At 37.7% G+C, this 288358-nt stretch overlaps 2 protein-coding genes across 15 annotated transcripts; one reads left to right on the top strand and one right to left on the bottom strand.

Annotated features, from left to right (window-relative positions):
* Nucleotides 1-88695: 88695 nt before the first annotated feature.
* Nucleotides 88696-178682, top strand: FANCL (FA complementation group L). Of its 9 annotated transcripts, none has more exons than XM_061432449.1 (16): nt 88868-88956; nt 101571-101623; nt 103080-103138; nt 105346-105406; nt 111111-111167; nt 116831-116931; nt 139544-139637; nt 144431-144499; nt 162460-162492; nt 172010-172160; nt 174700-174783; nt 175250-175295; nt 175376-175457; nt 176318-176434; nt 177712-177783; nt 178132-178682. In XM_061432449.1, exons 5-16 carry the CDS (start codon nt 111114-111116, stop codon nt 178165-178167), a joined length of 939 nt encoding a protein of 312 aa, XP_061288433.1. In that variant the 5' UTR covers nt 88868-88956; nt 101571-101623; nt 103080-103138; nt 105346-105406; nt 111111-111113; the 3' UTR covers nt 178168-178682. The 9 variants fall into 9 exon arrangements, with proteins under 9 accessions (XP_061288436.1, XP_061288431.1, XP_061288437.1 ...); XM_061432450.1 differs by lacking the exon at nt 88868-88956 and adding an exon at nt 88963-89333; XM_061432453.1 differs by lacking the exons at nt 101571-101623; nt 162460-162492 and adding an exon at nt 148466-148510 and having other exon boundaries at nt 88780-88956.
* Nucleotides 178204-286916, bottom strand: VRK2 (VRK serine/threonine kinase 2). Of its 6 annotated transcripts, XM_061432442.1 has the most exons (15): nt 286832-286916; nt 284538-284678; nt 254792-254841; nt 253266-253335; nt 250387-250474; nt 249076-249181; nt 247828-247920; nt 211128-211260; nt 202285-202405; nt 199679-199737; nt 195590-195756; nt 191985-192083; nt 184629-184790; nt 179877-179914; nt 178490-178580 (listed from the first exon to the last, which is right to left on the bottom strand). In XM_061432442.1, exons 2-14 carry the CDS (start codon nt 284671-284673, stop codon nt 179903-179905), a joined length of 1296 nt encoding a protein of 431 aa, XP_061288426.1. In that variant the 5' UTR covers nt 284674-284678; nt 286832-286916; the 3' UTR covers nt 178490-178580; nt 179877-179902. The 6 variants fall into 6 exon arrangements, with proteins under 6 accessions (XP_061288422.1, XP_061288424.1, XP_061288423.1 ...); XM_061432438.1 differs by lacking the exon at nt 179877-179914 and having other exon boundaries at nt 178204-178580; XM_061432440.1 differs by lacking the exon at nt 179877-179914 and having other exon boundaries at nt 178204-178580; nt 284538-284699; nt 286832-286911.
* Nucleotides 286917-288358: the final 1442 nt, after the last annotated feature.

Raw genomic sequence — 288358 nt, 5'->3', positions numbered from 1 at the left:
ATAAAAGCTGGATTTGTCTTTAAGACTTGAAAAAAACACCAAATTTACACAGAGAAAGTGATATACAGGAACGACACAAGCGATGCTCCTGTTATCAGAAAATAACACAATTGAATTGCACTGGGCCAGCTCCAGTTGTCATATCATGTTGCTGTTGTTTCTTATAAAATAAATAGGTTTGTTTATCATGGACCAATGTGACATGGCAGTACAAAATTCATATTCCATGCTCCGGCAGCAGGGAAGAGAGCAGGTGTCACCACTCAACTAAACCTGCAAAATCGTTTGGAATTTTTATTTATTAAAGCCCACCTTCTTTGCACCATGCTCACTGGCCAGTCTACATCTCCTGCAGTCAAATTCACAAATATTTTCACTGATAAGACAATAGATGTGACCATCCAGAAAAACAAAGGTCTTTCTTAAGAAATGCTGGAATACAAGTTGATTTCACCAGGGGGAATCCAACTATACTATGTCCTGTACACTTATTATAACCAATTAAACTGCTCTTTCACCAGTTTAAATACACCTTTTTAAATTGCTCTGTTCCTTTATATAAAAAAATACAGTGCAGAACTCTTGCAAGGCACCATTCATAATAATAATTTCATTTCCCCGTCCCCTTACCTCCTCTTGATTTTTCTCATTTTATCCCCAGCATCTCGTAGCTTTTCTTTTGTAAGCTGCATTATAGAACCTTATGGTGAGGGCATGATAATGTAGAAAAACAAAACTACGTGAAAAAATTATAATTAAGCAGTCAATGGCACATTTCTGCATGAAGCAATGGAGGCAATTTACAACATAGGTCCCACCTGTAGGAAAAGCTGCTGTTGTGCTGAAGCACATTTTTATGCTGATAAACTATTGAACCTAGAGTACATTAATAATAGCATTCCCATAATATAACTATATTCTATGTCCTGAGATGAAGATACAAGTGAAAAATAAAATCAAAGTAAATTGATACTACTTTTTTCCCCAATGAAAAGTAGAATATTCATATCCTCCTTTTTGGACACTAAAAAATGTTATTTTTCTTCTTTATTATGTATATATATGGGTATATATATAATGTGTACATGTATTCATGTATATCTGTGTATATATTCTATATGTGTGTATATCAGTTCAGTTCAGTCACTCAGTCGTGTCTGACTCTTTGCGACCCCATGAACCACAGCACGCCAGGTCTCCCTGTCCATCACCAACTCCCGGAGTTTACCCAAAGTCATTTCCATTGAGTCGGTGATGCCATCCAACCATCTCATCCTCTGTTTTCCCCTTCTCCTCCTGCCCTCAATCTTTCCCAGCATCAGGGTCTTTTCAAATGAGTCAGCTCTTCGCATCAGGTGGCCAAAGTATTGGAGTTTCAGCTTCAACATCAGTCCTTCCAATGAACACCCAGGACTGATCTCCTTTAGGATGGACAGGTTGGATCTCCTGCAGTCCAAGGGACTCTCAAGAGTCTTCTCCAACACCACAGTTCAAAAGCATCAATTCTTCTGTATTCAGCTTTCTTTATAGTCCAGCTCTCACATCCATACATGATCACTGGGAAAACCATAGCCTTGCCTAGATGGACTTTTGTTGACAAAGTAATGTCTCTGCTTTTTAATATACTGTCTAGGTTGGTCATAACTTTCCTTCCAAGGAGTAAGTGTCTTTTAATTTCATGGCTGCAATCACCATCTGCAGTGATTTTGGAGCCCAAAGAAATAAAGTCAGTATTATACACACATATATAATGTGTGTATATGCATATACGTAATTTATATAATATATACTTTATACTATACATATGATACATATGTACATTATTCACATACACTATATTTGTGTGTATGTGTGTATATGTTAGTTGCTCAGTCATCTTCGACTTTTTGCAACCCCACGGACTATAACCCACCAGGCTCCTCTGCCCATAGAATTTTACAGGCAAGAATACTGGAGTGGGTTGCCATTTCCTTCTCTAGGGGATCTTCCCACCCAGGGACTGATCCACTCCAGTATTGTTGCCTGAGAAGTTCCATGGACAGAGGAGCCTGGTGGACTACAGTCCACGGGGTTGCAAAGAGTTGGATCCAACTTAGCTACTAAACAACAACAATAATAATGTGTATATATAATACAGATGCGTATACATATGTGTTGCCATTTCCTTCTCCAGGGGAATTTGCCAACCCAAGGATTGAAACTGCATTTCCTGCATAAGCAGAAGTTTTATTCACCACTGAACTACCAGGGAAGCCTATATATACATATATACACACACATATATATATACTTGGTACCTTGTGGGAGTCTATAAGATAAGATGCCAAGAGCATAAGGTTCATATTCATGTAATAATGGAATTCTTTCCATATGTGAATCTCAAGGAATCGTTTGAAAGGTTAATTTTCAAAATATATGCACTGATCACTTTTTACTTTGCCTATTTTAGAGATTTGTGACCTGTGATAGAGGAAGGAATCATGGTTTGCTCATATTAGCATAATAAAAGAGCTCAACTATCACAAAGTCCATTTCTTCATCTTAAAGACAGCATCAGTGTTCTTTGCCATCCTCCACTGAACTTAGTATTCATGCAACTTAGAAGTCAGTGAGTGGGACAATGAATCAAGCTAGGTCAATCAAATCAGACTCTTCTTGGAATTAAAATCTTGAGCAGAATGTCACCAGAATAGACAAGAGCTGGATCTGACTTCTCTTGATCACAAATCCCTGGAAAGATTCTTTAACCTGTTTTCAATGTCTGCCCTGAGATCTTACTTCCCAAAGCTTGACAGTCATGCTTTTTCTCCAGTTTCATGAGCTTCTGTAATCACTTCCAATAAATATCACCCTCCCCTACTTTTTTTATTTTTGTTTGGATTACCCAGGAAAGCTTTGACCCATGGATCCAAAGAAACATAGGCAAAATAGCAATATTTTTGACCCTGCTTACAAGCCAGTGGGCTGCTCCATATCCAATATGAAGAAAGGCTCTCAGAATTATAATTGTGATTAGTATACTTGTAATAAATAAAGCCTCAATCAAAAGAACTTACGTTCAGATTCTGCCTTACTGATTCTGGAACTTTTCTAGCTCATTTAATACCTATGAACATCAGTTTTGTCATTCATAAAACGGGTACATATTTCCTGCTTAGTTATACTAAGCATAAATGGAAATACAAATTATTTGAAAATCCCTTATAAGTTATTAAGTATAATCCAACTGCTGGCTGTGGTTATTAACTCCTTCATTCCAGCTTTGCCACTTTTGGGCTGTGGGACATTTTACATTTCTATGCCTTACCGGCCTCATCTATGAAATAAAATATAACAATGTCATAGGGATTTTGTGGTTATTAAATAAGTTAATAAGTATAAACTGGTGCAAAGTAAATATTATGAAACTGTAACCTATTTTTGGCTGTAATATTATACCACCAATGTGAGTTCACAGAAACCTAAATATGCATGTTTCAGTGTGGTATCTGTCCTTTTCTTACCTCACTTTTTTCTCTCTATTGAAGTTTTCTTTTTTGTTTTTTAATAAGCCACAATAGAGGCATCCAGACTGCAAAGAAGGAAACAAAACTATTTCTATTTGCAGATGACATGATCCTGTATACAGAAAATCTTAGGAAACTTACTGAGAAATTATCAGAACTAATAAATGAGTTTAGCAAGGTTGCAGGGTATAAAGCCAAAAAACAAAAATCAATTGCCTTGCTAAGTGCTTGCAATAAACTATCTGAAACTGAAATTTAAGGAAACAATTCCAGATAAGAAAGTATCAAAAAGAATAAAATGCTTGCCAAGAAATTTAACAAAAAATGTGCAAGGCTTATACTCTGAAAATTACAAAGCATTGTTGAAAGAAATTAAAGAGATATAAATAAATGGGAAACTATCCCATATTCATGATGTACACTGCATATAAGTTAAATAAGCAGGGTGACAATATACAACCTTGATGTACTCCTTTCCCAATTTGGAACCAGTCTGTTGTTTCATGGCCAGTTCTAACTATTGCTTCGTGACCTGCATACAGATTTCTCAGGAGGCAGGTAAGGTGGTCTGGTATTCCCATCTCTTGAAGAATTTTCCACAGTTTGTTGTGGTCCACACAGTCAAAGGCTTTGACATAGTCAATAAAGCAGATATTTTCCTGGAACTCTCTTGGTTTTTCGATGATTCAACAGATGTTGGCAATTTGATCTCTGGTTTTCCTGCCTTTTCTAAATCCAGCTTGAACATCTGGAAGTTCATAGTTCAAGTATTATTGAAGCCTGGCTTAGAGAATTTTGAGCATTACTTTGCTAGATTGAGATGAATGCAACTGTGCGGTAGTTTGAACATTCTTTGGCATTGCCTTTCTTTGGGATTGGAGAAGGAAATGGCAACCCACTCCAGTATTCTTGCCTGGAGAATCCCATGGATGGAGGAGCTTGGTGGGCTACAGTCCATGGTTTGCAAAGAGTTGGACATGACTGAGCAACTTCACTTTCACTTTCACTTTCACTTTTCTTTGGGATTGGAATGAAAACTGACCTTTTCCATTCCTGTGGCCACTGCTGAGTTTTCCAGATATGTTGGCATATTGAGTGCAGAACTTTCACAGCATCATCTTTTAGGATTTGAAATAGCTCAACTGGAATTCTATACTTCCACTAGCTTTGTTCGTAGTAGTGCTTCCTAAGACCCACTTGACTTCACATTCCAGGATGTCTGGCTCTAGGTGACTAATCACACCATAGTGATTATCTGGGTCTGAAGATCTTTTTTGTATAGTCCTGTGTATTCTTGCCACCTCTTCTTAATATCTTCTGCTTTTGTTAGGTCCATACCATTTCTGTCCTTTATTGAGCCCATCTTTGATGAAATATTCCCTTGGTATCTCTAATTTTCTTGGAGAGATCTCTAGTCTTTCCCATTCTGTTGTTTTCCTCTATTTCTTTGCATTGATCGCTGAGGAAGGCTTTCTGATCTCTCCTTGCTATTCGTTGGAACTCTGCATTCAAATGGATATATCTTTCCTTTTCTCCTTTGCTTTTTGCTTCTTTTCTTTCATAGCTATTTATAAGGCCTCCTCAGGCAACCATTTTGCCTTTTTGAATTTCTTTTTCAAGGGGATGGTCTTGATCACTGCCTCCTGTACTATGTCATGAACCTCTGTCCAAAGTTCTTCAGGGACTCTGTTTATCACATCTAATCCCTTGAATCTATTTCTCACTTCTACTGTATAGTTGTAAGGGATTTGATTTAGGTCATACCTGAATGGTCCAGTGGTTTTCCCTACTTTCTTCAATCTAAGTCTGAATTTGGCAATGAGGAATTTGTGATCTGAACCACAGTCAGCTTCTGGTCTTGTTTTTGATGACTGTATAGGGCTTCTCCATCTTTGGCTGCAAAGAATATGATCAGTCTGATTTTGGTGCTGACTGTTTGGTGACGTTCATGTGTAGAGTCTTCTCTTGTGTTGTTGGAAGTGGGTATTTGCTATGACTAGTTCGTTCTCTTGACAAAATTCTATTAGCCTTTGCCCTGCTTCATTCTGTATTCCAAGGCCAAATTCTCCTATTACTCCAGGTATGTCTTGACTTCCTACTTTTGCATTCTTATATGCAGAGTACATCATGAAAAACGCTGGACTGGTTGAAGCACAATCTGGAATCAAGATTGCTGCGAGTAATATCAATAACCTCAGATATGCAGATAATACCACACTTATTGGAGAAGGAAATGGCAACCCACTCCAGTACTCTTGCCTGGAAAATCCCGTGGACAGAAGAGCCTGGTACAGTCTATGGGGTTGCAAAGACTCGGACACAATTGAGTGACTAAACTTTTACCTTCACCATACTTATGACAGAAAATGATGAAGAACTAAAGAGCCTCTTGATGAAAGTGAAAGAGGAGATTGAAAAACAGTGAAAAACTCAACATTCAGAAAACTAAGATCATGGTATCTGGTCCCATCACTTCATAGCAAATAGATGGGGAAACAGTGACAGACTTTATTTTGGGGGGCTCCAAATCACTGCAGATGGTAATTGCAGCAATGAAATTAAAAGACACTTGCTCCTTGGAAGGAAAGTTATGACCAACCTAAATAGCTTAATAAAAAGCAGAGACATTACTTTGCCAACAAAGTTCCGCCTAGTGAAAGCTATGGTTTTTCCAGTAGTCATGTATGAATGTGAGAGTTGGACCATAAAGAAAGCTGAGCACAAAAAAATTGATGCTCTTGAAATGTGGTACTGGAGACAACTCTTGAGAGTCCCTTAGACAGCAAGGAATCCAACCAGTCCATCCTAAAGGAAATCAGTCCTGAATATTCATTGGGAGGACTGATGCTGAAGCTGAAACTCCAACACTTTGGCCACCTGGTGCGAAGAATTGACTCATAAAAAGACCCTGATGCTGAGAAAGATTGAAGGCAGGAGGAGAAGGGGACGACAGAAGATGAGATGGTTGGATGGCATCACTGACTCAATGGACATGAGTTTGAGCAAACTCTGGGAGTTGTTGATGGACCGGGAGGCCTGGTATGCTGCAGTCCATGGGGTCACAAAGAGTCAGATATGACTGAGCAACTGAACTGAACTGACTGATCCCATATTCATGGATCAGAAGACTTTATTGTGCTTAGATGGCAGTACTGCCAATATTGATCTACAGATTCAGTGCAATCCCTCTGAGGATCCCAGTGGTTTTTTTTGTTTTTTTAAATAGGAATTAGCAAGCTGCTTCTCACATTCATAGGGAATTGCACGGGACCCAGCATAACCAAAGAATTTTTAAAAGAAAAAGAATAAAATTGGAAAACATGTATTTCTAGATTTCCAAACTTACTACAAACCCAGCAGAGATAAGAGAGTGTGATATTGGCAGAATGATAAGATCAACGAATTAGAATGAAGAGTTTAGAAATAAACCAATTTATCTACAGTCAACTGATTTCTAACAAGGGTTCCAAGTCTGTTTAATGGGGAAAGAATAGCCTTTTCAACAATTGTTCTGGGACAACTGAATGGCCACATGCACAATGTACATAATATACATGTCACATGATGTACAAATATTAATGCAAAGTGGATCAAAGGCCTAAATGTATGAGCTAAAACTACACAATCCTTAGAAGAAAACATAGGGGTAAATCATCACTTCAGATTTGGCGCTAGATTCTTAGATATGACAAAAAGCACAAGCAATGTAAGAAAAAATAGATTGAACTGGATCAAAATTAAAAATTTCATGCTTTGAAAGACAATTTTGAGAAACTGAAGACAATCCATAGAATAGGAGAAAATATTTACAAATCATATATCTGCTAAACAACTTTTTATACAATTGGCCAATAATCACATGAAAAGATGCTTGGCATAATTTGTCATTAGGGACTACCACAATGAGATACCACATCACACTCACTAGGATAGCTGGAATCAAAAAGTCTGATAATAACAAAAGTATGGAGAAATTGGAACCTTCATACACCACCAGTGGGAATGTAAAATGGCACAGCCACTTTGGAAAACAGTCCAGAAGTTTCTCCAACCATTAAACATTGAACTAACATATGACCCAGCAATTCCACTCCTAGTTACAGATAAATGCAAAATGTACACAAATATCTGTAGCTGCATTATTTATAATAAATATATAAATAATATGTTTATAATAGCCAAAAGTTAGAAACAACCCAAATGTCCATCAACTGATGGAATGGATAAACGAAATGTGGTATACCCATACAATGGATTTTTATTCAGACAGAAAAAGAATGAATATCAATATACTCTACAACATAAGTGAACCATGAAAAGTTAATGCTAAGTGAAAAAAGCCAATCATGGAATACAACATATTACATAAAATGTCCAGAATAGGCAAATATATTCAGAAAGTAGATAAATGGTTGCTTAGGGCTAAAGGAGATAGAAGAAAAGGGAGTCATAGCTAAAGTGAATGGGGTTTGAGGTGATGAGAGTGTTCTAAAACTATGGTAATAGTTGCATGGATCAGTGAATATTCTAAAAACAATTGATTATGCACTTTAAGTGGGTAAATTACATAGTATTTGCATTAAATTTCAATAAAGCTATTGAGTTTTCTTTCTTAAAACCACTATAGAGGAAGGAAATTGCTTATCTGCAAGTGGAGGTATTTAATAAAAATAAATAAAATACTTTGGGTGCAAAAGTTATATAATATGTTAGGATTAACACAATTTTGTTTATATATCCATAAAGCTTATTATGCCTAACACAAATATACACATTCTATAGCTTACATATGGACTCTACAACTAGGCTCTACATCTCTATTCTCTGTATTGAATATAGGACTCAATATTGGACAGATACAGAAATATACTTTACTAAAGTGAAAAAGTGAAAGTGAAGTAGCTCAGTTGTGTCCGACTCTTTGCAACCCCGTGGACTGTAGCCCACCAGGCTCTTCCATCCATGGGATTCTCCAGGCAAGAATACTGGAGTAGGTTGCCATTTCCTTCCCCAGGGGATCTTCCCAACTCAGGGATTGAACCCAGGTCTCCCACATTGCAGGTAGATGCTTTAATTTCTGACCCACCAGGGAATACTTGACTAAACTTGCGTGCAAATATCACACAGTAAACTGAAGCACCTTGGCAGAAGGTAACAAAATGTGCACTTTGCTTTGGATCACTGACTCTTTTTATGTTTCATCCATACCTTCAAACCCTGGAGGAGGGCATGGCAACCTACTCCAGTATTTTTGCCCTGAGAGTCCCATGGACAGAGGAGCCCCAGGGGCTACAGTCTGTAAGGTCACAAAGAGTCAGACAAAATTGAAGTGACTGAGCACGCATGCACATATACCTTAAAAAGAAAACAAAAGCAGGAAGAATTATATCTTGCCTCATCTGTTAGGCTTTTCTGCTTTTCCCTTGTTACCACCTCCATCAGGATTGAATGCTATCATATTTTCTCAGAGAAGTTTGCATATAACTGTGTCACAGCACTGAATTCATCCTGAGTCACTTCTTTGTTTTCAAATGCTTGTTCTGTCTACTAGGCTGCAGCAGCTGGAAATCAGAGACTGTATGTGATTTATTCTTCTCCCACAGTGATAGACTTACTAGATTTCTGCAGGAAAAAAGATGAACATTTTACATTTTAGAAGACAAATTTTTCCATCAAACATAATACAAAATCATAGAAAATCAGAGGTGGAAGACCTTAGAAAATATTTGATCTAGTGCCTCAGTTAATGTTAAAAAATCTTTGCTTAGCATTCTCGAAAAATGTTTTTAATTCAAGCCACTACTTGAGCATTTCTGATGCCATAGAATCCATACCTCACAAAGGGGCGCATTACATTTTCAACTTGCTTTTATTGTTGAAAGGTTCATCATTAATGTTAAACCTAATCTTGTAACTTCCACCCTTTGGTTGGTCTAAGATCGGTCATGTATGGCTATACAACATTATCTAATTCATCTTCCATGACAGCATATTAATTATTTAAAGACACTATCATAATCTCCCTTGTTTTCTCTTTGCCAAGCTTCCCACTTTATTCAAATGTTTCTCATAGATGTGGTTTCTGGACCTTTCACTGTACAGAGTCAGCTCCTTGGGACACTACCAGATTTTCAATAACCCTTTTAAGTTGTACTTCCCAGAAAAGGCACCTAAAACATGTGACCAGTGTCAAATACACAGAGGCCTTTTTCCTTCCTTAATCTATACCCTGGACTCCTGTCAATCATTCCAAAACTGCTTGAGTTATTTGGAAAGTCACATCACATGGTCTCTCCTCCTAAGCTTGCCATAAGCACAACTCTTCTTATGCATTTTTTTCTGCATGAATTCCATTAAGTCAGATCTGCTTAGTTCTTCCACTTGCAATTCTTTTTAACCTTCATACAAGTTTCCATGTTGATTTATGAATAAACAAAATGCTCTGCCCAAACCAGGTGCTTAACAAATGTCTGTACCTCTTCACATCTCTTATCACAGAAGGAATGTTATATTTACTATGCAGTTATTTGAGAGCAGGATCCATGTATATTTTTGGTCATTGCTGTATTCTTGTTACTTAGCAAAGTGACTGATAGTAGTTGTCACTGATGAACACTATTTCTTTCCATAATTATTTGACCATATTGCCACATTGCTTAAAACAAGTCACTTTAGAGAAACTGTTTGGTTGCATTATCAGTCAGTTCAGTCAAAAGAATTAACAAGTAACCTCATGGTGACAATGTTTGAAATGATCTTCCCAAAAAAGATCAATAGCATTAAAAACCCAAAGTCAGTGCCAGATTTTCAAAATATACCTCATCTTACCTAAGAATCTAACCTCTGTGTCAAACAACTAATAATCTCATAGCCTGAAAAGCGTTAATTTGCTGAGTAAAGTGGGTGTCCACACACTTAGTCTCTGCAATGCTGCCTTGTAATTAGTAGGTTCATAATGCTGATGGCCATGGCTACCCCATTTTTAAGATTCAAGGAGAGTTTGTTTTCCTAGTTTTACTCATTTATGAAACTTTCGATATGTGCATGTTCAATTTGTAAGGTATGCAATCCATTCTCATTTCCTTGACAAAGTAAAGAAAAATTCAAAGACATCTCAAGAAAAAGAACTATTTAGGACTATAAGTAAATGTAACATATAAATAAATTGTAGGCACTGGAAGAGATAAACAACCTAACATTTCTAGTTAAAATTGGGCTGTCACATTTTTCAGTATATAGAGGCTAAAAATGGTCTTTTCTATCATACACTAACTCAGACACATTATTTTATAAATTACATTTGCTATTCCAAAAGATTTTAGGATTTGTGAAGCTTTTTATCACTTTTTTGTTACCTTCATATTTATGGACGAATAGGCAGACAAGCCTCCTGTTCTTTAATAACATAACATCCGGTACTCCTTGGAAACAGGACACAATAGAGAGAAGGACTGTTTATGAGTCAGAGAAACATGTGCTCCTGTCAACTTGAATAAGAGCCATCAGATATTTCTGGTGATGAAAACCTTTCAGTGAGGTGAAACAGGCCACATTCCATTCCTTTTATTTTCAGAGATGAGATGGATTTGAAAACCATAACCTGGCTTCTTGATGCAAGGACTCGCCACATGAGATAATCTCCAGCACATTACTATTGGCAAGCAGATCTTTCACCCTTTTGTCTCCAAGCATTACAGAAAATGTTAAATCAGTTTGGTGTCCATATAAACTTTTGATCCTAGGAACAGCCTAGGGTACCATCATTATCTTCCCAAGGACCATGTATAAGACCTTCAGTAGGTAGTACTAATTTAATTTCTTTGCTAGAGGAAAAAGTAGCTGATTTTCTAGATCAATATTTGATTGAATATGTTTGAAATGTTGGCAGATAAAGGCCCCTTTTCTGGTCCAAAGACTTTTTGAACCACAGAGGTATAGCGTTCTAGCTCCCCTGGGATTTGAGTGGAAGGAGGTCTCAAAGATCTGTAAGAAGCCTTCCTGCCTTTCCTTGTGTTCTTCCAGCAAGACTCTCTAAAGCTTGAGATGAGAAAAAGATAAGATCAAGAACTGGAATGTCTTTATACCCATTTTTTTAATCTTTCCTGGGGCTTCTCTTAACTAAAAATAATCGTTTATAACACTAGTTTACAAAAACCTCCTGTAATAGGATGGTTGAAAGAAAACCTATCTGATCAGCTTTAAGGAGATAACCCAGTGACTTTGGCTAATAATTTGAGACCTCAGATTCTACCACTCATATTCCTAATTAAACAAGAATGCCCACGTAGCCTCAAAAATGAAATGAATAGAAACTTAAAGGCGGAGATGTGTGACATAGATTAGAACTTGAGTTTTCTAGTTTATATTGATAATTAAAAGATCTTTTCACAAATTGTGCTGGTATTGTAAAGACATTTATGAAGGAAAAATGAAGATTGGGAAAAAATTCCATCCATATGGTATCCGACCATACAAACAAAATAATCTGATTCAGAAGTATATGTGTCACTGTATTCATTTTTTTCTTTCAAAAGTTGTATCTAAGGTAGCAGCCCCCTCCCCGCTAAAACAGCTTGCATATGACTGAAAAGTATTACTCAAGTAAACAATGCCAGCAACACTGTTTTCTAAGTCTACGTAGAAAATTCAAAGATTCTTGAGAAGAACGCTTTCCTTTGCTACAGAAATGTACCTACATTCTCTAAAAGCACAAAAAAGGAAAGGATGCTCACAAATTTCTTCAACTTTCTTTCCTAACGTTGAACTTTTATTTGACTGAAGGAGAAATTTGCTTTCCCCTAGCTACTGATGTATACACAAGTTCATTTAAAAAAGGAGAATAACCACTGCATGAAAAGCCAACTGCAACTCCTTGGAAATGCAGACTCCAAAGAACTTATTTCCCACTGGTTAAGTCAAGTCACTGCTCTGATTTTGAGGTGGGAGGATTACAATCCATTTAGGTTTCTTAGTTGTTGCTATTTGTTTTTTCATAGAAATTCCCCCACAGCTTCCTTTTATATTAGGTCAGTATAATACTATTTGCCATATAAATTGAACAACTATTCAAGGCATCATATCATATTTCTTACTTGAAATGAGAGATAATTAGCTTCTGTGAAGGGATTTCATTTTCTATATATTTTATTTTAAAACACTGCTCATTGCTAGGTATAGAATAGTATATATAATACTTAGGTTGATCAGTTATGTAGATAAAGTTAATTTTCAAGTTCTGCTTTTAAGGAACAGTCATCATTTGAATAAAGCAAACCAAGTTTCTATCTACAATTATATTATGAAATACATAGAGTGTTGTAGTGTCATCAGAGATTGTAATAGAGATTTCTTCACAGTGCTTATGCATCAGTTGAATATTACACACGGCAACTGCTACACACAGATGGATCTTAAATGCAAACTCAAATTGCCCCTGTATCTTTGATTTAGAATCCTTGCTTCAGGGTTTCCTTGAAACCCAAGGCTCCCTTGTCAACCAGGCAGCTCTGATTGTTAGTTTTTAAAAGAGTTTTCATTTTTTTCCATGGCCTAAAAAGAACAAAAGACAAAAGCAGTGAGGGTTATTGGATGTGAAAATTTAAAGTGATGCCGGCAAAAAAATATAAACTATTCCATATACCTTTCCTCAATATTATTGATAGTAAAAAAATGTGATTCTCCATTTCCCCCAAACCTCACGTTTTGTAAGGTTCAATTTCTATATCTCTTGTAATAGAAATCCTTCCATATGCTAAGATTTTAAGTTTAAAATTTCCTGATATTTTTCCTAAATAAAATCATGGGCATTATGCTAATATATCTCTCTGATACATGTCAAATCTAATTGGAAAATTCTGCCTAATTTTATAACGTAAAAATACTAGTTATCTACCCACATTCCCCTTCCTTTCGGAAACTAGAATTTGGAGGGGAGGGTAGAAGAGTTATGTATTTATTCCTTCTCTACATACTCCATATTTTTAGGGAAAGCTGACCCTACTCTCAGTCTCCCAGCCCCAGGAGAATCTTATTGACTGGCTTAAAAATTTTTCTCCCATGAACTGGAAAGGAAGCAAAGTCCACTGAGGCTAGGCACCATCAGCTCACCTCAGGGAGAGGCAGACTTGGGATGGGGCCCTTGCCCTAATCCACAGAGACCTAGAGAGGCAAACCCTGAGTAATCAACAGCCTCCGCGTCAAGTAGCCCTGAAGTTTGCCCTGCCTCTTGTTTTTTCTTGCTTGAGCAATCAATCTCCTTTATCATGTAGGCTATTTTGAGTGGGGTTTTCTGTTACTTTCAGCATTGCAGGTGCTAACTGATACTCTAACTTTTTGTTACAAAACCCCCAAAACTATATTTTTCTTCTCATTTCATCAACGAACATAAATCATTTGTGGCAAGTGATCTGGTTCCCCTGTGATAACATAGACATGCTCCAAATTCTATTATTTGGATATTTAAATTTGTAATTCACCCTCTCAGTGGAGTTTTCATTATTTCTTTTAATTAATTTATTTTTTTATTAAAGGATAATTGCTTTACAGAATTTTGTTGTTTTCTGTCAAACATTAACATGAATCAGCCCTAGGTATATATATGTCCCCTCCCTTTTGAACCTCTCTCCCATCTCCTTCCCCATCCCACCCTAGGTTGTTACAGAGCCCTGGTTTGAGTTCCCTGCAACAAATTCCCATTGCCTATCTATTTACATATGTTAGTGTATATACCAGAGAAGGCAATGGCACCCCACTTCAGAACTCTTGCCTGGAAAATCCCATGGATGGAGAAGCCTGGTAGGCTGCAGTCCATGGGGTCGCTAACAGCTGAGCGGCTTCACTTTCACTTTTCACTTTCATGCATTGGAGAAGGAAATGGCAACCCACTACAGTGTTCTTGCCTGGAGAATCCCAGGGACGGGGGACCCTGGTGGGCTGCCGTCTATGGGGTCACACAGAGTTGGACATGACTGAAGTGACTTAGCAGCAGCAGCAGCAGTGTATATATATATCCATGTTACTCTCTCCATTTATTTATTTCATTATTTCTAACATCACATTCTATCTAGAAATTAAATTCTAAAAGTATCTGTTTTAGGCCTGACTACTATACCTCTCAAGCAACTCTGAACCTGGGGTAAAGATTCCTGGTGTAAAGATTTCATGAAAGATATAGCCCTGAGAGAGAAACCCACTAATGGAGCAAAGGGTTTCATCATACCATGCACATACTATTGAAACCCACCATATCTTTTTTACTTAAGCAAAAATTGTAAGCAAAATACACTGTTTGAACATCATCCTGAAACAGTGCTTTTAATATAATCCCATTAAGGTGAATTTTTAGATCTACATATATGACATTAAACAAAGGAGCCTAATGACAAATATCTATGATTAAGTACTTCCATTTAACTTTACACATAAATAATATGTGCATTGATATGAATCAAGGAAATATTTTTTCTAAGACTCTTAGTGTCTACTTTGTATATTTTTAAGTTTCTCAGTTTACTAACCATTTTTGCTTATTTTTTGCTGATAAATTGGCAAGAAACTTTGAGACAGCTGACTTTTACAAATGAAATTAATGTATGGCTGGAGGCACTGTGATGCACTTAGTATACATACCATTTATTTTGATTATGTGATTAGTGTGTTCTCCTTACTCATAGTATAAGAAATAGGATATGATTAATTCCATGACTTTTAATTACAAGAAAATAATGTAACTAAAATCTGACATCTATTTTTCTTTTATCTGCTACTGTTACCTATATAATGCTCTCCTTGGTGATGAGGATTTGATGCTCTTAAAATAGAACAAAGATGAACCACAGTGGGTAGTGTGTAAAATCTATGGCAAAGAAATGAGTATACTACATACTGGAAAATTTGAGCTAACTCTATTACATATAAAGTATTCTGTATTTATACATATAAAATATTCTGAAGATTTTTAATAGTTTGAAATTAGTCATTCTTTTTCTTGATAGTCATATTCTGGGATGATAACATTAGTCTTAAACTAGCTGTATGAATATTCCTGAGGGGGAAAAAAAGGCTATGGTTCAGTTTCACGGTGTATGTCGAAGTCAATGACTAAAGGATGGAGATTCTGTATTTACTGAAGTAAAAAATTCCTAGGAGCAGAGGGAATAAAGATGTGGCTCAATGAGAGCAGAAGAGAAAAATGTGGAACCCATGGAGCCAGAGTTCCTCTGAGATTGTGCCAGGTGAATAAGCCTGTGCATTAGGTCTCCTTCATTAATCCAGAAAACACTGCAACCAGAGTCCCAGCATGGTTGCCAGGAATGCAGGAAGCCCCCATTTTTCTGGAGTTAGACAAAAGAGGTAGGTCATCTGAAAGATGCCCACTCTCATCTTGGGAATGAGACTTCTGGATATGATCAAGACAGAGTGGCACCATTGGCATCACTGGATTTGCCATCAAGGATAGGCTTTCAAGCCAACAATACCATGGGAACTGAAGCTGGTGATAGGAGGAAAAACAGAGATGATGACTCTTGTCTCAGGAAATCTATAGGATATGTGTGACACCATATGTTTTACACCTGGAAATTAGCACTTCTACTCACACATAATCCTGAATGACTTCTTCAAAAGCTACAAACTGGAGACTATTTTAGATCATTTCTTGATATAACTTTATGAATAGACTGTATGATGTAGGCTCATGGAAGCAGGCGATATGAATTATATAGTTCTTAGTAGTTACTGCACCTACATAGTAGGCATTGAACATGGCATGTTGAACAGGGCACAAGTTAAAGGTCCTGCTTTTTAGTCTTAGTTGTTGTCAGTAACTGCACTGTGATGGGAGAGCCAGAACCAGTGTAAAGTAAGCTTCCATTTCCTCATTTATGAAATTTAAATAAGGAATTCTGTTGAGATGATCACTAACATTGCTCAAAAACATTTCATGGTTTACACATTTCTGGTAGACTTCCTGAGACAGTAGGCATCATCTATTTTTTTTCTTTGTCCATCTAACTTTAGTAAGCATTTGCTATTCATTATTATATATAAGCTGATGTTCCTAAATGACTTGTCTTTTATTTTCTTAATTTTATTGAAGTATAATTGATTTACAGTGTTGTGTTAATTTCTGCTGTACAGCAAAGCGACTCAATGAGACACATAGATTCTTTTTCATTTTCTTTGCCATTATGGCTTATCACAGAATATTGAATATAGTTCTCTGTGCTATAGAGTAGGACCTTATTGTTTCTCCATTCTCTCATAATAGTTTGCATCTGCTAATCCCCAATTCCCAAATTTGTCTTTCAAAGATTAGCAGCTCTTCTACTATTTCCACCACTTCCTTAAGGAAGTTCATTATATCAAACCGTGACTCTAAAAGAGTAGAAACTGAGCACCCAGCAGAGATGTTGGATATGCAATAGTTTCCAAAAGGATAAAAGTAAGCCTGGCAAAGATCTGTTTTGTTACCTGCCTCCAATGCATTTGCGAAAGAGTGTTAATGAAAAATGAGAGCGATGTTCCCCTCACACATTTTTGGATTACCGTGCAGCAACATCAATTGGAAACCTAATGAAACAGAGACCACCTACAGAGGAGGGATATTGTGTTCCTCTGTCTGACTGCATGCAATTTACCAACCAGCTGTATAGAACCAGCTGCCTGTTTGTTTGAGTCCCTAGTACTGACTGACCACACATTTAACAATGATAATAGGTGGTGCCAAAAGCCATCATCTTTCACTGGTAGAAGTATGTCATAGCACTTTATAATCAAGTAGTGATGGTAAAAGGGAAAAGGCAAATTTCCACTTAGGGTGCTCTCAAAATTCCAGTGCTGTATCCTTTCACCATGGTGACCTTTTGGAATTACACCAGGTCCCAGAAAAATTAACAGCCATCCCTCTATTTAATCCTTTCCATTGACTAAGGGAACATGCTATATATTCATCAAATAGAATTTCTCCCAAGCAGGGGAATAACAATAAGAAACCTAGTAGGTGAGTTCCCACAAAGCATATCAGGGACTCCATAAAGAGGAAAACTGATGATGTTCCAAATGGAAGTGTTCTATTCTTTGTTTCTGCACCTGTTCAAACTGGCATCTGGTATTAGGCTTGTAACTAGTCAAACATTACTACTTTCCATTGAGCTGGCTGGGAGAAACAAAAGAAAGAGAATATAGTGGAAAATAATAGTTCATCTGTGTGTGTTATTTTAAAACATAGTCACTGCATTTTCTTCCTCAGGCTCCCTACCTGTGCTTATCATTGACTGCAATTTCTTCTTCTTTTTTTTTTTTAAATCTGACTTCTAGAAGCCATCTGGCATTCAGTCTAATTCCCACATTACAGTTCTTCATAAGTCAGTGTACCTGTCAGGTCATAGTATTAAGTTTAAGGCTTTCTTAATTCATCGTGAGGTTCTCCATGGATACAATCTATTATATCTTCCTGAGCTTGTCCAGTTGTAGATTTCTGTATGTGATTTATGTTTAACAGGTGTTAGTTTGCTAGAGCTTTCTAAATATCGGTTTCACAATGCAACGGAGGCTTTTAGAAGACACAAGGACTCCAAATTGTATGGCTCCACAACTGGAGAAGGGCCTCCCTGCTGAAATCCAATGTTGCAGAGCTATTTATTAAGTTAAAAGGATGGATATTCCAATGTATGGAAATTAAAGAGACTCAGATTCCAACATCAACTCACCAGTTGTGCCTACATATTACGTGGCTCTCAAGATATAGTATATTATTTAACAGGTAGGACAACTAGGTAAGTTTAAAAATAGAGATTTCCTCTTTGCTACAAATTGCCATGAATTTGAGTGTGATGTTTGTAATGTCCTACTTTTAAGTTGAATTCTTTTGTATAATTTTTGTTTTTCTAGTGCAAGTTTAAGTAGCTAGTGAAAACCTAGGCATTGCGAGGAAGAGAGGGGAAAAGGTTTCCTTCAAAGACTATACCTAATAAAGCATTTTAAAATGCATTATTATACATTTGGAAAATTTAGATAGCATTCTGGGAAATAGGGAACAAAGAATAAAGCTGAGTTAGTAATGAATGTTCATGTGAGTGTCTGAAAGCTATTATGAAATTTTAATTTCTATGTTCAGTTCAGTTCAGTTGCTCAGTCGTGTCCAACTCTTTGCAACCCCATGAATCGTAGCACGCCAGGCCTCCCTGTCCATCACCAACTCCCGGAGTTAACCCAAACTTATGTCCATCGAGTTGGTGATGCCATCCAGCCATCTCATCCTCTGTCGTCCCCTTTTCCTCCTGCCCCCAATCCCTCCCAGCATCACAGTCTTTTCCAATGAGTCAACTCTTCGCATGAGGTGGCCAAAGCACTGGAGTTTCAGCTTTAGCATCATTCCTTCCAAAGAACACCCAGAACTGATCTCCTTTGGAATGGACTGGTTGGATCTCCTTGCAGTCCAAGGGACTCTCAAGAGTCTTCTCCAACACCACAGTTCAAAAGCATCAATTCTTCGGCACTCAGCCTTCTTAACAGTCCAATTCTCACATCCATACATGACTACTGGAGGAGTTGGACTGTATGGATGTGAAAAATTTGTATGTAACATGTACTTTAATAAAGTTTCTATATTGAGATATGGGATTCTTCTCATGACAATGGGCCATTTGTTTTAGCTAGGTGTGCACGACACAACACAATGCCTCAGTTCAGTTCAGTAGCTCAGTCATGTCTGACTCTTTGCGACCCCATGGACTGCAGCACACCAGGCCTCCCTGTCCATCACCAACTCCCGGAGCTTACTCAAACTCATGTCCATCAAGTCATTGATGCCATCCAACCATCTCATCCTCTGTCATCCCCTTCTCCTGCCTTCAATTTTTCCCATCATCAGGGTCTTTTCCAATGAGCAGTCAGTTCTTCTCATTAGGTGGCCAAAGGATTGGAGTTTCAGCTTCAGTATGAGTCCTTCCAATGAACATTCAGGACTGATTTTCTTTAGCATTGACTGGTTGGATCTCCTTGCAGTCCAAGGGACTCTCAAGAGTTGTCTCCAACACCACAGTTCAAAAGCATCAATTCTTTGGCACTCAGCTTTCTTTATAGTTCAATTCTCACATCCATACATGACTACTGGAAAAACCATAGCTTTGACTAGACAGACTTTTGTTGGCAAAGTAATGTCTCTGCTTTTTAATAAGTTGTCTAGGTTGGTCATAGCTTTCCTTCCAAGGAGCAAGCGTCTTTTAATTTCATGGCTGCAGTCACCATCTGCAGTGATTTTGGAGACCAAAAAGATAAAGTCTCTTACTGTTTCTGTTGTTTCCCCATCTCTTTGCCATGAAGTGATGGGATCAGATACCATGATCTTAGTTGTGAATGTTGAGTTTTAAGCCAACTTTTTCATTCTCTTCTTTCACTTTCATTAAGAGGCTCTTTATTTCTTCTTTGCTTTCTTACATAAGTGTGGTGTTATGTGCATATCTGAGGTTATTGATATTTCTCCCAGCAATCTTGATTCCAGCTTGTGCTTCATCCAGCCCGGCATTTCACATGATGTACTCTGCATATAAGTTAAATAAGCAGGGTGACAATATATAGCCTTGATGTACTCCTTTCCCTATTTGGAACCAGTCTGTTGTCCCATGTTTGGTTCTAACTGTTGCTTCTTGACCTGCATACAGATTTTTCAGAACACAGTTAAGGTGGTCTGGTAGTCTGGTATTCCCATCTCTTTAAACCCATAAAATCTTTAGCCTCATATTGGTCTTTTATTTGTAAATATATATATCTATCTGTCTTTTATTTTAAACCATTGAGTTTTATAGTTATTCCTCACCTCAACTACAGGAAGGAAATTGTTACACACATATTATAGATTATTTATCCAAGATACAGTGAGATTAAGGTACTATGCCTGTGGTCACACTGAAAGTTAATCAAAATTAAAATGCACAGCTCTGAGTTCTCAGGCTATTGCTCAGCCCCTTGAGCTATGCCACTTTGCACTATAAATTGTCTGTATAATTTAAATATTTATAATGTCTCATCAATTTGCATATCTGAGTGTGAATTACAAACATTAAAATTGGCTACAACTCATCATCACCCAATTATTAACAAGAAGCACCTAAAAGGTCAAAATCATGAAAGACCAAAGTAAATGATAACTGTGCACCTTTTGCCAAACACTGTGCACACAATGCAACATGTATTCTTTGTTTTTCTGACACTGGGAGGTAATTCAAAACTTGGTTTATTCATAGTCATTGACTATGAATTATTAGAAGAAATCAAAATGGTATTCTAAAAATTATTTTAGTATGATTCAGACTTGATATCATCTTTAGATACCAAGTATTAGGGGTAAATACTTATGAACACACAAGTCACTAATAAGATATGCTCTGTCAAATTAAAATCAGCATAATTTTTAAAAAGCCAGTAATATATAAAAGAATTCTATATCAATATAACTTGTATTAGGCACTAATGAAATACATTGTGATTTAGAATTTCTTGATTTCTGTGGACATTTCCTATATAATGAGGAATTTTCCATTTTTCTACCATCAGCTGATGTTCCATTCTTTGTCCTGTGATGGTTCCATTGTTTGACATCTCACAGAACCAATTAACCATATAACATGGATAAGAATACCAACTCAAAAAGGGTGTCAAAAGAGCATGGAAAATTTAGGATCTTTTTTGAAGAGGTTGGTAGTCGCACTGAAAACTGTAATTAAAGAGTGTGTAATTCTGTTTGTGTGTTTGTTATACAATTCTACTAGTCTAGAGTTAAAGAAACATGGGACTGTACAGTGGATTACAATGAAAAAGAACTTTTATTCTCCAGTTGGTGATAATAAAGCATAACTCCTTAGAGAGGGACTTTTTTCCCTATAGTATTTGTACCACCTGCTTTTAAAATGCTGCTAAGTGTGAAATTAGTGTTGTCCCTCAAAGTGCATAAGATTAATTGTTAGTAATTGAACACAGTTTGGGGATTAATTATATAAAAATTGATATTAAAGAATATGACCAAACTGATTGAGTTTTACAGTTTGCATTTTGTTTTCAAATTACATGAGTTGAAAGGCAATGGTAAGAATAAAAATCCATTCAAAGCTGTGAAAGCAAATTAAGGTTTACTAGTCCTTTGAAAGACAAATGAGTCAAATGCTGTAATGTAGAGAGAGCAGTAAAAATGATTCTGAAATTAACTGTAGAATTAAAATATCAACTGTTCTAAGACTGCATGGGTTGACCACATTCAAGGAGGTGACCTGCCTTTCCTTGTGTGTCTGGTTAATTCGGGATCTCAACGATCTTCTTTGAAAATATAAATTACGATGATTTGGTTAGAGAATGGGGAAAAGTGCATACAATTCATTGCCTCCCATTATTCCTTATTTATCTTTAAATTTTCAGCAAAAGACTCCTGCTTCCTGAAATATGGACTGAATGCCCTTTTCCCTATTTCTCCCACTATGTACAGTTAAAAATGCTGGACATTTATATAAAACAAATGTAAGACGACTCTGAAAGGCAGAGACAAACAGTCTAGGTAGGGAGCTGGGGATCAGAGGAACAACATGGTGATGAGTTCTTTGGGTTTTCTTTATGCCTCGTATATTCCAGACTGGGCGGAGAAATCCCTGAAAATGCCAATGAATGCAGAGCTACACCCACACCTAAAGCCTGATCTGTCTTGCCAAAGGAATAGAAAGAGACAGCCCAGCCAGGACAGAAATGTTTAGACAATGACTGCTCTACCACAGCAAATGTCACAGAAGAAAAATCCTTATCCCTTCCAGCAAAGGCCAAGTGGGGAGCCTAAATTTTAACACTTCCCTAGTTGTCCAGGGCACCCCAAGCTACCTTCCTGAGATTATCTGCCATTTCCTACTCCAGGGATCAAACCCATGTCTATAGCATCTCCTGCATTAGCAGGCAGTTCTTTACCACTGCACCATTTGGGAAGCACAGAATAAGATGAAAATCACATTAAATAAAATGGAATTAGCTTTACTAAAAACAGAAAAAAAAAAAAAAATAAGGTTTAAGACTGTGCTGTGCTGTGCTTAGTCGCTCAGTCGTGTCTGACTCCTTGTGATCCCATGGACTGCAGCCCTGCAGGCTCCTTTGTTCATGGGGATTCTCCATGCAAGAATATTGCAGTGGGTTGCCATGACCTCCTCAAGGTTTAAGACTACAAAGAACCAAATCAATGACACGAAGGCTAAACTTGAGAAATATTCCCAGATACCTAAATGACTACATAAACAAAGAAAATGTGAATTAGAATCTAAAGAGTTATAAAGAACTGACTAAATGAATCAAAAACAGTAAGAAAAGATACAACAACAACAACAAAGATCTGACAAGATCTTTAAGCTTTTTAACAAAGCTAAATATGTAGCAGGGAAAAATTAGGAACAGAGATTAATACCTAGACATAGGCTGGTAAAACCTTAAACTTCTTGACTGACAAAAGAACTTGGTAAGTGATCAATGTACACATGCACACAGACACATTTGTGCCAGAAATAATGAAAATTAGACTGGCATCTGCAAAAAAAAATCAGGAGAAAATTCAGAAGTTCCTATAGAACTTTTAGAGAAAAGTCAATGTTCCAATAACTTTAAAATCAATTAAATTGCTTTTCATATGCAATGGTAACCAGAAGACATTCTCAGATACCAAAAGCCATAGAAAATTTATCAGCAAGGTATAATTTCTGAAAAGCTACTAAGAGATGTCCATGCGTGTGTGTTAAGTCACGTCAGTCATGTCCGACTCTTTGTGACCCCACTCACTGTACTCCTCGTTCGTGGGATTTTCCAGGCAAGAATACTGGAGTGGTTGCTATGCCCTCCTCCAGGGAATCTTTTCCTGACCCAGGGATCGAATCTGCATCTCTTACATCTCCCACATTTGCAGACGGGTTCTTTACCACTAGCACCACCTGGAAAGCCCCAAGAGATGTTCTCACTTAAAAAAACGAGTCAACAGTAAATTGCGTCAGATAGGGATGAGAAACAAGAAGCAAAATCAATGAAAATTATAGCAGTAAGTGGAGAAAAGAAAAGTAATCAGGAAAGGGTTTATATTGTCACCACGGTTAAAAATAGAATTTAAAAATGAGATAAATGTGACATTTTTTAATGATGGTAAGTGTGGATTCAGATTAAATTAGCCAGGACTAGTAAAAAGAAAAAGCTTTAGAGTAGATTGCAAAAACACAAAATTCCTTGTCTCCCTAAAACAAAAAGTCATCAGTCATTATTTTAATTTTGCTAATAAGATAAATATGGGTTTAGCCTTAAGGCAATTAGTATATTTTAAAAGAAGGTGTTTATTTCACAAATCATTGACATATACAACAGAATATAGAATGACACTGCACATACCACAAAGGAGCTTTTAACTGAATAATAAACAGTAAAAACCATAAAAATAGGAAAAAGTAAACAATCGTGTAAGTTTGGATAACATTTGCCACTGGAATAATTTCTAACATTTCAGTGTTTTTACATACTAGACGTCTGGTTTTTGCTCACAAAGCAATCCAGTGTGTATATTAGCAATAAACGGCTTCTCTGGTGGCTCAGCTGGTAAAGAATCTGCCTGCAATGTGGGAGACCTGGGTTTGATCCCTGGGTTGGGAAGATCCCCTGGAGAAAGGAAAGGCTACCCACTCCAGTATTCTGGCCTGGAGAATTCCATGGACTGCATAGTCCATTGGGTCAAAAAGAGTCGGACACAGCTAAGCGACTTTCATTTTCTTTCATTAGCAATAAAGGATGTAAGGGTTGCTGCATCTAGTCTTACAGGGGATTAGCTGGCAGGGTTCTGCCATCTTCTGTTTCAAATGTCACTCTCAGTATTGACCTCCAGCTACAATATGGGAAAAGAGTGAGGATAGAGAAAACACAGCCCCTCTGCTCACATTTATGACACACAAAGATTCAGCCTTGGGCTGAGCAGACTTTCAGGCAACAAGTCTACATTATAGGAGAGGGGCACCTATCTTCAGTGAACAGCTAGTGGTCTCCACCAAAACCGTAGATATATGGTTTCATTTAACTAAAAAGGGAAGATTCCCAAGTCGAATATTTTTTTTTGTCTAGTAGTTGTCTGGTTCCAAAGGACATGGCTTAAACAAAATAATACAGAGAGGCCAAGCATAAAGTAAAAGGAACTGAGATAAAACAAATTCAAGCAACTTGAAAGTGACAGTGTTAATTTCAAACAAAGTTGAATTTACAAGGTAAACTGAACTATAAGAATATTCCTTTTTTCCCATTTTTCCTTATGGGACAAATTGGGAGAGCAGGATTGATATATATACACTATTGTGCATAAAACAGATTTAGCCAGTGGGAAGCTGCTGATTAGCACAGGGAGCTCAGCTTGGTGCTCTGTGACTACCTAGAGGGGTGATTTGTGGGGGGTGGGGAAGGGGGAGGGGTGGTGGGAGGGAGGCTCAAGAGGGAGGAGATATATGTATACATATAGCTGATTCACTTTGTTGTACAACAGAAACTAATACAACATTGTAAAAGAAATTTTACTTCAATTTTTTTGAAAAAAAAGTCTTCTCCATCGATTCCAAAAAATAAATGTTTTTTTTTTTTTTTTAAGAAAGAAAATGAAACAAATTCAAACGAAAGTACAGTCAGGCCTTTCTTTTCCAACAGGTTTCTCAGCAGAGCAAGCTCAGTGTTTCTCCTCCCCGGTCTCTTGCTAATATCTTCTTGGTTCTACTGCATTCTTCTGAAGCTGCTCAAACTTCCTAACTTCATATTTTCTCTTATAAAACATACCAGCTCTCATCCCAGGCTACGTATTCTTTTGTATGCACCCCTTGCCCTCCCTGACCACCCACTCCATCCCTAGCTGCCTTTCTGTTCTAACAGCCTCAGCATCTCCCAGGGCTGTTGGCAGTATCATTCTTTCCTCATCAAAATATCTTCCCAGTCTTCTGCTGATTTCACATTTTCTGAGCATCCTATGGACCGGCCCCACAGATGAATTTGGACCTACCTGAGCCAGTCATCACATGGGGACTCAGACTGAGTGCCAAATAACAGAGCCAGGATGATACGATACCTAAAGAAAAACACTGTCACCAAACCAAAAAGAGATGACCAGAAATACAATCATGTGAAGATATTTTAACATAGTGCTATCAGCCTAGGACAGGACAACTTGACTAAAATAAACAAGATCTTATAGAATCAAAGCAAAAATTAATAACTTAGAATTTCAGTGTGTGGAAAATCATATCACCCAAAGGCAATATAACTTTTCTCAGGATCTTCTAAAATAATACATTGGCAAGAGCATTTTTTTAATTCTGGGGGAAAAAATGTAATGAATGTATATCAGCCTTATTACAAATGAAAATATTTCTATACTAGTTAAAACAATAAAGTTCTGGTGTAAAAATAGATAGGTTAATGGAACAGAAAGAGAGCTTCCAAACAGAGTACAATATGTATAATAAGTTAATATACCATAAAAGTTTTATAAGTCAGTGGAGAAAAGTAATTTTACCAATGACAGTTTTTAGATAGTTGTCATCTTAAGAAGGATCAGCTTTTAATTTCTCTTTATACTACATACCAGTGCTTTTTAATTTACTTCTCAAAAATTAAGGACACTCTCAAATATAGGACCAAGATGAAAGCAAGAGAAATGGATCTGAGTATTGACCTAAATCATTCCATTTTCTCATTTTATCAATTAGATTTCCATGTAAGATTTTGCTTGAAGAAAGAATTTTCCACCAAAAAAGGATATAAAAAGTTTGAAAAGTTGTCATATACCAAACTACATTTAGAGGAGTAAAATGTTATTGAAAGCAAAACACGAAAAATACCAGGGAACACAATTAATTATAATAAATATTTTAAATGAGTAGAATTTTCCAAAGAGAGATGCAATAGAAAACAGGAGAGACTGGGAGATGACTAGATACAAGCATAACTTTCTTTACATCAAAATAAACCGAAGTAAAAAGATGATAAGGAAATATTTGTATCATATGAGAATTTTAATGTGTTGGTGGTGGTTTAGTCACTAAGTCATGTCTGACTTTTGTGACCCCATGTATCCCTCCAGACTCCTCTATCCATGGGATTTCCTGGGCAAGAATACTGGAGTATGTTGCCATTTCCTCTCCAGAGGATCTTCCAGACCTAGGGATAGAACCCAGGTCTCCTGCATTGTGGGTGGATTCTTTACCGACTGAGCTATCAGAGAAGCCCCTTAATGTGTTAACTCCTTAAATTTATAAAGTTTTTATATAAATGAATTAAAAATAGAAAGATCTCAAGTTCAGAATAAAAGCAAATTATTTTGACAGCAATATCCAAAAGTGAAAACCCTGATAAATATCACAACAATAAAGAGATTGTGGGTGAGAAATTTCAGCCCATTTTTGCAAAATGAAAGGTGGGTAGAGGAATGTTGACTGGTGATAGAATGAAGAGAAAACAGGGCCTGACTGATGCAAAGCCCCACGGTTAGACTCAAACAAAAGGGAATGAGATTTGGAGCTGCAAAGAAAGGGTTGGTCGGCAGCACGAACACAAAATTCAGTCACTGCTCTCTCTCTGCACCCAGTCTCATTCCCTCCTGCATATACCTGAACACATGAACACAGGTGTAGCATCCCCAGAAGTCAAGCATTTATTGCCCGTTTTAAAAGCAAAACAAAAACAGAGTTGCCTTTTCCAAAAAAAAAATGAACCACTTCTCTGGGGGAGAATCAAGGGTGTGATGAAGCTGTGTGTGTGTGTGTGTGTTTATGTGTGTGTGTTAGTTGCCCAGTCATGTCCTACTCTTTGAGACCCCATGGACTGTAGCCCTCCAGGCTCCTCTGTCCATGGAATTCTCCTGGCAAGAATACTAGAATGGGTTGCCATTCCCTTCTCCAGGGGATCTTCTTGACTCAAGGATCAAACCAAGGTCTCCTGCATTGCAGGAAGATTCTTTACCATCTGAGCTATCAAGGAAGTAATAGTGATGAGCTACCCAATAGCAACACTTTCTTTCCTTGCTTTAGGGCCTCCCAGCTCAATGGCTGGCTCTCAACCTACTCACCCTAAAGCAAAGTGTGATGATCGGTGGATAAACTTTTCTCCCATACACAAAGCACATAATCATTACATTTTTTGTCACATTCTTAAATACAAATAGGTAAAAAAGGATCACTTGGTACTGAGGGAAGCCAGTGATGTGAAAGAGAATGATCACGAAGTATGAACAGAAATGACCATCAAATAAAGGACCAAATTCAGACTAAAGAAAATAAATTAAGAAAAGTAATCTTTGATAATACCCCCTGAATATTTCGTGTAACACTGTATCCATAAAGCATGATTGGGATGCTATTAAAATAGGGTCAAGGGACTTCCCTGGAGCAGTGGTTAAGAATCTGCCTTGCAAAGCAAGGGACATGAGTTTGATCCCTGTCAGGTAACTAAGATCCCACATTGCTGCAGAACAACTAAGCCCACATGCCCCAACTAAGAAATAAATATTAAAATAGATAAATAAATAAATAAAAGAACAAGAAAAACTCATGGAAATAAAAATAGGATAGCTGAATAAAGAACTATTGTACGACTAGTAAATATATGGGAAAATGACCAGTACCACAAGTATGCAAATTATCCAGACTAACACAAAAATGACCAGCTTTGTTTCATTATTAAATTAACAAATGTCAAAGAAAGTTTTAACATAAAAGTACTCAATGCTTGGAGGGAATGTAGTAAATCTCTGCTTGTGGTGTTAAATAACTGTAAAACTCTTTGAAAATAATTTGGTAATATGTTTATAGAAAGAGACAGGAAAACTAACTTTTGACCTAGTTATTTTGTTTTGTTTCCATCTGAATGCAAGATATAAGGACACTTAAACAAAATACAGGAACAACGAAGGGACCAAATAGATTATCACAATGGTATTTAGCCGCATAAAATACTTCCTAGGAAAACCTCGCTCACTGAGGATGTTTAAAATCTCACCCCAAACTACCTTTGTAGTCTATCCTGGGAAGTGAATCACTTTGGATTTTCTTCTTCTCACAATTACTGGTTAATAAAAGTTGTTGCTGGAAGGAACAATGTCTGGAATAGATGTTGAAAGATGAATAAGAGCTAAACAGAGTTTGTAAAAAAGAAAGTAATTAGCCTCAAATTAAAATAAATAAATTTAAATTTAAAAAAAAAAAGAAAGAAAGAATAGCACTTTGGGCCACAGAAAAAGCATGAGCATGTATGCAGAACATAAAATAATATAAAGTGCATGAAAAACTATAATCAGCTTAGAGTTCCTAGTGCTTAAACCATTAAGCTGGGAGTGGTTAGAGATGAGATCAGGGAAGTACATAGGGGAGTGCCAGGTCAAGGAGAGCCTTATAATATAAGACTAAAAAGTTTGGACATAAGGTAATGAAGAGCCATGAAACGGTTTACGTAGAGGAGTGACAACTGCAGATTGTGGGGATTTGGGGGTTTTTTGTTTGTTTTTGTTATTGGGGTTTAGTTGCTTTACAATATCGTGTTAGTTTCTGCTGTACAATGAAATGAATTAATTGTATATATACATATATCCCTTCCCTCATGAGCCTCCCTCCCCTCCCTCCATCACACCCTTCTAGGTCATCACAGAGTGGTGTGAGCCCATCACATACCAGACTGGGCTCCCTCTGTTATACAGCACTTCTCACCAGCTATCTATTTTACACATAATAGTGTATATATCCCGATGCTGCTTTCTCCATTCATCCCACTCTCTTCCCCCATACTGTGACCTCAAGTTCATTTTCTACATCTGTATCCATTCCTTCCTTGTAAATAAGTTCATCAACAGACATTTCTCCAAAGAAGACATGCAGATGGCCAATAAACACATGAAAAGATGCTCAACATCACTAATTATTAGAGAAATCACATCAAACTGCAATTGGGTATCATCTCACATCAGTCAGAATGGCCACCATCAAAAAATCTACAAACAATAAATGCTGAAGAGGATATGGAGAAAAGGAAACACTCCTACACCATTGATGGAAATGTAAACTGATATAGTCTTTACTGAGAACAGTATGGAGATTCCTTTAAAAACTAGGAATAAATCTACACTTGATATTTTGATATACATTTCCAAGTAAAGTCAATACCCTCCAAACCGCCTGAGAAAAACTATTAGAATATTCAAAGTAATTCTCTGGTTAATGGTAGAATGCTGTGTGAGAAATGGTAGAAATCAAAACATCTGTCATAGACAGATATGGATTAATTAAAGCATTATTAACTCAAATATCAAAGTCTCTCATTACTAGAAATTACATTAACTAAAACTAAAGATGTTTGGATTACACAAAGTTTTTTTTACCCTGAAAGAATGTTTTAGGGGAAAAAATGCTTATGTATCATTTTGTGCACTGGCATTAGCATTTGCTAGTTCAAATCTAATAAATTCTTCTCCATGAATGCTTCATTAATAAAAATCTTCAAAATGGCTTCTCTCAACATTTTCTTTTTGATTTTTCATGATTTAATTAGAAACATCTTTAAAAAGGCTGGTTTTACTATGGTAGTATCGTATCTGCATTTTCAGCAATATGCTGTTTAATCACAATGGGTTATAAAGCGAAACTCCCAGTACTTATTGTATTATCTAGTAGAACCCACACATTTCGTACTTTTAGTGCCCCTGAGTCATCATCTTATATTTGTTCATCAACATTTTAACTGCCCCTCTTTAAAAAATGTAATTTGGTAGTTAATTTTCTAAACTTGTTGTTCTTTTATTTCTTTTCAAAGTAATGACATTTCCTATGCCTTTGTTGCTGCATCCTATACCTGAACCTCGTTGCCTAATAAATCAAAAGTTATTTCTTTTTACCTTATATGAGTTTTGCAATTTTTGTTTAGAGACTTAATCAACTTAAATCCTTCTAAGCTTTCATGATCATCAATAAAAATGAATTAGCTATTTTACCACATTGTTGGATAGTTTTAGGATATACATAAACGTGATGATGGTGGTATTGGTGAGATTAAAGGTTTACTAAGAAAACAGGAGATCAGCCCTGGGATTTCTGAAACTGAAACTCCAGTACTTTGGCCACCTCATGTGAAGAGTTGACTCATTGGAAAAGACTCTGATGCTGGGAGGGATTGGGGGCAGGAGGAGGGGACGACAGAGGATGAGATGGCTGGATGGCATCACTGACTCAATGGATGTGAGTCTGGGTGAACTCCGGGAGTTGGTGATGGACAGGGAGGCCTGGCGTGCTGCGATTCATGGGGTCGAAAAGAGTCAGACATGACTGAGCGAATGAACTGAACTGAACTGAACTGAAGTATATATAGAGAGAGAGATACATATATGCAAAGAATATGTTGGTTACTTTGACAGAAAAAAAATTTAAGTTACTTTCAAAAAAAAGATTTCTTTTTCTAATAAAGAATAACTCATATGTTTAATACTCAAATGATTTAAAAATTATGGATTAAATGATGATTTGAGACTTTTTCACTCATGTTGTTTGTCTGGAACAGAATCAAACACGAATAGAATGAATGGGTCACAAACCTGCTGATGAAGAACTAGGTGTTTCCCACCTCTCACCCTACCCTTGTCCCTTCCTTTCCTCTCTCTCCTCTTAAATTTCAGAGAAAAAGAGGGAGCAAGTTACTCAGAGGAGCTCCCTTCAAACCCTGTTCTTAGCACCTCCCTTGCCTCCTCCTAACACTGTCCTGTTGTCATTGCCTGTACTACTCAGAGTAATAATTTATAGCGTAGGTTCTGGTTCTCATCTTAGCAAGTGTCAGTAGATTCACAAATTGGATTTATTTGGTCCCAAAGAAGAACAGACCTTAAGGAATCTGTATAGTTAGAAAGCATTCTAGTTGATTTTCATGCAAGAGTCTGAAGACGCCCTGCAACAAGTCTCAGGCAAAATGGGCAAGACAAGAAATACTGGAACAAAATCCCAGTGTGGCTGCAGTGAATCTCAACTGTAACAAATTGGTACATCTTTCCAGCAGTGCATTAAAGAAGGTCTTTCAGGTGTGACGCATTTCAAAGAGGTTTATCGTAGACAGAACAATTACTCAATGTCATCAACTTCTGTTCAGTGGTACTCATAAGCTATGCCTGAAAGACCCAAGTAGCCTATTTTAAAAGGGCTTCCCCAGTGGTTCAAGTGGTAAAGAATCCACCTGCAATGCAGGAGACACAGGAGATGCAAGCTTGATCCCTGGATGGAGAAGATCCCCTGGAGAAGGGCATGGCAACCCACTCCAGTATTCTTGCCTGGAAAATCCCATGAACAGAGGAGCCTGGCAGGTTACAATCCATAGATTGTCAAAGAGTTGCACACGACTGGTGTGACTGAGCAAGCACAGCCTATTTTAAAAGACTTGCAGGTAAGAGAATTCTGTAGCATGCCTTGATAACATTTGCTAATGATTATGATGAGTGTTTATTTGGGCTGTTTAATTACTAAGATAATTACTTTTCTAGTCCCCATCACTGTGTATGTGTTATCCTAGTTTGAGTGTATAACACGTGCTGAGCACTCTGCTCTGAGGTATGGGAGAGCAAAATGAAATTATCCACAATGGTTTTAAAAGCCAATTGTTACTCTTTATCCATGGCAGAATAATAATAATAATTGTCACCACTTAAATAGCTCCTTTCATTCTCAGACCTCAAGGCGCTCCAACGTTGTTCCTTCACATTATTTAAGTGAATTTCTTTTGGAAGACAGGGCAAACTGAGAGACACATAATACGTGGTTAGCTATGCTAATTTTGTTTTCTTTAACAAATGCAAAATAAATAGCCTACTAAAGAGCCAGATAATATCGTGACGATAAACCCTTTCTAAAGTAGGTTATTCTAAACAGATGTGCTTTGTTTTATATCAATGTTATTTTTGAAAATTTTATTCACATAGACATAATCCTAGATGTGATTAACTAATACTGATTTTTTTTTTGGCTCGTATTTTGTCAGAAAAATGGAAACAAGCAACTTGCTTGCACATACACAAAAAAATGGTTTTAATGAACAGTGAAACTACAGATTTTTAAAGCCTTGCTGCTTTCTAAATTTTATGAGTAAATTTTGTGGAAAACTGTGTAAATAGAGCATAATTGTTTTAAAAATAGAAGCCTTTGTTATTAGTCATCTAACTGTCACAGGTATACAAAGCAGCCTGCTGTATAGACAAAGAACCAGAAAAAAGTTACCTGCAGAGAGTTTTTGCTATTGAAATAATAAAAACTAAAGCAATGAACTTTTGGTTCACATTTGCAAATACTGAATGCTAAACCTAGCTGAGGGAAAATCACTTTAGCCTGATAACCGGATTACTTAGAACAAAAATAGAGAAAATTAAGAACTGAAAAGCAGAAAATTAAGGTGGAATGCAATTTAAAGAGTAAGTAGATGATGTAGGCTTTCATTTTCTTCCCCCCCAGTGTCCAGCTAATTAAAATCACAATCAAAATGAAAGAGTCTAAATGTGTAAAAATCTTTAGCTAATGATTTTGGTTTTTTTTAATCATCTTCACATTCAAAGTCTTCTTTTATTCATTTAGGTCTTTACAATAAAATAAAATTGTTTTTCCCCTGTAAAAGTCCTCCTTTTAATTTTCCTTATCTGCTTCTCTTTATATTATATAATTCTTCAGTTCTTTTTTCTCTGCCTCTCCTTATGCCATATTCTTTCAGCTTTTTCTTTAACTTTGAACCTACTTTACAGAAGGCAAAGTTGTATAGGTGTAGAGGTTATATTATTTTATGTTAGAATTTAACTGCTGATCCAAATACAGCTCTTTGAGGCTGCCTCACACACAAAGGAATAATTACTTGTGGCATAATGTATACCTTATAAAATTATACTTTCAAAACTTAAGTGGATTCCAGTTTTCTTAGCAGAAAGATTTCTTCATTGCCTTTGCCACCAGGAATATCTTTTATATTGCCAAGTAAAATCACAGCTAAAGACATTACCAATCTATGGAAATTTTCCTTTGTATCTGTGTTTACAAATATATTGTGCTTCAAACTCTCCTAGGATCAGTGTTTGGGGACCCAGGAAATGAAAAAGTACCTAAGAAGCATGAAGTCAGCAACTATGGAACACTTTATTTATCAGTTTTAATGCACATTAATCAGGCACCCATGAACAGAGGAGCCTGGTGGGCTACAGTCCATGGGTTTGCAAAAGAGTCGGACACGACTTAGTGATTAAACAACAATAATCAGGCACCACCAGCCATTCACCTTGTTGGAGGACTTGTTCCTAAACCTAGAGGTCAGATCGGGGCTTTGCATAGCATCACATCCATCTCTTGATCAAGCTCTGCTCTACTGTTTAGAGAAGTTTATTTTTATTATTATTATGGCTATTTTATTTTCTGCCTTGCTAGCCTGCCTATATAAGCTAAACTACTAATAAAGTGTGGGCAGCAGCATTCCCATATCCTGGGAACTTGTTGAAAATACAGAATCTTAGACAGTAGAGCAGATGTACCGAATCATCGTCTTAACAGGAACCCCAGGTTAATTTACAGACACACTAAAGTTGAGAAGTCCTCCTTGAGGCAGTCTCCTCTAAGCACTCTAGATCTCTGACTGATCCTTCTTTGCCCTTCTGTACTCCTTCAACACCCACCCATGAGTGGTGAACATATCATGTCTAAGATAGGAAAGGAAGGGATTGACTTTCATGCCTTGTCAACACAGGACCTAACTTAGAATGTCATTTCCCATGACCAGGGTCCCTTCATGATAAGCAGGCTAGAATGCCAGCAGGGTGGGGATTATGGGATGTCAATGAATAGTCAATTTGTCACTATCAGTGCCAGCCTCCTAGATAAAGAGACCAGCAGGAGCCATTCACATCCAAGGCTAAGCGTGAGGGCAATGAGGGTATGTATTTGGGGGCTGGAATAGTGTATTTCGGGCTTCCCAGGTGGCTCAGAGGTTAAAGCATCTGCCTGCAATGCGGGAGACCTGGGTTCAATCCCTGGGTTGGGAAGATCCCTGGAGAAGGAAATGGCAACCCACTCTAGTATTCTTGCCTGGAGAATAACCATGGGTGGAGGAGCCTGGTGGGCTACTATCCACGGTGTTGCAAAGAGTCAGACATGACTGAGCAACTTCACTTCACTATAGTGTATTTCTGCTTTCTACAGCCCAGGATGAATATACCCAGCAGATGCACTGCCAGGGGTCACTGGGTTCTGCTGATAAGGGAGGAATTCAGCACTATTTCCTCAGAACTCTCCTGCATTCATCTTCTCCATAAACATGTAGGCTGATGCTACTTGGTTTTCATCCCACCTCTCTGATAACTTATTTTCACTGCCTTTTGATGGCCCTTTCCTTTTAATTCAACCTTGAAATGTTTGAGCTCCTCAAGGCAGCCTCTTCGTTTCTTACTCAATATATTGACACTTGTCTGGACTCCCATTCTCTGTCCATTCCAATAGCTTCAATTACCATCAATGCACAAATACTCCCATCTATATCTCTAGCCCAGATTTCCTCCAAGCTTTGAGTCCATTTTATTTATCACTTGGATGTCTCACAGGTATACTGAACCTGCAATTCTTCGTCACTAATCAGTTCTTTCTCATCCATGAGCCTAGTAAAAACTCAACTGTGCTTCCAATTAAGCCCATCTCACCTCATAGCCAATTAATCAGCAAGCCTTATTGATTCTCTTTTAGAATCCTCCCTTTCTTCATATCTTCATCATTATGACTCCAGTCCAAGCATCCTCAAGCTTACCCAGATTATTTTAATAGCTCAACTGATCACTCCCTAACTACACTAATATATGCAAAAACGTGATTTAAAAGATAGCCCTAGGAAATCTCACTTCAGATTATTACTAGAGACAGTCAATGGCCTGGTGAGCAGTTAGCAAAGCAGTTGTCTAACTAGACTCTTAAATGATCTCTGCCTTCACTCTTCTATCATCAACAGCACTACAGCCACTAAGATTTTATATGCCAAGAAATATTATTAATTATACCCAGGATAATTTTTTCCCCTAAAAAACAGGTTCTAATTATATCTAATCATGTCAGACTCCTGCTTAAAATCCCACAAAATTCTGTTTGTGATAAAATAGAAAATTCCTTGCTTTGACTGTAAGGCATTCTAAGAACCATCTCCTACCTCACACATGAGAATCATTTTACTCCTCTCTACATTCCTATTCTTTATACTGTAGTTTCCTTTTTTATTTTAATTTGGCTGCACTGGGTCTTAGTTGCGGCATGTGCTGTGTTTGTGTGTTATGTGGGAACTTGGTTGCAGTGCACAGACTCTCTAGTTGTGGTGTGCCATTTGCAGCACATAGACTTCTTTGCTCCATAGTATGTGGGATCATGGTTCCTAGATCAGGGATCAAACCCATGTCTCATGTATTGCAAGGTGAATATTTAACCATTGGGTCACCAGGGCCCAATGGTTAAGGGAAGTCCCTATACTCCAGTTTCTTGAAAGTAGCATGTATCTTCCTACCTCAGACTGCCACATTTGTACATAAGATCCTCCTTTCTTTTGCCTGCTGCTGCTGCCGCGTCATTTCAGTCATGTCCGACTCTTCGAGACCCCATGGACTGCAGCCCACCAGGCTCCTCTGTCCATGGGACTTTCCAGGCAAGTAATGAATTCCTATCCATCTTTCACATCTCTGATCACTTCCTGTGAGACTCTATAGCTTATACCTCAAACTAGGTCAAATCCAGGTAACATACTTTCTTATCAACTTCTACTTCTCCTGGGTAATAGACATCATTATTGTATTATGCTATATCTACAACTCCAACTAGAACTATGCTCCATCCAAACAAGGCCTGTGTTGGCTCTTGTTCACTACTTTAGCTCCAACCATGCCTTCTACAATTGGGTTCTCAAATATTTCAGAAAAAAGAAACAAAGTATGGAAGGAAGGAATGAGCATGCCAGGTGCTAGTAAAGCAAAAGAATCTGACAGGATGAGATTGTTTTGACCTCTGTCAACCCACTAATTAGAACCGGACATGGAACAACAGACTGGTTCCAAATAGGGAGAGGAGTACGTCAAGGCTGTATATTGTCACCCTGCTTATTTAACTTATATGCAGAGTACATCATGTGAAATGCTAGGCAAGATGAAGCACAAACTGGAATCAAGATTGCTGGGGAAAATATCAATAACCTCAGATATGCAGATGATACCACCCTTATGGCAGAAAGTGAAGAAGAACTAAAGAGCCTCTTGATAAAAGTGAAAGAGGAGACTGAAAAAGTTGGCTTAAAACTCATCATTTAAGAAACGAAGATCAGGGCATCCAGCCCCATCACTTCATGGGAAATAGATGGGGAAACAGTGGAAACAGTGAGAGACTTTATTTTGGGGGGCTCCAAAATCACTGCAGATGGTGACTGCAGCCATGAAATTAAAAGACACTTATTCCTTGGAGGAAAAGTTATGACAAACCTAGATAGCATATTAAAAAGCAGAGACATTACTTTGCCAACAAAGGTCTGTCTAGTCAAAGGTATGGTTTTTCCAGTAGTCATGTATGGATGTGAGAGTTGGACTATAAAGAAAGCTGAGTGCCTAAGAATTGATGCTTTTGAACTGTAGTGTTGGAGAAGACTGTTGAGAGTCCCTTGGACTGCAAGGAGATCCAACCAGTCCACCCTACAGGAAATCAGTCCTGAATATTCACTGGAAGGACTGATGTTGAAGCTGAAACTCCAATACTTTGGCCACCTGATGCAAAGAACTGACTCATTTGAAAAGACCCTGATGCTGGGAAAGATTGAAGGTGGGAGGAGAAGGGGATGACAGAGGATGAGATGGTTGGATGGCATCACCGACTCAATGGACATGAGTTGAAGTAAACTCCAGGAGTTGGTGATGGACAAGGAGATCTGGCATGCTGCAGTCTATGGGGTCACAAAAAGTCGGACACAACTGAGCGAGTGAACTGAACTGAACTGAACTGAAACCCACTAATCACTAAGGTCGATTTGACTGATGTGGCCTGATGTTATTCTCCTCCCCCACTGCTCCCTGTGAACTCTACCTAAACTATGGATTCTGGTATAAATAGAAGTGCATGTGGCCAGGACCTGTTTGTAAGTCCATGCAATAGCAGACTCTGATGTATTAAATAACTTTATCAGGTAATATGGTTAGTTAGTACTTTATCAAGTTAGTACAGTAGGCCCTCTTGCCAGTATCCACTAAGAATACTTTGTGATTAATTATATCTGACTAATAAATGCCTCTTGCTCCAAATCACCACCCATGACTCAATAAAGGTAAGACTAGGAAATGTCCTTAACCTTCAAGAGATGAAGTGATGAAGTCCTCAGTCATGGTCACCCTCATCCAGCATTATTCCCCAGGGGTAATGACCTGGATTCAGTTAATAACCATTAGACCTATATGATCCACTAAACTTACTTAGATCTCTTAAATTCATTTTTGTCTGGATCTGGAGATTTATCTTAAATTTTTTTTTTAATTTATTTGGCTGTGTCACGTCTTAGTTTTGCCATGTGAGATCTTTCCTTGTGGCATATGGATTCTCCAGTTATGGTGCTCAGGCTCAGTAGTTGCAGAACATGGACTCTAGTGGTGCACAAGCTCCAGAGTGCTCAGGCTCAGTAGTTGCAGAACATGGACTCTAGTGGTGCACAAGCTCCAGAGTGCTCAGGCTCAGTACTTGTAGAACATGGACTCTAGTGGTGCACAAGCTCCAGAGTGCTCAGGCTCAGTAGTTGCAGAACATGGACTCTAGTGGTGCACAAGCTCCAGAGTGCTCAGGCTCAGTACTTGCAGAACATGGACTCTCTAGTGGTGCACAAGCTCCAGAGTGCTCAGGCTCAGTACTTGCAGAACATGGACTCTCTAGTGGTGCACAAGCTCCAGAGTGCTCAGGCTCAGTACTTGCAGAACATGGACTCTCTAGTGGTGCACAAGCTCCAGAGTGCTCAGGCTCAGTACTTGCAGAACATGGACTCTCTAGTGGTGCACAAGCTCCAGAGTGCTCAGGCTCAGTAGTTGTACTGCAACTGATAAAATTAAGGTAAAATTTGTGTATGTAACAGCTCATTCGACAGAGAGTTATTTGACTTTCTATTATGTTCAGGGGACTAGTCTGAGTGCTGAGGATATGACAGAAAATAAAACAGAAAAAATATCCTATTTCTTGATGTTTATATACACTCTTGATGGGAAGAGACACACAATAAGCAAAATAAACAAGTGAAATTTATAGTTATTAGAAGATAATAAGTCTAGGGAAAATTTAAGTCAGGCTAAGCGATACAGGATATAGTGGAGGTAGGCTACAATTTTAAACAGAGTTGGCCAAGAGGTTTTACTGAAAAGATATTTGGGAAAAGACTTGAAGTTGGGGAGAGGGGAAGAAACCATGTGGGAAATAAACATTGCAGGCAACAGAAATAACAGTACAAGAAGGATGCCTTCTGAGATAGGAGGATGCCAGTTGTTCAAGAAAAAGCAAGATCAATGTGACTCGAGCAGTGAGCCAGAAGAATAGTAGAAGTAGGGATGAGAGAGAAAAAGGAGGTGTTAGGAGAAATCTGATGGGGCCTTGTAAACCAATGATGAGGACTTTGGCTTTTGCTTGATCCAAATGGGGAGCTATTGGAGGGATTTGATTCTTACAGTGACTTGATGTGATTTCCATTTAAAAAGGATCTTAAAGGCTTCTGTGTTGCTAATAAGAGGGCCAAGGGTGGAAGCAGGGCTCAGTTGGGAGACTAGTTAGATAACTAGTTTCACTAAAACTAGGCTATTATATGTCTCCAGGAATAATTCTTCAGCATTAGTGGCTGGGGCATAGACTTGGATTACTGTGATATTGAATGGTATTGCCTTGGAAATGAACTGAGATCATTCTGGTGTTTTGAGATTGCACCCAAGTACTGTATTTTGGACTCTTTCATTGACTATGATGGCTACTCCATTTTTTCTAAGGGATTCTTGCCCACAGTAGTAGATATAATGGTCATCTCAATTAAATTCGCCCATTCCCTTCCACTTTAGTTCACTGATTCCTAAAAATGTTGATATTCACTCTTCCCAGCTCCTGTTTGACCACTTCCAATTTACCTCAATTCATGGACCTAACAGTCAAGGTTCCTATGTAATACTATTCTTTACCACATCGGACTTTATTTTCACCACCAGAAACATCCATAACTGGGTGTTGTTTTCACTTTGGCTCAGCCTCTTCATTTCTTGTGGAGCTTTTTCTCCATTCTTCCCCATTAGCATATTGGACACCTACTGATCCGGGGAGTTTATCTTTCGGTGTCGTATCTTTTTGCCTTTTCATACTGTTCATGGGGTTCTTAAGGCAAGAATCCTGAAAAGGTTTGCCATTCCCTTCTCCAGTAGACCATGTTTTGTCAGAACTCTCCAACATGACCCATCTGTCTTGAGTGGAAAAATGTCAGTTTTCATTTCAATTTCAAAGAAGGGCTATGCTAAAGAATGTTCAAACCACTGCACAATTGCACTCATTTCACATGCTAGTGAAGTAATGCTCAAAATCCTTCAAGCTAGGCTTCAACAGTATGTGAACTGAGAACTTCCATATGTACAAGCTGGATTTTAAAAAGTCAGAGGAACCAAAGATCAAATCGCCAACAGCTGTTGGATCATAGAAAAAGCAAGAGAATTCCAGACAAACATCTATTTCTGCTCAATTGACTATGTTAAAACCTTTGACTGTGTAGATCACAATAAACTGTGGAAAATTCTTAAAGAGATGGAAATACCAGACCACCTTACCTGCTTCCTGAGAAACCTGTATGCAGGTCAAGAAGCAACAGTTAGAACTGGACATGGAACAATGGACTGTTTTCAAATTGGGAAAGGAGTACACCAAGGCTGTATACTGTCACCCTGCTTATTTAACTTCTATGCAGAGTACATCATGCAAAATGCCTGGCCTGGATGAAGTACAAACTGGAATCAAGATTGCCGGGAGAAATAGCAATAACCTCAGATATACAGATGATACCACTTTAATGGCAGAAAGAGAAGAGGAACTAAAGAGCCTCTTGATGAAAGTGAAAGAGGAGAGTGGAAAAGCTGGCTTAAAACTCATCATTTAAGAAACGAAGATCAGGGCATCCAGCCCCATCACTTCATGGCAAATAGATGGAAAAACATGGAAACAGTGATAGACTTTATTTTGGGGGCTCAAAAATCACTGCAGACAGTCATTGCAGCCAGCTTTTCCACTCTCCTGGAAGAAAAGCTATGATAGACCTAGACAGAGTACTGAAAAGCAGAGCCATTACTTTGCTGACAAGGTCCATATAGTCAAAGATATGGTTTTTCTAGTAGTCATGTATGGATGTGAGAGTCAGACCATAAAGAAGGCTGAACGCCAAAGAACTGATGGTTTCGAACTCTGGTGTTGGATAAGACTCGAGAGTCCCTTGGATTACAGGGATTGCAAACCAGTCAGTCCCTTGGATTACAGGGATTGCAAACCAGTCAATCCTAAAGGAAATCAAGCCTGAATGTTCGTTGGAACAACTGCTGCTGAAGCTGAAACTCCAATACTGTGGCCACCTGATGCGAAGAACTGACTCATTGGAAAAGACCCTAATGCTGTAAAAGATTGAAGGCAGGAGGAGAAGTGTGAGACAGAGGAGTAAATGATTAGATGGTATCACTAACACAATGGACATGAGTTTGAGCAAATTCTGGGAGATAGTGATGGACAGGGAAGCCTGGCGTGCTGTAGTTCACGGGGTGTCTAAGGGTCAGACATAACTCAGCGACTGAAAAACAACATAGAATGAAATATACATGTTCCTAGCCTTTAGGAATATATTAATAATGTAATTTCATGATACATAATTAGAATAAGTATAATTTTTATATAGATAATTAAACTTACTAACTTATGATAACATTTATGATGTGATACAGTCTTGTTCCCTGAAAGTTGCTACAATCAGATTGTTCAAGAGATAATTGTACTAGATTTCATGCCTAATTGATCTTTATATGTGGCAACAGAATTGACCTTCAGTGTAGATATAGATTGTTCTTGCAAAATAAAAGACACAGCAGTTAAAGAGTGTCTATTGTTAGCAGGTGAGATTAGAAATGCTCTTCGGGATATTTTCCTAAAAGTTAAATGAAAAACAAATAGGGCCTATACTAACAACCTAAAGTAGCAAGCTGCAACACTTTATCTTGAATTTCCAGACTTAAAATATAAGTCCTAAAATAACTTTAAATAGCTAAAATTTGATATAAAAGTCAATTTTAATAGAAGGCAAATAGTGAGAATTTCTAAACTTTAATTGGCGGTTGGGGCTTCCCAGGTAGTGCCCCAGGAAGTGGTACAGAACCTGCTGCCAACACGAGACACAAGAGACACAGGTTCAATTCCTGGATCAGGAAGATCCCCTGGAGAAGGGCACGGCAAGCCACTCCTGTTTTCTGGCCTGGAGAATCCCATGGACAGAAGAGCCTGGCAGGCTATAGCCCATGGGATCGCAGAGTTAGACATGACTGAAGTGGCTTAGCACCCATGCACTATGGTTATAGTGACTTCAGTTCAGTTCAGTTGCTCAGTCGGGTCCGACTCTTTGTGACCCCATGAATCGCAGCACGCCAGGCCTCCCTGTCCATCACCAACTCCCGGAGTTCACCCAGACTCACGTCCATCGAGTCAGTGATGCCATCCAGCCATCTCATCCTCTGTATAGTGACTTACTAATCTCATTTTTAGAATCTGTTGTAAGAATTTCAGAATACGTACCAAATTATGTCATAAAATCAGTACATTGCCACATATAAATATGTATATTATACATGCAATACACACATATATGCATATCTGGAAGACCATAGCTTAACCTGGTATCATGATCCCTCTCCTGGTGTTTTGTCTCCCTCATTTATAGATTCCAGTAACAAAGAGATCAGCAGAAGTGTCTGTCTTGTCTAGTTTTCCCTTTAATGGAGAGTTCCCTCTATATAACCCATCACAATGAATAATCCAGCTACAATCTACAAGTGAACATTTAAATTGTATTAAGTTTAAAAAGCTTAAACTATTATTCTAAATCAGACTTAAATGATCTACTTAGAACAGGTTCAAACGGACAGTTTCTTGAATGCTAGATTATTTTCAGATACATGTGTTGTTGGTGAACAAGTCTTTTTAAATGTAAGGCTCAGAATCTTTGATGTATCCCATAAGATACATTTTGGCTTATAAGCCAAAAGCAAATAGCAAGTTATTTTGAGGGTTGTTTAAAATAATAGAGTTTATCAAACCCTGCCAAAATCTTTTATGAATGGAGTAAACAAAGTGATTTTTCTAGGAGAAATATTTTCTGTGACATTATAAACCAGCATTTGTCAAAATGAAATCTGTTCGAACTCAAGAGTTCAGTTTGTAAGAGGACCTTATAAAAAAAAATTAGTAGTAAATTAACTAACATTGTTGACACTAAGAGAATAAAATAATTTATGGTACAAGTCTATTTTATTAGCACCTTAGATTAATTTACATTCTCCTCTTTAGTGACAGTTGCAGCATTTTTATCTATAATTTTTTAATTATGGATAAAATTTTCTTTAAAAAATGATTACCGTTATTCCTTCTGTGGCATAATCTTAATTGTATATTTTCATGCTCCTCTGCTGAATCTCAAGTTAGAGTAAAGCATTCTAAATGTGTATTCTATTGGTTCCAGTACTTCTGAGTTTTAAAGTTCACTGTTTTTGCCTCCTGGAAAAAATACCTTTGCAGAATGATTTAGTTTGTTTCATAAAACAGAAATACAAAATTAAAATTCAAACTTTTATTTTTCACTTCTTATAAAAATATAAAGTTTAAACTTATTAGTGAAATCTTGGATTTAACAATTCAGAACCTACCTATGTGAGTGAAATCAAATTAAATATATTTAATTATTTTAAAATCTCTTTAAATCAATTTTCACTGGTAAATCCATTATGCCAGAGTACAAAAGAAAACAGAGAGTACTTGCAATTTTTTAGTTTGGATAGGGACACAAAACAAATGCACATGAAATAAGTGAAAAGTCTTTCAGAGAAACATCAACAAGTACTCGTTACTGTAATGCAGTCTTCAGATCACATGCTAGTAAAGTAATGCTCAAAATTCTCCAAGCCAGGCTTCAACAGTAAGTGAACCGTAAACTTCCAGATGTTCAAGCTGGATTTAGAAAAGGCAGAGAAATTAGAGATCAAATTGCCAACATCCATTGGATCACAGAAAAAGCAAGAGAGTTCCATAAAAACATCTATTTCTGCTTTATTGACTATGCCAAAGCCTTTTACTGTGTGGATCACAACAAACTGTGGAAAATTCTGAAAGAGATGGGAATACCAGATCACCTGACCTGCCTCCTGAGAAATCTGCATACTAGTCAAGAAGGAACAGTTAGAACTGGACATGGAACAACAGACTGGTTCCAAATAGGGAAAGGAGTATGTCAAGGCTTTTTATTGTCACCCTGCTTATTTAACTTATATGCAGAGTACATCATGTGAAACGCCAGGCTGGATGAAGCATAAACTGGAATCAAGATTGTCGGGAGAAATATTAGTCACCTCAGATATGCAGATGATACCACCCTTATAGCAGAAAGCGAAGATCTAAAGAGCCTCTTGATGAAAGTGAAGGAGGAGAGTGAAAAAGTTGCCTTAAAACTCAACATTCACAAAACTAAGATCATGGCATTTGGTCCCATCACCTCATGGCAAATAGATGGGAAAACAATGGAAACAGTGACAGACTTTATTTTTTGAGGCTCCAAAATCACTGCAGATGGTGACTGCAGCCATGAAATTAAAAGATGCTTACTCCTTGGAAGAAAAGCTATGACCAAACTAGACAGCACATTAAAAAGGAGAGACATTACTTTGCCAACAAAGGTGAATCTAATCAGAGTTATGGCTTTTCCAGTAGTCATTTATGGATGTGAGAGTTGGACCATAAAGAAAGCTAAGTGCTGAAGAACTAATGCTTTTGAACTGCAGTGTTGGAGAAGACTCTTGAGAGTCTCTTGGACTGCAAGGAGGTCCAACGAGTCCATCCTAAAGGAAATCAGTCCTGAATATTCATTGGAAGGACTGATGCTGAAGCTGAAACTCCAATATTTTGGCCACCTGATATGAAGAACTGACTCATTGGAAAAGACCCTGATGCTGGGAAAGATGGAAGGCAGGAGGAGAAGGGGATGACAGAGGATGAGATGGTTCGATGGCATCACTGACTCGATGGACATGAGTTTGAGTAAGCTCCAAAAGTTGGTGATGGACAGGGAAGCCTGATGTGCTGCAGTCTATGGGGTCTCAAAGACTCAGATATGACTGAGTGACTGAACTGAACTGAGTCTTCAAAAAGCACAAAATTGAGATGTAGATTAATGGTGGGCTAAAATTAAGATGTAATTAGGGTGCTTCAAAAGATACTTTTCACAGCTAAGTTTTGAAGAAGGTTTTGAAAAAGTTGTAATATATGAATTTGCAGGTGGGGACCAGGATTTCAGTAAGAATAGGGCAAAGATATGGAAAGGAGCAATTATGAGTCAAGAAAATACTAAGGGCTGGAGGCAAGGTGAGTTGCAAAAACCATTTAGACCCCTGTACTCCCTTAATTTTAATCCCCTTTCTTTCAATCCATCATTTAACCACTTTTTTGCCCATTGGCTCAGAGGTTAAGGCATCTGCCTGGAATGTGGGAGACCCCGGTTTGGTAGCTGGGTCGGGAAGATCCCCTGGAGAAGGAAATGGCAACCCACTCCAGTACTGTTGCCTGGAGAATCCCATGGAGGGAGGAGCCTGGTGGGCTACAGTCCATGGGGTCACAAAGACAGGACTGAGCTACTTCACTTTCACTTTCACTCCCTTAATCTTTTAATCCCCTTTCTTTCAATCCATCATTTAACCACTTCTTTGCCTATTCAGGGACTTCCCTGGTGGCTCAGATGGTAAAGCATCTGTCTACAATGCGGGAGACCCGGGTTCGATCCCTGGCTTGGGAAGACCCCCTGAAGAAGGAAATGGCAATCCAATCCAGGACTATTGCCTGGAAAATCCCATGGACAGAGGAGCCTGGTAGGCTACAGTCTATGGGGTCACAAAGAGTCAGACACGACTGAGTGACTTCACTTTGCCTATTCAGGTTAGACTTCCTGGTGTATTACTGCAACCAACTGTGTCCAGAACTCTCAATGCCTTAGATCCTGTTCTGTTCTATTGCCAGCCCCCCTCCCTGCCAGGGAATGGTTAATTTCAGAAATCAGGGGAACAAGCTTTGTAGTCAGACCTGTGCAGTGACTGCTAGTGAACTGAACAAGGGTGACAGGTCACTGTCTTGTCCTCACATTGCTTCCTCTTCATCTTTTCATCATAATTGCAACAAAAAATTTGGAGGGAGATAAATTGTGTTGGAAAGCATAAAATTTTCTCAGGAAGAATAGCAATTCTCCAACTCCCTTTCTAACACCCTCTACAAGCCATACTTCCAATTATAACTACTGATAAACCCCAAATTTGGATCAATTTAGCTTTTCTGTTCTTAAATCCATGTTTAAGGATGTTGAACAAAAATTCATACCTGCTCATGTTGCAACTACATATCCATCATCTCTGGTTTCATCTGGGCTTTCAAAATCATTCAGCAAAAATTCTGTTTCCTGTCTTTTGCAGTGCCTTTTTCCATTTTCCAGCTCTCCCTTCTAACTGCCCTCCTCACTTATCCTGCCCCAACATCACTCTGTTGATGAGATCACTGGCCAGCTCTGAGTCAGAAGGTTATCTGGTCCACATGATTATTCAGGAGCTTCTTCTTCATTGTGGACCTTCTGTTTGAGTATTAGCTTGTGTGTATGTGTGCTCACTCACTCAGTTGTGTCCAACTCTTTGCGACTCTATGGACTATAGTGTGCCAGGATCCTCTGTCCATGGAATTCTCCAGGCAAGAGTACTGGAGTGGTCTGCCATGCCCTCCTCCAGCTGATCTTCCTGACCCATGGACCAAACCCATATCTCTTTTGTCTCCTGCATTGGCAGGCAGGTTCTACACCATTAGTGCCATCTGGGAAAAAACCAAGTATTTGCCTGAGGCACAAGTGTTTCCAGGCTCTGGGACTTTATTAAGAGATCCATCCCAATCATACACCCATTCTGTCAACTTGGTTTTTATCAATCCTATGAGAGTGAAAAAGTTGCCTTAAAGCCCAACATTCAGAAAACTAAGATCATGGCATCTGGTCCCATCACTTCATGGGAAATAGATGGGGAAACAGTGTAAACAGTGTCAGACTTTATTTTTGGGGGCTCCAAAATCACTGCAGATGGTGACTGCAGCCATGAAATTAAAAGACACTTACTCCTTGGAAGGAAAGTTATGACCAACCTAGATAGCATATTCAAAAGCAGAGACATTAAATTACTTTGTCAACAAAGGTCCATCTAGTCAAGGCTATGATTTTTCCAGTGGTCATGTATGGATGCAAGAGTTGGACTATAAAGAAAGCTGAGAACCGAAGAATTTGATGCTTTTGAACTGTGGTGTTGGAGAAGACTCTTGAGAGTCCCTTGGACTGCAAGGAGATCCAATCAGTCCATCCTAAAGGAAATCAGTCCTGGGTGTTTATTGGAAGGACTGATGTTGAAGCTGAAACTCCAATATTTTGGCCACCTAATACGAAGAGCTGACTCATTAGAAAAGACTCATGCTGGGAGGGATTGGGGGCAGGAGGAGAAGGGGACAACAGAGGATGAGATGGTTAGATGGCATAACCTACTCAATGGACATGAGTTTGAGTAAACTCTGGGAGTTGGTGATGGACAGGGAGGCCTGGTGTGCTGCGGTCCATGGGGTTGCAAAGAGTCCGACACATCTGAGCGACTGAACTGAACTGAACTGATGATCTTGTCCTTCCAAATTCAAGAAAATTTATACCATTAGCCCCTGCCCAGGATCAAGATATATCTCAATCAGGCCAGATCTTCGATGAAGAGAGTCTAACGTGGAAATACAATTCTGCCTCCTAAAGAGATATCTATTCTTCATTGTGCTAGGAGCCAACAATCTTCTTCCATGTGATACGGGAATATTGTATGGAGTCATTCTTAAAACAAGATGCCCCAATACCTCCACTATTTAAATCAGAATACAAAATCAATTTTTACATCATCAATCAATTGCTTATGGGAAACTCCCTTTAGACTATAGAGTTGAAACAAGTGTAGCAGTTTGCAAAAGGCATAAGAATGTAGAACCTGTCCAGTTATTAAATTACTGGGCACCACAAACTTTATGGCTAGGTTGGTTCATCAACTGAAACTTGAGCCAAACAGAATGCCACAGTCAGTTTCCTCAAGAGCTAACAGTGTCAGGAAATTTTCCACAAAATGTAGATACAGAAGAGAGCATGGTCTTTGTCCAAATTTTAGGCTCCTCCTCTGTTAGCAAGAATCCTAACTTGGCTTCCTAAAAGGTGTAGATTTGGTGATTAATAAATGGCACCCCACTCCAATTCTTTTGCCTGGAAAATCCCATGGACGGAGGAGCCTGGTAGGCTGCAGTCCATGGGGTTGCTAAGAATCAGACACGACTGAGCAACTTCACTTTCACTTTTCACTTTCATGCATTGGAGAAGGCAATGGCAACCCACTCAGTGTTCTTTCCTGGAGAATCCCAGGGATAGGGGAGCCTGGTGGGCTGCCGTCTATGGGGTCACACAGAGTCGGAGATGACTGAAGGACTTAGCAGCAGGCTAGTTTGGCTTCTGTAACCTCATAGTTCTTGGAAAATGACAGTGGACTATTGGAAACAAAATCAGTGGAGGCTCCAGTTGTGGCTGTCATGGCAGTTTATTTATTTTTTTTCTCCTTGCTAAAATAAATGAATGTATCTGTTACCGTTTATTGTGCAGTTACTGATCTTGTCAAAATATTTTTTTATGTATCTTGGTGGGTAGGCACCATCAGCAGTTTGTCCTCATTGACATAAATACCAATAAATCTAGGATACTTCTAGAGTTAGCAAGCCCATTCAGTATCTCAATCTGCTAGAGAAAGTTCAAGCACCATGAGAACTTCCAGGTCACAAGGACCAGTTGACAGTTACTTGCTGTAAAACCCTGAACCTAAGTTTTCCTTCACTATGGACCCCAATCATGGAAGGATAAAATTTAGATCATCTTGTCCATGGTCAGAGTAAGACATAAAAAGATGCTGCATCCAAAATTTAGGATATTCATTTTGAAAGGAGTAGCCTGGAATGCCACAGATCCTCAAACACTCAGGCCCTTTACTTTCATATCAGAACTCTTTAGTCTTATACACTTTCACAGTTGCATATATGACTTACAACAGCATCCAGGAGCATTTCTACTTTCTGATCTTCATGGCCTATCAGCATGAAGTTTTGTGTATATTGGATCAAAATGGTACCTTGATCAAAGACTCAGCAAATTAGACTGTAACACACAGCCAGAAAGCTTGTGTTTCCCTAAGGCAGGACAATAAAGATTTATTGGTGTTTATGTCTCTCAATGAAGACAAACTGCTCATGGTGCCTATGCACCAAGATACATAAAAAATACTTTGACAAGATCAGTAACTACACAGTAATTGTTAACAGATACATTCATTTATTCTACCAAGGAGGAATAAAAAAAAAAAAAAAACTGCCATGGCAGCCACAACTGGAGCCTCTACTGATTTTGTTTCCAATAATCCACTGTCATTCTCCAAGAACTGTGAGGTTACAAAAGCCAAACCAGTCTATTAATCACCAAATCTACACCTTTCAGGAAGCAGCCTGCATGGTTGTAGGGTTCCTGTTCACTCCTTATTTTGGCTAGGGAAGAGAGTACCTAATGGCCTGTCATAAAATAACAGCTATGTCTTTAGAGGGGGAAGAAAGAAGCTGTGGGGTCTGCCAGTCTCCTAAAATACCCATTCCCACAACTCACTCAGGATCTGAGAAAATGAGCCCAGGATAGTTAGGGGAGTCCCACTCGGCCAACCATGAAATAAACTCAGGTCAGAACATCGTTTATCACCTGGACTCCACAATGATCCCCGACTCTATCCAGCTGACTACAGCGGAATTATAAGTCCCCAGGAATCAATGATAACTTTGAGCCGATATCCAATATTTCCCAAGTTCAAGTATTTCCCCTTTCCACAGTGTACAAGTATGCAGGTTAAATGACTGCCAGCCCCATTAGCAAAGACAAGGCAGAAGGTTAAACGTGTAGGCTTGTGTAGTGTTACAGCAGTATCTTTCCTCCTGGGTACCAGCCTTCCCTTTCATTGGGTGATGCTGAGTCTGTGAACCCAAAATTCTCTAGCACGTTGGTTCCAGTGAGGCCTCTGTTCACCAGACTTAGAATAGCTTTGGTTAAATAAATCAAGACACACCTTAATTGGCTGTCTGTCTATTTCATTCCGGGGGACCCCATGATTAATTAACCACAGTCAGAGATTTCTGCTACTGAAGCCATTCCCTGATCCCTGAGTGTAGCATCTGGCTATTAAAACAATACCCACTTTGCTTCAGACTGTTAACAGTCATCACCTGGGCTAGGCCTCAGCTGGCTTCTCACATCCCCTGTGAGATCAGGAATACCATTTTCATTATAGCTCCTTCCACAAACATTCCCAACCCAGGAAAAAACAAAAAGTCAGTAAAGCATTTTAAAATACTTCGGGTATTTCCTTTTTTGCTGTATTTTTATTGGCAAGACAGAGGAGTCTTCAGGATCCTGTCAGGATATAGGGGTGAGAGACATGATCCATTTAATCTACTTTCTTGTCTCCCCAAATCTTTAAATGATTTCCTCTATGTTGTGCCAAGGACTTTCCAGCCTTTTATTTTACCAATAGAGACCAATTTGCTTTAGCAAACCCAGAAAAAAACTAGCTAACTGCTTGAGCTACCACACTGAATGCAGTATGTCTTATGAATAAACGTGTTCAGAAAAAAAGAAAAAACAACTTAGATTTTCTATAGTGGCTACACATTAAGAGAAAATGATATGAAGAGTTTTTAAAGATATGAGGCTTATCACCCTCCCCCCACCACCTGAGATTTAACTCAGAGTCTCCGGGCTTAGACCAAGCATCTCTGTCATCTCAAAATTGCCCCAGTGGTTTTGGTCCACAGTGCGATTCAAGGACCACTGCTCTAGAAGTTCTCATTCACTCCCAAGCTTCCCAATATCACTTATATGCTAATGATGTATATTTATAAAAGCTAAGACCAGCTAAGCTTCAGCCCACTTGACACAGTATTTCTCTGTCTCTTTCCCCCAGTTGTTGAAGAATCTGGAGATTTACACAATATAAAGGGATTATCAAATACTAGGGTCTTCCCAGGTGGCGCTAGTGGTAAAGAACCTACCTGCCAATGCAGGAGACATAAGAGATGCGGGTTCAGTCCCTCGGTGGGGAAGACCCCCTGGAGGAGGGCATGGCAACCCATTCCAATATTCTTGCCTGGAGAATACTTATGGACAGAGGAGCCTGATGGGCTACTGTCCAAAGTGTCATAAAGAGTTAGACATGACTGAAGCGATTTAGCACACATCAAATATTAGAGCTTACCGTATGCCAGGCCAAATTAAACAAAGCAACCCTGGTCTCCACATTCCTTGTGTAGACATTTGATTGCCTCTCATGGGGTTTCTTAACCTCAGCAATATTGCCATTTTGAGCTGAATCATTCTTTATTGTGGGTGACTGTCTTATGCATGATCGTTCATTAGCCTCTACCTACTAGATTTCAGTAATGCTGTACACCTTCCCAGGAGACAACCAAAAATGTTTCCAGGTATTGCCAAATGTCACCTGTGGGTCAAAAATTGCTCTTGGTTGAAAACAATTGGTCTATGGGCACCTATATATAAAAGTTCCACAAGAACTTACATCTTAACATGTTATATACTAAAGTGAAAGTGAAGTTGCTCAGTTGTGTCCAACTCTTAGCCGACCCCATGGACTACAGCCCACCAGGCCCTCTGTCCATGGGATTTTCCAGGCAAGAGTACTGGAGTGGAGTGCCATTGCCTTCTCTGATAACAGCAGCAAGGCATATTATATTTACTTGGAGCTGGTATACTTGGTGACAGCTTTAGTGCCCTCGGACACGGCGTGCTTGGCCAGCTCCCCAGGTAGCAGCAAGCACACAGCTGTCTGGATCTCCCTGGATGTGATAGTCGAGCGCTTGTTGTAATGCACCAGGTGCGATGCCTCACCAGTGATGCGCTAGAAAATATATAAAAGTTCCACAGGAACTTACATCTTAACATGTTATACACTAAATATACCAATTTTCTCTCTATTATGCTAGTCTTAGTTATTTGTACCATTACCAAGACCTTAGGCCTCCCAGGTGGCACTAGTGGTAAAGAACCTGCCTGCCAGTGCAGGAGACAAGAGACGTGGTTTGATCCCTGGGTTGGGAAGATCCCTTGGAGGAGGGCATGGCAATCCACTCCAGTATTCTTGCCTAAAGAATCCCATGGACAGAGCAGCCTGCAGACTACAGTCCATGGGGCTGCAAAGAGTCAGACACGACTGAAGTGACTTAACATGCACATACTTCAAGACTTTACCAATTCAGAAATCTCTTTTTTCCAGGACCATTGTATATGCATGCACAATTGGTTTATTCAAATTACCATTCACACAAAGTTTCAAATTGCTCTTAAGTGTTGTTTCTAAGTCTCTTTTTAAAATTGAACCATTTCTCCTCTTGCTTTTTTTCCCCCCATACCTTTGGGTGAAGAAATTGGATTAGGTGGCTTCGAGGACTTCCCTGGTGGCTCAGAAAGTAAAGAATCTGCCTGCAATGCAGGAGACGTGATTTTGATACCCGAGTCAGGAAGATCCCCTGGAGAAGGGAATGGCTACCCACTTCAGTATTCTTGCCTGGACAATTCCATGGACAGAGGAGCCTGTCAGGCCACAGTCCACGAGGTTGCAAAGAGTTGGACATGACTAAGCGACTAACACTTTCACTCATACTTGGCCTTGTGAACTTGCCTGATCTTTTCCTTCTGATCTCATTCAACATGTTTCTCTTTTTCTTTTTTTTTTTAACCAGTAAACTGGAAGTTACATCCAAAAGCTTGGTTAGATTTGTATCCAACACTTGGTGCTATACTTCATATTGCAGTACATCAACTCAGTTCAGTTCAGTCACTCAGTCGTGTCCGACTCTTTGCAACCCCATGAATCACAGCACGCCAGGCCTCCCTGTCCATCACCAACTCCCGGAGTTCACCCAGACTCACGTCCATCAAGTCAGTGATGGCATCCAGCCATCTCATCCTCTGTCGCCCCCTTCTCCTCCTGCCCCCAATCCCTCCCAGCATGAGTCTTTTCCAATGAGTCAACTCTTCACATGAGGTGGCCAAAGTACTGGAGTTTCAGCTTTAGCATCATTCCTTCCAAAGAAATCCCAAGGTTGATCTCCTTCAGGATGAACTGGTTGGATCTCCTTGCAGTCCAAGGGACTCTCAAGAGTCTTCTCCAATACAAAGCATCAATTCTTCAGCGCTCAGCTTTCTTCACAGTCCAACTCTCACATCCATACATGACCACAGGAAAAACCATAGCCTTGACTAGATGAACCTTTGTTGGCAAAGTAATGTCTCTGCTTTTGAATATGCTATCTAGGTTGGTCATAACTTTCCTTCCAAGGAGTAAGTATCTTTTAATTTCATGGCTGCAATCACCATCTGCAGTGATTTTGGAGCCCAGAAAAATAAAGTCTGACACTGTTTCCCCATCTATTTCCCATGAAGTGATGGGACCAGATGCCATGATCTTCGTTTTCTGAATGTTGAGCTTTAGGCCAACTTTCTCACGCTCCACTTCCACTTTCATCAAGAGGCTTTTTACTTCTTCTTCACTTTCTGCCATAAGGGTAGTGTCATCTGCATATCTGAGGTTATTGATATTTCTCCCGGCAATCTTGATTCCAGCTTGTGTTTCTTCCAGTCCAGCATTTCTCATGATGTACTCTGCATATAAGTTAAATAAGCAGGGTGACAATATACAGCCTTGATGTACTCCTTTTCCTATTTGGAACCAGCCTGTTGTTCCATGTCCAGTTCTAACTGTTGCTTCCTGACCTGCATACAGATTTCTCAAGAGGCAGATCAGGTGGTCTGATATTCCCGTGTCTTTCAGAATTTTCCACAGTTTATTGTGATCCACACAGTCAAAGGCTTTGGCATAGTCAATAAAGCAGAAATAGATGTTTTTCTGGAACTCTCTTGATTTTTCCATGATCCAGCAGATGTTGGCAATTTGATCTCTGGTTCCCCTGCCTTTTCTAAAACCAGCTTGAACATCAGGAAGTTCATGGTTCACATATTGCTAAAGCCTGGCTTGGAGAATTTTGAGCATTACTTTACTAGCATGTGAGATGAGTGCAATTGTGTGAAAGTTTGAGCATTCTTTAGCATTGCCTTTCTTTGGGATTGGAATAAAAACGGACCTATTCCAGTCGTGTGGCCACTGCTGAGTTTTCCAAATTTGCTGGCATACTGAGTGCAGCACTTTCACAGCATCATCTTTCAGGATTTGAAACAGCTCCACTGGAATTCCATCACCTCCACTAGCTTTGTTCGTAGTGATGCTTTCTGAGGCCCACGTGACTTCACATTCCAGGATGTCTGGCTCTAGGTGAGTGATCACACCATCGTGATTATCTTGGTCGTGAAGATCTTTTTTGTACAGTTCTTCTGTGTATTCTTGCCACCTCTTCTTAATATCTTCTACTTCTGTTAGGTCCATACCATTTCTGTCCTTTATCGAGCCCATCTTTGCATGAAATATTCCCTTGGTATCTCTAATTTTCTTGAAGAGATCTCTAGTCTTTCCCATTCTGTTGTTTCCCTTATTTCGTTGCATTGATCGCTGAGGAAGGCTTTCTTATCTCTTCTTGCTATTCTTTGGAACTCTGCATTCAGATGCTTATATCTTTCCTTTTCTCCTTTGCTTTTCGCTTCTCTTCTTTTCACAGCTATTTGTAAGGCCTCCCCAGACAGCCTGTATGGACTATGGCTTTTAGCTAAAGAGGTATCAGGCGGTGATGACTTGATTCCACCATTATAGATTTGAGACCTTAACCACTGGACCACCAGGGAAGCTGCTGGAGGTCCATATTTGACACATCAATTTGAGATGACAATTAGACGTCTAAAGTGGATAGATCATGCTGTCGTTAGGGAGGCAAGTCTGAAGTCTGTGGTGAGAAAGATAAGTTTAGAAGTCGTCAGTATATGGAAAGACATTAACCTTCATAGACTAGATGGGAATCACTAAAGGGAGAGAGTATATGGCGAAGAGGGTCCAGATCAGATCAGATGAGTCGCTTAGTCGTGTCCGACTCTTTACGACCCCATGAATCGCAGCACGCCAGGCCTCCCTGTCCATCACCAACTCCCGGAGTTCACTCAGACTCACGTCCATCGAGTCAGTGATGCCATCCAGCCATCTCATCCTCTGTCGTCCCCTTCTCCTCCTGCCCCCAATCCCTCCCAGCATCAGAGTCTTTTCCAATGAGTCAACTCTTCGCATGAGGTGGCCAAAGTACTGGAGTTTCAGCTTTAGCATCATTCCTTCCAAAGAAATCCCAGGGCTGATCTCCTTCAGAATGGACTGGTTGGATCTCCTTGCAGTCCAAGGGACTCTCAAGAGTCTTCTCCAACACCACAGTTCAAAAGCTTCAATTCTTCAGCGCTCAGCCTTCTTCACAGTCCAACTCTCACATCCATACATGACCACAGGAAAAACCATAGCCTTGACTAGACGAACCTTTGTTGGCAAAGTAATGTCTCTGTTTTTGAATATGCTATCTAGGTTGGTCATAACTTTCCTTCCAAGGAGTAAGCATCTTTTAATTTCATGGCTGCAGTCACCATCTGTAGTGATTTTGGAGCCCAGAAAAATAAAGTCTGACACTGTTTCCACTGTTTCCCCATCTATTTCCCATGAAGTGGTGAGACCGGATGCCATGATCTTCGTTTTCTGAATGTTGAGTTTTAAGCCAACTTTTTCACTCTCCACTTTCACTTTCATCAAGAGGCTTTTTAGTTCCTCTTCACTTTCTGCCATAAGGGTGGTGTCATCTGCATATCTGAGGTTATCGATATTTCTCCCGGCAATCTTGATTCCAGCTTGTGTTCCTTCCAGTCCAGCATTTCTCATGATGTACTCTGCATATAAGTTAAATAAACAGGATGACAATATGCAGCCTTGACGAACTCCTTTTCCTATTTGGAACCAGTCTGTTGTTTCATGTCCAGTTCTATCTGTTGCTTCCTGACCTGCATACAGATTTCTCAAGAGGCAGATCAGGTGGTCTGGTATTCCCATATCTTTCAGAATTTTCCACGGTTTATTGTGATCCACACAGTCAAAGGCTTTGGCATAGTCAATAAAGCAGAAATAGATGTTTTTCTGGAACTCTTGCTTTTTCTATGATCCAGAGGATGTTGGCAATTTGATCTCTGGTTCCTCTGCCTTTTCTAAAACCAGCCTGAATATCAGGAAGTTCATGGTTCACATATTGCTGAAGCCTGGCTTGGAGAATTTTGAGCATTACTTTACTAGCGTGTGAGATGAGTGCAATTTTGTGGTAATTTGAGCATTCTTTAGCATTGCCTTTCTTTGGGATTGCAATGAAAAGTGACCTTTTCCAGGCCTGTGGCCACTGCTGAGTTTTCCAAATTTGCTGGCATATTGAGTGCAGCACTTTCACAGCATCATTTTTCAGGATTGGAATTGCTCCACTGGAATTCCATCACCTCCACTAGCTTTGTTCATAGTGATGCTTTCTGAGGCCCATGTGACTTCACATTCCAGGATGTCTGGCTCTAGGTCAGTGATCACACCATCGTGATTATCTGGGTCGTGAGCAAAGAACTGCCCCAGCTATTATAACTGGATGAAGAGAAGGAGCTAAAAGATTTCCAAGAGGCAGGATCTACCTCATTAAACATGCGTTCTCATAACTTTTTCCTCAGCACCTTCCCTGTACTGTGATAATCATCTCCTACATGATATTACTGCGTCTAGTTCTGCGTCTTCTAATTCATGTTCCATAGCACTCTCTGATAAATGTTTCTTTTTTTTGTTTGTTTTTGATAAGTGTTTCTAAAAGTGAAGTTTATTAGTTTCCAGACTAAAAGCTTTTAATAGCTCTGCTTTGTTTTTAGGATCAATCCCAAATTCCTACTCATGTGTTTCTTTCCTACCTGCTCAGCCTTACATCATGCCAATCCCCATCCCTTACCTGTAAGCATCTCATGGCAGTTTCTCAGATATTCTAAGCTGTTTGTTTCTGTAACTTTTATTCAGCTTCTTTGCAGGATAATTTATTTCACTTGGTGGACACATAACTCCAGGATTATGTGCATGAGTACATGCTCAGTTGCTCGATTGTGTCAAACTCTTGCTATCCCATGGGCTGTAGCCCACCAGACTCTTCATCCATGAATTTCCCAGGTAAGAATACTGGAGCAGGTTGCCATTTCCTCCTCCAGGGGATCTTCCCAACCCAGGTATTGAACCCTCATCTCTTGCATCTCCTGATTGGCAGGTGGATTCTGGAAGACCTGACATTCATAGTTTAGGACTGATCTAAAAGTAACTCTCTTATTAAGCCTTTACTGACACCAGTGAGGAGGAATTGATCACTATTATTCTGCCCCCACTGAAGTGTGTGTGTGTTTCAAAATGTGATCTTAATGCACTGCTCCACAAGCTGAGCACAAATATAATCACTTATTTCCAATGAATTACCAAAAGTAGGTAATTCTCTGGTAGATCAGACAGTAAAGAATCTGCCTGCTGTGTGGGAGCCCTGGGTTCGATCCCTGGGTTGGGAAGATCCCCTGGAGGAGGGCATGGCAACCCACTCCAGTATTCTTGCCTGGAGAATCCCCATGGACAGAAGAGCCTGGTGAACTATAGTCCATGGGGTCACAAAGAGTCAGACACGACTGAGAGACTAAGCACCAAGTAGACCTTAAATGCCATATTAGGGGGAAAAAAGCATTTTGCACTCTATCCCTCCCTCAAATTTTCCAAGGTTCTACAGGTTAACATAATCTAAAAAGAATAATCAGAAGGATATTCACTGTGTGATAATCAATAGAACTGTTGAAAAAATCCTGGTTCTGCTTCCACACACGTAGTGAGCATACACTTTTCTGCTCCCTTGAAGAAAGAGGTGTCCATGTTATTTGCTTTGGCCAATGAAATGTGAAATGACGTGATTCACTCCTTGCAGGAGACTTTAAGTTCTGGTATCTGTCTTTACCTTCCCTCTGCTGCAGTGACTATGCAAGCACATGCTGAAATAGTTTTCATCAGCCTGGGTCCCTGCTGTGATAAGCATTTCAACCTGTGTTGGAATGTAGCATGAGCAGGGAATAAGCTTTTTTTTGTATTTAGCCACAGAGATTTCGGAAGTGTTTGTTCCAGGGAATAATATAGCAAATTCAGTGATATGTACACTAAGCAGGGAGAGTCTGAAAATTCTAGTAAATAAGGCATTAAAAAAAGCATTTAATGCCTCTGGAAATTGTCCTAAGGGAATACATTACAGGAAGAAATAGTTATTCAAAAATATCAACTTGAGCCATGATTTGCTTTCTCTCTCTGTCCCAGCTTCCTTAGCTCAATATGATGGTATCTCCAGTTTGGATGGTATTATTGTTGCAGAAACCAGTACTCAAGAAACCAAGAACCACACTCAGAGAGTTGGAGAACTCAGGTTTATTTCGCCCGTGGGCCCAGAGGAGTTAACACTCCAAGTTCTGAGCCCCGAACAAAAGGGTTAGAGTTTTTATACACGGACAGGCATGATTAAGTGGTTTGTGGGTTTGCAGGAGCTGGGCGATTGCAAAGAGCAGGACAAGAGTGAGTGAGATAAACTCCAATTCCTAGTATTTTGAGTCCCCACTTTCTGAGACCTATGTGATCCAGACTCTGCAAGGAGCAAGCTGAGTTACAAAGGCAGAAGGAGCAGGAGGTTATGTAAAATTTTAACTTTTCCTCTTCATTACCAGGAAGACAGGGCTCCTTTCCCCCTCAGCTCACCGTCAAGGGATACAATATCTCACAGAGAGGTCAGTTCAGTTCAGTTCAGTTGCTCAGTCGTGTCCGACTCTTCGCAACCCCATGAATCGCAGCACGCCAGGCCTCCCTGTCCATCACCAACTCCCGGAGTTCACTCAGAGTCACGTCCATCAAGTCAGTGATGCCATCCAGCCATCTCATCCTCTGTCGTCCCCTTCTCCTCCTGCCCCCAATCCCTCCCAGCATCAGAGTCTTTTCCAATGAGTCAACTCTTCGCATGAGGTGGCCAAAGTACTGGAGTTTCAGCTTCAGCACCATTCCATCCAAAGAAATCCCAGGGCTGATCTCCTTCAGAATGAACTGGTTGGATCTCCTTGCAGTCCAAGGGACTCTCAAGAGTCTTCTCCAACACCACAGTTGGAGAATCAGCATCAATTCTTCGGCGCTCAGCCTTCTTCACAGTCCAACTCTTACATCCATACATGACCACTGGAAAAACCATAGCCTTGACTAGACGGACCTTTGTTGGCAAAGTAATGTCTCTGCCTTTGGATATGCTATCTAGGTTGATCATAACTTTCCTTCCAAGGAGCAAGTGTCTTTTAATTTCATGGCTGCAGTCACCATCTGCAGTGATTTTGGAGCCCAAAAAATAAAGTCTGACACTACTCATCTATAGCCCACCACTTACTTCCTCTGACTCTGAGTTGCAGAGGCTAAATTCTGGCAAGTGTAGCCAGGAAGTCACAAGCTCCCTACTTCCACACACCCCGACTCATAGGGTGGAGGTTACACCCTAGGCTCAGCATGGCCCAAAATACAGGGGCTTCCGATCACCTTCACCCCAGCTTGTTTGTGGTGTGGCAGTCCCATGCTGGGAACCAGAAAATGGGGAAAAAATGATATACAAATGGTGAATTAAGCACATGAAAAGATGCTCAATATCATTAGTCATAGGGAAAATGCAAATAAACCACAATGAGATACCACTTCACACCCACTAGGAGGACTATGGTGAAATAGGAATATAATAACACGTGTTGGAGAGAATGTGGAGAAATTGGAACTCTTATACACTGCTGGTGAGAATGTAAAATGGTGTATTTTAGATAAGAGGCTGGTGATTTTTTTCAAATTCTAAGAATCTCTAGAATTACCATGCTACTAAGTCGCTTCAGTCATGTCTGACTCTGTGCGACCCCATAGACAGCAGCCCACCAGGCTCCGCCGTCCCTGGGATTCTCCAGGCAAGAACACCGGAGTGGGTTGCCATTTCCTCCTCCAACGCATGAAAGTGAAAAGTGAAAGTGAAGTTGCTCAGTCGTGTCTGACTCTTAGCGACCCCATGGATGGCAGCCTACCAGATTCCTCCATCCATGGGATTTTCCAGGCAAGAGTACTGGAGTGGGGTGCCATTGTCTTCTCCCATATGACTCAGCAATTCCACTTGTCTACACACCTGAAAGAAATGAGAACATATATGTATATATAATGTGATACATGAATGTTCATAGTAGTACTATGTTTAATAGTCAAAAAATGGAGACAACCCAGGTGCCCATCAACTGATTACTGGGTAAATAAACAAAATGAGGCCATTCCATACAATGGAGTAATACTCAGCCATAATTGAAGTACTGATAGACGCTACATTGTGGATAAATCTTGAAAATTAGGTTAAATGAAAGGAGCTAGGTACAAAGGACCACATATTGTACAATTCCATCCATATGAAATATCCAGAACAGGTAAATAGATAGTGGCAGAAAGTGAATTTGTGGTTTCCTAGGAGTGGGGTTGGGAGTGGCTTTCTTGGTGGCTCAGACAGTAAAGAACCCACCTGAAATGTGGGAGACCTGGATTCAATTATTGGGTGGGGAAGATCCCCTGGAGGAGGGCATGGCAACCGACTCCAGTATTATTACCTGGAGAATCCCCACGGACAGAGGAGCCTGGTGGGCTACAGTCCATAGGGTCATTAAGAGCCAGATATGACTGAGCAACAAACACACACAGCTGGTGGATATGGAATTGCACAATTTAAATTGGTGAGTTATGCATGAATTATATCTCAGTAAAGCTGTTTATGGAATTTAAAAATATTCAGCAAAACCTAAAAGTTGAAAGTAATGTTTTATTCAGTGGGAAGTTTTAGGACTTCAAGTAATCCTGAGAGAACTGCTCTGAGGAGGCAAGAGGAGGAGCCAAGTTACTTAGAAGTTTTGCAACAAAGGGCAGGTAGTCTGAACATCAAAAGATTGTTGTTAAGTAAAGAAAACCAGGTATCTCAAGTTAAGGAATTTAGCACTTTACTATGTATGGGCTCTTAGTTTTCTGAATGTTGAGCTTTAAGCCAACTTTTTCATTCTCTTCTTTCACTTTTATCAAGAGGCTTTTTAGTTCCTCTTCACTTTCTGCCATAAGGGTGGTGTCATCTGCATATCTGAGGTTATTGATATTTCTCCCAGCGATCTTGATTCCAGCTTGTGCTTCTTCCAGCCCAGTGTTTCTCATGATGTACTCTGCATGTAAGTTAAATAAGCAGGGTGACAATATACAGACTTGACGAACTCCTTTTCCTATTTGGAACCAGTATGTTGTTCCATGTCCAGTTCTAACTGTTGTTTCCTGACCTGCATATAGGTTTCTCAAGAGGCAGGTCAGGTGGTCTGGTATTCACATCTCTTTCAGAATTTTCCACAGTTTATTATGATCCAAACAAAGGCTTTGGCGTAGTCAATAAAGCAGAAATAGATGTTTTTCTGGAACTCTCTTGATTTTTTCGATGATCCAGCGGATGTTGGCAATTTGATCTCTGGTTCCTCTGCCTTTTCTAAAACCAGCTTGAACATCTGGAAGTTCATGGTTCACATATTGCTGAAGCCTGGCTTGGAGAATTTTGAGCATTACTTTACCAGCGTGTGAGATGAGTGCATTTGTGCGGTAGTTTGAGCATTCTTTGGCATTGCCTTTCTTTGGGATTGGAATGAAAACGGACCTTTTCCAGGCCTGTAGCCACTGCTGAGTTTTCCAAATTTGCTGGCATATTGAGTGCAGCACTTTCACAGCATCATCTTTCAGGATTTGAAAGAACTCAACTGGAATTCCATCACCTCCACTAGCTTTGTTCATAGTGATGCTTTCTGAGGCCCACTTGACTTCACATTCCAGGATGTCTGGCTCTAAGTCAGTGATCACACCATCGTGATTATCTTGGTCATGAATATCTTTTTTGTACAGTTCTGTGTATTCTTGCCACCTCTTCTTAATATCTTCTGCTTCTGTTAGGTCCATACCATTTCTGTCCTTTATCAAGCCCATCTTTGCATGAAATGTTCCCTTGGTATCTCTAATTTTCTTGAAGAGATCTCTAGTCTTTCCCATTCTGTCATTTTCCTCTATTTCTTTGCATTGATTGCTGAGGAAGGCTTTCTTTTCTCTCCTTGTTATTCTTTGGAACTCTGCATTCAGATGCTTATATCTTTCTTTTTCTCCTTTGCTTTTCACTTCTCTTCTTTTCACAGCTATTTGTAAGGCCTCCCCAGACAGCCATTTTGCTTTTTTGCATTTCTTTTCCATGGGGATGGTCTTGATTCCTGTCTCCTGTACAATGTCACGAATGTCCATCCATAGTTCATCAGGCATGCTATCTATCAGATCTAGTCCTTTAATCTATTTCTCACTTCTATTTCTCACTTCCACTGTATTATCATAAGGAATTTGATTTAGGTCATACCTGAATGGTCTAGTGGTTTTTCCTACTTTCTTCAATTTAAGTCTGAATTTGGCAATAAGGAGTTCATGATCTGAGCCACAGTCAGCTCCCGGTCTTGTTTTTGCTGATTGTATAGAGCTTCTCTGTCTTTGGCTGCAAAGAATATAATCAATCTGATTTCGGTGTTGACCAGCTGGTGATGTCCATGTGTAGCGTCTTCTCTTGTGTTGTTGGAAGAGGGTGTTTCCTATGACCAGTGCGTTCTCTTGGCAAAACTCTATTAGACTTTGCCCTGCCTTATGGGAAATCACTTCATGGAAAATAGATGGGGAAACAGTGTCAGACTATTTTTTTGGGCTCCAAAATCACTGTAGATAGTGATTGCAGCCATGAAATTAAAAAACACTTACTCCTTGGAAGGAAAGTTATGACCAACCTAGATAGCATATTCAAAAGCAGAGACATTACTTTGCCAACAAAGGTCTGTCTAGTCAAGGCTATGGTTTTTCCAGTGGTCATTTATGGATGTGAAAGTTGGACTGTGAAGAAAGCTGAGTGCCGAAGAATTGATGCTTTTGAGCTGTGGTGTTGGAGAAGAGTCTTGAGAGTCCCTTGACTGCAAGGAGATCCCACCATTCATTCTAAAGGAGATCAGTCCTGGGTGTTCCTTGGAGGGACTGATGCTAAAGCTGAAACTCCAATACTTTGGCCATCTCATGCGAAGAGTTGACTCGTTAGAAAAGACTCTGATGCTGGGACAGATTGGGGGCAGGAGGAGAAGGGGACAACAAAGAATGAGATGGCTGGATAGCATCACTAACTCGATGGACGTGAGTTTGGGTGAACTCCGGGAGTTGGTGATGGACAGGGAGGCCTGGTGTACTGCGATTCATGGGGTCGCAAAGAGTCAGACACAACTGAGCAACTGAACTAAACTGAACTGATGTATGGGCTCACTGAAATCATTCTTTTGATATGCACCTCAGCTATCTGGGGCTGATTTCCTGTTTTCACATCCCGAATTTCCTCAGGGCTCACCAGCTCACCATCTGTGGTGGCTGCAATTGCTGAAATTGCAATTGGTAACTATGACATCATTTGTTTACTGATATGTCAGGAGCGACTTGGGTTTGATTCCTGGGTTTGGAAGATCCCCTGGAGGAGGGTATGGCAACCCACCCTAGTATTCTTGCCTGGAGAATTCCCATGGACAGAGGAGCCTTTTTGGCTACAGTCCATAGGCTTCCAGAGTCAGACATGTCTGAGCAACTAATCACAGCACACAGCATTCCATTTCTCATGTTATAAATTATAATCAGTATTATAGCATCTTCCCATACTAGATAGTAAATCCTTAAGAGGAGGAGCCATGTCTCATTCATTTATCTTCTTCATTTATCAGAAAGACCTATTTTGAGTGTGAAGAGTATACTTTTGGTATTAGGACAACCTCAGTTTTGTAGGCTTGAGAAAATTATTTCAGCTCCCAAAGCATCAGTTTCCTCAGCTGCATAATGGAAATGATAGAACGAACATTGTAAAGTTTTCACAGGGGTCCACTGAGATAACACATAAAAAGCATTTACTTCAGTCCCTGACACATAGTGGGTTCTTAATAAATGTTATGTTTCATTTATAGCAGATGCTTGAGACACATATTTTGAAAGGACAAAAGAAGGTAAAATAATGTATGCATGGCCTTGGGATTTGGGGGATAAGAGCTTGGGAAAATCTGAATATGTTGATGGTGTTGAATTTCACACTGCCAGGAAGACAAGTTGGGAAATATAACAAATTCTGAGAAGCAGTTTTATAGCAATTATGAATAAGAATCTTTTAGAGAAGTGGTAATATATGCAATGAAGCAAACTAGAAGAAAACATGAATTATAACTGCTGTCTGGAATCAAGAAGTCATTTTTCCCCAAGTATCTGTTTATAAAGCTATAATACGTGGATAGTAATCCTTGTCCCAGATACCTCACAGAATTACCGGGAAGCCCCATTGAGAGAACAGATATGAATGGGGTTTGAAAATGATGCAAATGAAAGTACTCTCCTTTATTAAATGATTAGTTCTTTACAACAGTTGCAGCAATCCTGCATACATAATTATTCAGGTATTAATTGATGATGGCCACAGGTTGGGTTCCCCACGAAGCAGATGATGAGGGGAAAATTTCTTAGGAGGAAGTTTTTTAGAGAGTTGTCGGGGGATCAGCACTTACGGGGAATGGAAGGAAGGAGGACTGGGTGGAGGGAAACAGGCTTGCGTGCTCAGTCATGTCCAACTCTTTGTGACCCCAGGGACAATACTCTGCCAGGCTCCTCTGCCCATGGGTTTCACCAGGCAATAATATTGGAGTGGGTTGCCATTTTCTCCTGAAGAGGATCTTCCAGAACCAGAGACTGAACCCACATCTCCTGTGTCTCCTGCATTGCAGGTGGATTCTTTATCACTTGAGTCACCTGGGAAATCAGCTGGAGGGAGAAGTGGGAATGTAATTCAGGCACAAAGAGTCCTCAGCTGATGACAGGGGGAGCTCTGAAGCTGAGCTTGCCCTTCAGAGTGTCCCTCACTGTGGAAAGAGAGAGGAGCCTTCTGTACCCCTGCATTATCAACCTGGGAACAAGTACGACCTTGGGCCAGTCAGCTCACTTTTCAGCAGAGGGCAATTTGCAGAAAGGGCTGACAGTTAAGAGCTGTCCAACCTTCTCAATTGGCTGAGGAACATCAGCTGGTCCTACAGGAAATTTTGACTAGCACGACACATCATCCACAATGACAAAGTAGGGAGTTGATAGTCAGTGAGTGCCGTGCTGCACTGTTCTTTGTCGTTCAGTGGTATCTGACTCTTTGTGACTCCATGGACTCTAGTCTGCCAGGCTCCTCTGTCCATAGGGATTCTCCAGGCAAGAATACTGGAGTGGGTTGCCAGGCCCTCTTCCAGGGGACCTTCCCAACTCAGGGATCGAACCCAGGTTTCCCACATTGCAGGTGGATTCTTTACCATCTGAGTCACCAGAGAAGCCCAAGAATACCGGAGTGGATAGCCTATCCCTTCTCCAGCAGGTCTTCCTGACCCAGGAACTGAACTGCAGTCTCCTGCATTGCAGGCAGACTTTTTACCAGCTGAGCTACCAGGGAAGCCTTGTCAATGAATACAATCTACCAAATGATTTCCAGTTTGGATAAATTAGGCCAGTTGTGTTATGTGTGCCTTGGCTATTTAAATTAAAAACACACACACACTTTTCTTTTTGCCTCAATGACAAAGAAAAATCAGCTCTGTCCATAATTGACAGTTTCTAATAGAAATAGTTTTGGTAATCAGGATTATTAAGAAAATAAGAATTCAAAATGTCTAAATATTACATCATTTTAGTTGGTTAAAAAAAAAAAGAATTTCTTTTTATGGAGTAAGTTCATTAGGAAGGTCTGGGGACAGAGAAATTATTGATTACATCAAAGATACATTTTACTGCCATTAAGTTAATGTTGATGTTAAAACATTGCATACAAAATAATCTTTATAACCATTAGAACAGCAAAACAATGCTGATTTCAAAATGTTTTGATAAAGAACCAAATATATCAAGACACATGCAAAATTGTCTGACTATATCATGAGAAAAATTGTTATTTTTGACACAAGTCTTTTACCAGATTTCTTGAAGAGTAAAAATATGCTAACATTTTTTGTCCATTGGAATCATACATTACAACTGCTATTTGAAAGATTTTAAAAGCTGGTTTAAAATTTATTTTTTCCTCAAAGCTTAAGACCTTATTCTTGAAAAACTTTTCACCTTTTAATGACTTTTTTCCTCATGATATTTTTAAATGTCCAGAATTATTGCCATTAGAGGTAAAAAAAAAAATGTAAGAACACATTTATGTACAATAAATTGTTACTGAAATTTAGGATGAATTTGTTACTAATCTGTAGTGCTAGCTATTCTTAAAGATATTCAATTTTATTATTCCCCAGTAAGAAGAAGCTGATAAAATGTTTCAAATAGAAGTTTAGCAGAAAAAATATTTGATAAATAGATAAAATGGTTTATGGTTGTTTATTCCAGGATAGGTATTTCAGATTTGTTGAATGTGTTTAAGTGTAGATTCTTACTCTACATAATATCACCTGGGCTTTATCACAGAAGTTAAGTGAAGAAAAATAGTGGAGTTTCAGAGAAGTGGTCTTCATATTTTCAACTCAAATATTACCCAGATTAAAATTTTTAATTGCACATATTTCTGACATCTAAAAATTTTCATTATGTTTAAATAGATCCTGAGATATAATTTTAGCATGTTATAAATGTTGGACTTTTTACAATATAGCTCTTGCTGTACTCCTTTAAATGATGAAATGAAATCTAAATACCATAGCGATTTGCTCTCCACTGTATTAGAATAACGTGTGCTACATGCTAGTGTAACAAATGAACCCCACAATTTCAGTGCCTTAACTATAACATGGTTTATTTCTCTTCCATATGAAGTCAATTGGAAGACATTTCAGACACAGCTTCTTTCTACCTCATGCCTCCATCATTCCTGAGGGCTTCAGAATCCTTTGATTCAAGCCAGTGGACAGGAAAATAGAATGTTGAATCATGCATAGAAGGTTCCATTGACTACAACTCAGTCACTTGGCCACGTCAAATAGCAAAAGGGACTGGAAATGTTTAGTTACAGGCCCAGGAGAAAGAGGAAATGGGTTTGGTGAGTCCTCAGTGGTCTCCGATATAGTTTGCTCTTCTGATCACCAAATATCCTTCCTCTTCTCAAGCAAAAGGCATATTCATCACCTCCCCCAAGGGAACACCCAAAGTTTCATCTGTCATTGCAGTCATCTCAAATTCCAGGATCTCTCAGTGGTATATAACTTCTCTATTAGAATCTGGAGTTAGATTTCTCAGTCACTGCCACCACCCCTTGCCACTTCAACACACACACACACACACACACACACACACAAAACACAGTGGTGAAGCAGGGACAGGTAAATATATTAAATTTACTCATTTGGCAAAGGGAATAGAAGATAATAGAAGATAACTGTGTTCATAGAGTTTAGGAAATCTTGCAAGTTAGGTACTGTAAGGAGCCCCTACTCTGGCAGAAGGAAAATTTTCTGGGTTTTGATTGGGTTTTGATTCTGCTTATCAAGTCCAATGATTTCTGTGGCTTCTGCCTCTACACAGATTCATTTTTATCCATTTTTCATGGATAAAAATGGATAGTCACATTTGACATGGGCATAGCTTCATTTAGATGGCTGAAGGACTATGGGCTTTAGCTCAATATATTCTATACAGCATATAAAGTTGTATTTGACTGAAATGAGGTTAGTTGAAATTTAACTAACTAAAGCTATTTAAGACTATTCTGGCAGAGGGGTTATCTGTAGGGCTTTATGGTTGTTGGATGAATTTCTTTGCTGTCAATTTTTATATTCTTCTGAGTTTGCATCTATTTTTCAGAGTATCAGGACAGCCGAGGAAGAGAGAATAATTTCAGTGGTGACTTCCACCAAATCATGCACAGTAAAGTAACAGAAGATACTTTTCAAAATACTGAACAAATTTTAAATACAGAAAATACTTCTACACTATTACAATTTATAAGAAATGTACAAAGTACATTTACAGTACAGAGCTGTAAGTATACTTATATTAATCTATAAGTCTTGTGAATAATAATCTAAAGAGTTCTACAAATTTGTATGATTTCATCTCTTGTCAGTCAGGTTTTCATGTGAAGTCCCAGCTTTAAAACTTTGACTTCACCAACCTCAACATGTGACACCTTTTCCTTTGTGCCTTTTCGCTTTCACAATGTCCTTTCTTTTGTACCTTTTTTAGGCTATAAAGAAAAATCACATTAAAATGAATCTTCTTCAGATGGACTATTTGAAGGTTTTAACTATTTTACAAGAAACAATTTTATATATATACTTGAGAGGATTTTGAAGTTACTTAAAATGTTTTTGTCATTTTGAAATAATATATATATATATATATATATATATATATATAGTTACTATATATATATATAATTGGAGAAGGAAATGGCAACCCACTCCAGTGTTCTTGTCTGGAGAATCCCAGGGATGGCGGAGCCTGGTGGGCAGCTGTCTATGGGGTCGCACAGAGTTGGACACGACTGAAGCGACTTAGCATCATATATAATTACCCCGTATTTTGGAACGATGCTATATAATCATTTCTGAATGATAAGCACCTACAAATGGGGAAATAATCTACGTCTGCCCTGATAAGGTTTATGTGTGTAATTTGAACATGATCATCTTAAGGATTTGGCGAATTCTTAATTCATCAAATAAAATAATTACTATGTAAAGATGTTTTGCTATAACTCTTTGTTGCAGCTCAGTCTAGACTGAACATGAACTTCACCCCCTGTTGCAATAATTGGTTCATAACTTTTCATCATTTCCTGAAAGCATTTATTGTCCACCTGAAAATATGCAAAATTATCTTCTTAATTGTTGACAAAATAGTAAAAACATCCAATTTCAGTATTCTACTTTAGATTTCAGAAACATATTCTTAATTAGGCAGATAATTCACAATATGAATAAGATTTTTAAAGTTTTTTTCAGGTTTATTATTCAGATAACCCATATTTGACTGTGTGTGTAGGTTTTATTTTTTAACCCATTCATTTCTTACAAATCCACTTTCAGAATTGCAAAGGACCTTAGAGTTCATTATGTGATTTATACAAAAGCAAGCCTTTGAAGTTTCTTGACTCTCTTTTCATTATACTATGTTTCCTCCAACTTGATAGATGACTTTATACCTGATAATATTTACATTTATAAAAATATTTGCTAATACCTTCTTTTAAAAAATTTTATGGTACTGTTAAGTAACTGACTTCACAAAGAAAAATGAAGAATCTTTTATTTTTAAAATATCAACTAATTATGCAAGTTCCTTCTTTTTCTCTTGACACTGATTTGCTCTTTGATATACTGGGATTTCATAACACTTTTTATATACTAATATTCTCTACATGGGTTTACCTGGTGGCTAGGTGGTAAAGAATCCGCTTGTCAATGCAGGAGACATGGGTTTGATCCCTGGGTCAGGAAGATCCCCTGCAAAAGGAAATGGCAACCCACTCCAGTATTCTTGTCAGGGAAATTCCACAGAACAGAGGAGCCTGGGAGCTACAGACTATGTGGTCACAAAAGAGACCCACATGATTTAGTAACTAAACAACAACAATTGTATACCCAAACACACATATATATGCAATTTTAATGACCTTTAGACATTCTATTGTTTTATATAACAACCATTTCCAACTTACTGGACATTAGGTCATCTCCTAGTTCTATAAACTTTTAAAAGTTATTTTCTTAGGATATACTCCCATAAATGGTACTTGCTCAAAAGAAAATAATTTTATGGTTCTTGCTACATATAAGTAAGTTTCTTTTTAGAAACAGTTTGCAAATTATACCTACTGTCAGAAATATATCATTCTAGGCTTCCCCATAGATCTGCTAACATTGATGATTTTGAATATTAAGATTTTGAAGAATAAAGTATTACTATTTTTTTTATTAAGACAGTTGAAATTATTTTAGTTTGAAATGACTTATGTGTAAAATCACTTATGAATTTTAGGGTGATTCTAATTTAGTTTTGTTATTTCTCAGAATTTTGTAAAATTAGCTATTTTCACATTACAGATAATTCAGGTTACTTTATTTACTCTATTTGTCTGCTAATAAAGCAAGCAACATTAACTAGAAACCAAATTACTAATTTAGTAAATCCTATTCTATCAACAAAGGAGTCTTTAAAGGAATAGCATGAACCACACCATAAAATATACTTTCATAGTTCTTTTATTCTATGTGTAGCATATTTCATTACTGTATAGTTCACACATAAATTTACAAAAATGAAGTTCTGTATTGCTTCTTAACTGATATTCAGTTAGTAAATAAGATATAAATTAATTTTAGTATTCTTTTGAAAAATCAACTTATAAAATTTTAAAAAATACAGGAAAACATACTGTTAGATCTTTGGAAATACACTTATTTATAATGGACCTTCAGGCTGAAAGTTTGTTGTATGAAGTATGCATTTCATTAAAAATTAGAAGCCGGTAAAGTTCAAATCAGGCTACCCAGGCAGCGCTAGTGGTAAAGAACCTGCCTGCCAATGCAGGAGAACTAAGAGACTCAGGTTTTATCCCTGGGTTGGGAAGATCCCCAGGAGAAGGGCATGGCAACCCACTCCAGTGTTCTTGCTTAGAGAAGCCCCATGGACAGAGGAGCCTGGCGGGCTACAGTCCATAGGGTCGGAAAAAGTCGGACATGACTGAAACCTATTTAGCACACACAAACACACACAAAATTCAAATCGTTTTTGTTGTTGGAGGATTCACAGTGTTGCAAAAATGAGAAATGGTTCATCTCAACCATTCTCTCTTTTATTCTAACAGAATTCTAAGCAATGTGTTAGCTGAAAAACTGTACTTTCCAGACCTTTTGCATATAAGATGGCCAATCTGATGTAAGATTGTTCAAACAGGCCTCTGGGAAAGCTCTCATGGCCCTTCCATCTAATGATGTCAAGAGTTCTGGCAGTGATTTTGGGACCATGAGAAAAAAGCCAAGAAAGTTTCAGCTCCCTAATATTGATATCAGACCCAAGTTGGGACTAATCTTTCACCTTTAAAATATGTACGTTTCTATATATTTCTGTTACAGTTATTAAAATTATCTCTGTATGAAGAGGGTCATTTAAATATTGGTTTGACACTAACAAACTATGTTTTCTTCTTTAGCTAATATCCTCTAAGCCTTAACTATGTAGCCAGCTAACTGTGAGTGTGGAACTGTAAAACGTCTGTCTGAACAATTATTTGTTTGATTAGTGCAGTGACTTCAACTGGCTGCACAATAGTTCAGTTGCTCAGTCAGTCCGACTCTTTGCGACCCCACGAACCGCAGCATGCCAGGCCTCCCTGTCCATCACCAACTCCCAGAGTCCACCCAAAGCCATGTCCGTTGAGTCGGTGATGCCATCCAAACATCTCATCCTCTGTCATCCCCTTCTCCTCCTGCCCTCAATCTTTCCCAGCATCAGGGTCTTTTCAAATGAGTCAGCACATTGCATCAGGTGGCCAGGGTACTGGAGTTTCAGCTTCAACATCAGTCCTTCCAGTGAATACCCAGGACTGATTTCCTTTAGGATGGACTGGTTGGATCTCCTTGCAGTCCAAGGGACTCTCAAGAGTCTTCTCCAAGACCACAGTTCAAAAGCATCAATTTTTCTGCACTCGGCTTTCTTTAGAGTCCAACTCTCACATCCATACATGACCACTGAAAAAACCATAGCCTTGACTAGACGGACCTTTTTGACGAAGTAATGTCTCTGCTTTTTAATATGCTGTCTAGGTGGTCATAGCTTTCCTTCCAAGGAGTAAGCGTCTTTCAATTTCATGGTGCAATCAACATCTGCAGTGATTTTGGAGCCCCAAAATAAAGTCAGCCACTGTTTCCCCATCTATTTCCCATGAAGTGATGGGACCAAATGCCTTGATGTTAGTTTTCTGAAGGTTGAGCTTTAAGCCAACTTTTTAACTCCCCTCTTTCAGTTTCATCAAGAGGCTTTTTAGTTCCTCTTCACTTTCTGCCATAAGGGTGGTGTCATCTGCATATCTGAGGTTATTGATATTTCTCCCAGCAATCTAGATTCCAATTGTGCTTCTTCCAGTCCAGCACTTCTCATGATGTACTCTGCATATAAGTTAAATTAACAGGGTGACAATATACAGCCTTGACGAACTCCTTTTCCTATTTGGAACCAGTCTGTTGCTCCATGTCCAGTTCTAACTGTTGCTTCCTGACCTGCATATAGGTTTCTCAAGAGACAGGTCAGGTGGTCTGGTATTCCCATCTCTTTCAGAATTTTCCACAGTTTATTGTGATCCACACAGTCAAAGGCTTTGGCATAGATAATAAAGCAGAAATAGATATTTTTCTGGAACTCTCTTGTTTTTTCGATCATCCAACGGATGTTGGCAATTTGATCTCTGGTCCTCTGCCTTTTCTAAATCCACCTTGAAATCTGGAAGTTCACGGTTCATGTATTGCTGAAGCGTGGCTTGGAGAATTTTGAGCATTACTATACTAGCGTGTGAGATGAGTGCAATTGTGCGGTAGTTTGAGCATTCTTTGGCATTGCCTTTCTTTGGGACTGGAATGAAAACTGACCTTTTCCAGGCCTGTGGCCACTGCTGAGTTTTCCAAATTTGCTGCCATGTTGAATGCAACACTTTCACAGCATCATCTTTTAGGACTTGAAAGAGCTCAACTGGAATTCCATCATCTCCACTAGCTTTGTTCGTAGTGATGCTTTCTAAGGCCCACTTGACTTCATATTCCAGGATGTCTGGCTCTAGGTGAGTGAGTGATTATACCTTTGTGATTAACTGGGTCATGAAGATCTTTTTTGTACAGTTCTTCTGTGTATTCTTGCCACTTCTTTTTAATAGCTTCTGCTTCTGTTAGGTTCATACCATTTCTGTCCTTTATCAAGCCCATCTTTGCATGAAATGTTCCCTTGGTATCTCTAATTTTCTTGAAGAGATCTCTAGTCTTTCCCATTCTATTGTTTTCATCTATTTTTTTGCACTGATCGCTGAGGAAGGCTTTCTTATCTCTCCTTGCTATTCTTTGGAACTCTGCATTCAAATGGGTATATCTTTGCTTTTCTTCTTTGCTTTTCACTTCCCTTCTTTTCACAGCTATTTGTAAGGCCTCTTGAGACAGTCATTTTGCTCTTTTGCATTTCTTTTTCTCGGGGATGGTCTTGATTCCTGTCTCCTGTTCAATGTCATGAACCTCTGTCCATAGTTCATCAAGCACTCTGTCTTTCAGATCTAGTTCCTTAAATCTATTTCTCACTTCCACTGTATAGTCATAAGGGATTTGATTTAGGTCATACGTGAATGGTCTAGTGGTTTTCCACACTTTCTTCAATTTAAGTCTGAATTTGGCAATAAGGAGTTCATGATCTGAGCCACAGTCAGCTCCCGGTCTTGTTTTTGCTGCCTATATAGACCTTCTTCATCTTTGGCTGCAAAGAGTATAATCAATCTGATTTCAGTGTTGACCATCTGGTGATGTCCATGCGTACAGTCTTCTCTTGTGTTGTTGGAAGATAGTGTTTGCTATGACCAGTGTGTTCTCTTAGCCTTTATCCTGCTTCCTTCTGTACTCCAAGGCCAAATTTGCCTGTTACCCAAGGTGTTTCTTGACTTCCTACCCTGGCATTCCAGTGCCCTGTATTAAAAGGACATCTTTTTTGGGAGTTAACTGTAGAAGGTCTTGTAGGTCTTCATAGAAGTGTTCATCTTCAGCTTCTTCAGCGTTATTGGTCGGGGCATTGACTTGGATTACTGTGATATTGAGTGGTTTGCCTTGGAAACGAACAGAGATCATTCTGTCGTTTTGGAGATTGCATCCAAATCCTGCATTTCGGACTCTTTGTTGACTATGATGGCCACTCCATTTCTTTTAAGAGTTTCTTGCCCACAGTAGTAGATATAATGGTCGTCTGAGTTAAATTCACCCATTCCAGTCCATCTTAGTTCACTGATTCCTAGAATGTTGATGTTCACTCTTGCCATCTCCTGTTTGACCACTTCCAATTTGCCTTGATTCATGGACCTAACATTCCACATTCCTATGCAATATTGCTCCTTAGAGCATCAAACCTTGCTTCTATCACCAGTCCCATCCACAACTGGGTATTGTTTTTGTTTTGGCTCCTTGCCTTTATTCTTTCTGGAGTTATTTCTCCACTGATCTCCAGTAGCATATTGGGCACCTACCAACCTGAGGAGTTTCTCTTTCAGTATCCTATCTTTTTGCCTTTTCATACTGTTCATGGGGTTCTCAAGGCAAGAACACTGAAGTGGTTTGCCATTCCCTTCTCCAGTGGACCACATTCTGTCAGACCTCTCCACCATGACCTGCCCATCTTGGGTGGCCCCACATGGCATGGTTTAGTTTCATTGAGTGAGACAAGGCTGTGGTCCATGTGATCAGATTGGCTGGTTTTCTGTGATTGTGGTTTCAGTCTGTCTGCCCTCTGATACCCTCTCTCAGTGCCTACCGTCTTACTTGGTTTCTCTTACCTTGGATGTGGGGTATCTCTTCATGGCTGCTCCAGGAAAGCACAGCCACTGCTCCTTACCTTGGACATGGGGTAGCTCCTCTCAGCTGCTGCCGCTGACCTCGGGTGTGAAGTAGCTCCTCTCAGCCACTGTCCCTGACCTCGGACGTGTCAGCTGCACAGTAGATTCATATGTAAAATGTAGATTCACTAAGTCCAGGGCAATGGAATCAGAATCGAATGTGAAAAAATAAATTTGTTAATCACTGTTGAGCTTGTCTCCCAGATTTAAGAGATTCAACAGGTCTGGAATGACATGTTCCCAGGGGATGCAGGTCCAAGGACGAAACATTGAGAAACACTAGTTGAGGATAAACCTGCACACCTGTGTATTAAAATAATTTAATATGATTCAGTTCAGTTCAGTTACTCAGTCATGTCCGAGTCCTTGTGACCTCATGAACTGCAGCACACCAGACCTCCCTGTCCATCACCAACTCCTGGAGCTTGCTCAAACTCATGTCCATTGAGTCGGTGATGCCATCCAACCATCTCATCCTCTGTCATCTTCTTCTCCTCCTGCCTTCAATCTTTCCCAGCATCAGGGTCTTTTCCAATGAGTCAGTTCTTCGCATCAGATGGCCAAAGTATTGGAGTTTCAGCTTCAGCATCAGTCCTTCCAGTGAATATTCACGACTGATTTTTGTTTAGGATTGGCTGGTTAGATCTCCTTATAGTCCAAGGGACTCTCAAGAGTCTTCTCCAACACCACAGTTCGAAAGCATCAATTCTTCACTGCTCAGCTTTATTTATGGTCCAACTCACATCCATACATGATTACTGGAAAAACCATAGCTTTTACTAGACAGACCTTTGTCAGCAAAGTAATGTCTGCTGTCTAGTTTGGTCATTGCTTTTCTTCCAAGGAGCAAGCGTTTTTTTTTAATTTCAAGAATGCACTCACCATCTGCAGTGATTTTGGAGCACAAGAAAATAAAGCTTGTCACTGTTTCCATTGTTTCCCCATCTATTTGCCATGAAGCCATGGGACAGTATGCCATGATCTTCGTTTTTTTAATGTTGAGTTTTAAGCCAACTTTTTCACTCTCTTTCACTTTCATGAAGAGGCTCTTTAGTTCCTCTTCGCTTTCTACCTTAAGGGTGGTGTCATCTGCATATCTGAGGTTATTGATATTTCTCCAGGTAATCTTGATTCTAACTTGTGCTTCATCCAGTCCAGCATTTCTCATGATGTACACTGCATATAAATTAAATAAGCAGGGTGACAACATACAGCCTAGACATATTCCTTTCCTAATTTGGAACCAGTCTGTTCTTCCATCACCAGTTCTAACTGTTGTTTCTTGACCTGCATACAGGCTTCTTAGGAGGCCGATAACGTGGTGTGGTATTCCAATCTCTTGAAGAATTTTCCAGTTTGTTGTGATCCACACAGATAAAAGCTTTGGTGTAGTCAAAGAAGCAGTAGATGTTTTTCTGGGATTCTCTTGCTTTTTCTATGATCCAATGGATGTTGGCAATTTAATCTCTGGTTCCTCTGCCTTATCTAAATCCAGCTGGAACATCTGGAAGTTCTCCATTCATGTAGGCTTGAAGCTTAGCTTGGTGAATTTTAAGTATTACTTTGCTAGCATGTAAGATGAGTGCAATTGTGTGGTAGTTTGAACATTCTTTGGCATTGCCTTTCTGTGGGATTGGAATGAAAACTGACCTTTTCCAAACCTGTGGCCTTTGCTGTGTTTTCCAAATTTGCTGGCATATTGAATGCAGCACTTTCACAGAATCATCTTTTGGGATTTGAAATAGCTCAACTGGAATTTCATGACTTCCACTATCTTTGTTCGTAGTGATGCTTCCTAAGGCTCACTTGACTTCGCATTCTAGTATGTCTGGCTCTAGGTGAGTGATCACACCATGATGGTTTTCTGGGTCATGAAGATATTTTTTGTATAGTTTTTTTTGTGTATTCTTGCCACCTCTTCTTAATTATTTTCTGCTTCTGTTAGTTTCATACCGTTTCTGTCCTTTATTGTGTCCATCTTTGCATGAAATACTCCATTGGTATCTCTAATTTTCTCGAAAATATCTCTAGTCTTTCCCATTCTATTTTTTCCTTCTATTTCTTTGCACTGATCCCTTAGGAAGGCTTTCTTCTCTCTCCTTGCTGTTCTTTGGAACTCTGCATTCAGATGGATATATGTTTCCTTTTCTCCTTTGCCTTTCTCTTCTTTTCTCAAAAACCATAATTGAGAACCCAGATCACAAAGAGTCAGACACAACTGAGCGACTGAACAACAATAAAAAGATCACAACTGTTCCCTCAAGTTGTGCCTGCTAAGTCACTTCAGTTGTGTCTGACTCTGTGTGACCCTATGGAGTATACCTTTCCAGGCTCCTCTATCCAAGGGGATTCTCAAGGCAAGAATACTGGAGTGGTAATACTGGAGTTGGGATCTTCCCAACCCAGGGATCGAATTCCAGTCTACGTTTCCTGCATTGGCAGAAGGATTCTTTACCACCAGCACCACCTGGGAAGCCCATCCCCTCTCACCCCCTTTTATTTCTCAGCTTCAGTTTTCCAGAATAAAAGTGAGGACTTTGTGAATCTTCTCTTTGTGTGCACTTTTTTCGCCCTCCTTTGGTTTTTCATTGAGTATTTTTTCATGATCTATTGGACATTTGTTTATTTTCTTTAGGAAAATGTCAGTTCAGGACTCTGTCCATTTTCTAATTGGGTTGTTTGTTTTTGTTGTTTTGATGTTGAGTTGTATATGTTCTTTTTGTATTTTGGATGTTAAACCCTTATTGGATGTATTGTTTGCAAATATCTCCTCCCATTCACTAGGTGGCCTAATAAGGTTGCTGATAGTTTCCCCTCACAGTGTAAAAGCTTTTGTTTGATGTAGTCCCATTTGTTTATTTTTGGTTTTGTTTGCCTTGCCTGAAGAGACATATAAAACAAATGTTTCTAAGACCAATATCAAAGAATTTACTGTCTACATTTCCTTCTAGGTGTTATATAGCCTTAGCTCTCACAAGTAAGACTTTAATCCATTTTGAATTTATTTCTGTGCATGGTGTGAAAGAGTAGCACAGTTTGATACTTTCTCATGAAGCTGTCTAGTTTTTCCAACACCATTTTTGAAGAGGGCTGTCTTTTCTCCATCGCATTTTCTTGCCTCCTTTGTCATAGATTAATTGACCATATATGTATGAGTTTATTTCAGGCTCTGCCAACAAAGGTTCATCTAGTCAAGGCTATGGTTTTTCCTGTGGCCATGTATAGATGTGAGAGTTGGACTGTGAAGAAGGCTGAGCGCCGAAGAATTGATGCTTTTGAACTGTGGTGTTGGAGAAGACTCTTGAGAGTCCCTTGGACTGCAAGGAGATCCAACCAGTCCATTCTGAAGGAGATCAGCCCTGGAATTTCTTTGGAAGGAATGATGCTAAAGGTGAAACTCCAGTACTTTGGCCACCTCATGAGAAGAGTTGACTCATTGGAAAAGACTCTGATGCTGGGAGAGAAGGGGACGACAGAGGATGGGATGGCTGGATGGCATCACTGACTCGATGGACGTGAGTCTGAGTGAACTCCGGGAGTTGGTGATGGACAGGGAGGCCTGGCGTGCTGCGATTCATGGGGTCACAAAGAGTCGGACACGACTGAGTGACTGATCTGATCTGATTCTGTTCCATTGATCCATGTGTCTGTTTTCATGCTGGCACTATACTGTTTTGATTACTGTAGCCTTGTAGTATATTTAAAAATCAGGGTGCATTATACTTCCAGATTTGTTATTCTTCCTCAACATTGTTTTGGCTACTCAGGGTCTTTTATGTTCCACACATATTTTAGAATTATTTGTTTTAGTTCTATGAGAAATGCCATTGGTATATTTGATAGAGATTGCATTGAATCTGTAGATTGACACAATCCCAGAGGTCTCTTAAACTATCCTCCTTTTAAAAAATTCTTTTTCCTTTTTTCTGTTCAGCTGGGACAATTTCCACTACCCTATTTTCTAGTTCAGTGATTGTCAAATCCATTCCTTTGTATCATCTAATCTACTGTTGAGTCTTTCTAATGTATTATTTATTTGTTATTGTGTTCCTCTGCTCTGTTTAGTTCTTCTTTATATTTTTGAACTTTTTGCTTATCTTTTCACTGAGTTCATCCATCCTTGATTTATGATTATAAAGATCAATGTTCATCCATTAAGCATATTTATAATCATTCCCTTGGACTTCTTATTGGATGTATTGCTTATCTTCATTTAGTTCTTCTGAAGTATTGTTTTTTTGTTTTAAACACATTCCTGTCTCTCCTCATTTTACCTGATTTTCTGTGTTTATTTCTCCTGATCTTAGAGAAATGGACTCATGTTGGAGAGGTTTTATGCGGCCCAAAAGCTCACTCCATTTTTACTAGAGGTGTCCCCTGTGCTTCAGAGGTGCCCCATTTGTGTGGGCTGTGTGGCCCCCTTCTCTTGTGGTGGGGCCAAAAACTGTGAGCACAATGGTAAGCAGTGCCAACCTTAAGCCTATCTGGCTGCCAGTGTGCTGCCTTATGTGGTAGCTGCTTGCTTGCTGGTGGGCAGGGATGGGTCTCTGCACAGCTGACATCTTGAACCAGGGGGTCTGAGGACTGACAGTGACTCACTGGTGGATGCATAAGCTTTTGGCACTAACAGGCTAGAGGAAGGACTCCAAAATGGTGCTTGCCAGCATCAGCATCCTTGTGGTAGAACATACTCCCTCAAATGCTCTCACCAGCATCAGTGTCCCCAGGGCAAATCCCAGTTGACTCTTGCCTCTCTGAAAGCCTCTCCAAGATCAGCAAATGTGTCTGATAGGATCCTTTCAAATTACTGCCTTTGTGCAGGAACTTGGAGCCTGTGAGAATCTGTGTCCACCTTTTAAGAGCAGAGTCTCTATTTCCCTACAGTCCTCTGGCACTTCCCTATGCATGCCCTGTTGGCTTTCAATGGCAGATGTTTTGGGGTTCCATGTTCTCAGGTCAGGACTCCTGGGCTGAGGAGCTCAATGTGGGACTTGGACCACTTGTTCGTTATAGAGAACTCTGCAGTTGTGATTATCTTCCTATTTACGAGTGATATCTATCGACCCAGGGTATGTGTGTATTAATACATGAGTATATCCCTCTACCTGTCTCACGGTGGTTCCTTATATGTTTAGCTATGGAAATGCTTTTCTGCTAGTTTTCAGGTTGTTCTAGTAGGAAATCGCTCTGTAAATACATGTCATTTTTTGTGTGCCCATGGGAGGATATAAACTCAGGGTCTTTCTACTCCATCATCTTTGCCAACAACCTAGAGGGCTCTTCCACATGGCTGCTCTACCCCATTCTTCCTTAATGTTGGCATTTACCAACATTCTTACTATCTTTCTTCAATAATCTCAAATAAACTCTCCCATATTATTCTCACTAATGTCAATGGTTGGCAGCCTACTTCTATATTGATAGGAACTGGGAGAAGAAACATGTGGGACAAAGCTGAAAATTTGGGCAATAAAATAGTGTTAGACCCGAATTAGAATGGTACAAGTACTTAAAGTTCAGTTCAGTTCAGTTCAGTTGCTCAGTCCTGTCCAACTCTTTGCAACCCCATGAACTGCAGTACGCCAGGCTTCCGTGTCCATCATCAACTCCCTGAGTCCACCCAAACCCATGTCCATTGTGTCAGTGATGCCATCCAGCCATCTCATTCTCTGTCATCCCCTTCTCCTCCGGCCCTCAAACTTTCGCAGCATTGGGGTCTTTTCAAATGAGTCAACTCTCCACATCAGGTGGCCAAAGTACTGCAGTTTCAGCTTCAACATCAGTCCCTGAAATGAACACCCAGGACTGGTCTTCTTTAGGATGCACTGGTTGGATCTCCTTGCAGTCCAAGGGTCTCTCAAGAGTCTTCTCCAACACCACAGTTCAAAAGCATCAATTCTTCGGCGCTCAGCTTTCTTCATAGTCCAACTCTCACATCCATACATGACCACTGGGAAAACCATAGCCTTGACTAGACGAACCTTTGTTGGCAAAGTAATGTCTCTGCTTTTGAATATGCTGTCTAGGTTGGTCATAACTTTCCTTCCAAGGAGTAAGCGTCTTTTAATTTCATGGCTGCAGTCACCATCTGCAGTGATTTTGGAGCCCCCAAAAATAGTCTGCCACTGTTTCCCCATCTATTTGCCATGAAGTGATAGGACAGGATGTCATGATGTTAGTTTTCTGAATGTTGAGCTTTAAGCCAACTTTTTCACTCTCTTCTTTCACTTTCATCAAGAGGCTTTTTAGTTCTTCACTTTCTGCCATAAGGGTGGTGTCATCTGCATATCTGAGGTTATTGATATTTCTCCCGGCAATCTAGATTCCAGCTTGTGCTTCTTCCAGCCCAGTATTTCTCATGATGTACTCTACAAATAAGTTAAATAAGCAGGGTGACAATATACAGCCTTGACGTACTCCTTTTCCTATTTGGAACCAGTCTGTTGTTCCATGTCCAGTTCTAACTGTTGCTTCCTGACCTGCATACATGTTTCTCAAGAGGCAGGTCAGGTGGTCTGGTATTCACATCTCTTTCAGAATTTTCCACAGTTTATTGTGATCCACACAGTCAAAGGCTTTGGCATAGTCAATAAAGCAGAAATAGATGTTTTTATGGAACTTTCTTGCTCTTTAGATGATTCAGCAGATGTTGGCAATTTGATCTCTGGTTACTCTGCCTTTTCTAAAACCAGCTTGAACATCTGGAAGTTCATGGTTCACATATTGCTGAAGCCTGGCTTGGAGAATTTTGAGCATTACTTTACTAGCACGTGAGATGAGTGCAATTGTGCTGTAGTTTGAGCATTCTTTGGGATTGGAATGAAAACTGAACTTTTGCAGGCCTGTGGCCACTGCTGAGTGTTCCAAATTTGCTGACATATTGAGTGCAGCACTTTCACAGCATAATCTTTTAGGATTTGAAATAGCTCAACTGGAATTCCATCACCTCCACTAGCTTTGTTCGTAGTGATGCTTCCTAAGGCCCACGTGACTTCACATGCCAGGATGTCCAGCTCTAGGTGAGTGGGAGTGATCACACCTTCGTGATTATCTAGGTCGTGAAGATCTTTTTTGTATAGTTCTTCTGTGTATTCTTAATATCTTCTGCTTAAAACTTAAGACAAAATTTTAACTTAAAATTTTAAAGGTTTTTTAAATATTACAGATAAGGTGAAAGTCTCCCCAGGCACCCCCATTCCTTGTCTCCTATCTCTTGCCCCAAAAGTAACCATTGCTAAAAACACACTGTGAGTTTATTTAAACATAAATGGTATAGTAGTAAACATGTTATTCTGGAACTTGTACTTTTCAGTCATGAGAATGTTTTCAGATTTTTTCTATGTTAGGACATATAGTTCTTCCCTAAGAAATAGCATTTAACTACTAACTCTTGCAGCAGAATATACAAGAAGTCACAACCCACTCCATTATTCTTGTCTGGGAAATTCCATGGACAAAGTAACCTGGAGGGCTATAGTCCTTGGGGTTGCAAAGAGTTGGGCACGACTTACCTACTAAGCATGATGTAAAAGAAGTCATGCCTAGACATCTTGAAGAGCCTGAACTTTGGTGAGGGTCTGTGTGAAGTTTGTTAGAGTGATAATTCACTGTCTTTCTGATTTTTAAACATACTGAGTATACCCTGTGAATTTGAGGGTGGCTGTTTTAGACTGTGCTATATGATACCCCACATTCAAGGTAAGAGAAACAAAAGATAGGTGTTGCTAGAGGCATCAGAGGGCAGACACACAAACCATAATCACAGAAAACTAGTCAATCTAATCACACGGACCACAGCCTTGTCTAACTCAATGAAACTAAGCCATGCCGTGTGGGTCTACCCAAGATGGGTGGGTCATGGTGGAGAGGTCTGACAGAATGTGGTCCACTGGAGAAGGGAATGGCAAACCACTTGAGTTTCTTGTCTTGAGAACCCCATGAACAGTATGAAAAGGCAAAAAGATAGGATACTGAAAGAGAAACTCCCCAGGTCAATAGGTGCCCAATATGCTACGGGAGATCAGTGGAAAAATAAATCCAGAAAGAATAAAGGGATGCACCCAAAGCAAAAACAATATCCAGTTGTGGATGGGACTGGTGATAGAAGCAAGGTCCGATGCTGTAAAGACCAATATTGCATAGGAACCTGGAATGTTAGGTCCATAAATCAAGGCAAATTGAAAGTAGTGAAATAGGAGATGGCAAGAGTGAACGTTGGCATTCTAGGAATCAGCGAACTAAAATGGACTGGAATGGGTGAATTTAACTCAGATGACCATTATATCTACTACTGTGTGCAGGAATCCCTTAGAAGAAATGGAATAGCCATCATGGTCAACAAAAGAGTCCAAAATGCAGTACTTGGATACAGTCTCCAAAACGATAGAATGATCTCTGTTTGTTTCCAAGGCAAATCATTCAATATCGCAGTAATCCAAGTCTATGCCAAACCAGTAAGCTGAAAAAGCTGAAGTTGAACGGTTTTATGAAGACCTACAAGACCTTTTAGAACTAACACCCAAAAAAGATGTCCTTTTCATTATAGGGAACTGGAATGCAAAACTAGGAAATCAAGAAACACCTGGGGTAACAGGCAAATTTGGCCTTGGGTACGGAATGAAGCAGGGCAAAGACTAATAGTGTATTGCCAAAGGAACGCACTGGTCATAGCAAACACCCTCTTCCAACAACACAAGAGAAGACTCTACACATGGACATCACCAGATGGTCAACATCAAAATCAGATTGATTATATTCTTTGCAGCCAAAGATGGAGAAGCCCTATACAGTCAGCAAAAACAAGACCAGGAGCTGACTGTGGTTCAGATCATGAACTCCTTATTGCCAAATTCAGACTTAAATTGAAGAAAGTAGGGAAAACCAGTAGACCATTCAGGTATGACCTAAATGAAATTCCTTATGATTATACAGTGGAAGTGAGAAATAGATTTAAGGGACTAGATCTGATAGACAGAATGCCTGATGAACTATGGATGGAGGTTCTTGACATTGTACAGGAGACAGGAATCAAGACCATCCCTGTGGAAAAGAAATGCAAAATAGCAAAATGGCTCTCTGGGGAGGCCTTACAAATAGCTGTGAAAAGAAGAGAAGAGAAAAGCAAAGGAGAAAAGGAAAGATACATGCATCTGAATGAAGAGCTCCAAAGAATAGCAAGGAGACATAAGAAAGCCTTCCTCAGTGATCAATGCAAACAAATAGAGGAAAGCAACAGAATGGGAAAGACTAGAGATCTCTTCAAGAAAATTAGAGATACCAAGGGAACATTTCATGCAAAGGTGGGCTCGATAAAGGACAGAAATGGTATGGACCTAACAGAAGCAGAAGATATTAAGAAGAGGTGGCAAGAATACACAGAAGAACTGTACAAAAAAGATCTTCATGACCAAGATAATCACGATGGTGTGATCACTGACCTAGAGCCAGACATCCTGGAATGTGAAGTCAAATGGGCCCTAGAAAACATCACTACGAACAAAGCTAGTGGAGGTGATGGAATTCCAGTTGAGCTATTTCAAATTCTGGAAGATGATCCTGTAAAAGTGCTGCACTCAATATGCCAGCAAATTTGGAAAACTCAGCAGTGGCCACAGGCCTGGAAAAGGTTAGTTTTCATTCCAGTCCCAAAGAAAGGCAATGCCAAAGAATGCTCAAACTACCGCACAAATGCACTCATCTCACACGCTAGTAAAGTAATGCTCAAAATTCTCCAAGCCAGGCTTCAGCAATACGTGAACTTCCAGACGTTCAAGCTGGTTTTAGAGAAGGCAGAGGAACCAGAGACCAAATTGCCAACATCTGCTGGATCATGGAAAAAGGAATCGAGTTCCAGAAAAACATCTACTTCTGCTTTATTGACTATGCCAAAGCCTTTGACTGTGTGGATCACAATAAACTGTGGAAAATTCTGAAAGAGATGGGAATACCAGACCACCTGACCTGCCTCTTGAGAAACCTATATGCAGGTCAGGAAGCAACAGTTAGAACTGGACATGGAACAACAGACTGGTTCCAAATAGGAAAAGGAGCACATCAAGGCTGTATATTGTCACCCTGCTTATTTAACTTATATGCAGAGTACATCATGAGAAACGCTGGGCTGGAGGAAGCACAAGCTGGAATCAAGATTGCTGGGAGAAATATCAATAACCTCAGACAGGCAGATGATACCACCCTTATGGCAGAAAGTGAAGAAGAACTAAAAAGCCTCTTGAAAGTGAAAGAGGAGAGCGAAAAGTTGGCTTAAAGCTCAACATTCAGAAAACGAAGATCATGGCATCTGGTCACATCACTTCATGGGAAATAGATGGGGAAACAGTGGAAACAGTGTCAGACTTTATTTTTTTGGGCTCCAAAATCACTGCAGATGGTGATTGCAGCCATGAAATTAAAAGACGCTTACTCCTTGAAGGAAAGTTATGACCAACCTAGATAGCATATTCAAAAGCAGAGACATTACTTTGCCAACAAATGTCTGTCTAGGCAAGGCTATGGTTTTTACAGTGGTCATGTATGGATGTGAAAGTTGGACTGTGAAGAAAGCTGAGCGCTGGAGAATTGATGCTTTTGAACTGTGGTGTTGGAGAAGACTCTTAGAGTCCTTTGGACTGCAGGGAGATCCTATTCAGTGCATTGTAAAGGAGATCAATCCTGGGTGTTCTTTGGAAGGACTGATGCAAAAGCTGAAACTCCAATACTTTGGCCACCTTATGCTAAGAGTTGACTCATTGGAAAATACCCTGATGCTGGGAGGGATTGGGGGCAGGAGGAGAAGGGGACAACAGAGGATGAGATGGCTGGATGGCATCACTGACTCGATGGACATGAATTTGGCTGAACTCTGGGAATTGGTGATGGACAGGGAGGGCTGGCGTGCTGCAATTCATGGTGTTGCAATGACTCAGACAAGACTGAGCTACTGAACTGACCTGACCTGAACTTAATAAATAAAATATAATAACTTAGGACAGTACATTTTCTGGACTTCATTTCTCTAATCTGTGAAATGAGGGTGCTGTAGTATAAACTCTCCAAGGCTGCTTTAATGGAAAAACTTTAGTTTCTAATGAACCTGTTGGACAAAATGTTCTTAGGATATTTTCTCACATATGAGGATTGTAGGTAGAAAATGTTATGATTATATTCAGAAGAAATATAGTATTTTTGTAAATCCATTATCAACTATCAAAATTAAATTCCTGAAACCCCACAGCTAGCATGAGTCATTAACAACTTTAGATTAACTTCCTCTGAGTTACATGATGGGCAGTGCATCTGTGCTGATTTAATAGAAATTTTATTGAATCTAAAATTTAGAACACTGGAATTTAATCATTATACAAGTCACTAAGTTACTATATTAAACAACTTATTTAATATCATTAAATCTCAGTTTACTCTTATACAAAACAGACACTATGATGCTGAAGCTGAAACTCCAGTACTTTGGCCACCTCATGCCAAGAGTTGACTCATTGGAAAAGACTCTGATGCTGGGAGGGATTGGGGGCAGGAGGAGAAGGGGACGACAGAGGATGAGATGGCTGGATGGCATCACTGACTCGATGGACGTGGGTCTGGGTGAACTCCGGGAGTTGGTGATGGACAGGAAGGCCTGGCGTGCTGCGATTCATGGGGTCGCAAAGAGTCGGACACAACTGAGCGACTGAACTGAACTGAAAGAACACTATCACAAAATATGAATATATATGAAAGTCCTTTACACATGCTAGTTTTAGTATAATTTAAATAAATCAGATAAAGTCTATAATATTGCTATGCAGCACTATTATGATTATTATGATATAATAAATGGAAACCAACTTAAATATCTTGTGAAAAGTTCCTTAATTCTTCTGAATTGTCACAAGACTTATTTGTAATCTGCCTATAGGACTGCTGCTGTTGCTGCTGCTGCTGCTAAGTCACTTCAGTCGTGTCTGACTGTGGGACCGCATAGATGGCAGCCCACAGGGCTCCCCCGTCCCTGGGATTCTCCAGGTAAGAACACTGGAGTGGGTTGCCATTTCCTTCTCCAATTCGTGAAAGTGAAAAGTGAAAGTCAAGTCGCTCAATCGTGTCTGACTCCTAGTAACCCCATGGACTGCAGCCTACCAGGCGCCTCTGTCCATGGGATTTTCCAGGCAAGATTACTGGAGTGGGTTGCCATTGCCTTCTCCGGCATATAGAACTGCTGGATATTAATTAACATTCTAGTAAATAGTTAATGAACACCAACAATGTACCAAGAAATATAGCAAGTGATTAGTGAAAGCAATAATTTTCATCAATTAAGAAAAGGTTTCTAAAAAGAAGTAGCAGTTCAGAAAGCCTTGAAGGAAGGGGCGAAGTTCCATGGGGAACTGATAGTGGGGGTGGTGGACAAGTTTGAAATACTGGAAACAGCCAATTAAAAAAAAATTATTTATTTACTTATTTGGCTGCTTTGGGCCTTAGTTGAAGCATGTGGGATCTAGCTCCTTGATCAGAAATCCGGATTGAACCTAACCCTAACCCTGCAATGGGAGGGAGTAGTCTCAGCCACTGGACCATCAGGGAAATCCTTGGTAACAGCAAGTGTTTTAACTCATAAGTCCTTGAAGGCAGTGTCTATACGTGTTTATAATCTTTGTGTTGGTCCTACTGTTTTAACGACCTTCACTTTATGCCCCTCACAAAACTTGTAGCCTGTCATCTTTAATAAACGAATTGCATAACTTGAGTGGAGGCATGCCATGCCTCTGGGGAGATTGTCTAACTTTAGCCTTTGCAACATAGTACCTCGAGGGCTTGTTGTAACACAGATGATTGGGCGTCACTCTCAGAGTTTGGGACTCCCTAGGTCTGAGACAGGAGAAGGCAATGGCATCCCACTCCAGTACTCTAGCCTGGAAAATCCCATTGGATGGAGGAGCCTGGTAGGCTGCAGTCCATGGGGTCGAGAAGAGTCGGACACGACTGAGCGACTTCACTTTCACTTTTCATTTTCATGCATTGGAGAAGGAAATGGCAACCCACTCCAGTGTTCTTGCCTGGAGAATCCCAAGGATGGTGGAGCCTGGTGGGCTGCCGTCTATGGGGTCGCACAGAGTTGGACATGACTGAAGCGACTTAGCAGCAGCAGCAGCTGGTCTGAGACAGAGGGGTGAGAATTTGCCTTTCTGTAAAAGTGATGTAAAATTTCCCAGGTTATGCGAATGGATCCAGGATCTTTGGAAAGCCACTGCTTTAGAGTAATTTATATTTACATTGCTAACGTTTTCTCTAAGCATCCAGAAAACTTACAATTCTTGTCAAACTAAGAGTCTTGAAAAAGTGTCATCCGATTTTGAGGGCAATCAAAACGTTTGGGTGTGAATCTTAATCATTTTTGCACAACCTGTAGCCTACTGCAATGACGTTTAGCAAATACAAGGGTTCAAAAATACAATATTGAATACTGAATTGACTGAATATTGATTGTATTGATTGCAATATTGAATATTGCATTGAATATTGATTGAAATAAAATGTGCAGTAAATATTAAGTTCCTTAATTAATCACCCCTTAGTAAAAAAAAAAAAAAAGGAATGGATAAGTACCATTCCTGAGTTAGAAATATGTATACCAGAATCCTTGCCTGGAGAATCCCAGGGACAGAGAAGCCTGGCTGGCCACAGTCCATAGGGTCACATAATCTTTGTGTTGGTCCTACTTAAGTGGCACGACTTAAGTGGCTTAGCATGGCACATAGAAAGGGTTGTTAAAGAAAAATTAAATTCGGTTCCTCAAGTCCATTAGCAATTTCCCCTCCTGTTTTGCCTTAGATATTCGCAAGTGTAACGCACCAGGAGCCTGGTGTTGAGCCTTGAGTCTGTATTAACATAAACATCCAACACGGTTCTTGGGACAATCAAAGCTAGTATGATCAGGTTCGGTCAGGTTCAGAAAACAATCTTTCCTCCTGCCTCGCATTGGGTTCAATGCTGCCTCCTGCTGAGCCGAATTTACTCTGGCTGGAGCTGAGCCCAGGCATCCCGACTACCACCGGACCTTGATTTTTGCCCAGGGAAAGCTCGAGACTTCCCGCCAAACGCGCGGATGTACGTCTCTCGGAGCCCAAGGCGCAGGCAAGACTGCGCATGTGCGGGAGCGGCCGCCAGTACCCCAACGTTGCCACGGACCGCGAGCAATGGCGGAGACGGAAGCAACCCTGCTGCGCCAGTTTCCGCTCTTTCTGCCCCAGAACCGGTCGAAAACCGTGTATGAAGGCTTCATTTCGGCTCAGGTATTCGCCCGGCTGATGCTCTTTCGTTCGGAGAGCTTTCTTTCGGCGGCGCAGCCCGGGCGGTGGAAGTCTGTGACCTGAAGGGTTAGGGGAATCGGACTTGCGGTTTTTGAGAAGGGTGGCCCGCGAGGGCTCCTCGGAGAGTAGAAGTTTGAGAATTGTGGGCTGTTGCTGGAAATCCGTTCCTCGCCGCCGTTTGCACTCCTGGGCCGGGGTAACCGCCTACAGGAGACGCCAAGAGGTCCGCGCGCGCGAGGAGAGTGGAGCGTTGGGGGCGGGGGGGAAACCGGCTGCGGGCCACGCCCCCTCGTCCCCGCCCCTCTCTGCCCGGCTCCTAAGTTAGCGTTGGTCGCACGTTTCACGTTTTGAAAAAATTGGTCAGTTTTTGCTTGCCGCGATAGTTAACATTCGCCCAGCCCCGCGAAGGTTGGAGGCCATTCAGAGGGGTGTCTGCGCTCTCTCATTATATTGGTATTTCCTGCAGAAAGAACATTTTTGGGGAGAACCTCATTTTAGCTCTCTGCCAAATCCAGTGTACCAGAGCACATCCAGTTGTGGTATTTTGTAGGAACTCAAGACAACCGCGGAGAAGGCAATGCACCCCACTCCAGTACTCTTGCCTGGAAAATCCCATGGACGGAGGAGCCTGGTAGGCTGCAGTCCATGGGGTCTAGAAGTCAGACCCGACTGAGCTACTTCACTTGCACTTTTCACTTTCATGCATTGGAGAAGGAAATGGCAACCCACTCCAGTGTTCTTGCCTGGAGAATCCCAGGGATGGGGAAGCCTGCTGGGCTGCCGTCTATGGGGTCGCACAGAGTCGGACACGACTAAAGCGACTTAGCAGCAGCAGCAGCAGCATGACAACCGAATTACCTTTGCCGATTCCAGGTGGCCTCTCTTGTAGAGTTTATTACACATAGTAAACACGTGTAGGGCTTTGAAGTTTACAAAGCGCTTTCCAGCTACAATATCTCGCCTAATCCTCAGTCTTTTGAAGCAGTTTTCTCGTTTTATTGTTGAGTAAATCAGGGCATGGGGAATTGGGGGGGATTAAGTTACTTGTCCTTGATCGCAACAGACTCCTTTAAACTCAGTATATCTAATGCCACTCGTAGGTTTTCCTCCTCTACTAAGCTACCTTAGGTTAGAATTCTGAGTATCGACTTTGCTTTCTGGACAAATTGGCCCTCTCCCCAACTAGCGCACGTATTTTTTTGAGGATAGGGGCCATGTTCTAGCAATTACCACATGTTTCGAAGTTTCCTCAAAACACAATGAAGAATATTGAGTGAATTATTTAAATTCACATGCTAAATGAAGATTTTACCTATTCCTAAGAATATTAGCTGTAGTTCAGTTCAGTCGCTCAGTCGTGTCCGACTCTTTGCGACCCCAAGATTAAGAAAAGATTATAGACCACACACTTGAACTTCATTTGTTTTCAAATTCATTGTGACCATCACAGAAAGTAGTTTTCATCACGAAAGGTTAAATTTCGTTGTTACTTCTGGAATAAAGTTAATCCACCTTTTCCTTCCCCAGTTGGAAGTATTGGTCTTGAATTACCGAGTTGAAAACTTTCACAACATTTAGAAAAGTTGAAGAGATATTGCTTGTATCTGCTGAAGCTTCTTAGAAAACATGTAGCCATCAGTAGTCAGATTAGATGAAATTTTATTAGGATCCTTGCTTATAGCTACAATTTTCATTTTACTTGGCTTAAGCAGCTTGTTGAACTCCTAACCTGAAGATCTTATTTAACATTGTTTTGGTGAAGCACGGTTTTTCTAAAAATGTTTGTCTTGTGTATAATTTCAAATTTACAGAAAAATAGCAAGGATGTAGGAAAAATTTGTGTATACATGTGAGGAGATTCACTATTTTCTATTTGTGTCATTTGATTTATTCTGAGTCTGTGTATGTGGGTGGGTGTGTACACACATTATTTCCCTGAACAGTTTGAGATTAAGTTGCAGACACAGTGCTCCTGTATTCCTAAATACTTAAGTGTGTATTTCATGACAAGGACACACCCATAACATAGCCTCAGTACCATTATCAAAATCAGGAAATTTTATCATCATATAATACCATTATCTAATCTGGAGTCCAAATTCAGATTTTTTTTACTGTTGCCAGTTATGTTTTTTATACCCCTTCCCAGCCCCTAACCATCTGATGTAAAATGTCACATTATATTTAGTTGTCCTGTCTCTTTAATCTGGAGTAGTTCCTTAGTCTTCCTTTGTTTTCCATGAACTTGACATTTTTGGGGTACAGGCTGGTCATTAGGTAGAATGTCCCTCAATTTAGATTTGACTCTTTTCCTCATCGTTAAATTCAGGTTATGCAGTTCTGACACACATGCCACAGAAAGAATATCTATCCTTTTTAGGGCGTGGGATGTCAGCAGGTCTCATTATTGATGATGTTATCTCTGATCACAGGTTTAAGGTGGCATCTGCCAGATTTTCCTCTTGTAATTATAAAGGACTTAGAGGAAGCTACTTTGAGACATCAAACTCTTTTCCCTCCCCACCACCTCCATTGTAGCAGCCATTGACTCTTGTTCCAGTCAGTTAATTGATGTTTCCCAATGATGATTTTCTTCTATATTTATTAATTGGCGTTCTGTGATAGTGACTTTCCCTTTACCATTTATTTATATCAGGCTTATGGATTTAAAAAGTAATTTATCTAATGGATTATAATCCTTTCTTTCCTATTTGATGTTTAAATTATTCCAGATTTGGCCAGTGAGAGAATATTTTTCTTGATGTGTTTTTAACAATCTGCATTTTCCCCTCATTACCGTTTTAAAGGTATCCTGTAGTTGCTAACATGTATGTTTTATTTTTTAGAACTTAATTTTAATTTGTAGTTCCCCTGCACCTGGGAGTTACTTAATAGAAGATCTAAAATTTTTCTCATGGAATTTTTTTTTTTTCATTTTAATTTGCTATTTCTGGTTTTATTGCATTGTGAATAAACAGTGATGATTGTAAAAATAAAATTTTATTTATTTGTGGGTGATCTGTGTGTGATTAAAAGGTGTTTTCTCTGTTATCAGATTCTTTATCTCCCCTTGAGTAAGCTTTGGTAGTTTGTTTCCTTTGAAGATTTTCATCTAGATTTTTGAATTTATTGGTTTAAAAGTTTATGATATTTTCTTATTATCCTTTTAATGGCTTTGGGATCTGTAATGATGCTCCCTATTTTGGTTGCCTTTTGCTGTATATGACTGTTCCACACCTTAGTGCTTTAAAACAACAGACATTAAATTATCTCACCTTTTCTGTGGATAAGGAATTTTTGTGGATCAATGACTCAGCTGGATGACAGAGAAGGCTATGGCACCCTACTCCAGTACTCTTGCCTGGAAAATCCCATGGACGGAGGAGCCTGGTAGGCTGCGGTCCATGGGGTCTCGAAGAGTCAGACACGACTGAGCTACCTCACTTTCACTTTTCACTTTCATTCATTGGAGAAGGAAATGGCACCCCACTCCAGTGTTCTTGCCTGGAGAATCCTAGGGGTGGGGGAGCCTAGTGGGCTGCCGTCTACGGGGTTGCACAGAGTTGGACATGGCTGAAGTGACTTAGCAGCAGCAGCAGCTGGATGATCTTGGATCAGTGTTTCTTCTGAGATTGCAGTGAAGATGTTGGCCAGGATGTCTGTTATCTAAAAACTTGACTAGAGCTAGAAAATTTTGCTGCCAAGTTTGTTTATTCACACAGCTATAGATTCAGTTCAGTTCAGTGCAGTCGCTCAGTCGTGTCCGACTCTTTGCGACTCCATGAATCGTAGCATGCCAGGCCTCCCTGTCCATCACCAACTCCCGGAGTTCACCCACACTCATGTCCATCCAGTCAGTGATGCCATGCAGCCATCTCATCCTCTGTCATCCCCTTTTCCTCCTGCCCCCAATCCCTCCCAGCATCAGAGTTTTTTCCAATGAGCCAATTCTTTGCATGAAGTGGCCAAAATATTGGAGTTTCAGCTTTAGCATCATTCCTTCCAAAGAACACGAGGACTGATCTCCTTCAGAATGGACTGGTTGGATCTCCTTGCAGTCCAAGGGACTCTCAAGAGTCTTCTTTAGCACCATAATTCAAAAGCATCAATTCTTCGGCGCTCAGCTTTCTTCACAGTCCAACTTTCACATCCATACATGTGGATGTATGAAAAAACCATAGCCTTGACTAGTTATAGATTAGAGGCCTCAGTTTTTTACTGCTATTGATAGAGGCCTCAGTTCCTCACATGTGGACCTCTCATAGTGTTGTTTGACTGTCATCACAACAGGGCAGCTGTCTTCCCCCTGAGTGACTGATAGAGAAGTTAAGCAGAAAGCTGCACCTTGCTTTTTCTCTCCCAGCCTCTAAAGTTACACATTTATTTCTGTTTTATTCTGTTTGTTAGAAGCAAGGTCTCAAATCTGATTCATATTAAAAGGAGATGAGGCACCAATACTTTAAGGTAGAAGTGGCAAAGAAATTATGAATATACTATATAGATAGCTCTCATGTCCATTCCTGATATTGGTATTTTGTGTGTGTCTCTCTTCTTTTTCCTGATGGATTTGGATATCTGTAAGTCTTACTGATTTCTTCAGAGAACCTTCTTTGATTTTTTATTTTTCTCTGATATTTTCTGTTTCTGTTTCGTTGATTCCTGATCTTAAATTTCCTAATTTGTTTAGGTGGAAGATTAGGTCTTTGATAATGAGACCTTTTTCTTTTGTAGTGTAGATACAATATTATTTATATAATATGAATTCTGTTAAATTTAATAATAATTGGATCGCACTTTATGGTGTAGAATATGGTTTATTTTGGTAAATGTTCTGTGTATACTTGGAAAGATGTATATTATGCTGCTGTTGGGTAGAGTGTTCTATAAATGTCAGGTCAGATTGGTTCATAATGCTATTCAAGTTTTGTATATCCCTACTGAGTTTCTGTAGTTGCTCAGTTAATAAAAGAGGGCATTGAAATTTCCAACTGCATTCAGTTTGTTTAGTTGCTCAGTCTTGTCCAACTCTTTGCAACCCATGAAGCGCAGCACGCCAGGTCTCCCTGTCCATCAGCAGCTCCCGGAATTTACCCAAACTCATGTCCATCGAGTTGGTGATGCCATCCAGCCATCTCATCCTCTGTCATCCCCTTCTCCTCCTGCCCTCAATCTTTCCCAGCATCAGAGTCTTTTTAAATTACTCAGCTCTTCACATTAGGTGGCCAAAGGAGTTTAAGCTTCAACATCAGTCCTTCCAGTGAACACCCAGGACTGATCTCCTTTAGGATGGACTGGTTGGATCTCCTTGCAGTGCAGGGGACTCTCAAGAGTCGTCTCCAACACCATAGTTCAAAAGCATCAATTCTTCAGCCACCAGCTTTCTTTATAGTCCAATTCTCACATTCACACATGACTACTGGAAAAACCATAGCCTTGACTAGATGGACCTTTGTTGACAAAGTGATGTCTCTGCTTTTTAATATGCTGTCTAGGTTGGTTCCTTCCAAGGAGTAGGCGTCTTTTAATTTCATGGCTGCAATCACCATCTGCAGTGATCTTGGAGCTCCCCAAAATAAAGTCTGCCACTGTTTCCATTGTTTCCCCATCTATTTGCCATGAAGTGATGGCACTGAATGCTATGATCTTACTTTTCTGAATGTTGAGCTTTAAGCCAACTTTTTCATTCTCCTCTTTCACTTTCATCAAGAGGCCCTTTAGTTCTTCTTCACTTTCTGCCATAAGAGTGGTGTCATCTGCATATCTGAGGTTATTGATATTTCTCCTGACAATCTTGATTCCAGTTTGTGCTTCCTTCAGCTCAGCATTTCACATGATGTACTCTGTATATAAGTTAAATAAGCAGAATGACAATATATAGCCTTGACTTACTCCTTTTCCTGTTTGAAACAGTCTTTTGTTCCATGTCCACTTTTAGCTATTGCTTCTTGACCTGCATTCACATTTCTCAGGAGGCAGGTCAGATGATCTGGTATTCCCATCTCTTTCAGAATTTTCCACAGGTTCTTGTGATCCACACAGTCAAAGGCTTTGGCATAGTCAATAAAGCAAAAATAGATTTTTTCTGGAACTCTCTTGCTTCTTTGATGATCCAGCAGATGTTGGCAATTTGATCTCTGGTTCCTCTGCCTTTTCTAAAACCAACTTGAACATCTGGAAGTTCACATTTCGCGTACTGTTGAAGCCTGGCTTGGAGAATTTTGAGCATCACTTTACTAGCGTGTGAGATGAGTGCAATTGTGTGCTAGTTTGAGCATTCTTTGGCATTGCTCTTTGGGATTGAAATGAAAACTGACCTTTTCCAGTCCTGTGGCCACTGCTGAGTTTTCCAAATGTGGTAACATATTGAGTGAAGCCCTTTCACACAGTCATCTTTTAGGACTTGAAATAGCTCAACTGGAATTCCATCACCTCCACTAGCTTTGTTCATAGTGATGCTTTCTGAGGCCCACTTGACTTCACATTCTGGGATGTCTTGCTCTAGGTGAGTAATCACACAATGGTGATTATCTGGGTCATGAAAATCTTTTTTGTATAGTTCTTCTGTGTATTCTTGCCACCTCTTCTTAATATCTTCTGCTTCTGTTAGGTCCATACCATTTCTGTCTTTTATTGAGCCCATTTTTGCATGAAATGTTCCCTTGGTATCTCTAATTTTCTTAAAGAGATCTCTAGTCTTTCCCATTCTATTGTTTTCCTCTATTTCTTTGCATTGCTTGATGAGAAAAGCTTTCTTATCTCTCCTTGCTATTCTTTGGAACTCTGCATTCAAATGGGTATATCTTTCCTTTTCTCTTTTGCTTTTTGCTTCTCCTCTTTTCACAGCTATTTGTAAGTACTTCTCAGACAGCCATTTTGTTTTTTTGCATTTTTTGGGGGGGATGGTCTTGAGCCCTGTTTCCTGTACAATGTCACGAACCTATGTCCATAGTTCATTAGGTACTCTGTCTATTGGATCTAGTCCCTTAAATCTATTTCTCACTTCCTGTTAGGGATTTGATTTAGTGCATACCTGAGTGGTCTAGTTGTTTTCCCTACTTTCTTCAATTTAAGTCTGAATTTGGCAATAAGCAGTTCATGATCTGAGCCACAGTCAGCTCCCGGTCTTGTTTTTGGTGACTGTATAAAGCTTCTGCATCTTTGGCTGCAAAGAATCTAATCAGTCTGATTTTGGTTTTAGCTATCTGGTGATGTCCACGTGTAGAGTCGTCTTTTGTGTTGTCCTTCCAATGAATATTTAGAACTGATTTCCTTTAGGATGGACTGGTTGGATATCCTTGCAGTCCAAGAGACTCTCAAGAGTCTTCTCCAACACCATAGTTCAAAAGCATCAATTCTTCAGCCACCAGCTTTCTTTATAGTCCAATTCTCACATTCACACATGACTACTGGAAAAACCATAGCTTTGACTAGGTGGACCTTTGTCGGCAACGTAATGTCTCTGCTTTTTAATATGTTGTCTATATTTGTCATAGGTTTTCTTCCAAGGAGCAGGTGTCTTTTAATTTCATGGCTGCAGTCACCAAGTGCAGTGATTTTGAAGCCCCCCAAAATAAAGTCTCTCACTGTTTCCAATGTTTCCCCATTTATTTGCCATGAAGGCTTCTCTGAGCTGATAATTTCTTAGACCTTCCTTGTCTTTGATGACTCTGACTCCTTTATGATTATGAAATGACCCTTTGAGGAATTCTAGTCAAGTTTATTGTAGGACACTGCTCTACTAGGATTTGCCTTTTTTTCTCGTGATTAGGCTTTATGGGTTTTTGAGAGAAACATCGCGAAGTTTAGATACCATTTCATCACATCATATTAGGGGTACATATTGTCAACATGATTTATGACTGTTGATGTTGACTTTGATCACTTGGCTGAAGTTGTGTTTGTAGGTTTCTCTACTGGGAAGTCACTTTTTTTCCCACCCCTTTCCATACTGTATTCTTTGGAAGAAGTCACTAAGAGCAGCCCTTACACCTGTGGTGGATTCATGTTGATGTATGGCAAAACCAATATAATATTGTAAAATAATTAGCCTCCAATTAAAACAAATAAATTAAAAAGAAAAAAGAAAAAAAAAAGTGGGGAATTATACTGCCTCCCTTTTCAAGTGGAGTATCTATATACAGTTGACCCTTGAATAATGCAAAGCTTAAGTGTGCTAAACCTTGTGGGCTTGAAAATCCATCTGTGAAATCAGCCAAGTGCAGATTGTATAGTACTACAGTATGTAGTTACTGTAAAAAAAAAAAAAAAAAAATCTATGTATAAGTGGGCCTGAACAATTCAAACTCATGTTGTTCAAGAGTCAGTTGTAATTTATCTGGAATTCTTCTGTATGGGAGATTAATTTCTCCATTTCTTAATTCAATCATTTATATCAGTATGGACATACAGATATTTTATATTTTGAATTATATTCTAGCACTACATTATTTGTTGCTTAAGTTATTCCAGCTTTGGCACAATTAATTATGCTTTAAAGAGATTTTAAAAAATAAGAAAAAAGTCTTTTATATTTATCTATATATTTACTGTTTCTGATACTCTTTGTTCTATATCCAGATTTCCATCTTGTTTTATTTTGTCGTTATTGTTGTTCAGTCACTCAGTCATGTCCAAGTCCTTGCTACCAGTGGACTCATTTACTTTCTTCCTAAACTTGTTCCTTTAACATTTCTTATAGTGCCTGTCTGCTAGTGATGAATTCTTTAGCTGTTTTATGTCTCAAAAATTGTTTATTTGGCCTTTTGAAAGATACTTTCACTGGGTATAAAGTTCTAGGTTGACTTTTTGTTTTAGTGCTTTGGCAGTTTTGTTTCATCGTCTTGTTTTATTGTGTATGAGAAATCTGTACTTTTTATCTTTGATCCTCTGTAAGTATATTGTTTTTCTTTGGCTGTTAACATTTTTCTCACTGGTTTCTGTCAATTTATGATGTTCCTTGGTGTAGTTTTCTTCATGTTTTTCCTTCATGGGGTTTATTGTGCTTTTTGGATCTGTATTTATATTTAATTTGGAAAAACTTCAGCCATTATTTCTTCAAAAAGTTTTTTGTTCCTTCATGCTTCCTATGTTGGGGATTCCAAATACATGCACATTAAGCCACTCTAAGTTTTTCCATAATTTGTTGATTTTTTTTTTCTTTTTTTCAGTCAGTTTCTCTGCTTTCTTTGGATGTTCTACTTCTGTGTTTTCAGGTACACAAATATATTTTTTTCAATGTTTAATCTGCTGTTAATAACTGCAGTGTAACATATTTTTCATCTCAGACATTGTATTTTTCATCTCTTCAACTTGAGTCTTTTTGGGGTTTTTTTGTGTTTGTTTAGCATACTGATGCTTTCCTCTACCTTCTTGAACATACATAATACAGTTATAACTGCTTAAGTATGAGAGGGGAAGCTCTATTATCTGCCATTTTTATATTTGTTTCTCTTGATTTTTCTCTTTTTAATCTTATTTTCTTGCTTCTTTGCATACCTGGTATGTTTTGATTGGTTGACATACATTGTGCATTCCACTGGTTGTATGAAGTTTTTTGTTCTCTTAAATATTCTTGATTTCAAAGAACCAACTCATTGTAAAAGACCTTGATGCTGGGAAAGATTGAGAGCAGGAAGAGACAGGGGCAACAAGTAGAGATGGTTGGATGGCATCACCGACTCGGTGGACGTGAGTTTGAGCAAATTTTGGAAGATAGTGAAAGACAGGTAAGCCTGGCATGTTGTAGTTCATGGGGTTGCAAGGAGTTGGGCACAACTTAGTGACTCAATGACAACCATTAAATTACTTGGAAACAGCAAATCTTTCCAAGGTTTACTTTTAAGCTTTGTTAAGCTGAAACAGAACAGACTTGAGCCTAGAGATTTGGTTGTACCACTGAGACAACACTCTTAAGAGTACTGTTTAGTAGCTCTTATAGTACAAGATTTTCCACTCTGGTTGGTTAGAACATGATTTCTTTTAGCTTTGTGTGAGTGCCTCGAGGTATTCTCTTATCTCTCCGTCTTTAGGTAGTCTCGCATCCTGTGGCAATCAGTACTCAGCGGAACACTTTTTAGGAATTCTCTGAAGTTCTGTAGAATTATTCTCTGTGTAATTTTTCTCCATGTATTTCTCTCCTCTTTTGTACTGTATCTTGTAAATTCTACATGCCTTGGCCTCCCCTTACTCAGGCCTGTCTTCTCAAATAATAGAAAATGTTAGGCTCTATTTGGTTCTTCGTCCTTGCTGTGCAGCCTGAAAATTCTCCAGGCTGGCCAATTACAGAGACTTTTCTCCTTTGTTTCCCTTCTTTCAGGGGTCATTGTCCTGTGCTGCCTGTTGTTTGATGTCTAAAAATCATTGTTTCAGATATTTTGTCCAATCTTTTGGTTAACATGGGAAGGTAAATCCTTCCCTGTTGTTCCATTGTATAAACTAAAGGGCATTCCCTTTCAGTTTCTTAAAGGAATACTGAATTATATATTATTAAGTGAGCATTTTCACTCACATTATTAAAAGTTTGTTCCACTGTGGCTTTTTAAAGTCTTGTTTTAAGATGTCTGGTGCCAGTATTATTCTATTTCCCATATGTTATTTGATCTTTTTCTTATTGGTTTTTTTTTTTTTTTTTTGCTTGTGTTCCGCTTCAGTTGCTGCTCTCAGGTGGTCTTTAATTTTTTCTCATTTGGTCATTTTCTTACCTTTTTGTCTTGAAAGGTAAGAAATTTTAATTTTACTCTATTCTTCTTTGAACAGCTCTTAATTTATCCTTCCATTTTAATATTATTTTGTCTTTTTTTTCTCTTCAGTTTCTGTTATGAGGTTTTAAAATTTCTGAATCTGGGTGCAAATAGTCACCAAATAACATTTAATTCAGTTTTGTAATTTGTTTATGCCTTGTGGTTTTTGTTTACGTTGAGGGATTGTCGTCACCTGAAATGTCTCAGTTCTTATTTTTTAAAAATTTATATAGTTATTTTATTTGGAGGACAACTACTTTACAGTATTGTGATGGTTTTTGCCGTACATCAGTGTGAATCAGCCATAGGTATACATAATGTCCCCTCCATCCTGAATCCCCCTCCCACCTCTCTCTCCACATTTTGTTTTTGTCTCATAGTAGCTTAGCAGGTCATAGTAGTATGCAGGTCAAGAAGCAACAGTTAGAACTGGACATGGAATAACAGACTGGTTCCAAATAGGAAAAGGAGCACATCAAGGCTGTATATTGTCACCCTGCTTATTTAACTTATATGCAGAGTACATCATATGAAATGCTGGACTGGATGAGGCACAACCTGGAATCAAAGATTGCTGGGAGAAGTAGCAGTAACTTCAGATATGCAGATGACACCACCCTTATGGCAGAAAGCGAAGAACTAAAGAGCCTCTTGATGAAAGTGAAAGAGAAGAATGAAAAAGTTGGCTTCAAACTCAGCATTCAGAAAACTAAGATCATGGCATCTGGTCCCATCACTTTGTGGCAAATAGATGGGGAAACAGTGGAAACAGTGGCAGACTTTATTTTTTTGGGCTCCAAAATCACTGCAGATGGTGACTGCAGCCATGAAATCAAAAGACGCTTGCTCCTTGGAAGAAAAGCTATGACAAACCTAGACAGCATCTTAAAAAGTAGAGTCATTACTTGCCAACACAGGTCCATCTAGTCAAAGCTATGGTTTTTCTAGTAGTCATGTATGGATGTGAGAGTTGGATTATAAACTTTGGCTGAGTGCCGAAGAATCGATGCTTTTGAACTGTGGTGTTGGAGAAGACTCTTGATAGTCTCTTGGACTGCAAGGAGATCCAACCAGTCCATCCCAGAGGAAATCATTCCTGAATTTTCATTGGAAGGACTGATGCTGAAGCTGAAACTACAATATTTTGGCCACCTGATGCAAAGAACTGACTCACTGGAAAAGATCCTGATGCTGGGAAGGATTGAAGGCAGTAGGAGAAGGGGATGACAGAGGATGAGATGGTTGGATGGCATCACCAAGTCAATGAACATGAGTTTGAGCAAGCTCTGGGGATTGGTGATGGGGTAGCAAAGAGTCAAACATGACTGAGCTACTGAACTGAACTGAGCTTATCATTGATGGAGACATTATCTTTGTGTTTGTCAACCGTTGGCTGCAGTAATTTGTTAAATTCCTCAAGAATACCCTCTTTTGACCTACATAGCAAGGAAATCAAAAAAGAAGGAATATATGTATATGTATGGCTGATTCATTTTGCTGTACAGCAGAAACTGATACAGCAGTGTAAAGCAACTATACTCTAATTAAAAAAAGTATTCTCTTCTGTCTGCAAAATGTAGTTTACTTGATGGATGGTTTTTTTTTGGTAGTGTTGTAGGAAGAATCCAGCATTTTTAATGTTATGTAAGACCCTCAGTTTCCCATAGTTGGTACTTTTTCCTCCTAACACTGTTTCCAAAGGATAGCCCTTTTACCATCTTCTGCTTTTACAGTTCTTATCCAAGATGAGATCCTTGACTTTTATGTTGCTAATTCTTTATTTTTCACACATAATCTAATCCCTTCTTCTGTTTTCTGTTTTGTTTTTTTTTTTTTTTAATTTCCTGAATCCCCTAGCTCTCTCAAAGGACTTGATGTAGGAGCCCCAGGATGGAAGGCACTGGAAAGTGGTTTGTATTTTTCTTCTTACAGGCAGTTTTGAAGTTTATACTGTTCTCTTTCTTCTGCCTCTGCCTAAGACAGGGGATTTTTGTGGTTCTATTTGCTCTTAATTTTGATGTACATATTTTTTGGGAATGGTATGTAGAGAGATTCAGATTTAGACAACTGTCGATACTTTTGTTTGCTGTAAAATTGGAAATTCTTCATGAGAGCAGTTGACGTATTTTTTTTTTCTATGATTTAACTAAAAAAAGATAATTTTAAAGTAGTATGGCATGTGACATGGCATTTGACTTTTAAAATGGTTGGATTTTGCAAATTAGGGACTTTGGAATTTTATTATTTTACGTAACTATTTTTCATGTAAATTTTGAGTTCCAGATTGTTCTTACACCTATGTGTGGGATGTCTATAAAGTTAGGTTAAGGTTACTACATAATACTTTTTAGTGGTTTAATGAAATAGTGAATTATTGTTACTTGACCTTTTGAAAAGGTCAGTAGTACATTTTGTTTCATTTTTTTAAAGGACATTTAAATGTAATGAAAGTCAGAACTGCAATATTACCATGAAAGTAAAGGTTATGGGGTACATTTAATTGTGTTCCTCTATTTTTGAAACTGCTTTGAGGGAGATTCTGATAAAATTCTCGTGGTAATTGTTTTTCAAGAATTTTATTACTCTTTTTCATTTTATACTGTTGGAGTAAAAGATTATATTTCTGTTTGTCTTTTTCTGCTTACCTTTGCTTAGATTTCATGTGTATTATGCTATTTAAGGTACAAAGTTTAAGCTGCTTTCCCATTCACTTTCTCAAGAAAGTAGAACAGTATATTTCTCAGAGAACTGTCCTTCGTTCCTTAGAAAGACTTTTAAGTAAAATTTAGTTTTTTCAGATTATAGTTAATGAATATTTAAATTAAAATAAGTAACAGTGTTTCAAGGATTTTATTTATTAAAGGTCTGCAAGTGTGGGAGAACTAAATATACTCTGATTTATGAAAATATTTCTCTGATGTCTGTATATTAAGATTATTTAAATATATTTTCACTTTATTAAAATTTGGAACACTACAAATATGGGGTATGTCATGTTTTTTCCTTCTATATTCAGATCAGTTTGAAGGAATTTCTTTTTTCTTGAATTTTTTCCCTAAGAAATAACATTTAACTTTCTCCTTTATGTCTGCATAACAATTTGTTAGTATTTCTTATTTATGTGAATGACTTTTTCTTTAAAAACAAAATCCTGTCTCAGTGTTTTGATTACCCAGTAATCACAAAAGTTTCTGACATATTTTTGAGTTATTTTCCCTTAAATGCACTGTTTTGTTGCTTATATTTTAACAAGTATTTGAATAAAGTTGATACCTTTTAGAAAATACAGGAAAATGTTGCCTTTTTTATGTGACTCTGATTGACTTCTCTTAATTTGAGTTCACACCTTTTTAATATTTTCCACAGGGAAGAGATTTCCACCTGAGACTATTGCTGCCCAAAGATTTGCAGCTGAGGAATGCCAGGTAATGTGGTGTTTTGTTATATACTCTACAGGCATCTTGGCGGGATGGGCAGTCACATCTGTATAAGCTGATTCTGTTTGTTAGAGTTCTGTTTATTAATTAGTTAACCAGAAGCATTTCTGATTTTTGCCAATCAGTGTGCTTTTTAAATGATTTTCTGTGGTGTTGAAGTGCTCTTCAACAGCAAAACAGTCTAATTTACTTTTTATTTAAAGCAGTAAACAGCAAGTGAAAATATTTGGAGAATAGAAAATAATTAGAAAACTTTGTTTCCAACTTTTGACTGATGTTAATTATGTGTATGTTCAGGCATGGGAAGCCCGACAGCATCAGTTCTGCCCTGATAGAAATTAGGTGTCAACATGGGCTTTGGTATTGACAGCCCTTCAAGGAATGTCAAGAGATGAGAATAGAAATTTAGGTAGCACCCAAAATCTAATTTCTGCTCCAAAATTTTTCTGAGGGTAGGAAGGGAAGAAGAATCCAGAGACAGTTACGAGTAGAACTGACAGGATTTTGTGACTGATCAGAAGTGGGAGATAAGAGGGGGAGAGGAGTGGAGGATTCTTTGCAAATTCCTAACTCAGATCACTAAACTAGAGAAGAAGTCACAGATGGCAGAAGTTGAAGGGGAATTGTTTTAAGGCATATCAGATGTGAAGTATGAAGAGGAGATTTTAGTAGGTAGCAGTGTTTTGGTTGGAGAAGGAAATGGCAACCCACTCCAGTGTTCTTGCCTGGAGAATCCCAGGGACGGAGGAGCCTGGTGGGCTGCTGTCTATGGGGTCGCACAGAGTTGGACACGACTGAAGCGACTTAGCAGCAGCAGCAGCAGCAGCAGCAGTAGCAGTGTTTTGGTGGGGAACTTAAGCATGAAGCTTGGAGTGGAGATGTGTGTAGAAGTCACAGTAGGCATGGGATTTAGGGCCATGAATGTGGATAGGTTTTCCTGCATGGATAGAGTGAGAAGAGAAAGCTAGTAACATAATCTTGAGGGCATAACAATATTTAAAGGTGTGGTAAATAAAGAAGACCTTGAAAGAAGACGAAGTATTGACCAGATTTAACAGGAAAACCTGGACAGTTATTTCTGAAATCAAAGAAAGAGCAGCTTAAAAGTCAGTGGTTAACAGTGCTTAGTGTTGCAAAGGGGTCAGGTTAGATTGCACGTTTCATGTAGTGGTTGAAGTCGGCTTGTACTGGGGTTTTTGGAGTGGGTAGAAAGGAAATGTAAACAGTAAAAACTACTTGAAGAACAGGAGTGGCTAGAGAAAGGTGTGCAGTCAAGGAAGAGTTATAATTATGTGTTTTCTTAAAAAGAAGATTTGCTCAAACAAGTTACAGAAGAAAAAATGCTAGCAGAGAGTAAGGATACCACAGTAAAGGAGTAATTAGTGAATTGATGTGACTGAGTTGGTGGCAGGAGGTGGAAAGTATATTTGAAGATGGGGTTTCCCATGGGCAGTCGAGGCAGTCGAGAATGAGCTATTCTGCCCCTGTGATAGGAGATAGCAGAGAGGATGCGGGTTAGCAGACCAGAAAAGGACAGTCATGATGGTTTGAAAAGACCATGGTTGAGAAAACTCAGACTTTCTACTTCTAGGTAAGTAAAAGCATTTCTAGAAGAGTTACCTAGTAGTGTTAAGAATGCAGCTGAGGGTGAGCCGGTAGATAGATGAACATTATTTATCACTACTTACACAGTTAAAAGTATGTATGTCCTTAATCTGGAATTTAAGATTAGATTGTTATAATGGACACAGGAGCCTATGGGGCTACAGTTCACGAAGTCTCGAAGAGTCAGACACGACTAAGCCAGAGCAAACACAGATTGTTATAATGCATTTGGTTTCTCAAATACAAGTTCTGTAAATTATGATCAAAACTATTGGTTTTATTTAACCTACCTTGGAAAAGAATCCAGTTCAAGAAAACATTGCTTTGGATATGTTAAAATTTAAAAAAACGTACTGTTTGTTTGCATGTCATTTGCTGATTGCAGTCATTTATATTTTGAAATAAAGTTAGTACCAACAGTTTGAAGACATGAGTTTCAACAGTACTAGCGGTAAAAATTTTATTAACTTGTCAGAATTATGTTTATGTCATTCTTTTGTATGTATGTACATATTAGAGTTGGCATACAAATGTTTTTTCCTTTTAATTCTAAACAGTGAACAAACCATTTTGTTCCATTAAAATTTTAGATTACTATGTAGTTGGCAGCTGAAAACAGCACTTAATGGATATCATCACATAGTACAACAGGTAAGTCCTTTTTGTTAAAAGCTTTGTTTTAAGTGAGGGCAGTTACTTAATCTGATCACATGGACCACAGCCTTGTCTAACTCATGAGCCATGCTGTGTAGGGCCACCCAAGATGGATGGGTCATGGTGGAGAGTTCTGAAAAAATGTGGTCCACTGGAGAAGGGAATGGCAAACCACTTCAGTATTTTTGCCTTGAGACCCCAAGATCAGTATGAAAAAGCAAAAAGATAGGACACTGAAAGATGAACTCCCCAGGTCGGTAGGTGCCCAATATGCTTTTGAAGGTCAGTGGAGAAGTAACTCCAGAAAGAATGAAGAGACAGAGTCAAAGCAAAAACACCACTCAGTTGTGGATGTGACTGGTGATGGAAGTAAAGTCTTATGCTGTAAAGAGCAATATTGATAGGAACCTGGAATGTTAGGTCCACGAATCAAGGCAAATTGGAAGTGGTCAAACAGGAGATGGCAAGAGTGAACCTCGGGAATCAGTGAACTAAAATAGACTGGAATGGGTGAATTTAACTCAGATCATTATATCTACTACTGTGGGCAAGAATCCCTTAGAAGAAATGGAGTAGCCATCATAGTCAACAAGAGTCTGAAATGCAGTATTTGGATGCATTCTCAAAAATGACAGAATGAAATCTGTTCGTTTCCAAGGCAAACCATTCAGTATCACAGTAATCCAAGTCTATGCCCCGACCAGTAATGCTAAAGAAGCTGAAGTTGAATGGTTCTATGAAGACCAACAAGACCTTCTAGAAATAACACCCAAAAAGGATGTCCTTTTCATTATAGGGGACTGGAATACAAAAGTAGGAAGTTAAGAGAGTAACAGGCAAATTTGGCCTTGGAGTACAGAATGAAGCAGGGTAAAGGCTAATAGAGTTTTGCCAAGAGAACACACTGGTCATAGCAAACACCCTCTTCCAAAAACACAAGACAAAACTCTACACATGGATGTCACCAGATGGTCAATACCAAAAACAGATTGATTATATACTTTGCAGCCAAAGATGGAGAAGCCCTTATACAGTCAGCAAAAAAGACCGGAAGCTGTGGCTCAGATCATGAACTCCTTATTGCCAAATTCAGACTTAAATTGAAGAAAGAAGGGAAAACCTTTAAACCATTCAGGTATGACCTAAATCAAATCCCCAACAGTTATACAGTGGAAGTGAGAAATAGATTCAAGGGATTAGATCTGAAGGACAGAGAGACCGAAAAACTATGGTGAAGATTCGTGACATTGTACAGAAGGCAGAAATCAAGACGATCCCCAAGAAAAAGAATTGCAAAAAGGCCAAATGGTTGTCTGAGGAGGCCTTACAAATAGCTGTGAAAAGAAGAGAAGCAAAAGGCAAAGGAGAAAAGGAAAGATATACCCATTTGAATGCAGAGTTCCAAAGAATAGCAAGGAGAGATCAGAAAGCCTTCCTCAGTGATCAGTGCAAAGAAATAGAGGGAAACAATAGAATGGAGAAGACTTGAGATCTCTTCAAGAAAATTAGAGATACCAAGGGAACATTCCATGCAAAGATGGGCACAGTAAAGGACAGAAATGGTATGGACCTAACAGAAGCAGAAGCTATTAAAAAGAGGTGGTAAGAATACACGGAAGAACTGTATGAAAAAGATCTTCATGACCCAGATAACCACGTTGATGGGATCACTCACCTAGAGCCACACATCCTGGCATGTGAACTGAAGTGGATCTTAGGAAGATCACTACAAACAAAGCTAGTGGAGGTGATGGAATTCCAGGTGAGCTATTTCAAATCCTACAAGATGATGCTGTGAAAGGGCTGCACTCAATACACCAGCAGATTTGGAAAACTCAGCAGTGGCCACAGTACTGGAAAAGGTCAGTTTTCATTCCAGTCCCAAAGAAAGGCAATGCCAAAGAATGTTCAAACTACCTCACAATTGACCCTCATCTCAAGCGCTAGCAAAGTAATGCTCAAAATTCTCCAAGCCAGGCTTCAGCAATACGTGAACTGTGAACTTTCAGATGTTCAAGCTGGTTTTAGAAAAGGCAGAGGAACCGGAGATCAAATTGCCAACATCCACTTGATCATAGAAAAGGCAAGAGAGTTCCTGAAAGACGTCTACTCCTGCCTTATTGACTATGCCAAGGCCTTTGACTGTGTGGATCACTTTCATCAAGAGGGTCTTTAGTTCTTTACTTTCTGCAATAAGGGTGCTGTCATTGGCATATCTGAGGTTATTGAAATTTCTCCCGGAAATCTTGATTCCAGTTTGTGCTTCATCCAGTCCAATGTCTCTCATGATGTACTTTGCATATAAGTTAAATAAGCAGGGTGACAGTATACAGCCTTGACATACTCCTTTCCTGATTTGGAACCAGTCTGTTGTTCCATGTCCAGTTCTAACTGTTGCTTCTTAACCTGCATACAGATTTCTCAAGAGGCAGGTAAGGTGGTCTGGTATTCCCATCTCTTTCAGAATTTTCCACAGTTTGTTGTGATCCACACAGTCAAAAGGTTTGGCATAGTCAATAAAGCAGAAGTAGATGTTTTTCTGGAACTCTTTTTCTTTTTCTATGATCCAACGCATGTTGGCAATATGATCTCTTGTTGCTCTGCCTTTTCTAAAACCAGCTGAACATCTGGATGTTCGTGGTTCATGTACTGTTAAAGCCTGGCTTGGCAAATTTTGAGCATTACTTTGCTGGCGTGTGAGATGAGGGCAATTGTGAGGTAGTTTGAACATTCTTTGGCATTGCCTTTTTTGGGGATTGGAATGAAAACTGACTTTTTCCAGTACTGTGGCCACTGCTGGGGTTTTCAAATTTGCTGGTATATTGAGTGCAGCACTTTGACAGCATCATCTTTTAGAATTTGAAATAGCTCACCTGGAATTCCATCACCTCCACTAGCTTTGTTCGTAGTGATGCTTCCTAAGGCCTGCTTGACTTCACATTCCAGGAAGTGTGGCTCTGGGTGAGTGAGCCCACCATCATGGTTATCTTGGTCATGAAGATCTTTTTTGTATAGTTCTTCTGTGTATTCCTGCCATCTCTTCTTAATAGCTTCTGCTTCTGTTAGGTCCATACCATTTCTGTCCTTTATTGTGCCCATCTTTGCATGAAATGTTCCCTTGGTATCTAATTTTCTTGAAGAGATCTCAAGTCTTCCCCATTCTATTGTTTTCCTCTATTTCTTTGCACTGATCCCTTAGGAAGGCTTTCTGATCTCTCCTTGCTGTTCTTTGAAACTCTGCATTCAAATGGGTATATCTTTCCTTTTCTCCTTTGCCTTTCGCTTCTCATCTTTTGTCAGCCATTTTTAAGGCCTTTCCAGACAACCATTTTGCCAAGTGAGGTTAGGAAGTTACTAAATATGCTCTTTTTAAAACCTGTTTTGCAAAGTGTTATATAACACACTGGTTTAGTTGTTGCTGAATTCTGTAGGCTTTTTCTCTATCAAGCATTTTAAGGAGCCATATTTTATGTAAAATATTTTCTGTCTAAAATCCTCAGCACATTTCCCGGTAGCATTTGTGTTGAAACTTTATTTCCATGCTTGGAACTTCAGGGCCTTCAAATGCATTCACTCTCTCTTCCTGAATAGCAGTGATACCAAAATTATCCCAGGACTCATTTAGGAGTTGTAGGTTATCTGTGGCAAAAATGTGATTGTAGTTCAAGATTAGCTACAAAAAAGTGGGGTGGAAATCACTTAGGATCATGTATGCGTATGTAATAAGAGTAGATGTAAAGGCAGCATAGATGAAATATAGGCAGGATTTATTTAGTTACTTTTTATTTATTTTTTTAATTTATAAGTTTATGCTTTTGACACCCTTCACCCACTTTATCCACATCCCCACCCAAATTCAGTTGTTCGTAATGTTTAGGTTCCTCTACCTGAAAATTCTTTTAAAGATTAGAGAAACAAGCAAATCAGTTACTGAAGCAATTGAAAATAATGAAAAACCTCTCGTAGAAAAGTAGATGTAAATAGAACTGCCTTTCTTTTAATGGTTTATTAATTTGTGTGTTTTTCCTGATCTGTTTTCTCTATCTTAAAGCAGGTTATTATCTATGGTAAATGACAATGACAATTACTCTCACTTAAAGCAGTACTGAACCACAAAGAAATACAGGAAATTGTTTGATTTGTAGAAAGTAGACTGTCATTGCTGGCAATATAATTTACAGCATATGTTTAAGGGAATGTTTAAATGATTTCTCTTTGTGTTCTCTCCACCGTCCCCTCCCGTTTCACTGAGACTATGTTGTATGCTAAAGTTTAAGAAATGAATCTAATGAGGTAGCTAAATAGCTGGAAGAAAAACTCTTAATGAAGACTTAAGATTCCTAAGTTTTTCTCCACCAATTCACCAAGGGAGTTCCTAGAAAAAGTCCCAATTATGTATCTCCCCCCCTGCCCTCCAATACTGTAGAACCCAGTATTAGTTTTAGTCTTTGTTTTATTCCAAAGTCCAGGTGAACGTTACTATTCTTTCCTGGTATCATTTTTAACTTCATTAAATGTGAGTCAAAGTGGGAGGTGTGGTCAGCAGTCTTTTCTATGAAGGGCCAGGTAGTAAATTTTACAGGTGTGTGGACCCTAAGATCTCAGTTATGACTACATAGCTCTGCCCTTGTAGCACAGAGCAGCTTTGACAAGAGGTAAATGAACAGGCGTGGCTGCATTTCATTACAACTCTATAAAAACAGCTATTGGGCTGGATTTAGCCTCTGAGCTGTAGTTTGCACACTTTTGGTATAATTTATTACTCATCACTAGTCAACTACAGGGGAAATATATAGAAGAAGGGAAAGTCAAAGATTTGTTCTGCAAACATGTGCCCTACCAAGCTACATTAAGGTATGAATCATATGCCTCGTGTATTGTTGAATACTTTAGGTTATTATTTTTCTCCTCTAAAAACTGAGATTTACATATACGCTTTAGAACTGTGTGGTGGTAGTGCAGTGCATTAGAAAAAGTAGCAAAAATAACATTATTTTGATTTCAAGCAGAGAAATGATGTAGATTGATTTAATAGAGCAATTTTAATGAGAATTTTTTTGCTTTTATTTTAAATAATTTTCTTTTAAGAATCAAAGATTTCTAGGAAATGGAGCCCTGACACTTTAACATTGTACTTCAGAAGTTATTTCCTTTTTGTCATATTACTGTAACTGTTTTACCTTATTGAAAGATTGACTCCTTTTGAATTAATACAGGTTAGTTGTGAAAGGACAAAATTAACAACTATAGGCAGTCTTTAAGGTCAAAGAAAAAATTAAAATAGACAGTATTATTGATTAGTTAATTCATTGTTCTAACTAGATTTAATTGTATAGATTTGCCTGATTTTTATATTTTATACTCCTCTTGACATTGTCATACTATTTTTTTTAATAGTGCTGTGGTTTGCTAGATTTGCTAAACTTGACAGTAGTCAGTGCTGAAGAAATAGAGTCATGTGTGAGATTATAAGTGCCATGCTTACGTAATTCAGCATATCTCACCAAATTAGATTTGAGGGCTTTAATTACTCTTTCAGAATGAAATTGGTAGAAATAATACTGTTGATGACCAATAATTCAATTCTTATATTTTTAAGATAGTTAATTTTTTTTATATCTATATGGACTTAAGTTTCCATTTCCAGTTCATGGAGTATTCATTGTACACTGAAATTAATTAAAAATATGTTTTGGTCTAGAGAATGCAGCAGTCTCCTGATCTAGTGAGTTTTATGATGGAGTTGAAGATGGTTTTGGTAAGAATTTGTTTTCTAACACTGTCATTATACTCTGTAAATCTGGTGTGTTTTTGTAATTCCTTTAAAAACTAACATTAGAATTTAAAACTTCTCAACTCTCAGTCATTTAATGTTTTATTTTACTAGTGCATAAATGTGGATGGTACTTTTCTGGAACTGCAAGAGGAATAGAACTGTGTGTAAGAACCAATTTGATGGGTACACTTGACGCTAGACTTGGACAGGTGGTGAAGAAATAAAGTGTACTTCTGGTCTGTTAGAGAATGTAACATCAACAGAAATTAAAAAATCACTCTTAAAGATACAGTACAATGTAGAAATAATTTCATATACAGTTACAGATTTCTGAAAAACTTGTTAAGCTTCATTACATATATACAGTTATGTACAATTGATTATTCAGTTAACTGTGCATAAATTGGTTTCCTAGGTGGCGCTAGTGAGAAAGAACCTGTCTGCCAATGCAGGAGACATAAGAGACATGGGTTGGGAAAATCCCCTGAAGGAAGGCATGGCAACCCACTCCAGGATTCTTGCCTGGAGAATTCCCATGGACAGAGGAACCTGGCAGGCTACAGTCCATGGGATCACAAAGAGTTGGACATGATTGAAACGAATTAGCATGCATGGATACATAAGATACTTAATTAGCAAAGGAAGGATGACTACAGTAAATACCCATGGACCCATGAGCAAAATTCAAAGTTTTGCCTAACATATTTCTTTACCTACCTACTCTTTTAGGAGAAGGGGACTGGAGCATTTTAAAAGGTTTCCTACATTCTGAATTTGGTTCATTAGATATTCATGCTATCTCTTATCATATTCTACTTTTTTTTTTTTTTTTGTAATCTGGCAGTTAAATCTAGAGGTCTGAATGAAGTTGCATGCATTTCTCCTGATAATAATAATTTATGCTCTGTACTTCTTACTCTGCATAGGAGGTACATGGTGTCTGGTAGTTCCTCATTTAATAGAGTTAAGATTAGTCAGTAGGTTTAGATCCATCCAATATAAAGTTTCTGATCAGCCTGTCACCTACTGATTTTAGCTTCCAGTGATGGTCATTAACTACATCCACTGTTTTGTTAGGGGTTGCAAATGGTGATTTTTAAAAATCCATCGTCTACATTAATTAGCTGAAAATTTTACAGAAAAGAAGTTCCCCTCATCATTTATTTGGTAAATTTGAGATCTTGCCCATACTGGAATGAGGATAAGTGCTTGATTTTTTTTCCTTTTTTTAAAATCAATTTTAAGAATAATGAGTTGGTACCTAGGAATTCAAAGGGAACTAATGATTTTTTTAATATTATGAACCCATGTATTTTAAAGTATTTGACTAACTTTAGTCCATTGCAATTATTATTCTTTTTAATGCTTAAATTTTACCAGTTTTGGTCAATATAAGTCCTTTCATGTTGGCTGCTGAGTTCTTTTAACACAATATAAGCTTCGCTTTGTGGCACCAGTTGCCCCAGTTTCATTCGCTTATCCTGTTTTACCAAAGAGATATGGTTTCTTTGTAGAAAATGGTATTTGGATGCCACAATCTTGAAACTGGCATGTTCATTGCTATTTGTTGTTCAGGCACTAAGTCATGTCTGACTCTTCAGACATGGACTCTTCAGTCCATGGTGACCCCATGGACTGTAGCAGCCCAGGCTTCCCTGTCCTTCACTATTTGCCAGAGTTTGCTCAAACTCAGGTCCATTGAGTTGGTGATGCCATCCAACCATCTTATCCTCTGTCACCTTCTTCTCCCCCTGCCCTTAATCTTTCCCATCATCAGGATCTTTTCCAATGAGTCTGCTCTTCACATCACCTGCCCAAAATATCTTCAGCATCAGTCCTTCCAGTGAATAGTCAGGGTTGATTTCCTTTAGGATTGACTGGTTTGATTTCCTTACTGTTTAAGGGATTCTCAGAAGTCTTCTCCAGCACCACAATTTGAAAGCATCAGTTCTTCAGCACTCAGCACTCCCTTCTTTATGGTCCATCTCTCACATCTGTACATGATTACTGGAGAAACCATAGCTTTGACTGTTCAGACCTTTGCTATTACCTGTGTTCATTTCAGTATTTTCAATTCACATCTGGCATAGGGGTTTTACTTCTTTGACTTTTATGCTTGTATCTCTTTTCTCTTAAATCTGAGTTTTCATTTCTAGTATTTCTTTTGAAGTACTGCTGATTTACAGTGTTGTGCCAGTTCTTGATGTACAACAGAGTGACTCAGTTATGCACATATATACATTCTTTTTAATATTCTTTTCCATTATGGTTAATCACAGGATATTGTATATAGTTCCCTGTGCTGTATAGTAGGACCTCGTTTGTCCATTCTAAATGTAATCGTTTGTATCTACCAAACCCAAACTCCCAGGCCATCTCCCCCTCCTCCCCTCTTCCTTGGCGAGCTATGTCTATGAGTCTGTTTCCGTTTTGTAGATGGGTTCATTTTGGCCAGATTATAGATTGCACATACAAATGATATCATACAGTATTTGTCTTTCTCTTTCTTAGACTTCACTTAATGTGACAATCTCTATTTGCAGCCATGTTGCTGCGAATGGCATTATTATTATTTTTTAATAGTTGAGTAGTACTCCATTTTATACATGTACCACATCTTCTGTATCCATTCGTCTGTTGATGGACATTTAGGTTGTTTCTATGTTTTGGCTGTTGTGAACCGTGCTGCTATGAACATAGGATGCTTGTGTCTTTTTGAGTTAATTTTGTCTGGTTAAATTCCCAGGAGTAGGATTGTTGGATCATGTGGTAATTCTATTTTTAGTTTTTCTTTTCCATTTTGAGTATTAACATAGTTATAATTTTATGTTTTACTTATGCATTTGTCACATCTATAAAATATTTCTTGTATTTGTTTTATAAAATTACAATGCCACTATATTTCTACTAACAACTGAAAGCATTTTGTTATTTCTTTGTGGTTCTGTTTTCTCTTTATTGTTAGCAGCAGCTGCCACATATTGAGAACTTAATTTGCTTGCTAGATTTGTTTTGAATTCTTTTTTTTAATATTCATGACAGAGGCTTTGGTGAAAAGTTTGGGATCAAATGAAAGTATTTAAAAAGTCACTTTCTAAAGTTTAAATTTTGACTTATAAATTTGTAAACTGTAGTTATGAGGTTTATCAAAGTTCATTGTAAATTTTGTCAAAGGCTACAACATGATAACCTTGAAAAGGTTGAAGTAGTGAAACATTTTGGTTTGCGTCTCCTTGACATTGGACAAAAGTTGAAAAAGTTTCTTTTGGCTTTTTATCATAATTTTGATAAGCTACACAAATAGGACTAAGAGAACCAGAGTAAAACTATGTGGCCCATTAGGCTTTACTGTGAAGCTAATTTAAGCTCTCATGGTCATTTAATTTTGAAGAAATACTCATTAGTTTAAAATAGTGTGATTGATCTCTAATTCACAGTAGTCTGTTTAGTACATTTGTTTTTGCTTTCCTAAATGAGATCCTGTACTTTAACTCTCTAAAATTGTGGACAGGGTTGGTAATACTGTTGTACATTTGTAGCAGTCTACCTAAAGATGTAAGAATTATTAGTTTATTTATTGGGTTGTATTATTAGTAATAGGGTTAACCTAATATAATCCCTGGTGAAATTATTGAGAATGTTGCCCAAATGAAATCAGTAGCTGTTGAACTTATTTCAGGACATTTTGTTAAATTTCTCTTGGAGTTTCCTAGTGCTAACTAGGCGTATAGTAGGAGTTTGATACATATTTATTAAATGAACAATTGTATTTTAAAAGAACTCAACAGGTAGGTTATTTTATTCCTGTTTTAGAGCTGAGTCACTGAGTGCCTAAGGCCTCAAAACTTAATTGTTTAAAGTTAGGATCTAAACTCCTGGTTTGTAAAGCCTGTGTTCGTTCTTCTAAGTACCTTTGCTTCATTCTCCACAAGAACACTTTGCTTCTCTGTCTTTGCACTTTTCTCTGTTACGGTTCTAGAATAGGAATAACTTGTCTGACCCAAAGTAGAAGGCAGAGTTAGCAAATGCCATAAATCTAGGATTAAAGTACTCTTTTATCCAAGTAAATTATTATCCAAGTTTGTTTTTATCTTCAGCATATATTAATAATAGTAATTAATATTTTTGAATTGAAAAAAATTTCCAAAGAAATACTGTGTAACTCTTAGATGTTTGTAAGTACAGGAACTATACTGACCTCTGTTAGTCATGTTTGTAACAGGAGAATCTTAATACTAATTTTGTGGACCACAGGTTGTTTATATACAGCACTAAGTAGTTTATGAAAAGGCAGTATACTTTTTGTCTTCGAGGAGCTTCCTTTCTAATTCAAATTGACATTCTAGCCCTTACTAACCAGCTTTCAGGGTTTTGTTTGTTTGTTTTTATCCTAAAGCAGTATTTAAGTAGTTTCAGTTAGCAGTCCTGATTTTTGAAATGCTGTTTTGTAAAAGTCTAGTCTTTTGTAGTGTTAATTTAGTAGCCTTCTATCCATGTTAATAAACATATTTAAGTGAATAAAAATGTATACTTTTTATTAAGGTTACCAGAAATCTTTATAATTTTATACTTGTTCTTATGTTGTTTTGTTATATCTGTTTTTTTAAATTTTTATTTCTTTAATTTTTATAATGTGCTTAGTCATGTCTGTTTGTAACCCCATGGACTGTAGCCAGCCAGGCTCATGTGTACATGGGTTTCCCAGGCAAGAATACTGGAGTGGGTTGTCATTTCCTTCTCCAGGGGATCTTCCAGACCCAGGGATTGAACTCTGGGTCTCTTGTGTCTCCTGCATTGGCAGGTGGATTCTTTATTACTGAGCCATCTGGGAAGCCTGTTTTTTATAATACCTTTTAATAATCCAAACAATATGAACCTCTGTGTAATTCATATGTACATTTATTTTTTACTTCCAAGTAAGATACTGTCCAGGTTAACACCTTTGAAGTAATTGGTAATTTTCAGCCTCAGCAACTCTAGTGATGCTTGTATTGCCTGTAAAAAATGTAAATTTTAGTTTTGTTCAGGGGAACATAAATCATCTTAAAGATGTCATAGGTAGGTTTAGTGGGGAAAGAAGCTGTGATCTAACCAGATAGATGGCAAAATGCTTTGCTGGTCTGGGAGTAATACAGCGTGGAAGTCAGTAAAGGAAATTAACAGGTTAACTATTTATTATGATAAAGAAGGATTTTTGTTTGTAAGAATGTGATTCATAATGGTGTACAAATATGTCGGTCTAGGCCATGTACATAGAATTCAGGCTTTTTTTTAAAGGTACATGTTTCTTTCTATCAAACATTATATCCACAGGGGTAGAAAAATAGTAAAGCCTTGAGGATGAAGATTTTGCTTTGTTTTTTGGTGATCCTTTTTCATCTGTGATAGACATGATAGTTTAGGAGAATATTAGACTTAAGTTTGTATGGTATAATAATTGACATTTTTACGTTACCTTTGGTGCAGTCCTTTACCCCTTTTTTGTCTTTTTTTTTTTTTTTTTTTTATGAGGAGGGAAATCAGCTGGATTTGCTATAAAAATAATGGACATGTTAATGAGGTGCAAGAGTTGTGTTTTGTAGTCAGGTACTAATAATTCATTGTGTAGCATTCCACAGCTGATTCACATTTTTTCTTTTAAACAGGAAGCTGCTTTAAAGAATAAAAAAGAACCATATGTACTACCTTCTCCTCCCAAGTTCTACTCAAGCCTTATTGGAGAAATAAGAACTCTTGGTTGGGATAAGTATGTCTATTTTAAAATATGTTTTAGAAATGCCTATTTCTTAACACATTTCAATTTGATATATTTGCAGCTTTAGCAGTTTATGTTTTTAGTCAAAGCATTTCATTGTAGTTAGAGTATCTGATCCTTTTTGTGAATATGAATTAAAGGTGTGTCAGCATAAAAAATTGACTTACAAGGTAAAATACTAAATATAATTTGGAAAAAATAACCTTTTTATGTACACAGTAAGCTAAGAAGTTATCAATGTTACTTTGTTTTCTTTTAGTTGTAGTGAGATATGATTGACAAATAAAATGTTAACATAGTTAAAGTGCACTGTGTGGTGGTTTGATATACCTGTACATTGTGAGAGGATTACCACAGTTGCATCAATTAGCATATCCCTCACCTCATATGGGCTTCCTTTGTGACTCAGTAAAGAATCTGCCTGCAATGCTGGAGACCTGGGTTTGATCCCTGGGTTGGAAAGATCCCCTGGAGAAGGGAAAGGCTACCTCTTCCAGTATTCTGGCCTGGAGAATTCCATGGACAGAGGAGGCTGGTGGGCTACAGTCCATGGGGTCACGAAGAGTCGGACATGACTGAGCGACTTTCACTCACTCATCTTGTATACTTATTTTTTGCTGAAATTTTTGGGTCAATTTCTTGTTGCTATTGTATGGGAGGAGAATTTTAGGAGCTTCCGACTGTCATTGACTGACATCACTCGATTTACTTAGTTTTATATCTACTATCTTGCTGCATGTTTTCTGTTTGTCTCATATATTTTGTGTTTTTCTCTTGATCTGCCTATATTTGAATTAATCACAATTTTTATTATATTTTTCTATTAACTTGTTAGGTATATACATTTTTTATTCTTTTAGAGGTTATCTTAGAGATTACAATAGACACATAGCAAAATGTATATTGTTATCTTTACCAGTTTTCTTATGTTGTGAGGATCTAAAACTCTACTGCAGTTTCTCCCTCTGTTGTTATTGTTATAATGCATTTTAATTCTATATTTAAATTTGACAAACATTATTATTGTTTTAAAGGTCAGTGTTTATACATACACACACAATTATTTCTCCCAGTGTTCTTTATTCCTTCCATACTGCATTTTTATCATGTCTGGAATAATTTTCCTTCTGACTAAAGAATTTCTTTTAATATTTTTTTATTGAGGTATACTTGACCATATACTAGTTTCAGGTGTACAACGTAATGAACTTCTCAGGTGGTTCAGTGGTAAAGAATCTGCCTACCAGTGCAGCGAGAGATGAGTTCAATCTCTGGGTCAGGAAGATCCCTTGTAGTAGGAGGTGGCAACCTCCTTCAGTATTTTTGCCTGGAAAATTGAATGGACAGAGGAAACTGGTGGGCTACAGTTCACGGGGTTGTAAAAGACAGACACAACAGAGTGACTGAACTCATACACATGTACAGCATTCAGTGTGTCTATGTATTATGAAATGATTGCCACAAGAAGTCTAGATAACATCTGTAAGCATACATACATATTTTTTTTTCTTACGATGAGAACTTGGAAGATTTACTTTTAGCAGCTTTGAAATCTACGATACAGTTGACCCTTGAACATCACAGGTTCTTATATGCAGATTTTTTTTCAGTGAATGTTACTGCAGTACTGTCTGATCTACCGTTGGTTTAATGCATGGATGTGGAACTGCAGCAATGGAGGGCCTACTGTAAAGTTATAGGTGGATTTTCAACTGTGTTGAAGGTTGGTGCATCTAACCCCCATGTTGTTCAAGGGTCATATTATAAGCTACAGTCACTATATAAGCTGTAATGTATATAAGCAATTACACTCTGATTAATTATTTTCTAACTGGAAGTTTGTACCTGATGATTTCTTTTCACTCATTGCACTCACCTTCCACAGCCATCTCTGGCAACCCCCAGTCTTTTCTCTGTATCTATGAATTTAGTATTTTAGGATACTTTTTAGATGCCACATATAAGTGACATCATGCCTTTTTCTGTTTGTCTTATTTCATTTAGCATAATGCGCATTAGAGGTCATCCACATTGTTGCAAATGGTAGAATGTCCTTCTTTATGGTTGAAAAATATTCCATGGTGTATGTATATATGTATACACACACAGACCACATTTTATTTATCCATTCATCTGTCAGTAGGCACTTGGGTTGTTTCCGTGTTGGCTGTTGTAAATAATGCTGCATTGATGGGTGTGCAGGTATCTCTTTGACATTGTGATTTGTTTCAGACATATACTCAGAAATGGAATTGCTGAATCATATTGAAGTTCTGTTTTTAATTTTAGAGTGCGTATAGATTTATAATTGCTGCATCTTCCTTGTGATTTTCCCTCATCATTAAATGTTTCTTTATGTATCTAGTAATATTTCTTGCCTTAATGTCTACTTTGTTGGGTATTAGTATAACTCTACTAGATTTTAATGCTCTTGAAATCCTCTTATTTTTTCTGTATATTTTCATAGTTTAAAATTTTTCCTACCTACTCCCGTAATCTAGATCCACTTGAGTCTATTTTTAATTAATTTATTTTTGTGTGATTTTCTGTCAGTATAGCCCTGGATCTTGGCATTCCTGGTACTTTTATTAATTTTTGTTAATAGACTTGTTTTTTTAAGAGTAGTTTTGGGGTCATCACAAAATTAGGAGGGTACGGAGATTTTCCATATGCTTTCTTCCCCCAAATAAACCCTTAGATTCCCCCATTATCAGCATCCCCTGTCAGAGTGGTACATTGGTTACAGTGGATGAACCCACACTGACATATTGTTATCACCCCCAAACCACAGTTTATGTTAGCATATACTCTTAGTCATATGCTTTCTCTCGTTTTGGACAAATGTATAAAAACATGTATCTGCTACTATAATACAGTACACAGTAATTTCACTGCCTCCGAAATACCTTATGTTCTACCTATTCATCCCTTCTTCTGCTCTGACCCCTGGCAACTACTGCTCTGTTCACTCTCTCCAAAAGTTTTGCCTTTTCCAAAATATCATGTGGTTGGAATCATACATTATGAAGTCTTTTCATGTTGACTTATTTCACTGGTACTATGTATTTCAATTTCTTCTCAATCTTTTCATAGCTCATTTGTTTTTAGCACTGAATAATATTTCATTGTCTGGGTGAACCACAGTTTATCCATTCACAAGCTGAAGGACATCTTGCTTGCTTCCAAGTTTTGGCAGTTATGAAAGCTGCTGTAAACAGCTGTGTGCAGGTTTTTCATGTGGATGTTATTTTTTTAACTCTGTTAGGTAAATACCAAGACCTAGACTTTTTTTTTAAGAGCAAAAAGTAAAGGTTTTCCTTTATTGTCACAATTGATTGAGTACAAAGTTGAATATTATATAACAACAACAAAAAATGTAAAATGTTGTCTCCCTGTTTCTGCTTAGTAACACGATTGAAAAGTGAAAGTGTTAGTTGCTCTGTCATGTCCGACTCTTTCTCCTCTGTTCACGGGATTCTCCAGGCAAGAACACTGCAGTGGGTTGCTGTTTCCTTCTCCAGGGGATCTTCCCAACCCAAGAATCGAACCCAGACCTCCGGCATTGCAGGCACATTTTTTACCATCTGAGCCAAAAAAAAAAAAAAAGGCAAAAAGAGGAGAAATGAGGAAGCTGTCTTAATTTCTATGCATTCTAGCTAATGCCCCTTTTTTCCTTTTTTACTATCCTGCTGGCTGTTCTTCAGTGTTTTGCCCTTGGCCATTCAGGCTTCATTGCTATGCCTGATAATCTTTTGTTGAGTGTTGTAAATTGTGTATTAAAAAACGTAGAGGCTCCGGATGATATTTTCTTCTACAAAGGGTTTACTTTTTTTTTGCTAGGAAAATAAAGTGGGGGCAAGCTGCCATAGAGACTGCAGTGATTCAGGATGGGTTGTAGTTTTTGCAGGGTTCTCATTGTCCCCTCTCCACCCCCAGGCTATAACCCTCCAGAGCTTTCAAGCAGGAGCCAAGTGTGTTCATTTGGATTTCTCCCTTGGTAGACCCTAAACTCTAATCTTTGTCTTTGTAAGGCTTGTTTACCTCTCCATTAGAGTCTGGGCTCCATTTGGGGCAGTGCTTCATATGCATCTTGTTTGCTTTGCTTTTATAGTTAGCCCTCCAGGGATTCCCACTGAGGGCATGGGTATGTTCACTGGGACTTTTCCCCACTGGTGGGTTCTAAATTCTAATTAATTTCTCTTCAATATTATGAGATTTCTAAATACTACACTTTGTTTTTCATTGGCTTTCTGCTTGGCTTTTTATCCTCTTATACCTTGCAATTTATGAAAAGTTTTGATGAAGAATTGCCAGAATATTAGGCTCCAGTCTCTGACCCTAACTTTTCACCAGATTCTGGATAAGTCTCTTATTTTTATTCCTCTATTCTCATGAGATTGCCAGAAATGCTGCTGCGTTGGTTTTTGTTCTTTTGTTTCTGTTTGTTTGTTTGGCTACTTGTAACTCTCTGCTTGCCCCATTTCCTCAGATCCTCCTTTTCTTCCCCTGAGGGAATTGCTAGATACTGTGAGGGAAAAATGGCTGAAGCGTTGTCTTACTTCTCCTCTGTTCCCCCTTCTTCAGGACCTTGGTCTGTCAAGTCCTGGTTGCCTTAGCAATTTTTTGACACCTTGAAACTTTCTTTTTCTTTTCCTTGTCATCAGGCTGCTTTAGTTGTTCTCATTGGAAGTTTTGGTCTAAGGTACTCCATTTTTTATCCAGAAATGGATGTTATGTATAATTTTAAAGGTACCATTATGGTGAAATTGAGAACTGGTTAGTGCATATTCATGAAATTAACCTTATCTGATAAGGTGTCATTCCTGAATAGGATTTGGGATAGAGACAGAGAAGACAAGTAATGCATTGAGGTGCACTTTTAACAATCCTGCTGAAGTTAAAAAGATTTTTCTTCAAGCATTGATGTCCTGAAAGTGAAAGTCGCTCAGGGATGTCCTACTGTTTGCAGCCCCATGGAACTGTAGACCCGGCTTCTCTGTCCATGGAGTTCTCTTGGCAAGAATATTGGAGTGGGTAGCCATTCCCTTCTCCAGGGTATCTTTCTGACCCACGGATCGAACCCAGGTCTCCTGCATTGTAGGCAGATTCTTTAACATCTGAGCCATTGATGTCATGGACGTGATTATTCTTTGGATTTGAAGTGATAGAAGAGAAAAATTACTTTGACTTATTTTCTGATGCTTAAATATTAAGATTTTAGTGTTTAGAAGATAGGGATGTAGGAAGGCCTTGGAAAGGGAAGAAGCAATGTTCTTGTTTTATTTCTGTTAATTTGATAGTTTGAGGCAATTTCTAAGTAGATGTCACATTACTGGGAGAACTCCAATAATGAGTATTAGTTGAAGCATTGAGTATGCGAATATCAGATTTTTGAATAATTTAGTTTTTTCCACCTATTGTTTATCAGATGCCTATAATATAAGGCAGTGGAGATACACAGTCAAGACTTAAGATGCCTCATGGAACTTACATCTAGTAGAAGACTCAGAATTTAAGTAGATGATTCCAGTAGTACTTAATTCTAACCCAGGTAGATACTATGGAATATACTTAAAGGATTTTTTGAGATCTGTTAGCAACAAAGTTAGAAGTAGTGCAAGTATATAAAATATTTTATGGAATAAGTGTTTTTATAGATACATAGAAAGTACTGACTTTTGCTTTGCTTTATATACATTCTTCTGATATGGGAGAAAAAAAGAAACAGGTTTCTAACTCAGATAATAGATGAAAGCCAAGGTAAGGATATGAATACTCTACTGTAGCATTCATCACAGTATTAGTGTTTGTCTTCTCTTTAGACTAAGGTTATTATATATAGGAAATTCCAATTATAAGTTCCTGCTAGCTACTTTATGCTGCTTCTAAGTCACTTCAGTCATGTCCGACTCTGTGCGACCCCATAGATGGCAGCCCACCAGGCTTCCCCGTCGCTGGGATTCTCCAGGCAAGAACACTGGAGTGGGTTGCCATTTCCTTCTCCAATGCATGAAAGTGAAAAGTGAAAGTGAAGTCGCTCAGTCGTGTCCGACTCTGTGCGACCTCATGGACTGCCGCCTACCAGGTTCCTCTGTCCATGGGATTTTCCAGGCAAGAGTACTGGAGTGGGGTGCTGTTCCTATTTAATTCTCCGAAAAAGTTTCAGGATGTATATTTTTATCCCCAACTTCGCTTATAAGATGCGTGTACATGGCCAAGGCTGGCTGCATAACAGTGCTCTGGTATTTGGCTTGATGATGCTTCTTGGAGTTGTGCTCTGGAGATGGCTCTGATATGGAGCCTTTAGTAAAGCTCCCTCAAGTAATTGGACATAGATTTTATTAGTTTCAGCCTCAAAGTGTGACTCTCCTTATGGAAAAAATTTGCCATGTGAAAAAAATGATAGTTTTCAAATCTGTTGCTTAGATTTATGAAAAATCATAGTTTAATTATAGTAATTAGGATGCATGATTGAATTAGAATATACCTGCTGTTACCTAATCATTTGTTTCATAGTCTTTACAAATAATGTGTAGCAGAAGAGAAGTTATCTGCATGGATTGTGAGAAGCCATATAGTAAGGTTTTGTCAGTATTTATCCACCACTGTCTGGCAAAGCAAAAACATCTTTCAATTTTATTTTTGTGAGTTAATTCTTAAATCAGGCCTAGTACACTTGAGACACTGACACTACTGGATTTCAGGACCCATGGAGTTAAAAATGAGACCTGAACCACTGTCTTCATGCTTTTTTGAGGCCCTGCCTGAGCCGCTGGCCAACTTCTTAATTTGAAATATTTTTAAAAATAACATACATAATTATTTGCATGACAAATGGATATAAATGGATTTTCAAACTCTCATGATTCCTCAACCATGTCAATACAGTCTATATTTTACTTCCACTCTAAATAATAATCTTGTAGATTTGTTAGTGGAATAGTAAAATCCAATCATAAAAGAAGGATTTTTTTTTAAGGTAAGGAAAACTTAGTTGTGTTTTTAAATTACATACTTGACATATGTAATCAACTCTATAGGATCAGGTTTTGTGGGAAAAAAAAAAAAAACTAAAGTTAGAAAAAAGGAAATATTTAAAATATGATTGAAATCTTTCCTTTACTCTCTATATTTGTGTACCTTTCTAATAGAAACACAGTGAGAAATAGTGCTGATCTTAAGTTTGATTGCTATTGTTATAATTTCTATACTTGCTTCAACTTTCATAAGAACACACTAAAAACACAAGTTGTCCTAGGGTAAAATGAAGTTGTGGATAATTTTGGGTTTTATAACTGGCTCAAAAAACTGAGTGATGCAAAAAAGTGTCATGATAGCTTTCTGTTAACTTTTGCTTGTGTTGTGTTATAGAATGGCTCCTTAAAACAGTAAGAATTAAGCAGAATCCTTAGGGTTTAACAGGATTTTCTGCTTGGTATTAAGGATGTCCTGAAGTTGAAAGCATTGTTTGCTTTTCATTATGTTGGTGCAAAAATAATTGCGGTTTTGCACTGTAGAAGTTTGACATTTGATATTAAAATACATTTAATGTGGTTAAGTTATACATCATTTTAATTTACATTTCTCACTTTACATTTTTTTTTGCTAATGACATTCAGTTCAGTTCAGTTCAGTTAGTCACTCAGTCATGTCTGACTCTTTGCAAACCCATGAATTGCAGCACACCAGGCCTCCCTGTCCTTCACCAACTCCCAGAGTTCACCCAACTCACGTCCATCGAGTCAGTGATGCCATCCAGCCATCTCATCCTCTGTCGTCCCCTTCTCCTCCTGCCCCCAATCCCTCCCGGCATCACAGTCTTTTCCAATGAGTCAACTCTTCGCATGAGGTGGCCAAAGTATTGGAGTTTCAGCTTTAGCATCATTCCTTCCAAAGAAATCCCAGGGCTGATCTCCTTCAGAATGGACTGGTTGGATCTCCTTGCAGTCCAAGGGACTCTCAAGAGTCTTCTCCAACACCACAGTTCAAAAGCATCAATTCTTTGGCACTCAGCCTTCTTCACAGTCCAATTCTCACATCTATACATGACCACAGGAAAAACCATAGCCTTGACTAGACGAACCTTTGTTGGCAAAGTAATGTCTCTGCTTTTGAATATGCTATCTAGGTTGGTCATAACTTTCCTTCCAAGGAGTAAGCATCTTTTAATTTCATGGCTGCACTCACCATCTGCAGTGATTTTGGAGCCCCCCAAAATAAAGTCTGACACTGTTTCCACTGTTTCCCCATCTATTTCCCATGAAGTGATGGGATCAGATGCCATGATCTTCATTTTCTGAATGTTGAGCTTTAAGCCAACTTTTTCACTCTCCACTTTCACTTTCATCAAGAGGCTTTTTAGTTCCTCTTCACTTTCTGCCATAAAGGTGGTGTCATCTGCATATCTGAGGTTATTGATATTTCTCCCGACAATCTTGATTCCAGCTTGTGCTTCTTCCAGCCCAGCGTTTCTCATGATGTACTCTGCATATAAGTTAAATAAGCAGGGTGACAATATACAGCCTTGAAGTACTCCTTTTCCTATTTGGAACCAGTCTGTTGTTCCATGTCCAGTTCTAACTGTTGCTTCCTGACCTGCATACAAATTTCTCAAGAGGCAGGTCAGGTGGTCTGGTATTCCCATCTCTTTCAGAATTTTCCACAGTTTATTGTGATCCACACAGTCAAAGGCTTTGGCATAGTCAATAAAGCAGAAATAGATGTTTTTCTGGAACTCTCTTGCTTTTTCCATGATCCAGCGGATGTTGGCAATTTGATCTCTGGTTCCTCTGCCTTTTTTAAAACCAGCTTGAACATCAGGAAGTTCATGGTTCACATATTGCTGAAGCCTGGCTTGGAGAATTTTGAGCATTACTTTACTAGCGTGTGAGATGAGTGCAATTGTGTGAAAGTTTGAGTATTCTTTGGCATTGCCTTTCTTTGGGATTGGAATGAAAAGTGACCTTTTCCAGGCCTGTGGCCACTGCTGAGTTTTCCAAATTTGCTGGCATATTGAGTGTAGCACTTTCACAGCATCATCTTTCAGGATTTGAAACAGCTCAACTGGAATTCCATCACCTCCACTAGCTTTGTTCATAGTGATGCTTCCTAAGGCACACTTGACTTCACATTCCAGGATGTCTGGCTCTAGGTGAGTGATCACACCATGGTGATTATCTGGGTCATGAAGATCTTGTTTGTACAGTTCTTCTGTGTATTCTTGCCACCTCTTCTTAATATCTTCTACTTCTGTTAGGTCCATACCATTTCTGTCCTTTATTTTGCCCATCTTTGCATGAAATGTTCCCTTGATATCTCTAATTTTCTTGAAGAGATCTCTAGTCTTTCCCATTCTGTTGTTTTCCTCTATTTCTTTGCATTGATCGCTGAAGAAGGCTTATCTCTTCTTGCTATTCTTTGGAACTCTGCATTCAGATGCTTATATCTTTGCTTTTCGCTTCTCTTCTTTTCATAGCTATTTGTAAGGCCTCCCCAGATAGCCATTTTGCTTTTTTGCATTTCTTTTCCATGGGGATAGTCTTGATCCCTGTCTCCTGTGCAGTGTCACGAACCTCAGTCCATAGTTCATCAGGCAGTCTATCTATTAGATCTAGGCCCTTAAATCTATTTCTCACTTCCACTGTATAATCATAAGGGATTTGATTTCGGTCATACCTGAATGGTCTAGTGGTTTTCCCTACTTTCTTCAGTTTAAGTCTGAATTTGGCAATAAGGAGTTCATGATCTGAGCCACAGTCAGCTCCTGGTTTTGTTTTTGCTGACTGTATAGGGCTTCTCCATCTTTGGCTGCAAAGAATATAATCAGTCTGATTTCGGTGTTGACCATCTGGTGATATCCATATGTAGAGTCTTCTCCTATGTTGTTGGAAGAGAGTGTTTGCTATGACCAGTGTATTCTCTTGGCAAAACTCTACTAGCCTTTGCCCTGCTAGTATTCCAAGGCCAAATTTGCCTGTTACTCCAGGTGTTTCTTGACTTCCTGCTTTTGCATTCCAGTGCCCTATAATGAAAGGGACTTCTTTTTGGGGGTGTTATTTCTAGAAGGTCTTGTAGGTCTTCATAGAACTGTTCAACTTCAGCTTTTTCAGCATTACTGGTTGGGGCATAGACTTAGATTACTGTGATATTGAATGGTTTTGCCTTGGAAATGAACAGAGATCATTCTGTCATTTTTGACATTGCATCCAAGTACTGCATTTCAGACTCTTTTGTTGACCATGATGGCTACTCCATTTCTTCTGAGGTATTCCTGCCCACAGTAGTAGATATAATGGTCATCTGAGTTAAATTCACCCATTCCAGTCCATTTTAGTTCGTTGATTCCTAGAATGTCGACATTCACTCTTGCCATCTCTTGTTTGACCACTTCCAATTTGCCTTGATTCATGGACCTGACATTCCAGGTTCCTATGCAATATTGCTCTCTACAGCATTGGACCTTGCTTCTATCACCAGTCACATCCACAGCTGGGTGTTATTTTTGCTTTGGCTCCATCCCTTCATTCTTTCTGGAGTTATTTCTCCACTGATCTCCAGTAGCATATTGGGCACCTACTGACCTGGGGAGTTCCTCTTTCAGTATCCTGTCATTTTGCCTTTTCATACTTTTCATGGGGTTCTCAAGGCAAGAATACTGAAGTGGTTTGCCATTCCCTTCTCCAGTGGACCACATTCTGTCAGGTCTCTCCACCATGACCCGCCCATCTTGGGTTGCCCCACGGGCATGGCTTAGTTTCATTGAGTTAGACAAGGCTGTGGTCCTAGTGTGATTAGATTGACTAGTTTCCTGTGAGTATGGTTTCAGTGTGTCTGCCCTCTGATGCCCTCTTGCAACACCTACCGTCTTACTTGGGTTTCTCTTACCTTGGGTGTGGGGTATCTCTTCACGGCTGCTGTTTATTTTAGACCATGGAAATGATGTTAGACAAAAAGAAATTCGAGTGATTTTCTTATTTGAGTTCAAAATGGGCCATAAAGCAGGGGAAACAACTCACAACATCAAAAATGCATTTGGCCAAGAAAATGCTAACTGAACATGTAGTGCAGTGGAAGTTCAAAAAGGTTTGCAAAGGAGATAATAGCCTTGAAGATGAGTGTAGTGGCAGGCCATTGGAAGTTGACAGCAGCCAGTTGAGAGCATCATTGAAGCTGATCCTCTTACAACTACATGAGAAGTTGCTGAAGAACTCAACATCAACCATTCTACAGTCATGAGGCATTTGAAGAAAATTGGAAAGGTGAGAAAACTCAATAAGTGGGTGCATCATGAGCTGACCACAGATTAAAAAAAATCATCATTTTGAAGTGTGGTCTTCTCTTATTCTGTGCATCAACAATGAACCATTTCTCCATCAGATTGTGACATGTGACAAAAAGTGGATTTTATATGACAACTGGTGATGACCAGCTCCACGGTTGGACTGAGAAGAAGCTCCAAAGCACTTCCCAAGGCCACACTTCCACCCAAAAAAGGTCTCGGTCAGTGTTTGATGGTTGTTTGGTGGTCTGCTGACAGTCTGATTCAGTACAAGTTTCTGAATCGTAGTGAAACCACTGTATCTGAGAAGTATGCTCAGCAAATCAATAACTGTCGAAAACTTCAATGCTTTCAGCTGGCATTGATTAACAGGACCCAGTTTTTGAGCAAGTTGCACAACCAATGCTTCAAAAGTTGAATTAATTGGGTTACGAGGTTTTGCCTCATCCTCCATATTCACCTGACCTCTTGCCAACCAACCATTTCTTCAAGCAACTTTTTGTAGGGAAAACGCTTCTACAACCAGCAAGAGGCAGAACATGCTTTCCAAGAGTTGATCGAATCCCGAGGCATGGCCTTTTGCACTACAGGAATAAACAAAGTTATTTTTCCTTGACAAAAATGTGTTGATTGTAATGATTCCCTATTTTGATGAATAAAAATGTGTTTGAGCCTAGTTAAAATTATTTAAAATTCACTGTCCAAAACTGTAATTAAATTTGCACCAACATAATAGAATGGTTGATTTGTATCTCACTTTACCTAGGATTGGAGAAGGTGATGGCACCCCACTCCAGTACTCTTGCCTGGAAAATCCCATGGATGGAGGAGCCTGGTAGGCTACAGTCCATGGGGTCGCTAAGAGTTGGACACGACTGAGCAACTTCCCTTTCACTTTTCACTTTCATGCATTGGAGAAGGAAATGGCAACCCACTCCAGTGTTCTTGCCTGGAGAATCCCAGGGGCAAGAGAGCCTGGTGGGCTGACGTCTATGGGGTCACACAGAGTCGGACACGACTGAAGTGACTTAGCAGTAGCAGTTACCTAGGATAGTCCTAACTAATTCCTTTTATCTTGGCCGATTTTAGTCTCAAATGTGTCCCAGTACAGTTCAGTTCAGTTGCTCAGTCATGTCCGACTCTACAACCCCATGGACTGCAGCATGCCAGGTCTCCCTGTCCATCAACAACTCCCAGAGTTTACTCAGACTCATGTCCGTTGAGTTGGTGATGCCATCCAACCGTCTCATCCTCTGTCATCCCTTTCTCCTGCCGCCTTCAATCATTCCCAGTATCAGGGTCTTTTCCAGTGAGTCAGTTCTTTGCATCAGGTGGCCAAAGTATTTCAGTTTCAGCTTCAGCATCAGTCCTCCAATGAATATTCAGGACTGATTTCCTTTAGGATGGACTGGTTGGATCTCCTTGAAGTCCAAGGGACTCTCAAAAGTCTTCTCCAACACCACAGTTCAAAAGCATCAATTCTTCAGCACTCAGCTTTCCTTATAGTGCAACTGTCACATCCATGCATGACTACTGGAAAAACCATAGCCTTGACTAGATGGACCTTTGTTGCAAGGTAATGTCTCTGCATTTTAATATGCTGTCTAGGTTGGACATAACTTTTCTTCCAAGGAGCAAGTGTCTTTTAATTTCATGGCTGCAGTCACCATCTGCAGTGATTCTGGAGCCCAAAAAAATAAAGTCTGTCACTGTTTCCATTTTTCCCATCTGTTTGCCATGAGGTGATGGGATCAGATGCCATGATCTTAGTTTTCTAAATGTTGAGTTTTAAGCCAACTTTTTCAGTCTCCTCTTTCACTTTCATCAAGAGGCTCTTTAGTTCTTCTTCACTTTCTGCCATGCAGGTGTCATCTGCATATCTGAGGTTATTGATATTTCTCCTGTAAATCTTTGATTCCGGGTTATGCTTCATCCAGTCCAGCATTTCTCATAATGTACTCTGCGTATAAGTTAAATAAGCAGGGTGACAGTATACAGCTTTGACGTACTCCTTTCCCTATTTGGAACCAGGCTGTAGTTTCGTGTCCAGTTCTAACTGTTGCTTCTTGATCTGCATATGGTTTTCTCAAGACGCAGGTAAGGTGGTCTGGTATTCCTATCTCTTGAATAATTTTCCACAGTCTATTGTGATCCACACAGTGAAAGGCTTTGGCATAGTCAATAAAGCAGAAATAGATGTTTTTCTGGAACTCGGTTGCTTTTTCAGTGATCCAGTGGATGTTGGCAATTTGATCTCTGGTTCCTCTGCCTTTTCTAAAACCAACTTGAACATCTGGAAGTTCACATTTCACGTACTGTTGAAGCCTGGCTTGGAGAATTTTGAGCATTACTTTGGTAGCGTGTTAGATGAGTGCAATTGTGCGGTAGTTTGAGCATTCTTTGGCATTGCTTTTCTTTAGGATTGGAATGAAAACTGACCTTTTCCAGTCCTGTGGCCACTGCTGAGTTTTTCAAATTTGCTGGCATATTGAGTGCAGCCCTTTCACAGTATCATCTTTCAGGATTTGAAACAGCTCAACTGGAATTCCATCACCTTCACTAGCTTTGTTCATAGTAATGCTTCCTACAGCTCACTTGACTTCACATTCCAGGATGCCTGGCTCTAGGTGAGTGATTTCATCATCGTGATTATCTTGGTCATGAAGATCTTTTTTGTACAGTTCTTCTGTGTATTCTTTCCAACTCTTTATAATATCTTCTGCTTCTGTTAGGTCCATACCATTTCTGTCCTTATTGAGCCCATCTTTGCATGAAATGTTCCCTTGATATCTCTTATTTTCTTGAAGAGATCTCTAGTCTTTCCCATTCCATTGTTTCCCTCTATTTCTTTGCATTTTTCATTGAGGAAGGCTTTCTTACCTCTCCTTGCTATTCTTTGAAACTTTGCATTCAAATGGGTATATCTTTACTTTTCTCCTTTGCCTTTCACTTCTCTTCTTTTCACAGCTATTTTTAAGGCCTCCTCAGACAACCATTTTGACTTTTTTCATTTTCTTTTTCTTAGGGATGGTCTTGATCTCTGCCTCCTGTACAATGTCACAAACCTCCATCCATAGTTTTTCAGGTACTCTGTCTATCAGATCTAATCTCTTGAATCTATTTCTTACTTCCACTGTATAATCATAAGGGATTTGATTTAGGTCCTACCTGAATGGTCTAGTGGTTTTCCCTACTTTCTTCAGTTTAAGACTGATTTGGCAATAAGAAGTTCATGATCTGAGCCACGGTCAGCTTCTGGTCTTGTTTTTGCTGACTGTATAGGGCTTCTTCATCTTTGGCTGCAAAGAATATAATCAGTCTGATTTCAGTGTTGACCATCTGGTGATGTCCATGTGTTGAGTCTTCTCCTATGTTGTTGGAAGAGAGTGTTTGCTATGACCAGTGTATTCTCTTGGCAAAACTCTACTAGCCTTTGCCCTGCTTCATTCTGTACTCCAAGGCCAAATTTGCCTGTTACTCCAGGTGTTTCTTGACTTCCTGCTTTTGCATTCCAGTGCCCTATAATGAAAGGGACTTCTTTTTGGGGGTGTTATTTCTAGAAGGTCTTGTAGGTCTTCATAGAACTGTTCAACTTCAGCTTTTTAGCATTACTGGTTGGGGCATAGACTTAGATTACTGTGATATTGAATGGTTTTGCCTTGGAAATGAACAGAGATCATTCTGTCATTTTTGAGATTGCATCCAAGTACTGCATTTCAGAGTCTTGACTATGATGGCTACTCCATTTCTTCTAAGGGATTCTTGCCCACAGTAGTAGATATAATGATCATGTGAGTTAAATTCACCCATTCCAGTCCATTTTAGTTCTCTTCATGAACATCCTAAGATGTTGATGTTCACTCTTGTCATCTCCTGTTTGACCACGTCCAGTTTGCCTTGATTCATGGGCCTAACATTCCAGATTCCTATGCAGTATTGCTCTTCACGGTATCAGACTTTACCTCATGGGACTGGGGAAACAGACGCTTGGAGGGCACAAACAGAACCTTGAGTCCACCAGGAGAAAGTAGCAGTGACCCCATAAGACTGACCCAGACTTGCTCATGTGTGTCCAGGAGTCTCTGGTGGAGGTATGGGTTGGCGGTGGCCTGCTGTAGGGTTAGGGTCAGTGAGTGTAGCAGTGTGTGCATGGGACTTTCTGAAAGAGGTCACCATTATCTTCATTACTTCCACCATAGTTTGGCCTCAGGTCAAATAACAGGGAGGGAACACATCCCTGCCCATGGACAGGGAATTGGATTAAAGATTTACTGAGCATGGCCCTGCCCATCAGAAGAAGAACCAGTTTCCCCCTCAGTCAGTCTCTCCCATCAGCTGCTTATCCTTCTCCATCAAAGGGCAGACAGACTGAAAACCATAATCATGGAAAACTAAGCATTCTGATCACAGGGACCACAGTCTTGTCTAACTCAATGAAACTAAGCACCATGACTCATCAAGATGGATTAGTCATGGTGGAGAGTTCTAACAAAACATGGTCCACTGGAGCAGGGTATGGCAATCTACTTCAGTATTCTTGCCTTGAGAATCCTATGATCAGTATGAAAAGGCAAATGTGTCCCAGTTTGAAAGAAATGCAGTCATTTTGTATAGACTACCTTATGTTTAGCTATGGTTTTTCTGATAGCTTCCCTGATGGCTCAGTTGGTAAAGAAGCTGCCTGCAATTCAGGAAACCCCAGTTCGATTCCTGGGTGGGGAAGATCCTCTGGAAAAAGGATAGGCTACCCACTCCAGAATTCTTGGGCTTTCCTTGTGGCTCAGCTGGTAAAGAATCCACCTGCAATGCCAGAGACTTGGGTTCAATCCCTGGGTTGGGAAGATCCCCTGGAGAAGGAAGAGGCTACCCACTCTAGTATTCTGGTCTTGACAATCCCATGGAACATTTAGTCCATGGGGTCACAAAGAGTTGGACATGACTGAGCGACTTTCACTTTCACTTTCATGGTTTTTCTAGTAGTCATGTATAGGTGTGAGAGTTCGGCCATAAAGAAGGCTGAGTGCTGAAGAATTGATGCTTTTGAATTGTGGTGCTGGAGAAGACTCTTGAGAGTCCCTTGGACAGCAGGGTGATCAAACCAGTCAGTTCGAAAGGAATTCAATCCTAAATATTCATTGGAATGACTTGATGCTAAAGCTGAAGCTCTGGTACTTTGGCCAACTGATGTGAGAAGCCTACTCATTGGAAAAGACCCTGATGCTGGGAATGATGGAAGGCAGGAGAAGTGGGTGACAGAGGATGAGATGGTTGGATGGCATCATCAACACCACGGATATGAGTTTGACCAAACCACAGGAGATAGTGAAGGACAGGGAAGCCTGACATGCTACATTCCACGTGGTCGTAAAGAGGTGGACATGAGTTAGCAACTGAACAACAACAATGTTTGTTTTAGTAATCACATGACCCTAGAAAATTCAGAGATTAAATGATTCAGACAGGAGGTATGATCTGATGTTTTTGTCCCTTCTGGACAATATTATTTATCATTTAGAGTGAGTAAAATTAAACTATTTGGCCTTTCAAATTTGTTTTGGTAAAGAGTTAAATTTTAGTAAATTTGTTGTAATGCTGAAATATTGTCAACATATATTGAATTATATTTTTAGTTAAGTCCAGTGTTTTTGCAATAGACTTAATTCATTGGTGGTGATATTTTCTGTAATTATCAGTGCATTTAAAAGAATTTTATAACATATTGGAAGAAATGGAGATACTTGTTAAGACTAAATTAATTACAGTAATTAGACAAGGCTTTAATTCTGGCTTATCAGCTGTGTGATCTTGGGCAAGTAACAACCTCTCAGAACCACAAAGTTTTCATTTTTTAAATGAAACCAATGATATTTAGTAATAAGGGTTGAAAAGAAATATAAGTTATGTGACTCAAATAATTCCTCCTGTAAAGTAAGTTTAAATTTCTTGAGAATATAGTTCACCAAAAAGGTCCAACTACATGTGAGTTTTACAGCATATAGTTAGTGTCATGATTTAATTATCACAATAATTTTGTTGCATAACGCATAAGAACATAGATGTTAAAAGTATGACTTTGTTTCTGAATTACCTTTATAGAGTGCTTTTACCTCAAACGTATATCCAAATCACTGAACGCGAATTATTTGATACTGAAAAATTGTCTTTCTAAATTGGTAATATGTTTAGTGTATCTAAACAGAATTTGCTTTTATTGTATAAGACTTACATATGAATCAGTAAATATGAACCAGTCTGACAGCAACTTGTTTATGTTATTTGATACATAAAACATTGATACATCCATAGGTAAATATTAATAAAACTTAAATATTCCTTATTTTAAAAAAGTTACTTGATTGGAAGGCAAAACTTCCATGAAAAGGAGCTGTATGATAGTTTTGAGAGAGGTGAAGTGTTTTTTCACTACAGATAATTTAGGAAGGTTCTTAGAGGAGGTGAACATTGGGAAAGTTTGGAAGGAATATAGAAAGCCTTAAAAGGGTGGGAATGGAGGAAAGAAGGCAGAGGTGATGGAAATGGGCAATTCATTTTTGGACTTCAGAGTGGATTGGTTGGTTGTGTAAGAGGATTAATATCAGGGTCAGACTGAAAGGTCTTAACTGTTAAACTAAGGATTCTTTATATGCCAGGCGATGGGGACTCACTGGATTTTTTTGAGTAAATGGTTGATATGTCAATAAGATACTTGGAAAGATTATTTAGCAGAAGGCAGGATAGAGGTGTGGGGCTTCCAAGGTGGTGCAGTGGTAAAGCATCTGCCTGCCAATGCAGGAGACACAAGAGATGTTGGTTTGATCCCTGGGTTGGGAAGATTCCCTGGAGAAGGAAATGACAGCCCACTCCATTATCCTTGTCTGAAAAATCCCATAGACAGAGAAGCCTGGCATGCTACAGTCTCTGAGGGTCTCAAACAGTCGTACACAACTGAGTGAGCACACACACACAGAAAATATAGGAAGTTAAAATGTCAATTAGGGAAGTGATTTTTTGAAAAAGTTAATACTTAAGAATGGAAACAAATTGTGATGCTTTATTAAAACATGCAAGTCTTCAGTCTCCCTTTTGGTGTTATTACTTCATAAATGCATCTAGATATTTAAAGAAACTATAAAACAAGCTTTTGGTCAAAATAAATACCAAGTATTTCAAGAGATATAAAGCACATTCTTTTTGTTTTTCTGTATTGATAACATTCACCTATTAATCAGAACAACAAAAACCTCTCTAAAGTTTAAGTATCCCTTTCAAATGTTTAAAAAACTTAACTCTTTAAGTTTTAGTACCATTTACTTATTGTAAGCAGTAACTTATAAAGAAATGCAGCAAATGATAAATGGAAATTCAAGTGCAAAAAGTATAGTGTTTTCTTTGGATTTTATATTTTTGTTTTTATATTTTCTTAGTCAATTTTAGAATATGTCTAGCTAAGTAGTAGATACCTAGACTCCTTCTAAATATAAATTTTAAATATGATTTTATAGCTTCTCAAAAAAGTGAGTTTTCCAATAAAGTTCCCCAAATGTATTATTTAAATGAGTAGAAATTATTTCATATTGTTTAAATTGAGCTATCCAATTTAACAGTAAAATAGAACATTTAAAATAACTTTTTTAAAGAAAAACTGATTTTAATTTTATTTGTAAGAGCTTATTACTGCTTTTTCCTGTTTAACATCTATTCTGTAGGCCAAACATTAAGATATTCTTTTCTGTTGTGAATAGATAGAGATATATATTATGCTAGTTAAGGCACAGGCTGAGTTGCTGTTCACAAAAAACTCCAAATCCTTAGAGTTTCACACAAAACAAGTCATGTCCGACTCTTTGCAATCCCAGGGACTGCAGCCAGGCCTCTCTCTTCCTCACCATCTCCCACAGTTTGCCCAAGTTCATGTCCAGCCATCTCATCCTCTGTCACCCTCTTCTCCTTCTGCCTTCAATCTTTCCCAACATCAGGGTCTTTTCCAATGAGTTGGCTAATATTGATATTTATATTAGCTACGTTTTAAGTCTTCCATAGCTACAAGTGTTTAATGGCCAGTCTTTGGACAGTGCAGATACCATCATCACAGAAAGTTCTGTTGGTCAGAGCTGTGTTAAGAGGTTGTTCTTAAAAATTCCATTTTTTGTTATGTTAGTAGAGAGAAGATATAAATACATACACTCTTCTCAGCATCTTGAATCTGGAATGTTGATGTCTTCAGAAAGTCAAAGTCTGTATGGAGTTTGATGGGTCATATTAGCCTAAGTTCTACACTATCGGAAGAGAGAATGGGAGGGGTGGTGGGAGGTAAAGCCACTATTTGGTTACAAATGATCTGAAAGGTGTACATATCACTTCTGCTTGTAGTACATTGGCCAGAATTTAATGATATGCTGATACCCAAGGGCAGCTGGAAAGGTTACTAGCTGGATGGAGTGTACTCAGCCAAAACTTGGTTTAGCTGGGAGTGGAGGCAGGGATCCTATTACCAAATGAAAGAAGCTAAGAATAAATACTAGAGGACACTTGACAATCTAGGTCACATGTATTTAATATGATGATCACATTTAGTTTTCTCCATTTTCCTCAAAGTAGAATCATTGTGGGTAAACTGTTTCATTTTAAGTGACCTTGATGAAATTAACCTGAAATTATTATTTTTTAAAGTTTGAATTATGTTTTACAGTTCAATGGAATTAACCTTATAATCCTTTTGATTCAGGGCAATACTTTGAGCATGAACCTGTTTTTCTCTAATGTATTATTTCTACATCTTAAACTTTGTGGCAAGATAATCTTTTGTTCCTGTGATTGCAAACAAAAGACTAGAACTTTAGTTTATTTCTGTCTTTTTTAATAGACGTTCTATAATTTTGAACATGTTGATGCCGAGCAGCAATGAGGAGTATGAAAAGTACTAGTTGGTGATTTAGTTTTTCCTTCTGTCTCCATGTTCCTTCTTGCTTTCTATATGTGTATATATTCATCATGCTTCTAAACAATTTAGGGTTTATAATGGAAAGCAACAGGCTTTTTCCACACCACTTCCCATCCCTGGTCTTATTCTTTGAGACACTCTGAAATGTTCATGTTTATAAGTAACTTCTATATTTTTAAAAAATATCCCTATATTCAGCATTACTTGATTTATCAGAATTACATACTGATTAATTACTGTAATAAAAATAAACTTAGTTCATATACTACCTTCTCTCTCCCTTCATCACTATTCTTTTATTCTTCTATTAGCTTTACTATTTCTTAAACTTCTTACGTGTCTGCTTAAAGATGGTATCTCTTAACTCTCAAATTAGCAATTACAAAATTCAATGTTTCTAATCTTCCCTCCTCATATCTTTCCCCTTTCTACTTCTCAGTTTTTGTCGTCTCTCTTTTAAATTGCAATGATCAAATATATTTACATTCATTTCTGTAACTATAATTAAGTCTGCTAGCTTTGTCTATTGCTGAATTCTAAAAATTGTAATTAGTAAGCAGTTTAATTTTTTATGACTACATAAATATTTTTCACTGAAAAGCTAATGGTAGAGCAATTACCATTTTTAACATAGCTTTTATTGTTTATAATTGAGTTCAAAATTTCCTCTTCCCATTTTGGTTTCTTATATTTTTAAAAAATTTTCTTAATTTTTTCCCATATAAAAGCAATACCCTCTATTCTGTAGACTTTCTATTTTGGCCAGCCAGCTCCCTTCTAGAGTCTTATTTTTCTGTCTTCTGATCTGTTTTGTCAGTCAGTGCACTTCTGACCACTTTACATTTTTATAAAGTTTGTTGAAAATTTGCTTTGGTTGGTGCTTTTTGTAACTGTGGGTTTATGTATGTCTCTTTGAAATTCCACTTTTTGTATATGAGTAGAGAAGATATAAATACATACATTCTTCTCAACATCTTGAATCTGGAGTGTTGATGTCTTCAAAGAGTCAGATGCCCGTGTATCTAACCCTGACAGTCATATTGATAAAACATGCGATAAAGTCCTATGTTCTAAATTTTGGAGGGGAGGGGAATTTGTGATGTTTACAGATAAAGCTGAAAGAAAATAATGATTATCTATATAAATTCATTGATACTTTTATGTAAGTAGTCATTTCTAGAATAATTTTAGCTTCATTTGTTTTCTAAGACCTAGAGTTTTCATAGATTATGATAAATTTTTTTTCTGTTGATAAGGATTTTCTGTTTTACTTTTTATTCTATTATTCAAGATTTGTATTTTCAGTTTGAGATCTTTTCATTACAGATAGTATTCCACAGTTCTACTGCCCAGAATTTCTTGAAATTGACCTATTTTACTATTATATCTGGCCAGTGACTTAACAGCACAGAGTGTTTAAAAAAAAATGATTCTTGGGTTAGGAGGCTAATGTTAGTGTTGAACTCTAATAGGTTTTGCCATCAGTCTGGGTGATAAGTTGTACAATACTCTTAGGCTACTTTTTATCTTTACAAGAGAATGGTATTGTAAAAATGTCAAAAAAAATATCCACATGCCCAGTTCACCAGTAAATATACTGCTAAATTTGATCCTTTTTGGCAGTAGCTTATGCTACTCAAGGGACTGTATTTTTACAGAATGACATATTTCAAAGGGTATCGGTTTCCATTTGAGAAAATTCATGCATTTAGAGCAACTTAAAGCCAAAACAATTGTGCTTGTGCTATATGTTTAAAATATTAGTCATCTTGAATACATGCCCAGGTTAAATGTCAGAAGCTATATATTGCACAACAAGAAAATTTATTGTTGGGAGACCAGGTGGTACCTGTGCTTATACAGCACTTTCCTGAGAGGATCAGTTTGAGTATATGAACTAATATTAGCCAGGTGTTTGTACAGTAACATTATTGATAATAAAGGAGAAGTTCATTGAGGAGAAAAACAAATAAAGGAAGCATAAAAGTCTCATACTGTATAAAACTACAGAAATGGATCAAAGAGTTTGACAGGAAGTTTAATGTGTACATAAGTAGAGTCTGACAGGAACATGCTGTGTGTGCCAAAGGTTCCAGTGATGGAAAACCGAAACATAGTGCTCACTGACCACAGCATGAGCCTTGACACACGTTGTAAATAATCCGGAGATCTATGACTGCATTAGGCACTGGGCTGGTGTATTAACGGCAGTAAATCTATAGCAGCATAATGGGATGGCATGCAGAAATTCCTCTGATTAATTTTTGTAATGGATTAATAGGAATATAGCAAATATTTTCAATTCCTACCATCCCCCATCCTCTTCCTTCCCCCAGCCTCACCCTCCCCATTGTGATCTTTTTTTATTTCCTTCTACTCACCAGGCTTGTGTTTGTGGATCCTTGCTTTAGTACCATCAAGTTAAAAGCAGATGTTTCTGGTAGAGAGCATCTAATCACTGTCAAGTTGAAGGCGAAGGTATGTGCTTCGTTAGACTGTTACTCTGACCAGGAAATACCTTGTGAAGTGAATTCTGAAAATGTTTTTAATGTAAACAAGGTCTAGTTGCTTCTAAAAAATGTATATATGACCCCTAAAGAAATTATTTTGGAATGCCTCTGATTTATTCATTAAGTTTCCCAAAGCCTAGATATAATTTCATGTCACTGTTTTAGTTCAGATTTGATCAAATAAGGCTTGGCAGCTTCACAGTACCATAATGTTATGTTTGTAACACCCTATGTAGAAAAGAGTTGGAAGTTTCTGCTATTCCAAGTTCTACTGAAGAAGTCTTTTGTCTTCAACTTTTATTTTTTGATGAATTATCTTTGTTCTTATTTCTGACTTCCCACCACACCCCAAACACAGACCCATACATATGGATACTTTTTATTTTCTTGGCTGAAATTTTTTTACTTCTGGTTTTAAAAATTTTGCAGAGGTTATATACCTCTATTTATAGAGCCCTTACAGGCTTGTGATCTATAACTACTAATTTTATTGGCATAATGCATAGCTATTTTGTCATTTTTTAATTATACATTGTGAATTTTGAGAAATAAGTAGAACAAGCAAGTTCAGGATATTAATCATATACTTAGTAATCACTGGAGAAACATTAGAATTTGAGAAAACCAGGTCATCTAACTTTTTTTTTGTTCTTACAAGTCATCGATCAACTCTATTTCAGAAGATTATAGTGATGAAAAGATCAATTGTGTTTGTCCTTTTTAAAAATGTGTCTGGCATTTAAGCTTTTCATGAGAGAATTAATATATAAAGCTGTGCTGGGGTGACACAGAAAAGTTGATATCTTATAGTGCCTCTATATCAGACAAATTGAGAAACGACTCATTCTTTTCTTACACACTGAATGTTTATAGTTTTAAGATTCATATGTGATAAGTTTTGAGAAAATATTAGTGGGATATAAATATTAATTGTAAAATAAGTTCCATGAATATTTTTATTAAATGAAAGTGGAAACATTTCCTTTTTAATTAAAAAAAATTTTTTTTTTAAATCAAGGAGAAACCTGCCTTTATCCTTCCAAAGGTCACATACTGCCAGTGGCAAGGTTCTGTCAGTTTCTTCAGAGTTTTATTTGTTTTTTTTTTTTTTTTTAATATTCTAGTATTTTGTACATTGAAAAAAGTTGCTGCTATGAAGACCAAAATGAAGAATTTAAAATACATCCTATCCTGATTCTGTTTTTTCTGATAGCCTCATTTCTTGCCATCTTTTCTACTGAGAATGATGTAAATCTTACATCTATAAGATTTTATTATTAATTCTAATTAATGATATTTTTGATAGTATTCAGAGGGAGGATGTGTAGCCACTAGAATGGTCCATCCTCTCTGCTTTTTCTTAAAATTTTTCAAAGTAGATAAAGGTGACCCTTTTAATATTCCTCTGGAGAATATTTTCAGGTGTGAATTTCTGCAGCACCAATAGCTATAAAGCACTATTATGGATGCTCTGGCAAGAAAGAAGAGAAAGCTTTGAGTTTTTAAGAAATTAGGAAGAAAAATAATCTGCATTTTTTTAAAAAGTCAGAAACTAAATGAATCTTATATTGGTATGACTTATTAGTCTTCATTTGTCCATTTAGTTCAACTTTCATAGAGACCAAAGTTGTCTTTCAGGTGTGGTCATTTTATTTCTTAAGAATATTTGGGATTGTCAGTTAAAAACAGTGAAAGCTAAAACTTACATGTTAAAGGGTCCTTAATACAATGCAAAATCTTAATCCAAACTGAATTTTATAGGGTCAGGCTTATTTTTTTGACAAACCTTGCAACATGGTTATTTTTGTAAATACACAAACCTGTTTCTTTTATCTGGTACTTTTTGATATCTAGTAATATGTTTGTTTTTATTCTTGAATACAACTCTACCAGTTCTGGCCCTCTGCCTCACTGTCTCCAAAAACCCACAAAGAAAATAATATAAATTCTGTCCAGACTTCCTCTATGAAAAGTGAACATATAATCAAAAATAAATACCATAAGGAAATCAGTTGAATTTGGCATTTTTATGTGTATTTTTAATGCAGTATTTACAGTTCATCCTAAACCATAGTCTTTTCTTTATAAAAGAGGTAGCCCAGAGCTTCCTTAGCTTTGGTCAAGATCAGAACTGCTTGAAAAACAAATCATAGATGTTTCTGAGACTGGGCACTCTGATGACTATTTTTATAAATAGTCTGCTGCAATTTTATGTATTATTCTGCCAGGGAGTCCAGTCATGAATTGAGTTGGGTTAAATTTTTCCTTAGGAACGTATGCTATAGAGTCTAATAAATATTGTTTGTTATGAAAGTATATACTCAATATTATATAATTATATTCTCTTATAATTATTAATTTGATTGAATTGTTTCACGTGAGACTTGAAAAACTATATTAATTACTGTACCTATTTTTCAGTTTCTTTGTGTGGAGCTTTAGTTATTATTGTTAACTAGATTTCTAAAGTAAAACTTTGACAATCTCTAGTGGCTTGAAAAATACTGAATTTGATAGTCATTTTTCAGTATCATACTTGGCTATATATATTATGGTTAGTGTTACTCAGTGGACATGAGTTTGAGTAAGCTCTGGGAGACGGTGAAGGAGAGGGAATCCTGGTATGTTGTAGTCCATGGGGTTGCAAAGAGTCAGACATGACTGAGCGACTGATAACAATATAGACAACTCCAAAAATGAGTATCTAGGGATGCTACTGCATGAGTCATGTTAAATCATCCAGAATTATATAAATTTGTGCCTTTTAGGTTTGATACAGTTATGTAGTATTTATTATATAAACAGAATTGATCTTGAATTTGAATATAATACAATATTTATACATTGACTTGGTAAAGCCAACTATTTATAGATCAGTCTAATTTATTGTATACATATTTGTATGTTTGCATAAATGTACCTAAATATATATCTGAATGTTATCTCATATATGTGGAATCATATTTATTTTAACCTGCTTTTTATTTAACTCCTTGTGGATCTCTTTTTTGTTTAATTCCTTGTGGCTCTCTTTATTAGTACATATGTGCCATTTAGTACCCTGAGCCCTATTTGAATGTAGGATCATAATTCTCTTTTAATATAATGTGCCATATATGCTTAATGATTTCCAAAGTTACAGGTACTTTTTACTGGGTTTATCTATTCTGTATACAGTAAACATTAAGTTCTTAACCTTGATTGATGATTGTTTAAATTAAAGAGTTGATATTGTTCATTGTCAGCCAAATAGACAAATAGCAGCAACTCAAGGTAAATTAAATGTTCCATTTTTGACCCAAGGAGGTTTTAAGTTTGTATTTTTTTTTTTTTTGGCAGAAAATTAACATTTTAGAGGGAAAAGAGATTTTACAATGCTTTTGGTTGTGTTCTATTATTTTTACATATAAAACAGCCAGAGAAGTTAAATGACTTGTCCAAGGTCAGGAGTTAATTAGCAGAACCATAAACCAAAGAAAGCTAAGATCTCTGCCTGCATTTACTTTGAGATAATCGCATGACTTGTAAAAATTGCATGCAAATTGTTTTTCTAGTGATTGCAGCAGTTATAATCGGAAGAACATCATCTAATAGTTTGAATTGTCTGAAGTAGGGCTTCTTCTGTAATCTCAGCCAGATCTTCCTTTCTTCCCCCACAAGTTAGAGCATAGTTATATGTTTATATGGTTTCCTTGTATTTACCTTTGTGATATCAGTTCTGCATAGCCAGATTCCATTAGTCAGAGCATACAATGACAGGTTTATTTTTAGCCAGCCTGTCAAAATTAAATGTTAATTCTTTTTGAAGCATTGATTTCAAATGGGTTGATGTTTGTAACAAATACTGTTGTGATCATTTTTTGTGCCCTTTTGCTATGCAGAGAAGTAGTTAAAAATAAAAGGTTGAAAAAAGTGAAAGTCTAAAACTTAGGTTATTTTGTCAAATGAGAGAAAAGAGTTTTCCTAAAATGAGTTTTCTTTGTAGTAAATTTAGCTTTTTAAAGAAAAGAAGTGAGCATTTTAAAAATTAAATATGACTTTTAAGAATCCAAACTGAATCTTAGAGAAATCATATACTAGAATTCTCTAATAACAAAATTGAGTTTAAGGAAGCTATCTTTTGTCTTTGTTAATTTAGAATTGTGGTTAGTCCTTTGGCTGTCACTTCTTGTATAAAACTATTGGGGGATTAGTTTTCTGTTTATCAACCATGAAAAGATTTTTCTTAAAACTAATATTTTTTTTCCTTCTTTTTATTTGTCTTCTTGCTAAAATTAAATGCAACATTTGTTGTGGAAAATACTTTAATTGATAACTATATGTGTTCATTTTGTGCATTTCTTGATTCTTTTAACAAGTATTGCCTCTTTAAATAGTGACTGAGGCTGTTTGAGGTTAAATTTTAGACTGAAAAGAAATGAAATATCAACCATTTTGATTTTTCATTTTAAAGATAAAGAAACTGAGATTCAGTGTGGTTTGCCCCTCAAATCACATTAGCAGCTGCCCAGAAACTGACTTAATTCATTACTCTGTGTTCAAAACTGATTGGTTTGGCATCCCCACATCACTACACTTTGTACCTCTTGAGCTTGTTGACTGTTTATCGGCTCTTAACACCTTTATAATAGTAGATCCAAAATATATATGATACATTTGCATTTATAGAAATACTTTTCCTAGTATATACAGTTTTCCTAAAATATTTATGTGAAATTGTCACAGTGAAACAAAAAGGACCCTAATTTTATGCTTTTTTAGTACCCTGCTGAATCACCAGATTGTGTTGTGGATTTTCCTGTTCCATTTTCTGTTTCCTGGACACCACAGGTAAATTCTTAAATTTATTTTAAGTAGCTAAAAAGCATTTTAAGTGGCCATTATAAAGTGGTTTTTTCAGTTTTCTTTAAACATTTATGAATAAACAGGATTTTGAGAGTGCTGCTTTCATATTTCCTAGCAGTTGATGTCCATTCTCCCTGCCCTCTGACTCTCCCCGCCTCCTTCCTCATCCTCCAAACACACCCACACAGATACCCCATTCAGCCTTTAGATCTTTATGCTTCATTTTAAATAAACATGAAAAAGCTCTGTTGACAGAAATTGTCCTTTAATTTTAAATCCAAAGGAGCTCTTTTATAAAGCAGTGAGCAGTAGGTTAAAAATTGGGTGAAATTTTTCAGACATAATATCAGAGAATCTTTTTCAGAGGAGAATGAGTTAAGACTGAAAATATAAATCCTGCCATTTCTATTCAGTTTTTATTGTTTTAAAGTATTTGTCCTTTGTTTGTCCTTGAACTTATACTATATTCTTTTTGCATATGCTTTGGAATATTCTTACTTTGATTCTTTCTCCTGCTCCTGTCAGTTTAATTTCTCAATACATTGGTGATATCTAACAAGTTAATGTATTTAAGAGTGCACTGTAAATTGTACCATTATGTAGATAAAACGTGGTATGATTATCAATAGTTCTGTCATCAACATTGACATGTGTGACTTTTAAACATCTGGCAGGATGGTGGTTAGGTTCAAAGAGAAATCTAATGACAGGTAATCTAATGTCTCACCAAGTAAATCGATACCAAAATGAAGAGAATCTTTCTATTCTTATGCAAAGTGAAAAAAATTCCTAGTGACATTTAACAAATACTCTCTGAGTAGAGGCTACCCTTATTTTTGTTATGAAATTTTGGTAGGTTCAAGTGAAAATTTATGCTCACATTTAAATTCTAATATATAGAGTAAAGTAATTGTCTTGTTAGTTTAAAAAAAAAAAAAAAAAAGCCTAACAGCATTTACATTGTTTTATGAGGTTTCAAATATTAAATTATACCATCTACATTTAAAATATATTTTTGTCATTTTCTTCTTTAAAAACAAAACAGTCTCCCTCCTTCCAATAGAAATCAAGAAAACACAGCAAAATATAGGTGATGAAAAACACTATGATTTGCTTTTGGTATTGTGATATATGTTATAAATACATAAGAAATACTGTGTTTTTTTTTTTTAAGAATTGGAATTGTACATAAATTGAATAGTTTTTGAAAAATATGACTATACATTTTCAGTTTTCCTCTATAAATTTTATATATTATGTGAGATCATGAGATAACATTGTACCTAGATTGTATTACTCTTTCCATATGTTATCTCTAGATTATAATTTAATATTTATCAAAATCCCAAGGTTGAAGAATGTTTTTGATTAATTTCCTAGTTTTCTTTTTTAACATGTTTAATCATGCAAGTTTTCCCCAGACTTTAATCTGCAAAGAAGTTCACATCTCCACAAAAGGACTGTTAGCAGTTACCTTATCCTGCCATTTAACAAAATTAGTTTGTGACTCTAACACTACAAAATCTTAAGAGCAATTTCTTCTAAATTTTGTGTCCCTCCTTAACACCAGCTAAGTACCTTGCACATACAAGCATGGAATAAGTGTTTATAATATTAATTCAAATCCAGATTTAGATTTAATTGTGTCATACGTCAGGTTTTCTATTTTGTATTAGTTCTAAGAATACAGAATTAATTAGTAGTAACTGGAATTGCATCTTTTTTTTCTAATTAAAAGAACATATTAAAATTCTTAGTATAGTACAGATAAAAATTTAGATATCATTTTAACCACAACTCCCATTTGACATGTTTAATATTTATCACATTTGTTTCAGATATATTTTTGTCTCTCTTTTAGGAATAAAATGTTCTGGGACTTAAAATTTTGTTCCTCTTCTACTCTCCTTTCCTTTCTTTCCTTCTGTCCCTTTCTAGAGGAAAATCTTTTGCCTGGAATTGATGTGTATGATATCCATGCATACTCTTTTGCTACATTTGTTTATGCCATATTCTATAGTATTTTCAGTCTTTTTTAAACAATGTTGTTTCTGAGATTCACCCATGATCTGTGCCTGTATAGTACATTTTAAGTGCTTTATATCATTTCATTATATGAATCCACCAGTTAGTTTATTCAGTGTCCTAATGATGTGGTTGATCATAATTTCTTGCACAATTTCTTACTAAACAGTGCTGCTGTAAACATCTTTCTATGTTTCCTTTTATACATGTGACACTTTTAGAATGGTTTATGCTTTGAAGTGGAAATGCTGGATTGTAAGGAGTGTACCTCTTTGAGATTACTAAACATTGCCAAGTTATTTTCCCAAGTTTGTTGTATAGCTTTATACTCCTACCCAGCAATGCATAGTAATTTCTACTTTCCCACACCCTTTCTAAGTCATTCTGATTTTACTCTGATCCTAATTGCTATCAAGAACTGATACTCTTTATTGTTGTGTTTATAATCTTTGCCTACTTAAATTTTTGTCTTTTATTATAAGCAATCCTTACGTACTTTGGATACTAATTATGTATTGGTTATATGGGATATAAGTGTCTTATCCCTGTGGCATGCTTTTTAACTTTGATATATTTTGTCAATCAGAAGTTTAATATTCAGTGTGGTCACATTTATCAGTCTCTTCGTTGTGATTTCTGCTTTATGTGTCTTGAATGAGAAAATTTTTTGTATCTTGTTTTAAAAAGATATTCATTGAAAGTTTATTGTAAAAGTTATACTTTCTTCACATTTAAATATGAGATAGGAATTATATTTACACTTGCCTTTTTTACATATGCTTATAAAATTTGGATGTATCTTCATTTGTGGAGGTCTGATTTTATTTTTCTTTTCCATGTACTACTAAAATTGTCCATTGTTAGAGTTTAGCTGTACATTGTTAAGCATTTTGCTGCTATTTCCAGATGAACTCTTGAGTGTTTTAGACATGATGAAAGTGTTGGCAGTGTTAGTTTATGTTTGAAAGTGTGAAGCAACATCAAACTTCTTCGCTGTGTGTGATCTTTTTTCATTGACCTATTGGAAACAATTCTGCTTGTGAGAATTACTATCTTTTCCCTTTTTTAAAACAATTTTTAAACAGTTGTGGTTCTTAAAGAATTGTAGTATTGTAGTCTAACGGCAAACTTACATTTAAAAGATTGTAAACAGGTGCCAGATAATTGATTTTAAAAAATCCCCTGTCTCCTTTTTGTACATTTCCTATTTGGATTCAGTGTTTCTGGACTTTAAACTTGGAAGCTCTTTATTTTCCTTTCTTCTGTAAAATAATAGGCATGACTTTGTGGCATCCATATTAAAAATGGGTAATTTTCCTTATGGTCCCTGTCTTCCTGCTGGGTTGATAATGTTTTGATGTATTTTTCTTTTGCTCTGATGAGAGGTCTGCTGCTGCTGCTCTGACATATCCATTTGGATGAATAATTATAACTTGCACAATGTCAAGCTGAAGATGGTGGGGTTTTGTGCGTCATGACAAGCCTAGTAGCCAGTGCAGGTGTCTCACAGCATGATCAGCAACAGCCAGTGTATTCTGGCTCCGAGGAGGCATTTAGAGTGGGAAGAAATGAGCACCAAGGGCAAGGCTGCTGCTTCTACTGCTGCCGCGCTGTGTGCCAAAGAGACACAGTGCTTCTCAAAGACAAGTGACTGCACACCTCTTCTCACATATTTACTTTGTTTACCCAGTTTTCTTTTACAGATTTCAGCGTAGGAATGTAAGAGCATGTCACGATTTTTATCTTATTCTACTTCCCAACATCACAAACTCTCTAAAATGTATCTAATCTGCTGCCCTTTGGACTTGTATATCTAGATCATATATATGAATAATGTTGACTGATAAGACCATAGGATGCTCTAATGTAAGATTTTACATGCATTGACATTAGTGATTCTGTAAAAACATAATTACTTTTCTCCAGGTCGCTGATCAACCCAAAATAGATGCTAAAGTTGTACCTTTATCTGTAAATATGCCATTAAGTGTAGGCTTCAGTGCACTAGCCTTGTCATGCTGACTGGAATTTTCAGAGGTTGGATATGATATAGTAAACAGTGGTCACTATATTTTTTTATCATGTAAATATCATATTCTTGGGAGTAATGCCATAAATATAAGAAGAGCAAAACTAATGATAAAGCCTGTGGCTGATAATCTAATGGTGAATGAAGAAATTGTAATTAAAGGAAAACAGTCCTATTACATAGCAGTGAGCATGATCCATTAGTTAGAGCAACAAACTAGCAGTTGGGTATCCTTGGTTCTGTTTACAGTTCAGCCATTGACTTAATTGTATAATCTCAAACAAATCACAAGGCTGTTCTTTGCCTCAGTTCATATGTATATGGAAATAGTGAACTTTTTGTAAGAGATGTTAAGAAAATAAATTTCAGATCAGATCAGTCGCTCAGTTGTGTCCGACTCTTTGCGACCCCATGAATCACAGCACAGGTGATGGCCTCCCTGTCCATCACCAACTCCCGGAGTTCACCCAAACTCATGTCCATCCAGTCAGTGATGCCATGCAGCCATGTCATCCTCTGTCGTCCCCTTCTCCTCCTGCCCCCAATCCCTCCCAGCATCAGAGTCTTTTCCAATGAGTCAACTCTTTGCATGAGGTGGCCAAAGTGTTGTAGTTTCAGCTTTAGCATCATTCCTTCCAAAGAAATCCCAGGGCTGATCTCATTCAGAATGGACTGGTTGGATCTCCTTGCAGTCCAAGGGACTCTCAAGAGTCTTCTCCATCACCACAGTTCAAAAGCATCAATTCTTCAGCGCTCAGCTGGTTTAAAACAAATGGAATGATAGATGGAGAAAACACTCAGTATCATACTGTATGGATCCTAAAGATACTCTGCTTTTTTGATCTACTGGATTATCTTTCTTTCCATTTTTTCTCTGCTGTCCTTGTTGGAGAACTCATAGAACTGGATTTTTGTTCAGTCTTTAATTGGTTAATTAAATATACTTTTGGTTTCTTGGCCATCTTATTGTTGCTACAGTGGTATGGATAAAAAGACATCAACGGAATCATAACAAAGAAACTTAGTTCATTATTGAGACTATGTGATGTGATTGACCTGTGTGATATGGTATCCTATTGCACTCAGTAACTTGCTAACTGCTTCTCTTTCTTTTTCAAAAATAACATGTATTTTAAAAGTACCCCTACATTGATTCTAAAAAAAAGAGAAAATAAAAGCAAGCAAAATTTTAAAAATGTGAAATCACCTTTAATGCCTTCATTTATAGAGTTGGGATGTCACTGGTTAATCTGAACCTGTGCTTATCACTTAACAAAATATTTCATTTTTTGGAAATATTATTGATAATGCTGTGCATTTATTATTCCAGATAATCTTTAGGATAATTTAGTTTTTAGTTATAATCGGGTTTACATTTATCCATACAATTAAGAACTAATATATTCACAGTCTAGGAACTGATTATCTCTACATTTATTTAGGTCCCCCAGTTAAGTAGCTATAGTTTCTTAATCCACATCTTGTACATTTTTGTTGAGTTTATTCCTACTTATAGTATAGTTTTTGTTGCTATTGCCTATTTGGTCTTTTTTTAAAATCATGTTTTCTAGTTTATAATAGGGAAAGCTATTGATTTTTTTAAAAGTGTATACTCTAATAAAAGTAGTATATGAACACAGTTTAAAGAGTTAGATTTACAAGGTTTTTTTTTTGTTGCTGTTGTTTGTTTTCTTTTCAGACAAAACAGCATGACCTAGCATCCTTCCCACCTTTTTCTCCCTCTCCAGGGCCAACCATTTTTAATTGCTAGCTGATCCTTTTGGTGTTACAATGTAATTTGTATTATTACATGCTCTTGTAATTATACTACCTTTTGTTTTTTGGTTTGGTTTGGCCATTATCTGTTAACTTCCCACTGTAGATAATGAGGAATTTGCTATTTCATTTTGTTATTTCTTCTGCCTTTCCCCCACTCCAAACACATATAAATACTTCCTGTGTTCTTTTTCTTCTCAGATGGTTATCTTGTAATTTTGATTATCAATATTCTGTTTACATTATTATGGTGAGCATATACGTATACTATGCAGAGATAAGCTTTCTTGGTGGCTCAGAGGTTAAAGCGTCTGCCTGCAATGTGGGAGACCTGGGTTCGATCCCTGGGTCGGGAAGATCCCCTGGAGAAGGAAATGGCAACCCACTCCAGTATTCTTGCCTGGAGAATCCCATGGGTGGAGGAGCCTGGTGGGCTACAGTCCACAGGGTTGCAAAGAGTCCAGCACGACTGAGCGACTTCACTTTCACGCAGAGATAAACCATGTAGTTAATTAGTATTCAATATTAGTTTTCCTTTGTTGCCCCAGTTTTTGTTACCACCTAGAGTTAACAATCGGAGAAGGCGATAGCACCCCACTCCAGTACTCTTGCTTGGAAAATCCCATGGCCGGAAGAGCCTGGTAGGCTGCAGTCCATGGGGTCGCTAAGAGTTGGACACGACTGAGCAACTTCACTTTCACTTTTCACTTTCATGCATTGGAGAAGGAAATGGCACCCCACTCCAGTACTCTTGCCTGGAGAATCCCAGGGATGAGGGAGCCTAGTGGGCTGCCGTCTATGGGGTCGCACAGAGTCGGACATGACTGAAGCAACTTAGCAGCAGCAGCAGAGTTAATTAACAATGGTCTATTTCATTTTCTTAGTTTTCTGTGTATTTAAAACTCATTCAATCCACAATTTTCCATCAGTTGTCTAAATCTACTCTTAATCATCTACATGGGGTTTCCTATTAGCTTTACTTTCTGGTAGATTTCATCAATGTTTTCTGGTAACCTTCCTTTTGAGTTTTTTTTTTTTTTTTTTTTTTAATACAGTCATGTTAATTTCTAAGAGTTTACTTCATTGATATATCTTCTTTTGTCCCCAGAGATACTAATAATATATATCTTTTTTCCCATCTGAATAGTTTGTTTCCTTGAGTTGCTTTTTCTTACCGTCTGTGGTTATTTGCTCATGATTAAAAGTCAGCTATTATAAACTACTTGAAGGCTCTAAGTACATGACTGGGGGCTTGTCAATTGTGAACCTCATTGTAGAATCACCTGAGTAGATCTCAGAATAGATTACCCCAGATGTCAATATTTTAGGTCTTTTTGATTGATTGGTCAGATTTGTTGAAGAAGACTCTTTTATTTAGCCTTCTGCCTACAAAAGTTACTGAGCAAACAGAAGATGCTCCCTTATGGCAAGAGTGGACCAACACTGCTGGGCAAGCAGCAGCAGTCTAGGTTAGTAACAGTTAAGCCGCTTTCAATATACATTTACATTATGTTGTATAATTGTGTAAACACACCCACATCCATGTGTGACAAGTAATTGGTATCTCTCTCTTTGTATGTTGAGCTACATATACTCTATAAAGACAGTATTTCTATTTATATGCAATAGTCAGGAAGTATTCTGGTGTTGAAAAATGAAATAGAGATGATTAATGCAAAACAACCACCATCCTCACCAGGCTCTCTGGTTGTGGTAGATGACTATATATACATTGTAACATAAGTAACAAACTAACATAACATATACCAAGTAATATATATATACATTGTAACAATATTTCTCAACAGAAATATTGAGAAATACTGTTTGGTCTTACAGTGTGCTGGTTAATGTATTACTAATACTTGGACTATAGTTTGGAGGAAACCAATAAAATATTCTTATATAGCAAGTGTCCTAGGTAAAAGAAAATACATAAGTATCAGTCTCCAAATGGCTTCTTAACATTGTGATTTATATATTTTTTTTTCTATAATAATATTTTATTTCTATATACCCTGGGCTTTCCTGATGTCTCAGTGGCAAACAATCCACCTTCTAATGCAGGAGGATGCCAGTTCTATCCCTGGGTCGGGAAGATCCCCTGGAGAAGGAAACGGCAACCCACTCCAGCGCTCCTGTCTGGGACATCCCATGGACTGAGGAGCCTGGCGGGCTACAGTCCATGGGGTCGCAAGAGTCTGATGCTTTTGGATAAAAAGGATTGTCTTAGCTTATCAGGAAAGCAATTTTATTTCAACACAAACACAATTTTTTAACATTCTCTACCTCATATTTTGTCACTGTCAGGGACTCTAGCAAATTAATATACTATGTCTTTGTACTTTTTTTTTTAAATCCAAGGGCTATTTTAAAATATGTGAATATTGGTATATATGTGCGTGTGTGTTTTAAGCCATCTGTTTGGAAGAACAGATACCCGTATTGAAAATAGAGTTCCAGTAGACAGAAGACAGAAATGATAATTCAAATATGAAAGATGCTAATTCAAGTATGATCTGCTAGAATCACTGATTAATACTCTCAGCTATATATACCTACTCTTATCCTCTTTTTGTGCTTAAAAAAAAATGTTGAATATGAGAAGCCAAACTAACTTAGCAGATGGATATAATGAAGCAAACCAGAATTTTGGAGTTGGTAGATAGCAGAGGCAATGGAACAGTATTTTTTTTCTTTTTTTTTAAGTGATGTTCCTGTTAGCATGTAGTTCCCTGGCTCTGGCTGTGAAGGTAACATTGATAGCCAGCAACACACACATTTTATTAGTCTTGACCTTCTTGAAAGCAAAGATTTTTGTGAACATTTATTTCCTTATTTTGTTGTTTTGGGTGTGAATAACAACAATTAGATATAGTCAACTTTTTGATGAGGGTAGAGTAGAACCTTTTTGTGGTATGTCCTACCTAGAACAAAAAGCTAGACTAGTTTGCTTTTTTCTGATTGGCTTAATTTTTTTTTTTTATTATGTAGAACTTTATTTTAATACAAAGTAAAGGAAGTTAAAAACAGTTAACATGGAATATTAAAAATGTATTTGAACCAAATAGTAAGGGGTCTTAAATAGCATTGTACAAGACATGGTTTTTCTCAGAGTTAACAATCTGAGAGATATAAATGGATAAACAGCTACAGGGGTTTGTTCATCAGTCAGACTCAGGCTGCCATGGTATTGTAGGCCTATCCTGGCATTCTTAGCATCTTTATTATTTTTTAAAGTTGTGATAAGATACACAAAATTTACTATCTTAACCATTTTTAAAGGTGCAGTTCAATGGTATAAAATACATTCATCAAGTTGTTGGTGACCTTTACTACCATTCATCTCCAGAACTCTTTTCAAATCTTGTAAAACTGAAACACTATACCCATTAAACAGTAACTCCCCTTCTCCTCTTCACCAGTGTCTAGCAGCCACCATTCTAGTTTCTAACTCTATAGTTTGACTATGCTAAGTACCTTACGTAAGTGGAATCATGCCGCATTTGTCTTCTTTGACTGGCTTATTTCACTGAGCATAATATGCTCAAGGTTCATACAAGTTGTAGCATATGTCAGAATTTCCTTCCTTTTTAAGATTGAAAATATGCCATTACATGTATATAACCACATTTTGTTTATCCCTTCCTCCACTGATGGACTTAAATTGCTTTCACATTTTAGCTCATGGGAATAATGCTGCAAGTGAACATGGATGTGCATATATAGCTCTATGAGTTCCCACTTTTAATTGGTAACTAAATTACCAATAATTAATTGGTAATTTTATCTTTAATTTTTTGAGAAACTGCTATACTGCTTTCCAGAGCTCCTGTACCATTTTACATTCCTACAACAGTGTACAAGAGTTTCAGTTTCTCCACATCCTCCTAAACACTTACTTTCTGTTAATGAGTGTGAGTGAAATGATCTTATAACAGTTTTGACTTGCATTTCCCTAAGAGATATTGAGTGTCTTTTCATGTACTTATTGGCCATTTCTGTATCTTCTTTGGATAAATGTCTTAGTCAGCTCTTTGCCCAGTTTTTTTTTTTTTTTAATTTAATTTTATTTTTTAACTTTACAATATTGTATTGGTTTTGCCATATATCAAAATTAATCTGCCACAGGTGTACATGTGTTCCCCATCCTGAACCCTCCTCCCTCCTCCCTCCCCATACCATCCCTCTGGGTTGTCCCCATGCACCAGCCCCAAGCATCCAGTATTGTGCATCAAACCTGGACTGGCAACTCGTTTCATATATGATATTATACATATTTCAATGCCATTCTCCCAAATCATCCCACCCTCTCCCTCTCCCACAGAGTCCAAAAGACTGTTCTATACATCAGTGTCTCTTTTGCTGTCTCGTATACAGGGTTTTTGTTACCATCTTTCTAAATTCCATATATATGTGTTAGTATACTGTATTGGTGTTTTTCTTTCTGGCTTACTTCACTCTGTATAATAGGTTCCAGTTTCATCCACCTCATTAGAACTGATTCAAATGTATTCTTTTTAAAATAGGTTGGTTTTGTTGAGTTTTAAGAGTTCTCTATATTCAAAAGCAGAGACATTACTTTGCCAACAAAGGTTCGTCTAGTCAAGGCTATGGTTTTTCCTGTGGTCATGTATGGATGTGAGAGTTGGACTGTGAAGAAAGCTGAGCGCCGCAGAATTGATGCTTTTGAACTGTGGTGTTGGAGAAGACTCTTGAGAGTCCCTTGGACTGCAAGGAGATCCAACCAGTCCATTCTGAAGGAGATCAGCCCTGGGATTTCTTTGGAAGGAATGATGCTGAAGCTGAAAGTCCAGTACTTTGGCCACCTCATGTGAAGAGTTGACTCATTGGAAAAGACTGATGCTGGGAGGGATTGGGGGCAGGAGGAGAAGGGGACGACAGAGGATGAGATGGCTGGATGGCATCACTGACTCAATGGACGTGAATCTCAGTGAACTCCGAGAGTTGATGATGGACAGGGAGGCCTGGTGTGCTGCAATTCATGGGGTCGCAGAGTTGGACACAACTGAGTGACTGATCTGATCTGATCTGTTCTAGATATTTATCCTTTATCACATACATGATTTGCAAGTGTTTCTCCCATTCTGTGTGTTGCCTTTTACTCTGTTGCTGTTGTCTTTTGATGCACAAAAATTTTAAATTTTCATCAAGTCTAACTTTTCCTGTTGTTGCCAGTGCCCTTGGTTCTGTACTGAAGAAATCATTGTCCCATCCATTGTCATAGAGCTTCTGCCCTCCTGTGTTTTTTCTGAGAGTTTTATACTTAAACAGCTCTTAAATCTATGTCTTTGATCCATTTTAAGTTACTTTTTGTATATGGTACTAGATAAGGGGCCAACTTAATTATTTTGCATATTGATATCCAGTTTTCCTAGCTCCATTAGTTGAAAAGATTGTTCTTTTCTCATTGAATGACCTTGACACTTTGTCAGAATGATTTGATCATGTATATGAGTGTATATTTCTAGGCTTTCTCCTGCTCCCTTTGTATTTTATCTGTATGCTAGGACCACATTGTTTTGATTCCTGTAGCTTTATAGGAAGTTTTGAAATCAGAAAATGTGATTTCCACTTTGTCCTTTCCACTTTTTTCCTCCGTGTTTGTTATTCTTTTTCAAGATTGTATGGCTATCCAGGGTTTCCTAAGATTCTATGAGTTTTAAGATGGGGTTTTCTATTTGTGCCCCCAAAAAATGTCATTGGGATTTTGATAAGGATTGCATTGTCTTCCAGTTCATGAATGTGAGTTGAGGTTCCTTTTACTGATGTCTTCTGTTAATTTTTATCAGGAGTGATATAACCATTTGTGTTTTCATTTTATGTCCTTAACCTTCTTGGTTAATTACTAAGGCTTTTTTTGTTTTGTTTTTTGATGATATTGTAAGTGGAATTGTTTTCTTAATTTCTTTTTTGGGTTGTTTATTGTTGGTGTTTGGAAATGTAACTAGTGGTCAAAGAGGTATCCTGGCCCTTTGCTGAATTAACTTCTTAGTTCTACAATTTGGCAGGGGGCGGTATTTAGGATTTTTTGCCTGTAAGTTTATATCATCTGCAAGCAAGGATAATTTTACTTCTTCCTTTATTTGGATGCTTTAATTTCTTTTTCTTGCCTAATTGATCTAGCTAGAACTTCCAGTACTGTGTTGAATAGAAGTGATGAAAGTAGGTATCCTTGCTTTGTTCTTGATCTTAGAGGAAAAGCTTTCAGTCTTTGAGCATTGAGTATGATGTCTGCTGTTCTTTTTATAATATGTCTTTTATTTTGTTGCAGTAATTTTCTTTGATCTTTGTTGAGTTTTTATCATGAGAAGGTGTTAAATATTGTCAAATTTTTTTTCTGGGTCAGTTCAGATGATTAAATGGATTTTTTTTCATTCCATTAGTATAGTGTTCTACATTTTATTGATTTTCATATTTTGAGCCATTTTTGTATTCCTGATCTCTGTGTGTATATTTTTGATATGCTGCTAAATTTGGTATTTTGTTGAGGATTTTTCTTCTATCAGTATTCAAAAGGTATCATGGTTTTTAGTTTTCTTAGGGCTTTAGTATCAGAGTAAAGATAGCCTCACTCAATATGCCAGCAAATTTGGAAAACTCAGCAGTGGCCACAGGATTGGAAAAGGTCAGTTTTCATTCCAATCCCAAAGAAAGGCAATGCCAAAGAATGCTCAAACTACCGCACAATTGCACTCATCTCACATGCTAGTAAAGTAATGCTCAAAATTCTCCAAGCCAGGCTTCAGCAATACGTGAACTGTGAACTTCCAGATGTTCAAGCTGATTTTAGAAAAGGCAGAGGAAACAGAGATCAAATTGCCAACATCTGCTGGATCATTGAAAAAGCAAGAGAGTTCCAGAAAAATATCTATTTCTGCTTTATTGACTATGCCAAAGCCTTTGACTGTGTGGATCACAATAAACTGTGGAAAATTCTGAAAGAGATGGGAATACCAGACCACCTGACCTGCCTCTTGAGAAACCTATATGCAGGTCAGGAAGCAAGACTTAGAACTGGACATGTAACAACAGACTGGTTCCAAATAGGAAAAGCAGTACGTCAAGGCTGTATATTGTCACCCTGCTTATTTAACTTTTATGCAGAGTACATCATGAGAAACACTGGGCTGGAAGAAGCACAAGCTGGAATCAAGATTTCTGGGAGAAATATCAATAACCTCAGATATGCAGATGACACCACCCTTATGGCAGAAAGTGAAGAGGAACTAAAGAGCCTCTTGATGAAAGTGAAAGAGGAGAGTGAAAAAGTTGGCTTAAGCTCAACATTCAGAAACCAAAGATCATGGCATCTGGTCCCATCACTTCATGGGAAATAGATGGGGAAACAGTGGAAACAGTGTCAGACTTTATTTTGGGGGGCTCTAAAGTCACTGCAGATGGTGACTGCAGCCATGAAATTAAAAGACGCTTACTCCTTGGAAGGAAAGTTATGACCAACCTAGATGGCATATTAAAAAGCAGAGACATTACTTTGCCAACAAAAGTCCATCTAGTCAAGGCTGTGGTTTTTCCAGTGGTCATGTATGGATGTGAGAGTTGGACTGTGAAGAAAGCTGAGTGCCGAAGAATTGATGCTTTTGAACTGTGGTGTTGGAGAGGACTCTTGAGAGTCCCTTGGACTGCAAGGAGATCCAACTAGTCCATTCTAAAGGAGGTCAGCCCTGGGATTTCTTTGGAAGGACTGATGCTAAAGCTGAAACTACAACACTTTGGCCACCTCATGTGAAGAGTTGACTCATTGGAAAAGACTCTGATGCTGGGAGGGATTGGGGGCAGGAGAAGGGGACAACAGAGGATGAGATGGCTGGATGGCATCACCGACTCAATGGACATGAGTTTGAGTGAACTCCAGGAGTTGGTGATGGACAGGGAGGCCTGGCCTGCTGTGATTCATGGGTTGCAAAGAGTCGGACGTGACTGAGTGACTGAACTGACTGACTGAAAGTCAGCCTCTTTATACTTACCTAAAAATTAGTTAGAAAGTATTTTACCCTTATCAGTTTTTTTGGAGAAGTCTGAGAAGTATTGGTGGTTGTGGTTGTTGTTCCGTCAATAAGTCAAGTCCAACTCTTTGTGACCCCAGGACTGCAGCACTCAAGGCTTCCCTGTCTTTCACTATCTTCCAGAGTTTGCTCAAATTATGTCCATTGAGTCGGTGATGCCACCTAACCATCTCATCTTGTGTCACCGTCTTCTTCCCCCCACTCTCAATCTTTCCCAGGACCAGGGTCTTTTCCAGTGAGTCAGTTCTTTGCATCAGGTCGTCGAAAGTATTGGAGCTTCAGCATCAGTCCTTCCGATGAATATTCAGGGTTGATTTCCTTTGGGATTGACTGGTTAGATCTCCTTACTGTCCAAGGGAGTCTCAGGAGTCTCTCTAGCACCATATTTTGAAAGCATCAGTCTCTGGCGCTCAGCCTTATGGTCCAAGTCTCACATATGTACATGACTACTAGAAAAACCATAGCTTTGACTATATGGACCTTTGTCAGAAGACTGATGTCTTTGCTTTTTAATATGCTAACTTTGTCATACGTTTCCTTCCAAAGAGCAAATATCTTCTGCAATCACTGTCCACAGTGATTTTGGAGCCTAAGAAAATGAAATCTGTCATTGTGTCCACTTTTCCCCCTTCTATCTACCATGAAGTGATAAGACTGGATGCCATGATCTTAGTTTTTTGAATGTTGAGTTTTAAGCCAGCTTTTTCACTCTCGTCTTTTCACCCTCATCAAGAGGCTCTTTAGTTCCTCTTTGCTTTCTGCCATTAGAGTGGTATCATCTGCATATCTGAGGTTGATGATATTTTGTTAAGTTCTTTAAAATGTTTGGTATAATTCATCGATGACACTATCAAGTCCAGGACTTCTCTGTTGAGATCTTTTGAATACTGATTCAGTCTCCTTACTCCTCATTATTCTATTCAGATTCTCTATTTATTTGTGGTTTAATCTTGGAAAGTTTTGTGTTTCTAGGAATTTATTTATCAAGGCTATGCAATTTTTTCATAAAATTTCATGAAATTTTTTCATAAAACTTCATGAAGTTTTTCTGTCTTATAATTCCTGTTTTTGTAGAATGGTAGTAATATCCCTACTGATATTTGATTCTAATAATTTGAATTCTCTTTTTTTCTTAGTCAATTAATCTAAAAATTTGTCTACTTTTTGAACTTTTAAAAGAATCAGCCTTTGGTTTCATTGATTTTTCTGTTGTCTTTCATGCTCTATTTTACGTATCTCTTCTCTAATCCTTTCTTTCTGCTAGCTTTGAGTTTAGTTTGGTTCTTTAGTTGTAAAGTTAGGTTGTTGATGATGAACTTTTTCTTGTTTTTTAATGTATGTATTTATAACTATAAATATCCTCTTTACTACTACTTTTGCTACATTCTGTAAGTTTTAAATGCTGTGTTTTCATTTTTTGTCTCTTTTTTTCTAATCGGGCTTCCCTTGGCTCAGTGGTAAAGAATCTGCCAGCCAATTCAGGAGACGTGGGTTCGATCCCTGGGTCAGGAAAATCTCCTCCAGAAGGAAATAGCAACCCACTCCAGTATTCTTGCCTGGGAAATTCCACAGACAGAGAAGCCTGGTGGGCTACAGTCCTTGGTGTAAACAACAACAGTCAATTTTCTGATTACACTGTGATTTCTTATTTGATCCATTGATCAAGAGTATGTTGTTCAATTTCCATAAATTTGTGGGTTTTCCAGTTTTCTATTACTGATTTATAACTACATTCAGTTGTGGTTGGAAGAGATACTTTATATGGTGTCTGTTTTTTCAGATGTGTTCATATCTGTTTTATAGCTTGGAACATGATATGTTCTGGAAAATATTCCATGTGCATTTGGGAAATATGTACTTTTGTTACTGTGTGGAATATTCAATATATGTCTGTTAGATCTTGTTGGTTTGTTGTGTTGCTCAAGTACTCTGTTTCCTTATTTATCTTTCTGGTTGTTCTGTTATTGAGAGCAGGGTATGGATGTCTCCCAAATATTATTGTACAACTATTTCTCTTCAGTTCTATTTTGTTTCATGTTTTGATGGCTGTTATGAGCTGCATGAAAGTTTGTAATTCTTATAAATTTGTGCTGAATAGAACCTTTTATTAATACATAATATTCTTCGTTTCTTATAATCTATTTTGATTTAAAGTCTATTTTGTCTCATATTAGTATAGCCACTCCTGTTTCTTTTGGTGATTGTTTACATGGAATATCTTTTTTCATTTTTTCAGTTTCAGCTCATTTGTGTCTGTGGATCTAAAGTGAGAATGTTATCGATAGCATGTAGTTGTATACCCACCCTGCCAATATGTCTTTTGATTAGAGAGTTCAATCCATTTACATTTATAGTTTAATACTGATAAGGAGGCACTTAACCTGTCATTTTGCTTTAGAGTTCAATTGATTTTTTTGGAGGTTAAACATTTAAATTCCTTTTGTCATATATTGTCCTGGATATTCTATATTTCCTCTATGGTTACTGTTAGGATTACATTTAACATCCTGAAGTTATAATCCTCTGATTTATACCAGCTTAACTTCAATAATACACAAACTTCGGTCCTTTACAGCTCTATACTGACCCTTATCAATTGTCAAAAATTACATATTTACATAGCATGTGTTCAAAACCATAAACTAATAATTCTTTTAAATGCATTTGTCTCGTAAATTATGTAGGAAATGAAGTGTGAAGTTACAAACCAAAGTTCCTGTTACATTAGCTTTGAGTAGAATAATTCTTAGTTTTAAAACATACGTTAAACTCTTAAATCATGTACCAAAGAAGGAGTGGGGTTAACAATCATTTTTATAATAATACTGCTTTTATTATTTGCCTCATGTACTTACCTTTACCGAGATCTTTAAATCCTCATAGGTCTCATGTTTCTGTCTAGTGTCCTTTCATTTCCACTCACAAGACTTTTTTTTTTAACATTCCTTAAAGGACAGGTCTAATGGTAGCAGACTCCTTTTGTGTATCTGGGAATGGCTTCATTTCTCACTACATTGATGGGTAATTTTGCCAGCTTTAGGATTTTTTGTGAATTTAAAAAAAATTTTAGCACTTTGAATATATCACCCACTGTTTTCTGGTCATCAAATTTCTGATGAGAAATCTGCTGATAGTTTCTGAGAATCCCTTGTATGTGATGAGTCACACCTCAGTCTCTTTGAAGGCTGTCTTTTGAAAGCTTGATTTTAATGTGTCTTTTGTGGATCTCTTGGAGTTCATTGAGCTTCTTTGATGTGTATATTTATGTACGTCACCAAATTTGGGGATTTTTTAGTCATTATTTCTTCAAATATTCTTTCTGCCATTTTCTCTTCTTCTTCTGGGATCCCACAGTCCACATATTGGTTAACTTGATGGTGTTGTACAGTCTCCTTAAACTCTGTGCACTTTTCTTCCATCTTTTTTCTTCCTACTTCTCAGACATAGTAACTTCTGTTGTCCTGTCTTTATTTTCACAGATTTTTTTTTGTCTGTTCAAACTCATCTTTGGATTCTCTTAGTGAATTTTTCATTTTAGTTATTGTTATTTTCTTTTTATGTTTTTTTCAAGGTTTTCTTTTTCTGTATTTTTTATACATTGGTTCTCTACATGTTACTTTAAAGCATATGTATCAGTTGTTTCAACTTTTTTGTCTAGTGGAGATACTCTCAGGTCTATTTTTGGGAGCTGTTTGTTTTTTCTGTTAATTTATGTTTTTCCTTTGAGTCAGGGCTACACTTTGTTTTGTTTTTGATGCCCTGTGATTTTGTTGTTGTTGAAAACTGGAAATTTTAATCATATAATGTGGTAACTATAGAAATTGGATTGTCCCCTCTCCCCAGGGAGGAAAGATCAAATTCTCTCCTGTTTTTTGTCAATTTGTGTGTGTGTGTGTGTGTGTGTGTGTGCGTGCGTGTGTGTTCCTGATTGTTGTAGGCCATCTTCTTGTCTAGGATCAGCCTGAGGTATAAACTTAGGGTCTTTTTTGAACCTGTACCTTTCCCTGGGCATGCAGAGTGACTTCCTAAATTTTCCTGTAATGGGAGTTGCCTTTTTTTTCTTTCAGTTGTGTTGCAGTACAGTTGACATATTGCACTGGGTAAGTGTGAGCTGTATAGCATATTGATTTGATGTATATGCATCATGAAATGAATAGCAGAATAAGTTTAGTGACTGTCCATCTCATATAGATAAAAAAAAGGCAAAAATTATTTTTTCTTGTGATGAGAACTTTTAGAATTTACTTTTAGCAAGTTTCATATACAAGTGTTAATTATATCAATCATGTATATTACATCTCTAGTATTTACTATAATTGAAATTGGAAGTTTGTACCTTTTGACCACCTTCATCTGATTCTTCTACCCTCCACCCTGCCCCCTCCTCTAGTAACCACAAATATGATCTCTTTTTCTGAGTTTGTTGTTTGAAGTATAATTGACCTACAACACTTTGTTAATTTCTAGTGCACAATATACAGTGATTCAGTATTTCTGTACATTTCAAAAACATCACCATTGTAAATCTAGTTTGCCATCTGTCCACATACAAATATACTACAATAATATTGACTATATTCCCCACATTGTACATTTCACCCCCATGACTCATTTATTTTGTAACTGGAAGTTTATAGGTCTTAATTTTCCTCACCTATTTTCACTGATCCCAGTTGAGTTGCTTTGAATGTTAGTCTTTAATACCTGACACTCAGAAGAGGAAAAAGAAAAATGTAAAGGGGGGAAGGGGCAGTGACTCACAGTACTCTGCAAGTCACTTTTGCAGGAGATTGAAGGAAGTGAAGGAAGAACAGTTGAAGGAAGTGCAACAGCGATATCCAGCTGCTTCTTTGTCTTTTCCTCTGAGATGAGAAGTGGCAACCAGTCATCAGATCACAGACACGTGATATTTGGAGGACACATCCTGTTCTTACCCTGACTCATGTAGACTGTGTGCAAGGTGTTCATGTAGTGTGTGCAGAGCTGCCTGTCAGGGAGCAGGGTGACGGGTAGCCCCTGTGAAGCTGAGCTGAAATTGACCAGAGTTGCAAGCCTTCAGTGGACTTGAGAGTTCCAGAATAGTTTCTGACAGTGCATTTGTTGTCTAGGTGGGGAGACGGATTCCTACTTTGCTTTCTACTTTGTAGTCTACCCAGAATCCTCATCTAATTAGCTTTACTTTTTTTTTTTTCTTTTTTGATGGTCTACAATATAGGATAGCTTTGGACTACATTGGAAGTGCCTATACATTTTCAACATACACTTGACAGAATTTATTTGCTTCTCTTTCCCTGTCTCCCTTATCTTTTTTATAAGCAGAGTTGCTACATTCTGTAATGGCTACACATGGAGTGAGTATGTTTCATTTGATTTTGGGCATATATACTCTCCACATGTCTTAAGAATAGTAGCAAGCGGTCAGTTATAGTAAAAGTAAACTATAAGAAGAGTTGATGTGTGCCGTATGGATTATATGCCAGAGAACAGTATTTGATTAAATAGATTTAGTTATACCTACAGAAAGAGTTGAGAACATCAATGAAGCTTGCAAATAAGAGCAAATGAACTGATATTTAAGAGATTTATCATCTCTTTAAAGATATCTTATTGGGAATATTGCAATTAATATTAAAATTAAATTTCTCTAAAAGTTTAATCTCTTGATATTTCCTTATTCTGTTGAAGCTTTTTGAATCCCTCAGAGATAAAGACAAAAATGATTATTAGAGGATTTATCTGCATGTATTATAGGAAAGTATAAAAAAATCAGAATGGAAAGCAACTGTTGCAAGTACCAGAAAATTATGCTATTAATTTAAGTGTCATCAGAGCACAAAAGATCACATTCCGGGACTGTGAGAAAATTATTAAAATACTGGAAATAATAGTACTTAAGATGAAGATATTATACTCTAAGATCTGGTTAAGTGACTGACATTATTATATCACTTCAGGTATTATAAAAGTAACAAAATGCTTTTAAAGATAATAAGCGTTACATTTTGAGATTGGCAGTGTTCACACTTTTCTGCTTAAGTGCTTTCCTAGTTTAACATAATTTAATAACAGTTATGAGGGAATAGCTAACATCTTGGTTCCCATATATATCCTTTCTCCTTCCTTGTTCAATATATACATATACAAGTGATAAAACTTTATTCTCTAAATGGTGGGTTAATGAACAGTTACTCTTCTGCCTTTGTCCTTGGTGTTAGAAATTTGGCTATTTTGTAAATTGCTATTTTGTAAATTGTTTAGCTCCTAAATGTTGAGAAATATACTACAAATCTGTTGCAAAGAAGGTACTGCTACATAGAGCCATTACTATCCAGAAATCAGATGAGTGTTTTTTAAAACAGCCTGGTGTGTGCATGCTGAGTCATATAGTCATGTCCAACTCTTTGAGACACTATGTCCTGGGTCCATCAGGCTCCTCCATCCATGAGATTTTCCAGGCAAGAATACTGGCGTGGATTGCCATTTCCTTCTCCATTTAAATAGGTTTTTTTGAGGTATAATTGATATACATTAAGCTGAATGTATTTAACGTGTATGATCTGGTGATCATTGAGAAATGTTTACATGGGTGAAGTCAACCCCACAATCAAGATAATAAACATTTCCACAGCAACCAAGTTTCCCTTCCCCTTTTGTCCCTCTTGTCCCTCCTCCTGATCCCCAGGCAACTACTGCTCTCCTCTCTAGAGTTTTATGTAATTCTATGTACTTTTCTATGTTAGGTTTCTTTCCTCAGCATAATTAGAGATTTATCAGTGTCACAGCATGTACTAATAATTCCTTCTTTTTATGCTGAGTAGTACTCCTTTGTATGAATGTAATCACATATTGTTTGTTTACCTATGATGGACCTGTGGGTTGTTTCCAAGATGTTACTGTTATAAATAAGGTACTATGAACATTATATGAATATCATTATATGAATATATGCTTTCATTTCCTTTCAGAAAATACCTAGAGTTAGAATGGCTAGATCACATAGGAGATGTACAGTTTTTTTTTTTTTTTTCCTTCTTGAAAAATACTGTTAAGAGAGCAAAAAGACAAGCTATAGACTAGGAGAAAATATTTGCAAGACATATAGATAATGCACATGTGCTTAGAATATACAAAGAGCTCTGAAAGCTCAGTAATAAGACAACAGCCCCAAATAGGCAGAATTTATATACACACACAGACATATGTATACATCCTATTTGAAATAATCCCTTTTATTACTATTAAAGCTTTATATAAATCAATTTTAAGAGGAAAGTTTATTCAAAATAGGCATATTTAACTCTTGGAGAATTGACCATATGTCAATATGTCACTTCCCTTTTTGGGACATGGCTAAGACTTAGATAATCCTTGCTCCCTACTTCACTTCCTTTGCATCCACTTTTTACTCAGCCTCATTGGTTCAGTTCATTTCATGATTGTGTATCTTGACAAAGCACCTCACCACAGCTCTACCAACACTCTTACCCCAGAGCTCTTCTAATGCTGGGACCAGTGATGCTTGTGTGAGCCACCAGGCGTACGTATGTATGCAGATCTGGAATGTGAGAGAATGTGTAACCCCACTTAGAGCAACACGACCAGTCAGGAATGGAAGCCAGTGAATAAATGCTCCTGAATAGTTTCTTGGGTGGCAATTCTGAGGAACTTTCTCCAGAACTTCTCACAGAGCCACCGTTGACCACAGTGACCATCTTGAAAGTACCTCCTTACTTTAGCTTTCTCTCTTCTCTTGTACTCTTTCCAGTCCCTACTCCCTCAGTCCCTAAGATTACTTTGAATAACCTATCTGTACTGCCAGCCCTTGCCTCAGACTTTGCTTTTTGGGGGAGATTTCCAAGTTAAAATTACCATTGCATATATCACTTAATGTTATAGCTACAAATAAAGATGATGTAGGACAGTGGTCCAAATACACCAGTTAAACTTATGGCGCACAAATTTACCTTCCTGAAAAAATCCTGGTGTTTGCCTTTTGTGTGTTTCATTTGTTCTTCAAGATTGAACAAAACCTTTGCAGCTCTATGTGACCTTCTAAGCAATATAACTTGACAATTCTTTTAAAAACTCAATTTATTTTAATTCAAAGAGTATACTAATCTCTCAAATGATGTCCTTACCCCTACAGAACTTTTTCTCTACAGTTGTTATCAGCTTCCTTTGACTTGTCACCACTATTTGAAAAATTTTATACACCTTCTATATAATGATGGGTCACAGCCACTAACTTCTTAGCTTATACTTGTTAACCAGTTTCTTTGTCAAACATAAAAAAGAGATCATTAACCTTTCAGTAATCAGGACTAGCATGTTTTGAAGAGTTTAGACTTTAGCATATAAACCACTCAGTGAGTGGTGCCAGTGGAAACCAGAGCACCAATTCCTTTCCCTAAATATAGCATTTTCATCTCCTTCCTTATTTGTTGGCTGTATGTCATGAGAAAAGGTGATATCCTTTGGGATTTCCGATATAATCTAGTTTTCTGATGGTTTATTTATTTATTAAACATAAAACAAGAATAACCAACTTTACCTTCCTCTGCTTAATTGTTGGGGCACTTGATTAATCACACTTCCCTGCGATAAAAATTGGCAAGCATTTCCAAAATGACTGTTTCAGTAATATAACTAACTAGTCAGGAGACAGAATATGCCTTTTAATTTTTTTGGTAAGGCCATAATTTGGTGACATTTGCCCAGAATGGTTCATGATCTAAAGGTTTAAATGCCAAATCTGTCATACCCAACAAACTGTTCAGAATTGTGTTTATTCAGAAATTTTTAGTGCATCAACACAGGGATCTCGCATACAGTTCACCTGTATACACAATGGTCCAGGTATCCTAATTTCAGTGCAGAGGATTTCATTAAATGCCTTAGGTGAACCCAATGTGAAATTGATCTCTTAATATCTTTATGCCTGCTCTTTTCAAATCACGTCAAGATGTCTTTTTTCTTTGAGATTAATACATTTTTTTTAATATTCTGACCATTGCTTTTCACACAAGATTGGTCTCCATCTCAGAGACTCTCTTCCCTGTTAAACCTAGCTCTTGAGCTCCCAATGCATGGAATGTTACAGATATAGTTTTCCAATGTCTGGTGGTTAGTCTGTGTCTTTTTTTTTTTTTTGCCTGTCACTGCCCAACCCCACATAAAAATAGAATGAAAAATACATAGATAAAATAATATGGTTGGTATGCCATTGAAATGGTGTGCTACAAATCTTTGGAGTAGGTAGAGAATATAGAATGTGCTCTTCTCATCTTGTTTGATATTTTTTAACTTTCTCAGGACTTCTATTTTAATTTGAAAAATGCTTTAAGAACAAGAGGTTGTTTAGCATCACATCCTCTCCCCACCATAGCACGGCTTACGTGAGAAGCTTCTACATCATAATCTTGGTTACTGGGGTACTTTTCTTCTCTGTAACAATTTATTGCTTTTGGGACACTAAGCCTTTTCTGTTTAATTGTTTTATTTTGCTAACTTCTTTCGTCTTCCGCCTACAGCTTTTTCCCTCTATTTCTTTTAATCAGGTGTATGTGCAAAAACGATTGACATTTTCCTTTAATTAATGAAATAATCAGTTGCAGTGTTCCATATGTAATTTTTGGATGTTCATATTTATTTCTTTTATATTTCTACTAGAAATTTATGATTTTATAAATTATTTCAAAACTCAAAAGTTTTAGAAGACTGAAATCTTGTCCCTATATTTTAGAAAATAATAGCAATTGTATAATGCATTTTTGACTTCTCTCCTTAAATATGTGAGGATAGAAAATGTGATCCAAATATTTTTATCCTGGTATAACAGTTATTTTAATTAAAGAGGAAATGTTTGTTCTATAGTGAATCATAAATTATTTATAATGTGAAAGAAAATGTTTATAAACATAAATTGGAAATAAATGGGAGTATTTATAATAACTGGCATTTTGAAAGAAAATATATGTACTTTTGAGTGGACAGAATCTTCTATTTTATGAATTTTCAAAGTTATATTTGAATTCTTGACTTTAGATCTGAAAGTCACCTTAAAAGTTATCTATGCTTTTGATTCTATGGCACACTCACATTTATGGACATAATATTAAGGCTTCAAGAGGCTGAGTATGTCTTGATCAGATACTTTGTTACCCTACAAGATTAGAATGGTGATATCTTTGTGAACTGGGTTCTTTTATCTTTGTATTGGAGATCCTAACATAGTCCTGATGCATGGTTGAAATATTAGTTTCATTAAATTTAGTACATTTTTCACTATACACATCATGAAATGATAGTGGACAGACCTTTTATTTCTGTTTCTATCTGTGCTCTTTTGTGATTATACAAATAATATATAATATTGTGGGGAGCCTGGACAAGTACAAAGAAAATAAAAATTGTCATTAAAAGAGTCGTTTTAAAAACCATACTACTTAGCGACAAATGAAGCCCTGAATCAGAATCATTGGTGTTGAATCATAACAAAGCCATTATTACATAATGGATTAAGGGCCTATACCATGGTCCCATAGAATTTTCAAAATGCTCACATCTTCAGTGGCGTTCTGTAATAAAGCAGTGACTAGTAATGGGAGGGCTGTAAGAAAGAAGCCATACCATGGAATTGAGCTATCTAGTTATTGAAAGAAAAGCTACTTTGGGAAAGCAGACTCACCCCCACCCCCCAATCCAGTATACCTTGTTTTTTGTACCATCCTCTTAAATCGGAGGCTTTGCTCATCTCTGAAACTTTGCACTTTACTTCATCATACCTGAAACTCTGCACTTAGAAATAATGTCTAAACTTATGAGGTGAAGTATTTTTTAAATGATTATGTGAAGTTTTTCTCTGGGAAACTTTATCCCCTATTTAATATGTATGTATGTATTTTGAAAGTTGATTTTCAGTAAGTAACCTTTTATATTAAGGGTGTTAATCCTTTGTCTAATGTGGTGCAGATCTTTTCTGATTTGATAGGTTGTGAATTTCTCTAGGTCAGGGACCATGTGTACAAGATAGTTTACAATGCAAGTAGTATGCATTTTACAATTTGTTGAGGGTAGATCTCATGTTCTTTGTTAAGAAAACCCCAAAAGGACATAAGGAAACTTTGGAAAGTGTTGGCTGTATCTATTACCTTGATTGTGGTGATGGTATTATGGATATATGCATATGCCCAAAGTCATCAACCTGAATACACAGAATATGTGCAGTTCTTTGTATGACAAGTATACCTCAGTAAAACTATTAAAAATCCCAACATACTGTCTAGCAAATGGTTTATTGTATTTGCATCTAATGGTTAATGACTTTTATTGTAAGCAAAGAAATTACAGTATTAGATTTACAGAGTACAAAAGTCCATTACAGTAGGAGGGCTATGTCTAAAGGAAGAAAATTCAGTTAGAAGGTTGTTTTAGTAATCTACTTAAAACTATGCTTAGATTCCTGGCTTAGGCAGTAGGAAAGGTAGTAGTCCCTTCACTAAGAAAAAACAAAACAGGAAGGGAATTCTTCTTTGGGAAGATGATGACCATCTCAGTAGGGTGTGCAAGTTAGACAGCCATATAGATATCATCAATATAGAAATGACTAGTTTTGGATTCTCTGGGCTAAATAAATTGTGAATTATCATAGAGAATGTGGTTATTGAAGCTTGGAGTAGTAAATATACCCACAGAAAGTATTTCATTTTATTTTATATAAACATATCTTTGTATGCATATTGAACAATATTAACTGTAAGTCATGACAAAGAACTGTGGTTTTAATCACTGATAACATAAAACATAATTTGCAAGCTACTTGTAAATAATGGTAATCCTAATAAATAGAATGATGAAGGTCATCAGTGGTTATAGGTTAATGTCAAATAGTTTAGTTCAATTTAAACAAATATTTATTGAACAGTTTTTAGAATCTGTGTTGCTTTTATTCCATGGTAGTATCACAAGGACAAAAACATCACTTTGAGAAGAACTGCACTTAATGTGTAATGTAAACCAGGAAATCATAGTATCAGGTTTGTAGAATACAAAAATCAATTGCAATGTAAATGGTGGGTTTAGGGAAATATAACTAGAGGGGAAAAAAATCCAGTTGGAATGTTGACTTACATGGTTTTAAGAGAGGGACTGAGACGTTCAAGGCTTTATTTTAAATAGGGTACCCTGCAGGAAGGTAGATGAAGTCAAGGATGGCAAATCTAGATATGGAAATAAGAATAATGGATTATTTTGATAGTATAGAATACTAAGATAATTACCAAGAAATGTTAAATATGGACTTACGTCTCATATTAGCTTTTGAACTTATTAGGTGATAAGACCAGAAATCTACAAGGGTCAAAACTGGTTTCTTAGTTGGGTATATAAAGAATGATGGTGTGTTCAGTGAAAGAGGAAATAAAGGACATCTCATAGTTTTAAAAAAAAAAAATACTTGGGAGTCTGTAGTTTTTTGATTTCTGGATTCTGGCATTTAAACTTGTAGATAAGTATGATATACTAGAAGAGAACAGACATCCTACCCTCAAATTCCTAAAAGGTTATTTTTGGACATTACGTTCTAGTTCCTACTCTTTTTTTTTTTCTGTGTATAGAAGGTTAGAAGAATTGAAACTACCTTTGTGAATCTGAGCTATGAAATCCATCTATGTGTAAAACCCTGCTGAAGTGAGATGAAATAGATTTTTCTTAAGTACATAAGTATCAAATACATTTTTAAAGGAGTTATTTCTTTTCATCTTACTCAGGGTGTATCATATTCTTAAATTATTGGCTTGTATCAGTTATTTTGGATGAGTACATTTGCAGTATTTTTGGTGACTTTTTTTTTATTTGAAACAATAAAATCCCTAATTCTTTTTTAATGGTTTTAGTTTTCATTGCTTTTTATATAAAATATTTAGTAAATAGTTGTATCTTTTTAATCATACATTATTTTTTGAGAAACTCTTGACTTTGAATCAGGTAATTATAAATTGATTTTTAAAGTCAGTGACAGCTTTAATTCTTGTTATGTAGTGAAATGTATTTAATTCCCATAAAGGATTAATGCCTGAAATACTGAATTTAGAGACTGGCTAAAAATTTAACATCAAAAGAAATCTTGTAATTTCTGTTTGAATTCTTTAAAAATGAAGAAAGCCTTTTCATAATCTATGTCTAATTAAGTCTGCAAAGTTACTTATTAATAGTGTATAAAAGAGCACTGTAAACACAGTGCTTGATAACTGGGTAAACTTTTTCATATTAAAAATTGTGTAGACTGCTGAATATATATTATATACATTAGTAGTTTAAATATACTTTGTATTAATTACTTTTCCATACATATAGTACAAAATTAATCATAATAAAAATAAATATGGTTTTTAAGAAGTTTACTTGGTAAGTGCACAGTTCAGTGACAGTCAAAGAAGAATTCTGTTAATACTAATAGTGGTGAAGAGATACGAAGCAGGGAGAGTTAACTTGTTTACTAGAGCCTAGTTTTAGCTGAAATGAAACAGAGCTTAAAACTTGTAAACTGAGTTGTAAATGGAAGATTATCTGCTATTGATAGTCATGCAACTTACTCAGCTTTCACTTGTCTTTTCACAGAGCTCCTTAATAAGCATTTATACTCAGTTTTTGGCAGCATTGGAATCACTGAAGACATTCTGGGATGTTATGGATGAAATTGATGAGAAGACTTGGGTACTTGAGCCAGAAAAACCCACACGGAGTGCTACAGCACGCAGAATTGTATTAGGTAGGGTAAAAGAGGATTAAGGAAGTTTTTTGTTTTTGTTTTTTTTAAAGATGTTTGAGTGTATTTTGTATTACTCTGGAAAAGGAATCTAAGATGACATTGGATTTTAGATGAGACTTTTTTGTATGAGGGATGAACTATGATTTATTAGTACATATTTAAATGTAAATATTTTAAGTAGAAAGGACAAGTACTGAGGTGTTTCATTGTAAAAGGTGATGATCTAATCCATGGATGTAGCATTCAGATAGTGTTTAATTAGCTTTTAGTTAGCATGGAAATTGTGGAGTAGATTTTTTTTTTAAACTTCCATTACTTGGGAAAAAGCTGTTAGAAATAATGAAGTCTTCATTTGTGAAACTAGACAAGATTAGTACGAACAAGTCTGGGAATATTTTCTAAGAGGAATGTAGAGGAGGATAAAAGAACCTGAAGTGGGCCATGCATGCCATTGAAGAGTAAAAAGAAAGCTTTACAAAATAATAATTGAATATATTTTAAGTATTGTACTACTTAGTATTAAGTATTATATATTAATTATATTAGTATTAATAATAAAGTATTATAATAGACTTTCTTTACTATAAATATATGAAATTAATAAGATAAGGAATAACCATAAATATCATCCTGGCAATATTACCATATTCTATTTACTATGAAATTACTGTTTTATATATTATTATTATGAGCAAGCAATACATGAAATCAGTTTTAAAGTTCAACCTTTCAAGATTTTAGATGTTTTAAAACTATATTTGAGATCACAGTAAATAAACTATAATTTTAAGAAGGATATTTTGATGTGAATCATATCCAAATTACTGAGCAGTTTGCATAGTTTCTACCTAGGCATAATAGATTATCTAGGTGGGGAAAGGGATACGTTACTACGAGAAGTAAGAGAAGTGCAGCAGTTCTACAAATAGTACTGTTACTTACTGAGTTTGAAAAAGTCTTAACAGTATTTAATTTAGAATAATTAACCAAGTTACAGTATATTTGTGAACAAGTATATATTAAAATGAAAATATTGTCTCCAAAGAAGTATAGTATTAATGGCCCCATTATATAATTATTTCTCCAGGTTATGGTTAAATACACTTTTTACTTTATTTTTCAAGGTTCAGCATAAACAACCTTGGTTTTATTCACTTTTTTTTTTTTTAATTTTATTTTATTTTTAAACTTTACATAATTGTATTAGTTTTGCCAAATATCAAAATGAATCCGCCACAGGTATACATTCACTTTCTTTATATATTTACGTTTTAGCTACTTTTTTTTTTGCTTCAGGCATTGGTTTGGCTTTCTAGGACCAAGTTTTCAGCAAATTAATCAAAAGGTTTGATAGTATGACCATTGTTGTTAAGTGAAAAGTAGTTTCTGCAGCCATTAGCAGATGATATTGCTAAAGGCTAACGTGAAATTTGTGTTCGTGGTAAAAAATGCATTAAACAGTGAGATTATAAGTTAACTTTGTAATTTTGTTTTTCTTATTGAATTACTGTACTCATTTTTTATTTTACTTGATTATCTCTTTTTGCCAGATCTGTAATAATTGTATTTATATTGTTGCCAACCTTAGCCAAAGGATTATGCTATAGTGTATAGAATTTATCAAGACATTTTTACCATAAAAATGAAATCCAAATTAACCTTAAACAATTACACTATATGTACCTTCAATAAAAGCAATAACATTTCTGAAATTTGTACTATAGTATAGTTAAAATTTATTGAAGAATGTAGTATCAAGTAGAAATTGCTTACTTCTTAGATTTCATGAACTGTTAGTTGTTTTTGATATTAAATGAACAGTTTCCAAACATTTAATATGAATTGAACCCTTTGTTAGCCTACATAGGAAATCTTCACATGGAGAAACAATGTTTGTATAAAATTCAAATCTTAAACACTTATTTTTACCATTTATTGTATTTTTAGTCCTTTATGTTCTTTTCAAGAAAGTTATAGAAGTCATTTAGAGTATTTTTCAGTTTGTAACTTGTAATTTTTTATATTAAAGATCTTTATTACTTCATAGAAAATTGTAATTCAAACTTTAATAGAATTCCAACCAGAATTCAGGTGGCTCAGTGGTAAAGAATCCACCTGCCGATGTAGGAGAGATGTGGGTTCAATCCCTGGGTTGGAAATATCCCCTGGAGGAGGAAATGGCAACCACCCCACTGTTCTTGCCTGGAAAATCCCATGGACAGAGGGACCCAGCAGGGTCTTCCAGGGAGGGTTGCAAAAAGTCAGACACAACTGAGCAACTGGGCGCACACACACAGCTTATGAATTGGCACTGTTTTTTGAAACTCAGGATCCCAAATCTTTAGTCATGATCAAAGTTTTAAAATTACTTCACTTCTTTTAAATTATGAATTAGTAATGTATTTACTTTTGTAAAAAACCATATAAAACAATCTTTCCTTGGATATACAATGAACTAAGTACCCAGACAAATTACTCCTTTATATTTTTTTTTATGAACCGTTCTAATTCTAAAAGCTTTAATATTCTTTTATTCTAGGGAATAACGTTTCAATAAATATAGAGGTAGACCCCAGGCATCCCACCATGCTTCCTGAGTGCTGTTTTCTTGGAGCTGACCATGGTATGAGATCTCAGGTTTAAATGTTTTTAACAGAATCATAAAATCCTTGTCCACTACTGTAATAATTAAATATTCTAATGTATTAATATACTAATGGTAAATATCTTAAATGAAAATGTCTCATCGTGAACTCTACTTCTGTGTTTCTTTATATATATATATATATATATGTATATATGATTTAGATTTTCTAGTAAAATAGGAAACGAAATCCTGTAATTAACAAATACTACGTATATTTCAAATTTTGTAACTGCATGATGGTAGACGTTAACTAAACTTGTGATAATCATTTTGCAAAATACAGATTCCAAATCATTATGCTGTATACCTAAATGTATAATATAGTGTTATCAGTTATATAGCTCAATAAAGAGACAAATTCTATGCCAAATGTGACTTTAAAAATGAAAGCAGCAAACCCTAAATTGACATTTTTTTTTTCTTTTTAAAAAAATATCTAAAGTGGTAAAACCCCTGGGAATTAGGCTGAGCAGAAACATACATTTGTGGTAGGTATCTTTGCAATACAATTTTTACTTTTTTCTATGATTAAACAAATTTAATAACAATTTTTTTTTCATACTTTCAGGGATCCAGAAAACAGTCTGTTACAAAATTTGAAAGATGTTTTAGAAATTGACTTTCCAGCTCGTGCTATCCTGGAAAAATCTGTAAGTTTTGTCAGTGCTTTGATATTCCAAATGGTATTGCATAATGAAACTTAAATGTTCTTTTAGGCACCAGAGAAAAATGAGGCTGAGAGGGAAGGAACTGGAAAAATATTACAACAGATTTCTGACCTGCAAGCAACAGTTGCATCAGAGAACTTATTAACCTTTGATTGGTGTTATAAGTGTACTTTTTTCATGGTCTTCAAGCAGTAAAGTGATTAATGACATCTTTATTATTAAAAATAGGGGGAAAGTTCCAGTATAGCTAATGAGATGTTTGGATTGTCTATACTGTCTACTTATGGCTTACTGAAATAAAGTTCTAATTAGTTTGAAAGAAGTCTTTGTGAAAGATGGCAGTATAGTTTTTTAAAACTGAATAGATACTACTACATTGCAAAAATAATAGAAGTGATTTATGATGAACGTGGACTACTAAATTGGTGGTATGTTTTTGTCTTTTTCCTTTGTTATGTACTTTTGAAGTTTAGTATAATCACAAACTGATGTCAATTCTTGTTTTTGCATTCTATCGTGGCATTATATTGATGTACAAACTAGAAAAATTACTTAAGCCCAAACATCTAGTGAGCCAGAAGTAGAACCTGTTTTTTAGTATATCTGTGTTTATTATTTACTGGATGAAAAAGGAAGCCTTCTCTTGCAAATAGCTTTTATAAGGTGTTAAACAGTGATGTGACTGTATTTTCTATAACATAACATAGCAATATAGTTACCTTTATAAAAATGTTATAAAAATTTAACTTGATCTAACACCATATTCATTCTTTACTTCACCTTGTGTATTCTTATTTCTTTTTTCCTCCCACCCATCCCCAAATATTTCTTCTCTTTTGAAGGATTTTTCTATGGATTGTGGGATTTGTTATGCCTATCAACTTGATGGTGCCATTCCTGATCAAGTGTGTGATAATTCACAATGTGGCCAGTCTTTCCATTATATATGCTTATATGAGGTAAAAATAAAAATATCAGCAAGACTTGACAGTGTAGGAAATACACATGTGAAATCTAAAATAAAACCTGTTTAGTCAATAGTGATCACCTTTTTTGCCATTAGCTCCTTTACCATTCATTCCAAATGCCGTGTTTCACTTCTTCATGGTTACTGATGAACTTAGAAATGTTCTAAAGTATCCAAGAAGGGGGGACATGTATCTAGACTATATTCATGGATTTTTCACTGATGTATAACAAATTAAAGATTCTGATGGAACATTGGAATCTTGGTGTAAATATCTCATGTAACCACAGTGTAGACTCAAACAAGTAGGACTAATGGTGGCAATAAAGTGAAAGGGAGCTAGTACTACAGAGTACCTGTTACTTAAGAATAGAATAAATGTTAATCCTACTTTTGATATTAAGAATGCATTTTGTGATGTGAATATCTCACAACACTTAGTCAGTGACGCTTACTGTTTATTGTATGTTAAGTCTGCTTTCACTCCTGTCTGCAGCCGCTTGCTCTCCAGCATTTATCTTAGGGCACAGTGGACATACAGTTACCTATGTGTGCCTCTGTCGACAGAAACAGCCTGGCATTGCATAGTGCTTTCACTGTTCAAAGACTTCCTTAAAATCACCTCATGATTTTTGTGATTAGTTTAGTGGCTGGTGCTATCTGCAGTTTAACAGTGGAGAATTAGGTAGGGATGTCAATTTACCTTATATAAAATCATAAAATATGAGGTCTAATTATAGAGATACTCTTAAGGGAACATATGCTTTCTTTTGTAATAATGAAAATTCATTTAATTTTTAAAAATGGGTTGCCTCCTGCTTGTAATTAATGGGTTGAGAATTAACCCCACTATTGGTGATTAAGATCAGAATTAATACCTAAATTTTAAGAGCCTATAAAAGTACCTTATATAGCAGGAGTTCTTAATTTGTGATTCATGGATTTAGGTTAGGTCTGTGAACTCCATGGATTTGAACACACTATTTTTGTGTACAGCTGTGCTAGGGTAGAGAAGGTGCATGCATTTTATCAGGTTCTTAAAGGGGCCTGTAATTTGATTATCAATCAGTGGTACAGACCTTAAAATCCATACTGGTTTCCCCTTGTTTTTTAGCATTTTAGTAGTTTGGTATTGGCTCAGAAAATGCTTCTCTTACTCTTGCAAATCTTCTGACATAAAAATATAATGTACTCAAAAAGAATGAAATGATATTTAGAGTACCTGTAATCATGTTAACATTCCTCCTCTTCTCTGTTCAAAATTTTCAGTGGTTGAGAGGACTACTGACTAGTAGACAGAGTTTTAACATCATATTTGGTGAATGTCCATATTGTAGTAAGGTAAGCAAATTATTTGTCACATTTCATAAAACTGTACCTAGCTTTCAGTAATGTGTTTTAGAAGATTTATTTATATAGTATAGAAGATTTATATATATATACATGTATATAATTTTATATCAGTATATATAAAACTTTTAGAAACATTTAGGTCAATTTATTTAAAAAAAAACTTCTAAGATAAATTTGCCTCTATTAATATTTTAATTTAAAGAACTCTGTTTTGATCAAAAATAGGTTAACCCCTTTTCTAGTTTTCCTAGATCTGAATCTTAAGTATTTTATCTTATTTATTCTTACCTATCATTACAACATTTCTAATATAAAGCATTCCTCTCTTTCTATAAGCCAATTACCTTGAAAATGTCTGGGAGAAAAGCCTGAAATAAGAATGCAGCATTCCTGTGAACAGCTAGAAACTTAAATTATCAAAAGGATTTTATTTGATAACTTCAGAGAAAATATAAAGCAAGACATACTAATATCAAAAGAAAAATAATGGTAAAGCTATAATAATATATATCTAGTTTCATCTCTTCGCTAAATGTAAACTGGGACACTGTAAGCCAAAATCCTGTAGAACTGTCTAATTCTGTGACCTCCATACCAGTTGTAGAAGTGTTTGTGTACCAAGATGGAGAGCTTGACTTGTTGAACATATCTGGATTGGTAAAATCTTGATGGGGTTCATAAAATGAATTTGGGAATTGTATACAGCTGGATTCGTGTGGAGAACTTTTTACATCATTTTGAAATTCTTGAGACTCACAATATTTTTGTCTTCTTCTTGTGCTTTCCTATGAGAAAATACATATTTATTATGTGTTAGGTTTGAGTTATCCAAGTATTTTAGTGTACTCTTTTAAGAATGCTAAATAAAATGTGTTACATAAGATCAAGTTTTTGTGTGCTTTTTCATTTTTCCTGAGAAGTTATTTTTAGGTTCTGGATTTTAAGTATTTATAAAGCATCAATCAATCAATCTGGTTAATTTGATTGGATCTTTTAAACCAAGAAGTAGGCTATTTCTTAAATAATTTATAATCTAAAAATAGGATAGCATATGAAAATAATGATTTTTTTGGCAAGAAAAAAACCAGGCTTAATCTTATGGGGATAAGAGAAGTCATCATTAGAAGGCTTTTTGGTCAGTAATAATTAAAGATGCTGGAAGCACTGGAGCACGATGGTCCTTGTGTACTGGGCACCCACATAGAGTGGTATCAGCCAGTGGCCTGTCCACTGTAGCTTCCTGCCCAAGCACCCTTATCTTCCCATAACAGACCTCAAGAAGACAGCTGGTAAAAATCTATTTGTTCAGAAATTGACCTGAGAAAAGATGCTCACTCTAACCTCCTCTGCAAAAAGGAATCAGTCTATACAAGTTAGTTTTACCATGCCCAAAGAGATGTCTTGAAGGCTCTTCAGCTTTTCCATTAAGAAATTACTGAGATAACTATAAACTGCTGCCTGAGAGCTAAGAAAGTCACACAAATGAAAGTTTCCTAAAGTTTTGTCAGTTTAATTCACTAAAAAGGCAAAATGAGTTAATAGTTATTCCAGTAGGCCAATAAAGCATAGTTCTTTCACAAAGAAATATACCATCAAATCGTATTTCTAAAGGATAAGAGCCACAGGTAAGCTAACTTAAACTGTATTTACATACAACTTAACTTACATGTAGAAACGAATGATCTAGTTAGTCCCCATCTAGGTAAAAATAGAAGTCGACTATTGAAATTTCAAGACAGTCCTCTCCTGTGTGACCTATATACCTTGTCTCTCCTTAAGCAACAACAGATGATGTCAAATGGGAAAGCACTCATGGAAGGATTTAACCCTCAGCTGTCTTCCTGAGAGCTCTGATTGGGAAAGACAGTCTATAGTAGGACTGGATAAGTGGCTCACTGACTGCCTGTTTATGAGTAAAGTTTTATTGGTACACAGCCCTACCGACCACCACTACTTTGCATTAAGCAAGGGATAGCAAACAGGCAGTATCTCACATCCTCCTTACTAGAAAACATTGCTTTTAGTAATTAACTGAGAACTACTAGACATGGCAAAAGGCAAAAAAACTGGAAGAAACTCACATGTTCTTCAACACTACATCCATACCTCAGAATACCACCTAGCAATAAGAAAAGAATGAACTATCAATAAATGCAAAATTTGGATGGATCTCACACACATTATGGGGAAAGAAATAAAGCCAATCTGAAGTTACATAGTGTATAATTTGGTTTATACTGACATACTCAAAATGACAACATTACAGTGATGCAGAACAGACCAATGCTTTCCAGGGTTTGGGAACTGGGGAGACCATGTCACTGTAAAGCAACATGAATTCAGTTATCATTACCAGGATACTGAAGATGTTAAAAGTATAAAAGAACATTAGGAACTACACAGTGCTGACAGATTTGACAAGTTACATGAAATGGACAAATTCCTTGAAAGATCAATTATAAAAATTGACATAAGAATAAGAAGAAAATCTAATAATCATGTGACAGAGAGTAAATTCATAATTTAAAATTTTACAACAAAACTATAGACTTAAGATAGTTTTCTTGCTAAACTCTCATTCATGAAAGACAAATCTTATTGAAACATTTTCTGAAAATAGATACTTCCCTCTAATGTAACTTGCACAGTGACTGAAAAACAAAATCACACAAGGATACGGAAACAAAAAATTACAGACCACTCACTATCTCTCATCAATAGAAATATAAAAATCTATAATGGAAAAACAGCAAATTGAATTCAGTATGACAACACATCATAACTAAGTGGAGGTTATTATACTAGTAAAGATCAAAAATTATATGATCTGAACACATCCCAAAAAACAATACCCATTCCTGTCTAAAATTTATTCTTCAGTAAACTATAAATACAATGAAATTTCCTCAGCCTGATAATAAAAGGCATTTAGGAAAAATCTACAGCTAACATCATACTTATGGTGAAAGAATGAATGCTTTCCCCCTAAAATGAGGAATATAAAGTTGGATGCCCACTCATTACTACATTGAATTGTCAACATAGTATTAGAGGTCCCAGCAGGTGTAATAAGACATGAAAGAAATGAAAGACATGAACATTAGGAAGAAAACTTTCAGAAAACATGATTGATTATGTAAAAAATCCTAAGCATACAAAAGAACTACTAGAACTAATGAAGTGAATTGCAGGAAGATCTCAAGACACAAGGCCATTAAAATTTCATTTCTACATACCAGCAACAAATAACTGGAATATGAAGTTTCTGAAAAATGACATTTACAATAGGATTAAAAACCAAAATACTGAGACATCATTTTAATGGAAGCAGTGTAGGCTATCTACACTAAAAAATGTTTAAAGAAACAAATGGAGACAAGTGTCAAGTTCTTGCATTGGAGAATTCAATGTTGTTGGGATTTCAGTTCCCTTTAGACTGATCTTTAGATTCAGTGTAGTCCCAATTAAAATCCCACTCTGCTGTTTAGTGGAAATTGACAAGATGATTCTTAAATTTTTAATGGAGGGGACCAGGATCTAAAATGGCCATGGCATCTTTGGAGAAAAGAAAGGGGCTGAAGGACTACCTGATTTCAGAACTAAGGATAAACAAATAAATTGATCGAAAAGAGAGTCTAGAAATAGACCCATGTTTATATAGTCAGCTGACTTCTGAAAAGGGCTCCAAAGAAATTAGAAAAATCTTTTTAAGTATGGTACTCTGGGACTTCCCTGGTGGCCCACTGGCTAAGATCCTGTGCTTCCAAAGCAGGAGGCCTCGGTTTGCTCCCTGGTCAGGAAACTAGATCCCATATGCCACAGCTAAGAGCCAGTGCAGCCAAATAAATAAATATTAAAGAAACGGTGCTGGGATAACTGGCTTACAACATTGAAAAAATGAACGTCAACCTCTGTGTCACTCACACCATACCCAATTGATCTGAGATGGCTCATAGACCCAAATATGAAAGATAAAACTATAGACCTAAAAGATATCAAAATAACTTTGTGATCTTCAAGTAGTAGGCAAATTGATTCACTGAATTTCAAATAAAAACAGTTTCTGTGCATAAAAGACTAAATAAATAGGCAGGATGCACACAAGGAGAACATTTCTGCAATATAGATATTGAACAGGGGACAGGGAAAATACAGAGAATTCCTACAACTTAAAAACAATTATCCAAATAAAAGATAAAAACACTTGAAAGGGCACTTCACAAAGGAAGATATATGAGTGGATAGCACAGGAAAAGGTGCTCACCATGATTAGTTATCAGGTAAATGATAACTAGAATGACTATGAGATACTAATACACACAACGCTATAATGGCTAGAAAGACTTACAAACACCAAGTAGTGCAGAGGGAGGATGTGGAATGGCTGGAATTTGCATACATTATTGGTGGGAGTATAAAATGGCAAGTATCTGTTAGCTTTTTATAATGTTGAACATACATCTCTCCTGTTATCCAGCAATTCCAGTTCTCAGGACAAACAGAACATATCCATAGAAGGACTTGTGTCATAACTGCAGACAGTGACTGGCCATGAAATTAAGATGCTTGCTGCTTGGAAGGAAAACTATGATAAACTCAGCATATTAAAAAGCAGAGACATCACTTTGCTAACAAAAGTCCATATAGTTAAGCTGTGGTTTTCTCAGTAGTCATGTATGGATGTGAGAGTTGTACCATAAAGAAGGCTGAGTGCCAAAGAATTGATGCTTTTGAACTGTGGTGCTGGATAATACTCTTGAGAATCCCTTAGACAGCAAGGAGATCAAAGCAGTCAGTCCTAAAAGAAATCAATCCTGAATGTTCATTGGAAGGACTGATGCTGAAGCTGAAACTCCAGTACTTTGGCCACCTTATGCGAAGAGCTGACTCATTGGAAAAGTCCCTGATGCTGGGAAAGATCAGGAAGAGGGCGGGAGGAGAAGGGGGCCACAGAGGATGAGATGGTGAGATAGCATCACCGACTCAATTTCATGAATTTGAGCAAACTCCGGGAGATAGTGAAGGACAGAGGAGCCTTGGGTGCTGCAGTCCATGGGGTCAGAGTCTGATACTACTTAGCAACTGAACGACAACAAGAAGGGTCAGGGGAAGCCCAGGTGCCCACTGATAGGAGAACGTATATATGAATTATAGTGTAACTATACAGTGGAGTATTACTCAACACGAAAAAGAACAAATTACTGGTGGGTGCAATAATATGGAGAAATTTCAAGAAACCATGCTGAGTAAAAGAAGCTAGAAAAGAGGGCATACGACTACATGTTTGTGAGGGGCTTCCCTGGTTGCTCAGATGGTAAAGAATCTGCCTGCAATGCAGGAGACCCAGATTTAAACAAAACTAAATTTAGCAACAAAAATCAGAATATAAATTGCCCCTGAGGGAAGGGGACTGACTGACAAAAGGAACAAAGAACTTTCAGGAGTGATAAAATCTATACACACCTATCGCATTACCATCCCAATTAAAATAAATCCATTTCTTTTCTTGGAATGTGGGCATCAGTATTTTTATATCCCTCTCTACTACATACTCAGGTGATACCAGTGCCCATTAAGGGTTGAAAAACAGCATTCAAGAATCTCTAAACTTTGTCACTGAGTAATATTTGTCTGTAATTTTATAAATGGGAACTATAAAGCTATTAAATTTTATAAATGGGAACTTCTGTTCATTTGAAGTAGATTATCAATTTAAAAAGAAAACAGAAAACAAATGATGCTACCATTGTTTATAACAATAAATGTAAAAGACTCCTATTAGTACTAAAAAGCATCTCTCTCTCGATACACTTGTATGCTTGCTGGTTACATGAGAAATGCCTACCTAGTATGCTTCTGATTTGCTCACTTTAGCAATTAACATCCCAGTTGGCTGATTAACCAATTTGTTTTTCTTTCTTTGGGTGGGGAAGAAATAGAAGGAGGGGGCATTAAATTATTTTGTTTCATATTGTAAACTACCTCAAGTCATTTGGGGGAAATGATGTTATTTAAATAATAAAATGTTGGCTGTTCTGGGAAAAAATGTTTTGACTGCAGATATAAATACCTTGTATGCCTCTTGTCAAAAAGGGTTAAATTAGGAAAGATTTGCTGTTGCTTGAATGAGTCATCTGCTAGAGGTGAGTCACTAGCCAAAGAAATGATTGGATGATATAAAAAATATGTCATTTAAAAATACAACTGGACTTCTCTGGTGGTCCAGTGGTTAAGAATCTGCCTGCCAATGCAGGGGTTCAGTCTCTGGTCCAGTAAGATTCCACATGCCGTGAGGAAACTGAGCCGGTGTGCCCTAGAGCCTGTGAACCACAATGAGAAGCCACCACGATGAGAAGCCCACAGCTCATCAGGACTAGAGAGCAATCCCTACTCACTGCACTAGAAAAAGCTTGCACACAGCAAGGACGACCCAGTGCAGCCAAAAATAAGTAAAGAAAGAAGAGTAAATACAACCACGGTGACAGGGACACTCACACCTGCTGATGAGCTGGACATTGGAGGAGTCTATGTAAAAGTGTGGAATACGGTGAGTCCCTCAGGGATCACAGACAGCATAACAAACTCCAGTGCATTTCATTACATTCTCAGGCTGAAGAAAGAATCAGATCTGCAGGCAAAGGTGCTCACTGTCATTCTGTTCTGTGATAACTGGTGTTGGCTGCTTTGGTTTTATCTGCCGGATAGGATATTTTGTCCTTTCTTTTTTAGCGCAACTGTACAACCTTGGTCCTCAGGAGAAAATAAAAGGCTTTATTCCCAAAGGGCATATTCTAATGTAACCTTAAGGAAGACAACGAGAGAACACCTCTTACCTGCACTGTTTCACTGTTAGGCACTCCAGTCAGCTTCTCCTCCTCTTGCACTTTTCTCCGTGGTGTACGGGACTCAGCACTTCTGTCACTGTGGCCTTTTTTTCCTACTAACGTATTCTGCACCTGATAGGCTTGTTTTGCCGCAGCCTTTCGTGAATCAACCTGTTGACACACAAGAAGTAATGACATACACAGTGAAAACTTCTGACATTTGTAAAAGAAAACTGCATTCATGTCCAGATTCTTGAAAACTCTATACTTGCCAATCTTTGAAAAAAGGAAGAAATAAAGAGTAAACCAACAAATGGAAGTTACAGAAAAATACAGTAGTTGGCAAGATCCAGGCCTATTCTCAATAGGACAAGACCAATTAAAATTAGTGTCACTGTTGTGCACTCTTTAGAAATTATCTCTACAGATAACTTGCTTATTGAAAACGGCATTTTTTACAGAAAACTGTCACATTTTAAAACTGCACATGAATTCATTATTAACCTTTGCTGGGAGTGGATCCAGCACATCTTTTCAGTTTAAATTCTTATTAATTAGAATCTTAGTTTCCTATCATTGAAGTGAGCCTAATTAATGTGAACATATAAAACGAGCTTATGATATTGCTTACTTTTTTATACAGGTAATTTAACCTTTGAACAGATGAATAACAGTCCATGTCATCTAATTCTGTGTACCTGTATCAGAGGTTAAATTCTATAACAAGCTTGCTGTCTCTAAGGTTTCTTTTTCACACCATGCTGTTATCTGGGGGGATGACTGACTCTCAATAACCTTGAAGGAGACACGGAAATAGAAGGGCAGCTCCCACAATACAGTTGGAAGATTGAAAGCCACAGTGAAGATCCTTATGTGAAGTATTTGTTCAGCAGCTTCATGTTTACAGCAGCTGAAAGTGCCATCACCTTTGTTTCATGGGTTAAATAGGGGGCAGAAGATAGGAACAGTACAAGGGGAAATAATGGAGTAGCCAGTGCCAAACTAGAGAATGAATTACATTGGCTGGGCAAGCAGAGCCTTAATTTGTAGTCTCCCAATTTTTGGCTTCTGTTGCCAAATGTGTTCACTCTTTCCCTTTAAAATATGCTGGTGTTTTGTGGCTAGGTTTCAGCTGTCACAACACCATTCTTTATTCACCCCTCCTCCTGGATCCCAGGTTCTCAAAGGGTAGCAAAGCCACTGCTTCTCAGTAACCTGAAAATTGGAATTGCTGTCTGATCTCTCAGGGGTTCTTTATTTCTATCACTCAACTCTCTCCAACTCCTAGGAAAATTCATGTGTAACCACCTTCTGAGCCAGTTGTCCATTGAAGTCGTCTTGGTAATAAATGCCCATCATACCACGAGTGTGAAACAAAGGGTTTCCCAAGGCCGCTCTACACAGTTCTATCCTAATAAAATGCTGACATGCCAATCATCATGAAATGTGTTCTGTGACATAAAGGATTAGTTGAGATATTAATTGATGATTTTGGTGTCTCTTGTATGCTAGGCACTTTAGATATGACAGTTTGGGGCCCAGAAGCCTCTGATGCACAAACAAAATTTGTTCTAATATATTCAGTCCTCTGTGAGGCCTCCTGGAAGAGAGTGCCTTCCTGGATCTGCTGTCTGTTGGCTGGATGGGTAAGTTGTGCTGCCGTGAGCACTTCTAGCTGATAAAATGATATCCAGTTTATGGAAAACTTCTATTTCTAGGGAAACTTTCAGAGAAGAGAATGGCACCCCACTCCAGTACTCTTGCCTGGAAAATCCCATGGATGGAGGAGCCTGGTAGGCTGTAGTCCATGGGGTTGCTAAGAGTCGGACACGACTGGGCAACTTCCCTTTCACTTTTCACTTCCATGCATTGGAGAAGGAAATGGCAACCCACTCGTGTTCTTGCCTGGAGAATCCCAAGGACGGGCAAGCCTGGTAGGCTTCCGTCTATGGGGTCGCACAGAGTTGGACATGACTGAAGCGACTTAGCAGCAGCAGGGAAACTTTTAAAATCGAAAGAGCGAAGTGGGATCATGAAGTTTAATCCTTAACTGTGAACAGAGTAAAACTTATTCTCAAAGATATAAAACTAAGTATAGAAAACACTCTGGATATCTCACATAATCAAATAGAAGGACACTATCCAAATGTGTGTCACTTTCCAGAAAGTGGCTATTCAAATGAGGTAATTTTTATTTAATTTTCCATTGACCCTTCACATTATTTTACAAAATAAGGAATACTTTTATACTCCTAAAATTAAATAAGCAAAAATATGCTTATAATTAAGAATGTATATGCTACTTTTTCTCACACAGAAAATGAATATGAAGACAAGTTTAACAGGATTATTTTGGGATGTAAAGCTCAAGAAAGATCTGTAGACTTTTAAGGTCAATACAAAGACTACTACTACCCATAATAATTTATTCGCCCCTGCATTTGCTATGCAAACCTCAGATTTAGGGTGAAAGAAGGAACAAACTTTTTTTGCCTGAAATTTCGGATAGCTTGAATATTTTAAACTATGACCTATAGCTACTCCCTACCTCCATAAGCATTCTTACTGAATATGGTTTCCTTCAGTGAATTCTGGACATGACATCCCAATGGATGTCATAAATAGACTGAGGTGGCCCTGATCATAGATTCTTCTAATTCAACTCTAGTCTCTTCACAACTATCAGAGAGTATTTCAGATAGCCTACTGCCACCTTGATTGAGGCATATACCCCCAAAGATTTGCTTTTCAGGACAAAATATCAATATCTCCACCACCTTCACAAAAGTTTCAGTTCAGTTCAGTTCAGCCGCTCAGTCATGTCCGACTCTTTGCGATCCCATGAATCACAGCATGGGAATCAAAGCCAAGCATGCCAGGCCTCCCTGTCTATCACCAACTCCTGGACTTTACCCAAATTCATGTCCATCGAGTCAGTGATGCCATCCAGCCATCTCATCCTCTGTCGTCCCCTTCTCCTCCTGCCCCCAATCCCTCCCAGCATCAGGGTCTTTTCCAAGGAGTCAACTCTTCGCATGAGGTGGCCAAAGTACTGGAGTTTCAGCTTTAGCATCAGTCCTTCCAATGAACACCCAGGACTGATCTCCATTAGAATGGACTGGTTGGATCTCCTTGCAGTCCAAGGGACTTTCAAGAGTCTTCTCCAACACCACAGTTCAAAAGCATCAATTCTTCGGCGCTCACCTTTCTTCACAGTCCAACTCTCACATCCATACATGACCACTGGGAAAACCATAGCCTTTACTAGATGGACCTTTGTTGGCAAAGTAATGTCTCTGCTTTTGAATATGCCATCTAGGTTGGTCAAAACTTTCCTTCCAAGGAATAAGCATCTTTTAATTTCATGACTGAAATCACCATCTGCAATGATTTTGGAGCCCAAAAAAATAAAGTCTGACACTGTTTCCACTGATTCCCCATCTATTTGACATGAAGTTATGGGACCAGATGCCATGATCTTAGTTTTCTGAATGTTGACCTTTAGGCCAACTTTTTCACTCTCTTCTTTCACTTTCATCAAGAGGGTCTTTAGTTCCTCTTCACTTTCTGCCATAAGGGTGGTGTCATCTGCATATCTGAGGTTATTGATATTTCTCCCGGCAATCTTGATTCCAGCTTGTGCTTCTTCCAGCCCAGCATTTCTCATGATGTACTCAGCACATAAGTTAAATAAGCAGGGTGACAATATACAGCCTTGACATACTCCTTTTCCTATTTGGAACCAGTCTATTGTTCCATGTCCAGTTCTAACTGTTGATTCCTGACCTGCATATAGGTTTCTCAAGAGGCAGGTCAGGTGGTCTGGTATTCCCATCTCTTTCACAATTTTCCACAGTTTATTGTGATCCACAGAGTCAAAGGCTTTGGCGTAGTCAATAAAGCAGAAATAGATGTTTTTCTGGAACTCTCTTGCTTTTTCCATGATCCAGCAGATGTTAACAATTTGATCTCTGGTTACTCTGCCATTTCTAAAACCAGCTTGAACATCTGGAAGTTCACGGTTCATGTATTGCTGAAGCCTGGCTTGGAGAATTTTGAGCATTACTTTACTAGCGTGTGAGATGAGTGCAATTGTGTGGTAGTTTGAGCATTCTTTGGCATTGTCTTTCTTTGGGATCGGAATGAAAACTGACCTTTTCCAGTCCTGTGGCCGCTGCTGAGTTTTCCAAATTTGCTGGCATATTGAGTGCAGCACTTTCACAGCATCATTTTTCAGGATTTGAAATAGCTCAACTGGAATTCCATCACCTCCACTAGCTTTGTTCGTAGTGATGCTTTCTAAGGCCCACTTGACTTCACATCCCAGGATGTCTGGCTTTAGGTGAGTGATCACACCATTGTGATTATCTGGGTCGTGAAGATATTTTTTGTACAGTTCTTCTGTGTATTCTTGCCACCTCTTCTTAATATCTTCTACTTCTGTTAGGTCCATACCATTTCTGTCCTTTATCGAGCCCATCTTTGCATGAAATGTCCCCTTGGTGTCTCTAATTTTCTTGCAGAGATCTCTAGTCTTTCCCATTCTGTTGTTTTCCTCTATTTCTTTGCATTGATCACTGAGGAAGGTTTTCTCCTTGCTATTCTTTGGAACTCTGCATTCAGGTGCTTATATCTTTCCTTTTCTCCTTTGCTTTTTGCTTCTCTTCTTTTCACAGCTATTTGTAAGGCCTCCTCAGACAGCCATTTTGCTTTTTTTCATCTCCTTTTCTTGGGGAAGGTCTTGATCCCTGTCTCCTGTATAATGTCAAGAACCTCTGTCCATAGTTCATCATGCACTCTGTCTATCATATCTAGTCCCTTATATCTATTTCTCACTTCCACTGTATAATCATAAGGGATTTGATTTAGGTCATACCTGAATGGTCTAGTGGTTTTCCATACTTTCTTCAACTTAAGTCTAAATTTGGCAATAAGGAGTTCATGATCTGAACCACAGTCAGCTCCCGGTCTTGTTTTTGCTGACTGTATAGAGCTTCTCCATCTTTGGCTGCAAAGAATATAATCAAGCTGATTTCGGTGTTGACCATCTGGTGATGGCCATGTGTAGAGTCTTCTCCTGTGTTGTTGGAAGAGGGTGTTTGCTATGACCAGTGCATTCTCTTGGCAAAACTCTATTAGCCTTTTAGCCTTTGCCTTGCTTCATTCTGTACTTCAAGGCCAAATTTGCCTGTTAGTCAAGGTGTTTCTTGACTTCCTACTTTTGCATTCCAGTCCCCTATAATGAAAAGGACATCTTTTTTGGGTGTCAGTTCTAAAAAGTCTTGTAGGTCTTCATAGAACCGTTCAACTTCAGCTTCTTCAGCGTTACTGGTTGGGGCATAGGCTTGATTACCGTGATATTGAATGGTTTACTTTGGAAACGAACAGAGATCATTCTGTCATTTTTGAGATTGCATCCAAATACTGCATTTTGGACTCTTTTGTTGATCATGATGTGCTGGGAGCCAGTGTGAGGAACTCCGCCTGTGGCAAAGGTCATGAGGAAGGAGGCTCAGCATACGCAAAGGTGGGATCGAGCCTCAGGAGTCCCCCTGGAAATTCTCAAGCACCTACCCCCAAAATCAGAGTCTGCCTACTTTACTGCTTTGTGCTCTCACCTACACCTCTGACTTTATGGGGGGCTGTCCCCCACCACCTCTATCCGAAAAAGAGTTAACTTACAGCTCCAGTTAATAAAGTTCCTGGGCGTGACAAGAGTGTTTCAACCTACAAACTCTTTGGAAGTCCTCTAGCCTGCCTGAATAGGTTCTTCCGGCCACATGTAATTGTTCAGAGCCTCCCAACTGTGAGAGGCATGAGATGTTCTAAACTGTCTAAATACAGATTCCTTTGAGCAGTTAAAAGATTGATTAGAAATTGTATTGGTGAAGGGTTTTTCACTTGTTGGGCCAATGTTTGCTGCTAAGTTTCCATATCCCTTACTTACTGTGTCCCTGGCAGTGTATTGATTAATATAATTGGTGTATAGGAATGTAAGTAGTAGCTTTAATGTTTGTAACCTTGGACCCCTGAGTTAATTCTTTTCTTGTTATAGCCCACCACACCTTTGCCCTATAGGAATGCAACTTTATCTAATGCTTTCAGAGGGTGGCGCCTGATTTTAGAATAATCACCTTTAGAGAAAAATAAGTTTTCTGAAAAAAGGATCTTAAAATGTTGACAGGCCTCCGGGCCAGAAGATGATGTAAATCACCTAAACTTTTGCATATGATAAGTTTGCAGGAAGAAAGCCTGGCTTACTGCATGACTCTACCCCTTCCCCCATTATCCTCTATGCATAACTTAAGGTATAAAAACTACTTTGGAAAATAAAGTAAAGGCCTTGTTCACCAAAACTTAGTCTCCCATGTCGTTCTTTCTCTCACCTTCCGGCTGAATTCCCATCTTGAGCGTGGAGGCTCGTCAAGCCTACTAATTATGCCTGGGCTTCTAAGATCTGACCGGGGAGGCCTTAGTGTCTCCTCTCCTTCGGGAGAATGGGAGGACGCCTGTGGCCTAGGTAGGTGATGCAAATTCCTTATTTTGGAATTTTATTAGCTTTCCACGTAAACCAAGTTATTCAGCCTTTTTTCTCCACTGAATTTTCTCACTGAGCTATCCTTATTTAACCACTCTTTATATCTTTAATTCTATTGTATCCTGATCGCTGAAGCCGTCTCCCCTTCGAATTCCCTGGATCAAAACCGGGGCTGGACCCCGGCAATGATGGCTACTCCATTTCTTCTACGGGATTCCTGCCCATAGTAGTAGATATAATGGTCATCTGAGTTAAATTCACCCATTCCAGTCCATTTTAGTTCTCTGATTCCTAAAATGTCAATGTTCACTCTTGCCATCTCTTGTTTCACTTCCAATTTGCCTTGATTCATGGACCTAACATTCCAGGTTCCTATGCAATATTGCTCTTTACAGCATCGGACCTTGCTTCTATCACCAGTCACATCCACAGCTGGGTATTCTTTTTGCTTTGGCTCCATCCCTTCATTCTTTCTGGAGTTATTTCTCCACTGATCTCCAGTAGCATATTGGGCACCTACTGACCTGGGGAGTTCCTCTTTCAGTATCCTGTCATTTTGCCTTTTCATACTGTTCATGGGGTTCTCAAGGCAAGAATAATGAAGTGGTTTGCCATTCCCTTCTCCAGTGGACCACATTTTGTCAGACCTCTCCACCATGACCCGTCTGTCTTGGGTGGCCCCACACGGCATGGCTTAGTTTCATTGAGTTAGACAAGGCTGTGGTCTGTGTGATCAGATTGGCTAGTTTTCTGTGAGTATGGTTTCAGTGTGTCTGCCCTCTGATGCCCTCTTGCAATACCTACCATCTTACTTGGGTTTCTCTTACCTTGGATGTGGGGTATCTCTTCAAGGCTGCTCCAGCAAAGCGCAGCCGCTGCTCCTTACCTTGGACCAGGGGTATCTCTTCAGGGTCGCCCCTCCTGACCTAAGTAAACAAACGTTTACTTCCAGTTATTTCCATTAATAGTATTTGAGGATTTCAAGAAGGCAGCTCAGTTTACCGCAAACAGTTTATGATGCCTAATATTGGTAAAATCCTTCCCTTCTTTTTTTTTTTTTTCAAAAAGATGCTATAAGTTTCTAAGATTCTTATGGTGATATGCTATCTTCCAATGCCTAAACAAAACATTTTTGTTATAGCTACTAAATTTAAAGGTACAACTGTGACCTCCCTGATCATCCAGTGGTTAAGAGTTCCCCCTTCCAATGCAGGGAATGTGGGTCTGAACCTTGGTCAGAGAACTAAGATCCCACATGCCTTCAGGGGAACTAAGCCTGCACGCTGCAACTACTGAGCCTGTGCACCTCGCTAGAGAGCCTGCGTGCCGTGGAGCCCACAGACCCTGGAGCCCACACAACACAACTTGAGAGAAACCCTGCAGCCCTACTGAAGAGCCCGCAAAGATTCCTCATGCCACAAATAAGAACTGATATTGCCAAAAATAAATATTTAAAAAATAAAAAAAAGGCGCAAAGCAAGCTGAGGGAAATAACATTTAAAAATTAAATATTCATAACTTTCGTTTGAAGACTGAATTAGAAACATTTTATTTATCTAATTATATATGTTTCCTTGTCTACTGACTTCTTTTTTTCAAGAATCTTTGTCCAAAAAGCACAAATCTGGAGTTCATTATTTATTCTGTTAAACAATTAGGTCCACGAATAGAGAAACAAGAAATGTTATTAGCTGCTAACAAGGGAATTCTGTCTAAAAAGAGAGAAATTTTGGGCCATGTGATTGATATTCATTCTGGACTTAAAAATGATTTTTGTTACGGAAGCAATGAACTCTGGAAACTATCCTGTTCTTGATCATTCAGGAGAACTGAGTTCAGGACAGTTTATATTATCATACTATGTTTTTGATCATCTTCAAGTCTGGGTTTTGCAGCATTTCAAAATCTGTAAACTTAATTTAAAAATAAAAAGATACTTAAGGTGTGGTCACATATGGTGAATCTATATACTATAATTATTAAATATATTCAGTTCAGTTCAGTCACTCAGTCGTGTCCGACTCTTTGTGACCCCATGAACCACAGCACGCCAGGCCTCCCTGTCCATCGCCAACTCCTGGAGTCCACCCAAACCCCTATCGATGGAGTCAATGATGCCATCCAACTATCTCATCCTCTGTCGTCCCCTTCTCCTCCTGCCCTCAATCTTTCCCAGCATCAGGGTCTTTTCAAATGAGTCAGCTCTTCACATCAGGTGCCCAAAGTATTGGACTTTCAGCTCTAACATCAGTCCCTCCAATCAACACCCAGGCCTGACCTGCTTTAGGATGGACTGGCTGGATCTTCTTACAGTCCAAGGAACTCTCAAGAGTCTTCTCCAAAACCACAGTTCAAAAGCATCAATTCTTTGGCACTCAGCTTTCTTTATAGTTCAACTCTCACAACCATACATGACCACTGGAAAAACCATAGCCTTGACTAGATGGACCTTTGTGGACAAAGTAATGTCTTTGCTTTTTAATATGCTGTCTAGGTTGGTCATATCTTTCCTTCCAAGGAGTAAGTGTCTTTTAATTTCATGGCTGCAATCACTATCTGCAGTGATTTTGGAGCTCAGAAAAATAAAGTCAGCCACTGTTTCCACTATTCTCAAAATACTAGAGAAATAAAGTCAATGTTCAATAAATATTGATCTGCTATGAAGTATATCCTGATTCATCTCAATTTCTATATACTGAGGCTGCTCCAACAGAAATTAACTAAAGTCTTAAGAATGCATATTATTCTTAATGTTTTCTTTTTACTCATAATCAAAATGCTCTAATAAAAAGGGAAATACAATATTTTTGGTTGAGGCTCATTGGAAAAAAATGTTTTATGTTCTGTCTCTGCATATACAAAATGGTTTCACAGCAAACCACTGAATTTGATGAAACTGAAAATTCTGGTGGATAATAATTAGAATTTTATATCAGAGGATATAGCTATCAGTTTTTTAAATGGCTTCTTTTATATTTCCATTAAGTTTATGAAACTGAAAAACTACAAAAAAGGAAAAAATCTACTTAAATTAGTGTAGATTAAGTGGTGACCATTATTGCAAGGGAAATACTATGTCAAGGAAATGGCTCTTTGTTTTGTTGCAAAAGTGATAAAAACACAAAAGTCAATAAAACTGTTAAAATAGTCTCAGTAATTACCAAGATCAAAATCCAGTGGCTTTTTATTAAACATGAACTTTTGTTCTGCCTTCTGCAATACGTAAATAGTGCTGACAATTGGTTTGTGAGGCACTTGCTACAATAAAATGTAATTGTATCATGAGAGAAAGGTGACAATCAGGAGATCATGAAAAAATTACATATTCTCACTGGTAGTTAATTAGCCATGCAAAACCTCCTCAAACAGATATTCTCTTCTATTAGGAATGATTACTATGCAGGCCTACAGATGTCAATACCACAGTCATTCAAATACTTCTTTCCCTACTAATTGAAGGTTGTAAAGCTCTGGTGCCAAGGTTTTGCTTCCAAAGAGCTAATTTATGACTAGAAGGATATTTTATGTCTTCAGTTGCAGCAGCTACAAAATTCAGCAAATCAGAACCATCTGTGCACTGATACTTGACTCACCATTCATCGAGCAGCCTATCAGTCACATTAGTTTGCATCTTGCATTCTTGGCTTGTGAACACTTATGATGATCCAAAGTTCAGAAGAAATATTAAAAATGAATGGCATCCTGACCCTACCCCAATGTACATGCATCAGGAAACAAAGCCCTCCCCATTTTTTTTGCACATGAGCAGTGTCACGGCAGGGCTGAACATCTAGCTGCCTGTCCAGTAATGTTGATAGCAGCCTCAGGTTTCCCTCATCCTCTTAAAAATGTTTCAAGTTTTAATTCTTTTCTGTTCTTTCCAGTTCTAATTCTTTTTTTAATTTTTAGTGCTGCTGTGAGGGAGTCAGTTGGAAGATAAAGTGGAAGGCAAAACTTTAAAAAATAACTTATTTCAAAAATTGTTTTTACACATTGAAATATCAACACATACAAATAACCTGGTAAAATCTAAGAATATTATTATTACCACCAAATTATGGCCGAACAAGTAAGCAAAAGCAGAGGGATGACTAAAGAAAATCTGAAGGAAAACAGAAAAAAAAAATATTTTTCATGAATAAAGTTGGATTAGCCTTTAATATCTTACTCTAGTCCTATCTCTATGATATTAGTGACTGCTTTATTTATTTAATAATATACAACGGGGCACACAGGTTCTACTATTTTTCTCTAAAAGACAAGTCAAAGGGACCTTCAACAAAATTTCTTGGAGCTCAGTTAGGGGATACAGGAATTAGAAATTATAAGTAAGAAACAGGACTGTCAGACTCATTCTGACACCTAAAATAACTTCATTTGGTAGATAAGCTTCAGAGAAGGTCATCATTGGATTGCAGGAACTGTTACTTACCTTTTGATTGTCTGGAGCATGCGTATTTAAGCTGTCTCCTTTAGTGTAAAACTCCAGTGGTCCTAAAGGTATTCCACTTGGGTTCAGAATTTTCTTGAGCATTTGATAGTCTGGCTTTTCATCATATGCTAAATTATGAGCACATACCAAATACTGGGCTATTTCACCTGTGAAGTGTTAAGTTTTTTAAATATGTCATTCATAATAGGCAAAAGTTGTCAAGACTTCAGTATTCTCAAAATCTCGGTTGTTTCTCTCTTACACCAGAACGTGCATGTGCACACATACATCCTCTGTGAAGAATCTAAGAGTGAACAACTCAATGTAAAGTACTTTTAAATGATACCCAAACTTGACTGACATAAACTGACCTACAAATTTGACAGGATGGAGAAACAGGTGGGCTTTTATTTACATGTCTTTGTTGATAAAGTTTGTAATTCACTCATCAAAGGAAGCCATTGAAAAACTATAGTTAGTGATTTGAATTTATGGGGTGCAACTACTAAGAATTACATGAATAATAGACTAGTCATGCTTCACACTTTTTTCCTAACATTTTCAAAATTCAGTTAAAAATAAGTTTTTTTTTGAAGTTTTAAAAATTCAGTTAGGAATACTTACTATCGACCTCCTTAAAGGAAAAAAAAAAAAAAATCACTGAAAATTTTAATTAAGGCTTTGATTTTGAGAATACAAAAGTACATTTAGAAATGACCTTGAATTCTATGGTTTTAGCCATGACTGACTTTAGGATTTGCCGATATCAGGTCTCCCATACCAATCTAGACCAGTGCAATCACAGCATAATCTTTCTGATATAGAGCACAAGGATGAGAAGTTGCCATCTTTTATTTCTTCTCTTCCCCAGAACAGTGTAGTAATCTCCCCACGAGAAAAAAAGCTGCCAACTACAAACTTTTAAATACATTCAGCACGAACAGAATCCGTAACCAAAATGACGAATACAACCACTGTAAAACAAACGTAGTTTGCATTTTTGCTTCAGGTGGAGGTTCAGTCTGAGATACAAGTAAGTGATAATACCATACACTATCTAAAAACTGGCATGTTTTCATTTGTTCAAAGATGTTTACACTCCATAAACTAGTTTTTACAAGGCTTTCCTCTTCAAAAACTTATTACTAACCCAGACACAAGGAGCTCTTACTTTCTCACTAAGTTGTTTATATCCTATGGTGGGGAAGTTGGGGAAGCTTTGTGAGTTGGAAGAAGTAACTGCCTAAAATTTTGCTCCCCTCCAGGTCTACCTCCTTTCAAGCAGGGAACTGCAGAGGCACTGGGTATCACTCCCGACAGGGAAAAATTCGAAAAGAACAGTCATCATCTCTCCCCGCAAGGAATGTCAGAGAGTGACCATTTTACACCGTATTGTCCACAACTATTTTCTAGGAGCAGAAGGCTACTATGGATAAACTGAAAACTCTTGTCTCCAGAGTTTGTTTTTTTGGCATTTTGGAAACTGTGGCAATTCTGCAACCTCCTTTTTTCCTCTTGAATGTATAAGATGTCAAAATTCTGTTACCTACCATTTGCTCAACCAGGATCTATAACTAGCAAGTGCTACAGCTTCATCAAAGTTATATCTCATGTTTCCAGAAGCCCTTTAGGGGGCATCTGATTCTTGAAGAGATGAACAAAACAAAAAAAGATTAAATTATATTCACTACCATTTTAATATAAATATTAATGTAAATATTCTGCTGTTCTTTAAGATTGGTAAGCCTGGTTTGGTATGCTGTGCTTAGTCGCTCAGTTGTGTCTGACTCTTTAAGTCCCCATGGACTATAGCCTGCCAGGCTCCTCTGTCCATGGGGATTCTTCAGGAAAGAATACTGGAGTGGGTTGCCATGCCCTCCTCCAGGGAATCTTCCTGACACAGGAATTGAACCAGGGTTTCCCGCATTGCAGGCGGATTCTTTACCAGCTGAGCTACCAGGGAAGCCCTACAATGCTATCAACCAGAATATCCCAAATGGAGAAGAGAGCTGAATATGTGAATATGCTGGGCATAGTTTTCACAAATCATTGTTAGAAGACATGGAAGACTCCTGGTGCTCTACCAGTTGACTGCAGCTGTGCTGGAAAGCCTTCGTGGATCTGGGCTTTAAAAAAATGAGGTACCATGAGGTAGGAGAGGAAGAAAAAGAGAAGAGCCACCTCTGTTACGAATTTATTATGATAAACCTGATGCTCAGACAATTGTGATATAGTACTGGTTTTAAATGTTAGCGTTTCAAGATCTAGATTTATTATATTAGGTACACCTTTTAATTTACTAGCATATTTCCAGAGCTATAAAACAAAATGCTTTGAGTAGTATGAAATTATGATATTCTTGAATCATCTGCTTTTTAAGCTAGTGAAATATTAAGTATCATTAGTATCATTTCAAGAGACAGAAACTTTTGAAACTATTATTATTACACTGAGTGGGACATGCATGCTGCAAACTTCTCAGCTGTTTTATATCATAAAATGTCTTAGTAGCAAACCTTTTGTAAATCAGATTAATTCTCATGCTAGTAATACCCACTTCTCCTAAGCACAAACAACTTGAGACTTTCAGTTAATCATAAAGTTTCAACATTTTGTGCTTTAAAAATAGAAATCTGCATTTTATAAAATAACTATATAGACTCAAACAAATGGTTTGTACTGAAAAAGAGGAGCCTGGCACTCCTCCTACTGTTTCTCATCGTTCAAATCTCATCTCTAGCAACAGCAGTGTCCCAGAACACACACTGGTCCATAGGCATTTATTGTGTATGATTCAGGGCACCTGGGCTTTCTTTTCTAATCCTAAACTCAACAGTTTACTTTTTAGGCAGGAGGGACAATAAAAGACAGATACACAATTAAATTTTTTTTTTTTTAACATTTCATCTCTCATTTTGCTGTCTTATTGAGTAAAATGAAAGCTGTACGATTTGGTAAAAATGCCAATAAGAATATTAGCCAAAAATGAATATTGGCATATTGACTGAGTTACTCAGTGGAGTTACGTTACATAAACAAAAAGCTTTCATCTTGCAGCCCATCCCCACCAATGAGAATACTACTGTCCCATTTGAGTGAAGAAGCAGCAAGACTCACACGGGGCAGACTTATGGGACTTGGGAAATAGAAGTGGGAAAGCACGGCTGGTTTGTTTGTTTCCTATGGAAATGAAAATTCTGGTTTCTGGTCAAAGAAGGGCTGTAAGTATAAGTTTAAAATGATTTAACTCTACTTTCAAACTCTCATGTGGAAACTGATACTATTTGACCTTCTCTAGACAGTCAGTGTACATATTTGCTTTCATAAGTCAGCTAAAAGCTAACTGAAATTGCCTGATACAAATAGAGATCAAGATTCACTCTGCTTATCTTCTCGGAAAGAAAGCAAACCGGACGGCAGAAGCAGGCTCTGTTCTGTGAGGCAATCTAACTCGGCTGTTAAATTGGGGCTGAACAATGTGCCATGCAGCACTTGGGTAATTCTGAATCGCCTTGCTATTTTTACTGACAGTGCTACCAATTAAAGAATTCCAAAACGGTCTATACTAACATGAAAGAGAAACCCATTTAATGAAATATACTTTGAATCCCCAGGTCACATGCCTTGCCAAACCAACAAAAAAATTTTTTTCAGGTTGCTGGGTCGGACTATAATCCAGGTCTAAACAGCATTCAAATGTTTAATAGTTTGCTTTTTTAAATTATTAATTGAAAGCAGTCTTTCCTTAGATCAGCTTTATCTTCAGAGAAACAAAACCAGAAAGTCCACTCTAGAAATACCAGATATAGTAGGCCATTGAACTTGTGCACAATTCCCCAAGCATACATCTGAAAGAAAGCAGTGCCATCAGCAAAGCTGAGAACACTCCCTGAGCAAGTTCTTGCAGCATTCTTGTGTCCTAATGAAAAGAGGATCTAAAAGTTCTCTTCTCTAGCCACCTATTTGGAACCCTGGGGGGTTTCTTCCCACCACTGTGGGAAGGGGATTGGGTGCAGAAAAAGTGACGAGTGACACATGCAGTGACCTGGAAATCCTACAGGGGGAGATAGAAGTTATCATTTGACTTACGGCAGCTGCTTCCGGAAGGAGCCCATTGAAGTACCGACTCAGGGAGCTCATCCAACAGACTGAAACAGAGGAGAGTAAGGCACAGTGAATTTTGTTTGCAATCCTGTGACATGCTGTTTTGATCAGAAAACAAAACTTGTCGATGGGTCACTAATAGTGTGACTTTCCATACTTTTTTTTCCTACCCACCTGTACGGGATAAGGGAAATCCCTCAAATCTCACTGATCAATTTTATATCAATCACCTAGAAACTAAACATAGAAATACAGTATAAATGCTTTAATACAAGGTCTGTATATGCAAATGTAGAAGTAGGGATACATGGTTTTTTTGTAAAAATCTCAAGAAAAAGATATGTGGAAAAATTTTACCTGGATTTACAAAATATTTTTCCTCATGTATTTACCACTGGGAAGGGGTAAATTATTTCCTTTTTATGTATATTGTTCTTCACTGGGCAGTTTTTATGCTATGCTATCCCTGGTGGCTCAGACAGTAAAGAATCCATCTGCAATGCGGGAGACCTGGGTTCAGTCTCTGGGTTGGGAAGATACCCTGGAGCAGGGCATGGCAACCCACTCCAGTATTCTTGCCTGGAGAATCCCCATGGACAGAGGAGCCTGGCGGGCTATAATCTTTGCGGGGTCACAAAGAATTGAACATAGAACTGAGCAATGAAGCACAAGATTAAACTGATTAATAAGAAATAGCCCCCCCAAAACCCATTATTCTAAGACTTTCCAGTGTTTTAGACTGAACAAGTACAAATCTCTTAAGTTGCTTCAGCCACAAATATATAAACACTCAACTAAAATTACTTATATGAACAATTCACTAACTCAGGCATAGGCACAACTACAACAGTAAATGTACTGATCTAATATTACCTGATGTCAGGAACATAAAGGACGGAAGGAAGATACAATATGGTTGAATATGCAAGCCTGCCCTTATTGGGAAATTATGCCTTCTCAGCAAGTTGAATAAATTATGATTATGTACTATATAAGAAGTTTGAATATATTTATATCATAATTGAATATATATCTTATTAATATACATATATATGCCTTAATTATAAACTTCATAATACTAGCTTTACTGGTCAATAGCTTTATGCTATTAATCAGGCCAAAATAAATATATTAACACAGGCAAGGGATCTAAAAATATAAATGGAGATTATATTTATTAGTATTATGTTTTATTATTTATATGATACCCTATTACCTTCAAATATATACATGCAGGCATATTCATTAAAGAGATCTACAATGAACACATCTATACATGCATACTGATAAAAGACCAAAAAAAAATCTGTAAGTCTGTGAATATCTGTAAGTCTTGTGAAAAGAAAAACATATATATTATCATTAGAATTAATATGCTAGTTTTTTTAATAAAGCATTTTATTTAAATTAGATAAACTGAGGTGAGAAATTGGAAACCAAGACTGCTTACATGTGCCCATTACTGTGCTTTGACCCTGACTCACATATTGAAGAGCATTAGTTACCTGAGGGTGAGATGGACACATGAGTCACTGCAGTAAATAACTGACGAGATCGTTCTAATGCTGACATACAAACGTGTTAGTTGGGGTAAGGGACTAGAATGATCAAGACTGAAGTGGAGAGATATATCTTACAATATATGTCAGTATTTACAAATGCAATCTGTACTACTCTCTATCTGAGGGTTAGCTTTCCTCTCTGTTAAGAACTGATGTCACACTGAATTTGAAAGACTGATTTCTAAGGATTAGTTACCCCTTCGGTAAACTTCTGTTGTGACTTGTCTTATTTAAAATACAGCAGCTTTTTCCAATCATGATATTATATCTGTACATAACTACTGTTGAGAATATCTTGGTACGTAATGAAAAATTGACTATGCTGTGTTATAAGCAATTGACTTTTTCTTAGGCCTGATCAAAAGGCCTAAGAAAAAAGTGAGAAGAACAGTAAAAGAGTAACCCACTCTGCTCTTAGTCTAACCTATTTCTCATGCTAATAGAGTTTAGGTGATAAAAATTGAATGTGGAATATTATAAATGTTTATGTGGCTGCAAAATGATCTCTTGGATAAACATCTCATATACAAATTTTGTTTGTTTCTTCCTTAAGAAACCGAACATTCTCCCTCCCAAAACACAGGATTAAAAAGAAGTATGTTCTTCTCACTTGAAAAAATAAGTCCTGTTTATCCCACTCCACCCTGTTGCTTTGCACAGTTAATATCAATCACACCAAGCTACCAAGCTCACACTAACTCCATGTACTTGTACAATGATAATTTGAAAATTCTCTTCCTTGAAAATACCACCACCTAGAATCTAAGCTTTGGAAAACACCCTGTGAAGTAACAAATATTTCACTTTATATTTTGCATTACAACTCAATAGATGTGATTTCATAGGTGTTAGCTTAATGGAGTGTATGTCTGTAAGCTGTTTGGTTTTTTAAAAATATTTTTCAAATTTAAGAAATTTGCTTTGGCTATCATGTTAGTTGAATGGCAGTCTTTTCTGGGATATTAACTTGCTTTAGTGTATCCTTTCAGCCCTGGTGCTGTAAATGATGGAATACTTGAAAATATGTACTTTGTTTTCGCAGCCTGGACAGCTACAGGGTCCTGCAGGTTCCTTTCCCAGGGCAGTCTCCCACATAACCACCGCAGCAGGCAGTAGCCGAGGATCTCAAGGTCACTTCGTCTGGACAGGGCTATAGGAATAAGCATTAAGACAGAGAGATGAGGGATAAGCAAGTTTTGAGAAATAGAGAAATCACTGAATGAACTACCACTGATGAAATATGAAAAAGCCAAATGGGCGATGTGTTTTGTTTGTTCAGCTGGAGAAAAGCTTAAACGCCCAGGCATTTGGCCCCAGTCCACAGACAGGCAGTGACTTGTTGCTGTTGAAAGTAAGGGTCAGTTTCCTCACCTCCTCCAACTTCATCCTTCCTTAGTCTGGCCTGTCACATGAACTTGATCTCCATGGCCTCTGACATGATCCAGACAACCCATAACCTGGCACCAACACTTTCTCAAAGAGCCAAGCAGTAAAACAAAGAAATAAATGTCTGCAGCTAAATTGCTAACATATGTTCCAGGAAGTCCATGGGGTCTGCATTGGTCATGCAGAGACCCTTCGAGTGCAGACTAAACATTGATGGCCTTTCCTGTTCCACTCGAACTAGTAGCCTTTGAAATTGGAAGAATATGACAAAACTGCCATCTAGTGTGCAGTATTAAAATACAGGTCTTTCTTAAGACTTTTCAATTAAATGAGAGTACAGGAAAAATACGCCTGTTTTGTGGGTACACAGATCTAGAATTTTATGAATATAATTTTAGATATAAGCAGTGCTATGGTGAAATTCTGGTCAAACATCCTGAAAAAAAAAAGGTAAAGCAATAGAGTGCGTGAAGGATGAAGGTGGAGGTGGTGGGAAGTAGATTTTAAAGCAAAATAGAGGCTTCCAGAATTTAATATAAGATGGCTTTTCATTTAAAAAATACAGTAAAAGAATACTTTGAGGTCACTGTAAAATCATTTATGTAAAATTACTAAATGACAGACTAATTTCATGATAATTTTATGTGTTTTTTTTAAGTAGCTGATTTCAAAAGGACAATGAAATCTAGTAAAATATCAAAATGTAAAAAATATTACTGAAATAATGATCAAAACATTAACAAAGTCCCACAAAATAAACTCATTTTTATAACCATTCCAAATTGTTATAAAACAATAGGTCGGCTTAGATTTCTACCATGATTTGAATGTTCACCTGTGTAGGGATATAAAATCTCCTAAGTGTAATTCATGGCTGCTAAACCTGCTGTAAACAGGTATCCTGTTTTATTATCTTTCATTAAATATACTCTGAAAAGTCACTCAGTAAACTCAGTTTTTAATTTTAAAAGTCGTCTACTAAGAACAATGTTGCTAGCACACCATAACTACTTTTGGTCACCATACATAAGTTATTATAAAAGCAGAAGACAAGATTAGCTCTCACACATACTCTATCTTAACTGCTATTAGAGTACTGGATTATTAAAGGCCCTTCAATCGAGTAGAATGCAACAGTCTCATGGGTATCATTTCCTTTCTGCACAGCTTCAACAATGTCCTAATGCAAGACTTGGCTCCCCTGTTAAAATAAAAACACAATCTCTACCATGCTGTTTTGCAGTGATTTCTTCAGTAATAAATCTCCCATTAATAATGGAATGGTTCCATTTGTACAGATGTGTTCACAAGTCCCTTTCCCATTATGGCAATTTCTGATTACTACTACTTAAAAAAATTCACATCCTCTAATTTTCAAAAAATTATATTCTGGCACCTGTTTGGACAATATAGGCTACACACAAGAGACCCTCTGAGGAAAAACAACCAGAATTAAAATAGAATGAACATTTCCAGCCACTTCCCCCAACCCTCCAACTGAGGGATTAATTGATATGAAGCTGTAAGTAATGACAAGTCATTTAGATTCCTGAAGCCAATCTTTCATAAACTGGTCTTCATTTGAAATAGCCCTTTGAGAATTAACTTTACTTCACTAGTATAGTTCAATCTTACCTAATTAAACTATGGCATCACACTTTTCAAACTTTTATTTACTTTTACTACATATATATATTAATAACTGTGGTTAGGTAAATGTTTTACCACTGTTTCCACTAAGTTCTACAGATATACACATAATGTTAAAGAAAAAATTCTACAGTAACTCTTTCCCACTATTGAACGGTGAGATGACAGGATTAAAAATGCTTCCAAGCACACACCTCTCCCTGAAAACTCCGTCTCAGGGAAACAAACTGCAAAGTGTGATGTGTTTACTTGAGAATCTAAACTCTAAGACCGTACCAACGACTATGTCATCTCTCCATCTACTACATACAGAAGAGCATTTTTAACACTGGTTAAATTAATTAAAATATTTTGGATGACAATATTAGCATCTATGAGTGGGTATGTAATTAACACAGTAAATTGATCATATATCTAAATTTAATGTAGATGTACTTTAAACAAAAGATAGATAATATAATATCTGTTGAATCTAGGAATCGAACATTTGGATATTTACTGTATTATTCTGTTATTTCCTGTATATCTGACAACAAAATGCTGAAAATTAAAAAACAAGAGTTGATCACCGCTGAAGAAGACAATATCTAACTATGAAAATATTTTTTAATTTGAAAGCTGAAACATATGTTATGGATTATTTTATTTCTGTATAATTTATATTTCTGTATAATTTATTATAATACATAAAGTTTATCAGGTGCACTTGATAGTTAATATAATCATTAACAGCATATTTTCATATATATTTCCTATATGTAAAGTCATACTTTTACTTATGGTATTACTGCTTGGAAATATAGGAAAATTTAGTTATTAATATTTTTCTTCTACATTCTCATGTCACTTTCTAAATATAAATTAGCATCCAATTTTTACTTTGCTTTTTAATATGGTGGTGTTCTCAGTTGCTCAACATTTCTAAATGATTATTGCCAAGAGAAACACCCCCCAAAAAATGTACAGGTGGAGTGGGACTTGAATTCTATTTCCCTAGAAAGCAGATACCAGAAACAGCTGACACTAGAATACATAACTAAAATAAAAACAATCCATGTGATTTATGAAGCTGCTACTGTGCCAGACACTCTAACTGCTTTTATCTTATTTAATCATCTTAATAATAACATGAGGTAAGTATCATTAACCTTGTTGACAAATAAGAAAACAGAGTCTCAGAGAGGTTAAACAACTTGCTCAGTATCACAGAGCAAATATTCACAGAGCTCTGCACTGAAATCCAAAGCGTTCAGAATCCAAAGCCAACACTCAAATCTGCCAATTACTTTGCCACCCTTGTTAGTTTTAACACCATTTAGACAATATTATATACACTGCTTCTATAGTCAGGGAAGTATTTGAAGCAGGCATTTTAACTTAAAACACCAAAAGATATACTGACCAAAGACAGGTGTACTGGCAAGGAAGAAATAAGCAGCAGATCGAGGTCTAAGCTGCAGCACTAACAAAATTTTTCATGCAACCAAACTTTCATGAAACTATTTGTTTAAAACTACTTCATTCTGATGAAAAAGACTGTCTAGTTAAAACATTAATTTATAAAGTGTTAAATGGTTCTTCCAAGCTGGAACAGAAACAACAAAGAAATCACACTGGAGAACTGGTCCTTACTATGAAGATAAACTGCAGTAAACTTATCTGGGTGAGATTCACCAAATGGAATGAAAGAATTGGGAGAAAAAGAAAAATATCAGTGTTAATCCCCAAATGGATCTGATTATTTGCCTAACATGTTTTCTATATAGACAACAGTTTTTTTCTTATATAGAGTAACATTACAAAGTAGGAGGAAAAACAAGTTTTTGTAGGAAATAATAAAATGAACCTGAAAACTTCTGCCTTAAGCAAACAGGGTTTAATTGCTCAAAATACTAGTTTATATATTCAGAAATGACAATAGGAAAGCAGAAAACATCTCAGTAAGACGCTTATCTGAGAAGTGAATTGTGACTATATGCAGAACAAATTTAAAGGTTACTCTTGTTTTTCCAACTAGTAACCTATGTTATTTTTTATTTATTTTTTAACCTATGTTATTTAGTAGTTTTTCCAATTCAGATATAAAAAGAGCTAGGGAACTTTAAGGTGGCTCCAATTTACTGCAATTAGGATATTAGGAAAGTAGAATGCAATGTGTCACATTTCAAATAAATAAAATCAGGGCTCTCATTTCTTCAGTACCTTTTAAATCCTAGGCCTTAGTTTTTGATGAAACACTACTGTGTGATCTCAGGAGAAGTTATTCAACAGAGCAAAGGTATCTTACATTTGGCCAATGTGTATTCTTAACCCAACCAAACAGTTTAAGATCTATGCCAGGACTTTGAAAGTCTTGTCTAAATGTCAAAATTGGGTTATGCCACATAGAGGGAATAGTGCCTTCATTAACATTTATTTGTACATCAACCAAGGAGTATTTATAGCAGTGAAATTTACTTAAAAATAAAAATCAACGGTATGTTTTTCTGACTACTAGTAGATTCAGTAGTAACTTGAAGGTTTACCTTAATATCTTATAATTGAAAAATGGGTTCCCTTTTTTGAATTATTGTTTAGGAAGTTAAATATTGTGTAAACCATGTCATTTCCCCAAGTTTGGTAGCATGAAAACACATTCGCAGTTTATCTCACATATATTTTGTAAGTTGGAGTGCCATATTAGAGTGAAATGCAGCCATGCAGGAAATAACACAAGACTTGGATTTCATAAACTGTAGCAATTGGCAAAAAAATTTAAAAGTATGCAATATAGTTCTTTCCTTGATACTGAATATATCATATAACAAACGGACATTTAAAATGCAATTTAGATATCACATTGTATGGTCATCAATGATGTCAAATTAAAACAGGTATTATACACTCAATGCACAGGTCTGAAGTATTTAAAAAAGCTCAATATGTTAAGTGCAGTATATCTCTAGAGAAATTAGGTATTGACTGCATGCCTCAGTGAGCAGAAAAATCTACAAAAATCCATACCACACATTGATCCCAATATTGCTTTTTAACATTACTAAGAATGTAACAAATTTTAAAATAGTGTATTTGACACAGATATAATTCCCTTTAATTATCAGGCAACAAGCCCAAAAATATGTCAATGTTTATACATGTTGGTTTTTATGAATAAAAGATTAATAATAGATGAGATAAGCCCAACATGTATTACTCTAATTTTACACTAAATGAAGCACTTCAGCCACTCAAAAAACACTTCTAGGTCATATAAGAGAACTGAGTTTAGAAGAATGATTACAATTTGAAAAAATACAGATATATACATGTACAATAGCTCAAGAATAGTTATCTATCCATTCACCCATCTGTTCATTCACCTTTATATATCTCTATTCATATTTTTACTTATAATAATACAAGCTACCCTCCTTTTACACAGTTGAACTAAAAATGCTTATGCAAAACTGATGACTGGCACCTTATACAAATTTATTATGAAAACCCAACTATTAATAATTCACAGAAACATGAGAGTTAGCTTCAGTTTCTGAATAACCACTACAAAGGTAACAGACCAGACAGTCTGACCAGGTTAGCAATATATCTGTTAAGTGTCTAATCCATAAGTCAGTCTTACATTGAAGGCTGGATATTTCCCAGGGCCTGATCAAGCCAAGATAAACCTAAAACATAACAAATGCTCTGACAACTAGAGATTCTATTTTCTAGTGATAACTTGTTTTGCTCTTTATGTTTTCCCTTGCATTATCTGTCTCAGTATTTATTTGATCTCATAGCTGCACTGGTATAGAAAAGATTTTTCTGAGATTAAACTACATAATGTATACTGAAAGTAAACACATTAATATTTATGAATCTGACCTTCTGCATTTACCTACAGGATTTATGGCCTTGTTTATACTAGTTTCTAGATAGGACTAAATGATTACTTCATTTTGAATAAAATCCTAAAATGAAATGTTTTATTTTGGAAAATTAAATCTAAAACATTAGGAATGAATAGTATTCAAATATTTCAGCAAATGTGTGTACATGCACATCTATGCATCTGTGTGTGGAAGTATATATGTGTGTACACATATAAGTGAAGGCATATGCATATATATGCATACCTATATATGTAAATACAGATATGGTGAGAACTTTACTGTATACTCTATTTTTAATGCATTAAGGGAATCTAATTTTTATAGAAATCTTTTTAAACCTGTGGTAAAAATGAATATTCACTCCAGGTTATAACTTTTCAGCAAATCCCAAAAATAGGTAGTGGAGGTTCCAACCTGAGTAGCCTTCCCAAAGAGGTAATATCTTTCTATTACTATTCTCAGTTCATTCTTCTCTCCAAAGACCTAGCATGGTGAAATCTACCCAGCTCATCAACATGTACTATTATTTAGGGAGCAAAAAACTTAAATACACTACAGAATAAAATATTGTTCAAATCTTTCATGAAGGTAGCATAATGAAAATATTTACCTAAACTATGGAATAACTGAGGAGGACTTTCAGAATTACCACAGTCCAAACAGTGATCAGACCAACATCCATCAACTCCACTTTCCCATTCCACAATCACAGTTATATTTATAATGGTCAAAATCTAATCACATCAGTATTAGAGCTATTGGTTGAACTTGGTGGCCCAATCATAAGTTAACATCGTCAATAATGTAATTGGACCAATGCTTAAGAGTCTGTATGATGAATTTCCAGTTATACTACTATCAAAAAGTACTTTCAGGTCTCTAAATATTCTTTCATACTAATACATCTTGCAATAGTAAAGAACAAAATTCACTGAGAACTTTAAAAAAATAAAACAAAACATTATCAGTGAACACTTGACTTTTACATTCCTTGTCCTTAATCGCTCAGTCTTGTCTGAATCTTTGCGACCCCGTGGACTACAGCCCACCAGGCTCCTCTGTCCATGGGGTTTTCCAGGCAAGAACACTGGAGAGGGTTTCCACTCCCTTCTCCAGAGGATCTTCCCAATCCAGGGATCAAACCCAGGTCTCCTGCACCGCAGGTGGATTTTTTTACCGTCTGAGTCACCAGGGAAGCCCTTAATTAAAGCCAGTGTCCCATTTATATCATTTTTAAAAGGCCATTTATTCATTAACAATGTTAATGGTGAAAAATAATACAATATTATTAAATTTCTGAGTGAAATCATTACTTTTTTAACCAAACTATCCTTGAAAAAAAATGCAGTGATTTCTCTTACTCTGATCAGGAGTTATATGAGCTAATTTCCAACCCCCCCAAATTTAACCTATGATTCTTCCTGAAAGGAAGAAGGTATACAACTGACACCCTTGTTCCACTTTTTCAGTGGCCAACCAGTCCATTCTGAAGGAGATCAGCCCTGGGATTTCTTTGGAAGGACTGATGCTAAAGCTGAAACTCCAGTACTTTGGCCACCTCATGCAAAGAGTTGACTCATTGGAAAAGACTGATGCTGGGAGGGATTGGGGGCAGGAGGAGAAGGGGACGACAGAGGATGAGATGGCTGGATGGCATCACTGACTCGATGGACGTGAGTCTGAGTGAACTCTGGGAGTTGGTGATGGACAGGGAGGCCTGGCATGCTGCGATTCATGGAGTCGCAAAGAGTAGGACACGACTGAGTGACTGAACTGACTGACTGACCTTAAACTACAGTGGGTTTTAAATGCCCTCGAAAATTATCAAGACCCTCTACATTACATGGTCAATGGTCCTTTTAATAGAAAAGGCAATGATATACAGTTGTTTGCACCAACAAAAACTTGTTAGAAAGTATCAGTTTAGGGTAACAGTTCAACAGCCATTAACAAGTGCAAATATCTAACTGCCTTTTAGTGAAAATGCGGTCCATTTGAAGCTGTTTAAAAATTATTTGTGTGGTTTAGTACATTTGAAAATACTTTTGTAAACAAAGTTTATGAATAATATAATTTTGAAAGCCAAAGTTTTTCAAGTCACCATTTTTTTTTTTACTAGCATAACATTAGAATTGACTTTTTGTCTTGCTGACAGAGCAACTAAGAAAGTACAGTTGCACTGACCATATTGATTGTGAACAAAGCAACCATCAGGGGGGACTCTGCACCATATATTTTCAATATTGAACTCCTACTTCCTTTTCCATGGCTTTCTGGGTCGGCTATTGGATTTGGACTGCAGTGTAATAAACAGCTAAGGTTTAATTAATGGTAAATGAATACAAGACATAGGTTATGACTTTAACTAATTAGGGAATTGTTGAATTAAGTCTGCCTTGGAATGCAAGGCAGTACAATCAATATCCAATAAAAGGACTATGTATGTAATTTACCTGCAAATGTGTTTCCAATACCATCAAAGTGAGTTTAAATAAGTAAGATATATGAAAGGTGACTAGGAGAGATTTCCACAAGTTAACACTTCATAGTTTCAGAAAAGACTTCCTTATTGTTGAGATGGTATCTTCTAAATCTCTGGTGAGAGCACAATGAAAAATATGAATCATTCTTCACACATGTACCTGCACCAAACCCGAAAGAGTTTCTAAAGCATAAAAATTCAGTTGTTAACTTTCAAGTTTAACGTAAACAACTAGTACTTTAGGCTGCTCCAAATGAGCAACAAATTTTGCTTACTTGACATCTTTTATTCTTTTTTCACTTGTCAAAAGTCTGTATCTCTTCTCTCAGTTAGAAGAGTATTTGTTGACATACAGGAATTCACTACTTTTGATAAAAATCTCACCACTGTTCTCATTCTTCAAACTGACCAGGCAAAAAGGTCATTTCATGGAGCCTTAGGACTTTGTTCTAATTTTTCTGAAATAAAAAAAAGAAACCTACCTACTCCCTTGTGGGCATCCAAGCTGGTAAACTCTATTGTCCCATTATGGCCTTTTTTAGGATTTTCCTGATACTGTTTGTGGTTCCCATTGGGACAATATCTGTAGGAAAGTCCATAATCTGCAAGATAAACCTGGAAGATGTGAACAGACAAATGAATAATGTTTTTGTCCTTTGAAAATTTAACCTTTATAATTAAGTCTTAAGAAACTGATAGGTTAAGAGAACCTCAGATCTGTATTTTATTAAACCAAACGGTGCCTTCAGATAAAATATATACAACTGGGGGCCATAACAATGAACTGTCTAACTTAAATACTTACTTCAACATAGGCATATCTTGTTTCTGAGTTGACTTAGATTTTCATTCTTTTTATTCTGCTCTTAAATTCCCTTCCCTCCAGGTGGGCATGTAGATGTCATAAACCACAATATGTCTTTTTATCTATATTCATACAGCTTATGAGGATCAGCCTTTTTTCTTAGTAACCCCTCCCTGTAACATAAAACTATTTCAACAGGGAGGGGAGATGAGAACAATCTAAAAATAGTAAGCTAATATTACAGGAATCTCCATTAACAGGAAGCATAAAAACAGTGAACAGACTATAAGAGGTAACTGTCAAAATTAAAAAAAAACAAAACAAAAAAAACCCCAGCATCATGTTGTCCGTATTTCAGAATGGAACATCAATGCAGTACTTTTGGTCTTTCAGACCAATCTATATCACCACTGTTATCTTTGTAAGTCAGTCAGAATCTAAGCAGGGTATCCAAACAGAATATAGATTGTTGAAAAGTCAGATGGTAACTCAAGTGAATTTTCCTAAGGTTACTTTTGGAGAGAGAAAGAAGGGAGGGGAGAAGTAGTTTTACAGATAGACCATACACTGAATAGGGATATGTTATGATTAGACGTTTATTCTAACATATATCAGATGGTAAAGAGTCAGTCTGCATGCAGAACACCTGGGTTCAATCCCTGGGTTGGGAAGATCTCCTGGAGAAGGGAATGGCACCAACTCCAGTGTTCTTGCCTGGAAAATCCCACAGACAGAGGTGCCTGGCAGGCTACAGTCCAAAGTGGTGCTAAGAGTCATACACAACTGAAGCGACAGCATGCACACACGTCAGCATATTATACTTTCCATATACATGTTACCATGATCCTCTCCCCTCTAAACCACTGGAAAAGAAAGCAGCTTCAACTTTTAAAATGGATTGTTTCACATGTATTTCTTTAAAATTTAGGGAATAAGGCAACACTTCACAATGTTCAGCTTTAAGACAATAGAGTATTAATATTATAATACAACTGGAATTTTAAAAGATACCTATTAAAAGAAAATAAAATTTTAATTGAAGTTGTTGGTTTCAGGACAGCCTAAGTAGAAGATATTCTGAACTTCAAAATATAAACAACACAGTTTCCTTCATTTGCTGAAAAACATAGCTTGCTAGATTGTATGAAAACATGATATTTCAGTTTTGTCTCTCACTCACAGATGCCATTTCTCAACATGGCTTCAGGAGTAACTGCCCAAAGTAACTGCACTTCAGAATCAGATGTAAAACTGGTTGCTTGCTTTCACTATTTATGATGCATTTTTATCTTTATTTGAGAACTAAATAGACTTCACTTTGCAAAGTAGACATCCTGAGAATGTAGATATTGATAGCAAATGGAAAGGCTCTCATTCAGTTCAACAGAGATATCAAAAGCTTTACAGATGAGAAAAAGCTAAGAGAATTCAGCATCACCAAACCAGCTTTACAATAAATGCTAAAGGATCTTCTCTAGGTGGGAAACACAGAGAAGAAAAAGACCCTCAAAAACAAACCCAAAACAATTCAGAAAATGGCTATAGGAACATTCATATTGATAATTATCTTAAATGTAAATGAACTAAATGCTCCAACCAAAACACATAGACTGGCTGAATGGATACAAAAACAAGTCCTGTATATATACAAGAGACCCACTTCAGATCTAGGGACACATACAACCTGAAAGTGAGGGGAGAGAAATAGATATACCATGCAAATGGAAATCAGAAGAAAGCTGGAGTAGCAATACTTGTACCAGATAAAAAAGACTTTACAAAGTAAAGACTGTTACTAGAGATAAGGAAGCACACCACATAATGATCAAGGGTTCAATCCAAGAAAATACAACAATTATAAATATTTATGCACCAAACATAGGAGCACCTTAATACATAAGGCAAATGCTAACAGCTATAAAAGGGGAAACTGAAAATAACACTTTAATAGTGGGGGACTTTAACACCCCACTTACATTAGTGGACAGAAAATACACGGACAGACCACCCAGAAAGAAAAAAACAAAAAAGAAAACACAAGCTTTAAATGACACCATAGACCAGATAGATTTAACTGCTATTTATAGGACATTCCACCTGAAAGCAGCAGAATACACTTTTTTCCTCCAGTGCACACAGAACATTCTCCAGCATAGATCATATACTGGGTCACAAATCAAGCCTTAGAAAGTTTAAGAAAATTGAAATTTCATCAAGTATCATTTCCATAATGCTATGAGATTAGAAATCAATTACAGGAGAAAAAAAAAAACCTGTAAAAAAAAATCACAAACACACGGCAAAAAAACACACAGCATTAAATAACTAAGAGATCACTGAGGAAATTAAAGAGGAAATAAAAAAACTACATAGAAAAAAATGACAACAAAAACACAATGACCCAAATCTATGGGGTGCAGCAAAAGCAGTTATAAAAGGGAATTTTATAGCAATTCAATCTCATTTCAAGAAACATCTCAAATAAACAATCTAGCCTTACACCTAAAGCAAGCAGAAAAAGATGAACAGACAAAACTCAAAGTCAGTAGAAGAAATCATAATGATCAGAGCAGAAATAAACAGAAATGAAGAAATCAAGAGCAAAGATCAATAAAACTCAAAGTTGGTCCTTAGAGAAGATAAACAAAATTGATAAACTTTTAGCCAAACTATCAAGAAAAAAAGGGAGAGGACTCAAATCAATAAAATTAGAAATGAAAAAGAAAGTACAACTGACACTGCAGAAATACAAAGGATCATAAGAGACTAACAAGCAACTATATGCCAATAAAATGGACAACCTGGAAGAAACAGGCAAATTAATGGAAAGGTACAACTTTGCAAGACTAAACCAGGAAGAATTAGAAAATGTAAAGAGATCAATCGCAAGTAATGAAATCGAAACTATAATTAAAAATCTTCTAAGAAACAGCAGTCCAGGACCAGATGGCTTCACAGGTAAATTCTATCAAACATTTTAAGAGCTAACATCAATCCTTCTCAAACTCTTCCAAAAAATTACAGAAGGAGGAACACTCTCAAATTCATTCTGTGAGGCTACCATTAGCCAGACACCAAAACCAGACAAAGATATCATGAAAAAAGAAAATTACAGACTAGTATCACCTCATGCGAAGCGTTGACTCATTAGAAAAGACTCTGATGCTAGGAGGGATTGGGGGCAAGAGGAGAAGGGGATGACAGAGGATGAGATGGCTGGATGGCATCACTGACTCGATGGACATGAGTCTCAGTGAACTCCGGGAGTTGGTGATGGACAGGGAGGCCTGGCATGATGCGATTCATGGGGTCGCAAAGAGTCGGACACAACTGAGTGACTGATCTGATCTGATCTGATCACTGATGAACATAAGACACAAAAATCCTCAACAAAATATTAGCAGACAGAATCCAAGAGCACATTAAAAGGATCATACACCATGATCAAGTGGGATCTATCCCAGGAATGCAAGGATTCTTCAATATACACAAAGCAATCAATGTTAACACCATATTAACAAATTAGAGAATAAAAAAGCAATCTTCTCAACAGATGCAGGAAAAACTTCTGACAAAATTCAACACACGTTTATGATAAAAACTCTCCAGAAAGTGGGCACAGAGGGAATCTACCTCAACATAATAAAGGCCATATATGACAAACCCACAGTAAACATCATTCTCAATGGTGAAAAACTGAAAGCATTTCCACTAGGATCAGGAATAAGACAAGGATGTCCACTCTTGCCACTCATATTCACCATAGTTTTAGGAGTCCTAGTCATGGCAATCAGAGAAGAAATAGAAATAAAAGGAATATAAACTGGAAAATTAGAAATAAAACTGTTACTATTTGCAGATGACATGATACTGTACATAGACAATTCTAAAATCCTAAAAATGCCACTAGAAAACTACTAGAACTAATCTATGAATTTAGTAAAGCTGCAGGATACAAAATTAATGCACAGAAATGTCTTGCTTTCCTATACAATAACAATGGAAGATCAGAAAGAGAAATTAAGGAAACAATTCCATTCACCACTGCAACAAAAAGAATAAAATATTTAGGAATAAATGTACCTAAGGAAGCAAAAGAACTATACTCAAGAAAACTATAAAACACTAATGAAAGAAATCAGAGATGACACAAACAGATAGACAGATATACCATGTTCTTGGATTGGAAGAATCAACACTGTCAAAATGAATGTACTACTCACAGCAATCTATAGATTCCATGCAATCCCTATTATATTGCTAATGGCATTCTTCACAGAATTAGAAGAAAAATTTTTACAATTTTTATGGAAACACAAAAGACACCAAATAGCCAAAGCAATCTTGAAAAAGAAACACAGAGGCAGAGGAATTAGGCTCCCCAATTCTGAACTATAGTACAAAGCTACAGTAACCAAGACAGTATGGTATTGGCACAAAAGCAGAAATGTAGACTAATGGCACAGGATAAAAAGTCCAGAGATAAACCCAGGCACCTATGGTCACCTAATCTATGACAAAAGAGGCAAAAATGTACAATAGAGAAAAGACAGCCTCTTCAGTAAGCGGTTCTGTGAAAACTGGACAGTTACATGTAAAAAAAAATGAAATTAGAACATCACCAAACACCATGCTGCTGCTGCTGCTGCTGCTAAGTCGCTTCAGTCATGTCTGACTCTGTGTGACCCCAGAGACGGCAGCCCACCGGGCTCTCCCGTCCCTGGGATTCTCCAGGCAGGAACACCGGAGTGGGTTGCCATTTCCTTCTCCAGTGCATGAAAGTGAAAAGTGAAAGTGAAGTCACTCAGTCATGTCTGACTCTTAGCGACCCCATGGACTGCAGCCTACCAGGCTCCTCCATTCATGGGATTTGCCAGGCAAGAGTACTGGAGTGGGTTGCCATTGCCTTCTCCGACCAAACACCATACACAAAAATAAACTAAAAATGCATTAAAGACCTAAGCGTAAGACTAGACATTATATAACTCTTAGAGGAAAACCAAGGAAAAAGACTGTGACATAAACTATAGCAAGATCTTTTTTGACCTATCTCCTAATAAAAACAAAAATAAACAAATGGGACCTAATAAAACATAGAATATTTTGCACAGCAAAGGAAACCATAAACAAGAGGAAAACACAGCCCTTAGAATTGGAGAAAATATTTGCAAATGAAGCAATGGACAAAGGATTAATCTCAAAAATATACAAACAACTCATGGAGCTCAATACAAAAAAGCTGTCCAGGTGGCACAAGTGATAAAGAAGCCACCTGCCAATGCAGGAGACTTTTAAGAGATGTGGGCTTGAACCCTGGGTTGGGAAGATCCTTTGGAGGAGGGCATGGAAATCCACTCCAGTATTCTTGCCTGGAGAATCCCAGGAACAGGGGAGCCTGGTGGGCTGCCGTCTCTGGGGTTGCACAGAGTTGGACATGACTGAGCGACTTAGCAGCAGCAGTAGCAAAGCAACTAAAGCAACTCAGCATACAGCATGCACATAGAGATCAACACAAAAAACCAACAACCCAAGCAGAAAATGGGCCTAAGATCTAAACAGGCATCTCTTCAAAGAAGACATACAGATGGCAGAGGGACATGGAAAGATATTCAACATCACTAATTATTAGAAAAATATACATCAAAACTACAAAGAGCACTTCAAACTGATCAGAATGGTCATCATCAAAAAATCTACAAACAGTCCATGGAATTTATAAATTCTATACAAAATGTACAAAATCTATACAGTCCATGGAATTTTCCAGGCCAGAATACTGGAGTGGGTAGCTTTTCCCTTCTCTAGGGTATCTTCCTAATCCAGGGATCAAACCCAGGTCACCCGCATTACAGGCAGATTCTTTACCAGCTGAGCCACAAGGGAAGCCCAATTAATAGAAAAATACCAGTCAAAACTACAATGAGGTATCACCTCACACTGGTCAGAATGGCCATCATCAAAAAATCTACAGACAATAAAATGCTGGACAGGGTGTGGAGAAAAGGGAACCCTCTTGCACTGCTGGTGGAAATGTAGATTGATACAGTCACTGTAGAGAACAGTATGGAGGTTCCTTAAAACACTAAAAATAGAACTACCACATGACCCAGCAATCCCACTACTGGGCATATACCTTGAGAAAACCATAATTCAAAAGGACACATGTACCCCAATGTTCATAGCAGCACTATTTACAATAGCCAGGACATGGAAACAATCTAAATATCCATCTAAAGATTAATGGATAAAGATGTGGTACATTTATACAATGGAGTAATACTCAGCCACCAAAAGAAACAATAAAGGGTCATATGTAGAGACATGAATGGACCTAGAGTTTGTCATACAGAGTGAAGTAAGTTGGAAAGAGATAAACAAGTATCTTATATTAACACATACATGTGGAATCTACAAGAACAGTGCTGATGAAACTATTTCCAGGGTAGGAATAGAGACACAGATGTAGAGAACAGACATGTGAGCACATGGCAGACAGGGAAGGGGATAGTGGGATGAACTGAGAAATTAGGATTGACATGTGTAAAACAGATAGCTAGTGGGAACCTTTAAAAAACACAAGACACTCAGCTTGGTGCTCGGTGGTGACCTAGATGGGTGTGATGGAGGTCCAAAAGGGAGGAGATATATTTATACATAGAGCTGATTCACTTCATTGTACAGCAGAAGACAATATAGCATTGTAAAGCAATTATATTCCTTCTTGCTAGGTAGAGTAATCTTGGTTGGTTTTTCCCTTTCATCACTTTTAATACATCCTGCCATTCCCTTCTGGCCTACAGAGTTTTTGCTGAAAAATCAGCTAATAGCCTTAATGGGGATTCCCTTGTATGTTATTCAGTTTTGTTTTGTTCTCTTACAACCTTGTGAGATAGGTAGGGAAGATGTATCACTATACACATTTAACAGATGAAAAATAGTATGATACACCCAAATAATGCAAGTCATCCAACACTCACTAAATTCAGCTTCTACAAAACATTTTATTGCTTTAGTGAATTTTTCGGCTGTCCCCTCCCCCTCAAAAAACATCTAATCTACACTAATACTTTCAAGGACTTTCAATTTTAATATTTTATTATTAAAAAGGTAGTATAGTAGCCATGGAGACACAACCTCATTAAGAAAGAACTGGTCTTTCACCTGTGAGGAGTGCAATACTCTGACAACCTCCAGAGGCAGCACCACTAGGAACCAGCACAGCAAGTGAGCCAAAACCACAGTCTCCCCTGGCAGCTCCTACTGAAGAATGATCATGGTGGGAAAGCTGTGTGGCCATTTTTACCCAACTGGAGACTCTTCAAAGGGGACCCGTTAGCTCTGGTCATCCCTAATTGGCCAAGATTTTTTCGGAACTATATCACAGTCTGAGCTCTCCCTGCCCAATCTTCCTGTTTCCTTTTCTTTCATAGGTGTCATTGCAACATCTCACTCTGAAAGCTTTCCTTGTCCAAGCACACTTCCTCTCCTTTTATCTTTCTATTGTGCTGTGCTAAGTCGCTTCAGTTGTGTCTGACTCTGCGATCCTATGGACTCCAGCCCACCAGGCTCCTCTGTCCATCTGATTCTCCAGGCAAGAATACTGGAGGGGACTGCCATGCCTTCCTCCAGGGGATCTTTCAGATCCAGGGATTGAACCTGTGTCTCTTATGTCTCCTGCATTGGCAGGCGGGTTCTTTACTGCTAGTGCTTTTCTCCTATACAGGTACTATACTCCTTCGCCTCAATAAAGAGCTTGTACTCCTAATGCTGTCTCCACATCTGTGTCTCTGAAAAATGAATTTGACACAGATAGTAAATTATAGCCCTGATTAAAAGCACTAAACTAATAAAGATGAAAAACAAATTAGCTTTTGATGACCATGAAAATCATAACTTTTCCTATACTAAATAGATCTGCCTCAAAAACCAACTTCCTACTTTACCTAGCCAAATTTACAACCACAGAGCTAGGTTCGGGTTTCCCTGATAGCTCAGCTGGTAAAGAATACAGGTGCAATGCAGGAAACCCCAGTTCGATTCCTGGGTCGGGAAGATGCCCTGGAAAAGGGATAGGCTACCCACTCCAGTATTCTTGGGCTTCCCTGGTGGCTTAGATGGTAAAGAACCCACCTGCATTGTGGGAGACCTGGGTTTGATCCCTGTGTTGGGAAGATCCCTTGGAGAAGGGAAAGGTTACCCACTCCAGTATTCTGGCCTGGAAAATTCCATGGACTGTATAGTTGAGGCCAAGTTCTCAAGTTCTACATTTAACTAAATCTTTCCTTCCCTCTCCCTGCCTTCTTATGCTTGTGGGATCTTGTAACACTTTGTTTTTCCAAATGGACGAGAGAAAGGAATGATTAAAGAGCAGTGTGTGATAACTCTTCCTTGCAGTGAATCACACTGGAAGGGCCTTTGTCTTCAGTTCAGCACCCCTCCAGGAACACCCCAAGGGCTCTTCTCCACTTCCTACCATACCTCCTGGATTGACACCTCACACTTCCAAGATCCACCACTCATACCTGAATCCTATTCTGATAAGTAGACCCTTTTAAACACAAGGCTACTCGTTGGGTTTTCATTTGTGTTCAGATGGATTTACTATTTAAAAATGTACAAAGTTATTTAGCTTTTATTTATGCCTTAGTTTCACATGTATAGGCTATAAACTCCTATAGGACAATGATAATGATATATACATTTTTATATCCATGACAGCACCTACTCTGAGGTCTTCTGCACAGGAAGCTTAAATGAAATTTTATTGATCTGACTTGATAATAATAATTGGACAAATAGAAGTAAATCCCTTTCAACAGCCACCTGAGTGCCAAGCATGATCAAATATGAAGAATCATACATTTTTAAAAGGAAAGAAAAACAAAATGAATGCATATGATTGAATACTTGCTATGCAAAGGCAATATACGCTTTACAGAAGTCAAATTATTTAACCCTCATGACCCTAAGAGCAAGCTATTTTAAGATACCTTGAGGATGAGAAAAGACGATAAGTGAGTTTAGGTTCTCTGTGCAAAACAAATAAACCTACAGTAACTGGCAAAGTTGAGATCAGAATCTAAATCAGCCTAACCAGAAGACTGAGGTTTTTCCAATGTCCCACACAGAGGAGGGAGGGGTGACACCAGCACATCTAGAAGTGACATCCACTCTGAAAAAAGCCTAACAGATTTTAAAATAATAATATTTTAGAGTAGGGGTGGAGACAGGTTATTTCCTAATTGGGGAACTCAAAGAACAAAGTGACATTGAGTTGGGCCTTGAAAAATATCTAAGATTTTCACGAACGGAGATAGGGAAGAGGAGATAAAACAAGGAAAACCAGGGCTGGATTAGTGTCTGCTGGGAATGTAGAGGTTATTAGAAACACATTACAAGCCAGGAAAAAAAAAACAAAAAACAGTTATAATGGATTTATAGGAAGCTTTGAAAACCATGCTAAGAAGCTGGGACACAATTTCTGCATGCAGAAAGAAGTCACCAAAGTTTTTTGGCAAGGAATAATATTATCAGCGCTGGCAGCATCATAATGGGGAAATGAAAGCAGAGAATCCATTTAGGAAAATATGATAATAGTCCAGGCAAGAGACAATGAGAGGCTGGAGTAGGGCACTAGTGAACAAAGAAAGAAGACAAAGAAGAGAACAGTAAGAGGGTTGAGAGTCAAAAGTAACTCTAAAAACAGCGTGGCTAGTTGAGTTAGGATTCAATGACCTGGCAAAAAGAGAAAAGGAGGAAAAAGAGAAAATTCAGAAAGAAAATGATTTACTCATCTTTCTATCAAAAGCAAACTGATTGACTGATGGCTAACACACTAATTCCACTATTTTCTGCTTCTCTTAGTTTATGCAGAGCTGAGTGATAGATTCACGGATGATGGAAAACATAAAGGACCTCCTTCCCATCAAGAGTCAAATCTGCTGCCTTCCTGCTCCTCAAGCAACCAGGAAACCTAAGTACCAGGCAGCCAGAACCGCTCATACAGAAGCATTTCTCAACACCTCCATGACAGACAGCCAAGTGTGAGGTGGAGAAGTGGGTGCAAGAGATAACAGAGCTGGAACAGAAAAAAAGATGTTCATGTGGACAAATGCCATTGCTCATTGAGATGTGACCACTCACTAAATCATATTACGACTTAACCTCCACTCTGTAGATTCACATTAAAGAGATGTGGATACAGTTCCAAAATGTGATTCACTTTTCAAGAACTTAAATCTCTCCTGTTGTAAAATCTAATCACCTTATCATAATTTAGACTATTTTATACAATTAAAGTCTTTTAAGTAGCATATCCTGTTGTAGCAAGAAATATGTCTTAAACTCTCATCAGAGACTGATGGAAATTATACTGTGGAGGGAGATAGTCACTATTCATGATTTTGTTTAATCGCAATTTAGAAAACACTTTCAAAACTGTAGGAAAATATATAGACTTATTCAGCAACTTTAGAGGCTCTTATAAAAAAAGGCAGCATTTATCTTATTTCAATAGCACATAATATTTTCCTATTCTCTCAACAAGATACCATAATGTGAAAATCTTCACAATAAACTAAATGCTTACTGACTAATGGAAACCACTACATGCCAAAAGGGGAATGAAGCATGGAATGAATAAGCAGCATGTTTATGTTCACAGAAGTCATTCCTATCTACCAGAAACCTATATGCAGCCTCATAGATGCTACTACATTTTGATATAAATCTGCTCTTTTTATTCTTTTTTTATACGGTACTTTTTTGTTTTTCCTCAACTTCCCTATCTTCCTTTTGCCATTAACACAACATTGCAGATGACACTGTATCCTATTAATAACAGCCTAGACAACAGAATATGACTTTTAAAAGGTGCCAGGTTACTTTTCAAACATGGGATTTATTAGAATAAATATTAAGGTATATTTTTCAAAGCTATAGTTTGATCTTATATACTGTTTACATGTACTGTATATGTTGGGTTTTTCTTTTCTCCTCCTATATCTCACAACTATTTACTGGAATTTTATCTTTTTTTTTTCCTTTATATTTAATATTCACTGTGATTAAGAGACTTAAAGACACATCCATGAAGTTATCATGTGAAGAAAAAGCAGAAAGGTGTGCCTTTTCACTATCTCTTCACTCCATCTATTGTTCCATGACACCCAAGTCTATGACTCCTTGAAATGGTGCCATAAATTCAAGTATCATAACAAAATACTGAGTTATATTTAGGGATTTTGACCCTATAACCTATTATATTCCAACGTGCTCTCCTATTCCAACCTGGTTCTTCAAGCAATATCTGGAAGCCTATTTGATCCAAGATGGTTGGGCTATAACTTAATATGTTTTCCAGACTTTGGGGGGAAATTCCCTCAATAATACATAGGTTAACAATTGCCTCTTTACTAAAAACGCCACATTTACAAAATGAAATTTTTTCAATTACAGTCAATTTCCAATTCATTCTTCTGACACAAGTTCTCAATTAAATGAAAGAACCTACAATACCTTCTCTTTCTGATTTCCAATTGATATGAAAGTGCTTGTGTTTGTCCTTAAACAAAATAAACAAAGAGGATAATCTGAATTGCATCCAATTTACAATCCTCCTCTTCGTCTAAATCAAACAGAAGCTTAAGACTTTGCAATATGTTGGTAAGCAGGTAAACATTATTATCAGGCTGGTGGGATCTGATGTCAGAATTTCACAAGACAGGGGGAAATAGACTTCTGGAAGGCACAAAATCTTGTGTGCACCAGGACCCAAGGGAAAGGAGCAGTGATCCCACAGGAGATTGAGCTGGCCCGGTTGGTGAGTGTTTGGGGGTCTCCTGTGGAGGTGTGGGTTGGCAGTGTTCTGCTTTAAGGACAGGGGCACTGGCAGGAGCAGTCCTGGGAGGCGTGTGTTGGCATACGTCCTCTGAGGTTGCCATTAGCCCTACCACAGAGCTTAAAGACTCCAGGACTAGGTGGCCTCAGGCCAAACAACTAACAGGGAGGGAGCAGGGCCTCACCCATCAGAAAAGTGTATTAAAGATTTACTGAGCATGGGTCAGACCTTTTAGAACTAACACCCAAAAAAGATGTCCTTTTCATTATAGGGGACTGGAATGCAAAAGTAGGAAGTCAAGAAACACCTGGAGTAACAGGCAAATTTGGCCTTGGAACACGGAATGAAGCAGGGCAAAGTCTAATAGAGTTTTGCCAAGAAAATGCACTGGTCATAGCAAACACCCTCTTTCAACAACACAAGGGAAGACTCTACACATGGACATCACCAGATGGTCAACACCGAAATCAGCTTGATTATATTCTTTGCAGCCAAAGATGGAGAAGCTCTATACAGTCAACAAAAACAAAACCAGGAGCTGACTGTAGCTCAGATCATGAACTCCTTATTGCCAAATTCAGACTTAAATTGAAGAAAGTAGGGAAAACCACTAGACCATTCAGGTATGACCTAAATCAAATCCCTTATGATTATACAGTGGAAGTGAGAAATAGATTTAAGGAACTAGATCTGATAGACTGCCTGATGAACTATGGACTGAGGTTCGCGACATTGTACAGGAGACAGGGATCAAGACCATCCCCATGGAAAAGAAATGGGGAGGGGGGAGGGAGGAGGGTTCAGGATGGGGAGCACGTGTATACCTGAAATTTTTTTAATTTTAAAAATAAAAAAAAAAAACTAAAAAAAAACTAAAAAAAAAAAGAAATGCAAAAAAGCAAAATGGCTGTCTGGGGAGACCTTACAAATAGCTGTGAAAAGAAGAGAAGCAAAAAATAAAGGAGAAAGGGAAAGATACAAGCATCTGAATGCAGAGTTCCAAAGAATAGCAAGAAGAGATAAGAAAGCCTTCCTCAGCGATCAATGCAAAGAAATAGAGGAAAACAACAGAATGGGAAAGACTAGAGATCTCTTCAAGAAAATCAGAGATACCAAGGGAGCATTTCACGCAAAGATGGGCTCGATAAAGGAGAGAAATGGTATGGACCTAACAGAAGCAGAAGATATTAAGAAGAGGTGGCAAGAACACACAGAAGAACTGTACAAAAAAGATCTTCACGACCCACATAATCACGACGGTGCAATCACTCACCTAGAGCCAGACATCCTGGAATGTGAAGTCAAGTGGGCCTTAGAAAGCATCACTATGAACAAAGCTAGTGGAGGTGATGGAATTCCAGTTGAGCTGTTTCAAATCCTGGAAGATGATGCTGTGAAAGTGCTACACTCAATATGCCAGCAAATTTGGAAAACTCAGCAGTGGCCACAGGACTGGAAAAGGTCCGTTTTCATTCCAATCCCAAAGAAAGGCAATGCCAAAGAATGATCAAACTACCGCATTTTGCACTCATCTCACACACTAGTAAAGTAATGCTCAAAATTCTCCAAGCCAGGCTTCAGCAATACGTGAACTGTGAACTTCCAGATGTTCAAGGTGGATTTAGAAAAGGCAGAGGAACCAGAGATCAAATTGCCAACATCCGCTGGATCATCAAAAAAGCAAGAGAGTTCCAGAAAAGCATCTATTTCTGCTTTATTGACTATTGCAAAGCCTTTGACTGTGTGGATCACAATAAACTGTGGAAAATTCTGAAAGAGATGGGCATACCAGACCACCTGACCTGCCTCTTGAGAAATCTGTATGCAGGTCAGGAAGCAACAGTTAGAACTGTACATGGAACAACAGACTGGTTCCAAATAGGAAAAGGAGTACGTCAAGGCTGTATATTGTCACCCTGCTTATTTAACTTATATGCAGAGTACATCATGAGAAACGCTGGGCTGGAGGGAGAACAAGTTGGAATCAATTGCCAGGAGAAATATCAATAACCTCAGATATGCAGATGACACTACCCTTATGGCAGAAAGTGAAGAGGAACTAAAGACCCTCTTGATGAAAGTGAAAGTGGAGAGTGAAAAAGTTGGCTTAAAGCTCAACATTTAGAAAATGAAGATCACGGTATCTAGTCCCATCACTTCATGGCAAATAGATGGGGAAACAGTGGAAACAGTTTCAGACTTTATTTTTCTGGGCTCCAAAATCACTGCACATGGTGATTGCAGCCATGAAATTAAAAGGCACTTACTCCTTGGAAGAAAACTTATGACCAACCTAGACAGCGTATTCAAAAGCAGAGACATTACTTTGCCAACAAAGGTCCGTCTAGTCAAGGCTATGGTTTTTCCAGTGGTCATGTATGGATGTGAGAGTTGGACTGTGAAGAAGGCTGAGCACCAAAGAATTGATGTTTTTGAACTGTAGTATTGGAGAAAACTCTTGAGAGTCCCTTGGACTGCAAGGAAATCCAACCAGTCCATTCTGAAGGAGATCAGCCCTGGGATTTCTTTGGAAGGAATGCTAAAGCTGAAACTCCAGTACTTTGGCCACCTCACGCCAAGAGTTGACTCACTGGAAAAGACTCTGATGCTAGGACGGATTGGGGGCAGGAGGAGAAGGGGACGACAGAGGATGAGATTGCTGGATGGCATCATTGACTTGATGGACGTGAGTCTGAGTGAACTCCAGGAGGTGGTGATGGACAGGGAGGCCTGGCGTGCTGCAATTCATGGGGTCACAAAGAGTCGGACACGACTGAGCGACTGAACTGAACTGAGCATGGGTCTGCCCACCAGAGCAAGACCCAGTTTTCCCCACAGCCAGTCCCTCCCATCAGGAAGCTTGCATAAACCCACAGCCTACAGAATGAAAACCACAATTACAGAAAGCTAACCAAAATGATCATGTGGGCCACAGCCTTGTGTAACTCGATGAAGCTATGGGCCATGCCATGCAGAGCTACCTAAAATGGACAGGTCATGGTAGAGAGTTCTGACAAAACATTTACTGGAGAAGGGAATGGCAAACCACTCCAGTATTCTTGCCTTGAGAATCCCGTGAACAGTATGAAAAGGCAAAAAGACATGACACCCGAAGATGAGACCCCAAGTCAGTAGGTGTCCAAAATGCACTGGGGACGAGTGGAAAAATAGCTCCAGAAAGAAAGGGAGGCTGGGCCAAAGCAGAAACGATGCTCAGTTGTGGATGTGTCTGGTAGTGAAAGAAAAGTGTGATGCTGTAAAGAACAATATTGCACAGGAACCTGGAATATTAGGTCCATCAGTGCAGTTCAGTTGCTCAGTAGTGTCTGACTCTTTGTGACCCCGTGGATTGCAGCACACCAGGCTTCCCTGTCCATCACCAACTCCCAGAGCTTGCTCAAACTCACATTCATAGAGTCAGTGATGCCATCCAACTATCTCATCCTCTGCCGTCGCCTTCTCCTCCTACCTTCAATCCTTCCCAGCATCAGGGTCTTTTCCAATGAGTCAGTTCTTTGCATCAGGGGGCCAAAATACTGTAGCTTCAGCTTCAGCATCAGTCCTTGCAATGAATATATTCAGGACTGATTTCCTTTAGGATTGACTGGTTTAATCTCCTTGCAGTCCAAGGAACTCTCAAGAGTCTTCTCCAACACCACAGTTCAAAAGCATCAATTCCTCGGCGTTAGGTACATGGTTCAGGTTAGGTCCATGAATCAAGGTAAACTGGACATGCTCAAGCAGGAGACGGCAAGTGTGAACATCGACAGTTTAAGAATCAGTGAACTAAAGTGGAAGGGAATGGGTGAATTTGATACAGATGATCATTATATTTACTACTGTTGGGCAAGAATCCCTTAGAAGAAATGGAGTAGCCCTCATAGTCAAAAAAAAATAAGAGCCTGAAATACAGTATTTGGGTAGAGTTTCAAAAATAACAGAATGATCTCGGTTTGCTTCCAAGGCAAACCATTCAACATCATAGTATCATAAATCCAAGTTTATGCCCAACCACTAATACTGAAGAAGTTGAACGGTTGTTCTATGAAGAACTACAAGACCTTCTAGAATTCACACACACACACATACACACACACACACAGATGTCCTTTTTATCATAGGGGATTGGAATGCAAAAGTAGGAAGTCAAGAAATACCTGGAGTAACAGGCAAGTTTGGCCTTGGAGTACAAGATGAAGCAGGGCAAAGGCTAACATTCTCTTTGCCAAGAGAATACACTGGTCATAGCCAACACCCACTTTCAACAACACAAGAGACAGCTCTACATATGGACACCATCAGATCGCAAATACCAAAATCAGATTGATTATATTCTTTGCAGCCAAAGATGAAGAAGCTCTATACAGTTAACAAAAACAAGACCTGGAGCTGTGGCTCAGATCATCAGTTCCTTATGGTAAAATTCAGGCTTAAATTGAAAAAAATAGGGAAAAGCACTAAGCCATTCAGGTATGCCCTATATTAAATCTCTTATGACTATACAGTAGAAACGACAAATAGATTCAAGGGATTAGATCTGGTAGACAAAGTGCCTGAAGAACTATGGATGCAGGTTCATAACAATGAACAGGAGGCAGCGACCAAAACCATCCCAAAGAAAAAGAAATGCAAGAAGGCAAAGTGGTGTCTGAGGAGGCCTAAGAAGTAGCTGAGAAAGGAAGAGTAACAAAAGGTAAAGGAGAAAGGGAAGGATATACCCAACTGAATGCAGAGTTCCAGAGAATAGCAGAGAGATAAGAAACCGTTACTAAGTGAACATTGCAAAGAAACAGAAGAAAAAAACTAGAGATACAAAGGAATATTTCATGGAAGCTAAGTTGCTTCAGTTGTGTCTGACTCTGTGCAACCCCATAGACAGCAGCCCACCAGGCTCCTCTGTCCCTGGGATTCTCCAGGCAAGAATACTGGAGTGGGTTGCCATTTCCTTCTCCAATGCATGCATGCATGCAGTCACTTCAGTCGTGTCTGACTCTGTGCAACCCCATGTACAGCAGCCCACCAGGCTCCCCTGTCCACGGAATTATCCAGGCAAGAGTACTGGAGTGGGTTGCCATTTCCTTCTCCAAAAAAAGATGGGCACAATGAAGGACAGAAATAGCAAGGACCTAACAGAGGCAGAAGAGATTAAGAAGAGGTAGCAAGAATATATAGAAGAACTATACAAAAAAGGTCTTAATGACCTGGATAACCACATGGTGTGGGCACTATCTAGAGCTAGGCATCATGGAGTGTGAAGTCAAGTTGGCATTACTTAAGCATTACTATGAACAAAGCTAGTGGAGGCAATGGAATTCTAGCTGAGCTATTCCAAATTCTAAAAAGAGGATGCTGTTAAAGTGTTGCACTAAGATGCCAATAAATCTGGAAAACTCAGCAGTGGCCACAGGACTGGAAAAGGTCAGTTTTCATTCCAATTCCAAAAAAACGCAATGCCAGAAAACGTTCAAGTGAAAGTCGCTCAGTTGTGTCCAACTCTGCGACCCCATGACTGTAGCCTGCAGGCTTCTCTGTCCATGGAATTCTCCAGGCTAGTATACTGGAGTGAGTAGCTATTCCCTTCTCCAGGGGTTCTTCCCAAATCAAGGATCGAACCCAGGTCTCCCATATTGCAGGTGTATTCTTACCATCTGAGCCACTAGGGAAGCCAAAGAATACTGAGTAGGTAGTCTATCCCTTCTCCAGCATATCTCTCAACCCAGGAATCAAACTGGGGTCTCCTTCATTGCAGGCAGATTCCTTACCAGCTGAGCTACCAGGGAGGCCTGAAGAATGTTCAAACTACTGTCCAATTGCACTCATTTCACATGCTCAGAAGGTAATAAAATCTTTCAAGTTAGGCTTCAGCAATATGTGAACCAAGAACTTCCAGATGTACAAGCTAGATTTAGAAAAGGCAGAGGAAATCATCAATATCACTGGATCACAGAAAAAGCAAGGGAATTCCCAAAAAACATCTACTTTTGCTTCATCGACTACACTAAAGACTTTTGTGGATCACAACAAACTGTGGAAAATTCTGAAAGAGATGGGAATACCAGACCACCTTACCTGCCTCCTGAGAAACCTGGATACTGATCAAGAAGCACAAGTTAGAATCGACATGGAACAACAGACTGGTTCAAAATTGAGAAAGGAGTATGACAAGGCTATATATTATTTCCCTGCTTATTTAACGCATATGTAGAGTGCATCCTGAAAAATGCTGGACTGGATGAATCACATATTGGAATTAAGATTGCCGGGAGAAATATCAACAACCTCAGATATGCAGATGATACCACTCTAGTGACAGAAAGTGAAAGGGAACTGAAGAGCCTCTTGATGAACATGGAGAGTAAAAAAGTTGACTAAAAACTCAACAGTCAAAAAATGAAGATCATGGCACCTGATCCCATTACTTCATGGCAAATAGTGAAAAAAGTGGGAGCAGTGGCAGATTTTATTTTCTTGGTTTCCAAAATCACTATGGACAGTGACTGCAGCCACAGAATTAAGAGACACTTGTTCCTTGGAAGAAAAGCTATGACAAACCTAGACAGTGGATTAAAAAGCAGAGACATTACTTTGCCAACAAAGGTCTGTCTAGTCAAAGCTACGGTTTTTCCATTAGTCATGTATGGATGTGAGAGTTGGATCATAAAGAAGGCTGCACACTGAAGAATTGCTGCTTTTGAACTGTGGAGCTGGAGAAGACTCTTGAGAATCCCTTGGACAGCAAGGAGATCAAGTCATTCCTAAAGAAAATCAATCCTGACTACTCACTGGAAGGACTACTGCTGAAGCTGAAGCTCCAATACTCTGACCACCTGATGCAAACAGCCAACTCATTGGAAAAGACTCTGATGCTGGGAAAGACTGAGAGCAGGAGGACAAAAGGGTGACAGAGGATGAGATGGTTGGATGGTATTCAAGGGACATCAGTCTGAGCAAACTCCAGGAGATAGTGAAGAACAGGGAAGCCTGAAGTGCTGTAGTCCACGGGTCACAAAGAGTTGGACATGACTTAGTGACTGAACAACAAAGCATTATCAGAGCTTGTATCTTTAACAGAAGATACAAAATAATAGCTGATATAATTTGACTCTGATTATTATATTATAAAAAGTTTCACTTTATAAAGTAAGTTGTGTTTACATAAAACATAGTTACCTAAACATTCAAAAACATCTCCTTGCTCTACATTAACTACAAATTCTATTCATTTCCAAGACAATGTTGAAATTGTCCGCAATCACGCCATTCTTACGTGTATTTCCCCTTGGGGGGTCCACAGTTGTTGTTTCTGTGATGTCATGAAGCATGTTGTTGTTCAGTCGCTCAGTCATGTTCAACTCCTTGTGACCCCATGGACTTCAACAAGCCAGGCCTCCCTGTCCCATTTCCCAGAGTTTGCCCAAATTCATGTTCACTGCATCGTTCGATGCCATCCAATCGTCTCATCCTCTGTCACCCTCTTCTGCCTTCAATCTTTCCCAGCATCAAGGACTTTCCCAACAAGACAGCTGTTCCCATTAGGTGGTCAATGTATTGGAGTTTCAGCTTCAGCATCAGTCCTTTCAATGAGTATGCAGGGTTGATTTCCTTTAAGAATGACTGGTTTGATCTCCTTGCTGTCCAAGGGACTCTCAAGAATCTTCACCAACACCACAGTTCAAAAGCATCAATTCTTCGATGCTCTGCTGTTACAGTTCATCTCCCACAACCGCACATAACTACTGGAAAGACCATAGCCTTAACTATAAGGAGCTTTGTTGGAGCTTTGTTGGCAAAGTAATGTCTTTGCTTTTTAACACACTGTCTAGGGCCCTTGTAACTCAGCTGGTAAAGAATCTTCCTGCAATGCGGGAGACCTGCAGTATTCTGGCCTGGAGAATTCCATGGACTGTATAGTCCATGGGGCTGCAAAGAGACACAACTAAGCGACTGTCACTCACTAGGTTTGTCACAGCATTCCAGCCAAGAAGTAATCATCTAATTTCATGGCCATGCAGCACATGGAATTTTAGTTCCCCAACCAGTGATTGAACTACGGCTCTTACAGCGAAAGTGCCAAGTCCTAACCACTGGACCACCAGGAAATTTCCAGTCCACCATTTTTTAACAGCCCCTAAACCCTGGTGGCTCAGTCAGTAAAGAATCCACCTGCAGTGTGGGAGATCTGGGTTCAATCCCTGGGTTGGGAAGATCCCCTGGAGGAGGGCATGGCAACCCATTCCAGTACTCTTGCCTGGAGAATCTCCATGGACAGAGGAGCCTGGGGGCTACAATCCATGGGGTTGCAGAGTCAGACACAACTGAGCACAGCACAGCAAAAACAGGCATGCCTCTTAATCCATCCAGTTTATACAGTTCAATGAGTTAACTTAGAATGCAGAAATGCCACTTTTCCATATTAACTGGTAAATAAAACCATATATAGCCCTTAATGAGTTCTCAAGAGTCTCAGTACTGGGAAATAAGCTTTATAAAAGATTAATTTTAAATATGGATACCACGGCTTTCAAATTATATTATGATGTTTTTCTTCAATAATTTCCCACCCATCATCACCCTCCAATAATGACTCCAGTAGTCTATATTCCTATAGCTGTCATTTGGAAAGTATTTTGAAATAAGAATTTTTATATGGAGCTAATCTGATTCAAATCAGACATCTTATAATACACACATGTACAGAAATTTTAATTATAGGAACACTATTAAATATCAGATAAGAAAGCTAGAAATACATTTGATTACTTAAATAATTATAAAGTAATAAATTGGAGTATAGTAAAACTTGGTAGTATTCACACACTACAGAATGTTAGACGGAAACAAAATTTGGAGCTATTTGACAAGTCATTCTGAAAGGATTCCAAAACAGAAAGTTTGTAGAAATGATCTATGAATAGCAGATACATGCAACCTGTTAAATCTAAAACAATATATCCATATGACAAATAATTACACCGAGATAAAATGCCAATGAAAGTGTATATTTTTAAAATAATTCTATTAATATAAAACTCATAAAATATTAATTTTCAAAGTTCAAATACCTAAAATCATAGCAACAATTTTCAAAGTCTTATTGCTCAACTGAAAAAATATAGCAGAAACTCACTAGGAAGAAAGAAAATAACACGCACATTATTCTATGCTTTAAGTGACTATAAACACTACCATGTTATTTAATCTGCAGCATAACTCTATACATGCAATATCAAAATATTTTAAAGTAGCTTTGCCAGCTGTACCATCTAGCAATATTATGGTATCATCAAGCTAAGATCATATAATGCTACTCTGGAAATAATAAAATACAGAGATATGTTATGAAAGGTTGTTGTTGTATCACGCGAATACACTGGGATTCTTGGCCCCTGGAGGAGAAGAATTCAATCCGGGGCCAGAGACGAGGCTTGATCGCTCAGAGCTTTTGTGTAATAAAGTTTTATCAAAGTATAAAGGAGATAGAGAAAGCTTCTGACATAGGCATCAGAAGGGGGTAGAAAGAGTACCCGCTTGCTAGTGTTAACAATGAAGTTATATAATCCAAAGAATATCTGGAGGTTGTAAAGACCTCATCAGACCTACTCCCATAATTTACATTTTAAGATAACACTGTCCTTAGGCAAGATACATCCTTGTAAAGACCAGGTCTACTCCCATAATTAACATTTTAAGATAACAGAAGGTTGAATCCAAAGACTGTCCTGAGGCAGGATACATTATTGTTATATAATCCTAAGGAATGTGGAGAAAGAAAAAAAGTTTGTCTTTTCTTCCTCCTTGAGAATTCCAGACCCCTCTCTCCTTGGGGACCCCTAGACTCCCTATCAACCTGCCTAGGATATGACTCTCTCAGTTATCAGGACTATATACGTTTCACAAAGGAAATGCTCTCTCTAAATGGTAACTAGATTGGCATGCAAAATTCTTACAAACACAAATTCACACTCCATCTTATAAGTAACCGTGATTGATAAATAGATTATGTTAGAATCCCCTCTAGCAAACAGTGAACAAGCAGCTTTAATGAGGCTTATGACCCTATCCTATGGATATCCTAGAGAATCTGAAAGCGAGCATTCTGCCAGCAGACACAGGTCAGGTGCTACAATTCCTGCTCCCACATCATTAAATTATTTTTCTAAATTTGAACTTTTTAACTTCTTTACCCACACAACAGCAAGCAACACACATTGAAAACAGTTCAAGAAACATCACCTTTGGCAATAAGTATTAAGCACTTGGAAAAAACATTTTCAGAGAATCACAGCCTTTTACAGCAAGAAGAAACTTTTGAGTTCACTTAGCCAGACCTCCATGTTTTACAGAGAAAAAAGCCAAAATCCACACAGGTGAAATAATTTTCTGAAACCTGCAATTCTGCTCAAGGGTCAGAGCTGGGACCAGAACCTGGTCTCCTGACTTTCAGTCCAACATAAATCCCAGTAATCAAACAAGTGTTTATAAAAATCACAAGTATCCTATGGTATATTTATCACTCCAGATGCTGACATGAAGAATTGTTTCCCTCTACCAATGAGGGCCATCCCCTTCGATTTAGTAGGATCTCCATAGCAGAAACACATGGGGCATGCTGAGGTCAAGGAGCTGAATAATCAAGTACCACTTAGTCCTAACTAAATGAGAGGTATCAGCCTCCTGACTTAAGAAGTCAATGAAGTATTTCTTGAAGGGTTATTAATAAAGGAATACTAACCTAGGTGCTGTAAGGAATTCAAAAGAAGGAAGAAAAGTATACCTTCCTAAATACAAACCTCAAGCCTCCTCATCATTCTTGTTCAGAATATAAGACAAAACAAGACAAGTGAGATTTTACTTAAACACTTGCTCATTTAAAATACACATTAGAAGATAAAGGAAATTAGAAATGGAGATCAGTGCAGAAGAATCATTAAGAAAGTCTTTAGGTAAGAGCTGGGATGTAAGCTTTGCCTGAAAAAAATAATGTGGTTCTGTGGCCTTTCATACATGAGGAGCGCGTCAGCACCAATGAAATAAAAAGATGGGCACAAACCATCATTTAAGCTAAAATGCTTCAACTTCCTTCACTAGTGATGCTGGGAGATGCAGCCAAATGAATAGTTCAGTTCAGTTAATAGTTAAGTAGTTCAGTTAATAAGTTAAATAGTTCAGTTAGTTCAGGTCGCTCAGTCGTCTCTTTGCGACCCCATGAATCGCAGCACGCCAGGCCTCCCTGTCCATCACCAACTCCCCGAGTTCGCCCAAACTCATGTCCATCGAGTCGGTGATACAATCTAGCCATCTCATCCTCTGTCGTCCCCTTCTCCTCCTGCCTCCAATCCCTCCCAGCATCAGGGTCTTTTCCAATGAGTCAACTCTTCACATGAGGTGGCCAAAATACTGAAGTTTCAGCTTTAGCATCAGTCCTTCCAGTGAACACCCAGGACTGGTCTCCTTTAGGATGGACTGGTTGGATCTCCTTGCAGTCCTAGGGACTCTCAAGAGTCTTCTCCAACACCACCGTTCAAAAGCATCAATTCTTCAGTGCTCAGCTTTCTTTATAGTCCAACTCTCACATCCATACATGACTACTGGAAAAACCATAGCCTTGACTAGACTGACCTTTGTTGGCAAAGTAACGTCTCTGCTTTTTAATATGTTGTCTAGGTGGGTCATAACTTTCCTTCCAAGGAGCAAGCATTTTTTAATTTCATGGCTGCAATCACAATCAGCAGTGATTTTGGAGCCCAGAAAAATAAAGTCAACCACCCTTTCCACTGTTTCCCCATCTATTGCATGAAGTGACGGGACCAGATGCCATGATCTTCGTTTTCTGAATGTTGAGCTTTAAGCCAACTTTTTCACTCTCTTCTTTCACTTTCATCTAGAGGATCTTTAGTTTTTCTTCACTTTCTGCCATAAGGGTGGTGTCATCTGAGGTTATTGATATTTCTCCCGGCAATCTTGATTCCAGCTTGTGCTTCCTCCAGCCCAACATTTCTCATGATGTACTCTGCATATAAGTTAAATAAGCAGGGTGACAATATACAGTCTTGACATACTCCTTTTCCTATTTGGAACCAGTCTGTTGTTCCATGTCCAGTTCTAACTGTTGCTTCCTGACCTGTATACAGGTTTCTCAAGAGGCAAGTCATGGTCTGGTATTCCCATCTCTTTCAGAATTTTCCGCAGTTTATTGTGATCCACACAGTCAAAGGCTTTGGCATAGTCAATAAAGCAGAAATAGATGTTTTTCTGGAACTCTCTTGCTTTTTCCATGATCCAGTAGATGTTGGCAATTTGATCTCTGGTTCCTCTGCCTTTTCTAAAACCACCTTGAACATTAGGAAGTTCACGGTTCACATATTGCTGAAGCCTGGCCTAGAGAATTTTGAGCATTACTTTACTAGCATGTGAGATGAGTGCAACTGTGCGGTAGTTTGAGCAGTCTTTGGCATTGCCTTTCTTTGGGACTGGAATGAAAACGGACCTTTTCCAGTCCTGTGGCCATGCTGAGTTTTCCAAATGTGCTGGCATATTGAGTGCAGCACTTTCACAGCATTGTCTTTCAGGATTTGGAATAGCTCAATTGGAATTCCATCACCTCCACTAGTTTGTTCATAGTGATGATTTCTAAGGCCCACTTGACTTCACATTCCAGGATGTCTGGCTCTAGGTGAGTGTGAGTGATCACACCTTCGTGATTATCTGGGTCATGAAGATCTTTTTTGTACAGTTCTTCTGTGTATTCATGCCACCTCTTCTTAGTATTTCTGCTTCTGTTAGGTCCATACCATTTCTGTCCTTTATTGAGCCCATCTTTGCATGAAATGTTCCCTTGGTAGCTCTAATTTTCTAGAAGAGATCTCTAGTCTTTCCCATTCTATTGTTTTCCTCTATTTCTTTGCATTGATTGTTGAGGAAGGCTTTCTTATCTCTCCTTGCTATTCTTTGGAACTCTGCATTCAGATGCTTATATCTTTCCTTTTCTCCTTTGTTTTTTGCTTCTCTTCTTTTCACAGCTATTTGTAAGGCCACCCCAGACAGCCATTTTGCTTTTTTGCATTTCTTTTTCTTGGGGATAGTCATGTTCCCTGTCTCCTGTACAATGTCACGAACCTCAGTCCATAGTTCATTAGGCACTCTATCTATCAGATCTAGTCCCTTAAAATCCATTTCTCACTTCCACTGTATAGTCATAAGGGATTTGATTTAGGTCATACCTGAATGATTAGACATTATTAATAAAGGAAAAAGTCCTAAAGACAGGATGGCAAAAAGGACTAATAACATACAATAGTAAGAATTAAACTGGCAGCAGACTTATTGAAAGCAAACACCAACAAGGCAAAAAGAGATCAGTATTTTCAAGAAATTCAAGGGGAAAACTGTGAACTATATATTTTAAATCTACCCAAGGTATCCTTTAGGCATTAATACTATTGAGAAACATTTTATGCATGCAAGGGAATGCTATATCCATCAGCACTTCTTGAACAATCTACTAGAAGATCAGCTTCAATTAATCAAAAGGTGAGTAACTTTGGCAAAAAGACAGAAGGGTGAGCACTTAATATGTTATCGCTAAGACTAAAAAACAAGGGAGGGATAAATGAAGAATATACAAATAACATATGTTCTGACAAAGTAGTATGACTTCAAGACAACAGTAAGGAAAGGAAAAAAGTAAAATATGGTAACTGATAGTGAACTTACTAAAGTTGGGGTTAAAAAAAAATGCCACAAAAGACTATCAGAGGAGTACTAAAAAGTTAAATAGAGAGGAGTGACTCAAAGCATCTTTAAAAGGTATAAACACCAAGATTATGATAATAACAAAAGTACAAACTTTCATAGACTCCTCCCTGCAAAAAAACTTAAATGGATAGTTCAGTTCAGTTCAGTTGCTTAGTCACGTCCTACTCTTTGCAACCCCATGGACTGCAGCACACCAGGCCTCCCTGTCCATCACCAACTCCCAGAGTTTAAGACCAAAGAAAATATAGAAGAAACACAGAAAACATAATTATTTACCAAATAGTACAGCAATGATCCTTATAAAACAGAATTTATTAGAGAATCAAGGAGACAAACACACACTGAAGGCTTAAATAACACAGTACAAAACAGATCAAGTGGACAAAAACTAAGATACAGATCACATGAATAATATAGTCAATAGGGAGATCTTCTGGATAGATACTAAACTTTACACTATAAAAACAGAGACTATCTCTTTTTCTAGAAAACAGGGAAGACTGACAAAAATTGATCCTGTTCTAAGTTGTGATAAAAGCTTCAGTGCACTTCAAAGAATAAAATTACTAAAAATAATACTCTGACCATCTTGTTAAAAGTAAACCAAAATTTTTTAAGAGGTTTTTCTATATGAAAATTTAAAATTCTTCTACTGAACTGTTTTGGTGAAGGAGAAATATAACCTTCTAAAAAATAAAGACAATAAAAACACTACATATCAAAATCCATGAGGTACAATACAAAGCAGGAACCAGAGGAAAAATTGTGGCCTTAAACACCTACAGAAGTGAAAAATGTAAAAATGAAAATAAATGAATTAGATCCCAAATTGAAGGAGGACAAGAAAAAGAACAAAAAGGTCAAATTAAAAGAGCAGGAGATACAACAAAGGCAAAGTCAGAAATTAATGATAGAAAACAACAATATATCTCATTAATAAGTCAAAATCCAATTTTGTTGAAAAATTAATATAATGGACAAACTAGCTATTTTCATCAAGGGGAAAAAAAAGAGAAAGCAAGAATTAAAAAAAACAAAAACAAAAAAACAGAAGGAAACAACCACTGAAGTAGAAATTTAAAAGCCATAAACAATGACAATGCAGACCACCACAGAAATTAATTTGAAAAACTAGACAAAACTGAAAACTACTAAAATTGACCCAAGTAGAGATAAAGAGCTTAACAACCAATTTCCATAGGGAAAAAAATCAAGAGTAACAAGCAATATCCTCAGTAGAACCAGACAATTTCACATTAAAAAAGCAAATGGTATCAATGTAATAGAAATAGTCCTAGAACACAGAAAATGAAGAGAAATCTCAAATTCTTTTTATGAAGTCTTTTTATGATACCTGAATATGATAAAACAGATAATTACAGGCCAGTATCACTTACAAATACCAATATAAATAAAAACTACATAAAATATTAGTGAACAAACTTCATTTCCATATTTAGTAAATAACATACAACAACAAATGAGATTTATCTCTGGAAAGTAAGGTTGGTTCACTATTAGAAGAAAGGCCATATTATATTATGGCATAATATATTATGCCATATTAACTGACCTGAGAAAACCATGATCATTTCAATACATGATAAACAATCATTTGACAAAATTTAATACTCATTCCATAAAAACAAAACACCCATTCAAGAACAGAGAAACAGGTGATTATTTCCTTCAGTTCAGTTCAGTAGTTCAGTTGTGTCTGACTCTCTGCGACCCCATAGACTGCAGCACACCAGGCCTCCCTGTCCATCACCAACTCCCAGAACCTACTCAAACTCACGTCCATCGAGTCCTTGATGCCATTCAACCATCTTATCCTCTGTCGCCCCCTTTTCCTCCCGCCTTCAATCTTTCCCAACTCTTTTCAAATGAGTCAGTTCTTCACATCAGGTGGCCAAAAGATTGAAGTTTCAGCTTCAATATCAGTCCATCCAATGAATATTCAGGACTGATTTCCTTTAGGATTGAATGGTTGGATCTCCTTGCTGTCCAAGGGACTCTCAAGAGTCGTCTCCAACACCACAGTTCAAAAGCATCAATTCTTCAGCACTCAGCTTTCTTTATAGTCCAACTCTCACATCCATACATGACCACTGGAAAAACCATAGCTTTGGCTAGACGGACCTTTGTTGGCAAAGTTAGGTCTCTGCTTTTTAATATGCTGTCTAAGTTGGTCATAACTTTTCTTCTAAGGAGCAAGCATCTTTTAATTTCATGGCTGCAGTCACCATCTGCAGTGATTTTGGAGCCCTCAAAAATAAAGTCTGTCCCTGTTTCCACTGATTATTTCCTTATTATAGCCATAAAGACATACACACACACTCACATGCACACCTTAGTCCTAAAGCCAGTATTGTATTTAATGAGGTACTACTTTTAGGCATTTCACTAAGATCAAGAAGAGAAAAAGATGATCATGACTTTTACTACAATTTACCATATACTGGATCCATGTTAGGCAAAACAAATCAGAAACATAAGAACTGGAAAAGAAGGAAAATTACATTTAGTTGCATATGATATAACAATTTCCCAAGAAAACCCTGGACAATCACTACTAAAACCACCTCCAACAAATTTAGTAAATTAACAGAATATACCATGAATGCTCAAAAATCAGTATCTTCCATATATACAAACAATAATCACTCAGAAGAAACAAATGCAAAAACTGATGGAATTCAAAAACATTCTTTGTTATTGAATAGAACATCTATACATCATAAAGATGTCAGGTATTCCCTAAATTAATTTTAAAAGTTTTAACAAAATTTCAATGAGAACACCAACAAGTATTTTTTCAAATGAAGCTACACAACAGAACATAGAAAAATATGAATAGCTAGACTAACACTGAAAAAGAAACTCTACAAGGCACTATCAGACCTACCGGATATTAAAATACATTACAAAGCCTCAGAAATTAATGCACTAGTATGGGAATGAAGCACAGACATCAAATCAGAAAGATCCAATGGAAGTACATGAATAAACTCAAGTACATATGGAAATTTAGTATATAACAAAGGCGGTATCTAACATCACTGAAGCAAAGTTTTGCTTTTTAAAAATAGCTTATAGTTTATAGAACTATTATAAAATAGTTCCAAGTTTTTGAAAACTTGGAAAATCATTTAGGAAAAGATAACATGGGGTTGATACCTCCTGTCATGTAAAAGAATAAACTCTAAGTGAATAAGTGATTTAAATGTAAAAAATGAAACCATATAATAAAATTCATATAAACCTGTTTGTAGAACAAGATGGGCTTCCCTGGTGGCTCAATCGTAAAGAACCCACCTGCCAATGCAGGAGACTCAAGAGACACATGCTCGATCTGTGGGTTAGGAAGATCCCCTGGAAAAGGAAATGGAAAAGCACTCCAGTACTCTTGCCTGGGAAATCCCATTGATCAAGGAGCCTGGTAGGCTACAGTCCATGGGGTCGCAAAAGAGTCGGACACAATTTGGCAACTAAGCAGCAAGAACAAGGTTACTAACCATGACTCAACATCCTTAGTAATGAATGACTGGTAAATTTGACCACTAAAAATTTTAAAATTCATCTTCTACATGGAAATAAAACAACATAAGTATAATCAAAGAGCAAAAATCAAATTGGGAGAAAATATCTGCAAAATATGGAATAGATGAAAGCTGATATAATTCACATCTAAAGAACTCTTCAAAATCAAGGACTAAAGACAAAAACATATCAGAAAAATGGGCAAAAGACATGAGCAAACTATTCACAATAAATAAATAAAATTTAAAAACTGGTCCTTTTTATTTATGGCAAAGTGAAAGTAAAAGTCGCTCAGTCCTGCCTGACTCTTTGTGACCCCATGGACTATACAGTCCATGGAATTCTCCAGGCCAGAATACTGGAGAGGGTAGCCTTTCCCTTCTCCAGAGGATCTTCCCAACCCAGGGATTGAACCTAAGTCCCCTACATTGCAGGTGGATTCTTTACCAGCTAAGCCACAAGAGAAGCTGACTTATGGCAAAGTGGGAATAAAATGGCTGGATTTACACTCCCACTGTAGGTGGGATAAATAAAATAACAACTTAAAAAAAACCCTGCTACTAGGGGACGTTTCTCATGGTCCAGTGGTTGAGAATGTACCTACCTATGCATGATGTGTGTTTGATCCATGGTCTGGAAACTAAGATCCCACATGCCGGAGGGCAGCTGAGGCCCCATGTCACAACTACTGCAACGTGTGCAACCTAGAGCCTGTGCTTCACAACAAGAGAAGCCACTGCAGTGAAAAACCCACACACCGCAATAAAGAGTAGCCTATAGGCAGCAGCTTCTGCTTCTGTTAGGTGCCTACCATTTCTGCCCTTTATTGAGCCCATCTTTGCATGAAATGTTCCCTTGGTAGCTCTAATTTTCTTGAAGAGATCTCCAGTCTTTCCCATTCTGTTCTTTTCCTCTATTTCTTTTCATTGATCACTGAGGAAGGCTTTCTTATCTCTCCTTACTATTCTTTGGAACTCTGCATTCAGATGCTTATATCTTTCCTTTTCTCCTTTGCTTTTTGCTTCTCTTCTTTTCACAGCTATTTGTAAGGCTTACTCGGACAGACATTTTGCTTTTTTGCATTTCTTTTTCTTGGGGATGGTCTTGATTCCTGTCTCCTGTACAATATCATGAACCTCTGTCCATAGTTCATCAGGCACTCTATCAGATCTAGTCCCTTAAATCTATTTCTCACTTCCACTGTATAGTCATAAGGGATTTGATTTAGGTCATACCTGAATGGTCTAGTGGTTTTCCCCACTTTCTTCAAATCAGTCTGAATATCAATAACCTCAGATATGCAGATGATACCACCCTTATGGCAGAAAGTGAAGAAGAACTAAGGGCCTCTTGATCAAAGTGAAAGAGGAGAGTGAAAAAGTTGGCTTAAAGCTCAACATTCAGAAAACTAAGATCATGGCATCTGGTCACATCACTTCATGGCAAATAGATGGGGAAACAGTGGCTGACTTTATTTTTCTGGGCTCCAAAATCACTGCAGATGGTGATTGCAGCCATGAAATTAAAAGACGCTTACTCCTTGGAAGGAAAGTTATGACCAACCTAGATAACATTAAAAAGCAGAGACATTAATTTGTCAACAAAGGTCCATCTGGTCAAGGCTATGGTTTTTCAAGTGGTCATGTATGGATGTGAGAGTTGGACTATAAAGAAAGTTGAGCACTGAAGAATTGATGCTTCTGAACTGTGGTTGTGGAGATGACTCTTGAGAGTCCCTTGGACTGCAAGGAGATCCAACCAGTCCATCCTAAAGGATATCAGTCCTGGGTGTTCATTGAAAGGACTGATGTTGAAGCTGAAACTCCAATATTTTGGCCACCTGATGCAAAGAGCTGACTTATATGAAAAGACCCTGATGCTGGGAAAGATTGAGGGCAGGAGAAGGGGACAACAGAAGATGAGATGGTTGGATGGCATCACCGACTCAATGGACATGGGTTTGGGTGGACTCCAGGACTGGTGATGGACATGGAGGCCTGGTGTGCTGCGGTTCATGGGGTCGCAGAGTCGGACTCGACTGAGTTACTGAACTGAACTGAACTGATAGGCAGCAGCAAAGACCAAGCGTCACCAAAAATAAATAAATAACCTACTATAACCTAAATAACCTTCAATATAACCACACATCTACTATAATGGCTTAAATTTTTACAACTAATGAAGCCCAAATGGTGGCATGTAATAGAACAGCTGGAATTATCTACATTGCCTTTGGGAATATATTATGGTACAATCACTCTGGAAAACAATGTGGCTATTTCTTTTAAAGTCATACATACACATTCACATGGGGCTTCCCAGGTGGCACTGGTGGTAAAGAACCCAACTGCCAATGCAGGAGACTCAAGAGGCACAGGTTTGATCCCTGGATTGGGAAGATCCCCTGGAGGAGGGCATGGCAATCCACTCCAGTATCCTTGCCTGGAAAATACCATGAACAGAACAGCCTGCTGGGCTATGTTCCATAGGGTCACAAAGAGCTGGATACCACTGAAGCGATTTAGCACACATACACGTTGACATAGTCTGAAAATTCCATGCCTAGTTATTTACCCAGAAGAAGTTAAAATATATAACCTATACAAAAACCTGTACGTAAGTGTTTATACACCCTCATTCACAAATTTATACAGCCTCATTCACAAATTTATACATCTTCATTCTCAAAAACTGGAAACAACACAAATATCTATCCAGAAGTAAACAGGAAAGAAACTGCAATAGTTTTTAATGGACTACTACCTATCATTAAAGAGGAATAAACTACTAACGAACTACAGCATGGATCAACCTCAGAAATATGCTAAGTAAAGGAAACCAGACACAAAGAGTAAAAACCTGTAAGTCCATTTATATGGCATTGCTAAAAACGTAGGGGAAAAAAAGCCTGAAATCATTGCCTCGGTGAGAGAAGGGGACTGACTGAGGATGATAGAAATGCTCTATGTTTTGTGGTGCTGGTTATACAATATACATGTGTAAATACACACCACACTATATACTTAAGGTGGATTTTATTGTTTATAAATTATATTTCAATAAATCTAACCTTAAAAAAGCAGGCACTTTTAAAGGCTTTTAATATATATTTCCAAATTGTACTTCCATTAACTTGATTTTATCTCCTACTCTCATTTAATTTACATTCCCACTGGCATTCTACAAGTGCCTGTACGCTCATCAGCCTGAATGTCATCGGATTATTATTTTAGACTTTTCCTATTTGGTAAGTCTTGTGAAATGTTGCCTCACTGTTTTGATTTGTACATCTCAGTTGTTAGTGATGGGGAACTTTTTTTCATCTATTTCTCAAACAGTTCTATTTCTTCTATGTTGTTCATTCTTTTTAATCATTGTTTTAAGAAACTGTTGTTTTTTATTTTAATTTTTTTAAACTTGCTATATATCCTAAAGTTTGTCTGTCATAAATACTTCTCAGCTTTTCACTTGCCTTTCCTTTTCCAATTTTTTAAAATATACAGACATCTTAAAACTTGAAATTTCTCCATATTTTCTAAGATTTTAGGGGTATTTTTATTAAGAAATTTCTCTCTTCGTGTACAGTTCAGTTAAACACCCAGCTAAATGCTATTTTTTTATACACTCCATTTTTTAACTTTTTAAATCTCTGCTGATGCATTGGCTGTTAGCGACATGTGGCTTATAAATTTAAATCAATTAAAATTAAGCTGCCTCCCTAGGTTTCTTCTAGATGTACAGTTTCAAGTCTTCCAATTAAGTCTTTGAAAAATTTTGAGCTTATTCTTGTATATGGTATAAGAATCCAAGTCCACTCTTTTGCATGTATATATCCCATTTTCCCACCACCATTTATTGATGAAACTATCTCTGCCCCATTGAATATTCCTGGCACCCTTGTCAAAGATTAACTGATCATATATGCATTACTCTCAATTCTGTTCCATTGTGCTGGGTCTGCTTTTATGCCAATAGTATACTGCTTTGATTACTAGAGCACAGCAATATAGTTCGAATCATGACGTATAATGCCTCCAGATTTGTTCTTTCTCCAGAGTGCTTTGGCTTTTCAGGGTCTTTTTTGCTTCCATACACATTTGAGGACTGGGTTTTTATTTCTGTGAAAAATATCACTGGACCTTTGGGAAGGACTGCACTGAATCTATAGACTGCTTTGGGTTCAGTTCAGTTCAGTTCAGTTGCTCAGTTGTGTGAAACTCTTTGCGACCCCATGAATTGCAGCACGCCAGGCCTCCCTGTCCATCACCAACTCCTGGAGTTCATCCAAACTCATGTGCATGCTTTGGGTAGTATAGACATTTTAACAATGTTAATTCTTCCAATCCATGAGCACTGGTTTTGGCAATGATTTTTTTGCAACTGAAACCAAAGGTATAGGTAAACAAAACCAAAAATATACAAGTAGGACTACATCAAACGAAAATGATCCCCCACAGCCAAGGAAATCATCAACAAAATGAAAAGGCAACCGATGGGATGGGAGAGAATACCTGCAAACCACATATCTGCTAAGGGTTCACATCCAAAATATATAAGAACCCATAAAACTCACTTGCAAGACAAAATAAATCAATTAAAACACAGACAAGGGAACCTAGAGAGACATTTTTTCCAAAGAAGACATACAAATGGTCAATAAGTGTATGAAAAAATGCTCAACATTATTAATTATCAGGGAAACGAAAAATAAAAACCATAATGAGACATCACCTCATACCTGTTAGAAGGCTATTACAGACAGCAAATGTTAGTGAGGGTTTGGAGAAAAGGGAGCCCCTGGACAACTGTTGGTGGGAATGTAAACCGGTACAGTCATTACGGAAAACAGTATGTGTGTGCGTGCATGCGTGCTCAGTCCTCTCTGATTCTTGCAACCCCATGGACTGCAGCCCACCAGGCTCCTTTGTCCACGGAATTTTCCTGAAATAATATTGGAATGGATTGCTATTTCCTACTCCAAGAGATCTTCTCGATCCAGGATCAAACCTGCAGGTTTGAGTTTCCTGCATTGCCAGGCAGATTATTTACCCACAGTGCCACCTGGGAAGCACAGAAAACAGTATGGAGCGTCTTCAGGAAAAAAAAAAATAAACATTAAAAACTGAATTACCATATGACCCAGCAAACCACTTCTGGATATATATCCAAAGGAAAAGAAATCATTATCTTGAAGAAATATCTGTATTCCCCTGTTATTGCAGCATTATTAAAAGTAGCCAAGACATATAAACAACCTTAGTGTCTACTGATGGATAAACAGATAAAGAAAATGTGCTATATACATGTACAATCAATCATAAAAAGGATAGAAATACACAACTTGCAACAACATGGATGAACCCAGAGGACATAATGCTAAGTGAAATAAGACACACTGCAAGACAACACTGCATGATCTCACTAACATGTGGCATATACAAAAGGTAACTTATAGAACCAGAGTGTAGAACAGTAGTGCTAGGGGCTGGTGGGGGGAGGGAGCTGGAAGAAATGGAGAGAGTTGGTCAAAGAGTACAAACTTTTAGTTAGAAGATGAGTAAGTTCTGGGAATCTAATGCCCAACACGGTGACGATGTACTTCAAATTTTTTGAAAGAGTACATCTTATGTGTTCTCACCATAAAACAAAACAAAAAGCAACTATTTGAAGTGATCGATGTGTTAATTTGATTAACCATTTCACAATACATATGTATAATAAATCATCACTTTGTGTACCTTAAAAATTCATGTTGTGCAACTTAAACATATGCAATTTTTGTCAATTAAACCTCAATAAAGCTGGGGAATACCAGACCACCTGACCTGCCTCTTAAGAAACCTATATGCGGGTCAGGAAGCAACACTTAGAACTGGACATGGAACAACAGACTGGTTCCAAATAGGAAAAGGAGTACATCAAGGCTGTATATTGTCACCCTGCTTATTTAACTTATATGCAGAGTACATCATGAGAAACGCTGGGCTGGAAGAAGCACAAGCTGGAATCAAGATTGCCAAGAGAAATATCAATAACCTCAGATATGCAGATGACACCACTCTTATGGCAGAAAGTGAAGAGGAACTAAAAAGCCTCTTGATGAAAGTGAAAGAGGAGAGTGAAAAAGTTGGCTTAAAGTTCAACATTCAGAAAATGTCCCATCCGGTCCCATCACTTCATGGCAAATAGATGGGGAAACAGTGGAAACAGTGTCAGACTTTATTTTTTTAGGCTCCAAAATCACTGCAGATGGTGATCACAGCCATGAAATTAAAAGACGCCTGCTCCTTGGAAAGAAAGTTATGACCAACCTAGATAGCATATTCAAAAGCAGAGACATTACTTTGCCAACAAAGGTCCGTCTAGTCAAGGCTATGGTTTTTCCAGTGGTCATGTATGGATGTGAGAGTTGGACTATAAAGAAAGCTGAGCACTGGAGAATTGATGCTTTTGAACGGTGGTGTTGGAGAAGACTCTTGAGAGTCCCTTGGACTCCAAGGAGATCCAATCAGTCCATCCTAAAGGAGACCAGTCCTGGGTGTTCATTGGAAAGACTGATGATGAAGCTGAAACTCCAGTACTTTGGCCACCTCATGCGAAAAGTTGACTCCTTGGAAAAGACCCTGATGCTGGGAGGGATTGGAGGCAGGAGGAGAAGGGGATGACAGAGGATGAGATGGCTGGATGGTATCACCAACTTGATGGACATGAGCTTGAGTAAGCTCCGGGAATTGGTGATGGGAATTGGTGACAGGGAAGCCTGGCGTGCTGCAGTCCATCAGGTCACAAAGAGTTGGAGACGACTGAGTGACTGAACTGAACTGAACCAGGTCTCAGTTTCCTCATATTAGTTCAAAAAGTGAAAGTTGCTCAGTTGTGTCTGACTCTTTGCAACCCCACTGACTAGCCTGCCAGGCCCCTCTGTCAATGGAATTCTCCAGGCAAGAATACTGCAGTGGGTTGCCATTTCCACCTCCAGGGGATCTTCCCAACCCAGGGATTGAAGCTGAAATCTTCTGCGCTGCAGGCAGATTCTTTAACATTTGAGCCACCAGGGAAGCCCTACTTATTAGTTTAGTGCATTAAATTAGATAAGCAAGATAAGATAAATTATAACACTCATCATGTTAAGTCCTCATTTGCAAACTCTTCCCAGTTAGGAGTTTGTTTTCTGAATATCTGTCTCAGTATAGTACTTTGAGGATCCTTACTGAAGGCAACAGTTTAATACTGTATTTACCCGATCTGGATTTCTGTAACCCAAGAGTAGATTTGCCGCTTTTATATCACCGTGAACATATTCATTTTCATGTATATACTCCAGAACATCCAACTGTGAAAAGAAATATATACAGTTATACTGATGTCAATTTAGAACTCATGATCAACCTGAGCATTTTGAATAGAAAATAACACATTTTTTTTCATATTAACAATGACAAAGTGATGTATTTCCCAATTGTGCATTTATCTATTCTAAAATTATCACATGTTCTGGTCGTGCATCCTGGGGAAAAGTTGCATAAAAGGATCCTTGAACACCAAATGTTTTAATGTTTTAAGGGCACCTCTGATGGAAAGGAAGCCAAGACTCAGCAATACCCCCGACAGTCTGATGCCCAAATCTTCTGTCCAAAGAGGAGAAACATGGCAAAATCGGAGAACTGAAGTGAAATAATCATGACGCCCACTCAGCAAAACACCGTGTCCATTACCACAGAGAAAGCCATTCTCCCTCTGTAGAGCAACAGAAAACATCTGTTTCCTCTCTGAAGCCCTTGCGACTTGCATGTTACCTACACCTAGTGCTCAAAAAACACTTGTTGGCTGGCTAGAGGACGAGTGGGGAAATTAATGAACTCTATTTGCCACATCCCAACCTGGCAGGGGCAGTCACATTCTATCTAAATTGGAAAAAATAAAATGAAGTTTAGGCAAACCAAACACCCACAAGATAAGACAAATTTGTGGTATAAACAAAATGTGTGCATGGATGCTAGTAAGATTTCATTGCTTCTTATTTGGGAAAGTATACACTGATAATATTCACGGCCACGTTAATGACTACCAACATCCCAAACTCATAATAAAAACTTTATAGCACCCCCTTATCACATGTGTAGTTTGGAAAATAATATATTTTGCCATACTTTGCATAGTCATAAAAATAACTGACAAAGAGAGGTTATTCTTATAGCAATGCAAGCTTGTCCTGGTATGTAAAACAAAGCTGTGAGGGAAAAAAAAAAAAAATCAGACAGTAGAACCAAAGCCTAATTGAGTTTGTAGTGCCAAACACAGCACATTCTGTCACTTACAGAGCCCACTGTTATCAATTTCACCAAAATAGCGTCTACTCTCAATAACTGACATTTCTAGGGCAATAATCCTTCATTCTCTGATAATTCCACAAAGGGCAACAATTTGTATGTTGTAACAAGTAAATAATCTGAAAATGGAGCATGGGAAATGAGTCATTCTTTCTTACCATTCGTATACCTAGCTGCAAGACAGTTGACTTTTTAAAAGTACCATTCTGGTCTGAGATCTTCTGCAAATCTATTCCCAGTCTTTCCATTACCATAAATCTGTAACTATAAGAAGGAGAAGTCAAAAGGAGATGTTAAAACGGCAATGCAGAAACGGTCCATTTACGAATTTGAAACAACGGAAAAATGCCCCCAACCTAACAGTGAAGAATGATCCAATCTGAACTAACTGAGAATGAATGCATATTAATAATCTTGGCCTTTTGCAGAAACACATTACTAAGTATTTACTTTGCAGATAGTTTCCAAGTAGAAGAGCAAGCTCTGCTGAGCCACTTACATGGTCTTAGATCATGAAAAGAGGAGTCCTTCTAAATTAGTCTTGAACTTAATTTATTTTGATTCTACTACCTTCTTGACATATGGCCTTGAGCAAATTATTTTCCCATACAGAATATTTTATTTACATTTGTTTCTTGACCTTATAAAATCATATTTACTTTCTCTATACATTTATAAACTTGTGTTTTTTAAAAAAATGCACTTCTTCCTTTTCTTTTGTTTGAGACCTCCTCCTCTTCTTCACTTCCCTTCACTTACATACTCACATCAGCCCCTGTTCTGTATCTATGTAGCCACACACAAAGGCATATAGAAATTTTTACATCTGTTTTACAAAAATGTGATCTTCTTATAAGAACTTTTTTGCATCACACTTTTTTCAATAATACCTCATTGAAATCCTTCCAAATCAACTGGTAGTGCTCTAATTGATTTCTTTAATGGGCTGCACAGTATTATATGGTATGGATGCACCATTAAGAAAGGGGAAATGATGGGATATCACTTCTAAAATAAGATTACATAAGGACTGTGACTTTCTTCTTGGCTGTATACTCTCGTGTGTGCTCTGTCCTCTCTTTCAATTACTGGAAGCTGGCTGCTATGTCTTTTTGACACTCAAGCAGCCAACAGAGAGACCTACATAGTGAGGAAGTGAGGCCTGCCAACAATCATGAGTGAATTTAGAATCAAATCTTCTTAGGCCTGCCAATAGCCACATGAATGAGCTTCCTCAGTCAAAATGACTAGAGCCAGAAGACATCTGACTACATCCTCATGAGAAGTCCTGAGCCAGAACTATCTAGGGAAGCCATTTTTATATAGATAACTGACCCACAGAAACTAAGATAATATTAGTTTGTCATTATAACCCACTACATTTTAGGTTACTAGCTATATAGCTACAAATAACTAACAGACCATAGATAGTTACAGGACAATATCTGATTATAGTAATTCCATTTTACCTTTTTCCCTTGAATTCAGTTATGCCAGATCCATAAAACAGAGGAATTCCCAAATAATCAAGCTTTTTGAGTTCTATCCATTTTTTGACTGTAAAGACAAATTTAATAGGAAAAAAGTATGTATTTTTAGAAAGGTATTTCTTACACTTGTGTAGATGCTTAAATTTATTTAGCTAACAAATAGAAATTAGACCTTCCTAAAAATATTTTTTTAAAAATCAAATATATCTAGCTAACAGTTTCAAATTCTATTTATTGCAATAATTAACAGATAATATTAAATACATAATACAGATTTCTAACATTTAAAAAGTCATAATCACTATACTCAATACTCTAATAATCTATATGTAAAAAGAATCTAAAGAAAGTACAGAAGAAATGAATACAATATTGTATATTAAATATACTCCAAAAAATAATAGTAAATAAATAAATATGCAACAAAAACAAAAATAGTCATAGTCATAAAATTCACCAATATCATTTATTGCTTCTCACCCTTTTAGCTAAGATCAAGTGTAGTATGGGGGCTTCTCAGGTGGAACAGTGGTAAAGAATCTGTCTGCAATGCAGGAGACACAAGAGACACAGGTTTGATCCCTGAGTCAGGAAGATCCCCTGGAGCAGAAAATGGCAACCCACTACAGTATTCATGCCTGAAAAATTCCATGGACAAAGGAGCTCGGTGGGCTAGTCCATGGGGCTCTCAGTCGGACACGACTGAGCAACTGAGGACACACTATTTATCCAAATGTTTCTATCCATTTGGAGAAGGCAATGGCACCCCACTCCAGTACTCTTGCCTGGAAAATGCCATGGATGGAGGAGCCTGGTAGGCTGCAGTCCATGGGGTCGCTAAGAGTTGGGCACGACTGAGCGACTTCACTTTCACTTTTTTTTTTTTTTTTAATTTTTAAACTTTACATAATTGTATTAGTTTTGCCAAATAGCCAAAGCAATCTTGAGAAAGAAGAATGGAACTGGAGGAATCAACCTACCTGACTTCAGGCTCTACTACAAAGCCACAGTTATCAAGACAGTATGGTAGCGGCACAAAGACAGAAATATAGATCAATGGAACAAAATAGAAAGCCTAGAGATAAATCCACGCACATATGGACACCTTATCTTTGACAAAGGACGCAAGAATATACAATGGATTAAAGACAATCTCTTTAACAAGTGGTGCTGGGAAATCTGGTCAACCACTTGTAAAAGAATGAAACTAGAACACTTTCTAACACCATACACAAAAATAAACTCAAAATGGATTAAAGATCTAAACGTAAGACCAGAAACTATAAAACACTTTCACTTTTCACGTCATGCATTGGAGAAGGAAATGGCAACCCAGAGAGTTCTTGCCTGGAGAATCCCAGGGACGGAGGAGCCTGGTGGGCTGCCGTCTATGGGGTCACACAGAGTCGGACACGACTGAAGTGACTTAGCAGTAGCAGTTCTATTCATTAACAAAATTCATTCCCTTATATGCTTGTTAAATTTTTAAATAAAAAAAATATGATAACTACCAAAGGAGCAGTAGAAAGATAGCTTTTTCTTTCTTATTACTAAAAACCTAAAACCAGAGTAGCAAAAAAAAAAAAAAAAATAGGGGCTTCACTGGTCACTCAGTGGGAAAGAATCCACCTGCCAATGCAGCAGACACAGGTTCAATCCCTGGTCCGGGAAGATTGCACATTACTGCAGAGCAACTGAGCCCCTGCCTCACAACTACTCAGCCCATGCGCCCCAGAGCTTATGTTCGGCAACAAGAGAAACCACAATGAGAAGCCTGTGCTGTGCACCGCAACTAGAGAGTAGCCCCTGCTCACTGCAACTAGAGAAAAGCCCAAGCAGCAACAAAGACCTGGCAGAGCCAAATATTAATAAGATTTTTTTAAAAAATAGAAATTGGTCAGGAGAATCATCTTACTCTGAAACTATATTGTACAGAAACTGTTTTGATTAAATTTTGTTTAAAAAAAAAAACAAATCCACTTAAAAATCAGGCAGCTTATTTAATTTTTCACTTTTCTACCAAATATACTTAATGTTTAAGACAGCTCTACTGATAAACAATGAAGTTTAATGGATTCTATTTGTCACTCTGACATAGTTTAAGCAGTTAGTAAAGACTACAGTCTTGATGTTCAGAAGGTTTTATTAAAGAAAACAAAGTTAATTATTGACGTGAGACTCATCATTCTTTTTCCTAAACATAATGTAAATGACCTTGATTATACAGGCATTACTCATATCAATTTCCTTCAAGCTTTACAAATCCATCTGTATCATACAGTTTTTACAAAATGCTTTTATTCTTCTTAGCCTTGCTCATATTTACTTCATAGTCTAATCCTCTAACTAATAGTTCTTACATCTGATATTCAGCTCCAATTAATTTCCCAACATAAAAATTTTCAATATTTTTAACTTATTTTCTAAATCATTTTAATGTTTATAATCATTTTCATATGCTTTGGCCTAATCTATTCTTTGGTCATTCCTTTAATTTATAATCTACTGCCCATTTTAATGTTTTTTCTTTATATCCTTTCCATCCAAACGGTTTTTTGCAAAAGAAATAATTTCATTCCATCTTTTACACGTGAAGAACTCTTGGTGGCTTCGATCAACAATCCAACATTTTATGTAAGGTAACAAATAACTTCGATTTGAAATATATAACCCATTATGTACATAATATCACTATTTATATACCTCTGTCGTTTTTACATAACAATTAACTGTATCATTTTACAATAAAATTTTCTAATTGAAAAAAATTTTCCATAAGGCCAGAAAAAGACAAAAATACTAACTCCCACTTAGCAAACATATATATAGAAGTAGCTTACTTTACTTATTTTACTTACTACAGTCTTTTTTTGCTGCTCTTTGATAAAATTTAAGTTCTGAAAATAATGGGCCATTTTCTTGATATTCCTATAAAAGAAAAGAACAATTGATTTTATTAGAAAAAAAGTTTTAAAGATGGAATTGGTATTTCAAATGTGAAAATACGAATATACATATATAATAAATAATAGTACCTGAATCACAAAAATCTCAAGATTTTCTCACTAAATAAAGAATCTCATTTTTAACATTTTGTAATGGTATCACTATATAGTCTTACACATGGAAGCAGTCTTCTTATGGAAAGAACTTACTAAAAACACTGAGAATTGTACACATACACAGACACTCATGTGTTCAGTTCAGTTCAGTTCAGTCGCTCAGTCGTGTCCGACTCTTTGTGACCCCATGAATCACAGCACACCAGGCCTCTCTGTTCATCACCAACTCCCGGAGTTCACTCAGACTCACGTCCATCGAGTCAGTGATGCCATCCAGCCATCTCATCCTCTGTCGTCCCCTTCTCCTCCTGCCCCCAATCCCTCCCAGCATCAGAGTCTTTTCCAATGAGTCAACTCTTCGCATGAGGTGGCCAAAGTACTGGAGTTTCAGCTTTAGCATCATTCCTTCCAAAGAAATCCCAGGGCTGATCTCCTTCAGAATGGACTGGTTGGATCTCCTTGCAGTCCAAGGGACTCTCAAGAGTCTTCTCCAACACCACAGTTCAAAAACATCAATTCTTTGGTGCTCAGCTTTCTTCACAGTCCAACTCTCACATCCATACGTGACCACTGGAAAAACCATAGCCTTGACTAGACGGACCTTTGTTGGCAAAGTAATGTCTCTGCTTTTGAATATGCTGTCTAGGTTGGTCATAAGTTTTCTTCCAAGGAGTAAGCATCTTTTAATTTCATGGCTGCAGTCACCATCTGCAGTGATTTTGGAGCCCCCAAAAATAAAGTCTGCCACTGTTTCCACTGTATCCCCATCTATTTGCCATGAAGTGATGGGACCAGATGCCATGATCTTTGTTTTCTGAATGTTGAGTTTTAAGCCAACTTTTTCACTCTCCTCTTTTACCTTCATCAAGAGAATTGTACACATACACAGACATTCATGTGTACTAACATGCAAAACAGTGGATACACTGCAAACTACCTTGGTGGTTCATTCATACATGATACTTTTACTGAGTTTCTCCTATATTTCATTAATTATACTAGGCACAGGGGGTGCAATCACAAATAAAACCTCATTCCTGCCATTATGGACTTCACCATCTAGAACAGAGAGGAAAAGAGAAGGAGAAAATAGATATCTAGATAAGATACAAGGATGATAAATGTCAATGAAGAACGTCAATGAAGAACAACAAAATTCCCTAGTCTTTAAATTTTTATAATGTAAAAATATATAATAATGTTTGTTGTGTTAATCATAAAATCATGAAGACTAAGATGAGAAACATTTTTACAAAAATGAAATAAAACAGAAAATAAAAAAGTCAAATGTAGTGAAACATAAATTTAAGAGTAATACTTACCACTTTTATTACATGCCTTGCATCTTTATCTGGTTTATTTGTGGGGAAAGCTGCAAAACAAAGACAGTGAGGGAAAAAAACGGTTGTTTCCAATTCCTGATTGTTTACTATGTCCCCAGACACTGTGCTAAGAACCTCTTATGGTACCACCTCTGTTTTATACAAGATCCTTCTTAAGGTTTAACAAGTTGAATAATCTGCTCACTAAGTAGCAGACTGGGGAATGAAATTCAAATCTGACACCATAGCCTATACTCTTTACCATAAGCCATATTCAAATATGCAAACATGGAAACCAGTAGATTATATTAATCATATAGATCCAAATGCAGGAGAAACTATTTTCTAGACATACAGCATTACACCCCAAAATGATATACAGTATAATCTATTCACTCCATTTTGCTAAATTAAAATCTATGATAATTCAAAGTGAAAACTGATTCATTTTAAGTAGAAACTTCAAAACAACTTTTACTTGGCAAAATTCTAAAGTAAATCAAGTTTGAAGAGAATAAAGCCTTTAAAAAGAATCATCTCCTGAATGTAGCAATCAACTATTCTTAAATTAAAGAGTATGTATCTCATTATATAAGCTCATTTCAAATTCAAGTTATCTTACTTCATTTTATTACTATTTGCATTTTAGATATAGTAATCCAACTTATGAAAAGTTCACTGTTGAAATTCTTAAACCAAATCAATCATTTCATCTACATTATCTAAATTAAAAGATTATTTTGTTTTCAAATCTTAATAAGAGAAGTTGACATGTACATTTATTTGTATTGTGAAGGTTTAGAATTTTGTCATTCATCTATTTACTCTTCATTGATCCCTTTATTCATTCAACTAACAAATATTTATTTATCAAGAGGCTAGCATATTAGGAAAGTAAAGGTAAAAAGGTCAAACTAGTATTAAAAACTTAAATTGAGAATAAGATTAAATTTTTCAGGTGAATTTTCAGTGTATTTACCAAAATGCTATGTCCTTTCATTACTACTAACATTAACCCCTTTCTCCTACCTATCACCTTGTCTTTTCTCTACTGTATTACTTAATACACGCAAAAAATGTTATAAATTTACTAAATCTCTTTCACAATTAAGCCAACTCATGCACAATTTTCTTAATCAATCTCCAAAAACTTTGATGTTAGCAATGCTATTACTCAGTTGAAGAAATTATTTCAATTTTAGTTAAACTGTGAAGCCATACCTCTTCACAGTAACAAAGAAACTAAACTTATTTACATCTTTATTCACATAAAAGTCATTACATTTTCACCCATGCAGTAGTCCCAAGGGAAACACAGGAAGAATGAATTATCCATACCTAGGAAACAAAATAGTGAAGAAAGTCTGTAAAGGGGTCCAGTCCTGACAGAAGAAAAGATGAGGAAACCCCTTCCTCCTCCCACCCTAGGGCAAACTATTTTTACCAGTATGGTCCCCAAACCTGAAGAGAAGTAATTCTGCCCTAACCCTGGTCCACTCAATACAGTAATTGAAACTAGGCAATGGTCTTTAAAACAAGACCAGGAGCTGACTATGGCTCAGATCATGAACTCCTTATTGCCAAATTCAGACTTAAACTGAAGAAAGAAGGGAAAATCGCTAGACCATTCAGGTATGACCTAAATTAAATCCCTTATGATTATACAGTGAATGTGAGAAATAGATTTAAGGGACTAGATCTGATAGATAGAGTGCCTGATGAACTATATATAGAGGTTCGTGACATTGTACAGGAGACAGGGATCAAGACCATCACCATGGAAAAGAAATGCAAAAAGCAAAACAGCTGTCTGGGGAGGCCTTACAAATAGCTGTGAAAAGAAGAGAAGCAAAAAGCAAAGGAGAAAAGGAAAGATATAAGCACCTGAATCCAGAGTTCCAAAGAATAGCAAGGAGAGGTAAGAAAGCCTTCCTCAACAATCAGTGCAAAGAAATAGAGGAAAACAACAGAATGGGAAAGACTAGAGATCTCTTCAAGAAAATTAGAGATACCAAGGGAATATTTCATGCAAAGATGAGCTCAATAAAGGACAGAAATGGTATGGACCTAACAGAAGCAGAAGATATAAAGAAGAGGTGGCAAGAATACACAGAAGACCTGTACAAAAAAGATCTTCAAGACCCAGATAATCACGATGGTGTGATCACTCACCTAGAGCCAGACATCCTGGAATGTGAAGTCAAGTGGGCCTTAGAAAGCATCACTACGAACAAAGCTAGTGGAGGTGATGGAATTCCAGTTGAGCTATTTCAAATCCTGAAAGATGACGCTGTGAAAGTGGTGCACTGAATATGCCAGCAAATTTGGAAAACTCAGCAGTGGCCACAGGATTGGAAAAGGTCAGTTTTCATTCCAATCCCAAAGAAAGGCAATGCCAAAGAATGCTCAAACAACCGCACAATTGCACTCATCTCACACGCTAGTAAAGTGATGCTCAAAATTCTCCAAGCCAGGCTTCAGCAATACGTGAACCGTGAACTTCCAGATGTTCAAGCTGGTTTTAGGAAAGACAGAGGAACCAGAGATCAAATTGCCAACATCCGCTGGATCATGGAAAAAGCAAGAGAGTTCCAGAAAAACATCTATTTCTGCTTTATTGACTATGCCAAAGCCTTTGACTGTGTGGATCACAACAAACTGGAAAATTCTGAAAGAGATGGGAATAGCTGACCACCTGACCTGCCTCTTGAGAAACCTATATGCAGATCAGGAAACTACAGTTAGAACTGAACATGGAACAACAGACTGGTTCCAAATAGGAAAAGGAGTACGTCAAGGCTGTATATTGTCACCCTGCTTATTTAACTTATATGCAGATTACATCATGAGAAATGCTGGGCTGGAAAAAGCACAAGCTGGAATCAAGATTGCCGGGAGAAATACCAATAACCTCAAATATGCAGATGACATCACCCTTATGACAGAAAGTGAAGAGGAACAAAAAAGCCTCTTGATGAAAGTGAAAGTGGAGAGTGAAAAAGTTGGCTTAAAGTTCAACGTTCAGAAAACTAAGATAATGGCATCTGATCCCATCACTTCATGGCAAATAGATGGGGAAACAGTGGAAACAGTGGCAGACTTTATTTTGGGGGGCTGTAAAATCACTGTAGATGGTCATCGCAACTATGAAATTAAAAGACGCTTACTCCTTGGAAGGAAAGTTATGACCAACCTAGATAGCATATTCAAAAGCAGAGACATGAGTTTGCCAACAAATGTCCATCTAGTCATGTATGGATGTGAGAGTTAGACTGTGAAGAAATCTGAGCACCAAAGAATTGATGCTTTTGGACTGTGGTGCTGGAGAAGACTCTTGAGAGTCCCTTGGACTGCAAGGAGATCCAACCAGTCCATTCTAAAGGAGATCAGTCCTGGGTCTTCTTTGGAAGGAATGATGCTAAAGCTGAAACTCCAGTACTTTGGACACTTCATGCGAAGAGGTAACTCATTGGAAAAGACTCTGATGCTGGGAGGGATTGCGGGCAGGAGGAGAAGGGGATGACAGAGGATGAGATGGCTGGATGGCATCACCGACTCAATGGACATGAGTCTGAGTAAACTCTGGGAGTTGGTGATGGACAGGGAGGCCTGGTGTGCTGCAATTCATAGGGTCGCAAAAAGTCGGACACGACTGAGTGACTGAACTGAACTGAATGGTCTTTGCTTCCTGAGGTAGAAGCTGGTAGAGACTCCCTGCTTCTATTCTGAAAGCAAGTGGCCAGAAAAGCAGAATATAAGAAACATAAAAGCCCAAAAAGAAAATGAGAGTTTTAATTCGATATGTAACTTATTACATTGCAAGTAGGAGAAAAGATATCCAACCAGTCCAATGTCTTTCTCTTTGCTGATTTCAATCCATATACCTTTTCCACTCTATAATCTGAATCTTCTCTTCGTATGATTTCACATGAACATAATCATGTGTTGACATACACTTGAATCATTCCCACACTTGTCATTTGATAGCTATAAAATATTCTCTATAAAGTTCCAAGTCAGATTATATTGGAGGGCCTAAATTCAAAATCAATTGACCAGAAGGCTCATGGAGATGGACAGTGAACAAATAAATTGTCCTAGTGATCAAGGAGGTCTCGTTATAATAATCAGTTAATTAATTAAACAATTCTACTGTAAACTTCCCTGGTGGCTCAAATGGTAAAACATCTGCCTACAATGTGGGAGATCCAGATTCTATCCCTGGGTTGGGAGGATCCTCTGGAGAAGGCAATGGCAACCCACTCCAGTACTCTTGCCTGGCAAATCCCATGGACGGAGGAGCCTGGTAGGCTGCAGTCCATGGGGTCGCTAGGAGTCGGACACGACTGAGCAACTTCACTTTCACTTTTCACTTTCATGCATTGGAGAAGGAAATGGCAACCCACTCCAGCGTTCTTGCCTGGAGAATCCCAGGGATGGGGGAGCCTGGTGGGCTGCCGTCTATGGGGTCGCACAGAGTCAGACACGACTGAAGTGACTTAGCAGTATATTAATCTTTTATCTATCTTCTTTGTGAATTGTAACTTTTATCATTAAAAATATTCATCTTTGTTTCATTTAAAGATAAATAAAATTTAATTAAAAAAAAAAGTAGTTTCACATCTTTATTTAAATTTCTGAAGAGGTGTCTGATGACCTGAAAAGGGATGCATTGTACACATACATGGTATTTGCCTTCCTAGCATCTCTTTTCTATCCACTGGAAACTTTCCCTGATTTTTCCTTTGAGGAACCCAACCTCAAACTATCTGTGTAGACCTAGTAGGGCTGCGATCATAGTGTATCCTCCCTTACATTCCAGAGTTGGGCACATGACCAAGCCTGGCGATCTAGAATGTACAAGCCCACTGGCCACCATAACTAGTTCAGAAAAAGCAAAGTGCTCAACTAGGCAGAAGAGTCTTCCGTAGCAGTTGATGTAACTAAGTAACACAAGACAGATGATAAACTTAAAGGATACCAAAATCTTAGAAATATCAGGGATCACTTTTCTCCAGTAAATGGAAAATAAAGCCTGAAAATAAAATCCAGAACTGAGAAAAGTAGGGTTAAGACACAGAGAGAGAAAGAGCCCTAGTGACACTGCATAAGCCCTGGAGTCACTCATACCTAAAGCCAAAAAAGTCCTGTACTTCTCACTTACAAGAGTTAATAAATCTCTCTTTTAGTTAAATTCATTTGAGATTCTGAAATTGGCAACCAAAGACTTACACAGCCTGCAACAATTGAGTGTTCCATATGTAAGATTATTTTAAAGGTACTGTGTCATAGTTTAATGGGCAGTGTCAGGCATTACATATACAGTAGATCTTAAATAAACAAAAATAATTCATGAGGAAGACAATTATGAACTTTCAAGCACCTAGTAGAGACTTAGGGTTTCCCAGGTGGTGCTAATGGTAAAAGAGCTGCTTGCCAATGCAGGAGACATGAGACATGAGTTCAATCCCTGGGTCAGAAAGATTCCCTGGAGGCAGGCATGGCCACTCGCTCCAGTATCCTTGCCTGGAGAACGCCATGGACAGAAGAGCCTGGTGGGCCACAGTACACATGGCTACAAAGTATCAGACACGACTGAAGCAACTTAGCAGCACACACAGTGGAGACTTAACATACATATATAAAATGATGATGTACATTATAATCAATAACATCTTTGATTTTTTAAAAATGTCAATAATAATAATAAATTTGAGTAGATTAAGCTCACCAGCTAAAGAAACTTTAAGGTTGTTAAAAAATAAATACATGTATACTATTTATAAGACAACTAAAACATAGTGATACAGAGAAACAAAATAAAAAGATAAGAAACTAATTAGCTGAAATTAACTGAAAGAAAGCTGGAAAAATCATGAAAGATTTTAATACAATTTCATAATGTATAGGCAACCAACAAAAATAAATTGAAACAATACAATTAACAGTTTTTATCTAAAGGCCACATTAAAAAAAAGAATATATTTTCTTTTCAACCTGACATAAAACATTTTTTTAACTGCCCATACTTTTACCAAGAAAGCAGGCTTCATCAACCAATCAAAAGACAGGGTGATTGAATGTATAAAAAAATAAAAAGGACCCAACTATATGACATCCACAAGAGATTTGTTTCTGATTCAAAGACATACAAGACTGAAAGCGAAGGGGTGGAAAAAGATGTTCTATGTAAATGGAAACCAAAAGAAAGCAAAGGAAACTACACTTATGTCAAACAAAATATATTTTAAACCAAAAACTATAACAAGAGACAAGTAAGATCATTATATAATGCTAAAGGGATCACTTCATCAAGAGGATATCACAACTGTAAATATCTATGTACCCAAGATAGGTGAACCTAAATATGTAAAGCAAATATTAACAGATCTAAGGGGGGATAGCAATAAAATAGCATAGGGCTTCAATACCCTACTTTCAACAATGGATAGATCATCCAGATAGGAAATTAATGGGGAAATAATGGATGTAAACTAAACATTATATAAGAGAAATCTAATAGACATACACAGAAGAGTCCAACAACAGCAGCAGAATATATTCTTCTTAAGTACACAGGGAAGATATTTTCAGGCTAGATCATGTTAGGTGATGAAGCAAGTTGTAACAAACTTAAGAAAAATGAAATCATATAAAGTATTACCAAGTACCTTTTTGGACCACAATGATACAAAATTAGATATCAATTACAAGAGAAAAACTAGCAAATTCACAAATATATGGAAACTGGAACAATATACTCTTGAACAATCACTGGCTCAAAGAACAACTTTTCAAAAATCAAGAAATAACTTGAGACAAATGAAAATGGAAACAAAACGTATCAGTACTTATGGGTTACAGTTCTAAGAAGGAATTTGTAACAATAAAGTTTTATACTATGAAAAATGAAAAATCCAATATATATTCTAACTTTACATATCAAAGAACTAGAAATAGGAAGCTCAACATTAGTAGAAGAAGGAAATAAAGACCAGAATGGAAATAAATGAAATAGAACTAGAAGGACAATGGAAACAATCAATTCAGACAAAGACTACATGAAAATTACAGACTAGTATCTCTGATGTGGAAAATTCTGAAAAAGATGGGAATACCAGACCACCTGATCTGCCTCTTGAGAAATTTGTATGCAGGTTAGGAAGCAACAGTTAGAACTGGACATGGAACAACAGACTGGTTCCAAATAGGAAAAGGAGTTCATCAAGGCTGTATATTGTCACCCTGTTTATTTAACTTATATGCAGAGTACATCATGAGAAACGCTGGACTGGAAGAAACACAAGCTGGAAACAAGATTGCCAGGAGAAATATCAATCACCTCAGATATGCAGATGACACCACCCTTATGGCAGAAAGTGAAGAGGAACTCAAAAGCCTCTTGATGAAAGTGAAAGTGGAGAGTGAAAAAGTTGGCTTAAAGCTCAACAACATTCAGAAAACTAAGATCATGGCATCCAGTCCCATCACTTCATGGGAAATACATGGGGATACAGTGGAAACAGTGTCAGACTTTATTTTTCTGGGCTCCAAAATCACTGCACATAGTGATTGCAGCCATGAAATTAAAAGATGCTTACTCCTTGGAAGGAAAGTTATGACCAACCTAGACAGCATATTCAAAAGCAGAGACATTATTTTGCCAACAAAGGTTCGTCTAGTCAAGGCTATGGTTTTTCTGTGGTCATGTATGGATGCGAGAGTTGGACTGTGAAGAAGGCTGAGCGCCAAAGAATTGATGCTTTTGAACTGTGGTGTTGGAGAAGACTCTTGAGAGTCTCTCCAAGGGACTGCAAGGAGATCCAACCAGTCCATTCTGAAGGAGATCAGCCCTGGGATTTCTTTGGAAGGGATGATGCTAAAGCTGAAACTCCAGTCCTTTGGCCACCTCATGCGAAGAGTTGACTCATTGGAAAAGACTCTGATGCTGGGAGGCATTGGGGGCAAGAGGAGAAGGGGACGACAGAGGATGAGATGAGATGGCTGGATGGCATCACTGACTCGATGGACGTGAGTCTGAGTGAACTCCGGGAGTTGGTGATGGACAGGGTGGCCTGGGGCATGCGGCGATTCATGGGGTCGCAAAGAGTCGGACACAACTGAGCAACTGATCTGATCTGATCTGATCTCTGATGAACATACATGCAAAAGTACTCAACAAATCATTAGCCAATTGAATTCAACAGTACATTAAAGACTCATACACCATGATCAAGTGGGATTTATTTTGGGGATCCAAGGATGGTTCAATATGCAAATCAATTAACATGATAAACTACATTAACAAAATGAAGGATAGAAACCTTAAGATCATTTTAATAGATACAGAAAAAGCATTTGACAAATTCAAAATCCTTTCACGATCAAAAATTCTCAAAAACTGAGTAATGAAAGAACATACCCAAACCTAACAAAGGCTAATTATGAGAAACCCACATCCAACATCGTACCCAAGTAAAAGGCTGAAAGCTTTTCCTTTAAGATCAGGAACAAGACAAGGATCCCCACTCTTGCAACTTTTATTCAACATAGTACTGAAAGTCCTAGCCAGAGAAGTCAGGCAATAAAAAGAAATAAAAGACATCCAAATTGGGAAGAAAGAAAGTAAAATTATCTGTTTATAGATGACACCTATGGAGAAAATCCTTATGACTCCAGCCTACAAACAATAGTGGCAAAAAGAATCCATTACTTATGAATAAATTTAACCAAGGATATGAAAACTATGTACACAGAGGACTTTAAAACACTGACGAAAGAAAACACAATGAATGGAACGATATTATGTGCTCATGGATCAAAAGAATAGTGTTAAAATATGCAAACTAGTCAAACAATATACAGATTCAATGTAATCTCTACCAAAATTCTAGTGGTATTTTTCATAGAAATTGTTTTAAAATCTACATGGAACCACAAAACATCCTGAATAGCCAAAGTATACACAGCAAGTAAAACAAAGCTGGAAGCATCACATTCCATGATTTCAAACCAGATTACAAAGCTGTAATAATCAAAACAGGATGGTACTGGTATAAAAGCAGACATCAATCAATGGTACAGAACAGACAGCCCAGAAATAAACCTATAAATTCATGGTCAATTAATTGACAGTGAAGTCAAGAATACAAAATGGGGAAAGGACAGGCTCTTCAGTAAATGGTGCTAGGAACACTAGACGGCCACATGCAAAACAATTAAACTGGACCCCTATGTTATCCTGTATATAAAAATCAACTCAGAATGGATTTAAAGACTTGTGAGTAAGACCTAAAATCATAAAAGATCTAGAAGAAAACATAGGGGGTAGGTTCCTTCATATTTGTCTTGGTAATGAGTCTTGTGGATCTAACACCAAAAACAAAGGCAATAAAAGCAAAAATATTTACACAGGTGAGACTAACTAAAAAACTAAAAACTTCTGCATAGCAAAGGAAACCATCAACAAAATGAGAAGGCAACCTACGGAATAAGAAAATATTTGCAAATCACATATCCAGTATCAAAACATACAAAAATGATACAACTCAATACCCAAAAAAAGATAAATAACCCAATTTTTAAATGGATAAAGGCTATTTTTAACAGATTTTTTTCCAAAGAAAACATTCAAATGGCAATAGGTGCATGAAATAGTGCTCACCATAACTGATTACCAGGGAAATGCAAATTAAACTATGAGATATTACCTCACACCTGTTAGCATGGCTATTATCAAAAAGACAAGTAATAACAAATGCTGGTAAGGATGTACAGAAAATGAAACCTTTTGAAGGAATATAAACTTGTATAACCACTATGGAAAACAGTGTGGAGGTTCTTCAGAAAATTAAAAATAGAACTATCATGTGATCTAGCAATTCCACTTCTGGATATATTCAAAGGAAACAAAAGCTGGTTTGAAACAGTTACATAATGTAGATTTCAACCATATGCCATTCTGAAACAGGGGGCAGAAGGATAAATTAGTAGAACACAGGAGAAACTTCAGGCAGAGAAACTACTCTGCATGATACTATAATGGTCGACACATGACATCATGCATTTGTCAAAACCCATAAAACTTTACTATATAAGTGAACACTAAATGTAAATGATGGACTTTAGTTAATAAATTGTAACAAAACCACCACACTAATTCAAGACATCAATGCCAAAATTACACAAAACTGGGGACTATCTGATAAAGACTTCAAAGAAACTATAATAAAAATGTTCCAGAAAGTAAAAGCAAACACTTTTGGAATAAATGGAAAAGACAGATTAGTGTAGCAAAGACATAGAATATACAAAGAAAAAATTAAATAACACTTTTAGAACTGAAAAATACAACGACCAAAATTTTTTAAACACATGATTGGGTTCAATATGATCACAGAGATGACATGTGAGTCATGGAACTTGATGATGGATCAATAAAAATATACCAACCCGAAAAATAGCAAAATAGAACATGAAAAAAATTGAACAGAATCTCAGGCAATAACAGAACATTTAACAATTCTTCATGATACTGCAGTTCCTGAAGAAGAAAAGTAAAGAGTGTGGTGCAGAAAAATATTTGATAAATAATGGCTGAAATGTCCCAAATTTTATAGATACAAAAACCTACAGTTCAGTAAATTCTCCACTGGAATAAACCCAAATAAATCGACGCCCAGACACATACACACAAACTGCTGAAAACTAAAAGAAAAACCTTGAAAGGAGCTAGAGTAAACTAGTTAGTTACAGGGTAAAATGACTCATATTACTGTGAATTTCGCATCAGAAACCCTGAAGACCAGAGGGAAGAGTCACAACCTATTTGAAGTGCTGAAAATAACAGTCAATCCAATATCCAGCAAAAACATCTTTCTGGAATTAAATAAAGACATTCTCAAGTGAGGAGTACTAAGAGTAGCCATAGCCAGCAGATCTGCTATATAAGAATTGCTAAACAAAGATATTCAAAAAAGAAAAGAAAATCATACAAGGAAATGTAGACTACCAGGAATAAAAGAGAAAAAATAGTAAATATTGGGAAAATGCAATGGATTATTCCTTTCTTCAGTTAAAATGTATTTCATAGTTGAAGCAAAAATTATAATATGGTCTGGAGGAATTTAAATTAGTCTAGATGTAATATATAAGACAACTACAACATATCAAAATGTGTGTGGTTCTGCCAAAGAAGGACTTAGAAACAAATTTAGCACTGAATACTTATACTACAAAAGAAAAATTCAAATAAGTACGTTTCCATCTGACGGAAAAAAGGAAAGAACAAACCAAACCCAAAGCAAATGGAAGAAAGGAGATAAAAACAGAAATCAGTGAAATTGAAAACCGAAAAATACAGTAAAGCCACAAAACCAAGAGCTGTTTCTTTGAAATGACCAATAAAATGATATCAAGACTAACAAAAGAGAAAACAGAGAAAAATGATCCTATACTAGGAATGAAAACAGAATGTCACTATAGAAAACTAGTATTAAAAGTATAATACACAAGTATTATGAACACTCTATGGACAGAAATTTGACAACTTAGATGAAATGAAACTGCTTAAAAATCACAAACTACTAAAAGTTACCTGAAATGAAACAAATTAACCAAACAAGTCCCAGATGAAATCAAGTTTTAAAACAAACACTCTTCAGAAAAAAAGATATCTCTAACCCCAGATGGCTTTACTGTAAAATTCTACAAAACACATGGAAAAGAAGTAACATCAATTCTGTATACTCTTTTCCAAAAAGCAAAAATGGAGGGAATAATTCACAACTCATTTTATGAAGCCAGCATTACCCATAAAACCAAAACCAGACAGAGATAGTAGAGGGGGAAAAAAAGCATAAAGAAAGAAAGAAAAAGAAAACTACTCAGACCAATAGCCTCCTCTCATGTTGATGCAAAATAAAAAATAAAATAAGTTAGAAATTAATGTCACCTACCATATTAAGAATGTAAAAAAAAAACCCCAAATGATCACATCAATTGATGCAGAAAAAGTATTTGACAAAATCTATCCATTCAAGATAAAAACTCTCGGACAGTAAAGGACAGCTTCCTCAACTTGAAAAAGAATATCTAGAAACAACATATAGCTAGTATTATTATAAATGATGATAGGCTGAATGTTTTCTCCCTTAAACTGGGAACAGCCAAGGATGTCCACTCTCACCATTCCTACTCAATAAAGTGCTGGAAATCCTAGCTAGTGCAAAACATCAGGAAACAAAAAGTACACACACTGGAAAGGAAGAAATAAAGTGGTCCCTACTCCCAGATGATATGACTAACTATATAGAAAATTCCAAAGAATCTGAAAAAAAAATCCTAGAACTAATAAGCAAGTTCACCAAGATGAGGTCAACAAGCAAAAATCAATTGTATTTTTATACACTAATAATACATAATTGGAAAACAAAATTACAAAAGCAGTATCATTTTCAACAGCATTAAACATTTCAAAAGAAAAGAGAAAAACATATATACAAACATTACATGTACAGGATTGATATGCTAGAAGCCAAAACGGTGATGAAAGAAATCAAAGACCTACAGAAATGGAGAAAGATACTGTATTTCTGAATTGAAAACTCAACATATCTTCAATGTAAACTCTCCAAAATTTTGTCTCTGACAAAAGACAGGCAAAAATATTATTGAAAACAAGTACAAAAAATATACAACTCTGGCAGAAAATGTAAAAAAGGAAAACAATAGACTTCAAGGGGGAAGGGAACTTCAAATAAACACAATTTGAATACACAGAAACTGTGGAGACAGAATGCAGGTTATAAGAGAATAACAAAGCTAGCAAGATGATCAGATCAGATCAGTCGCTCAGTCGTGTCTGACTCTTAGCGACTCCAAGAATCGCAGCATGCCAGGCCTCCCTGTCCATCACCAACTCCCGGAGTTCACTGAGACTTACTGGTATATATTTTCACCATTGTGTCCAAGACTACGGCATATACAAATTCTGCTTTTTTTAATTTACTAAAATCACCACACACAAAATGAGTTCTTATACGATTAGGGAAAAAATCTTATTCTGGATAATGCTGTTAAATCCCTTCCAAATATAAATTCTTGTTAATTGCATATTCAACTTTCACTTCAGTTCAGTTCAGGTCGCTCAGTCATATCTGACTCTTTGCGACCCCATGAACTGCAGCACGCCAGGCTTCCCTCTCCATAACCAACTCCCGGAGTCCAACCAAACCAATGTCCATTGAGTTGGTGATGCCATCCAACCATCACATCCTCTGTCGTCCCCTTCTCCTCCTGCCCTCAATCTTTCTCAACATCAGGGTCTTTTCAAATGAGTCAGTTCTTCACATCAGGTGCCCAAAATATTAGAGTTTCAGCTTCAAAATCAGTCCTACCAATGAACACCCAGGACTGATCTTTAGGATAGACTGGTTGGATCTCCTTGCAGTCCAAAGGACTCTCAAGAGTCTTCTCCAATACAAAAGTTCAAAAGCATCAATTATTCGGCACTCAGCTTTCTTTATAGTCCAACTCTAACACCCACACATGACCACTGGAAAAACCATAACCTTGACTAGACAGACCTTTGTTGACAAAGTAAATGTCTCTGCTTTTTAATATGCTGTCTAGGTTGGTCATAACTTTCCTTCCAAAGAGTAAGCGTCTTTTAATTTCATGGCTACAGTCACCATCTGCAGTGATACTGGAGCCCAGAAAAATTAAGTCTGACACTGTTTCCACTGTTTCCCCATCTATTTGCCATGAAGTGATGGGACCAGATGCCATGATGTTAGTTTTCTGAATGTTGAGCTTTAAGCCAACTTCTTCACTCTCCTCTTTCACTTTCATCAAGAGGCTTTTTAGTTCCTCTTCACTTTCTGCCATAAAGGTGGTGTCATCTGCATATCTGAGGTTATTGATATTTCTCCCGGCAATCCTGATTCCAGCTTCTGCTTCTTCCAGCCCAGCGTTTCTCATGATGTACTCTGCATATAAGTTAAACAAGCAGGGTGACAATATACAGCCTTGACGTACTCCTTTTCCTATTTGGAACCAGTCTGTTGTTCCATGTCCAGTTCTAACTGTCGCTTCCTGATCTGCATACAGGTTTCTTAAGAGGCAGGTCAGGTGGTCTGCTATTCCCATCTCTTTTAGAATTTTCCACAGTTTATTATGATCCACACAGTCAAAGGCTTTGGCATAGTCAATAAAAAGCAGAAATAGATGTTTTTCTGGAACTCTCTTGCTTTTTTGATGATTCAGCAGATGTTGGCAATTTGATCTCTGGTTCCTCTGCCTTTCCTAAAACCAGCTTGAACATCTGGAAGTTCACGGTTCACGTATTGCTGAAGCGTGGCTTGGAGAATTTGAGCATTACTTTACTAGCATGTGAGATGAGTGCAATTGTGCGGTAGTTTGAGCATTCTTTGGCACTGCCTTTCTTTGGGAGCTTTACTTTGGAGCTTACTAGAGTATAATCAGTTATCTTCAAACTCTTTTAGTAATGAAATGTTTCTTTTCAGCCTGATAAAAAGATTAGAACAATGCAGAATGCTCAGGTTGAAACATGGGTGGAGGGACCAGAGCCCCTACTCCTTTTACCTGTATATTTGGGTTCCATAGAGACCAGTATGAAGACCTAACAGGTGACTGATTAGTCATTTCCTGACTTTGTTTATAATACCTCTAGTTATATTTGTAACATGTTCTTGAATATCTGCTAGATTTTCTTTTTTTTTTCTCTTTTCTCTAAGGAAAAAAAACACAACACTAGCAATCTGGCCGTATCAAATTCTATCGTTTTATTTTCACTTGGTTTTATCTTGTCTAGTTCTCGTAATGATATTTTACTGTAGAAAATAAGATAATTTTTTGAAATGCTCATCTTACTCTTTGCTTACACGTGCATGAAAAAACTTGATTCTTTAATATCTTAATATTTTATTGTTTTCAAGTATTTCTCTTTTGGCAAGTAGTTATGGGGTTTTGGTCAATGATATTCTTTAATAGATTTCAGACAGTTTTTTGTCTAGTGTGGTAACTGGCAATTGTACTGCAGTCCATGGGGTCACAAAGAGTCGGATACAACTGAGCGACTGAACTGAACTGTACTGAACTGATTATAATACAATTATGATATGAGGACAAGATGGTTGGACAGCATCACCAACTCAATGGACTTGAGTTTAAGCAACCTCTGGAAGATGGGAAACGACAGGGAAGCCTGGCATGCTGCAGTCCCTAGAGTCTGCAAAGAGTCGGACACGACTGAACAACAAATAACAAGTTATAATACAACACTCTGCAAATTTATATTATTGTTATTCTTTTCTGCTCCCCTTCACTAATTATTTACTGGTTGTGGTATATATTACACATTTTATCTTATAATAGACTATCTTTCAATCCATTTATTTCTCACTCCACACTGATATACTCTAATTCAGATGTTTTCCTTATTATTAACTAAATACATTTTGAGCTTGCCTGATGAGTTGATACATAACAACTTTTCTGTTTAACTCGTAATCCTGTAAGTCCTAACCACAGTTCTTGAATCTATTTTAGAAATGCAAAATGTATTATAAAATTATGTCCATAACTCCAGTTTTCACTCAACTTTTTACTTTGTATCATCAATCTTTTCTCAATATTGTAATTCATTTATCTCTTGGAAGTCTTATTCACTTACATACTTTCAAGTCTACTTTATCTTTGTGGTAATCTATTATAAAATCATTTCAGACTTCCTAAATCCTCAAATGTTTCCTTCTCTCTTAAGAGGAATTCAGTTTGGCCAAATAGTATACTGGAATGATAGCCATATTTCTCTTAGCTCTCTTTCTATTGTCAGTCTATGAATTAAGGGCTGAAGTAGTTATTGAACTCCCTTCCTGAAATTATATATTTTATGTTTAAAAAGCTACTATGTAAGAGTTTTGGCTCCACTCTCACTTTTTGAAACACTAATATTCATGATGAAATTAGGTTTCAAATAAGGGAAATCTTCCTTATATCATTCCACATGGTCTCTATTTTGCAAGTCTTTACATTTTCATATAATATTCTTATTCTCCAAAAACATACTAAATAAACAGATAATAGAACCATTATGTTTTTCTTCTTGATGATCTCTTTACATCATTTTTCTGTGGCTTAGATTTATTTTGCTTGCTTATTAATAGCAGAACTAACTCTTTGTTCAGCTGGGTCAATTCTTTCCTTAAAGCCTTTATCCATGTTTTAGTATCTCTCACCATCTTTCAGGATTTCACAGATTCTCAGGGTCAGAAGGAATTTAAAGGTCCTTCCCCAACCAAAAACCTCTTATTTTTAACATAGATTCCATAATGCATTCAATTTAAAGTAGTTAATTTCAGAACATCTGTACTTGCTCAAATGTTTTCTACTAGAATGAAAATTCTAGTCTCATGGAAGTCTTACAGCTTTTCTTCTTCCCCTTTTCATCACACAACAATGGTCTGTTAGATATGCAACTTTGTTTGACTTTCTTTTTTTTTTTTCTTGAACCTTTTTTTTTTCAGTTTTATTTATTTATTTATTTTACTTTACAATATTGTATTGGTTTTGCCATATATTGACACGAATCCGCCATGGGTGTACATGTGTTCCCCATCCTGAACTCACCCGCCCACCACCTCCCTCCCCATCTCATCCCTCTGGGTCATCCCAGTGCACCAGCCCCAAGCACCCTGTATCATGCGTCAAACCTGGACTGGCAATTCATTTCACATGTGATAATTCACATGTTTCAATGCCATTCTTCCATATCATCCCGCCCTCACCTTCTCCCAGAGTCCAAAGGACTGTTCTATACATCTGTGTCTCTTTTGCTGTCTCGCATACAGGGTTATAGTTACCATCTTTCTAAATTCCATATATATGTGTTAGTATACTGAATTGGTGTTTTTCTTTCTGGCTTACTTCATTCTGTCTAATAGGCTCCAGTTTCATCCACCTTATTAGAACTGATTCAAATGTATTTTTTTAATGGCTGAGTAATATTCCATTGTTTATGTATCACAGCTTTCTTGTCCATTCGTCTGCTGATGGCATCTAGGTTGCTTCCATGTCCTGGCTATTCTATGGCTTTCTTTTCATTTGTCTTGAAGTGTATTGTGTGGGGATTGTTCAGTGGGTTTTACTACTTTTCCTTCTACCATCCTCCTAACACTTTGTAAGACAGAAGGTTTATATAACTAATATTCCATCCTCAACTGTAATACAGTACTCACATTTGATACTGGAAATCTATGTCAGAAGTGTAACACATAATCCTTTAATAGAAACATGATGAAGTGTAATGAAGAGCATTTTTCTTCACATTCTCCAGAAACTGAAATTAATAACTATCACCAAAAGTGCTCAGTAACATGCCCTCTAATGCAATATTATACTTCGTTCATTCTTTTCCTTGCTATGTATATACTGGCAAGAAAAAAGTATCAAAGCATGAAACTAGCATTACAATATCTAATAAGTATCACTTCTCCATTAAAAACATAAAGATTTGCCTGTACATGAAATGTTATAGTTTTTTCATAAAATCATCTATGGGTACATGATAAATATTGGTGTATAATAATATGTTGGTGATGGACAGGGAGGCCTGGTATGCTGCAATTCATGGGGTCACAAAGAGTCGGACACGACTGAGCGACTGATCTGATCTGATCTGATAATAATATGTTGACTGAATAATTTTTTTAAACTATACTTATATTATAAATATTTTGGTATATGAACAAATTCTATAAAGAAACATATTCTTTATCAACATTTCACTTATCCAAGTATTTGGGTTTTTTTAATTTTCTTAAAAGACTTAGTTTCCTAAATAGTATATCTTTTAATTATTACCCAATGGAAAAAAGACATGCCAAAAACAATTCAATATTTGTAAAAAAATCTATTTTCACATGATGCTTATTAAAGTCTGTCATAGGGATTTAAAGAGGCTTCTTTTGATCTCCTTGTTGCTTATTACCCTCAAAACAAATGCATAATATCCCCATAAACTCAACATACTTATTTTTTTTTGACATACTTATTTTTAAAAAGCAGAAAAATCTAATCTTTCCCATCAGTTTGTATGCACTACTGATTGATTATTCTCACGTTTTTTTCCATAAAAATATTGTTTGTTCTAGGTACATTTTTAGTATATGTATTTTTTCCAGTTCTTAACATTAGATTTACTATAAATATCAGATGTACTTTCACAGATTTTGTGAAAATATTAAAAACATATCACGAATGCTCTACACCTCAAGTTGTCAATCTGAATGAAAATGACACTATTATCAGCATCAGCGCTAACATATTTCTTAAATTAGCTGCCAATACTATCAATTAAATATTTCAGTTACTTTAGAAATGAGCATGTCACAGGCATGTCATTTGTCACTATTTTCTCTGGCTAGTAATAAATTCAGAGTGTTCTTTGACAAAAGACACCAACCAGGAGAGCAGAGAGACCCGAGTTCAAATGGAGATGGAAGACAATTAGACAAATTACTTAAAATTCCTAGGCCTCAAAACTGCCTTGTCAAGCTGCTGGGAGAATTAAATGAAATAATCCATATGAAGCATTTAACACAGAGCTTGGCACACACTGAGTAAAAGATTCTATTAGTAGTGGATGAGGATGAAGATTTCCTAAAAAAGGTTTCAGAAACTATGCCTGGCAGCATGCCCCAGACACATATGACTCATCTGCTAGTCTTTACCAGGGATTCTTGCTTTCATTCCTTTTCACTGCTCTGTGTCTTGTGTTCACGGCCTCCACAGTGAGGCTTTGGTTAACACCACCTCTGTGAATTTCATTAGGTGGCCTTCAGAACAGCTACAATGGATGCTAAGCTAAGCCTTCCACGAGCCTCTTTCACACATGTTGTAGCTTCCGATTGCTCTTGCTTGATATAAATTGCGGGAAGCTGCCTTTACTCCACACTAAGCATAGGAGAGAAAAATGGCCAGTGTCTCTGGGGAATAATTAACAAAAGACAGTTTGTTTCATCTTCATGATAAAATACAGCATTCCTATTAAAAGGCAAATTCATCATTCCCAAAAGTTAAATAGAATGGCACTTTAAAAGTAATTCCAGCTGATTAAATTTAGGGTTCTGAAAAAAAATTAATTCATGAATATACTCTGAATCTTTCATTTGATTTTAAAATGTATAAATGTTCATTTAACTTTGAGCCCTTGCCTCTCAGTGTTCTATTCTGAGCTAGTCAAACAAGTGGTAGCAGGCATGCTGGGCTCAATAATACTGCCTCTCATATTTAAATACTCTTTTTCACTTGGATTGCAAATTAAAGACAGTCTCCTGAACACTGACACATTTTCAATGATTGATTTTGCAAAACGTGTTGATTTTTCCTACACTGTTTTGCCTCTGTGTGTGTCAACTTTGGCCTTCTTTTCTTGCTCCTTTGCAGCACTGCTGTCTCTTTGAAGCCATTGTCTGTCTGATATTAAAAATGTACATTAAACCTCATGACTAATTACACAGAAAATTCCTGATCTCAAACATAAAACACCCATGCCCAGAAACTATAACAAAAGCTTCTGACTACGTACAAAACTCTTAATCAAATCTTTCATTCACTTGGATTAATAGAAATACCAAAAATTTATTTTCCATTAAAGTTGTGTTTACATTCTTTGAAAAGTAGATTTTTGAAATATATTTACATCCCTATAAGTCAATCCATTTAACATTAAACCCCATCTATTTTCTCCACAAAAGTTTATACTTGCTATTAAGGCTACTTCAATTAAGTGCTACTCTGTAGAACTGTTTCATTCTAAACACAAAACTTAATGTTTAATCTTAATGTCCATTTTTTTTTAACTCTCTCTGTGCTGTGCATTAGCAAAGTAGACTCCCTCAGTAAATCCTATAATCTATGGATTAAGTACATGGCTTCTTATATTTAAAAAACATACTTGGAAAGAGAATGAACAGAAACTTATATCCCCTCAAGCTCCCCAAGATAAATAAAATAAGGCCTCTAACTCTAAAAACACAGAACCTTACACACATGCCACATGTTATAATACCAACAGCACAAAATTTCATCACAGATAAGCCAACTGTTGGGAAAATTATTTTTCCCCAACAGACTAGTTTTAATTTAACCAATCGTTTTTTAAGCTATTATCTATCAGGCCTTGTCGAAGCATTCTGAGAGAAGGCCTACAAGGAGTTTATAATCTAGTATTGGTGGAGGGTAAACAGTTTACAAATGGCAATCACAGGAAATAAGATAAGCACTGCGAAAGGACGTATTACAGGAAGGAACAAAGAGCAAGCAAGAAAAGTGATGGCTACTCCCCTGCTTGCCTCGTTAGCGTGTTAGAATTTTCATAAGGCCTACCAGCCATCATTTGTTTCCACCAGTGATCCTAGCAACAGACTCCCCTAGCTCTCAGTCTACTCAGTCTATGGACTCTGCTCAATTCGGCTGCTGTTTGCCTTTTTGTAAGACCAACTCGCCTCCGTCCCTAGTTGTTCATCTCATGCAGTTACCAACTGCAGTAAATGCATCACATGCCACCACATGACTATTTTAGGAAACCCTGCAGTGTACCAACTGGCTAGGGCAACCCTGGGCATGAAATTTTAGTTGCCTGAAAACGATGTTTCCGAATGGAAGGATGAGAGGAGGAGGAGAAGGGAAGTAGCCATACTCCTCTTACATGGCCATGATACCTAAGTACAGCAAGTTGGGAGTAAGGTCTGCACGAGCCAAAGCTTAGAATTTCATTGCTTTTGTTGGCTCATGTCACTTCTTTAATTAATGTCACTTTCTCTGGTTTAATATCAGAGCAAGTGACAAGAGTGCTTCTGGATGAATTGTGTTTTCTGAGGACTGTATGGCATACTCTCCCGCAGTCTGACGGAGGGACGTGCCAGCTTTACTTGGCAGTTACAATGCACCAGCTTTAGTTTTAGTAGTTTAATTTGTGGCAGTTATATGTTTTGAATACGTTGAAGTATTCACAATGGTCTCATGGAATCTGCTCCATAGATAAAGTTTACACAGTGGAAAAGAAAAAGCAATGGCTATAAGGCGATTACAAAAAGCTTCTCTTGGCCACAGCTGGTCTTATAGGCATTCTTGTAAATTTAAGAGCATTTAGAGAATACGATTAAAGTGATCACAAGAAATGATGCCCTTTTTTTTTCATTTTTGCCCAGTTCTGTAGCTGGTGTGAGACGATCATAAGGAATATGATATTTAGAACTCAATTTTATGCAAAATCCATTATTCAAGAAGGGAAGTTTATATACATGATAGACATGCAATGAAATAAATGTTAGAATAGGAAGCTTTGTTACTTATGCATTAAGTCGGTTCTAACGTTTTGGTAAACTAACTTTTTATTGATATAAAATTCAAAAAATTTTCTGCATTTAGAGAAAGGACTAAACTTTTCCCTTTATTAAAGATCTTTCTGTTTCAGATTGAAGTAATCTGAAGGTTTTTAATTTGGAGTTTTTCCTTCATCTCCTTTATACACTTTTGTGAAGCCTCATCGGCTCATGGTGAGAGCTGCCACCAAGGAGTTCTTCCAAACTTTACCTGCCCTTTCTAAATTTAGGGTTCTTTACTGCAGCAGGTTGAAGATCTGGCTTTGAATGCACCTGGCTCTGCTGGAGAACAGAAATATTCATCTCCAATGAATGCATGCTGCTTAAGTGCTGGAGGCACTTGCAGGAGAGTAACTCTCACTGGAAACTTCATTACAATACTTTTCTCTTCCCTACATGATGTAGTAATTCTCATTCACCAAAGATAGAATTTTGCTTGACACTGCCACAGGAGCTCCTGTTTGACTTTCAAAATTAATCAACCTCTAAGCTGGAGTAGAAATGGCATGTCCTTTAACCTTAAGCACAAAAAGCTCTCAACAGACTGCAGTTTTTATATCCCTGGATGGGAGTTTGGGCCCCTGATACTTAAACTTGATGCACATACTGGGTTTCTGGCATGCTTTTGCCCATACCCATCTGCTTGGCTGGCACTGTGCCCATTCAGAAGGTGTGATGCCAGTTTCAATAGGGCATAGGTGCCAATCAAAGATGGGCTTGGAGGGGCAGCATGCAGAACGCAGCAAAAGTCAGCTCTTCTGCCAGAAGATCCTCCTGTTATCATATAATGCCAATGAAGGGCCACATGCCTCATTGCCTAGGATCACACTGCATCTGTAGATGTTTCTGGCCTTCAATGGATATCTTTCTACAAAATCTTTTCCCTCAAGTATTACTTGATTGGAGATGTTAAAGCAAAGTCTTCCTGACTAAATGAAGTCAGGACGACTGTCTTTTTCCCTTTTAAAAGAATGGAAACCTTCAAAAATTTTCTTGAAATAATTGCTGAGTTTTATGTCCTTCCTCTTAAAATGCCCTTTCATGTAGAAAATTGCATAATATACTCAGTTCATGTAATGGAGTTACAAGGGACAAACATTCTGAAGATGCACGAACTGCAAAACCAAGTATGTAAGCAGTATAGGATCCATGAACATTTTTGAATCATCGTTAAGTGAGGAGGGTGAACAAATTTTCATCATCCAAATAGCTAGTTTCTAGTGAATACTCCTATTTAGAGCTTTAGAGTTTCTTAATTTTCTTCTCATTTATTTTATAAACATAGATATTCCTGTTTCTTAAAGAAGACTACTTCTTACTCTTCTTCCATACCTAAAGAAAAAAGCCTAAAACACTTCAGAAGCTAAACTCCATTCATATTTCATAAGGAAGCCAGAAGCTCCCGAAAGTTGAGAGTTTTGTGTGTGTGTGTGTGTGTGACAATACAGGTGAACTCATTTCATGAAGAAGAAACTTCCCTATAGCGATAGGCTTCAAATTTAAAAACCTTGACCACTGAAACCATTGTAAGATAGTAACAGGTGCAGTGGAAGAGACATAATGCATAAATTATTGAAGAACAGAGCAGTTTGTAAATCTTCCCTTAAAGCAAAAGAGTTTGACAGTAGAATGCTGAAAATGAAGACCCATAATATAAAATATGTTAAAAAGATCGGACACTTACAAAAATGAAAAAGACAAGCAAAGACTAAGTGAACCTTAGGAGAATGCTTCCTTTTTATACAAAGAATCCAAACGTTTGCAGGTATTTAGATTCCTTAGCCGGAGAAGGCAATGGCACCCCACTCCAGTACTCTTGCCTGGAAAATCCCATGGACAGAGGAGCCTGGTAGGCTGCAGTCCATGGGGTCTTGAAGAGTCAGACACGACTGAGCGACTTCACTTTCACTTTTCACTTTCATGTATTGGAGAAGGAAATGGCAACCCACTCCAGTGTTCATGCCTGGAGAATCCCAGGGACGGGGGAGCCTGGTGGGGGGCAGTCCATGAGGTCGCAGAGTCAGACACGACTGAAGCGACTTAGCAGCAGTAGCAGCAGCAGATTTCTTAGCTGGTAATTAAATGAACACTGTGCTTTTAAAACTCAAAATTAACAGCCAATGGTCAGCACATACAAAATTAAAATACAATTTCTAGGAAATTTAAATTCTTATGAAAGGTACAACACATTTATTAAATTCACAAAATCCCAAGCAATCTCTTCATCTGTTGAGATTATACCAACTGCTGCTGCTGCTGGTAAGTCGCTTCAGTCGTGTCCGACTCTGTGCGACCCCATAGACAGCAGCGTACTAGGCTCCCCCATCCCTGGGATTCTCCAGGCAAGAAGACTGGAGTGGGTTGCCATTTCCTTCTCCAATGCATGAAAGTGAAAAGTGAAAATGAAGTCACTCAGTCGTGTCCGACTCTTCAAGACCCCATGGACTGCAGCCTACCAGGCTCCTCTGTCCATGGGATTTTCCAGGCAAGAGTACTGGAGTGGGGTGCCATTGCCTTCTCAGGATTATACCAACTATTACCTCTTAAACCTTCAGCTGGGAACTAATTTATCTTATATACAACAGTTTCTAGTACAAGTTATCCTTATTTCATATTTATTTCCTTCTTCTCACCTCCAGGGTATCATCTGCAAAATTTCCTAGTAACTATTGTGGTGGGGGGAGAAGGCAATGGCAACCCACTCCAGTAATCTTGCCCAGAAAATTCCATGGGCAGAGGAGCCTGGTAGGCTGCAGTCCATGGGGTAGCACAGAGTCAGACACGACTGAGCGACTTCACTTTCACTTTTCACTTTCATGCATTGGAGAAGGAAATGGCAACCCACTCCAGTACTCTTGCCTGGAGAATCCCAGGGACGGGGAGCCCGGTGGGCTGCCGTCCATGGGGTAGCACAGAGTCAGACACGACTGCAGCGACTTAGCAGCAGCAGCACTGTGGTGGGACCACAATGTTGCACTGTGTTAGGTCAGATTAACTGCCTATCTCAAAGTGTTCTCTATAACACACTGCCAAAATAACATTTAACACAGCAATATATTATGAAGCAATGCATGTTTTAGTAACTTTATTTTGTTGCTGGCATTATCGTTAGGCTCTTCAGAACATAACTCAGCATACCTTAAAAATCAATCCATTCTAGCTGACTAGAAAGTTGTTATTGTTTAGTCACTAAGTCGTGTCTGACTCTTTGCGACCCCATGGACTGTAGCCCGCTAGGCTCCTCTGTCCATGGGATTTCCTAGGCAAGAATACTGGACTGGGCTGCCATTTCCCTCTCCAGGGGAGCTTCCCGACCCAGGGATCAAACCAGCATCTCCCACACTGGAAGGCAGATTCTTTACCACTGAGCCACCAAACAAGAAAATACAATAAATAAAAACCACACATAAAAATGTTTTTCTATTTAGATAGAAGTCTATTTCTTCATCGATAAGTGAGTTAAACTTTGACAATATCTACAACTCTCAGTTACTCTATTTTCTCTCTGCCCCACCCCACAAAGATTTCTTCTATTTTTAAAGAACAAAATTGAGCTAATCTGAGAGGATTACCCAAGAAATGTATGGCAGTCACTTGATCTAAACATTTATCCATGAATAAATGATTGATCTTAATGCTTCAAGAATTAATTTTAGTTATAATAACATTATTTATAAAATATAATGCTCTTGATTTACTGTCAATAAAGCATATACAGATTTTATAGTTAATTTGTCTCAAGTTTTTATGACTAAGAGTGTTATGTTTAAGATTACAGGCTGGAGTTAAGGGTGACATCTATAATTATGGAAAAAAAAGCAAACTGGCTTGTGTGGGTTTAGTGGTCCAACTTCAGTCTCAATCTCTGAGGCAAATAACTGGTAAACATATAGCCTGTGCTAATGGTCATGGCTCTGCTCAAATTCTAAAAAATAAAACTACAGATAAATCATTCTATCATTTGTTACTTCCTCCTCCAGGGGATCTTCCCAACCCAGGGGTCAAACCCATCTCTCCTGCATTGGTAGGCAGATTCTTTACTACTGAGCCACCTGGGAAAGCCATATAAGAAGACTTTAAAGGAATTTGGCTAAAGTTTATTAGCTACAGTTCTGTTTTTCTAGATTTTTGACTAATTCTGAAACATAGTACCTTTCATATCTGAAACATAAGACACAGCTTATGTGAGAACTTTTCACTATGTCATCATGGCTACTACTGTAAATTGAAATGGGAAAAACATACACTTTGGCAAGTAAAATGTTATAGACTTCCACTGACATTCTCTGTTTCTCAGTTTTACCACATTTAGTAGCTAAGCCCATCACAGTCCATGGGAGGACAAATGGAAAAACCCTCCCATACATGTCTTAGTCACCGTGCTAATCTGAGCACCAGACACCGAATTTCGAGTTCAGCCATCACTGAGAATGAGACGTTCTAAATAAATAAATCAATTCCAGTGAACTGCTTATCAAGTTCCGAATTCTTTAAAAATATTACCTTAATCATTGCAAGTATTACTACCTCAATCCTAGAGGATAGAAACAGAGATTCCTGAGTAGATGAAAGTCACTCAGTTTGCAAAAGGCTCAGGTCAAAATCTTAAGCTGTAATTTATGAAATTCCCCAGTTTGCTTGGTTCTGTGTTATACCTAGCACTAAAGTAAAATTCAAAATCTTAGTTCTGTCTCCTGAAGTTTTAGAACTTTTTTTTTCACTTATTTGATCCTGAGGTTACTGCAAGCTTTCGCATTCCCTGAAACAGTTTCCTTTCTTCCTTTTCCCCTCCTCTCTTTTCAAATGCAAAGGAAGAACTTTGTTTTATGTTCAGACTTTCTTTTCCCTCTTATTACTACTTCTGTTACTGCTACAGGAACATTATTTCTCCAAGTTGAGAGTAAACACAAAACATCTCTGCCCCTTCCCCTTTACTTCTTGCTGACTACTGAAAGGCTTTGGCTATTGATCTCAAAACTACAGGACAGTTGCACATGCACAGATGAGTCAGTCAGGGCGGTTAGTCTCTTCTCAGCCTTAGGTGACAAGTGCTGATGAAGCGTCTGCTCAAAGTGTATCTGGAAAATATAATGCTTAACAATGTAGCTGGACACGAAGGTATTAGGGAAACCTGAACTGGCAGGCTACTTCATCTATACAGGAAATGATGAGAACCATGCTAAAATGCAAAACATGATATAATTTCATATGGATTGTCTCAGCTTGAAAATAATACGTAAAAACTAATTTTAACAAACTTATTGCTGACAGCAACTCACTGAAGAGCTGAGATTATAATTTATGAGTGCCACTTTTGATAGAACAGTAACAACATTTGCAACACACAACTTTTCCTCAAAATAGCTAAACATTTCTTTAAAATCTTACGCCAGTCACATACATTTGCTCATATATCCAGGATCCAGGTTCTAAAATTAGTAGTGGGTACTTCATAACTATGAAATCTTGAAAACTGTTGCAAACTAAATATTATTGAGAAAAATTAAGTAAAAAATATGTGCATCACTTAGATTGAAAGAAGCAAGGTTTTTTCTATATTTCAATAGGGGCAAATAAATCACATGACTAAGCCTAAATTCCTAATTCCACATGCCTAAATTCCTTTTTCACAACAGGAAACACACAAGTAACATGTATACACATATATGTATGCATACACACACATTAAACATGCTGTTAAATTTAAATACATATTAACACATATAGTATTTACATTTAAAAAGAGAAAAGAAATAAGACTAAATTAATACTTTTCTGTAGTTCTTTGAAATTACTCAAAATAATTCAAACATTAGAATAACTGATAAGCTGTGCAATCCAAGGCTACATCCAAGCCACATCAGAAATAACTTATTCAACTCCATTTCTCTGACCATGAGTCAAGACAATATACTAGAGATCTTAACGCTCATGTATACAAGAGAATTCATCAATTCAGAGTTTCAACCAACAATTAATTCTTCAAAGAATATACTCTCTGTAGACTCCAAGTCCTCTCAGGGTCTTTATCTGCAACATTCAACATGGAAGCCACTACCTATAGGTAGTTACTGGGCCCCTAAAATGGGACTAGACATATCCTGGTTTAGTCCCACTTAACTACAGAAGTGAAATATTTCCCTTTTTTAATATTAATAATGTGTTGGAATTATACTTTAGATATATCACATTAAATAATACATATTATTTAAATAAATTTCAGCTGCTTTTTTTAATGTGGCTCCTAGACAATTTTACATTCCATATGTGGCTTGCATTACATTTCTGTTAAACAGTGCTGCTTGTGTCACTAAATCTAGTACTTAACATTTTCCAAGCAAGTTCAAACCCTTTAAATAGGGAAGTTGTTCTTTATCTAACCCACACTATACTTTTGTGTTGGTCTTATCTTCCCAACTAGATTAGACACTCAGGTGATTAATAAGAAGTTACTTATTCACTGTATTTCACCCATTTATTCAATACTACAAACTCAACTTCATTAGAAGAGGAGCTTAATCCTTCAAGATCCATGAAACACATTTGCATGAGAAGGGTGGCAGAATCAGTTCAGTCGCTAAGTCGTGTCCGACTCTTTGCGACCCCATGAACTGAATGCAGCACACCAGGCCTCCCTGCCATCACCAACTCCCGGAGTTCACTCAAACTCAAGTCCATCGAGTCCGTGATGCCGTCCAGCCATCTCATCCTCTGTCGTCCCCTTTTCCTCCTGCCCCCAATCCCTCCGATGAGGGATTTTCCAATGAGTCAACTCTTCGCATGAGGTGGCCCAAGTATTGGAGTTTCAGCTTTAACATCAGTCCTTCCAAAGAACATCCAGGACTGATCTCCTTTAGAATAGACTGGTTGGATCTCCTTGCAGTCCAAGGGATTCTCAAGAATCTTCTCCAACACCACAGTTCAAAAAGGTCACCGTAAAATATGCCTGTTTGGCCAAAGGATTATTTTGAACTGAAGGCACTTGAAAAATAGCAAATGCAGGGAAAGGCTTTCTCTGAACTCCCTTTATTTGGCTAAAGACAAGAACCCAACCCTCTCACCAAAAAAAAAAAAAAAAAAAAAACCACAACTCAACTGTTTTAAATTACATCTAGGAGAGCTTCATTAACCAGGAAAGACTGACTCATCACAGAAGAGATTAGAAATTGACATCACTCCCAAACTTTGTTACAGACTATCACATCACAGCCCCCATCTACTCTTCTACAGACCTAGTAATGTCTCTTAAAAATCATGTACTGTTCCTTATTAAGATGGCATGTAAGCTCTCAAATCTTACCATGCTTTAGGATATTTATTCAACTATTTTTCCCCCTGTAATATTACTGTGCACATAACATCAAAAAATTAATATATTTGTATACATTTTCTCCTGTTAATCTTCCTTCTATCAGTTTATTTCATAAACCCAGATATTAAACTTAGGAGAGCAAAGGGAATGTCTTTCCTCCCCTGTACTCTAAAATATTTAATAAGGAACCCAAGATTCTTCCAAAGAAGGCTTTTTTACCAACTTCTTAAACGCCTCCAGACACAGATGTAATAAGTCAATATATTTAGAATTTCTCCTTGAGAGGATTTTTTTTTAATCACTAATATTCATCTTATTAATTAAATCTCATCTTGTAATGGATATCCCTCGATCCTTAAAACTATAGATAAAAGTTTTTTATCTATAAAAAACTTTTGTTATCCCTGAACAATCCTTTTAAAGTCAATGTGATTTAAAATTTTTTTAATGTAGTATAAAAACACACTCAACTTAGGTTCCTTACTTGTACCAAAAAACACAGAAACTATATTTAAGTGTCTGTTAATTATCCTAAAGATAGCATATAACTAGTACCAATCTAGATGTACAAGAGAGAAGTTAATTCATTCCACGCAATAGATGGCCTTGGAGTATTAAGACCCAGTTCTCTAGTGAGACCTAGTGAAGAAATGACCAAAACCTTACACTACTTCAACATTAATGATTAAGATTCACAAATGGAAAATGTTCATAATCACAGAGTTGTGTTCTCTTGAGTCATAAAAACCGATGTTTCCAAGAAAACACACTCTCAAAACAGAACATTAACCATTTGTCTGGCAGACTGTGTAACTGTGCTCTGAAAAGACTTTCTAAGAGTCATTTAGAAAGACATGGACAAGAAGAGACTAGGGTCAGTAATATCTTGAACCTAGCATAGACATTCTACTAAACACTACCTATCTTCATATAACTTACATTTATGAATTCTATTTTATTTCAATTTTCAAAATATTAAGAAGTCACAGTCACATACATAAAGAGTATCTGGTGATTTATACTTTACCTAAATATATCAAACCAAATCCTCCAGAGCCAACCAGCTTGCCCAGCACCCACTGTTTTCCTTCCATGTCATCCAGGACTGTGCCTTCCGGAAGTGGAATAGGAAGCTTGTATTTCTCTTTTCTTCTTGGTGGCATCACTTCTGTTGACAGAAGGGGTGAGGCTGTGATTAAAAATAAAAACAACAACAAAGAAACCTCCACTTAAATACGTTTCTCAAAATGTCTTCTATGGGGCACGTTCCCAGAAATTAGGATTCTGAAGTCAACTGGGGTTGGGAAAGCCCACATATTATATTCAAACTGGAGATTCACCAACATTACAATATTGAAATCGAAGAGACACTGATACTGAAAAAAAAACAAAGTGTGTTGAACCTCACTTAACATTTCCAAAATTCAGTTAGGGGGTCAAAATACCTATTAATCATTCAGAACACACCTTAAATGAGTTAATTTCCAACTACAAAGAGAAAATAAATTTCATATATATGAAAATACTCCTTTCATTGAGAATGCTAAATGTCAAAGATGAAAAGCTCTTCAGTCACTAGAAAAAAAAAAAATACAGCTCTTGGCTGAGATAACATGGACAATGGCAACGTACGTCATTATCAAATCCAGCAACTGATACAACTCAGTAAATATTGGTTAAATAAGCCCAGGATTTTCATGGATGTGTAACTAAGCAGAGCACTAGGCCATTGTGCAGTTACTTTTAAGGCTACCACACTACTGTTTCAACTTCTTTCTGCTTCTCTCTACCCTGTCCCTTCCCCATTATCACCGAAGTGAAAACTGCCCTGCCTTAGAAATTTATGCAGCACTACCAAAAACAGTGTAGAAACGCCATAGTGATAGCCACACAACTTTAACCAATTAACTGTAATTGTACATAGGTTAGTGAAAACTAGAGATTTTTGAGTAGGACTAGAAAATTTCTTAGGGAAAACAAAACACACACACAGCATGTAAGCCTGGAACCAAGTGTGAAGGTAACCACAATCCTCCAAATAGTTTCAAAGAATTTTTTTTAAACCCAGTGAGTGCCTTCGAAATGAAAGTAGTCTTCGTTGTATAATCTATCCATCTTCTGAATGAAGTTTCTGTTCCTTCCAGTAGGCTTTCCCTGCTTCACTTATATTAACCCAATGCCCTATCTCACTCAGCAGCAACACCTGGGTACAGCAATATTCACTTGTCCTCCTAACTCGAACATAAAAGAAGCTGGGAATTCATATGAACAGTGCCCAAAAGAAGGAAAAGTTCTGACCAGTACTTTATACTGGGGGCTTCTCTGGGGACTCAGACAATAAAGAATCTGCCTCCAATGCAGGAGACCTGGGCTGGATCCCAGGGTCAGGCAGATCCCCTGGAGAAGGGAATGGAAACCCACTCCAATATTCTTGCCCCATGGACAGGGTGGCCTTGTGGGCTACAGACCATGGGGTTGCAGAGTCACACAATTGACTGACATTTTCACTTTATATATACTGACCAATATCTTGACTTTAAATACTGGTGAAGTGAAGTGAAGTCGCTCAGCCGTGTCCGACTCTTTGCGACCCCGTGGACTGTAGCCCACCAGGCTCCTCTGTCCATGGGATTCTCCAGGCAAGAATACTGGATGGGTTGCCATTTCATTCTCCAACACTTATTTGCTGATTTAAAACCTTAAGTCTTCAGATAACAACTTTTCAGCAGGGCATACATTCTCCATCAGTATGAAGAAGATAAAAACCGTTTGGGGCAAGTCCGTGGCACCATAACCTGAGGCCTGAAAGGTGTCTATACAATGAACACCCGCGGCATGGATCCAGGGTTCAAGGCACAGGAGGAAGCGCCAACCTCCTCTCAAGGCAAGTCCCAGACAAGCTAGTCCCTGCTGTTTCAGGGCCCTCCCCGCTAGGATGAAAAGTTCTTAACCTGAGTTTCCGAAGACAAACCGGTACCCAAAGGCCTGAACCCGAGGCGTGGGGCGGCCTCGGAGAAGGATCGTGACGGCGGGGCCAAGGGCGGGTCAGCGCGGCCCACCGCCCGCCTGACCCCTCGGCCGTCCAAGACACCCCCTTTGGCTTCCTACCCACCCGACTCCCCACTTCCTGTCACGCCCAGGGCCGGCCCGAACCACCGGAAGCCCGCCGGCGTCCGGACTCTCACTCTAGCCCCTCTAGGCCGGTGGAAAAAGAAACCCAATCCCTTTTCCCGCCTAACTTCCCCGCCCCGCGTTTTGGGCAAACGCGTGGGGAAGGGGCGCCAGGATTTCGCGCTGAGTTTTTAAAAAGTCAGAACCCACCGCGTAAGCAGAGAACCCTCCCGGCCCGGCGTCTCACTCCGACGGCAGCTCCTTCCCGGCCTAGGACGCCGCACGGGCGGGGCAAGGGGGACGCGGAAGTGCGGGGTCTCGCCGCGACTCCCGGGACCCGGGGACGAGAGGAGGCTTGCCAGGCTCTCGGCCTGCCCGGCGCCTCCCTTGGGCCTCGCGAGGCCGGGCGGGGCGGCAGGCCTCCAATCCCGCGGGGAGGCGGGCCCGGAGTCGGCGCGGCCCTCGGTAGGGGCCAAACTAACTTTCTGTGCCTGGGTTCGCATCGCTCACCCAGGGCGGAGACGCCGGCCCGGGGTTCCGCGGAGCCTAGCCCGAGCCCAGGCCTGGGGGCAACCGTAATTACTTTAAAACTTCAAAAACATTTTCTAATTTTTTTTGTCTGTGAAGTGGAAATAAGCCTCCTCCTGCTGCTAAGTCGCTTCAGTCGTGTCCGACTCTGTGCGACCCCATAGACGGCAGCCCACCAGGCTCCCCTGTCCCTGGGATTCTCCAGGCAAGAACACTGGAGTGGGTTGCCACTACCTTCTCCAATGGATGAAAGTGAAAAGTGAAAATGAAGTCGCTCTGTCGTGTCCGACTCTTGGCGACCCCATGGACTGCAGCCCACCAGGCTCCTCCGTCCATGGGATTTTCCAGGCAAGAGTACTAGAGTCGGGTTTAGGTTAATAAAATTTGTTAAATTAAAAAAATTATTCTGGCATTTCTTAAAATGATAAGGAAGACTTTATTAAAAACTCTTGCAATAGAATGCAACCATTCTACCTACCCCCCAACCCCTGCCCCGCCCCCAATCCTGGCTGGCACAGAGCATTGTAACATTGAGCATGGATACCTGTGTATGTATTGCTGAGTCCTTTCGGTGTTCACCTGAAACTACCACAACTTTGTTAACTGGCTATAGTGAAGTGAAGTGAAGTCGCTCAGTCGTGCCCAACTCTTTGCGAGCCCATGGACTGTAGCCTACCAGGCTCCTTCCTCCACGAGATTCTCCATGCAAGAGTACTGGAGTGGGTTGCCCTTTCCTTCTCCAGGGAATCTTCCCAACCCAGGGATCGAACCCAGGTCTCTCACATTGTAGACAGACGCTTTACCGTCTGAGCCACCAGCGAACCCCCATACAAAATAAAAGGTTTAAAAGTTTGAAAAAAGAACTCTTGAAATAGAAATAGCTTTGCTCAATTCCAATTATCTACAGAAAACAAAAGTGGGAATTTATGGCCAAGGAACAGGTGGGGGTCAGTGGATAGAAAATTACTAAGAGGAAATATCAGGGCAAAGAGTTGTTCAGTCGCCCAGTTCAGTCCCACTCTTTGCGACCCCATGAACTGTGGCATGCCAAGCCTCACTGTCCCTCACCATCTCCTGGAGTTTGCCCAAGTTCATGTTCACTGTATTGGTGATACCCTCCATCCATCTTCTCCTCTCCCGCCCTCTTCTCCTTCTGCCCTCAATCTTTCCTAGCATCAGGGACTTTTCCAATAAGTCTGTTCACATCAG

Source organism: Bos javanicus, chromosome 11 (assembly GCF_032452875.1).
Source record: "Bos javanicus breed banteng chromosome 11, ARS-OSU_banteng_1.0, whole genome shotgun sequence".
Taxonomy (NCBI): domain Eukaryota; kingdom Metazoa; phylum Chordata; class Mammalia; order Artiodactyla; family Bovidae; genus Bos; species Bos javanicus.
This window is presented reverse-complemented; position numbering and strand designations above follow the sequence as displayed.

Coding starts and splice junctions, on each gene's coding strand:
- VRK2 (XM_061432438.1), bottom strand. CDS start 284,673: ATGCCACCAAGAAGAAAAGAGAAATACAAGCTTCCTATTCCACTTCCG. Junction 202,406..211,127: donor GGATGCCCACAAGGGAGTAG/GTAGGTTTCTTT, acceptor TTATTCCTATAG/CCCTGTCCAGACGAAGTGAC. Junction 184,791..191,984: donor AGAGATACCCCACATCCAAG/GTAAGAGAAACC, acceptor GTGTGTCAACAG/GTTGATTCACGAAAGGCTGC.
- FANCL (XM_061432453.1), top strand. CDS start 88,861: ATGGCGGAGACGGAAGCAACCCTGCTGCGCCAGTTTCCGCTCTTTCTG. Junction 148,511..172,009: donor CTAAAGTTGTACCTTTATCT/GTAAATATGCCA, acceptor GTCTTTTCACAG/AGCTCCTTAATAAGCATTTA. Junction 175,458..176,317: donor GTGCTATCCTGGAAAAATCT/GTAAGTTTTGTC, acceptor TCTCTTTTGAAG/GATTTTTCTATGGATTGTGG.